A 288,358-nucleotide genomic window follows, 5' to 3' on the forward strand; every position below is an offset into this window, starting at 1 on the left:
GCCTTGACTGAGCCCTGGTATCTGCTGGGCACTCTGTTAGTGGGTGAGCTACAGGCATTATTGCTGGTCCCTACAGCTATGCTGAACAGGAAAGTGAGGTTCAGAGAGGTGGAAGAGCCTCCTCCCATGCGCAGTAGGAGCTGGGTGGACCTCTTCCCACTATTACTTGATCACTGAACATCCATGGCCTGATGTTTTATGGGGCGCATGGAAAGTTAGCAATTGCAAAGCATTCCTACACTTATTAGCTGTGCAACCTGGCACAGACCATTTAGCCCCTCTCTGCCTCAGTGACCTTGTCCGTGAAATAGGCACACCAATGGTACGTAGCTGTGGGGTTGTGGTGAAGATTAATGACTAATGCACCTTCAAGTACTCACAAGAGCTTCCTGCATGCTGAGATGCTCATCAGTGCTTTGTGGTCGTTACTGTCGGCAGGATGGCTATTTCCTTTGTTTGAGGCTCAAGCAGGGTCAGTGTGCTCACCCCATTTAGAGGAAAGTAAACTGAGGTCCAAGATGTCAAACGACTGGACTATGGTCATTGTATGAGTAACAAACCCAACTTGTTCAACCACTCGTGGCCTGGAGGAGCCATGGTGGAAGAACATTCTCTGCTGTGCACCGCATACAACGGCCTGGGTGTGGGCTCTGGAGCTGCCGCTGTGCACATTTCTGACCTTGACACAGTCACTTAACCTCTCTGAGCTCGGGTTTCCTGACCTGAAAATGGCTTGTTCCAAAGATCAGAAAAAATGATAGTCTACACTGATATCACCTCTAATGACACAGATCCTCCAGGACTTGTTTCAATCTATGACTTAATGCAACTTTTCCCCTCCACCCTGAAAACTGACAAACTTGGCTTTTTCATTGACTTTCTTCCCTTTTTCACACCCACGCCTGCTTTTCTTTCTCCCACCTCCTCAGGCACAGCCTAATGACTCATCAGTGAGCAAGTGGAGTCAGACAAAGAGGAGGAAAAGTACTTAAGATACCTGAGACTTTTTTTTTTTTTAACTGCAGTACCCAAAAGCCTTCTCCCCAAACCACTGTTGCTATGGAAAGTTTTCTTCTCTGCTCCTTACTGGAAGGAAGGCCAACTTATTCCTAAAACTAATGAATTTCTCACTTTGGGAGGCAGAGTGATTATCCTCGAATTTCTCAAGTAGATTAAGTACTTGTTAACAGAGGCCTTGCATCTTATACAGAATAAAAACAGGGACCCCTTCTCGTTCCTTGTCCCCTCCGTGAGGACAGATTCACCGTGGCAGGCAGGAGCCAGTGACCATTGCAGGCGGCCACTCTGGGCCTCGTCTGCAACTGAAATATTGAATGCCATCCCCTCAATCTGAGAACTTTTCATTAGGAATTACAGAGAGCAGAGTTCAATTCACGTGTTCCATTTTGTTTTGTTTTCAGATAAAGAAAACAAAATCCACAGAAGGCAAATAACTCGCTCCAGATTGCACAGCTAATGAACTAAAGAAACGGGGCTAGGATTCCACCCTGCCCAGCCCCGCTCACCTTTACTCAAAGCACCCTCCTACACCCTTGGGAGCTGGGACCCTCCAGGTTTGCAACTGTGTGCTTGGTGGGGAGGGGGGGTGCTAGGGAAGCAACGCCACGCAGTCAGTAAAAAGGGAGTGATCTGACAAGGACAGGGACAGCACGGCACATCCTTGTGTGGATTGAGTCCCAGGCAGAACCCAATCTCAATTTATTTCCAAGACCCAACTTATAAAATCAGACATGCCATGATTGGTCCTGAATATCTGTATTAATTTGCTATAAGACATTTCAGAATAATGGGTGAGAGTGAGGAGGTGGGAGATGGGAAAAGAAAGGTGGGTCTAAGCGTCTGGAACAAACTATAAGAACATGCACAAGAGCTGTCCTGATGGTAGTTCAGAGTGAACATGGAGATTTAAAATGGAATTAGAAATAAACAAATAAACCTTTTAATTTATTTGATTTTGTTTCAGAAGACTACAGGATGATCTTGACTTTGGAGCTGTGGATTTCAGCAGGGTAGGTTTATGGGACTACTCGGCAGTCAGTTACCCCAAGAGTTTATTTACTTTGTCTCCTTGTTTGTACATTCAACCACAAGCTATCAGAGGCAAGGCGGACAAGTAGCAATCCAGCAACTTCTCAGCAGAACGTCTATACCTCACTTACAAGTAGGGTAGGGTCTTGAAATGGCCATGTGGTCCAGCCTGGAGGACTATGGCTGCCATACAGCTGTCTGCCAAGGACACAGTAGTGAAAGAACTAAGATTTAAATGTTCGGGTCAACAGGGAATGGACCAGGGCCCTGGATCAGAGTCCCTGGAGAGACAGAATTGTCCTGAGCCAGCCAGGTCTGGGAATGCCCTAACTGAAGGGTCAACTACAGACTGAGCTGGCCAGAGAGGGTGCCTGCTGGCATCCCCTTCCCACTGGCCCAGGGTGGGCGCATTTTTTTACCGATTGTTTCTACTTTATTAAATCTGGACCCCAAAGCTTCAATGCCATAATTGCTATATCAAAGCCCATTTGTATCTGAATAAACAATTTTCTATGAAATCAGTTTAGGTCACAATCAAATTTTTATCACTTCACATGCTTCATTCACTGGTTCTGAACAATCTTTTCTTTTTAAAAAAAATTAATTAATGTTGGGGGTGCATTGGGTCTTTGTTGCTGCGTGCGGGCTTTCTCTAGTTGTGGTGAGCAGGGGCTACTCTTCGTTGCAGTGCACAGACTTCTCATTGAGGTGGCTTCTCTTGTTGCAGAACATGGGCTCTAGGCGTGTGGGTTTCAGTAGTTGTGGCACGCGGGCTCCAGTAGTTGTGGCTCGCGGGCTCTACAGCACAGGCTCAGTAGCTGTGGCACACGGGCTTAGTTGCTCCGCAGCATGTAGGATCTTCCCAGACCAGGGCTTGAACCCGTGTCCTTTGCATTGGCAGGTGGATTCTTAACCACTGCACCACCAGGGAAGTCCCTGGACAGTCCATGTTAATCTTGGATTTACAAGAGTAATTATTTTATTTGCATATTTATTGAGACGGTGCAGTGGACTAGGTGTTGTAGTAGAGTGTAGTAAGTTGTAGTAGAGCGTCAATGTCTAGTGTGGAAGTACCCTGAATAGAAAACTATGGTAAAATGTGACGATGCCTATTGTTGACAAATACAGAAGCAACAATGCAGCCATAGGAGTATGTATATTCATGTCGGCCAGGGGAACGAGGAAAGGCTTCTCGAAGACTGCTCAGTATCAGGATCAAAGCCTGGCTGAGTCCTCGCATGCTGACCCAGGACTGCCAATCACACTCCTGCTTATCTTCTGATCCCCTGCCTGCTCTGGAGAGAGCACCAATCAGAGCACTGCTGTCTGTGGGCACCTCGGCAGACCACTCCTTAGAGACCAAGGGACAGAGTGGTCAAGGGCTTGGAAGCTGGAGTCAGATGGATGGGGGCTGAATGCAGCCTCAGCCACTCACTGGCTGATGATCTCATGCAAACCCCTGGACCTCGTGGTCACTCTACTTCTTATTATAAAGCTCCAAGTGGATGTTCTCCTTGGATCTACCTGTTTCTATCCTCAGAGGTGCAGGTGAGTTAAGACTTCTGACCCTGCAGGGTACAACGCCAGGCCAGGCCTGGGGAAAATCCACAAAGGTCAAGGAGGGTGGGACCAATGGGAGGCTGTGGGGTAGCCCTCCGGCCACGTTCAGGTGATGGTCCTGTGAATCTCAGGCCTTTCACATCAAAAATCCTTGACTCTGGCACCAAATACGTACTGTGTTTTTGTAGAAGAAGTACAGCACCATGTTGGCAAGTCGGGAATAGCACCAGTGTCCATGAACGATCAAGAGCCTCTCGAGGTATCGGAATTTGGGCACCGCAAAGTCGCTGGCCATCACTGCCTTGAAAGGGAGAGAGTTCCCGTTACTGGTGCCCCTTCACTGCGCCTAATGTCTGTCTCATCTCCCCCCAAACACAAGGCACAAAATGGACGGAGAAATCCAGTCTGAGCTGGCTGTACCACTGTCTCCCTGATGAATGCCTGCATTTAAGAAAAATCCAATCTAAACAACACTCTAGTTTAGGGATATCACCCTAGAGGACTCATTTAAGATTTCAAATATATGTAATGATGGATTTTTAAAGTTTTTGCTTTTTCTTTTCCATGCTTTCTTTTCCATACATTTCTGCTTATCTTTGAGGGTTATTCCACACAAAAATGTTAAGTCTGCTTTTCAAATTTTATGGACTTCCTTAAACAACACCTGGAAAAGAGTAGGTGATGATGTTGTCCCATCTGTGCAACAGAATAACATCGTTGTGCATGACAGAAAAGAATGAAGCCTTAGAATGTCTGCTTTCTGAACCCAAACACAAGGATCTGAAAGCAAATAATGTCTTTACTCCTCTTCCTGTCAACATGTAGGAGTCAAGGGTTTTGTGCATCTTTTCTACCTTCCTTCATTTATTCCATGATTCATCCCCTCAAAAATCATGTATTAAGACCCTCCAGTTGCCAGGCATAGACTTGGAGACAGACACCATCACACAGGGTCCCTGTCCTCAATGGAGTCAGTCTAAAAACTCAAAGGGTTGTTAAACAGAGTTAAGGAGAGGCCCAGGGGGTCTTTGAGAAGCAGCTCCGACCCTTGAAAACTGCAGATAGACCCTTCCTTCCAGGCCTTACCTGCTTCTCCAGCCTTTGGCCACAACTTTCCACCTCCACACCCCAAACACACTGCTTGTTCCTCCATCAAGGGAGCCTCCCCAATGCTCCCAGCTGGGTTAGAGCCTCCCATCACATCCTCAACAGGGAAACTAGTTTTCTCTTTCACAGCACTCACTACAATTATGACTACTGCTGTAAGTTTAAAATACTTCTCTGTCTTCCCTCTCTGGACTTTCTGAACATCCCATGAGAGCTAGGACGGTAGATGTTGTGATCACCCTGCAGCCCTAGTTCCCAGTCAGTGCTTGGCCCATGGGGCACTCAACAAACATCGTTGACCAGAAGACTCTACAAAGACTGAGCACCTAAGAGCTACAGAATCTCCTTGGTCCCCTCTGTCTCTCTGCCCTGGACACCCTTCCCACCTTGGCTGAGCTGGGGAGCTGCAATCACCCTCACTCTTCCTCAGGGATGCAGCTTGGACTCCTTGGGTCCCTGTGGCCACAGCGCCCCACAAAGTGCATCTCCCAGAGAGCTCTGCACAATGTCCCTTTGCTTATCAGACTGACTAACATGCAAACAGGGCCACATTCCCCTGGGTAACCTGAGCCCTTAGAGCAGTAAGAAAAGGTGTCCAGTCTTACTGCCATCTTACATAATGTGCCCTTAAAAAAGAAGTATAGCTTTAAACGATACAGAAGCATCCAGTAACACCCCACGCAGAAGTCACGTCCACTCAAAGCCAAGTCTCAATACAGCTTGGCTGATCCCCACACCTCTTTCATGGCTCATAGACCCCTCTGGCTCCTGCCCTGAGGCCATGCAGTGGGGGCAGCTCACGGCCCTCCTCACCCACATGCTCAACCTTAGAGACTCTGATACAAAGTGGATTCACTGGGTGCATTTCTCTGTATATGTGGTTTACAAGCACTGCCCTGGGTAGCTTTTCACTCTAGGAAATGAATGCAAAGGAGGCAATGCTGAAAAAATCAGAAGGAATTAACTGTTTTGTTCATTCATTCAACAGATGTGTTTTGAGCTTCCCGCATGTACATGGCACCATGAAGAGGCACGGATGAGTCCAAGCTGGGCTCTATTTTCAATTTCATGGAGGAAGGAAAATGTACAATAAGGTAACACAAGTCAGAGGACGGGCAGTAGGAGAGTAAGAAGATGCTGAGGATGGGCCCAAGATGGAGCGACCGTGCTTCTGGCTCAGGACTTTCCATCTTACTGCGATTTCAGTGTCAAGTGAGAAAATCAACAAGCCTGCACAAGCATGGCACATGAGAGTTCAATAGCTAATTACTGAATGAATGCATCAATGAGATCAACCAATGACCAGTGACCAACATGCTGATTTTTAAAAGAAGACAACTGGATAGATTGTTCCTGAAAGTCTCCACCAAGTTAAAAAATACTGTGACTCAAAGTTAGTCAAATGTCGGCAATTGTTGTAATGTTACATCCAAAAGAAGTACATCTTTTTCCTTTTAGATTTGTTTTTTTGATGGGGACCATTTTTTTAAAAGTCTTTATTGAATTTGTTACAATATTGCTTCTGTTTTGTTTTCGGTTTTTTTGGCCACGAGCCATGTGTGATCTTAGCTCCCCGACCAGGGATCGAACCCACACCCCCTGCGTTGGAAGGCGAAATCTTAACCACTGGACCGCCAGGGAAGTCCCAAGAAGTACTTTTTTTTTTTTTTTTTTTTGCGGCATGCAGGCCTCTCACTGTTGTGGTCTCTCCCGTTGCGGAGCACAGGCTCCGGACGCGCAGGCCCAGCGGCCATGGCTCACGGGCCCAGCTGCTCCGCGGCATGTGGGATCCTCCAGGACCGGGGCACGAACCCGCGTCCCCTGCATCGGCAGGCAGACTCTCAACCACTGTGCCACCAAGGAAGCCCAAGAAGTACATTTTTAATGAACTCATTTGTTCATCGTCTGGATCACATGTCAGGAACCAACACAGTGGCAAATGAAAAATGCAGAAATAAATTTTCACATGAGCAAGGATGGCTGCACTCCACCTTTATAGTGACACCAGGATACAATAGTCCTACAGCAAAGTCCATTCTTCAAATGGTATCACTAATGTTCAGGAGCAGTAAAAAATGCCTTTGAGGGACGAACCACTGACAGCCAGAGAAAGGCGATGACTCACCATGCCTCGCTCCATCCCACCTTTTCACAGAAATACACTAATAGACACATTCACTGCACACGGCTTCATAAACATGAAGAGCTGGTCTCCTACCACTGGCTTAGCAGAAGGAGAGCACCAGTTGTACTGAAGTCCAACCCTTTAGCTCTGCGGCACAGAGCCCACAAGAAGGCCAGCACAGCTCACAGTGTGAGGACCCCTTGGTCACCCAGGACAGCCCCTTTGGTCTTTACCTGCATGCCCTCCTGGCCTGAGAGTCCCACGCCCACGTCTGCCACCTGGATCATGCTGACGTCATTGGCTCCATCTCCTAGAAACAGCACGGGCAGGAAGAATCATTTGAGTTGAGATGCACAGAATCAAATCAGCTTGATGGATCTTCCTGGGTTCTCTGTAAGCTGGGTCCTGTGAAGGGTCCTGGGGAGGAGTGAGGAAGAGGCAGTGCAGAGTCTGCCTTGGGGGAGCCAAGTTATGCAGCCAGAAAGAGCCTAGTGGGAGGCTTGCACCCACCAGCCACACCAGGAGGTATTTCCAAGCGGTGGCCAGCGTGTCCCTTTCTAGTTAGTACACGTTCCAAGCTACTGGCTCATACACCAATAGAGCCCTTCACGTGGCATCCAGCACAGAGAGAGATATGACCACCACCTTCATTGCTGTTTCCTGAACCACTCCAGACTTTGTCACGTGTCAGTCAAGGCTACTCCAATTCATACGCAGGTGAGTGGTTTTCTAAACTGAACGAAGGAGGTTAAACTCTGCCCAAACAAACTGTGGAGCTCTTTTTGTACATCAGTGTCCAGCTAACTCATTAGCTACTGTGCCCATCCTTGGGCTCTTTGAGCATGTGATAAAGGAGACCGTCTACTTATTCAGTCACAGAAAATGTGTAGGAATATAGGGTATAGGTCAGAGCTCTGGACACCTTTAGGGAAAGGCAAGCAGACTTAAAGTCATTGTCATTCAGTGATAGTGACCGTTCTTGGAACAAGGTAGCAGAAGGGCCCACATCACCGAGTACCTCCCAAATTTCAAATATGCAAAAAGTGTAGATACATAAAGTCAGAGTATCTCAGACCATGGCTATAGGACATCTCTCCCTTGTGATTCCTCTGTTCTTTATTGCACTGGGCCCAACACATGGGTGATGAGTCAATATTTGTCAAATTGAAATTCTGTGAAGCAATAACCTCTGCAGTTTTTTCCAGAATGTCCCATTCAAAATGAGATATGTAGACAATGATGTTCTCTGGATTATTAGCTGCTGGATGCCCAGGACTAGGTCATATCCATGCTTTAATTCATAGAAAGAAATGAACTAAAGTTGATTGGTCCTTACTTTCCCTTTCCCTTTTGAGTTTCTATTTTGTTTTTTTCTTTTCTTTCTAACCAGCCAAGCTCTACCTCCGTTTTCCTAAATGAGTGCCACACATCAGTGATTCAGTGGCTGAGCAGGCACTGACCAGGCAGTGAAAATGTGCTTTATCATTCAGGTCTTACACCAGTCCCGCTGGGGGGCACTGTCCTCATGTTACACAGGAGCAAAGTTATCGGTAAGGGTGCAGACCCAGCCTGCAGACTCCTCAGCTTCTCCCTCCAACACTTGCTCAGAGAGCCCTAAAGGCCTCTCCAGGCACATGAGGGCAAAGGTGGTCCTGAGACAGCCTCCCTGAGGAGGGGCCACAGAAGAGCTGCCTGTCTTAGCCTGAACCAAGGGGCCACAGATGAACACACACTCACTCCCCTTAGCAGATACCATGGCCCTGGGGATGTGCAGGGCCGTCTCCATGACGACCATGCTAAGGACATCCCCCACGGACTGGGCTCAACACCGGCCTCAACTATCCTGATGAGGTGTCCTGTATGACAGGGCTGCAATCCCTACGTCATCAAGGAGGGGCTGTCACAGACCTTTTGTAGAAAATACAGTAACTATTACTGATTGGTGAGGATGCTTTATTTCAGAGCCAACTCTCACCCCGGTGTTCATTCTATATGCAGGGAAAACAAACTGTTTGATATCGATATCGGGGGATCCCGGGGACCATATCATCTCTTTTCCTGGGCTACCTGCAGTCTCTCCCATCCCTCACCAGCAGGTGGCGCTGCCAAGTCCCTGAACCTCACTGGAGGCTGGACCTGTATCAGACGTGGGGACACTCCCCTGGGGGAGACAGGTGAGCACCGTACAGCACGGAACAGGGGCCGAGAAGGCTCTCCAGACCAACAGTCTGCAAGGAAAAACCACCATTAGATGCACAGTCCTTAAGGAAATGACGCAAAATTTAGCAACTATTCAGACCTTAGGAGGGTAGATGCTTGTCTTGAAACAAAGTTCAGCAGACAAGAAGCGATGGAAATTCTGATCACCATGGAGTCGCTGGGTCGTGCAGCATGATGAAGCCTTGGACTCCAGGCGGCTCACGGCCATCAGAAGCACCTGTAAAGGGCCTTCTTCCTAAGTTGGCCTGGGGTCGTGCTTAGTGTGCTGGGCTCCACTGTGGCCGAGGCTGCTGGACAGTAGTCTTCTGTCGCCCAGGAGACAGTAATAAGCTCCATCTTCTTCAACCACCATTGAATTACTGACTTCCTAATATGTAGCTATATCTGTTGCTAGTACATTTTGTGGCTTTCAAATCCAAGCTTTATATTTGGAACAGGCTGCCTGTTTCATTGTACCAGGTATGATTTTATAAATAGAAAAAAGAGCAAGGAAGCGTTTTCCCATCCTATGGCATAGCGTAGAAGGGGCAGGAAATTCAAGATGCTTTGACAGGAAGCAGCTGCAGAGGTGGGGGCTGTTCGGCCTGGATACTTGCCTATGGCCAGAGTCATGGCCTTGAGCTTGCTCCTGACCAGCTTCACCACCATGCTCTTCTGCAGGGGAGTCGAGCGACAACAAAGGACAGACCGGCACTGCTTAGCAAGGAAGAGGAATTTGTCCTCCAGGTTTTTCTCGAGGGCGTAGGCCAGACTTCTCCCATCGATCACAAGGCTGGGGCTGGGGCCAGACATGGCAGCTGCAGAGGGCGGGCAGAGTGGGGAGAAGCCCACGCTCACGCCACCAGCGGTCTTGTCGGCAGCACTGTGGGGGCTCCTGGACTGCACATAGTGTAGGCACTGGTCCAGCAGGGCTGCGCACGCCTCCTGAAATGGACACGAGAGGATGGTGCAGGTCACTCGGTCGCATCACAGACCAGGCTACCTGCACAACACATCTGAGAATCTCCAGGGACCCAGGCTGCAGGCTCTGCCCAAGAGGTGGCTCTCCTGGGCCTGGGAAGTCAGTAGAAGTAGATGACTTTCAACATGAAAGGATTTGAGTTGGTTTAGGGTTCCTATAAGACTCTACTTGATTCCGTTATACTGTGTAGAGGTTAGGACAAAGCATTTTCACTTTGGGAGGCCTGGCCAGACTGGCTAGCTGCTGGCTAGTTAGGCTATGGGAGCTTTCCAGGCACTTCCCCATGGTCCTCAGAGGCCCTTACTCAGCCCTTCTTGTTTCCTAGTGAGGTACCAACAAAAGCTTCTGTTGTGATTAGCTCTGAAAGAAGAGTACTCAGTGTCTCCCTAAGCTCAGGAAAATGAAGTTTAAAAAAAAGCCTAATTACTGAGGGTTGGAATTGGCAGTGCCCTTCCAAAGCTGTATCTGAGTTCCAGAAAGAATAGGGAAACTTCCTGGGGAACCTGCAAGGTCAGGGGACAGAGGCGTAGGAAGGAAAAGTGTTTCCAAGAACGAACACACTCCAGGAAACTCAAGTGGTTCCTGGTCCTCCACGGATGGCCACGGATGGACAGTAGCCCACAGGTTAGTGAGCAGCTTCCTACAATGCACTGTGGGAATCCAGGTGTGTCCGACAAGCACTTAACTGAGGACCTTTTATATCGAGGAAAGTGAGTGAGACTGGAGAAAAGAAGACCAAGAAGACGCAGCTGTTGGCCCTGAGTGATGGGCAGGCAGCCGGACACACACACACACACACCCTCCCATGACCACAGCAAGTCACTGACAAGCATGTGCAACATGTCCCTGGATACAGAGAGGGGCAGACTTGCTTCCAGGCAGGGCTGGGAGTGGTGGTGACCAGGAAGGCCTTGCAGAGAATGCGGGACCTCATTGCAGGAATACCATGGATGCCCTGGTGCTAGCACAAGGCACTGACAAGGTAGGATGGAGCAAGCATGCCCTGCCTCCCCTACAGGTGCAGCTGTGGCACCTGGACAGATTCATAGAGCCACTTTGAGTACTCAGAGTAAACAGCAGCTGTCAGGCTGGGGAAGAAGACTGGCATTCTAAACACACTGAACTGCAAGGTTTCCACTGTCACTCTGGCAGGCCCTCACCTGGACCCAGGTGTCACGGAAGCTGGAGGTGGGCACCGAGGCAGGGACAGAGAAAGCTCCAGCTCTAGAAGCCCTCTACTTCTGGCTTGAGGAGAGGAAAAGAGAACTTCCAATGTTTAGAGAAAATGGAGGAAACCCCATTTTTATTTATTTTTTCCTCTATTCTCTTGAACCCAGCCCCAGGCAATTTTGCTCTGTGGGCAGCAGTAGGAACAACAGTGGTAGCACAGCCATCTGTTGCTGTGGACTCTGAGGGAGGTGGTCCTTCCTTCCTATCAGAGCATCTGTGGCCCTAGGACAGCAAGGCAACGGCTGCCCTCCTTTCTGTCTGTCCTGCCACCACTTGGCCCTGGAAGTCGGTGCAGAAGTACAAAGCAGATCAAGGTAACTCAAACCCCAGCTTTCATGCCAGAGGGAGTCCCAGAGAATCAGAAAGTACTGGAAAAATTGTCAGGAGGGGGTAGCTTGGCAAAAATGTGAGACAGATTCTAACAGCTTGGCAAAGGCCAAACAAGACTCACATTGAAATCAACACCCCAAGGCTGTTCAGAGCCTGCAGGCTGCACCCAAGAGGACTGATATCCTGCCTTAAAAAAATCCACATACTCCAAATTTAAAATGACCAGAGTGCCATTCAAAATACCCACAACATAACTCCAAATTTATCAGCATATAAAGAGCTAGGAAATTCTCAGTGCCTGTGGTAAAAGACAATCAACAGAAGCCAATGTCAAGATGATACACATACTGGAATTACTTGACAACGACTCTGAAGCAGCCATTATAAAAGTGTTCCAAGAAGTAAGAAAAAATTCTAAAAATGAATAGAAAGGAAGTCTCAGCAAAAAACAGAAGATATAAAGAGGAATCAAATAAAAATTTTAGAACACCCAAAACACATTAACAAAAATGAAAAGCTCACTGGATTCCACTTATGTGTCCATCATTGGATTACATAAATAATTTACATAATTTCTCTGTGCTCAGTGAGGGGGATTATAACCCCCACACTCTCTAAGTGTGAGCTGTGCACAGTGACTTCCTTCCAGAGAGGACAGTGTGAGAATTAGTTTATGGGGGAGAAACCTGACAAAATTAACATCCACAGTGATACATCATGTTGATAGAATGTACTCTTGATATGATGTGATGAAATGATGAAAATGGCCCTTTGTCTGTGGTCTTCTTCCCCAAAACTCATAACTTTAATGATGAGAAAGATATTAGACAAATTCCCATATAAAGACATTCTAGGAAACACCTGAATGTATCTATCCTCAAAACTGTCAAGGTCATCAAAAATGAAGAAAGTTTGAGAAACTGTTATAGCCAGTAAGAGCCTAAGGAGACATGACGACTAAATGTAATGTGGATCCTGGGGACTACCCTGGTGGTGGTCCAGTGGTTAAGAATCCTCCTTCCAATGCAGGGGACGTGGGATCGATCCCTGGTCAGAGAACTAACATCCCACATGCCGTGGGGCAACTAAGCCCGTGCACCACAACTACTGGCCCATGCGCTCTAGAGCCCACGCACCACAACTAGAGAGCCTGCGTGCCGCAACTACTGAGCCCGCACACTCTAGAGCCCAAGCACCACAACCAGAGAGAAGCCTGTGTGCTGCAATGAAGAGCCTGTGTGCTGCAACTAAGACCCGACGCAGCCAAATAAATAAATTGATTTAAAGAAAATGTAATGTGGGTCCTCAATGAGATTCTGGAAAACAGAAAGGACATTAGGTAAAAATTAAGGCAATCTGAATACAGCACAGATTTTAGTAAGTAACTGTATATCAATACCATATTAAAAATTGTAAAGATGTTAATAATAGGCAAAATTATGTATAGGTGAAACAGTACTATCTTCACAATTTTTTTGTAAATCTAAAACCATTCTATATAAAAAGTTTATTTTTAGAAAAACACTAAATGGGCTCAATAGAAGAATGGAGATAACAGAAGAAAAAGTCAGTGACCTCAAAGACAGATCAAGAGAAATTATCCAATTTGAATAAGAAAGAAAAAAAAAATTGAAAACTGAAGAGCACCTGCGGGACCCTTGAGAAAATAACAAAAGACCCAATATTCATGTCATCAGTCTTACAGAAGAAGAGGAGAAAGTGCAGTGCAGAAAAAGTATCTGATGAAATAATGGCTGAAAACTTACCAAATCTGGTGAAAGACATAACCCCACAAATTAAAGAATCTTAGCAAATCCCAGATTATAAATCAAAAGAAATCCATGCCCAAACACGTCGTAATGAAACTACTTAAAATTATAGACAAAGAAAAACATAGGAAAGCAGCCAGATATAAATGATTCATTAGCTATGGGGTAATAATGATTCAAATGACTGTTGATTTCTCACTAGGTACCACAGAAAAATAAAGACATTATCTGATGAAGAAAAGCAAGAGCATTTGCCACCAGTGGACCTACTCTAAAAATTAGATAAAGGAAGTTCTTCCTAGAGAAGGGAAATTGTGCCACAAGGAAACCTGAAACAACAGAAATGGAAGAAGAGCAACAGAAGTTGTAAATAAAATTTAATTTATGTAAATATAATTTATTTTAACTAAATATAATGGACCATTCTTTTCCTCTTGATTTCTTTAAAATATGCTTTTAGATTGAAAGCAAAAAATATAATATCTGATGAGGATTTCAATTTATGCAGTTGTAATATATGACACTATCAGTGTTAGGGGGAAGAGTAAGGGGCACGTGGAGTGGTAAGATTTCTTCATCCCACTGATTCTAAGTAGACTGTGACAACTTAAGTATGCACAGTGCAATCCTAGAAAATACACTAAAAAAGCTAAGTGATGTCGAAACATAAGAGACAAATTAAAATGAAATACTAAAAAATGTTCAAATAACCCCAAAGAAGGTAGAAAAAGGAATGGAGGAACAAAAAACAGAGAATAATAAGAAAACAAAAGATAAAATAGTAGACTTGAATCCAAACATATTGATAATTATAATAAATGTAAATGATCTAAGCATACCAATTAAAAGGGACTGTCTGAATATATGAAAACATGACCTATCTACCAAAAAAACCATAAACAAACAAAAAAACCTCACCTCATTTCAAATGTAATGCTACAGGTAGATTAAAAACTAAAGGATCAAACAAGGTATGCCATGCAAACAGAAATCAGAATAGCTGGAGTAGCTATTTGGGGCCAGAGTAAATTATTTCAGGCTTTTCAGATCATTCAGTCTCTGTGGCAACTACTCAAAACTGCCATTATAGCATGAAAACAGCCAAAGATTGTATATAAAAACATGGGGAAGGCTGTGTTCAAATAAAACTCTACAGAAGCAGGTGGTAGGTTGGATTTGACCCATAGGCCACAGTTTGCTGACCCCTATTATAGAAAAATTGAACCATACCATCTCTCAACTGGATCTAATTGATATACCAGGCAACAACAGAGCAGAACACACATCCTTTTCATATGCATATGAACATTCACCAAGATAGACCATACCCTGGGTCATTAAAAAAATTAATATGAAAGAATTAAAATCATAAAAAGCATATTCTATGACGATAATGGATAGAAATCAATAAAATAGGTTTCAAAGAGAAATCAGTAACAGAAAGAAAATAGGAAAACTCCAAACACTTGGAAATTAAACAAAACACTGCCTATTTTAAGACATTTAAAAACCCACAGGACAGCATGGTATTGGTGAAGGGACAGACACACAGATCAATGGAACAGAATAGAAAGTCTAGAAATAGACCCACACAAATAGGACCAATTGATTTTCAACAAAGGTGTAAAGACAATTTAGTGGAAAAAAGACTGTCCACAAACGGTGCCTGAATAATGTGGAAAAATGCAGTTTGATGTAAACCTCACACCTTAGACAAAATTCTACACAAAAAAGATTGTGTTTAAAGCTGAGATGCTAAACTATAAAAGTTTTAGAAGAAAATAAAGGAGAAATCCTTGTGATTAGGCACATCTTAAGTGTGACACCTAGAGCATGATCCATAAAAGTTAGACTTTGTCATTTGCTGGAGGAGATGTTCCAAGGGAGAGTCAGTCACTCGAGGAATCAGAGCCCCGGCCAGGGCCTATGGGAAGAGATCCACCCTCTACACTTGGGGATTTCAGTCAATAGATGTGACAAATGAAAACCCACATGCCACTGGGGCATCCGTGAGACAACACATGCCATCCTGAGGACACCAAGGCAGAATGGACTGCTGCCCTGGCTCCATGTGACCTCATGAAAAACACTCTCTGATACTGCTGGCTGGAAAGTATCTCAGGAAAAAGCGGGTTGAACTTTGCTTTATAAAGCTCAGATGCGTGTTCCTAAGAAATCCCAGCAAATCCCACATCTTCCAAGACTATGACAAGCACGTTCTGATTGCCAGAAACACAACACAGGTGCAAACAGAGCAGAGGGCAAAGGCCCGCCTCACAGTGGCTGCCAGAAATGGAAGGCATTCTTTCCTGCTCTGCTCTGGGGCTGGTGGGGTGTGAGGCTGGCCAGGCAGAGCGGGTCTCCCCGACATCCACCCACCTGGGATTCGGCGTTCAGGGTGATGACTTCCTCGTCGTGGTCCAGCAGTTTGCATGCGTAAGCGATGTTAATGGCTGTTTCCTGTTTGTCACCAGTGAGAACCCAAATCTGCAGGCCTGCTTGACGCAATTTAGCAATGGTTTCAGGGACTCCGTCCTGCAGGCGGTCTTCAATCCCAGTGGCACCTGGTCAAAGGTACAACAGTGTGGGTAAGCCCCCTGCTCATGGGCCCCGACCCTGACCGGCATGAATGCCTCACTCCAACACAGCAGAGGTGCTGGCCCCACCCTGCAGATTGGGCCCTGCTGTGGTCCATCTTATCTGGAAGCACTCGGGTGATTCCTCATTCAGGACATGGGGGCACCTTCACTAGCTCTCGATTCCACATGGTAGGGATACCTGGGAGGCACTGAACATAATTCTCTGGACGTACAACAGAGCACCTCCAATGCTTTCTAACATGCAGACAACTTTTAACTTTACAGATAGCTTGGAAACGAAGCTTGTGGGGAGATGGTGGGAGTGACCATATTCTGAGGGATGAAAAGTTTTAAAACTTATCCATCCTAGGGCTTCCCTGGTGGCGCAGTGGTTGAGAGTCCGCCTGCCGATGCAGGGGACGCGGGTTCGTGCCCCGGTCTGGGAAGGTCCCACATGCTGCGGAGCAGCTGGGCCCATGGGCCATGGCCGCTGAGCCTGCGAGTCCGGAGCCTGTACTCTGCAACGGGAGAGGCCCGCGTACCGCAAAAAAAAAACGTATCCATCCCACAGATAGCTTCTGGTGAATGACACCCACAGTGCTTGCTCTCAACAATGCTTACCATTAGCTGTCGATCAGCAACATTATCCTGAATGTTTTTTCCACAAAAATAATGATTAAGGGGCAGATTTTCCCATGCAGGTCTCAGTATATTGGGAAAAATATACTACTCAATGCAGAAAAGTGTCCTCTAGGCCAGCCTGTTTTTCCCTCCATTTCCAACTTAGTGAGATGGTCTCACCTTCCTTCTAGACGTGCAGCATTGCCTGAGGCCTCCTTGTCAGCCTTGTCTTTCTCTTTTATGCATGCTGCTCCCTGTGCTGGGATGCCGTTATAGACTGAATGTTTGTGTCCCCCCTAAAAATTCATAGGTTGATGCCCTAACCCCCAAGGTAGTGGCATTAGGAGGTGGGGCCTTTGGGAGGTGATTAGGTCATGAAGGTGGAACCCTCATGAATGGGATTTGTGCCCTCACAGCAAAAGACACAAGGGAGACGACTTCTTGCCGCTGTGCAAGGATGCAGAAGGAAGGCAGCCGTCTGCAAACAAGGAAGACAGCCCTTATCAGGAACCAAACTGGCCAGCACTTTGACCTGAGACTTCCAGCTTCCAGAACTGTTGAGAAATAAATGTCTGCTGTTTAAGTCACCTTGTCTATGGAAGTTTTGTTCAAGCAGCCTGAAATGACTAAGAGAGACACCATTTCCTTTTCTCTGCCTTGAATGGGTGAGGTGGCAGGTGCGGGGAGGAAGGAGTCAAGGTAGAACACACATACAAAAAGTGCACATTTTTTAAGTATACCCTTTGATGCACTTTCACAAATCACACAGCTGTGTAGTCAGCCCTGAGCTCAGGAAACAGTGTCACCAACTCCCCAGAAGCCCCCCTCAGGGGCAATTGGTTGTCTTCTCTCTTCCATCTCATGCAGCCTGTGTGGGGTGTTGGACCTGGGCCTACCCCACACTTGATGAATGCACCAGAAGGCTAAGTGGTAACTTGGGAAGGACCCAGAAAGGAGGAGGGGACATTGCACCCAAGATTTCCTCTGCTCTGAACCATTAAGTCCTCCCAGGAAGGACCAGGCAGGGGTGTGGGGTTCAAGGTCTGCTTAGGAATGGAACCACTTTATGCTGCTTGCTCATGGTGAGCATGGCCCTGACCACCCTCCTGGCCCATCTCCCCTTCCCCAGCTCTGTGGCTCTAACATTAGAATAGAGTGTGCATCCCTGGCTCCTTATCTTCACCAGCCAACAGAGTCGACATCTCTCAGTGCATCCTAAGTGTCACTTCTGCTAGAATAGATTCCCTGATGTGGGAGAAAGAGGAAGGGATGATCTTGCCACCTCTGCGTGTTCATAGTGTCTTATTCATACTTAATAATAATGATTGTGGAATAATCATAATCATAGCTAACCTTGATGGATTCCTATATGCCAGAAAAAGTTTTCACAGCTTCCCTAAGATGTGAGAACTACAATGATCCCCACAACACAGGTGTGGAAAGCAGGGTGAGGGAAGTGAGTTAGCCAGGGAAGGGCCAGCATTCCCCTTACGGTATGTCTCTGATCCAAACCTCTGAGCTACATGTCTGCTCTAGGATAGCACTTCCTACAATGCAGTGCTTTGTGTACAACTCAACCACTACCCGCTCTTCACTAGATGGGGATTTTCTGCAGAAAGGCCTTCTATCTCCCATCCTTGTACTCTGGCCACTCATCCAGGGCTCCTTGTCAAGTGTCCACCAAGAAAGAAAGCAAGGAAGACCTTGTAGATAAATTCCCATCCAGAGGGAGTCTGCCTCTTTTCAGGGAAAACCTAACACCTTGAAAACATACCCTCTTTATTTCAGGAGCTTATTGGTCAAAGTAATGGACTCCTAATTGACTGCCCCTCACCTATATAATGTGCATGTTTGAATCAAACACAGGGTATTAATGAACTTAGAAATATAGTTATGGAAAGCATGTCTGTCTCAGCGTGAACTATGGCTGAGAATAAAGAGGCAATCTGAGGAACAGTCCTTTTAAAATGATCTGGAAGCCTAGTATCTCCTTTCAGCTCTCCAAGGTAGCTTGTTTGTAATATAATTTATGTGACTTTGAATAAATGTCACCTTCTTTACAACCTGATCCTTGGGAGAACCTGGCATTTTGAGTATCATAACCAGGGTAGTTAGTGGGGTTCAAGCTAGTGCCACCTTACTTCACTGCACTCAGATGTCAGGTAGCTTTCAATGGAGGGGAAAAATCTCACCAACTGGAAAGTTTCAGATGACATTTGGAGAAACCAGCAAGAACGCTGGGGAGAATGAGCAGAATGTTGTCTTTTGAATTTAGGTTCTTGGCCAGAACATTATGGAAAAGAAAATTTCAAGAACACAGTGGGAATGACAATCCTTGCCCTGTGGCTCTCTGATGTTACTTAATGTAAGAACCTAAATGAAAAGGTTTTAAAAAGGGGTATTTGGTATGGGATATTAAAAATATAAAAGCTGACTTCACATTTCTCAAATACAAATCATCCACGGTGCCCATGGATGAAGCAGTGGTGACCACTGAGGTGGGGGTTCTCCCACTCTCCAGCTTGGCTTCATCATTTGAACCATAAACATTCCAGGTTGTAGGGGATGGTACATGTTTAAGAACTGGCTTGCAGGAAGAAGGCTGATTAGTGTGTTTGCCATTTCTGTGGTCCCAATCAGCAGAGAGTCTGTGCAGAAGATGTCAGCCAGGCCACACAGGTATGGAAGCAGTAACACTAGCTTCATCACCTTCACCGTGCAGCTACGTGGGGCTGGACCTAGTGCCTGCACCTTGCTCAGTGCTTTGCTGCATCCCCTCTGCTCACCCTCACAGAACTATTACCTCCACTTGGCAGATAAGGAAACTGAGATGCAAGTGCCCAGGCTCACATGGCCAGTAAGCGGCAGAGCCAGGACTGGACAACTGAGCCAGGGCTCCTAGACTCTGAAAGAAAGAAAGAAAGGAGTGCCTGCAAAGACAGGCAGAGGAGGGACAGCTCAGGGACTCATAGCTGTGTTCTCAAACAGTTAAGGTCTTATCCTGTGGAAAAGGGAAGAGATTTTATCTGCATTGCTCTAGAGGGTAGGACCAGCGCCCCCTGGAAGAAGGTACCGGGAGGCGGATTTCACTCCATTCAAGATGTTAGAGCTTGGTGGGAGGAGAACTGTCCCAGGGGAGAACACCCTGCAGAGAGGGGGGACCATGACAACCAGCGGACCCCCTCCCATCCCACGGGTCTATCAACAGTGTCTTTTGGAGAAGCATGTTCCAGATGTGAACAGTCCTAGTCCAGGAAATCAAAACCTGGCAATCTAGAGGAGGCACAGCCATTTTCCAAGTGTTTCATTTAATTCAACTCCTGAGTACCGTTCAGGATGCCTCTGGGGTTCTGGATCTTTGGGCTTTTTTGAATAGTGCATGGCCTCGTATAGGACACTGTAGGCGAAATAGAATATTGCATAAAGTATGTATATGTAGTGCTCTTAAATATCTGAATATTAGCTATTCTATTAGATATAAGTATGTAGATACAGAGATATCCCAACGCCTTTGCCTAGGAAGGGGGCCAAATGAGTTACGGCCTTTCTTGTTGAAAGATGAACCCCCGTATCTTCATGCCCCAAGAGTATCATCATCTGACCACCAGCACCATGAGATGGGGAGTGTGTGTACACAGCACTGCCACAACCAGCCCCTGGTGAGAGCACAGACAGCATGTATACAAAGATCCAGCTAATTTAATACGTACATTAATAAATATTTTAAATAATAAATTAAATAAATACTAAAGCAATAAATACTTTTATAAATACTAACATGAACTCAGTAGCAAATACAGGCACAATTTAGTAAGAATGAGCCCCCTTTTTTTTTCACCCAAATCAAATCTGTGAAATATTTACTAGATGTAAAATGCAGCCCTGTTGAGTCCAACGGTTTCTGTTTGTTTCCTGGGGCTGGGGGGATCCTTTAACGCATCAGTTGTTGAGAAGCCTTGCTCCTCATCTCTATTTTTGGTGGGAAAGCAGAGTTTCAGGGGAGGCAAGTTGGGCGCTGTCGTGGTACCTGGCAGGGTGGCACCAATAGAATACCCCAGAAATGGGCCACGGGGAGAACGTTCAGTCGAGCACAGCCCTGTCTGGGGGCCGCGCTAGCATCAGGCCGGAGGGGTCCTTCATCAAGCCTAGCGTGTGCAGAGCTGCCACTGACTAGAGCCAGGGCACCTCTCCATCCAGGATGCTGCAAACTCCACCCGGCCCCGCGGCACCCGCCCGCTGGAGAGCGTAATTACCCAACAGATGCAGATTCCTCTCCAGGCGAATGGCAGACTGAAACAGGAGCTCCTCGCGGTTGTCCAGGGCGGATTCCGCTTCCAAGTGGCTCTGCAGCCAACAGGCATACTCTTCCTTACTCAGAACCTGGGTGAGAGCCGCTGATGAGCACCCAGGCCGAGCCCCGTGGCCGGCCCCGCTCCTTCCGCGAAGCCACGCCTACTCACCCTCTTGGCGATGCACAAGGTGCGCAGGCCCTCCACAGCGTACAGGTTGAGGTAGTTCTGAGTCTTGCTCCAGATCTTCTTTTGATGCCTTCCTCTGGCGTCATCTAAGTTGGAGTAAGAGCAGAAACAAGGATGAGTGAGAACAACAGAGCCCAGTGAAATGGCCTGGACTCCCAGGACACCTGGCCCGTTGAAATGAGTTTGCATATATGCAGTTTCCGCAGCTGAGAGCTCAGCGCCATCAGAGGTTCTAGCTGGGTACTCTTCTCACCCAGGGAGAGAAAACAGCCACATTTTCAGGTCTCTAAAGTAATCACACTCAGAGAGCCAGAAAGTAGGATGATGGCTGCCAGGGGCTGGGGGGAGGGGAGAAAGGATTTGTACAGAGCTTCAGTTTTGCAAGATGAAAATTTCTGGAGATCTGCTGCAGACCAATGTGAATATACTCAACACTACTGAACTGTACACTTAAAACTGGTTAAGATGGTAAATTTATACTGTGGTTTTTTTTTAACCACACACACACACACACACACACACACACACACACACAAAACAACTAAGAAATTAGCTATCAGCTAGTAAGGTTTTTCCAAACATCCACCCTTTTCTGTTTTCTGTAGACACAGATGTGGAACAGACTTGCTGTTTATTACCAGACTGCAGAAGTGCTGACTCTGAGCCTCACCACTGTGGAATCCATGGCAAAGTGACACACACCTTCGTAACTCCACCATGTTCTTGGGTCAATAATTGTTAGTGAGAAGGCAGAAGGCACTTTCGTTTTCGTGTGATAAAAGTATGTTAGGAGTGAATGTGTTTCAGAGCCAGTGAGGACGATGTGGCCCTCCCCATTCTGCCTCACTGTAGCTGGCTGCAATTGGAATGCTAGCAGGAATTTTGTTGCAATTCATTAAGCAGGAATGTCATAGGCGCCCTGTCACATCACTGTGATTTACTCCAACAGCCTCCAGAAAGGGCGCCCAGAAAACATCTGCATCAGTAGATTTAGCCCACCTCTTGCTTCATTACTTGTCAGTAGTATACATGTTCAATATAAAACTTAAAGCAAAAGTTAGATGTTATTTTAAAAAGAACCTCATAACATTTTTGACTATTTCTAATATCCCTTGTTGAAATGAGAATCTCACATAAACAAAACCTCATTAAGAGTGATCTGGCATCTTTTCGTCCAGGAGGTGGGTGTAAATGGAGGCACATAAACTTCCCGTTTAGGAAAAGTCATACTTAAAAGTGCAGTTTCTATCCTCCTACACCAGTCATGTTGCCAGACAGAATATAAGATGCCCAAATATCTGGAGAAAACTATAATCCGAAAAGATACATGCACCCCAATGTTCACTGTAGCACTATTCACAATAGCCAAGACATGGAAGCAACCTAAGTGTCCATCAACAGAGGAATGGATGAAGAAGCTGTGATATATATGTACACAATGGAATACTATTCAGCCATAAAAAAAGAAATAATGCCATTTGCAGCAACATGGACGGACCTAGAGATTATCGTACTAAGTGAAATAAGTTGGACAGAGAAAGACAAATACCATTATGATATCACATATATGGAAACTAAAATATGGCACAAATGAACTTATCTATGAAACAGAAACAGACTCACAGAGAGAGAACAGATTTGTGGTTGCCAAGGGGGTGAGGGGTAGAGGAGGTATGGATTGGGTGTTTTGGGACTAGCAGATGCAAAGACATATAGAATGGATAAATAACAAGGTCCTACTGTATAGCACAGGGAACTATAACAAGCACTTTGCTGTGCATCAGAAATTAACACAACATTGTAAATCAACTTATACATCAATAAAATAAATTTTTTAAAAAAGAATAAAGGTGAGAAATGATTTACACCTTCCAAAAAATAAGAATATAAGATGCCCAAATAGCACATAGGACATACTTTTACTAAAAACATTATTTGTCATTTATCTGAGATTAAATTTTAACTAGACAGTCAATATATTTTCTTTGCTAAATCTGGCAACCCTACTTTCCAGTGGTGAGGCCCCTGGTCTGGGGAAGGCTGTCTACTAACCAGGTCAGCTCCTTGACACACGAAACACTCTTAATCTTCTAGATCTGTGCTCTTCATGGAGAAGACAGTGCCCCCAACAGACCGAAGACTGGTCCCTTGGAGGCAAAAAATCTTATTACGCATAAAGCACAGATACATGTACAGTACATAAACAAATATACAGCATATCTGTGGCATTAAAATGTCATGGAAGGGCCATTAGAAAAAAAATATCTAAAAAGACTCCTTAAGGGGGCAATAATGAAAAAAAGAGAGAGAGAGTTGGGAAACACTGCCCTAGATTATTGTGCTATAGGAATTTAAATTTCCTGAAAAGATGACACTGAAAGTCATCTTAATTTTGACTACCATTTACTCCTGGTATTGTGATAACATTATTCCAGATTCTGACTGTTCTTTGAGCAAAGACATGTCTAGCTGAGGGACTCTGGAATTAACAGTAATAAAGTACTTGAGTTGTCCAGAGGGGGAGGGGAAGGCTGCATTCCAGAGCAGGAGCAGGATGCAGGGGCTGTGATGCTGCCCTTAACCACACTGGTCCAAACAAAACTAATGAGTGAGAGAAGGCAGGGTGGGCCACTGGGGACGCAGGGTGCCCTGGACAAGGGTGCGGTCACAGACCACACTGACATGTTTCTGTGCAGGACGGAGCCCACCCAGCCCAGCAGGGAGAGAAGCCGTGACCGCCACATCTTGCCCATCCCTCCCCCTCTATTCTTGCCCTTGGAGGAGGATGGAGCCATCACAAGTTTTGTGTCTTAAAGACCACACAGGGACTTCCCTGGCGGCGCAGTTGTTGAGAATCCGCATGCCAGTGCACGGGACACGGGTTCGAGCCCTGGTCTGGGAGGATCCCACATGCCGCGGAGCAACTAAGCCCATGCACCACAACTACTGAGCCTGCACTCTGGAGCCCGCAAGCCACAACTACTGAGCCCATGTGGCACAACTACTGAAGGTTGTGTGCCTGGGGCCCGTGCTCCACAATGGGAGAAGCCACCGCAATGAGAGGCCTGCACACCACAACAAAGAGTAGACCCTGCTCACCATAACTAGGAAAAGCCCACGTGCAGCAATGAAGACCCAACGAAGGAAGGAAGGAAGGAAGGAAAACCACACAGAATGGCACTGGACTGAACCTCAGGCAAGTGAATCTTAAGGAAAAGAAACCAGAGAGAAGGGAAAGGGACCCAGCTTATGCTTTATGCCTATAACACACCAAGCACTGTGCTAGGAGCTTGGACAGGGGCTTCTTGTGAGGTCAGAAGCCTGATTTCCTTTGTACAGATGGGAAACTGAGGCACAGGAGGAGTGACTTGTCCAGGGTGACCCCAGCCCATAAATGTAGACTTGGGATTTGAACCAAGGTCTGCAAGGTAATGGGTGGGGTAGAGTCCCTGCTTTCTACTTGACCCCACACAAGCTAGTGGCAGGGCAGGCAAGACATAGGCACATCCAAAAATACAACACATTCCCCATCTACCAGCAGCTTAGGCTTCTCGTGCCCTTTTTGGTAAAAGTGTTGTGAACTCTTTGAAGAAAGATGTTGGACACCCATGTGCCCTCCTTACTTTATCGCCTGCACACAGGTAGAGCAGCTTGGCCATCTGCAAGCCTGCTCTGCTCCATACCCTGCCCACCCCACCTCCAAAGTGAAAGTTGAATGATTTATGTACAATGTCAGGGTGTCACTTGTGGATAACTTCAGGATTACCCCAGAGCCATCCCCTTTCTTGGGAAACCACTGGGGGCTCTGAACATCCTGAATCTTAAATTGCCTGGTGTCTACATGTAGCTCTGACCGATTCAAACTTATTTGAAGTGCACACTGCTTGGAAAATCCCAGAGGAAGGCAGAGATCTACACAAACTGCTTATTTTTAAGGTGCCCTCTTCAATGTCACGGTTTGGGCAATGTTGTGCTTTGAACCTGTCTGTTCCATGGCTTTGTTCTTTCTCACCTGTAGTTAATTCCTCCCAGGACCAGGTGGAGGGGTCTGGGAAGCTCCCCAGCTTGCATAAGGGCTCCCTTCACCCCTTGACCTTGAAGCTGACTCTGAGTGATAGAAGTTTTGTTTGTTTGTGCTTCATCTAGAAATTTGAGGCTTTCTACTCATTTTTAAAAGTGCACTGCCCAAAAAAAAAAAAAAAAAAGTGCACTGCCAGCCAAGTACAAGCGTGGCCACTGCTGCAGCCTTCTTGGTTGCTCTCGTGTCCCTTGCAACAGCTCAGCAGATTCCCTGCCCTCTCTCTGGGGTGGGGGTAAGCCTCTCCTGCCATCCCATCCCACCCTTGCTTGCTAGAGCTGGTCCAGTCTTTTCACCTTATCCATGACCCACTGTATGTAGTAAAGTCTGAAACACAGCGGTCCATTAAACTATCTTTAATACAAGGCTGTGGAATAGGATAAAGGTGATATTTTTGCAGTAGAATAAAATCTTCTCAGATAATTGCCATACCTATCTGTTTTTCTTTTGCATGGATGCAAAATCAAATTTCAGAATGAAGGAGGCCCTTGGAATGCAAAATCAGCCTGTAAATTGGATTCTACATCCACCCTAGAACCAACACACGGGTAGGAAGGCAAACCCTGCCCAGGAGTAGGTCACCCTCAAGAAAGGCCATGCAAACCGCTTTCAAAGACGCATTTGCAATTCGCTCAGCTGCCTTTGGGAGGCGATAGCTCTGTGACAGGAAAATGGATTTGTCTGCAGAGATCCACCAGTGCACTTTCCCTTAACTGGAGCTGGAGTCCTGTTCTGAGGCACTGAGGTCACGGTGAGAGGACCGTGGGAAGCAAAGTGGTAACCCCTAGCTCCGTTCCAGAGCCCCAGAAGGGCATATCCAGCGTAAGGATTTCCCACAGGTGGTACCCAGAGCTGTTTCCAGGATATAGAAGAGAGGGAGGCTGTGGGGGTCAGGCAGTGGTCCCTCTCCCATCTGCCATCTGCCATCTACCCCGCTTCTCCCCCCTGGAGGTCAGATGTGACCTCTTTTGTCCTCTGGGCACAGAGGGAGGGGTGACTAGGTTTACTAGTGGGGACCCAGGCCCTCCCCCTTCCAAGTCCCAGAAGCATTTGTATCTGGAAAGAGGTACAAGTCTTTCTGCTAAACAAAGTTTCACCCTCTACACCAGTGGTATATGAACCCCTCTTTTTCAACCTGAAAGTTACATGGAAGTCAAGTGCAAAAGAGACCACGATGGAGGTTCTTGGCTGTAAGACGGCCAGAGGCCAGCAGCCCCCACTACCTGGGCCCTCGCTGTGGCCTGAGAACACTCCATAAATGGGCTAAAAACCATGGCTTGGGCCTCATAGGTGCCCAAGGTCCAAGCGATCACAGGGCAGAAAGGAACCTTCTGGGACTTCTAATCTAAAAGCTCTTAACCTGCATTGCCCAGATTTAAACCTGATGCTAGGCCTCACCCCCATTAATCCCCAACCCCATTCTTCTGAGGTGGGTTCAGGCACTGAAGCCCTCCATCCACTGGGCCCTCCCCCCAATTCTAGTCCAAACCCTTCAGACAAGGAAAAGCCCACCCAGAGAGGCAAAGCTCCACTGGAGGGAGGGGCTGGTTTCTCAGGACTGCTCCCTGCAGTGGGCAGCTGCTAGTGGAGGGGAGCAGGGTACCTGTGGAGCAGGGCAGCAGCAGGTCCATGACCACCGAGTCGGCCCCCTTGGTGTACACGTTGATCTCGTCTGTGAGTGGGTGCCGGATCACCACTGACATCCTCTTGCGGATGGAGTCGAAGCCCAGCGTGTGCAGGAGCTCGAAGGTGAGCCTGCCCAGGTGGGGCAGCTCTACCGACACCTGGTCGTGCAGTCGGTCCACGAGCGCGCAGCTGTAGGCGCGGGCGGCGTAGACGAGAGCTGCCTCGTCGGGGCTCTCAGCCTCGTAGCGCAGCTCCCGCTCGGGCTCAGGCTCCTGTGCTGAGCACTCAGGTGCCCAGCCGTCTGCCCCGCTGCTGTAGCCATTGCTGGCAAGGCCTGGGGCCGGCGGGCGCAGCCTCTCCTCCAGCTGGAACAACGTGCCGTTGTTGGCCAGCGTGGACAAGAGGCTGGACTTGTGCACCGACTTGTTGGTGGCCATGCTCCCAATGCTGCTGCAGCCCGAGGCCAGGCGGCTGGGCGTGAACCTCCGGAGGAAATCTTCTATCGTCTTCACCGGGGACTTCAGCTCGAAGCGCACCCTCACCTGCCAGGGAAGTAGTCGGAAGACAGGTTAGGTGTCTCCCAAGAGCCCTCACCCTGACTTCCTTAGGGCCGCCCTCCACTTCCCCAGGGGGGCCTGAATACGGATTTCCCATTTCCCACTGAAAATTGCAACCAGAGTCAGCATTTCTTCCCTGAGACTATCCCTTGGCCTCTTCCTCTTCACCTCAACACAGGTTCTGCCATATTCACTCTTTCAGGATGTGACTGTAGGGTAGCAATGACCAAGGCCCGGGATGGACTCAGGGCATTGGGTGGCCTGTGGTTCCCAAGGCTTTGGGACTGTCCCCTCACTGCAGTGGCCCACGGCTTTACAGAAACTTCCCAGGAGTGGGCCTGCCACTGCCTGGCATGAACCCTGGATTTTTTTTTTTTTCAATTAAAAAAAACATTTAACAAAAGACCAATTTATACATTCTTTTGAATTATGTCCATAAAAAACTTAAATTTACACAAAATTTCCCAAACCCAAAAGAATCTTTCCAAACAAATGAAATACATAGGCAAATTCAGGCTCCAAATCCTTAAACAAATGTTTAAAAAATCACAATAAATTGTGTATTTTCTAAAGAGGACTGAAAACAACAAAACGACATGTATACAATTGTTAAAGTTTCAAAAAGCTCAATATGGAGCAACAAAGCAACACATTATTTAAATGAGTGCTGTATGCTAATGATGATACAATATACCTATTTTAATTTTCTGCTAGATAATGGATTTAGAGCAAATGTTGAAACAATCAAACCACTGAATTACAGTTACCCCTTAATCTTTGCAATTTTGTCCATGGGTCTGAAGTTGTGAATTGTAGTAAGAGCCTCCAGAAACGTCAGGCATTTGGTAAAACAAGGCACATGGGACCAATTTTGATAAAGGTGCTTTTTCTTTGGTCTTCTACTGACTTTAAATATTGCTACATATCCAAGTGGGAGATTCGGACAGCCATGCCAGAGCTCCTGCTAGCTCCAAATGCCCTTGAAGGTGGCACCCACCCACAGGTGGGCACAGAAATGCATCCAGAGACACGTTCATGTGCAGTCTGAGGATTCTGCTCCCTACATGGAACTCACTCCATGTGTGACCATGGGCACACACCTCAGTCATGTCGGGGTCTCTCTCGCTTATTCAGTAATTGCAACAATGCCTAGGGTCAGTCAGGTAGGGTCTAACCTAGAAACCAGACCCCTCTTCAGGGAAGTATTCCAGAGGGACTGAACAGGGTGGCGGAAGAACCCAGAGGCCAGACGAGGGATGCCAAGGCTGCTGAGAGGTGAACTGCAAAAGGAAGCAGCCTCCACCCAGGGCTGATGGCACAAGCCTGTGCTCTCTGAGTGTCAGAGCCCGTCCACCTGGGATCCGCCAGGCCCACTGGGGCCTCCAAAGGCCAGTGGGGTATGAGCAAAGAGTACAGGGGGGTCACATTGCTGCCAGATATGTTGCTGCCGCAGAGAGGGCAGGGGCCCCTTGTTCACCCTCCATCACAACAATGGCTTCACCAGCAGAACCTGCTGGAAGGCCCAGGAGGAGGGGAAGGGGTCTGGGAGAGTGGGGGTGACAGGGTACAGACCTATAGTGTGCATCAGCCCTAGAACACCTTCATTTGTATCCACTTAAAGTTGCCTAGCTGCATGACGCACAGCCATGCTTAGGTGCACCCCACCCCCTGCAACACCACCTGGTCCACCCGGAGGAGCGCTTGAGTTATAGAGGTTCCTTTCACATATAAAACCTTACTCTCTTTGGAGAGAACCTTGATGTTAACCCAAACAAAACCCAACTTGGTGTTGCTATGTTTCTACCACCCAAAGTAACTTCCCACTGATTCTCAACCACTTCCTGAACGCCAATGTTAAAGGCCTTTATTAACATCAAATACATTTACTATGTGCCAAACTCTACTCTGAGACCTTTCCCTGAATCCCACCACCGCCCCCACATCCCAGACAAGGTGCCAAAGACACAGGAGGGGACCAGCTTATAGTGTCGTCAGGATGCAAGTCCAGGCGGCTCCTACCAGAGTCTGGGCCCCAGCCCATCCTGTCCCCTCTCATGTAAGAATCTAGGACCCTGAGGCTCTGGTCAGCATGGAGGGCAGCCACCCTCTTGCCACTGCCCACCTTGGGCCACGCCTGTATGCTCTGTGCCCCTCTCATCCTGGGCTCAGTAGCTGTCTCTGGCTGGCTGCCCTCTCCCTCTTCGCCACAGTCCTAGCACCTGCCCACTGCAGTCTGAGGATGTCACCACAGAGCTACTGAGCTGGCCTGCCCCGTCTGAAGCCCCCAGCACACCCCCTGAAACCTGAGAGTGGTGCTGAGCGACCGGGCTCCTGCAAGACAGGGAAGCGTGCTCCCTCTCAGGAAGACTGACACCAGTGGGGCCACACCTAGGGGCAGGGGCTCTGCGGGCTCACAGTACGATGCTCCAGAACTTGCCTTTTGTCGTGGCTGATCCGGGGATGTGACCACCACTGTGTTGCAGATGGTGAGTGCAATGAAGAAGTCGAAAATGTCAGACAGCTCAGGCGAGAGGTGGGCCAATGGGTGCTCCTGGTGCCTTGCAAAAGCCAGGCACCTGTCACACTCGCTCACCTTCTCCAGCAGCTTCGGGTCGGGCATTATGTCCTTCTCCTGGGAAGAACACAAGGGTCGAAGGGTCAGTCTGACCCAGTGACCTGCCAAGTGTCCTTTTTAGTGCTTGACTATGTAAGGCACCTTGATTTTACTAGAAGCTGTAAACAGACCTTCACCTCATATATACACACGTCATTTTATAATTACAAATTATGCATAATCTTGATTGTATAAGAATATACAGCTAACATATGAAATGCATATATTCTTATATATAAGAAGGTACACATGTTCTTTTTATAAAATAATACCTCCAAGAATATATATTATTATAAAATTAACATATCTTACTCAGAAAGATTTGGAAAAATAAGAGAATAATAGGGAAAATGTAACAGATCTCTATCACACCACCTTACAGTAATATATACTTTTTAAAAAACATGCTTCTCTGCCTTTCCTTCGTCTTTTTTCTATACATGTACATTTTTAATCAAAATATTTTATACATAAATTGGCAGTTTCCATTTCCCCAAAAACATTATATTGCCTCAACTTTACCAGGCCTTTAAGAGCCATTTGAAAACATAATTTTTAACGGCATAAAAACAGACATACCATAATTTATTTGACCATTCCTTTATCACTGGGTACATTTTTTCGCTGTTTTATTGATGTAAATAACACACTGATAAGCTTCTATGCACAGAAATCTTTCACTGAATCACTAACTTCCTAGGTCAGAAGTTGGAACATTTCAAATACTCTTAACCCGTATTGATTGTGAAATTGATGTCAGGAAAACCTTCTCCAACACAGCCTCCCTGCTGCTCGGGTGACAGCTCTCCGCCCACGTGCCCCATGTAAACCCAACAACAATCAGTGACCACAAGTCTAGATGACCTCTATTCAATGGCACCTTCTATATGGGTTTCGAAGGACATAAAAGAATGAGGCCACCATACGTGAACAAAACGGATTCTCCCTCTCTGGTCTTCAAAAATTTTAGAAGTGAAAGGATCTTTTAGAGGTTGTCACGTACTTCTGGAAATTTCCCTGCCGGATGAGAATGGTCCATAAATGTTTGGGTGGTTGACAAGGCAAAGGATAGATTTGGGTTCATCTAATTAAATTTCTTTTTTTTAATCTGACTTTGCTTTTGCACAGTTGTCATCTTGCCCTGATGTTTTACACATTTCATAGGGCAGGACAGACTTCCTCTCCGTCACCCACTTGGCTGGGTCATCGGCAGTCCCCGCCTGGTAAGGGGACCTAATCAGTGTTTTGGAAAAGATACAGCAGTGTGGGAAGAAGGCACTGGACAGAAAAACATCCCCTAACTGAACAGAGGTAACTCCCCGGTGAAGAACAGACACTTTTGGTGACTGGGGGAGGTGACAGCGGGAAGGAGGGCTGCAGGACTCACCATGGGGCTGCTGAAGGCTGTGTGCTTGGACAGCATGCTGGCCCTCTTGGCCTCGGCACGGCTGCTGGTGCGCCTGTGTGACCTGGTGCTCTGGCTCCGATGCACGACTCGGATGCTTTGGTGGCTCCCGGTGCTGCTGCGCTGGGGCAGTGAGCCCCCTCTGGGCACCACCTCCTCCTCCTCCGAGTCTGCTTCCTGGTACCTGGCCAGACGCCGGGCTGTGGGGGAGGGGAACTAAGTGACATCGTGGGGAGGCTGTGTGTGATACTGAAGGGTCTAGGTTCCACAAGGCATCCAGCAGGGCACCCTGGGCCCTCACCACCCTCGCTCTCTGATGGCGAGGCCATGTTTGACAGGGGTTTCCACTGAGGGATGGGGGATGTTCTCATTTACATGCACCTTCAGTGGACCCGATGGGGCTTATGTTCTCAACCCCACGTCACAGATGAGAAGACTGAGTCTCATCTGTTAAGGTCATGGGATGCAGGGGCAGGGGGTTGAGATGGTACCCAGGCCCACGGGATGCCAAAGCTCAGGTCCCGCCCGTGATGGCAAAGGGGCCACCCCATCCCACAAAAAGTCAGATGTGGGTGGAGATGGGTCCACATACAGCCCCTCTGTTCAGGGGGAGCCCCCATGTGAATGGGGTGGGTGGGCAGGTGGCTGGGAGGCCCACAGAGTAGCTGGGTTCCAGGCTTTGACCTTCATGCCAGGGTCACAGGGCCACCTGCTTACTGGGGCTGTCAGGACAGATCACGCATTGAGCATCTGCCTTGCAGTCAAGCAGAAATAACGGTTCTCAGGCTGTGTTGACGGTGCTCTCCTGAGAGGGCTCCTTGCTCAACGTCAGGTGGGGATGAAGCACTTAGCAGCAGGGAGGCTCACATCCTCCTGGGGTTGTACAGCGTGGAAGAATGCCGCCAGTGTTCAGACCCAGCAAGCAGAGCTCCACTGAAGAAGATGGTGATTGTGATGCTGTGCCTGGCTCTTAGGGGGCACCGTGGAGCGACAGTCCCTGAGGCCTCCAGGGCTCTCAGTGAATCACAGAAGTGCACCCACGCTGCTGTTCTTGCTAACAAGGGCTCTCAACACGTGTTCCTGGCTTTGCCCAGTTAGTTCAGCTTCTTCCATCATATGTGAGCAACAGGAGACTATCCATAGGGACCACTCGCTCCAAACAAGCAACTCTTAAGAACTTCCAGGGCAGGCCCGGTGCTGGGTGGCAACACAAGGCATCCTAACAGGAGGTGGCCCGTGTGAGGGGCTAAGAGAAGGGCCCCCCTTCTGGGCATGCCATGGTGTGGTCTGTCCTGTGGGCCAGGCCTTGAACTCAGCATCTTCTTTGGGAAGACTTTTCTTTAGAGATAAGGAAAGGGAAGTCACCTGTCCATGGCCACCAGGCCGGGTAACTGCCAACCCCAGGACTCCACCTCAGGGAGCTCCTAATTCCAGGAGAAAACTCCTGCACCTGCCCCCTTTTCCCCCTGGCAGTGAGGTGGTGAGTGGATGGCAAGGAAGGGCAAAGCCTGGACTGGGCCTGTCTAGCTCCTAGGCTTGGACATTATGAGCACGGTGTCAGCCTCCCAAGGGCACATCTGCCCGCCCACCCTCCCACAGCAGTGATGAGATGTTAGCCTGAAAGCAGCCATCCCTCAGGCCGCTGCTGGTGCGTCTGTGCTCTGTGACCAGACAGCAGTGGCCTCAGCGATGCCCTCGGGCTCTTTGGGGAAGACGGAGACAAGGAGCAGGTGATGCTTGGCCCTGGCCCTGCACCGTCACCAGGACACGAAGTAGAGAGGGACACGCCCATGGTCTGTGCAGCCGGTTCAGGTACACGTGAGCTGGGCTCAGTACTCAGAGTCAACCCCACCTGAATTCGTTTTACTAACAGATCTGAGAGGTCGGACCATGCGAGCAGCTGCGAAGGGTGCCCGCCCAGGGGCCCGTCAGTCACTGATCACAGCTCTTCTTTAAAACATGCTGCAGAGACACCTGGCTGTTTCCACCTTCCCCAGCAATGCTTTCCTGTGTCTTCTGGGGGCGATGGACCCCTTTGGTTTTATGGTAAGCATCTGACAACTGTGAAAATCCTTCTGTAATCTTACTTGGGATTCTGCCCCCAGAGCCTCAGTTCCAGTTCAAAGGCGGACTTCAGACCTGGTCCTCTGACTCCTTTATAAGCAGGATGAGGTCTGCTTTCAGGCCCCCAAGCTCTTCTGCACAAGCCTGGGGAGTCAGGGAAGGGAGGAGCCAGAGAGGGAGGCAGGTGGGCAGATGGGACACTGTTCCTGACCGGTTTTTTTGAGTGGCAAATAAAACATTAAACAAATTGGACACATTCCTATGCCTTCTGTTAATATGATTCATTTTATCATGGAGGATATAGTGGATATCATGATAATTCTTGGTTTTATAAAACTCACAAAAATCTCGTGCTTCCAGCAGATCTTTCCCACCAAATGCCCCTAAAGAACAGCTTCCTATTGATGCCCCCATGTTGTCCCCCTGTTCTGTACTCGCTTCTGTTTCTGTGGCAAGGTTTCTTTGATGTTCTCAGATGCTGTTCCAGGAAAGAAGGGGAGTCCTGTTTGCAGAGCAGGTGCCCTCTCTCTCAGAGGTACGATGGCCCCAGAGACACTTCTGTGGTACAGGGACCCCCTCCTGTTTTGGGTGGGCAGCTGGCTCCAGGCACCCCTCGACTTAGGAAGCAGATGGCTCCCCTATGTGCTCAGAGGGGACAGAGGGAGGCAGCCAAGGATGAGAAAAGGAGAGGTGGGAGGAGGGACTGCCTAAATTCCAAAGTGAGGTGACACTTCCCTCTGGGAGGTCATATTCCAGAGGAAAGAAAGCAGCATGAAATGCCCAGTGCCCTGCTGAGAATTTGCAGCTGATAACAAGGAGACTGATGCGTGACAAAGGAAACATCTCTTTGCCTCTTGGTGTGACAGAGACCGGGTGCCTCTGAGGTGAGTTCCTCAAGGTTGCCCTCTTTGGTTCTGCTTGTCTGGCAGAAAATGAGTGTTTAAGCAGATGCCCACCACAGCAGATAGTGCAGGAAGCAGGGCGCCATCAGCAATAAGGAGGGGCCTTTTCTATAGATGCTGGTCCAGAGTTGCTCTGCCAGCCTTTCTGTTTTATTCTTCCTCAAAAATCATCAACCCCTGAAGCTGTGTGTGTGTGTGTATGTGTACACGCACGCACACACAGGCACGTGGGCATGCAACTCTGATACAGCAGCTCTCTGGTCCTGCCCAGCTTGGGAGCCCCCATCCCCAGACTCACCATTTGCATCATGAGAATATTCTATGCCAGACACAGTGCATCTTCGGAAAACCATCTTATTCTCAGTTAAAGTGCCAGTTTTATCGGAGAAGATATACTGTATCTGCCCTAGGTCTTCCGTGATGTTCAGGGCTCGGCACTGCAGCTGTGAGTCTGTCTCCTCATCATACAACTCTATATCCTGGTTAATGAAGTACACTTGGCATACTTTAACAATTTCAATGGAAACGTACAAGGAAATTGGGATCAAAACCTAGGAGACACAAGGCACATAGAATGAATGACCGTGAAGACCCGAGAACTGCGGATTTAGTCCAATCTAAACGACAAATAACTACAACCCCAAGTAAGTAGGGACTATACTGTACCTTTCAGAGCTTAAACAAGTTGGCTTAGAGTCAGTATTGTTAGAGTATTAGGATATTGGCAAAGAGTTTAAACTAGGACAGCCTACGGTGCCACTGCAGAGCGGAAATCCACTATCGTGTCTGGAAGTATGGAAACCATGGCTTGTATAGAAGCAAGCGTTTTCATATTACTAAGTTGTGCTTGAGAGAAGCTAGGAGAGGAAAAAGAGAAAAGAGAAACACAAAACACATGGCACAGTCAGAGTCCTCATAAGCAAAGTCACCTCACACCCAGGCTGTCCCGGGGCTCCCAGTGACAGGAGCTGCCTGTCCCGCAGACACAACCCCACAGCTCAGAAGAGATAGTCTTTTCAGTGGCTGGTTCTGTGCTGAAGGACAATCTCTGTGATTTTGTACAATACAGAGCAGAGGGGAGAGGCTTTGAGAAGAACAGTCACGGTTATGCTTTGACAATTCAAGAATAACCTTCATGAAATCAACGCTTAATTTTTTCTTTATCTCTGGAGTAACAGTATTGAACTGATACTTATGGGCTCAGAATATCACATTCAGACTAACTGGGTTCTCTGGGTAACTTAAGTATATGTTAATGCAACACCTACTACAGGACGAACTCAAGTACATGTGATATAAGACAGCAGAACGCCCCTTCCAGGCAAAGGCTAAGCCAATATCTTCTGTTCACTGTGTCCCTAAGGAGGGTGGCAGAGATGCTCACTGCCCCTCTCCACTCTCACAGGCTTTTGGGGGCATAAATTCTCAGTTAGTGATGGGGAATTGTTCAGGAAGCATGGGAACTAATAATAATAATAATAACCAATGCTGCAAAATGCAATGTGATATCCTAAGTTGACTCCAGGAACAGAAAAAGCACATCAGTGGAAAGATTAGTAGAATCCGAAGGACGTCTGGAGTTTTGTTTGAGACAAAGTACCAAAGTTGGTTTCTCAGGTTTTTTTTTTTCTTTTTTGCGGTACGCGGGCCTCTCACTGTTGTGGCCTCTCCCGCTGCGGAGCACAGGCTCCGGACGCACAGGCTCAGCGGCCATGGCTCACGGGCCCAGCCGCTCCGCGGCATGTGGGATCTTCCCAGACCGGGGCACGGATCCGTGTCCCCTGCATTAGCAGGCGGACTCTCAACCACTGCACCACCAGGGAAGCCCGGTTTCTCAGTTTTGACAATGTACCAGAGAAATGTAATATGCTCACATTAAGACACACTGGGTGAGGGACACATGGGAACTCTCTGTACTATTTTTTGAAACTTGTCTGTAAACCTTAAAATTATTCTGAAATAAAAATGTAGGTTTAAGACAGGAATAAAGACGCAAACTTAATAGAGAATGGACTTGAGGATACGGGGAGGGGGAAGGGTAAGCTGGCACAAAGTGAGAGAGTGGCATGGACATATATACACTACCAAACGTAAAATAGATAGCTAGTGGGAAGCAGCCGCATAGCACAGGGAGATCAGCTCGGTGCTTTGTGACCACCTAGATGAGCAGGATAGGGAGAGTGGGAGGGAGGGAGACGCAAGAGGGAAGAGATATGGGGATATATGTATATGTGTAACTGATTCACTTTGTTAATAAAGCAGAAACTAACACACCATTGTAAAGCAATTATACTCCAATAAAGATGTTAAGAAAAAAATGTAGGTTTTTTTAAGAAGTAATTGAGTGGAGGGGGGGGGTGGGATGAATTGGGAGACTGGGATTGACATATACATACTACTGATACTATATATAAAATACATAACTAATGAGAACCTACTGTATAGCACAGGGAACTCTAGTCAATGCTCTGTAGTGACCTAAATGGGAAAGAAATGCAAAAAAGAGTGGATATATGTATACGTAGAGCCAATTCACTTTGCTGTACAGTAGAAACTGGGAAGGAAATCCAAAAAAGAGTGGATATATGTATACGTATAGCTGATTCACTTTGCTGTACAGTAGAAACTAACACAACATTGTAAAGCAACTACACTCCAATAAAAATTAATTTAAAAAAAAAGAAGTAATTGAGTGGAAAAACAAAACAGAACCAATGATGGAAAAACTGACCCCTCAGAGCCTAAAAATCTTAAGAATAGAAAAGGAGAATTTTAACTTGAAAAGCACCCAAGAAAAGATCCTTTAGATAAGTCGGGTGGGAAAACAAAAGGTAACACATTTGTCAGATGAACCTGTGCTCCTCCCAGGTGCAGAATTTGTGGGAAGTTCTTAGCAGACTATGATGACTCAAAGTTCTCATCAGAAAAGTAAAGCAGTTGTCATATGGAACTTAGTACTGTTACCTGCAGAACTATTATCATTGTCAAAAACGAATAAACTGCAGCTGTGACTGGGGATAAAGAGGTGCCGTCAGACTCGGGGACATCAAATAATGATTTCTTCTCTTGATAGCGCTGCACCCATAGTCCATGTCCTGTAGCAAAGTTCAAAGAGGAACGTCATTCACCTGACACAAGTACATCGGGTTTTATGAGCCCACCTGGCCACCTAAGAAAGCAAAAGCCCACGGTATTGTTGGCACTACAATCAGAGCACTGGAAGGAAGGCCCCGGGACTTGGACTCTGCCTCAGCCCCGGCCTTTCCCATCGTTGGTACTGAATAGCACCACTGGTCATAACACAGGAATTGGACGTGTGCTGGTAGCTGCCAACGAGAAATCCCAGAAAGGAATTTCCCAATGCCTCACTAAACACCAGTCTCAATAGGCTCTGAATACTGCCTGTAATTGTCCCTGCTTAGAGATTCAAAATTCACATCTCACAGACTCTGAAAAGCCAACAGCAACACACGTTATTTCAACTGAGCCCCACACCTAAATGATGACAGAGCCCTTTTCATGCCCCGTATACCAGTGCCTTTTACCACTGAGTTCCAAGACCATGTCACACCTGTCTGGTGTGTGATGGCAGCTGAGCGGGACACGGTGAAGGTCATTTACCTGGAGGTCCACGCGCTTCCCTGCCAGGCACTCCCAAAGCAGCATGCCGGTTTGGAGGCCACCAGAAGCTGGGGGCGCCAGGCTGCACACAGCCTAACTGCTAGCCCCTTCTTGGGACCCAAATAATGTTTTCCCTCTTCTCACAGAGTCCCTAATAGTAGCATTTGTGCTTCTACTGCTCTGATTCCTGTTATCACCAGGTTAGTATCACTCTTTCCATTGGAATCATTACAGGAGGCATGATTAAGCCGTTCTTCCACCCCAGAAGATGCCAATTCGAAAAACACTAGTTTGCGGAGCTCATTCATCGAAACGTCTCAACGTGGCCTTGCCAATGCAAACATCCCCTGAGTCCAAGCCAGTGACAAATGTGTGTTAATTAGAGCACTGGGTCAGAAGGAGACCGAGACAGCCCAGCCGGGGCCCCCGGCAGCCGTCCAGCAGTGCCCACTCATCGTGACCTCTGAGGAGACTTACCGACGGCTGAAAACAGAGACATACAAACGAGGAGGAGGACACACCAGAGCACGTCGCAGTTCATCTGCCTCTCCAGCCGGCTGCGCTTGTAGCGGGGCCCGCTGTTGTTCAGCAGAGCCTTGGTCTCATGTCCTGCGGGGGAGGCGGTGAGTCAGTGCCCAGCAGGAAAGGGACGGGCTACGCTGACTCCATGGATTGGAAAAGGGTGCTCCCATCCAATGATCCATATGGGATAAGTTCAGTCAGAAAAGTAGGCTCTACAATTAATCTCAACTATGTAACCACCACGGGGAAATGCACAGAAAGAAATAGGCTAACATGCTAAGAACACTTCTGGTCCAGATATTATTAGACATTTTGCGTCCATCTATTTTCCTGGTTCTCTACAATGGGTTTATGCTACTTTGATAATCAGGAAAAAACCAAAACAACCAGGAGCAATGTCCAGGAATAGCCAGCCCACCATCCTGAGCCAATGCCATCACAGACAGCACGTGACACGCAGCACCTACCTGCGTAGATGACGATGCCCACGACGGCTTCTGTGTTTCGGATGGTGCAGCCTCGAAGCAGCAGGTTTTCTTTGTAGAGCCCAGCCTTTTTCCCGTTGTTGTGTATGCTGTCATGGAACAGTTGGCATGTGTCACGTGGGTGCTTACATGGCCTCACAGCTCAAGCAGCACCGCTCTGGGAAGGAAGGCCTAGACCCGGGGCTGGGGAGGGGAGGGGTGGAGGGTCTCAGTGGACCTTTGCAAGAGCTGAGATGGGGCTGGCACTCACCAGTAACTGGGCTTCTAGAAGCCCCTCCAGAGCCTGATGTTTGTTCGTTTACTTTGCCCACGGGCTTTGTGAAATAAGAAATATATGATTTTATCTCTGCCCCCGGTTCCTGACACAGGGCTCCTGACACCTTTGTAAATAGAAGTCCTAGGATAATCTTTTGTTCTAACATTTAGTCTTTGACTCCAGTTCCTGGCACAGAGCTCCTAAAATTCTCGTAATTTCCTAAGTGATCAGAGCACTAGGAACATCTTTTGTTCTAACATTTGGTCTTCGAGACCGGCTGTTCCTGACACACAGGACTGAGCCTGTCACCTGTGGGATCTGACGCTCTCCCCAGGTAGATAGCATCAGAATTGAGTTAGACTGTGGGACACCCAGCTTGGTGTGGGAAAAACCCACACGTCAGAATTGGTACCAGGACCATTGTAGGCTTCATGCCACAAGGTCTGGCCACAGCTAGAGAGGGCAGAGTCGGGAACTGGGGGACCGAGTTGGAAAGCTGGCCCAGGAAGGCCCTGCCAGGTGATCTCTGCCCATGTCCTGATCATCACAGAGAACACTTCTCCTCACCAGTACCTCATGTTGTCACAAGGGTACAAATATTTCTCTAGAAAAGGGGATAATATTGATTTCAGCAATATTTCCTACATTCTGTTTTTCTTATTAAAAGTCACACAATTATTAGAAATATTAGCATGTTAAATTTGAAATGTGGTAAACTCCATGATACAATTTTATACATTTGGTTTCTTATTAAAAGTCACACAATTATTAGAAATATTAGCATGTTAAATTTGAAATGTGGTAAACTCCATGATACAATTTTATACATTTGGTTTCACTGCTATTTAGATTCAGAGAATATCCCACGTTTAAGCAACTGCTTTTCAAACTCATCCTCTTGACCTACTAATGGCAGCCGCACCCTCACCCCTGTTGGTCAGGAGTGTGCTAGGGCCACACTGGGGTGGATGAGGTCCTGGGAGCCTGACGAATAGGTCACAAGGGGAGGCCCTGGAGGCTTTCAGAACTAGAGCAGGGGCCCTGCCTAACCTACATCAATCAGGCAGTGCCACCTGCCTTCCAAGAGGAGGGCCTTCCAAGAAGCCACCTTCTCACACCCTATGTGGACAGCCCTCCCCAGCCCTCCCACACACACCCACAGCCCAAACTCCTTCTCTGAAGTCACCAAGGATCCCTGCAGGTGTCGCCCCTCCCACCAGCTCCTAGCAGTGCCCACTGACCAGCGAGCAGAGCTAGTTTGGAGAGGTACAAGGTCAGAAGAAGCCGTTAAGGGTTCCAGGAAAACAGCACTTCCTGCCACTTCTGGACCCTGGTCACCTGCATGAGGGATGGGGCTGCCTCTCAACCTAAGACACAATCTGTATTCTTCACAACCAGGGAAATCAATATATTTTATGGTGAAGAAAAGAAGCTAAACAATAAAGAAAAGCCCAAAACACCATGCTGGGGGGACGCATTTCCTGCAAGCCTGTTATTTACCAACATGGCACTGGTTCTTCTGCAGAACTCAGGCAAAGGAACGTGCAGGAGGAGGGCCAATCAACACTGTGTGATGCCCTCTCCCTCCCCCCCACCTTGTGGCAATTCCAGAATAAAGTTCTGCTTTAAAAAGAGATTCAAGACTGGAAACCTCAGTGCCAGCTAACGTGTCAAGAGGCCCGAGTGCATGAGACGTTACACACAAAACCCAGCTCCCGAGTCAGGAGTGAGAGAATGCCCACCGCCACGGTTCTCTCCGCAACAGCCGCACATGGAAACCATTTCTCGGGACAGCAGTCAAGGATGAACCATCTAAATCAAACCAGTCATGCTTATTCAGAAGAAGAGATGAACTCAACAGAAACAAGAAAAGGTATTACATTAAGCTTCCTTTGATGTGACCTACACCTTTCAGTAACTACTGTGCTTTCTAATCAGACCAAGCCAGACCAGAAATGATCACAGCAGGTGTATCGGCCTGTTTAAGGCCCCCAGCGGCATACAAATGGCAATGGGGGCTGTGCTCTGAGTGAGTCTCCCTGCATCAGAAGGGGAGGAAGGCTGGAGAACGGCGTCACCCTAAAGGTGCTTGGCAGTGCAAGTGCTGCCTTGGTCTCCTAAGGGGGAAAGTCCCTGCTAAGGGCGAATAGGCCCAGGACCCAGCAGGCATGAGGCTTGACTCCAGGAAGACGTGCAAGAGAATATGAGCCCATCACACTGCCCTCAGCACCTACCTCTGTCTTATGGCTTGACATGTGTCCCCCCTAGAATTCATATGTTGATGTCCTAACCCCCGTATCTCAGAATGTGACTGCATTTGGAGTTAGGTCTTTAAAGAGGTAATTAAGTTAAAATAAGGTCATATGGATGGGCCCTAACCCCATATGACTGCTGTCTCTGTTAGAAAATATTTGGACACAGAGACGGACAAGCACAGAGGTTAAGATGATGTGAGGGCACAGGGAGAAGGCGGCTGTCTGCAAGCTAAGGAGAGGGGCCTCAGGAGACACCAGTCCTGCTGACACCTGGATCTTGCTTCCACCCTCCAGAACTGTGAGACAATGCATTTCTGTTGTTTAAGCTGCAGGGTCTGTGTCAGCCCAAGCAAACGGATACATCCCTTAACATTTAATCTGAGCCACGTACAAGAACTCCTTTAGTTCAAGTCCCCATTGTTTGACTCATCCAAACAATCTCTTCTAAATAGAAACTGTCCAAAAGTGCCCTGGGAAATACCACATGCAGGACGTGACAGGGCTCAGCTAATAAACTCCTGCCTGGCTGTTCTTTCTCAAGAGAGGCTGTGTCTCCTGATGGGCTTGCATGTCAGTTCTGTCCTTCTAAGTCCCAGCACTCGGAGGTGCTGGGGAGAATCAACCATATGTCCAGACACAGGTGCAAGGTGCCATGGTTGTGATGCAAGAGAAGGGGGACCTTGGACAGCAACCTGCAGCCGCCCCTCCCTAGGTCACATCACCTCTAGCACCCAGACCTGGGTCTCTTCTCTGCTCCATTGCTGGCCGAAGCTCCACCACTGACTGGTCACACATGGGCCAGCACCCTTGCTGCCATTGTTGACTCCCCTCCTTATTTTTATATCCACACAGACATCAGTTTTCAATTTTGCCCCCTTCGCTAGCTATTCCTTTTTATTTTTTGGTATCTTTATTGCAGTACATTTGCTTTACAATGTTGTATTAGTTTCTACTGTACAACAAAGTGAGTAAGCTATATGGATACACATATCCCCATATCCCCTCCCTGTTGAGCCTCCTTCCCACCCTCCCTATCCAACCCCTCTAGCTCATCACAAAGCATCGAGCTGATCTCCCCGTGCTATGCAGCAGCTTCCCACTAGCCATTTACATTTGGTAGTGTATATATGTCAATGCTACTCTCTCACTTTGTCTCAGCTTCCCCTTCCCCTCCATGCCCTCAAGATCATTCTCCACATCTACGTCTTTATTCCTGCCCTGGCACTAGGCTCATCAGTACCGTTTTTTATATTCCATATCTGTGCATTAGCATCCGGTATTTCTTTTTCACTTTCTGACTTACTTCTCTCTGTATGACACTCTAAGTCCATCCATGTCATTACAAATAACTCAATTCCGTTCCTTTTTAGGGCTGAGTAATATTCCATTGTATATATGTGCAACATCTTCTTTATCCATTCATCTGTCGATGGACACTTAGGTTGCTTCCATGTCCTGACTATTGTAAACACAGCTGCAATGAATATTGTGGTACATGACTCTTTTTGAATTATGGTTTTCTCAGGGAATATACCGAGTAGTGGGATTGCTGGGTCATATGGTAGTTCTATTTTCAGTTTAAGGAACCTCCATACTGTTCTCCATAGTGACTGTATCAATTTGCATTCCCACCAGCAGTGCAGAAGGGATCCCTTTCCTCCACACTCTCTCCAGCATTTATTGTTTGTAGATTTTTTGATAATGGCCATTCTGACTGGTGATACCTCTTTGTAGTTTTGATTTTCATTTTTCTAATGATTAGTGATGTTGAGCATCTTTTCATGTGTTTGTTGGCAATTTGTATGTCTTCTTTGGAGAAATGTCTGTTTAGGTCTGCCACCCATTTTTGCATTGGGATGTTTGTTATTTTGATAATGACCTGCATGAGCTGCTTTTATATTTTGGAGCTTAATCTTTTGTCAGTTGCTTCATTTGCAAATATTGTCTCCTTTTCTAGGGGTTGTCTTTTTATCTTGTTTATGGTTTCCTTTGCTGTGCAAAAGCTTTTAAGTTTCATTAGGTCCCATTTGCTTATTTTTTATTTTATTTCCATTACTCTAGGAGGTGGGTCAAAAAGGTCTTGCTGTGATTTATGTCATAGAGTGTTGTGCCTATGTTTTCTTCAAAGAGTTTTATAGTGTCTGGCCTTACATTTAGGTCTTTAATCCATTTTGAGTCTATTTTTGTGTATGGTGTTAGGAAGTGTTCTAATTTCACTCTTTTACATGTAACTGTCCAGTTTTCCTGGCATCACTTATTGAAGAGGCTATCTTTTCTCCATTGTATATTCTTGCCTCTTTTGTCAAAGATATGGTGACCATATGTGTATGGGTTTATCTCTGGGCTCTCTATCCTGTTCCATTGATCTATATTTCTGTTTTTGTGCCAGTACCATACTGTCTTGATTACTGTAGCTTTGTAATATAGTCTGAAGTCTGGGAGCCTGATCCCTGCAGCTCAGTTTTTCTTTCTCAAGATTGCTTTGGCTATTCAGGGTCTTTTGTGTTTCCATACAAATTGTAAAATTGCTTGTTCTAGTTCTGTGAAAAATGCCAGTGGTAGTTTGATAGGGATTGCATTGAATCTGTAGATTGCTTTGGGTAGTAGAGTCATTTTCACAATGTTGATTCTTCCAATCCAAGAACATGGTATATCTCTCCATCTATTTGTATCATCTTTAATTTCCTTCATCAGTGTCTTATAATTTTCTGCATACAGGTCTTTTGCCTCCTTAGGTAGGTTTATTCCTAGATATTTTATTCTTTTTGTTGCAATGGTAAATAGGAGTGTTTTCTTAATTTCACTTTCAGATTTTTCATCATTATTATAGAGGAATGCAAGAGATTTCTGTGCATTAATTTTGTATCCTGCTACTTTACCAAATTCATTGATTAGCTCTAGTAGCTTTCTGGTAGCATCTTTAGGATTCTCTATGTATAGTATCATGTCATCTGCAAACAGTGACAGTTTTACTTCTTTTCTGATTTGGATTCCTTTTATTTCTTTTTCTTCTCTGATTGCTGTGGGTAAAACTTCCAAAACTATGTTGAATAATAGTGGTGAGAGTGGACATCCTTGTCTTCTTCCTGATCTTAGAGGAAATAGTTTCAGTTTTTCACCATTGAGAATGATGTTGGCTGTGGGTTTGTTGTATATGGCCTTTATTATGCTGAGGTAGGTTCCCTCTATGCCCACCTTCTGGAGAGTTTTTATCATTAATGGGTATTGAATTTTGTCAAAAGCTTTTTCTGCATCTATTGAGATGATCACATGGTTTTTATCTTTCAGTTTGTTAATATGGTGCATCACATTGATTGATTTGCATATATTGAACAATCCTTGCATTCCTGGGATAAACACCACTTGATCATGGTGTATGATCCTTTTAATGTACTGTTGGATTCTGTTTGCTAGTATTTTGTTGAGGATGTTCATCTGTGATATTGGCCTGTAATTTTCTTTTTTTTGACATGTTTGTCTAGTTTTGTTATCAGGGTGATGGTGGTCTCATAGAATGAGTTTGGGAGTGTCCCTCCCTCTGCTATATTGTAAGAGTTTGAGAAGGATAGTGTTAACTCTTCTCTAAATGTTTGATAGAATTCTCCTGTGAAGCCATCGGGCCCTGGGCTTTTGTTTGTCAGAAGAGTTTTAATCACAGTTTCAATTTCAGTGCTTGTGATTGGTCTGTTCACGTTTTCTATTTCTTCCTGGTTCAGTCTTGGCAAGTTGTGCCTTTCTAAGAATCTGTCCATTTCTTCCAGGTTGTCCATTTTATTGACATATAGTTGCCTGTAGTAGTCTCTCATGATCCTTTGTATTTCTGCAGTGTCAGGTGTAACTTCTTTTTCATTTCTTATTCTTTTGATTTGAGTCTTCTCCCTTTTTTTCCTGATGAGTCTGGCTAATGGTTTATCAATTTTCTTTACCTTCTCAAAGAACCAGCGTTTAGTTTTATTGATCTTTGCTATTGTTTCCCTCATTTCTTTTTCATTTATTTCTGATCTGATCTTTTTGATTTCTTTCCTTGTGCTAACTTTGGGGTTTTTTTGTTCTTCTTTTTCTAATTTCTTTAGGTATAAGGTTAGGTTGTTTATTTGAGATGTTTCTTGTTTCTTGAGGTAGAATTATATTGCTATAAACTTCCCTCTTAGAACTGCTTTTGTTGCACCCCATAGATTTTGGGTCGTGTTTTCATTGTCATTTGTTTCTAGGTATTTTTGATTTATTCTTTGATTTCTTCAGGGATCTCTTTGTTATTTAGTAGCATATTGTTTAGCCTCCATGTGTTTGTACTTTTTACAGTTTTTTTCTTGTAATTGATATCTAGTCTCATAGCATTGTGGCTGGGAAAGATACTTGATATGATTTCAGTTTTCTTAAGTTTACTGAGGCTTGATTTGTGATCCAAGATGTGATTTATCCTGGAGAATGTTCCATGTGCACTTGAGTAGAAAGCATATTCTGTTGTTTCTGGATGCAATGTCCCATAAATATCAATTCAGTCCATCTAGTCTAATGTGTCATTTAAAGCTTGATGTATGTTTTTCCCTTTCATCACTTTAAATGTATTGTGCCACTCTCTTCTGGCCTGTAGAGTTTCTGCTGAAAGATCAGCTGTTAACCTTATGCAGATTCCCTTTATGTTATTTTTTGCTTTTCCCTTGCTGTTTTTAATAATTTTCTTTGTGTTTAACTTTTGTTAGTTTGATTAATATATGTCTTGGCATGTTTCTCCTTGGGTTTATCCTGTATGGGACTCTCTCTGCTTCCTGGACTTGATTGACTGTTTCCTTTCCCATTTGGGGGACGTCTTCAACTACAATCTCTTTAAATATTTTCTCAGCCCGTTTCTTTTTTCCTCTTCTTCTGGGATGCCTATAATTCGAATGTTGGTGCACTTAATGTTGTCCCAGAGGTCTCTGAGACTGTCCTCCATTTTTTTCATTCTTTTTTCTTTATTCGGCTCTGCAACAGTTATTTCCACTCTCTGTCTTCCAGCTCACTTATCCGTTCTTCTGCCTCAATTATTCTGCTATAGATTCCTTCTACTGTATTTTAAATTTCGGTTATTGTGTTGTTCATTACTGTTTGTTTGATCTTTAGTTCTTCTAGGTCCTTGTTAAACATTTCTTGTATTTTCTCTATTTCCAAGATTTTGGATCATCTTTAGTATCATTACTCTGAATTCTTTTTCAGGTAGTTTGCCTATTTCCTCTTCATTTATTTGGTCTTGTGGGTTTTTATCTTCTCCTTTGCCTGTAAGATATTTCTCTGTCTTCTCATTTTGTCTAATTTACAGTATTTGATCCTCTCCTTTCCCTAGGCTGCAGGGTCATAGTTCCTCTTGCTTCTGTTCTCTGCCCCCATTGGTGGCATTGGTCCAGTGTCTTGTGTAGGCTTCCTGATGGGAGGAGTTGGTGCCTACATTCTGGTGGGTGGAGCTGAGTCATTTTCCTCTGATGAGCAGGGCCGTGTCAGGTGGTGTGTTTCAGAGTGTCTGTGACCTTAGTATGACTTTAGGTAGTCTGTGTGCTAATAGGTGGGTTTGTGTTCCTGTCTTGTTTGTTGTTTGGTGTGAGGCGTCCTGCACTGGGAGCTGCTGGCTGTTGGGTGGAGCCAGGTCTGGATTCAGATAGAGGCCTCCAGGAGAGCTCTTGGTGATTAGTCTTCCCTGGGGCTGGGAATTCTTTAGTGGTCCAGCATCCTGGACTTGGTGCTCCCCCCACCAGAGTCTCAGGCCTGATTTCTGGTCAAGGGACCAAACCCCACAAGTTGCTCATCCCAGCAATAAAGGTGATCAAAAAAGAAAAAAAAAGACTAACAAAACCCCAAATGGTAAAAAGTAAAATAAAAAAAACAGAAACAAGGAAACACACACAAAAGAAACAAAAACAGAACCATATAAATCAAAAAGCAAGAGAACAACCAGACAAACAAAAGAACCCAAGAATGAAATCCACCAATTAAGAAGAAAGCTGACAAAAACACAAAACCAAAAAACAAAATCAAAGCAGAGTGCCAACGGAAGAATGAAGCAAAGAAACAAACCAATGAAAATGATAAAAAAAAAAAAGAGAGAAAAAGAGAAAGGAGAAAGAACAAATGAAAGGCAACATAGAAACAGAAATTTTAAAAAAAGAAAATAGAAAATATATTCTAAAAATGACAAACAAAACCCCAGAGAAATGGTAAAAACAAAATCAATCAAACAAAAACAGAGACAAGGAAACACATATGTAAAAAAAACAAAAACAGAGCCAAATAAAACAAAAAGCAAGAGAATAACCAGACAAATAGAAGAACTCAAAAACGGAATCAAACAATTAGGATTAGAACCAACAGAAACACATAACCTAAAAACAAAACCAAAGCAATGTGCCTACTGAAGAATAAAGCAAGGAAACAGAAAAAACTGATTAAAATGATTTAAAAAAATAGGATTTAAAAAATAGGATAAAATAAAATAAAAAAGGAAAAATCACAGGACAACAGAAAAGCAAAGTAGAAATGGAAATATATTTTTAAAAAAGAAAGAAAGAATATATTAAAGAAAAAGAAGATAAAATAAGGGAAAAGAACACAGAACCAAAGAAAAGCAAAGTAAAAATAAATAAAAAAATAAACGTTATAAAACATGCAGATCCCAAGAAACCAAAAAAAACTAAACCACCACCACCAAACAAAAAGAGAAAGAAAAAACAAACAAACAAACAAAAAACCCCAAAAACAACAAAAGCTAGAACCAACGACAGAATGAATCAAAACAAATAGAATAATAATAATTATGTTTCCCTGGGGTCTCCGCTGTAAGTGTCCTTGCACATACCATGAACCACAGCCCACCTCCGCCTCCCCAAGAGCCTCTCCTCTGCCTCTGGGCTGGTCTCTGGACCTGCTGTGGGTGCTCTGGGGACCACTCAGACTCTGATCTGGCCTGATTCCTGCATGTGCTGTCCCCAAAGTCCATAGCTGCCAGAGCTAGACCATTTCATTTGTGGGAACACTCATTGCCTACTCAGGTATTCCACAGACGCAGGGACTACCTAGCTTCGTGGGGATTTAATCTTCAGCTTGTACAGCTGATAGAAAGATTTTTGACCTTTTTCCTTAGCCACCCTGTCCCTGGGGTTCAGCTTTGGTTTTATCCCCACCTCTGTGTGAGGTCCATCCACAGTTGTCCAGTCCTGAGGCTGCCTTCAAGCTCTTGGGTCAGTCGCTGTGAGGACCAGGCAAAGAGGTGGTATGACTACTTGGATCGCAGAGCCCTGGCAGCGCCAAATGCACAAAAAAGCCAGCAGCCACGGGTGCAAGAGATATGGCCATAGTGAGGGCTTTTTCTGGTGCCCAGCTACAGGCGCGTGAGGGCCAGCTCTGAGTGTGCTTCTTTTATTGTCGTCGGCAGGCTCTGTCGTGTGGGGAGAGAGAGGCTACAACAGTGGCTCCTTCCCCTGCGTGTGACTCAGCAGAAGTGCCCTGTTTCCATGGCAGTCCGGTCTTCCTCCGTAGGCATTTCCTGCTGTGGATTTCCTCCATTCCATCCCTTCAGTCCATCGCCCCACAGCCAACAGGAGTTCTCGCTCTGGGTCTGTTCTCCAATCCCCACACACCAGCTCCCAGCCCCCCTGCACACCCATGAACGGATGTACAGACTGTCTATTTCTCACTCTGTCCCGTCTGCCACAGATTGGCCACTTCATCCTCTTCCAACAGCCTCAAATGCATCCCTTCTGTCCCAATTGAATTCCCCGTCAGAGATGGGGCTTCCCCGTTGGAGTGGGGGTTTCCCCGAATTCGGGAATCTCTCCTCTGCTTCAGCTCCCCCACCCCGGGATGCAGGTCCCGTCCAGCTTCCTCTCCTCCTCCTTCTCCCTTCTTTTTTTCTATCCTACACAGTTATGCAGGGACCTTTATAGTCCTTTCTGGTGTCCAAGGTCTTCTGCTAGTTCTCCGCAGGTGTTCTGTGAAAACTGTTGCATCTATAGGTGTATTCCTGACACATCTGTAGAGAGAGATGAACTCTACATCCTCCTACTCCTCCGCCATCTTGAATCCGCTACTCACTGGCTATTTCTTTAATCCACCTTCTTCTCACACTCTCTGTGCATCACTGCCCTAATTCAGGCTTCCAAATTTCCCTACTGCAGCCTTCGACGCACCCCTTGTGGCTTGGATGCCACCAGCCTTGGCCCTTCCTGTCCATTTCTCACCCAGGCACCGACCGATGTTTCAGGGTGCAGGTTTGAGTGCTGAGTTCTCCTGGGAGCATCCTGCAGGATCTCTGACTTCCTCTGGCACACACGGCCACTCTGCGCCCTGGGCGGGCCCATCCTGTGCAGGCTCTCGGCCCCGGCCACCCATGCTGCACATCCTGCTACCCACGCTGCCTGTTGGCCCAGCGCGTCCTGCCTTGGGGAGCTTGGCCTGCTACCCTGGGCTCACATTTTACAGCCCTCAGGAAGATGCTTTGCTAACACTAAGCTCCCCAGACCCCACAGCCAGGAGACTCTGCGATATTTTGTGCTTCCCTCTCTCTGCTTGTAAAGACGGGCTCCTCGCATATTCTTCCATCCTGCACCCCATGCCCACCCCAGTCCCTGGCAAATGCTGAGGCTGCCTGGCCCTTAGCTTTGGGGTGGTCCAGCCCACAGGGATGTCGGAAGGAAACCAGAGGCGTGGACAGAGGCGAGGGAGGTTGGGAGCGTGTCTCGGCTCCTCCTAGGAGAGAGTGCTGGGTTGGTTGTGTCCCTCAACCAAGGTGGTGAGCCTCCCAGGCGGCCCCTGGACATGAGTCCCCCAGGGCCACTCCCCTCACCCCCCCGGGACCACTGGGCCTCACGGTGACCACAGCTCAGCTGCTCCTAACCCTTGTGGCTGCCTTAAGCCCTAGCCCCTCCTGCAGAAATGGACCCTTGGCTAATAGCCCCACACATTCAAATTTGAGCATCTGATCTGTTTCCAGAAGGGATCCGACTGACACAGGTAGAAAGGATGGAAGGAGAGATAACCCCTTCTCTACTGCCGAGTCCTAGGCATCATTTTCTTTAAAATAATAGTTGCTCAGGTTTCTGTTTATCTATGTAAGTACAGAAATGACCCGACTGTGTTTTGTGCCAATGTTAGATTTTCTCGAGATGTAAATATCAGTTAAAGGTGCTAAGGTAAAATGAAAATATTCTGATTTTAGAGTCTGGCTGATGCAGTTACAATTCGTCTCAAAGCCTGGTCCTTGGGAGTGAGGACATTTTGGATATAAACCCACACAGAGCTCCATCCAGATGCTGGGCTGGGGGGCTGGGGGAACTGCCAGGGTGTCCTGGGGTGACCACAGTCTTGGAGCATGCCATCTGCCGGGATGGGGCAGGGGTGATGCCCCAACAAGCACACCCTGGGCTCTGGATGGCAGCCAGTGTCCTGAAGCCTCATGTGGTCAAGCAGGCTCTGTGGCCCACGGGGAGGGACCCCAGAACCCGCTCCATGGAGGACTTAGGATAAGAAATGGAGCCTGGCTTTATAGGTCGAAATGGAATTTCACATCAGATGATGAAACCAACCAATCTCTTTGCTTTATTTATTCTTTAGGAGTAAGTGAAAATGTTTGATTGACTGGTGGCTTCAAAGCCTACATCGTCCTGCCCTGGAGTTGCTGAGCGAGCTAAGCAGGGTGCCCTGAGCAGCCAGAGCCCCCATCCACAGCGGCTCTCTGGGCTGCCAGGGCCCAGGGCAGCTGAAGAGGTGGGGAACAATGTTATTTCCAGCTCCTGTCTCTGACGATTTCATAAGTGCTTAACTACAGGAATTGCATTAAAAACTAGTGGGCATTAAAGTGCACTTGAATAATGATGCACCTGACACTCTTATTTTAACAGCTTGAGCTATATTTCATATACCATGCAACTCACCCATTTAAGGTGTACAGTTCAGGGTTTTTTATATTCACAGCCTTGTGCAGTGCTCCCCACCAGCTAATTTGAGAATGTTTTCATCAGAAAGAAACCCTGTACCCACTGGCAGTCACTCCCCATTCCCATCCCACCCCCCAACCGTGGCAAACCACGAATCCACTTTTTGCCTCTCAAGATATTCTTACTGTGGACATTTCACACCAATGGGACCACACACCATGGCTGACACCACCCTCTTGCACGAAGTGCTCTGATTCACATTGTGTCTTTCACTCCATTCAATGTCAGCCACTGTTCTCTCCAGAATTAGGAGGAAGCCGGGGCTCGGAAACACAGGATAACTTTCCTAAGGCTTGGGACTTCTTGGTACGACCCCAAGCAAGCTTAGTTCTCCAGCTGCAAACAGCTAAGGTTTCCAGTTTGGATGGACTGGTCCAAATAAGAGTGAAATCTGATGGCCTGTCCAGTGGCCTATAGTCCTGGGTTCTCCAGTGTGAGTGAGGCTACAGGGCGGCAGCTGAGTTTAGGCTGAAGGAAAGCCACCAGGAGCAGACAGTGAGAGCCAGCAAACCAGGGAACTGGCTCAGCAGCTGGTCTACCCCCTGGGTCTAAATCTCAGCTCTACCACCCAGGTTAGCCCCACCCCTGAGCATCAGGACCAGTAGCGGGGCTGGGGACTCCTTCCTTCCTTCTGCCTAGAGGCAGGACTCAGGACCTGGGGTGACCAGGCCTCTCCCAGAGGCTCTGCTCACCTGCCCTTCCCTCTCCTCCCCTCAGCACTCTTCCTGGAGACTTCAGCCCGAGTCACGGAGGGAAGAGCTTTTAACACACTGCCACCAACACCCAAACTCCAGAGCTCCTGGCTGGACAGGCCTAGCTGGGAGAGGGGCCTGTCTGCACCCTGACATTCTTGTAGCAAATCCCAAATATCACCTAGTAGAGAGAGCAAGTCACAAACGCATGGAGGTTTAGGCACTCAGAGGCCTGAACTGGCCGGGCTCTATAGCATGAGCCTCAGGGCAGGATGGCTTGCTGGGAAAAGTAAGAGAAAGCATGACAAGGTTGAACCAGAGCGGGAAGAGGTTTCACCTGGGGAGAGTTGCCCTTCTTGCCTTTCTTGGGCAACGTGCCAGCAAGAAGGATGCATGCTGGGAACACTTGCTGGCAGCATCTCTCTGAGCGGCCAAGTCAGCCTAGCTGGCCATAGGCACAATGCTATCCACTTGAGGCCGTCTTCCCAAGAAAGAGGCAGCTGGGGCACCAAGTCAGCTGAGGGCCAGCTTGGAGGCAATGCAGGGGCTGCAGGTGGGCGAGGGGCCAAGGGACACCCCTTTCCCGGATCACTGAATCCCTTTGCATGGAGGTCCCCACGGAGATCTCCAGCCTGGCCTTCTGTTATCTTCTCTCTTCCTAACAAGTGTCCTTCTTCTTTTTTGGAGGTTTTCATCTCTGGCCCTGTCCCTCCTTTTCAAGTCACATTTCTAGAAAGAGTGGTTGAAAGTACAATTCCTCTTCCATCTCCTATAATCTGGGCTCTACTCCGACAGTGCGGCCCTCCCTTTTCCCAGGTTCCTGTGGAGTCCAGCATCTGGCAGACCTCCTTCCTAAATGTCCCTCTGGGCCTCCTCCACTGGGCGTTGCCTTTGGAACCACATCCCCAAGGGATCCTGCTCCTGCCTGTTGGGATTGCTTTGTCTTCATTCCTTTTCTCTCTTGCCTTCTGTCCCATGTTGGTCTGGTGTCTCTCCGTCCTCAAACACAACCTCTAGACAGAGGTTCCCCAAACCTGTGTCTTTAGCACCTACTCCCCTGAATTCCTATCACATAGATTTTTTTCTGTCACTCCACCGAATGCACTCGCCAGCTCCTCAAATGCAGTGAATCCCAAACCCCATCTCTCCTCCACCTATAGCTCCCCATGATCCATACATAGTAGACAAACCATCCTCCCAGCCTCCTCTTCCACTGTATCCCCCTCCCCAGGGAACATTTGAGTTCTCGCCTTTGCCTCCCTCCTGACCTGTCTCTCTCCCTGCTCTATAGTATGATAGTAATAATATATTACTATATAGTAATATAGTCAAAGAAATGTTAACAACAGCAGCAATGACCATAATAGTGGCCAATGTTTATTAAGCACCCACCCTTCTGAAAGCTTTCCATGTATTAAATTGACAAAGCTTTGCACCCATGACACAAGGGGGCTCCTGGATTCTCCCCATTATACAGATGAGTAATGTTCAGTAGTTCGCCAGAGCTATCTTGCTGGAAAGCGTGGGCTCCAGAGTCTGCCAGCCTCAGCACTAAGCCAGACTTGGTCAATACCCTTGTTTAACACAGAGGTAGCTCCCAAGGGCAGGACCAAGAGCTGCTGACTTGGGGCTAAACCCCCTGCAGCGCTAATCCAAGTCTTGGGCAGGCAACAAGTGTGTGAGGAGTGGTCTGAGAACAGGGCTCCAGAGGCCCCACAGAGCAGGAGAGCACAGGCCAGGGTATAGTCAGGAGAAGGAGGTCTAGCTTTTTCCTTTGGGAGAGTGGGCACCAAAAAATTACCCCATCAGCAAGAATGTCCACAGAACATTCTCCCTAGAGGCTGCCTCCACCTCCTTCACAGTAGTCATTTCAGGGTCTGTGGATCCAGCATCTGCTCTGTTCTGCCTGCCTGACCCAGGAGATTTGGGGTGGTGCAGAGGACGGTGCCACGTGTGTGAAGCCCAGGGGGGCCACAGGGGCTGAGAAACCCACAGCAGACCAGTTTCGGACGGACGGCTGAGTATCTTCCCCCAAATTTTACAGATGACATTTTAGTATTTTTCTAATGAGTTTTTACTCTCCTTTAACTGGTTCCTTTAAGGGGTGATCTAACACTTTCAAGTTCTAGTCGATCCTCAGATAAGTATCCGCAATTTCAGCAGGTGACAGGCAGTATCTGGCCCTTCGCTGTTCACACTTTTCATTCACTGACTCTCCCCGTGCCCCGCAACATGATGGGAAGCCTGCTGTGTGCTGGGCAAAGGAAACATTGCTGGACATGTCAGCAAAGCAGAAGACTTGACCTCACACCAAAAGCTCTCAGCAGTGGAGCCCCTCCAGGAGCAGAGCACCTGTGTTACCTGTGTGTCCTAGGCACCCACGCTGCACCTGGACCGCTAAGCAGCATCCTGGTCAGCTGGCCCTCAGAGCCGGACGGCCGTGGGAGGCCCCAATTCTCCAGGTCACACCTGTGGCCCCCAGGCTCATGCCCACACAGCTGGCTCCCTCTGTGGGGGGGCACCCCCACTGCCCCCAGCAGGCAGCTCCACAACTCCACGCTACACCCTGTTCTCTCCCTCCTCCCTTTTCCCCACACTGCCCAGCCAAGTCGTGCACAACTATTAACACGATTACGGTAATTTCCAACTATTCACAGAAGCAGAGATACCATCCATACTTCCCATGTACCCCCAGCCCAGCTTCAACAAGGACCAACAGATGGCCAATCCAATGTCATTCATCTACCTTTCTTGTCTCTCTGTTTTGGAGCAAGGAGCTGGACAAGTTAACATGTTCTAGGACTTCTTATTTTGTTTACTGTCTCTCTAACTAGAGTGAAATAAACATGAAGGCAGAAATTTCTTTTCTATTCAGTTCACTGTGTTATCCCCAGAGCCTTGAAAAGAGCCTAGCACACAGTAGGTGCTCAGCAAATACTTGTTCAATGGCTGAGTGCATGAATGAAGGAATGAACTTCCAGGCAGGCTCCTCCTGCCTGGGGCCTGTGCTTACATTTATGGGGCCACATGTAGTCAACCTTGTTTCCCACGTCCCCACCTTCTCTGGCTGCTAGAGGGAGGGGATCTGACAAACTTCTACTGCTGACAGGCTCTTACCAAGCAGCCCCATGAGCTCAGGTGCAGGGCAACATTCCTCAAAGGCTGCACCAAGTGGCAAAGAATATATACATATAGTACTGTACTATACTATACAAAGTGGACCATTGAACAACACGGGTTTGAGCTGCGCAGTTCCATTTATTCACAGGTTTTTTTCAATAAACACAGTACTACACCATCCGAGATTGGCTGAGTCCATGGATGCAGAGTCACACATCCAGAGGGCAGACTATGGAGCTTGAGCATCCGTGGATTCTGGTATCCCTGGCAGGTCCCGGAACCAATCCCCCATTGACACTGACCATGTGAATTTTCAACTGGGTGGGGGCTGGCATCCCCCAACCCGTGTTGCTCAAGGGTTGACCGCATATGTACATGTAGTCTGTCAAACAGAAGGGGAAGCCCAGGCAGAGGTCTGATACTCACATGCACCCACGAAACCTAGTCAGGTCGTTGTTGGGCTTCTCACACTCGATTACGCTGGTGAACGTCAAAGGATTGAATTCGGAGACCTAAAATAATAGCACATACACATTAGAGAGATCTGAGCTCAGCCTGTCCATCTAAAAGGCACTTGCTTCTCTGTCTCCCACCCACAGCAGGAACATTCCACGAAGAAGGACTCTGCCTTGTAACCTGTGCAGAGTCTCTCTCTCACACACACACACACCACACACAGAGCACTTGGCCTGTGCATCTTTGTTTTTACAGTGAATGACAGTGAGCCCATAGAACTGTAGCTCTAATGCAAATTAAGCACATATGGTATAAGAGGGAAGCCACTAGTGACGGGAAGGAATGAGTGAGTTTCTTGAGACAGACCAGCACCTTCCAACTTTCTATACAGATTTAGAGAAGCAGATTCCATCTGGAAAATAGGAACTTAGAATAAAAATATCACTTCCTCAATGTGCGCTAAAAATTCTTCACAGATATTTGGGGAAAAACAGTTAAATAATCAATGTGTCAGCCACCAATTTCTTTATTATTCTGCTTGATGAAAAAATGACAGCTCCCCACAAAGAAAGTCCTTCACTTAGAATTTGGCACTGATAGATGAAGCAAGGCCTGGCTCGCGTGGAGAAATGAGGAGTGGGGAGAGGGAAGGGGCGAGAGGAGGGGGGTGGTAGGGAGGGAGGAGAGAAATACCGGGAATATGTCTTTAGTGTAAATAACTGAGTACATTTATGGGTTTTTAAAAATCAGCTTGCTTTGATCAGGCTGGCCACTCTCTTTTCTCCATGAGTGTCACACGTGGTGTAAAAAAAAAAAAAAAAAAAAAAAAAGGACTTGTCTTTCCTCACGCAAGCATGGTGTCACAAAAAAAGTGCAACTGGGGCTTCCCTGGTGGCGCAGTGGTTGAAAGTCCGCCTGCCAATGCAGGGGACACGGGTTCGTGCCCCGGTCCGGGAAGATCCCACATGCCGGGGAGCGGCTGGGCCCGTGGGCCATGGCCGCTGAGCCTGCGCGTCCGGAGCCTGTGCTCCGCAACAGGAGAGGCCACAACAGTGAGAGGCCCGCGTACCGCAAAAAAAAAGAAAAAGAAGTGCAACTGGTTAAAAATCAAAGGAATACCATAAACATTGTTGATACCCACCCAGATAACTATTACTCCAGCAAAACAATGCCCTCCCTGGGACAGGATACGGCTGTAAAGGCAATGACTCAAAAGTCTGTCCTGACTGTTTTCCCGTATAGCATGTACATTAAAAGAACTCACTAAATAGTAGTAGCTCAATTCAACAGCTGAAAGGAAAGTGCCATTTTAAAAGGCTCTTCCTGAAGTTTCATTAACCATCGGCCCCTCTCTCCGTGGACTGAAATGGCCTCTGGCTCTGTTCCAGAGTAAGGCTATGCTTGGAGAAGCGGTGTTTATTTCAAGCCTTGTGCTTCTCTTGAAGCCAGTTGGCTGACTTTTCCAGAGCAGACATCTGCAGATACAGTGCCCAGGACGGCCATGAAGGGAGGGAGTTCTGCAGCACACCAGGGTTATTCTTGGCAGACAGGGAGGGTAGACTTAAAATACTCTGTCTCTGTTTATGATTCTTTCTCTCTAAGAAAAATGTAATGTGCATGGCTCAGAAACGGTAGAACATTCTGTCTCTGGGGCTTCAGAGCTGCATTGGTAATGTTCTACTAATAACCATGTGCCTTGGGGAATGTGCATCCCCAGGGCATGGGATGCCTGGCCTTTGCTTTGTCTGGAACTGGGGAGGATTTTTAGAGCTGGAGGGATTTTTAGAGACTGTTACGGGTTAAACTGTGTCTCCTTACGCCACCCCCAGAATCCATACGTTGAAGTCCTAACCCCCAGTACCTCAGAATGTGACTGTATTTGGACATAGGGTCTTTTCAAAGATAATTAAGGTAAAATGTGATCATCAAGGTTAGCCCTCATACAATCTGCTTGGTGTACTTATAAGAAGAGGGAATTTGGACACAGACACAAACTGAGGGAAGACTGTGAAAAGAAAAAGGGAAGAGACACCCATCTACAAGCCAAGGAGAGGGGCTTCAAAGAGAGCAGCCCTGTGGACACCCTGATCTTGGACTCTGCAGCCTCCAGCACTGTGAGAAAATAAATTTGTTGTTTGGGCCACTCCTAGCCCTAACAAACTAATACAGAGACCATCTCTGATTTTCCCATTTAAAAAGGGTTTCATGTCCAGAGCACACCTTTTGGATGAGAAAATTCTACTTATCTTGATTGTTTCCAAAGTAATTGGCAATTTCTTAATAACCCCATTTAAGAAATATATTTATTCATCACTCCATCCAATCATCTACCCATCTCCTTCATGCCAAACTGGCCTCAAGGTAGTGCCCAAGTCATCCAACAGCCAACCTTCTGTTGACCTGGTACCGGAGCATGGACAGAAGGTCCAGTCTATCCTTCCATCCCAAGCATGCTAACTCCATTTTTTGAAAAAGCAGACAAAAAGTTGGGGAAGATGAAACAGTTCTGGAGATGGATGGTGGTGACTGTTGCACAAGAATGTGAATGTACTTAATGTCACAGAACTGTACATTTAAAAAAAAGTTAAAATGGGGAATTCCCTGGTGGTCCAGTGGTTAGGACTCCACACTTTCTCTCTGTGCTTTCACTGGCGAGGACCCAGGTTCAATCCCTGGCCAGGGAACTAAGATCCTGCAAGTCGCACAGAGCGCCAAAAAAGGAAAAGAAAAGAAAAGAAAAGAGGGGCTTCCCTGGTGGCGCAGTGGTTGAGAGTCCACCTGCGATGCAGGGGACGTGGGTTCGTGCCCCGGTCCGGGAAGATCCCACATGCTGCAGAGCAGCTAGGCCCGTGAGCCATGGACGCTGAGCTTGCGCGTCCGGAGCCTGTGCTCTGCAACGGGAGAGACCACAACAGTGAGAGGCCCAAGTACCGCAAAACAAACAAAAGAAAAGAAAAGAAAAGAAAAGAAAAGTTCAAAGCAATAAAGAGACTCTATCTAAAAAAACAACAACAACAAAAAAAAGGGTTAAAATTGCAACTTTTGTTGTTATGTGTATTTTACCACAAAAAAAAGTTTAAAGAAAGCAAATATAAACAATCATTGACAATTGACTGTGAAGAAACAGATGAATCATCAAGTAGCACCTAGCTCAGAGATCCAGGAATTTCAGCACAAATACAGAGAGCCTCATGCTTAACTCACCCAAGGGCACCTCTGTACCGTTATCTATATCATAATCATCAATTACACTACAATGTTTTATAGGTCACCTACTGCCAGGCATTGTGCTAAGTGGTGTTCACCACCACTCACAGCACCACAGTGAGGTTGGTTTTCAAACTACCTTTAATGTGGGGTAATTAAGGACCATGCCCAAGGTCAAGAGACCTTGGAGCAAGTGAGGGAAGCTCCTTGGCCTCTCAGACATCCAGCTCAGCCGCCGACCTCACCAAGACTATCTTGCATTAACAAGAAAAGATAACGTATGTATAAGCCAGAAAGTGTAGAACTGATTCCACAGAAATTACCAAAGAAACAAACATGTCAAAGTTTGAATGTTTTCAAAAACATATGTCAATTAAATGTACCCCCTTCCCATCTTCAGCAATGCCCCTGGATGTAGTTAGCACAGTTCACCGAAAACCGGAGTAAAAAAATCAGGAGCCCTGGGATTTACTCCTAGTTCTTCTGATTAAGAAGTGCAGACCTCTTGGCATTTAGACTTGGCTCTCCAAGATCTCCGGAGCTCTGTGAATTCACAGTTCCATGAATGCAGAGGTGATTCTAACTATCCCCACCCCACCGCCTGCAATGGCCTTGGTACTGGAAGGCGCTGCAGAAGCAGCATGATCCACGAGGATACCGTCACACCAGCAGGCCTTCAGCCATGCCACCCACTCTCTCTGCAGCTTGGCCACAGCACACCCGGCATCTTGGGCCAAGTGCAGCTGACATCATTCACTGCAGAGCCTACATGTCCAAACAAGCACCTTACTGGCAATAAAATGCACATGGTTTCTGCTGCAAACATTTCTCAAGCTTCTTTGGATGAAGTGATTTGACCTCATTAGGTAGGTGGGAAAGAAGAGGCAGGGTGGTGACACAGGGGAGAGCCCTGGCCCCTGCCTTTGAACTTGTATTTCTCTAGAAACTGTGGCAGTTGAGAACCTTGTGGGCCAAGTCACCCCAGATTGTGGTCCCTCCAAAGATGCCCAGCTCCCACATCCTCCTGACACTTGGCACCCTCTCAGGTAGAACAGCTACCTGCGCAGGTATCATGACCCTGGTTCAACCACACAGGGGAGTCTGGTATCGAATGCAGTGCCCAGACCAGTTGCTGAATGAATGTTTGATTCACCAGGAAGATTCTTTTTCTTTTTTAAAATTGGAGTATAATTGCTTTACAATGTTGTGTTAGTTTCTGCTGTACAGTGAAGTGAATCAGTTATATGTATACCTATACCCCCTTCCTCATGGACCTCCCTCCCACCCCCCCATCCCACCCCCTTAGGTCGTCACAAAGCACCAAGCTGAGCTTCCTGTGCTTTATAGCATGTTCCCACTAGGTATCTATTTTACACATGGTAGTGTATGTACATCAATCCTGATCTCCCAATTCATCCCACCTTCTCCTTCCCCCCCTGTGTCCACATGTCCGTGCTCTACATCTACGTCTCTATTCCTGCCTTACAAATAGGTTCATCTGTACCATTTTTCTAGATTCCACATATATGCGTTAATATACGATATTTGTTTTTCTCTTTCTGACTTACTTCACTCTGTATGACAGTCTCTAGGTCCATCTACATCTCTACAAATGACCCAGTTACGTTCCTTTTCATGGCTGAGTAATATTCCATTGTATGTATGTACCACAACTTCTTTATCCATTCACCTGTCAATGGACATTTAGGTTGTTTCCATATCCTGGCTATTGTAAATATTGCTGCAATGAACACTGGGGTACATGTGTCCTTTTGAATTATGGTTTTCTCAGGGTATATGCCCAGTAGTGGGATTGCTGCGTCCTATGGTAGTTCTATTTTTAGTTTTTTAAGGAACCTCCAAACTGTTTTCCATAGTGGTTGTATCAATTTACATTCCCACCAACAGTGTATGAGGGTTCCCTTTTCTCCACACTCTGTCCGGCATTTATAGCTTGTAGATTTTTTGATGATGGCCATTCTGACCGGTGTGAGGTGATATACCTCATTGCAGTTTTGATGTGCATTTCTCTAATAATTAGTGATGTTGAGCATCTTTTCATGTGCCTCTTGACCATCTGTATGTCTTCTTTGGTGAAATGTCTATTTAGGTCTTCCACCCATTTTTTAATTGGGTTGTTTGTTTTTTTGATATTGAGTTCCACGAGCTGTTTGTATATTTTGGAGATTAATCTTTTGTCTGTTGCTTCATTTGCAAATATTTTCTCCCATTCTGAGGGTTGTCTTTTCATCTTGTTTATGGTTTCCTTTGCTGTGCAAAATTCTGTTATCAATCTTGTGTTTCACATTTGCATTAAATTAGTGGTCCCCAACCCTTTTGGCACCAGGGACTGGTTTTGTGGAAGATAATTTTTCCACGGATGGGGGTAGGGTGGGGTTGGGTGGGGGATGGTTCAGGCTTTGGACCATTACCGGTCCACGGCCTGGGGGTTGGGGACCACTGCATTAAATGAATGACTAATAAATACTCTGTAAAAGCAAAAGTGGACTGTCTCCATCCTAAAACAGAAGAAGTGATGTCTGAAAAAGGCCATTTATAGTCCATTAAAGAAGAGACATTATTTTTTATCATAAAAAAGTTACATAGGTGGTGTTACCCTGGTGGTAAAAAAAAGTTACCCTGGTGGTGCAATGGTTAAGAATCAGCCTGCCAATACAGGGGACAAGGGTTCAAGCCCTGGTCCAGGAAGATCCCACATGCTGCGGAGCAACTAAGCCTGTGTGCCACAACTACTGAGCCTGCGCTCTAGAGCCCGCAAGCCACAACTACTGAGCCCGCGAGCCACAACTACTGAGCCCACATGCCACAACTACTAAAGCCCACACACCTAGAGCCCGTCCTCCGCAAGAAGAGAAGCCACCGCAACGAGAAGCCCCCGCACCGCAACGAAGAGTAGGCCCCACTTGCCGTGACTAGAGAAAGCCCACACAGCAACAAAGACCCAATGCAGCAATAAATAAATAAATAAATAAATTTTAAAAATTAAAAAATAATTTAAAAAATTAAAATGTTACATAAACCAGTTTACATTGCTTTGCCGATGGGACAAGCAGGTGCCGCCAGCAGGAACCTCACCTGGATCTCCCTGTGGAGACTTCAGAGTAAGGCTGTGTTGTCTTGGTCTTTGGGTCCCAGAGGAGGCTGGTGAGAGGACCCACAGAGCCTGGCAACACCACCTCCTGCACCAGCGGCCAGACCTGGGCACACATGAGCTCCTTCTATTCTCTGCCTCTGGGACCCCCATCCTGAAAACGCCCTTTGTGTCCTGTGGTCTGCCACGATCTCCTCCACACAAGGGACTCAGGGTTCCCCTCCACCTCCAGCCTCAACATCACTGCCCCACAGTAGCCTTTGAAGGCTGATCACCCTACTTCGGCTGCTGCACTATGGAATGAGAGCTGCACCTCCATGCAGCAGCCAGGCTCTGCCCAGGGGGCCCCGAGCTGACCCTGTTGGCTGCCCCCATCCCTCCTGGCACCCGTTCCTGCACTCAGGGGCCCTGGAGAGGCCCACACCTTTCCACATGACGTCCTCTGCCCTCCCGCCTGACTCCACCTGGCTAACCGCCCCCTGCACTGCAGGATGTGGACAGCCCCCTGCCTTAGGTTGGGCAGGTGGGTACTGCTACTCCGTGCTTGAATGGCCCCCACACACATTGCTCCTTCCCTGGACCTCAGATTCTCTGAGGACAGGACTTCTGTTTCCTCAAGACCAGCACAGGGTCTGGTGCACACATGACCCAGGGGTGACAGATGCTTATTCCTCAAGGATCTCATGTACCACAAGCTCCCGAATAGACCCAGAGCTCCGTGCTGAGCCCTTGGAGGCCTGGACCCCTTGATTACCAGACACCCCTCACCTGATGCTAAGGCAGATGGGGCTGCCAGGGGGCCCGGTAGGGCCTCTCTGTGTTCCAGAAAGCACAGTCCCTCTTTTACAAGTGTGAGGGTAGCAATATCAAATGATTTCTTCATAGCCTCTAATTTGGCTGCTTATTTATTGACGATGGGTGAACAATACCTGCATTAATTTAGGCAAAACATTTAACCCAAATGCATGGAATAACTATCCCAACTCTTAGTTTCCATTTTTAGTACAATTTGTATTTACTACACGCCTGTCAGTGCTGTGGGCATTCAAAAGAGGGCAGACGGCCCAATACTGAATGAGGGAATGAACGAATGAATTTACTTATTTACTGCAAAGATTAGATTGCCAAATCAATATTTTCAGTCAGTTACCCTGAAATGGGAAAGAAATCGTCTACCACGGTGTCCCCTGGCTCATGGCAGGGTGTCCCCTGATCAATCAGTTTTTATTAAATAACTAAAAACCTGAATGAAACCAAAGGCACTCTGGTCCTGGGGGCAGGAGAAGCCAAATGTATAAGGAGTCTTCAACCAAAGAATCTTCTCTCCAATTGGTTTCATAGTTCAGTGTAACACTGGGAGTTTATGCCCAATACAAACAGAAATAGAATAGAAATGATCACAAAACACATTTAAGTAACTAATCTACAATTGCAGGAGTTTGACTATCATTTAACACATCCTAGATTCATAAGTGCATAAGGAGGCTGGCACAGCAGCTGGTGACAGGGCCCTGGATGGCAGGCAGTCCAGAATGTGGCGATTTTTCTGAGTGCCACACCGGCTCCTGATCCATCAGTGTCTCCAGGGAAACAAAGCTGACAGGGACAGCAGACAGGCATCAGGGCCTCAGCGGGCCTCACAGGAGGCTTCTGAACATCAGCGTCTTTGACAGCTGATAGAGACCTGATCGAGGGGTGTCTGGGCTGAGGCTTTCTTTTTCCAATTGCAAATTTTCCTGCCACAAGTACCTGCACTAGACTTCCCTTTGTGTGAAGGTAGAAAGCCAGGCTTTCATTTGTTAAATCTGACTTAAAAATGCACAAGCCAGCCCTCCCTTCCTTCCCTACCTTTTCCTCCTTTGTTCCCTTGTCTCCTTGCTGGTTCACAGTCAAAAAGCCTCAAAGCTTTAGTTTAGATGGTGGCCAAGTACAAAGGCTCAGAGTGCTGGGTTTGAGCCTGAATTCTCAAAATTAAAAGGCTTTCTTTCCCTTTCACTACAAATGCTCCATGCTGCCTCTGTAGGCTGTGACTGCCAGCAGAGGTACCCTTTTTTTAAAAAAATCAGAAGTGTAAAGAGTATCTAAGGGCCGGCTATGCTTTCAGACAGTTAAGCAATATAGTTGTTTTTATAGAAAACCAACTTCGAAACCTAAATGAGGGCCATTCTTTAAAATAGCCCTCTTAAAGAATCTGTACTTAATCCAACACGGTGCCACTACATAAAACACGTCTGGATCGGCGCTGCTGATCTGTTCTGCTCTGCCAGGTGACAGGCCAGCCTGTCTGCTTCCCAATGTCAACTGAAAAAAAATGCACAACCTAAAAGTTCAGAGTTGTGTTTTATTCCGCGTACATTCTGAGGACTTCACGACCAGGACACAGCATCTCAGATAACACTGAAGAACCATTCTGAAGAGGTGGGGTGGGGTGGCCAAGATATATAGTAGTTTTTGCAACAAAAGACCAGGTAGTCGGAACATCAAAAGATTACTGTTGATTAAAGAAAACCAGATATATCAAGTTAAGGAATTTGGTGCTTTTCTCTGTATGGGAAAGATGCAAGAGTCTGGGCTCACTGAAAGCATTCCTTTGACATGCATCTCAGCTATCTGGGGCCAAGTAGCCTGTGCTTTCTCATCCTGAGTTTCTTCAGGCAGGCTGTTGGGGTGAGGGTGAGAGCGGCTTCAAGGCAAACACTGTTTCCATCCTGAGTTCCCTCAGGACTCACTGTCCCTAAGGTGATGGCTTGATGGCTGCAACATCCTTTTTTTTTTACTGATATAGCAGGTAATATTTTTCATTCACACCAACCACAGGCCTCCAGTCCCTCTTTCATCACCAAAGGTGATGTGTGACGTGTAGGCACAGACCGGGCAGCAGGTGTGAACCTGTCCCGTTTTGGAGATCACTGAGCAGACAGCCCAACTGGAAAAAAAGGCACCCACCTCTCACAAGGTGGCTTGAAGGGAACTGAAACCTGGGTGCATTTATAACCAAGTGGATTCTGAGGGCAGCTCCCAAGGGTAACCATGTAGGAGAGAGTCATACTGCTGGTGTTAGAAGAAAATCAGGATGGAGGATACAAAAAGAGGTCAGCTAAGGAGCCCTTCACTAACCTGGGAAATGACCAAAAGGGCAGCAGGAAAGTAGAATTCTAAAGCGCAACCAGACTAGTTCACTCATTGGAATTCAAGAGAGAGAAAAAAAATGCCCAGCTTGAAAGATAGGCAATTTGGACCAAACGTCCAGCTGGGGGCAAATAGAAACACTGGACAAAATATTAAAAACGACTGCCCAAAGGTATCAGAGATTTAACAAGAAGGTGAAGTAGAATCAAATCTAGAAAAGACAAAAATCTGGAGAGTTGGGACTGATCTTTGGGGCCTCTTTTTCCTTCAGGGAGTCTCTGGTCTCTAAAAGAGATAGTAGAGAAACGAGTGGAGCTAATGAGACCAGTGGTGAGTGCAGGACCTGAGCCAGTTTCCTCCCTCTGCTGTAACACATGTGCTATCTTCCAGGTCTGGAGGTCAAAAGTTGGAAAGGGGCCTCACTGAGCAACCAAGGTATCTAGAGGGCTATGTTGCTGTGTTCCTTCTGAAGGCTCTAGGAGAAAATCCACTGCTTTGCCTCTTCCAGCTTCTCGAGGCCCTTCCCATTCCTTCACTCACAGCTTCCTTCCATTTTCAAAGTCAGCACCTGGGGATGGAGTCTTTCTCGCGCTGCATCTGACATTCGCTATCCTGCCTCCTCTTTCACTTCTCAGGGCCCCTGTAATTACTAGGAGACTGCCTCAATAGTTCAGGATAATTAGTGATATTATCCCCACCTCAGGGACAGCTGATTAACCACCTTAATTCCATTTTCAACTTTAATTTCCCCTCGTCATGTAACACAACATATTCCCCGGTCCAGGGGATTAAGACATGGGTGAAAGTGAGGGGCTATTATTCTGCTACCATAGAACTCACTGGGGCCTGGCAGTAAACCAGAAGTAAGAGTGAGCCTTTGTGCAAACTGCTCCTCAGCTTAGGGTCAACTGGGTGGCCCAGAAAATATCACGAACTGGCACTGGATTAAGGTCATTCCAGATTGCGGGAACTCCCAGATAATGAACAAAACAAAGTCCTCACTTAATTAAAAAAAAAACATATAATCCTAGTCCTCAAATTATTTATAAGAAATAAATTTCCAAGTACAGTGTCAGACACATACTCAGAGATAACCAAGCACAACACAAGATAAGGTATCATACAATAAGAACCAACAAAAATAAGAATAGGATCAGGCTTATAGGGACTCTAAATTACCATGCTTGCGATGATCCTGAAGCTAAAGATAAGATTGACCAGACTGACACTTAGAAGAGCTAGAAACTATAAAAAATGACCTAACAGATTTAAACAAATGAACACCTCATACCAGCCAGAATGGCCATCATCAAAAGCCTACAAATAATAAATGCTGGAGAGGATGTGGAGAAAAGGGAACCCTCCTACACTGTGGGTGGGAATGTAAATTGGTGGAGCTACTATGGAAAACAGTTTGGAGGTTCCTTAAAAGACTAAAAATAGTTACCAGATGATCCAGCAATCCCACTCCTGGGTATATATCTGGAGAAAGCCATAATTCAAAAAGATACATGCGCCCCAATGTTCACAGCAACTCTATTTACAATAGCCAAGACATGGAAGCAACCTAAGTGTCCATCAACAGATGAATGGATAAAGCAGATGTGGTATATACATACAATGGAATATTACAAAGAATGAAATAATGCCATTTGCAGCAACGTGGAGGGACCTGGAGATTATCATACTAAGTGAAGTAAGTCAGACAGAGAAAGACAAATACTACATGATACCACTTATAAGTGGAATCTAAAAAAATGATACAAATGAACTTGTTTACAAAACAGAAAGAGACTCACAGACAAAGAAAACAAACTTATGGTTACCAAAGGGGAAAGGGGGGGACAAATTAGGAGTTTGGGATTAAAATATACACACTACTATATATAAAATAGATAACCAACAAGGACAGGGACAGGGAACTATACTCAATATCATGTAATAACCTATAATGGAAAAGAATCTAAAAAGAATATATGTGTGTGTATATATATATATGTATATATATATGTATGTATAACTGAATCTCTTTGCTGTATACCTGAAACTAACTCAACATTGTAAATCAACTATATTTCAATAAAAGTTAAACAAACAAAAAACGAACTAGACCTGAAAAAAAAATTACAAGCTTGATTACTGGTTCAATGGAAGATTTGGTAAAGCTGAAGAGAAAATTATTACACTAGAAGAAAAGTTAGAAAAAAATAGAATAAGGCATTGGGAGACTAGAAGTTGAAAGCTAACAGAAGACAGGGTAAGAGACACAGAGGAGAGAGGGGGAAAGGCTGACATATTTGTCATTGGGAAGGAGGGAATGAATTATGCAGGAGGAATATTTGAAGAAATAATAGCTGAGAATTTAGTAAATCTGATTAAAAGCACCAAACCACAGATCCATAAACCTTAAATAGGTAAAGGAAGATTATACCTAGGCACACGACACTAAAATGCTGAAGACCAAAGAAGATAAAATCTTAAAAGGAAACTGAGAGTGTCACTGGCAGACTGGAACTAAAGAAAATCTAAATAGTGCTCTTCAAAGAGAAGGAAAAATGGTCCTGGTTCAGATGCAGGAAAGAATGAAGAGCAGCAAAAAGGTAAATGTGAGGGCAAATGTGAATACATGGTGACTGTATTAAACAATAATAATGACGTCTCAGGGGATTTATAAACAGTTATAATTATAACACATACCTATAAGAGCATGTAAGTTAAGAGAGAATAAAAAGATGTTAAAAGAAAAAGTCCTTGCATTGTCCAGGGAAAGGATAAAAATCAATTCATATTTATTAAATACTGATAAGTCAAAGATGCATGCTGTAATCTCTAATACAACCACTAATATAAGAGTAAAGGAATGTATAACTTCCAACCCAGCTGGAGAAAGAAAAATAAAATGCTCAGTTGGGAATTCCCTGTCTGTCCAGTGGTTAGGACTCGGAGCTTTCACTGTCAAGGGTCCAGGTTCGATCCCTGGTCAGAGAACTAAGATTCTGCAAGCCATGTGGCATGGCAAAAATAAATAAATAAATAAATAAACAAACCTCTCAATTAATCTAAAAGCAGGCGAAAATGGAGGAAAAAGGGAAAATGGTCCAGACAGAACAAATAAAAGATGGAATCTTCACACTCAAATATACTTCCCAACAGTAACATTAAAAGTGAATCATATATGGGGATATATGTATATGTATAGCTGATTCAAAAAAAAAAAAAAAAGTGAATCATGTAAAATCTTTTAGGGAAAACATAAAGATTGTCAGAATGAATTTTATTAAATACTCAACAATATGGTATTTGTAAGAAAAATACAGATACCGGAAAACAATGTGAAAGGATGAAAAATATATCTGACAAAGAGTAACAAAAAGAAAGCTAGTGTACCTGTATTAATCTTAGACTAGGTGATTTTGAATCAAAAAGCATATCTACATATAAAAAGGGTTAACTCAAAATGATAAAAAGTTCAATCCATAAGAAAATAAAAATAACTCTAAATAACATAACTTCAAAACAAAGCCACAATCCTAATAGAGGGATTTTAACAATCCTTTCTCAGTATTTGACAGGACAGTCAAAAACCCAGAAGGTACAGAAAATTTGAACAGCACTATTAACAAACTTAACTGAATAGGTATATACGTATATATATAAAACACTGCACTCAGACTTTCCTGGTGGCTCAGTGGTTAAGAATCTGCCTGCCAATGCAGGGGACATGGGTTCGATCCCTGGTCCAGGAAGATCCCACATGCCATGGAGCAACTAAGCCCACGTGCCACAACTACTGAAGCCCTCGCACCTAGAGCCCATGCTCTGCAACAAGAGAAGTCTGAACATCATAATGAAGACCCAACACAGCCAATAAATAAATAAATAAATATAAAACACTGCACTCAACAACTGTAGAATACATCCTTTTCAAGTGCAGACACAAAATTCACAAACATTAACCACTTTCTGAGCCATAAAGCAAGTAACAAATCTCAAAAAAGTGAACATAGAATTCAAATAAACCAGAATACATAATAAAAAGATTTTTTAAAAGACTTCTTGCTTTGAAATTATGGAATATAATTCTAAAAATTCAATTGGTCAAAGAAAAAAGTCACAAGAGAAATTAAGACATGTATTTACCTAAATACTATTAAATACACTATGTATCAAAACTTGTGGGATATGGCTTCCTTTCAGGGAAATTAAGAGCCTATTCGCATATATTAAAAGTATTAAAAGCTGAAATAACAAGATAAGCATCCACCTCAAAAATTAGAAAACAGTAAATGAAATCTAAAGAAAGTTAAATGAAGGCTATATTAAACATAATAGAAAAAAATAAAAGTAAAAATATCATAACTAACCCACCCCAGAAAGACTAAGCTTGAAAAGAATGAGTATAAATTACAAATAACAGGAATAAAAAAGAGGTTTTCACTATAGATCCTACAGGCATCAAAAAGTTTAAAGGTATTATATGAATAACTGTATGCCAATAAGTTTGAAACTTAAATGAAAAGAACAGATTATTAGAGAAATACAAAATACTAAAATTTATAGTAGAAAAATAAACATTCTAGTTATTTACACATTAATGAATTGATAGATATTTAAATCTTCCACAAAGAAAACTTCAGATTCAGATGATTTCACTAGTGAATTTTAGCAAAATCTGAGGAAGTAATAACACTCACTGATGAAAACTGTTCAGCGATAAGGACACTTTCCAACTTATTTTCTGAAGCCAACATCAACTTGATACTGAAACCCAACAAACACATTATGAAAACAGAAAATTACAAGCCTATCTTACTATGCAAATATTCTTAATAAAACATTAGCAAACTAAGCCCAACAGTATATATTAAAAGATAATACATTAGGAAAGTGGTTGTAGTCCAAACATTCAAGGTTGGTATGGTATTAGAAAAAAATCAGAGATTGGTTCATGATGGCAGAGTAGAAGGACATGCTCTCACTCCCTCTTGCAAGAGCATCGGAATCACAACTAACTGCTGAACAATCATCAACAGGAAGACACTGGAACTCACCAAAAAAGATAAAACACGTCCAAAGACAAAGGAGAAGCCACAATGAGATGGTAGGAGGGGTGCAATCACAAGAAAACCAAACCCCATAACTGCTGGGTGGGTGACTCACACATTGGAGAACACTTATACCACAGAAGTCCACCCACTGGAGTGAAGGTTCTGAGCCCCACGTCAGGATTCCCAACCTGGGGGTCCGGCAACGGGAGGAGGAATTTCTAGAGAATCAGACTTTGAAGGATAGTGGGATTTCATTACAGTACTTTGACAGGACTGGGGGAAACAGAGGCTCCACTCTTGGAGGGCACACACAAAGTGATGTGTACAGTGGGACCCAGGGGAAGGTCGAGTGACCACACAGGAGACTGAACCAGACCTACCTGCTATTATTGGAGGGTCGCCTCCAGAGGCGGGGGGTGGCTCTGTCTCACCGTGAGGACAAGGACACTGGCAGCAGAAGTTCTGGGAAGTACTCCTTGGCGTGAGCGCTCCCAGAGTCCACCATTAGCCCCACCAAAGAGCCCAGGAAGGCTCCAGTGTTGGGCTGCCTCAGGCCAAACAACCAACAGGAAGGAAACCCAGTGCCACCCATCAGCAGACAAGCAGATTATAGTTTTACTGAGCTCTGCCCACTAGAGCAACAGCCAGCTCTACCCACCACCAGTCCCTCCCATCAGGAAACTTACACAAGCCTTTTAGATAAACTAATCCACCAGAGGGCAGACAGCAGAAGCACGAAGAACTACAATCCTGCAGCCTGTGGAACAAAAACCACATTCACAGAAAGACAGACAAGATGAAAAGGCAGAGGGCTAATGTAACACATGAAGGAACAAGAAAAAACCCCACAAAAAGAACTAAATGAAGTGGAGATAGGCAACCTTTCACAAAAAGAATTCAGAATAATGATAGTGAATATGATCCAGAACCTTGGAAAAAGAATGGAGGCAAAGATCGAGATGATGCAAGAAATGTTTAAAAAAGATCTAGAAGAATTAAAGAACAAACAAACAGAGATAAATACACAATAATTGAAATGAGAAATGAAAAATGAAAACACACTGGAAGGAATCAACAGCAGAATAACTGAGGCAGAAGAACAGATAAGTGACCTGGAAGACAGAATGGTGGAATTCACTGCTGCGGAACAGAATAAAGAAAAAAAAAATGAAAAGAAATGAAGACAGCCTAAGAGACCTCTGAGACATTAAATGCAACAACATTTGCATTATAGGGGTACCAGAAGGAGAAGAGAGAGAGAAAGGATCCAAGAAAATATTTGAAGAGATTATAGTTGAAAACTTCCCTAATATGGGAAATGAAATAGCCACCCAAGTCCAGGAAGTGCAGAGTCCCATACAGGATAAACCCAAGGAGAAACATGCCGAAATACACAGTATTCAAATTGGCAAAAATTAAAGACATAGAAAAATTATTGAAAGCAGCAAGGGAAAAACGACAAATAACATAAAGGGAACTCCCAGAAGGCTAACAGCTGATTTCTCAGAAGCAACTCTACAAGCCAGAAGGGAGTGGCATGATATACTTAAAGTGATGAAAGGGAAGAACCTACAACCAAGATCACTCTACCCAGCAAGGATCTCATTCAGATTCAATGGAGAAATCAAAAGGTTTACAGACAAGCAAAAGCTAAGAGAATTCAGCACCACCAAACCAGCTCTACAAAAAACGCTAAAGGAACTTCTCTAAGTGGGAAACACAAGAGAAGAAAAGGATTTACAAAAACAAACCCAACACAATTAAGAAAATGATAATAGGAACATACATATCAATAATTACCTTAAACATGAATGGATTAAATGCTCCAACCAAAAGACACAGGCTGGCTTAATGGATACGAAAACAAGATCCATATATATGCTGTCTACAAAGACCCACTTCAGACATACGGACACATACGGACTGAAAGTGAGGGGATGGAAAAAGATATTCCATGCAAATGGAAATCAAAAGAAAGCTAGGGGCTTCCCTGGTGGCGCAGTGGTTGAGAGTCCGCCTGTCGATGCAGGGGACAGAGGTTCATGCCCCGGTCTGGGAAGATCCCACATGCCGCAGAGCAGCTAGGCCCGTGAGCCATGGCCGATGAGCCTGCACGTCCAGAGCCTGTGCTCCGCAATGGGAGAGGCCCACGTACTGCAAAAAAAAAAAAAAAGAAAGCTGGAGTAGCAATACTCATATCAGATAAAGTAGACTTTAAAATACAGAATGTTACAAGAGACAAGACAGGACACTACAAAATAATCAAAGGATCAATCCAAGAAGAAGATATAACAATTATAAATATATATACACCCAACACAGAAGCACCTCAATACATAACGCAACTGCTAACAGCTATAAAAGAGGAAATCGACAGTAACACAATAATAGTGGGGAACTTTAACACCTCACTTACACCAATGGACAGATCATCCAAACAGAAAATTAATAAGGAAACACAAGCTTTAAGTGACACAATAGACCAGATAGATTTAATTGATATTTACAGGACATTCCATCCAAAACCAGCAGATTACACTTTCTTCTCAAGTGCTCATGGAACAGTCTCCAGGATAGATCACATTTTGGGTCACAAATTAAGCTTTATTAAATTTAAGAAAATTGAAATCATATTAAGCATCTTTTCTGCTTTAGATTAGATGCATATTAAGCATCTTTTCTGCTTAGAAATGAATTACAGGGAAAAAAACATAAAAAACACAAAAACATGGAGGCTAAACAATACATTATTAAATAACCAAGAGATCACTGAAGAAATCAAAGAGGAAATCAAAAAATACCTAAAGACAAATAACAATGAAAACATGATGACCCAAAACCCAAGGGATGCAGCAAAAGCAGTTCTAAGAGGGAATTTAATAGCAATACAATCCTACCTCAAAAACAACAAACATCTCAAATAAACAATCTAACCTTACACCTAAAAGAACTGGAGAAAGAACAAACAAAACACAAAGTTAGTAGAAGGAAAGAAGTCAGAAAAATCAGAGCAGAAATAAATGAAATAGAAACAAAGAAAACAATAGCAAAGATCAATAAAACTAAAAGCTGGTTCTTTGAGAAGATAAACAAAATTGATAAACCACTAGCCAGACTCATCAAGAAAAAGAGCGAGAGGACTCAGATCATTAAAATTAGAAATGAAAAAGAAGTTACAGGGCGTCCCTGGTGGCACAGTGGTTGGGAATCTGCCTGTCAATGCAGGGGACGTGGGTTCAAGCCCTGGTCCGGGAAGATCCCACATGCAGTGGAGCAACTAAGGCTGTACGCCACAACTACTGAGCACGTGCGCCACACATACTGCATGCCTAGAGCCCAAGCTCCACAACGGGAGAGGCCACCATAATGAGAAGCCTGTGCACTCCAACAAAGAGTAGCCCTCGCTCGCCACAACAATAGAAAATCTGCGAACAGCAATGAAGATCCAACACAGCCAAAACTAAAATAAATAAATTTAAAAAATAAAAATATCCTGTTTAAAAATAATAATAATAAAAAAGAAGTTACAACAGACACTGCAGAAATATAAAGCATCCTAAGAGACTACTACATGCAACTCTATGCCAATAAAATGTCCAACCTGGAAGGGATAGACAAATCATTAGAAAGGTATAACCTTCCACGATTGAACCAGGAAGAAATAGAAAATATGAACAGACCAATCACAAGTAATGAAACTGAAACTGTGATTAAAAATCTTCCAACAAACAAAAGCCCAGGGTCCAATGACTTCACAGGAAAATTCTATCAAACATTTAGAGAAGAGCTAACACCCATCCTTCTCAAACTCTTTCAAAAAATTGCAGAGGAAGGAACACAGCCAAACTCATTCTATGAGGCCACCATCACCCTGATACCAAAACCAGACAAAGATACTACAAAAAAAGAAAATTACAGACCAATATCACTGATGAATATAGATGTAAAAATCGTAACAAAATACTAGCAAACAGAAACCAACAACATATTAAAAGGATCATAAACCATGGTCAAGTGGGATTTATCCCAGAGATGCAAGGATTCTTCAATATATGCAAATAAATCAATGTGATACACCATATTAACAAGTTGAAGAATAAAAACCATATGATCATCTCAATAGATGCAGAAAAAGCTTTTGACAAAATTCAACACCCATTTATGATAAAAACTCTCCAGAAAGTATGCATAGAGAGAACCTACCTCAACATAATAAAGGCCATATATGAAAAACCCACAGCAAACATCATTCTCAGCGGTGAAAAACTGAAAGCATTTCCTCTAAGATCAGGAAAAAGACAAGGATGTCCACTCTCACCACTATTATTCAACATAGCTTTGGAAGTCCTAGCCACGACAATCAGAGAAGAAAAAGAAATAAAAGGAATACAAATTGGAAAAGAAGAAGTAAAACTGTCACTGTTTGCAGATGACATTATACTATACATAGAGAATCCTAAAGATGCCACCTGAAAACTACTAGAGCTAATCAATGAATTTGGTAAAGTTGCAGGATACAAAATTAATGCACAGAAATCTCTTGCACTCCTATACACTAATGATGAAAAATCTGAAAGAGAAATTTAGGAAACACTATTTACCGTTACAACAAAAAGAATAAAATACCTAGGAATAAATCTATCTAGGGAGACAAAACACCTATATGCAGAAAACTATAAGATGCTGATGAAAGAACTTAAAAATGATACAAACAGATGGAGAGATATACCATGTTCTTGTATTAGAAGAATCAATACTGTGAAAATGACTATACTACCCAAAGCAATCTACAGATTCAATGTAATCCCTATCAAATTACCAATGGCATTTTTTACAGAACTAGAACAAAAAGCTTAAAATTTGTATGGAGACACAAAAGACCCCAAATAGCCAAAACGGTCTTGAGGGAAAAAAACAGAGCTGGAGGAATCAGGCTCCTGGACTTCAGACTATATTACAAAGCTACAGTAATCAAGACAATATGGTACTGGCACAAAAACAGAAATATAGATCAATGGAACAGGATAGAAAGCCCAGAGATAAACCCATACACTTGTGGTCAACTATCTATAACAAAGGAGGCAAGGATATATAATGGAGAAAAGACAGTCTCTTCAATAAGTGCTGCTGGGATAACTGGATAGCTACATGTAAAAAATGAAATTAGAACACTTCCTAACACCATAAACAAAAATACACTCAAAATGGATTACAGACCTAAATCTAAGACTGGACACTATAAAACTCTTAGAGGAAAACATAGGAAGAACACTCTTGGATATAAATCACAGCAAGATCTTTTTTGATCTACCTCTTAGAGTAATGGAAATAAAAACAAAAATAAACAAATGGTACCTAATGAAACTTAAAAGTTTTTGCACAGCAAAGGAAACTACAAAAAAGACGGAAAGACAACCCTCAGAACAGGAGAAAATATTTGCAAACGAATCAACAGACAAAGGATTAATCTCCAAAATATATAAACAGCTAATGCAGCTCAATATTAAAAAAAACAAACAACCCAATCCCAAAATGCGCAGAAGACCTAAATAGACATTTCTCCAAAGAAGAAATACAGATGGCCAAGAAGCACATGAAAAGCTGCTCAACATCGCTAATTATTAGAGAAATGCAAATCAAAACTACAATGAGGTATCACCTCACACCAGTCAGAATGGGCATCTTCAGAAAATCTACAAACAAGAAATGCTGGAGAGGGTGTGGAGAAAAGGGAACCCTTTTGCACTGTTGGTGGGAATGTAAATTGATACACCCACTATGGAGAACAGTATGGAGGTTCCTTAAAATACTAAAAATAGAATTACCATATGCCCAGCAAATCCACTACTGGGTATATACCCAGAAAAAAACATAATTCAAAAAGATACATGGACCCCAATGTTCATTGCAGCACTATTTACAATATCCAGGTCATGGAAGCAACCTAAATGCCCATCAACAGATAATGGATAGAGAAGATATGGTACATATATACAATGGAATATCATTCAGCCATAAAAAGGAATGAAATAGGGTCATTTGTAGAGATGTGGATGGATCTAGAGACTGTCATACAGAGTGAAGTAAGTCAGAAAGAGAAAAACAAATATCGTATATTAACACATATATGTATAATCTAGAAAAATGGTACAGATGAACCGGTTTGCAGGGCAGAAATTGAGACATATGCAGAGAACAAACGTATAGACACCAAGGGGAGAAAGTGGCAGGGGGTTGTGTGTGTGTGATGAATTGGGAGATTGGGATTGACATATATACACTAATATGTATAAAATGGATAACTAAGAACCTGCTGTATAAAAAAATAAATAAAATAAAATTCAAAAAGAAGAAAAAATCAGTGTAATTAGCCACATTAGCACAAAAGGAGAAAAATCATACAATCAGCTCACTTGAAGCAGAAAATGCATTTTATACAATTCGACATCCATTCATGATAACGTTTCTTAACAGAATAAAAATAAGAGGGAATATCCTTAATCTGTAAATGGTATTCAGCAATATCATACTGAAATATATATAATAGTGAAATGTTCTAATTTTTCCCTTTAAGGTTCGTATCAGAGAAAGAATGTCTGATATCACCACTTTTATTGAAGACTGTATTGGAGGTCCTTGCCTTTGCAAATGGGCAAAAATAGGAACTAAGACTATGATAATTGGAAAGGTAGAAATGCTATCATCATTAACAAATGAAATGATTATATGTGTAAAAAATCTAAAATAATCTTCAGAAAACTTGTTAGAATTAGTAAGTGTAAATCCACTTATTAATTAGCAAGGTTTCTGGATAGCAGATCCACCACTGTATTTCTACAGACTGTATACATGTACATATATACATATGCATGTATAGTGCATTTACTACTTTGTAAATGCACACACATCACATTTATATACACATTATAACAAGCTAACCAAATCATTTTGCTAGGATTAAATCTAACAAGAATGTACAAAGACTCTATGAAACTAGAAAGTGTTATTAAGACACAATTAATGAAGAAATATATAGTATTTATGAATTAGAGAATTCAAAATTGTTACAATATTGATTCTCATCTCTCCAAATTTATCTATATATTCAATGTAATCACAATCAAAATTCCAACCTCTTTGGGAATTCGTTCGGGAACAAGTTTACTGTAAAAGAATGGAAATGCAAATAGCCAGGAATAGTAATGACACTCTTGAAAAGTAGAGCAAAGTGGGAGGAAGACTTCTAACACGTACTAAGACTTATCAGAAAGCAACGTAATTAAAACAGTACCGCGCTGGTATAAGGACAAACTAAGGACAGACAAATGGATAGAAGAGCATGGAGGCCTGCAAACAGAGCTGTGCATGATGGTCATCTGATCTACGATACGGTGGTGCTGCTCTGGGTAAAGGGTGTCTTTTCAATAAATGATTTTGGGATAACTGGGCATCCACATGGGAAAAGGAAGTCATCTACAAAAATCAATTCCAGTCGAACTGTGGCCCTAAATGTGAAAGGTAAAGCAATAAAGCTTTTATAAAGTTACAGGAAAATATCTTCATGATACCAGGGTAAAGAAAGATTTATTAAATAGTAAACTAGAGAGATTAGTCACAAAGGAAAAGATGAATACATTGTCTTCTAGAAATATTAGTAACTTCCCTTCATCAAAAGACATCACAGAAAAGGTAAAGAGGCAAGCCACAAAATGGGAGAAAATATCTGCATAGGGCTTTTATAAAAGAATATACAAAGAATTCTTCGAAAATAATTACAAAAAGACAGGTAACGGAGCCATCCTCCTTAGGGGCAATCCCCTTGTAGAACTAAGTGCCCAGGAGAAGAGGCTGGGAATGTGTCATTGAGTGAACTGAAAGACAGGTACAATACCTATGAAAAAGGCAGATTTTTAAATTTAAAGTTCAGGACTTCTGCTACTGGTCAAGATTTAGTAACAGAGACAGGACTTAATCTACAGTCGAAAACAACATACAAAATATATAAATCAAAGACATGGAACATTCGGACAACAACACCTGAAAGATGGAAAACAAAGAAACTGAGTCCTACAGATGCCCCAGATTACTGCCCAGACTGAAAGACTGAAAGACTGCCCTGACTGTGGAGGGGAACCCAACTGGCTGATTTCCTCAGTTGACAAGCTGGACCTGGGAGTCCAAGGAGACTAGGGGAGTTAGTTTGCAGGACAGAGTACCAGAGAGGAGAAAAGTACCCAGAGAACCTCAGAGATCTGTAGAGGTTCCCCCGTGAGTATCCAGCAAGGATGACAGACGCATACCTGTGAGGGAATTGTATGTGGCAGAGAGAGAAACACTCAAAAAGGGTTAGAGGGGCTCTGGGCTCAAACAGGTCCTGGAACAGTAACTGTTCCTATCAGCCAGAATGGGAAAATGTATAATCCATGGGCACTGGTAGGGTATTCAGGTATGGAGAATAATTAACTTGAAATGAGTACTGCTTTGGACACACCTAACAAATCAAACTGTTCTCAGTTACTTAACTGCAGTCCAAAGCAAAGCTCGAGAATATTTAAAGGAACATGAAAATAGGCAGCACCCAATAATGTAAAATCCAAATACACAGCAGGAAAATAAGATCCATAATGAGGAGAATAAATAAATCCTTTGAAACTGATCCAGAAAAGAGACAGTTGTTAGAATTAATAGGAAAGGGCATTGAAATAGTAATTATGACTGGATTTCCTATGATTAAAAATTTAAGTAGAGACAGGAAAGGCATTTAAAAAAAGACCCAAACTGAACATCTAGAGATGAAAATGACAGTGTTTGAGATGAAAAATAGGGCTTCCCTGGTGGCGCAGTGGTTGAGAGTCCGCCTGCCGATGCAGGGGACACGGGTTCGTGCCCCGGTCCAGGAAGATCCCACATGCCGCAGAGCGGCTGGGCCCATGAGCCATGGCCGCTGAGCCTGCGCATCCGGGGCCTGTGCTCCACAATCGGAGAGGCCACAGCAGTGAGAGGCCCGCAAACCGCAAAAACAAAACAAAAACAAAAAGAAACTAGGACACCCAGAAGGCATGTAGCTGGCCCTGGCAGAATCCCCTTCCATGTACTCCTTCTTGCCCCCAAGGTCAGTGTCCAGCTTGAAGGGGTGGAGAAAGGGGGCTCCAGGTGACGCAGAACAGCTGTGCCATGTGTGCTACTCTCATGCACGCCTCCTTCGCTCCTCTGCCCCTGGCAACACAGGTGTCAGCAGCTGCCCACTTGCTCTGCCAAGCAAGTCAACAGCAGTGACCTCTGTTGCTTACTCTGATTTACACACTTAATTTACACACTTAATACACACACTGATTTACACACTTAACTAGCTAGCAACACTCGTTCTCCTCCTGACCTTAATCGTCGTCAGGATGAAAATCCTGAGCAAATGAAAGAATCCCCTTTGTTATCCAACGATCTGAAGTCAGACAGCAATTCTCCTCCCTGCTCCCTCCCCACCTCTCAGCACACCTGCTCCTGGGGGCAGCATGGGCACTTGTGGGTCTGTCCTCCAGGGCATAGGGAGGGAAACTCTCAGCTCCTGCTGGGCAGTCAGTCAGTGGTGCAGTGTACTTAATCCCTGCCAGGTTCACTCACATACAGTCTCAGGCAGCTAACCTGGTACACCTAGATCAAAGCAGAGGAGAAATACAGAATAGAAGGAGCAGAGGGGGGTGCCTGGCACTCAGACACATGTCCCTCTTTTCCAGGGAGACGATCACAGGCTTCTGATCACTCCCCTTGTCACAGATATGTGTGATCCACCCGTGATGAAGACACCAATGCCCGCACACGCTCTCCACTAGCACTGGCCTCAGATGAGATCCATCACACAGCAGCAAGCGAGGAACAGACTGCTTTGGATACTCCTTTTAAATCTCATCCTGAAATGTTTGTCCTCTATATTTTATGAGGTCCGTAAAGTATTAGTATAGTCATTATTTGACCCACACAACAGCAATGGTTCAACCCAATACACAGAATCTAACTGAGAAGGAAACTGACAAGCATACATTGCAGTGCTCAGGCACTGGTTACCAGTTAGGGTGCGTGAACTAGTTTGGGAACCGGTGATCTCACTGGGAGGACAAAAGGCGTAGGCAGAGTCTACGAATCCAAATGGGAATCCCAGGTCTCTCCTGCACTAGCTGAGTGCCTGCCAGCAAATCACAGCATCTATCCAGGATTCCAATTCCTTCACGTAAAGTGGAGGCAACGGCAATGCTGTCTCATGGGGTGAGAATTAACAGGGCAGCAGATGTGAATGGTTACGCTGGTAAAGCAAGGCAATGAAGAAGAGGCCCCTTGGGGAGGGTCCAGCCAAGGCAGAGCTCCCTGAGGAGACGGAGCAGGAGATGGTGAGTGGAGCTGCGGGGACCCAGAGGAAGCCCTAGAGAGGCTCTCCTTCCTGAGGGAGGCTCCTGACACATCCACGGTACCCAAGTTCATGATGTCCAGTCATTCTCTGGGCACAAACCCTTCTGAGCCAACAGCGCCCTTGCGTTAAATGTCTTCCACGTCCCTCCTCTGCAATGAGCACGTCCCTCATCTCACAGCTGCTGCTGACAGCACCGCAACAGAGCCCAGAGCTTCCTGAGCAGCTCAGGACCTCCTGCTGCAGGGACTTCTGCCCCCAACTCTCCACACTAGGGTAGAACACACTATTGTCTTATTCATGCAGGAGAGTCTAGCCCCACGTCTAACTTAAATCTTCCCTGACCAAGTCTACTTTCCTCTGTTCTATTCTTGACAAAACTGGGCCTCTGAATGCAGCATTCTGAGGCAGATGAGAGCCTCCCTTGGCCAAAGGCCAGGGTCCAGCACGTCATTCCGAGCAGCAGACCTCATGTTCCTTGTCTCAGCTGTTGCCTTTGTAAAATGGGAGAAGTGATATACACAAACCCCTTGGGTCACTGAGGGTCACTTGTGAGGCCACCTTGGGGGCCTGGCACACAGGAAATGCACTGGCGGGCGCTGGAGTTGGATGTGTCACGACCGGGGCATAGCTGCCTACTAATCCCTGCCATCTCTCCATCCACACCACTGCAGTGTCCTTGCCCTTTTTCATGAAAGGCAATCACAGAGCAGGGACAAGAGGGGCCTCAGAGACCTCATGGTCCAATGCTGCCCATTTCTAGATGGTCTGGGAGAGAAGTGACTTGGTCAAGGTCCCGAGGCCATGTTATGGCGGCCTCCTCCCCGCCCCAACCCTTGCCCAGCCTCACTGACTCCTGAACCTGTTCACCACAACTCTATCCCCTCCCACTTCTGCTCTCTTGCGAGACCCTGGGATGGTGTCCTCCCACTCAAGCCATAAGTCAAGGTCAGAAGCAGAAGAGTCTACGCTCAAAGGGTGGTCACGGCCAAAGCAGAAGTTCCGGAACTGCCTCCCTCTGCCTTTTTACTGTTCATACTCTCTCCAAGGAAAACCCCACAAGATACCAAGTAAACACAGGTGGTGGTTAATTTTATGTGCCGATTTGACTGACCATGAGGTGCCCAGATCAGACATCGTTTCTGGGTGTGTCTGTGTGTTTCTGGACAAGATGAGCATTTGTATCAGTGGACCTGGTAAAGCAGATGCCCTCCCCAAAGTGGGTAGGCATCCTCCAATCCACTGAGGGCCTGAACAGAACAACAGGTGGAGGAAGGAGGAATTCGCCCTTTTTCCTGCCTCACTGTTGAGCTGGGACAGCTCACCTCACTTTCTCCTGCCCTTGGACTGGGATTCATACCATAGGTTCCCCGGGTTCTCAAGCCTTCAGATTCAGACTGAACTACAAATCAGCTTCCTGGTCCTTCCTGTCAGTTTGCAGATGGCAGATCATGGGACGTCTGTCTCTATAATCCTGTAAGCCAGTTTCCATAATAAATCTCTCTATATGTACATAGATTCCCATATATAGAAATATCTATATATCTCTATATTCCTCTAAAGAAACATTATATACACACACATATATATGTACATATATATAAAGAGAGAGACTTATATAGCTATTGACTCAAATATAGAGATATAGACATAGATACACAGACATATAAAGAGATATACAGAGAGACTATATCCTTCTATCTATCTATCTATCTATCTTCATCTCTCCCATTGGTTCTGTTTCTCTGGAGAACCCCAATACAATGCACCACAACACTTTAGGGTCTGTTACCGTATCTGAGGACTCCCAGAGACCTAAGTAAGGCATTTTCCCCAGTCTCATGGCCCTGAGAGCAGTAAGTATGAAACAGGCAGGGGCTGGGAAGAACGCAGTTTCTGTAAGCAGTTCCACCCTTGGGGATCTCTGCCAAAGGTTGCTCCTTTCAGATTCAGCTGACCTAGCTGGTAAAAATCCTGATTCTCAGGGCAGGCACCCCATAATGGGAAGACTGCAGGTCTCTGTGTATCTATCTGTGTGCACGTACGCACATACACAGACACGTGTGCACTCATGTCGGTCACAGAGGTGTGCCTGTGGTTTGTCTTTACATTTTAAACTTTAAAAGCCAAGAATGCTTGTTGTATATCTTAGTCTTGTGTTGCAATACTTCTGGAGGCCTCAGAGGACGGATGTGATATTTGAAATTTCACCCACGGGCAGAACGTGAAAGTAAACCAGACTCCAGGAGCAGAGGAAGCCCCCGAGGCTGTAGGCACACCTGGGGGAGGACCCAGGACACCAAGCAAGGAGGCCTGGGGCACACTGGGGACAGCATTCCAAAGCATTGGTGTGTTAGAAAGAGTGTCCCCTCGGAAGTGGTGGCAGAAGGAGTCCTGCGAAAGGGAGGAGGGCAGGCGTGCAGGAGAGCCAGCGTGGGAATCGGAGTAGCCCTAACGCGCAGTGGCACTCAGCTGGGCAGAGCAGCTTCCCTAGGACACCAGGTGACAGTGGCCCTAGCTTGGGAACACCGAAGGAAGAGGCTGCCAGGTCCATGAAGTCCAGGGCCCAGAACCTGCTGTACCAGTACTCACCCCAGGAAGCACTGCTCCTGCCCCACGGACTAACCTAGCGGTGCAAACAAAGCATCCCTGAAATTACTTCTAGAGGAGAATATCATTCAATTTTGTTTTATCCAGAGGTGTTCAAAGGCACATCTTTTGTAGAAGGTGATCTATATTTGTGACTTTAAAAAAAAAAAAAAAAAAGTGTCTTAATTAGTGAATTACTGAAATATCTGCCTCCATCAAGAAGAAGAACATAGGGCTTCCCTGGTGGCGCAGTGGTTGAGAGTCCGCCTGCTGATGCAGGGGACACGGGTTCGTGCCCCGGTCCAGGAAGATCCCACATGCCGTGGAGCAGCTGGGCCCGTGAGCCATGGCCGCTGTGCTCCGCAACGGGAGAGGCCACAACAGTAAGAGGCCCGCGTATGGCAAAAAAAAAAAAAAAAAAAAAAAAGAAGAAGAACATAGAAACAGATTATTATCCTACTTGTGTCTGGAAAACAGAGGAAATACAGAAAACTAAGTATGTCCAGGTATAAATCAGCACCGCTTGACTTCTCGGACATGAATCCCACAATAATCTTATCAAAATGAGATCCTGCCTCTGTGGGGCTGTGCAGGCCTGGGACTCTGCATTTATCACCAGCCCCAGGTGAGGGCAATGCTGCTGCTCTACCCACCAACCTCCGGACAAGAACACAAGCAATTACACGCAAATAGTTTTTCAGTCTAAGACCCATGGTGCAGTGTGGGCTTCCAGGACCAAGGATGCCCCAACTGGTTATCTCAGCCATCCTTAACTTCCGGTAGCTGAGACACAAGGGTCATCGCCAAGGACGCCCCATCTGTGATACCAGAAATCATATGGACCCTGCCCTTGAATTCAAGGGTGCCAAGAGCTCCCGGCTCCAGCCTGCCAACTGCAGAGGATAACTCTGCAGTGTATCTGGTGAACGCCTGTGAGGAGCCTTATGGACATAAATGAAGGCTTCCTTCTCAATTATTTTCCCTTTGCAAGCCTGGCCTTTACAACCATCCTACGGTTTGAGGTGAAGCACCTCCAGAGAGCCCCGGCAGGTCCATGGACACTGGTAATGATGTCGGCCCTGCACGGTGGGGCTTCCTGTCTGCTGAGCTCCTGGACTGTGGGTAGAGATCTAACAGTCCCCGGCACATCAAGCCAGCATCCTCCCTTCCTCTGTGGAATACATGCCAACAGTTGCAATATGTGACAAAAGGATTCCCTCTAAAAACCAGGACTTTCCCTTAGAAGCATGTAGCCCTGCCCTGCGAGTGGGTCAAGGAGCAGCTCCCCAGAGCACTGGTTGTGTCCTACCTGCTCCCATGTTCTTGCACCAGGGAGGCAGATTAAAGCTGCAGACCCAGAGTCCCACACCCACAGGCCAGTACTCCATGCTGCAGCCTCCTCCTCCCCAGAACCCCGCACAATTCCCCACTAGCACCCAACTCTCCAGCTCTCTCCAGGCACTCTGGACTCACTGAGCTCAGGGCAATGCCTCCCACTGCTGTGTTTATTATCAGGCTCTTCTGCACAGAGAGGCCCACAGGGGCCGCTCCCACCTTTCCTTTGAGGACAGTCATGGGGGCAGGGGCAGGGGCAGAGGCACCCATGCTGAGCTCTGGTCTGCCGGGAGAGGAGGACCTCTGACAATGCTCCCATCTTGCAGATGTTGAAACTGAAGCCTGAGAGGTGATATGACCCTCTCGGGTCGCAAGCCAGCAGGTGCAGAACCCAGAATCTACTCTCCACAGTGCTCTCCGTGGCCCCCATCTTGTTCACTGTGACCAAGCCTGCCCGGGGCCTCCTTCTCAGACCCCAAACTGTCTACCAGCGACTTCCTCCCAGGCCCGTCAGGGACTGTGGTCCCTCCTAAAACAGGGGTTTCCTCTGAGTCAGGAAGAAGGGGTGAGAAGAGCCAGCCACCACCGAGGTGGGTCGGGAAGCTGGGAAGGAAGGAAGCTACATGCCACTTCACAGGCCATGGAAGGTCAGTTTTATTTCTACTCAGTGTGGACTGAGGGGCTGCAGCCTCAAGTCAGCCTCGCCAGCTCTGCCAGCCTCTACTGTCATTGGGTTTTTCTTAGAAAGTCTTGGAGGGAACGGGGCAGGCAGGGCTGACACACACAGAGCAACCACACGCCCAGGCATCACCCACCCTTCGGGAGTGAGGGCAGGGTTGGGCGGTGGCCGGGGAGCCAGGAGGCTGGCTGAGCCCCCCCATGCTGCTTCAGGCAGGCTTCAGTTTGCATCTGGCTCTGCTGCAGGCAACAGCTCAGATCACTTAACCTGCAGTTCCTTAAAGGAAGGGATGTTTTCTGTTTTAATCACAGTGCCCAGCACACAAAGTGCCAAGTCTGTGAACAATGAAGGAGCCTTTCTGAGCCTCCCTGTCCTCCCGTTTCCTCATCAGCACCTGGATCCCACCACCCTGTGAGGCGGGGAGGGGGCAATACCCCCCACCGCCCACCCCGGGCTGCCCATCTCAAGGAGGGCAGAGAGCAAAGACGGCAAGGGCTCAGTTTTCCCTCCACAACTTGGCCAGACCCCTAACGGTGACAGCTGTCATGCTCATTTAAAAGCCCAAGTGCAGCACTGCTGTGAGAAGTGACCCAGGTGCTCACAGGGCCACATTGCCCATGGGCAACTGTCCCTGCTGTCTGAGAGCAGCAGCCTGCACGGGGACGTGCCAGAGGTCCAGGTGGTCATCTCATCTGCCCACAGTCCGAGGGTCCCTCATCACCCCAGCTAACCAGCTGGGGCACCCCAACCCCCATCAGAGACGGAGCCTTCTCTCCAGCCCCAGAACCCTGTGCTCATCCAGGCCTCCTGGAGTGAAGCCAGGGAAGAGGACCACAGCTCGGTGAGAGGCACAGCCCAAAGGCCCCAGAAACAATCTAGCCATGGTTTTGCCAACACTTCAAACCACTAATCAACTCTTAAGTGGAACCCACAGATACATGTGTGCATGTACATCCCTATCGACTACATCTATGTGTGTATATATATAGAGAGAGAGACATATATAGACAAACACGTATCATGCATTCTGCCCCTGGCTTCTTGGCATCAGCAGTTTCTTTAGACTGGGCTGTTCTGCTACACAGTGCACTGTAGTCAGATATTTGGACAGTCATCAATTTCTTTTCTGCCCTTTCTGGCCTAGGGACTTGTCCCTTAACTTTACCACAATGCTTTAAAGTGCCTGCCTCCACTGCAGGCTTCTGAGCCACAGTGCCAAGGTGAGAGCTGCCATTTGGACATGACTCTAGCAGCCACTGCAGCAGTGCTCAGGGCCAACTGCGGGGGGAAGACGCTGCGTGGACACACTGGGAAGGTGCAAGGAGGAACAAAGTCAGGTGCTGTCCTAGGAAGGATGGACTCACGCACCCCTGCAGGGTGAGCGCAGGAGCTGGAGGGGCGCTGCAGGTATGGGCAGTGCAGCCAGGATGCCTGCTTTGTAGCTGCAGGACTGGGGCGAGCCCGCTTATCTCTCTGGACCTGGGCCACCTTACTTGTAAAACAGGAAGGCAACTGTTTTTATCTCAAGGCAGTTGTCCTCAGCCCTGGGGAAACCCTGGGGAGCTCGGAACAGCCCAGTGCCTGCCCACCCCACACCAAGGTAGGCAGAGCGCTGGGGGGCCCAGCCCGGAGGGTCCCATGTACCCCCCCAGGGCAGGTTTAGGTCAACCATACTAGAAAGCACTGTTAAGTGGTTAAGTGCCAGCAAATGTCAGCTGTGGAGACCACTGCCCCAGGCTAGTTGCCAGCAGCTTTCACAGTTCTGAAGAGCTCTGTGGAGGGGAGGGGAATTGCTCTCCATGAAGGGACCTTTCAGAGTCACGTATTTGGGACAAGGGCCTTGGGTGTCCCCAGCTGAGGTGACACCTCATGAGGGGCTGCCTCCCAGTCGGGGTCCCAGGCCTGGCACTGCAGAAGCTACAGGACTGGGACCAGCTCTCTGCACTCAGGGAGGGTCGGGGGAGCGGTAACTCCAAGTGCTGGGCTGGGGTGGCTGGGAAATGACTGAACCTGTGACAGCCACTGGGGAGGAGTGACCATGACCAAGGGGAGGGGAGGGTCAGAGGGGTCTCCTGAGCTGTGGGGTGGGTAGTAGAAGGAAGGGGTGTCCTGGTCACCTGCTCCTACCACAGCAGCTCAACGCCTTTAATTGTGAACTTTTTTGGTGAAAGGTGTAATCAGTGGAACAAATGGCTTCTTCTGCTTAGAATAAAGCAAACATTTCCTATGCCTCTCAAGCCACAGGGGTGGAATCAGAAGCACATACTCCAAGCTGGGCAGGAAGCCAGCCAGACCAGGTGTGGCAGTGTGACCACGGGACCCCAGACTCACCCTGTCCACCCCAAGGACGGCCACGCTCTGCCCCCGCCCCCATGGCTGTGGATGAGCCCAGCCCGGCCCTCCTCATCCTGTATATTCAACAGCAATGGTCTAGGGATCTCTGGAGGTGGCCCTGAGTCCCAACCGTCCCTCTGCCCCATGATAGGCCAAGGGGCTGAGTCCCTCTGTGTGTCAGGGCTCATCTGTCACACGGGACCTGGATGACATGGGTGTCCCAGCACCTCCCTCAAGAGAATCAGAGGAAGCAGTGACCTGGGAGGCTCAGAGAGGCCTGGCACACTGTGAGTGCTGGGTGAGTGTCAGCTGGTTCCACTACCCAAGGCGGGGGAGGAGGGGGGAGTGGTTGGCGCAGACAGTCTCATTCTCACCAGAAGGGTCACAAGCTCTCTGAACACTAACACAGAGCCCCGCCAGTTCCGGGTTCTGCACAGTGCCAGCCCTAGGGTCTCCTGTCAACAGGGTCAACAGGGAGTTGGCAGGCAGCTGTCACAAAGATGCCCATCTCCCCAAGGGGCACGAGGTGCAGGATGGCTTAGAACAGGCAGATGGCCCCACCTTGTTGAATCCAAGTGCTCTTGAGCCTCTGATCTCTGGTGCTTGGGACAAACAGTCCCACCTGGGCTATAGAGCCCGACCCTCCTGGCACATCTTCCCTGCCCGTCCTTAGCCTTGACACACCAACACTCAGAATATCCAAGCAGGGTTTCAACACTCATGACCCTGGAGGAGGGTCTCCAGGGCTGAGAGAGACACGCCCCCTCTCAGTCTGTCCTCATGTCAACCTCACAAAGTCTGTCCTCACAAGATTTCCTGCCTGATGGTCAAGGCTCTAAAATGCTTGATAAAGGCCGGATGACCAAACCAGACATTTGATGTTCCTTCCAAAACAAACCTAGATCTGCAGTCCTTTGAAGCCAGCCTTCTTTACCACCCAAACGAAAGGGCTCACTGCTAACCAACAGCAGGAAGATGTGCTGAAAAGTCACTCGTCACAAGTATGTGAGAATATTTTTTTCCTTTTTTCTCAAAGACACAAGACTCACACATGGATATTTCTGTTAGGGTTAGGATTAGGGTTAGGTGTGTGTGTGTGCAACAAAGAACAATTCTGAAGCTTTGGCCTAATTCTAAACTTACAAAAACCCATGCAGATGTACCTCAGTGTCTGCTCTCTGGATCGGAGGGGAAGATTTCTGGTCACTGGCTATGACACACTGGCTCTGGTCACTGGAGGGGAAGGTGCCCTGACACATCTGTTACTGCAAGAGGCTCCACTGGAAACCAACAAACTTCTGCCTGACCTCGGCTGGGTGACAATGCCAATTGGGGCTGCTAGGTCGAATCCCGGTGCCTTCCCCAGTATGGATTATTCGTCAGCACTGCTGGAAAAGCCCCGAATGTATCTCAATATGGTTTAAACCCAATTCAGATGTCAGGAGCACAGTTTCATCCACACCCAAGCAGGTAACAGTGTGCTCTGTAGCACAGCTCCCTTCACCTTACAGGTGAGACAAACTGGGACCTGGGACCTGCGACACTTTGCTGCAGTGCCTGCACCTAGACAAATGTCTCCTGGAGCTACGAAATACAAAGAAACTATAAGGGACTAAAAATAACTGCGTGCATGCACAGTTGGGGCACATTATGGACAAGATTAAAAAAGACCAAAAAACACACCCAACTGCCACTGCTGAAGAGCCGGGAGCAAAAGCAGGGGGTCGGGAGCAAAAGCAGGGTACTGGGCATGCACCCTGCACAGAGCACCACCTAACGGGTGGGCAAACCTCCTAAGCCACCCCTCCAGCCCGACCCCTGGACGCACCCCCACCCTCACCCCATACAAGGAACCAGCTTGCCACTCCCGCCAGAGAGTGTGCAAGGGAAACTGTTACTTGTTCTCACTCCTCCCTGCTGCAGCAGGAGCCCCAGTAAAGCCTTGCCTGAATTTCTTGTCTGGCCTCTGATCAATTTCTATTGATTGGGGAAGGCCAAGAACCCTGGTAGGTAACACAAGGACTGGTTCACAGGACATCATGATGACTGTGCAGATGTGGACAAGGATCCCTGCTTTGTTCTGTTGTGTGGGGAGGCCAGACTCTCAGAAGCACTCGCACCAGTACAAAAACCTAGCACTGGCTTCCACTCGAGGAGTACATGCAGGCTGAAAGCTTTATATAACTTCCCCAGTAATTCTTGGTAAAATGGGGAACTAGACTCAACATTCAGAAACAAATGGAGGATAACTCAAAAAATTCAAATGCTGTGGCGACTGGTCTCATATTGTGGGAACAGGGACCTTCCTCTCATCGGGGGCTCTGCTCAGAAAACAAGGGGAAGGGACACAGCCCCAGGCACGACACCCCATCAAGGAACAATCTGCCCCAGAGTCCACTGCGCAGAGACGGGACTGCCTGGGCACCATCGCCTAATGTGAGCAGTGAACAGGAGATGCTCAACAACCAGACTGAAAATTCCAGGTCCCCCAGGAATGAGCTCCTGCACATCAATATACTGTTAGAACAGTATGTCTTAGCCCAGGAAAGAATCTTTATCCTCTCCTCAAAGATAGTCAAAAGTGGTAACTTGGGCACGTTTAGCTCATTTTGCTTTATTCTTTGGGACATACGCTTGCACACACACACTCTCACACACATACACATACCTATGCGCATACCCACACACAAATACACTCACACGTGGGCAAACACACATGCACACAACCACACGTCTACATACACACCCATACCCACTTGTGAGGAGGACCTTACTGCCAACTGGACAGATCTCACATTGCCAGCTCCTTCTACTGGTAAGAAATGCCTGCTCCAGAAACACACACACACACACACACACACACACACACACACACACACACACACACAGAGTCTCAAACTCTGCGATTGCTGATGCAATTTAACTACATTTAGAAAAGTTGGAATTTGATTAAATTCCTTTTTTTCCAATGAAAATAAAAATAAAACTTCACATTGTATACCACCATGAATAGAACAAAAACCTTATTGCTTTAGTTGTCTTTTTCCTAGAATAGAAAATAACCACTTCCAACCAAACAAAAAAACACGAAGTTAAATGCACACACAAAAAAGTTGAAGTTTCTATATATTGTAATAAGATCTTTTAGGATTAATACTTCAGGGGAGTCTAATATTATCAACTTCCTGGCATTTAGTTGTTTTCATTAAGATTACAGTACTTTACTCTCTGCAAGCACTGCTTTCCTAGACCACAGGTTCAAGGCAAAGAATCCATGGCAAAGTCACCTGGATTGGAAACCAAAACATCTTATTATACAACCAAATTGACATTCCCCACGAAGTAAATGCAGTTGATATTATAAAACATGGTATGTCTCAGATAATTATATTACCTACCTAACTGAATTGCTTTGAATATCCACACTGGCTAGATTTAAATTTTTAGTCCAAATATAGTTATTATATTCTCAAAATAATTTTCTTTCTCATATTCTTTCCTGTTACCTATTTAATATCCTTCAACAAAAGTATATGATTGTTAAATATGAGAATAAAAATGTCTCACAGTATAAATTATGAGCTTAGTGACTATATTTCATTATGTAAAAGAAAACCATGAATCTTTTTGCCAAGGCTTGATATTGACCAATCCAATTAACACACCCAGCCAGCTGTCTTTGTTTTCCACTTAGATGACAGATGGTTTCCTTCTTCAATCCCACAGCAGAGAATATAGCTAATTTGAATACTCCAACAGCTTAAGGAAAAAGAAACTTTGGTGTAAGAACTATCTTACAAACCAACTTTTCACCCCTAGTTTTCCTGTGGTAGAGATAATTTTGGGAGCATGTGTAGGTAGAAACAAAAAAATATTAATTGTGTCTCCTACATATTTGGAATTTTAGTCATTCTTCTAAACTCCCTGAATTTTGTCAAGTAACTTGGGGGAGGACTGACTCCCTCATAAAGGAAACTCTGAGCTTTGTCACTGCCTGAGAGAGTCTGGCACCCAATGCTGGTGGTAACTTAGTAAAATCTACGTGCAAAGTGGAAGAAAAGCCAGGTCACTGTCTTAGGATCCGTGCCAATCTAGACATTAGGTACATCTTTTTTTTTGTTTTTGCGGTACGCGGGCCTCTCACTGTTGTGGCCTCTCCGATTGTGGAGCACAGGCTCCGGACACGCAGGCTCAGCGGCCATGGCTCACGGGCCCAGACGCTCTGCGGCATGTGAGATACTCCCGGACCGGGGCACGAACCCGCGTCCCCTGCATTGGCAGGCGGACTCTCAACCACTGCGCCACCAGGGAAGCCCTTAGGTACATCTTTTTAAAGTAGTGCTTCTCAGACTTTTTCCAGCCTAGGAAATTTCCACACTAATGTCATCGGGAGCACGCGCCAGGCACACATGCACACACGTGTGCACACACCCACACACGCCTGGGAAGAGCGAGCTTCGGCAGGCTTGTGGGTTCAGCTCTTCCTGCAGCTCCCACAATCACCGCTCCAAACTGTGGGAAGCAGATGGCCCTGTGGGTGTAGCCGGGGTGTGGGCAACAATCCCACAAGTCCATCCAAGAGACAAACTGGAGGAACATTTTTTCCCAGGAAATTAACCCACACGTAAGTCCCCTCCTAGACGGCCCCACCCCCTCTGAAACTCCAACACCACCTGAGGCTTAGGGCCCCTGCTTCTGCTTTATCCTCAGCAGTATCCCTAGTCCACCTCTGCCCGATTTACCTATTCACACGTCACACAACACCATGAGGGGAAAGACGTTTACCTGTTTTGATGGGTGCCTAGAATGGCATTTAAAGCATAGTAGGTGCTCAATAAATATTTGTTAAAAGAATGAAAAATCACAAAAGTGAGACTCTGTTAAAAAAAAAAAAGATCTTTATGTAAAATTATCAGCCTAAGGACCTCCTCATTCTGCAGAAATGACTGTGCGAATGTTACAGATGAGCTAGAAACTTCTCCCTGTATAGAGGCTGAACACATGCAGCTGCATGGGTAGGGCTGCAGGTCTGAATGAACGCGTGGGATGAAGCAACACAGATGCCCAATGAACAGGAAAGACAGGGAGCTGGAGAACCCCCACCCTGCCAACCCAGGAGCTGCCAGACCCGGAAGCTTCGAGCTCTCCGCTGATTCGATGGGTGGGGGAGGGGGGCCTTGGCAGAATCTCCTGACTTCCCTGTTTGTCATCTATAAAAGGGTATGATCATCATTACCTCACAATTTATATTTTAAAATATGATTTTAAAATGTTTGAACCACTATGAACGGGAGAGGCATAATAACGCCTGGCCCCCAGGACGCCAGAACAAATGTGAGTTGTTATTGTGACAGCTCGTGTTCAGCCTTGCCGTCCCTCTTATTTCTTCGATAATGCCAATTTCATCCCAACTTTTTTTTTTTTGGTCACACTGTGTGCCTTGTGGGATCTCAGTTCTCCAACCAGGGACTGGACCCAGGTTCCTGGCAGTGAGAGCACGGACTCCTAACCACTGGACCGCCAGGGAACTCCCATGACCCCAACTTTTAAATCAAATGTTTATTTTGAAGTGCCAATATCTATGTTTCTTTCTCCAGAGGCAAGATGGCTGGGTGGCTGAAGGTGTCTGGGGGCCTTGTCCCCTTGGACTCAGGGGTCTGGGCAAGCCATGCATCCCCACCTCGCTGTGTTTCCAGCCCCTCAATTCTGTACAATTTGTCTAACTCTCTTCTTTACATACAATCCTGTTTCTACCTCTGAGACATCATCTGACCTGTATCATTGCCTAAACCACCTACCCGGCACCCAAACCCTCCCATCCTAGCCTTCAGAATACGATTTAAGCCCTCTTTCTGGGAGCCTCCCTAGGCCTCTCGGAAGGCCACTTTCCAAGCCCAATCCCCTAATGGGATTCTTCTTGTTGCTCAGTATCAAGTATCTGCTGGTGAGCAGGCCTGGGTCCTCTAGGAGTTGGTCCCACTGCCTTAAATGACCAGACCCTGCAGCATGTGGACCACTTCCCTCTTTCTTAGCGTCCTTCCCCAAGCAAACAACACGCACTTCATAAATGACTTTGGAAACTGGAGAGGGTGGGAAGAGGAGCCACATTCTTGCCTTGTCAGCCAAGGGTGCTAGAGGGAGGAGCTGGCCTTCAGGTGGAGGGTCAGTGGATTTGTTCTCCAGGACCCAGGCTGCACAAGCTCTCCCCAGCTCTCAGCTCAGGGAAACCAGATCCCTGAGGATCAGCCTCGGAACCCAGCCCAGGCTGCTGCTCTCTGCATGCCCTCTGAACACCTCGCATATACAGGCCTGGGATCCAAGGGGCTGCTGTCCAGAGAGCCGCCACCTGGCCTTCGTCCACGGCAGCGGTGGGAACCCCACACAGAGGGTGGCATCCCCAGCACCCGGCTCCAGCAGCACCTGTCCCAGCATCTCGCAAGCTCCCAGGCCCAGCACCTCCCAGTGTATGGCTCCCCTGCACCTGTGAGGGCTGACCCACTGGTACAGCCCGCCCCTCATTAAATTTTCTGCCATCTCATGAAGGACAGCCATGCCCTCGGCCATGAGAACAAGACTCAGGCTTGGGGGCCTCTTCCCTGGGCACTATCTTACCACCAGGACCACTGGCTGTTCCCTCTATCAGCTCTTCTACATTCTGGGGAGTCCCTTCACTTTTACTGTGCAATCCCCCATGAGGAGTTCTTTACATCAAACTTACCCTGGCCAAATCAGCTGCGGTTTCTGCCTCCTCACTGGACCCTGACAGATACACCCAGCCCCTGCATGAATGTCAAGGTCCTCTCATATTCTTCACCTTAGTTTTGCAAATCACCTCTAATTTAAGTTTTCCTAGGGGCCTGCACTTCCAACTGAGGCCTCGTCAACGTGGCACTGTTACTGTGCATTGGACAGGAATCCGCTCTTCACCTGCCTGAGACACCAGCTGACTCCACCCGTGAAAACCCCACTTCAATACATAGAACTGAAATGTTCCTGGCATTGTAATGTTACAGCCAAACCTTGGTTTTCCAATTGTCAGGCTTTTAAAAGCCAGAGACTTCCTATCTTTATTTTCCATGGGGCAGTTCATACATTTCAGAATAATAATGTATGAACAAGAATTCAGGTACCAGAAAAATGCCTTTGGACGTTAGGGAAAGAGGGAGAAAAAAACAGAAAGTGAAAAAATATACCAATAATAGGGACTAGAGTGTGCATACATATTGAAGAATTTGGGTGCTGATAAAGAAACTTTTTTTTAATCAAAATGGTTTTGGTTCTTAATTTTGGCCATTTTGACTAAGTTACGGCTCAGCTCCATTGACCTCCTCAGGCATGCACGGGCACTACGCAGCAGGATATAGGATGTGTCTGTCTGTAGCGATCCTGGAATTTCAACATCCATCTTACGAACAGTGCGTTTATACAAAGCACCAGTGAGAAAAGTGGGTGGAGGAGGCTTTTAGATATTACTGGGTTCAGCAACTGAACAAATTAGAAGACAGGAAACAAGGAAGTTTTTCCCGAAAGCTGACCAAGGAGATGCACCCCCGTAGCTTTGCCCCACTCGCCACACAAACAGATCCACTCTGCTCGCAGGTTCTGCAGTTTCGCCAGGTTTTCCACAGTGTCTGAAGTTTCGCCCATTAGATACACGGATGCATCCGTTTATGTTACAGGCACCCTCTGCGCACACTGGCTGCTCCACCTGGATGGAGCTGGAGCCTGTGCGGTCACCACCTCCCTCCAATCCAAGCCCATCCCTGCTGACCTCAGGGCTCGTCCCCACGCCTGTGCCCTGGAGAGGGCTTGGGAACAGTGGGTTCTGGGGGAGAAGCCTTGGGGTGAGGCGACCTCAGGACACATGCACATGTGGCCGGGGGGGAAATGGCAGGGGAATGTTGGCCCACATTTATTACCAAACCCTGGAGCACAATCAATGCAGAAGCTGGAACTCACTGAATGTGCCAGTGCTGGGCCTCAAGGGTCCCCAACAAGCACTGTCACCAACTCTCCTGATCCGGGAGAAGAGCATCCCATTTAAAAAAAATACTATTTTTAATGTTTACGTATGCTTTGCCTCTTTCCAAGAAAGATTTGAGGCAGCTCACAAAAACATTCTTGGCGCAAAAGGAGATGAAAATGAGGAAATCATGGTGGTGGACAGAAGCGAGGGCAGAACAATCCAGACACTGTTGAGGAAGTCCGGGCCGTCTGCAGGAGGTGGGTGAGTGTCAGGCTCAGAAAGTCCTGCCACCAAGGCCGGCAGTAGCCCCAGGGTGTGGGATGCCATCTGGCCCTTTGCAAGAGTGTAGGAGGTGCCTTCGGCTGTCACAGTGACCAAGGGTAAACGGCATGGACACTCATAGAGGGATGCGGGGATGCCCCCCTCCCCCGACAATCCTGCACAACTAATGCCTTATGTCAAATGCCGACAGTGCCCGAGGGACACCCCCAGGCTATAAAACAAGCCAACTGCTCCAGACCCATCCCAGTCCTGATTCTAAGGCCTGGTTCTCCTGTAAGAGCTCACTGAGAGGGCGCCAACGACAGAGGAAGAAAATCCACAGTGTGTGTGACACTGACACTCATTATGTGACAGAGGAAGAGACCCCCCCAGTGGCTGCCTTCCTGAAACTCAGGAGCTCACTGCCTCGGGCACTTCTTAAACCTTCCTTCCTTGATGGCAAGGCCCCTGAGTGACAGAGACAGGCAGCTCAGTGTCAGGAGAACAAGGTGTGGGCTAGCCCACTGCCCTGCCAGACACCTCCTGATCCCCAAGGGCTCATGCTCCTTTCTGTCCCTTGGCATTGGCACCCCTGCATCCTCTGCACAGACCCGGAGGCGGACAGAGGTTGGAAACCCCTGACAGGGTCTGAACTTTCCGGCCACAAGGCTATCGGTGGGTATAGGTGGTGGAACCCTGCTCCCCTTCCTACTTCTCGCTCCCCACAGGGCCAGCATTTCTGAGCTGTGGTCGATGCTCCTCCAAGGCAGAATTCAGTCACAGAAGACCTGACACTGAACTCAGAAACACCCCTGAGGAGAGAAATTCCTGAGCCACATGCTGGGGTCAGGTCATTACTGCTGCTGTGTTAGAATGAGAGCAACAGCTGGGTAAATGCTGACAGTTAGCCAGTCCCAAGTGTTCCTAGTGACTTTAAAGGGACTCCAAATCTACAAATTGTGCCGTGGAAATCAGAGTCATAAAACTGGGTCCTGTTTCCCATAGCCACAGGCCAGTTATGTGCTCAGGGGGACTGGGGTCCTCTCAGACCCTCAGTCCCCCATCCATCCATCAGCCTGGCCTGATGGAGGGGATGCAGGTGCTCGAAGGCCTGGAGGGCCGGCATGGGAAGCACCACAGGACATGGTACCTGGGACCCTGGACACACCAGGTCACTTACGAGCTCGGAGAAGCCTCGGACCACCTGGCGCCGTTTCAGGTTGGTCTCTCCATCCAGGTTGGCCGTCTCGATGTGGCACAGCCCGTCGGGGTCACTCGAACAGAGCAGCAGGATGTCTGCAGGGATGATCTCGTTGCAGCGAAGACGCACAAAGTCTCCCACGCGGATTTCTTTCCAGAATCGGTTCACGTACTGCTTTTCTTCCCTGGTAAAGAGACAGCCATTAACAAGTCTGGAGGAGATCGATGGAGGCCAAATCTGGGTGATGGGCACATGTAGCTCATTGAACACATCATGCCACTTTCTGGTATGCTGAAATTTTCCATAATAACAAGCATTTAAAAGAAGATTCCTAAAGGCCACATATAGTGAAACTCCAGTAATATGAAATATCTAGAACAGGCAAATCCATGGCAATAGAAGGTGAATTCGTGGCTGCCAGAGCCTGAGGGGAGGGGAGATGGGATGGGGAGAAATTGTTTCCTGGGCACAGGTTTCCATTTGGGGTGATTAAAATGTTCTGGAACTAGGTAGTGGTGATGGTTACACTAAATGCCACTGAATTGTCCCCTTTAAAATGGCTATGCTTTCCACTCCTAGGTATATACCCCAAAGAATTAAAAGCAGGGACTCTAATGTATATTTGCCTACCCATGTTCATAACAGCATTACTCCCAATAGCCCAAAAGTGGAAACAACCCAAATGCCCAACAATAGTTGGATAAGCAAAGTGTCGTATATTCATACAGTGGAATATGATTCAGCCATGAAAAGGAAGGAAATTCTGACACATGTTACAACATGGACTCAGAGGACATTATGCTAAGTGAAATAAGCCAGTCACAACAGGACAAACACTGTACGATTTCACTCTTATGAGGTCCGTACAATAGACAAATTCATAGAGACAGCTAGCAGAACCTCTGTACCTTCTGCAGGATGGAGATCACAGCAGATGTATCCTCTCCACGACGCTCAAGATGAAGTAGATAATCACTCAAAACAGTGCCTGCCACAGTCAGCTTTCAACCCCTGATAGTTACTATTGATTAATAGGTAGTAGGATGAAAACACGGGTAGATTTCTGCTTTAGATTTTTTTTTTTTACTCTGGAAAAATGGGCTCATTAATCCTACAAATGGCATTTTTAAGAGCTCCTTGGAGGCAGTTTTGTCCAGTTTTATAAATAAGCAGAGGAACAAGACTTTATCTCAACATGACATTCTACATGAGAAAACTGCATGAAAAAATCCTCTGGGTTATGTTGTTAGGAAAATAAAAAGCCCTAAAACACACTTCACTTTCACCATCACCTTCTCACTGGCCCCCCACACTTCCTCGCCTGAGCTCCCGGAGAACAATTCAGCAGCGAGTCTGAGTCTCACCTGACTCCTGAGCGCTGGGTGATGAGTCCTGAGTGTCAGACCTCTATTTTATTCCACACTGTGGATCTGAGGGAACCCACGGCAGACTTCCAGGGGCTCCTAGCATCAGTTGCCCCAGGTGCTGAAAAGAGAAGTAGCCCCTTCCACTATAAGCCTCTATTTACTTGCATTCCTCTGTTTCAAGATACACCGTAGTTTGGTCGCTATAGGGCCAACAAAGATAAATTAGATACAATTTTGTCCTCAAAAATAAATTCAAGGCGAGACCAAAGCACTAGATAGCACCCCCTGGGGGCTATAGAATCAAGCCCCCAATGTGAGCACAAAGGTATTCTTCTGGACCCAACCCTCCCTGCAAGGCCAGGGTGCTGTTCAGGTGAGGCATCCTTTTCCAGCTGTGACAAGTCCCCCGGCTCCGGCCCAAGGGTGCTGCCCGCTCACTGTCACAGTCTGACTTCTTCCCAGTGGACAGACAGCCTTGAGGAGTGACAAATGAAACATCACTTAACTATGTTCCTATTTCCTCTTCTGAAGATCAAACCTTGACTTTCTATCATCGCAACATTAGCTCTTTAGTCTTTCTTCCTTATCAGGACACTTTGTTGGCTTCTCACAGAAAGTACAGAGGAATTTGAAAGGCCCTGTCCTTTCCAGAAGAAAGTTTCCAAAAGCTAATTTGCTGTGCGGTCACTGAGGTGGGCAGTGCACGCTGACAGTGAGCTGGACAGGCCCCAGTGTGACAGCAGCTGCCAGGAGACCGGTGGTCCTACACTGGCCCTGGGGACAGGCAGGAGGCGGGGGTGACCGGGCCAGAGGAGGCAGGGCGTGACACTGTCTGGGTTGTTTATCTTGACTACATTCCATTTACAGAACTCATCAAAAATAAAGTCAGTTTCCATCTGCCTTGAAATCTTAGAACATTAGCTTGCCCACTCCAGCAGAGCACGTATTGAAAACAGTTAACTTTGATGGAGGCATTTGAGCCCGAAGGAGACCCCCGCACAGGCCCCTGTAAACACAGAGCAATGGATGAGGAGACCTCGGTGACCAACCTGGCAGGAAGACCCGTCCCAGCCATGGAAAGCAAAGGGAGCTGCAGCAGAGCAGCTCCAGGATGCCTGAAAGAGAAAGGCCCTGCAGCTCACAGGAACTCCTAAAGCAGCAGGACCCTTAAAACCCAGACTCAGGAGTCACTTGTGGAAGAACAGCATCACAGAACCCCTTCATCACCTCGACAGACAGACAAAAATTCCTCATTGAAGCCCCACAGTCCGGTTGACTGTTCCAGCGGGAGCTCCAGCACTGAGTGTGGACCCTACACTGACCCGGCAACACCCCTGCCTGGTCTGCGTTACTCTTATTTTTATTATATGTATACCATATACATTATATAGTAACATATACTATATAACTTATATATAATATATTACATTTTACATGTGTATGTCTATACATATATAACAGATACATTACATATAACATACATATTAGATATTAGTTGTCCTCCTTTTCTCAGCAACTGTATTTGGACATAAGGTCTTTAAAGAGGTGACTGAGTCAAAATGAGGTCATAGGGTGGGGCCCTGATCCTTATAAGGAGAGGGAGAGACACCAGGGATGTGTGTGCACAGAGGAAGACCATGTGAGGACACAGGGAGAAGACGGCTATCAGCAAGCCAAGGAGAGAGGCCCCCAGAGACACCAGTCCTGTCAATGCCTTGATCTTGGACATCCTGCCTCCAGACTGTGAGACAATAAACTTCTGTTGTTTAAGCCGCCCAGTCTGTGGTGCTGTCACAGCAGCCAGAGCAGACTAGCACCCCATAACTTCAATTCCCATGACTCCAGCTGGAAGGGGCGGCTCCCAGCCTGCAGGGATGGGAAGGGGGAGAGCAGCAGAGGACCAGGTGACAGAGGGCATCACACCAGGAGACACTTCCACAGGCTTGTGTACCACATGCCCCCGTGTCTGTGCACAGGAAAAGCACCGCAGAGAAAACACGTAAGTCCCACTAACACCATACGGCAACACTGGCCTCCTAAGAACACTGATTTTAGAAGCAGCAGGTAAACAATTTAGGACCGGCTTCTATTTCCTCAGGTCACAGTGGATGCAGGCTAGGGTGGACAGGACACATGACCCCTCCTCTCCATAGGAAAAGTCTCAGGAGTGTATGCCACCTGTGGCCTCCCTGCAAACTCCAGAATTCTAACTTGCACCAGGCAGGTGCCTGTACTCCTCCAGGGACCAGGGGATCCACCTGAGATGCAAGGTTTAAAATCACCCAGTCCTCAACACTATGCATTTGTTTCCAGCAATTTTAGGAAGTGGCACTGTGTAGTTTGCCCCTGAGATATTCCTTCTAAGCACAGGTGCTGCCCCATGTGGTGGCAGGATTCTGAGACATCCCCTAGATCCCCAGCCCTGGTGTGCAAGTCCCTGCCAGCGCCCCAACCCCGGCCCCCAAGTAAAGTGGGGGCTGTGAATGTGGGAGGAGTCACTCCTGCAGGTGTAATGAAGGTGACCAGTCAGTGGGCTACGAGCTAATCATCAGGTGGGCCTGATAGAGCCACAGGAGCCCTGTAAACTGGGCCTAAACCAGAGACAGTAAGTCAGACACTAAAGTGTAGAGAGCAATGGAAGGGCCTCATGAACAGGGCCAGGAGCTGAGAGTGGCCCTGGCCATCAGCCAGCAAGAGCACGGGGCCCCAGGCCTACCAGCACCGGAGCTGAATTCCACCAAGAACCTAAATGAGCCTGGAAGAGGACGAGACCACAGCCAGGCCAATGCCTGGACTGCAGCGGGTGACACCCAGGGCAGAGCACCCAGCCAACCTGCACCTGCATGCCTGCTCCCTGAAGCTGTGACAGCACACATCTGAGTTGTCTCCAGCTGCTGAGTTTATATTAACTCATCACACAGCAGTAGAAAACTAATATGCACAATTCCCTTCTTCTGCACAGAAGCAGGAGTCAGAGGCAGCTCAGTCCTCTCAGGGCACAGCAACTGGAAAACTCCCACTCAGCTTTAGAATATGCACACCGAGAAAAGACTACCTCACAGGAAAAGAACGCAGAGCAAGACTGGTTAAAATCCAAACACACTTCCCTCTCCTCACAAAGTGGGAGCCCAACAGAAGGTATGCATAACATATTAAAATGTGGGGAAACCTGAAAATGTGTAGTCTTGAAATATGGGCCACATCATACATATTACAAGCATGGAGCATGGACCCTCCAAGAGAATGACAACCGCCCTTGCAATCAGCCATCACCGAGTACCCTGCTCAGGTGTCCTGAGAGGTCTGCCCCAGAGTGTTGATCCAAGAGGTCAAGGGTCATTGGTGGAAAAAAGTGTGATTCTTCTGAGATGGGGGCGGGGGTGGGGGAGGGGTCCAAGCTGAAAGGGGTCCTGATAAAAACGCCTTCTGTTCAGAAGAACCCTTAGGAGGCCACAGGCAAAAACATGTCTTTTCTAGGGAAGCACTGCCACCGGTTTTTCTGCGCCAAACCCCTCACCTCTTGGCCTGTTGTTTGCTCAACTGTAAAGCCAGAGTGTTAAATATATAATTTCCAAGATCTGTTCTTAGGCCAAAAGAGGCTTCTAATGATTAGCTTTCCTCTTCTGGGAAAATCAATTAACACAATTTATAATTAGTCCTGCTGAGCTTTGAAGTTCTTATCTGAGCCTTTTTTGTGCAAAACAGCACAATGTGGGGGGTGAAGGAATAAGGAAATATTAGAGTGACTAGTGACAAATTTTATTTAAAGACAAGCAGTAAACAAAATTTTAAGATCCCTTAATTCATCATTTTTGGTCAGTTGTTTAGGCTGACAAACTATTTATTTGTACTAGTTATGTTTTTTGGTTTGTTTTTTTTTTTGCCGTACGCGGGCCTCTCACTGTTGTGGCCTCTCCCGTTGCAGAGCACAGGCTCAGCGGCCATGGCTCACGGGCCCAGCCGCTCCGCGGCATGTGGGATCTTCCCGGACCCGGGCACGAAGCTGTGTCCCCTGCATCGGCAGGCGGACTCTCAACCACTGCGCCACCAGGGAAGCCCACTAGTTATGTTTTTAAAGTTACTAAGTAAACAATTCCAATAAGAGGAGGTAAGCTGGCTTATGGAATTTACAGGAATTATTTTAAGCAGTTGAAAGCAGGTTCTTCCTGAAGATCACTATGTTACTTTCATGTAGCTCTTCATGAATGGTTCAAGGACTCCGGCTCAGAACTGTTCTGTTAATGATTTATTTTTTGAAATGCATCAGAATTCCCACCAGTTCAGCCTCACTCATGATCCCTCTCCAGTGTTGAAACTGTCTCTGCAATGGCTAAGGGTTTTCAACAATGTATTTATAAATCTCTCCAATTGTATTGGGGGGAAAAACAAATCTGATTCCATACTGGATCTGTTTCTTTAACTTCTGTATTCTATTGCTTTTGCTTTAAGTTAATCACTAAAGGGACATTGCCTTTAAGCATAAATTATACATAATGGCCCATCTCTGGGAACCGTGCCTCCCAGGTAATGAGCCTTAAGCTAAAATACCTTTGTTTAGCTCACAGGAAACATCCTGACCAGGCCCACCTGTGAATGACTACAGGGAGGAGAAATTAACACATCCCCTCTGGAGGCTGACCAGAACCAGGAAATGTTTGACTTTACTTCCCCTTTTAGTATAAAAGAAGTCTGAATTTTAACTCAGGCAAGATGGTTCTTTGGGGCAGGAGTCCATCACCTTCATGATCTGCTGGCTTTCCAAATAACGTCACTACTCCTTGCTCCAGCAACTCATCTCTCAATTTACTGGCCTGTCCTGTCGTGCAGCAAGCATTATGAGCTTGGACTCAGTAACATGATGTGGCCAAGGTATAAAACCAAACAAACAGATAAAGTTTTTTTTTTAAAAAAAAAAAGGCATTGCAGAATTGAGTGAATTTTACTTTCATCTTCAGTGCGTTGTTATCAAATAAATTTTCATTTAGGTTCTTGGATTACCATTTTCCCAAACAGCAAAAGAAAATTTTTTTAAGGTGACAACAGATTCCAAATTTGAGAAACCATTTAACATCCCTGGTGACCCACTGCCCCTCCTTGTACAAGGACAGTCCCAACAATAATTGGGCTGTCACTGTCCCTGATCTCCAACCTGATTTATGGAGTCATGAACGTAAGAGTCCTCCTGCCAGAAGGAAGGAGGGAGAAGAAGATGCACACCCATTTTTGACTCCACCCACAGCAGGTGACTCCTCCCTTGTAATGTGACACGACCATTCCAGTTTAGTGACCAGGAGGCAGGCTGCCCACAGTTCTAAATGTATCCATGAAATGCCCATGTCACATGCATGGAACCAGCGTCCCAGGGCATCTTGCTGTTGGAGATGCTTGCCTCTTCCATTTCTCAGTAATTTAGGAAATGAATGAGAGATTGAAATGCTTATAACTTGGATACATATTTGACTTTCTGGCCCTTACATTATCTAACAACTTTACGTGGCCATATTTTACCATCTACTTTCTCATGTTCCAAAAATGCTCCCTTTAATTCAATTGCATATAAGTTTCACAACCACACACAGGAACTCCCCAAAGCCCTCCCACCATTCACCATGCCCACACCCTGCTCAGGTGCTGGCAACGCATGTGCAGGGGTAAACAGGGCACATCTCACTCACCTCCCTTGATTTTTCCCTCCCTTAAACTTGTCTCTCCCCCAACAAGACCAACAAAGGAGTGTGTCTTGGGTTTGGATGGGCAGGAAAGAATGAGAAAGAGAAAGAAGAGATGGAGGGTTTTTAAGGTTTGAGCAAATCCACTTGAAAACATGGCATTAAAGATGAAAGTACAATTCCCTCACTTATGTTTTAAGTACAATTCAGGGCTGAGAAGAACACTTGTTTTGATTAGGCAGTCAGGGAGTGCCTCCTGGAAGAGGGGGCATCTGACTTTTGCTCCTGAAGGATGAAAAAAATCTTAGCCTAACCCATACCCCACCCACCCCAAGGAGACTACTTATACTAAAGAGTGGAATTTAGGGAGAGGCTAAAAGGGCAGTGCCCAAACCAGAGCTTAGGCAGGGCACAGCAAAAGAGATCAGGAGACTCAGACACAGAAACAGAAAAGACCAGGCGTGGGAGTTTGACTGTACAATCGATGTGACTGGACTCCATGAATGATTAGATGAGTCAGGCACGGGGTGCCCAGGTCTCCAGCCCTGGTGGCTGGAATGTGGGAGCCACTGACCTCACCCAGAAGTGGGTGTGCTGTGGGATGGAACAGAGTCCAGTTGTGAGCAATTCTGAGTCCAAGGTGCTGGTGGGCGTATGGGGTGGGAGATGCTTCCAAGACCAAGAGAGATAAAGATAGGCACTCAGGGTTCACACATGGAGGTGACAGGATGCTGACCATGGGCACTGTCATGGTGATTACCAGGGAGAGAGCTAGCTAGACGGAAACAGCGTGAGCTCGGACAGAGGCAACGAGGGAGGGAATGCGGAGGAGGGGAAGTCGGTGGGGGTGGCTGGGCAGGCAGGCGGGGCAGAGAGTGGAGGCTGGGAGCCCAGGATGAAGATGTGCCCAAGGCCTCGTGGTGCCCGCTCACCACCACAGGCAGGAGTCCAGGGGCCACACTTTCCACTGCCAAGTGATCACATCTGGACAAACAGTCATGGAATGTGAGCTCACAGTCACTGTATTTTTATTTCCTTTTGTGGGGCCTCAAACTTCAGTGGCACAAACCTGAATACGGCACACCTGTTAAGATCAATGGTCACTTTTCCGAACACTCCTAGCCCCTCTTCCTCCCCCTCCAGACCTGTTTTCCACTCTAGCACATTTCCTGCCTGACTAACGGAGAGTTCAGTCTCTTGAAAGACGGGGAAATGTTTTCCAGGAGTGGGCCACCTGCACAAGGTTCACGAATGCTTAACGGCTTGGGACAAGGCTTTCAGCCCATGCCAGCTGGAGGCTGACACCAAATCCCCGTCAGCGCCCACACATCAGTATCATCTTAATAATCAGAGCAACAGAACAGTAGGTACGTCCCCCCACTAAGTGCAGCCCTCATATGGAGCAGGCAGCATGCAGAGTGCTTACACACAGTCCTCACACTACATTCTCACTTACGGATGGACAGACTGACCTGTCCAAAGTCACACCCAGAAAGGGGCACAGCGAGGACCAAATCTGTCTGACTCCGGGGCCCATGAAGCCCTGGGGGAGGTCTGGTTTTGAAAGTATTATACATTTTACATTTAATTTGTGGTTTGTAATTAAAGCAAGAGCTGAGATTTTGTTTTCTTAACTTAGAAAGATGGTGTGATTGTTCAGAACAGTTAAGTGAATGGGGTACCTGTATGGGCAGCGCTGTGTAGAATCATAGAGAAAATAAGACCGCATGGTTAGCAACATTCCATACAACGTCTCTGACATGGAACAATTTTCCCTATAAAGAGAAAGCTCTTTCCAAACATAAAATTGCTTCAGGTCTACCTGTCAGTTTATCACATCCCCTGTTGGTAAAACATCCGGATCCTGGATAAGAAAGGCAAGCTCCAAGTAAAGTGCTTCATTTACTAAACAGAAAAAAAGTTGGCCAGAAATATCGGGATGCATGCAGTTGAATGCACGTTCTTTCCTCCAAATGGTTCAAGATCGAGGTAGGGTCAAACATAAAGTATCTAGAAAGATCCACAAAACACATTTTTAAGAAAAAGAGAAGCCCAGAGAACTCACGAAACACGCAAACCGACTAGACTCAGGCCTCCCAAGCATGGCCCGAGTGAAGTACTCCTTTGGCCCTGCAAGGGGAGAGCTGCTCAACACTTTTTTAAGCTTTTTTAAGCAAACAGCACAAATGAGAAACCAGGATGCAGTGAGAGGCAAGCCCTAAATGGGAATGTGGCAGCAAGAGATCCAAGAATCTCGTGGAATAATCATTGTGGCAAGGCCTGATGCCTTAGGGATGAGAAAACCCTTCATGGATTCATTATTCAGATGGTGGACAAATGAAGGAGTATGTGGGGATGAAGAGAGTGAGAGACAGAGATGGACAATTTTCACAACATTTTAAAAAGACCCATAGAGACTCTGAAACTACCCCAAATTTAATATACACTCATTATGAGACAGGCCTGGGACCTGGGACCCTTTGCTGCAGCGTTGCGATGCCTGCACCTGGACAAACCTCTCCTCTAGCTACAAAATACAAAACTATAATGAACTAAAAATAACTGCATGTATGTACAGTTGGGGCAAATTCTGGACAACAAGATACAAAGAGACAAAAAAACCCAACTGCCACTTCTGAAGAGCCGGGAACAAAAACAGGGGGTCAGGAGCAACAGCAGGGTGCTGCGCATGCCCCCTGCACACACCACCACCAAGGGGGTGGGCAGATCACCTAAGCCACCCCTCCGGCCCGACCCCTGGACACACCCCCACCCTCACCCCATATAAGGAATCAGCTCAACCCTCCCCTCAGGGAGCAAACAAGGGAATCTGTTACTTGTTTTAGCTCCCTCCTGCTGCAGCAGGAGTCCCAATAAAGCCTTGCCTGAATTTCTTGTCTGGCCTCTGATCAATTTCTATGATCAATTTCTATGATCAATTTCTATATTGATTAAGGAGGCCAAGAACCCTGGTCCCTAGCAATTACACAACAGGCAAAGAAGGGAAAAGCCCAGAATGAGAGAGATAATGGCTTTAAAGCAGGGTTTCTCAGCCTCAGCAACGTTGGGGCCAGATCGTTTTTTTTTTGCAGAGGGCTATCTGCACTGTGGGACTTGGGCAGCACCAAGCCCCCACCCAAGAGGGGCAGTAGCCCCTCCCCACAAATCCTACCAGCCAAGTTCCTTCTGGGGGCAAAGTCGCTCCAGGTGGAGGACCACCACTTCAGAGCACCCAGGATGAACATTCAGGAACATGGGTTATTAAGTAACCTTTACAGAAACAACATATTTTAAAAATTATGTGGGTGAGAACTCAGCACTGAAACAGAAATGGCAAAATCTGCAGCAGGCACCAGACCCAAATCTGTTGCATAACGTCCAGAATGTGTCTCCTTTCCACCCTAAACTGAAACAGCTGCTCCTTCGGTGAGACACGCTAATGGATTCGGAATCTCATACTAAACATCAGAGCATGCTGGCGGTACTCGCCCCGGATTACAGGGCCTCTGTCTTCTTTAGAATGAAGATTGGATGCTGACTTTGCCAGCCCACACTGGACTATGCTGGGACCACACAATTATTCACTGCAAGGCCACACTGCATACCCAGAAGAAAGGAATTTTCCCCAGGAGCTGTACTAGCTTGTGACAGCAAAATGACACCTAAAGGAACATGACCAATTAGAAACTTCTTGGTGAGTTATAAAACTTTTGTTTTTGGACAAATCATTTCTACAGCAGTCTTTTCTGAGTTTCATGGGACAGTCTCAAAATAGCTCACCAGACATCAGGATGCGGGGATCAGACTCTTTATCCCAATAATAGTACTGCCCATTTGTAAAGCATGTAAAACACTTTGGGGGCACTTTTAGAGTTTTCAAGTTAATTTCTTCTACATTCACTGGTTGGTATGACATTCTCATGAAACAGGCAGGATGACTCACATTCAGGCAATGCCTTAAAGCTGGGAGAGGTCTTGTGTTTTTAACAATTTTTCCTAAGTGGCTGCAACAATACATACTTCTCCTTTGGTACCTAAGAGTACCTGCCCGCCCTGTTTCTGCAAACAGTAAGTGCTTCTTTCTTTTCTCTCCTTGCCACCTGATAGGCAGACAGGACACCTTACCTTTTTATTGCTCCTGCCTGACTCCCAGGCCATTTAACCTGTTCTTCTGGGAATAAACTGCCTATTTTCCCACTGTTTTTCCTATCGTATTGTTTACTTCCTTCTGGACAACTTAATTTGTGAGAGCTTTTATATTAAAAATATTAATCCTATTTATTTTACCTTGAAAATATTTTTCTCTAAAGAATTATGTTTTTTAATGTTTGCTTATAGTATATTTTTGTCATATAACAGTTTTAAATTTTTCTATAGTTAAATATGTGTGAGTTTTCTAGGCCTGGCTAAGAAAGTCCCCTGTGCCCCTAGACTGGATGTTTACTTCTTTGTTTTTTGTTGGAGAGTGCAGCATTCTTTTCTTTTTTAGTATTCAAGTGTTCAAATGAACTAATATTCATTTTTATATAGTACAACCTGAGGGTCCAAGGCTGTTTCCTCCAGACAGCCAATTGTATAAACACTGTTTATTAAATAATCCTTTCCCCACGGAACTTAAGTACCCACTCTAAAATTCTCATATATAATATCATGTATTTGGGGTTTATCATGTCTTTCTCCATGTCCACACTCTGACCCTGGGATCCACTGCACAGTGTGCTGGATCAGCCCCATCACTGGGAGCCCCCAACCCCGGGTGGAGGCAGCCCCCTAGCAGGGCCCTGGCTGGCACTCTGGGTGACACGGGGTGCTTCCTGCTGCCACCTCTGCACCCCTGCGAGTCACAGTCAACTTCATGCTGCAGCCCTGGTTCCACTAACTGTACGAAAAGTCCCTCCTGTTTGATCTTTTCAAAAATGTCTTGGCTATACTGGGGCATTATAAACTCTAAGGCCATTTTATTCAATTCCAAGAGAACCTTGCAGGCAGAACCACAGAAACACATGCACCCTCTTCTTGGAGAACTCACTCTCCCACCCACAGCCACAGGAAGCCTCCTGCTGGCTTACATCCTTCAAAGAGATACTGCAGTTTTCTTCATGCAGGTTTTGAGCCCTTCTTGTTCAATTCACTCCTAGGTATTTTATAGTATTTGTTCCTGTTTTCAGCACTATCCTCCCCACTTCCCCTCTGGGTGCTCACTGCTCCCTGAGTTACTGTGAGTCATTCTTTATGGTCCCAAGCCTTCCTCAGCAGCTGTTTCTCTGGGCATGAGTTCTCTCTGCTTAAACCATTTTCCTTTCCCTGGTGGCCAGGCCCCTTTGAAGGAATGGTTACTATTCTTGGTTAGCACGTTTGGTTAGCTCTGCTTGGTTAGCTCTGCTTTCTAAAATGATGGCAGGTGCCCTCCTTACGGAAAGTGAAGCGGCCCCCAAGAGAGCAGTGAGCATGAAGTTCATCCGGGCTCCCACTGGCAGCCTCTCCCAGCCTCAGGGGCAAATGAAAAGCACCCCGGAGGCCAGAGTGTCAGGTCACCCTTGCATGCACCAACGGCCACCTTCCCCACTGAAGGCCCACAGCCCTCTGCAGGCCCAGGCTTTCTCCAAGACACTCTCTTTTGTGGCACCCACCCCAGTGCTGTTCTCCGAGTGCCTGTGGCCTATGCAGGAGCCTGAGCCAGTGCTCTGTACGGACCCAGATGGACCAAGGTCAGTCCAGATGTACAGAGACCTGTGGCCACTGCTCCAGCATGCAGGTTGGAGAGGAGAAAGGTTCAGGCCTCCATTTCCCCAGAGCCCCCTGCTTCCTCTGAATCTGAATTTTGAAAGTGAGAAGGCTTCATTGATGACAAGGTCCCTTCCTCTCATTTGACATTCTGAGGGGACTAAGGGCCAGAGAAGTAGACGGATTTTCCCACTCGGTGGGGGTGATGGTCTGCTCCCACTGCACTACCAGGAGTCTTCCCGAGGCTCACTGAAAAGCACTGACCTTTGGGTCACTCTCTGACTAATCCACGCTGGGTTCCTCCTGGCCAACCAGAATGAGGAATCACGCATGCAACCTATTCTCTATGTAAAGTTCTCTAAAAAATTCACCGCAATAACATTTCTCCATAACTGATTTATTGCAAATGTCCCTCAGTCATGACAAGCACGGTGAACGACGTCAAACAAGCCCTGTCCTTCAGAAGATTCAGCCCCTGGAACGGAAGGGATGTTAAAATATGGATCAAACTATGCTCTGGCGACATGATTTCTTTTGAAGCAGTTTGTGTGGGGACGTAAGACACCTCTGGAATTCACAGCTTGGGAGTCCAATCCCAATTTTCTCCAGTAAAGCAGTAACGGCAACAGTAACCTCAGGAAACTGATTTCACCCAATAATTTTCTGAGAACGGTCAACAATGCTGGAATTCAGAACTGACTTAACCCCCTTCTTGGGTAAAGACATGGTGAGTTCGGCCATGCTGTCGATGGTCCCCTTCTCCTTGTGCCACGGCTGCCAGACCCCACAGGCCACCGCAGAGTCACTGTCACCAGTCATGTTTGCAGTGCCCTGTGAGGGAGTGCCGTACCACTCCCACTTTAAGGATGAAGATGCTGAGGACCAGAGGGGGTTAAACCTATGCCCTGACTCACGGCTGGAAGAGAGGAGAGCTGCTCCAAAAACACGCATAGAAGGAAGGCCTTCTACGTCTACGAATGTAACCCATGCTTTCCAATTTTAGATTATTGGGGGCAAAAATGCTAAGAAATGGGAATGGCTAAATTATAGATGTTTTCGCCTATCTTTATTTAGAAAAAAAAATTTCTTTTTCTTCTTGGGGGAATCAAGCAGGTTACAGTAAGTTACATTCAAAGAATCTTTTGTCGCTACACAAATGTGCAAAGTTAAGAAGCACACCGCTTCGGAGGAACTGAATCAGCCAGGGGTTCCCACCATCCCAGCACCAAATCGCCGTCATACTGCGGAGCCCACCTCATGAGGCCTGGGTGCCATAGACATGACTGTCACACAGGCCCCACTGCGGGAAGGCCTGCCGACTGGTCACCCCTGGCCCAATTCTAAACCCGTAACAATGACGACTTTGGGATTTCAACGTAGCTTCTTGAGATGAGGGAGAGACAGACTCTTCCGTCAATCCACTTCAGTGATTTGGGGTTGAAAGTGCTTGTAAATAGGAACAAAAATTTTTTTTAATGTTTTTGGGTTTCTGCTTATGCCTCTAACAATCTAAATACCGTTGAATTTGATTCCTGATTTTGGTTTTAGCAATATGTTATTATCTTTACCACTATTAATAGTAATACTTATTTTCCCAAAGACTGCCAGGTAGGTACCAGCACTAAAATTACTGCCTGGAAATATTTCTTGAGACATTTTATTCCTTAACTGACGTAGTGTGTCATGAAATCCGCTGGGAAAAATTTGACCTGTGAAAAGCGTTTGTTTCACAGCCAAAGCACAGGTGCTGAGTGTCACAGTCTCTTTCACCCACAGCTCTGTCATGACCCTGTGTGCACACACAGCCAGGGCCAGCACACGGGGGTTCCCATAGCAGGGAGCTGGCCAGGGAGCCTTTGTTCCTGCACAAGCTGAGTCTGGCCGACATCAGAGAGCACTCTCCCTTCTTCGGACCGCTCCGGTTCTTTCCACTGGGGATGTGCCCCTGTGGTCAGGCAGGCATCCTGGGCATGGCTGCAACCACAAGTGACCTGGACAGGTGTCCTCTGCCTGGAACTTGCCTGCTGCCCCCTGGGATGGGCCAACTGGGCCTCAGGACAATGCCCCCTGGGTGGAAATGGCAGCAGCAGTAATTCAAACTCGCCTTGAAAAGGCCTCTCACTCTTTCAGTGGCTCTTGAAACTTTAGTAACTTGGAAAGGTTATCTTTCAGAAAAGAATTCACAAAACACACACCTGTGTATATTAGGCTCCTCAGTGGCACAAGGAATCCCCCTGCTGCCAGGAAAGCTGGGACAGGCACCCCAGGCCCAGGACACACCTCTGAGCAGGTCACTGGCATGAAGAGGGGCCGACCTGCCGCCCGCATCTGTGGACATCCCGCAGCAAGGCCAAGGGTACAAGGAGGGCAGCACAGAACAGCGAGAAGATTCCAATCAGCAGGAGAAAAAAGGCTTTTTTACTTCCTGCAATATGTGATCCCAGTCTGGTGAGACAGCTTCCAGGTCTCCTGGGCCACCGGGGCTGGATGACAAACACCCAACAAGAGAACAGTCCTCAGATCATGGTGACAAAACCCGATTCGGCTGCTCTGGCTGCCACCCGCACTGGACACGCCCATAAAGGGCTTTCATCTGGACCCCCCAACAATGCAACCTGATCTAGGGTAGCGTAGAAAGTGTGTCAGGCAGCCCACTCTGGAACATTCGGGAGGCTTCCTACCCATCCTAATAAAATTCACTTTATTTCAAATACCAATACATGGCTAATTTTTTTAACATCTATTTCTCACCTTATTTTTTAGTTTTATTTTATTCCTAGTATTTCAACAACAGCAGAGCCTATGTGCTTATACAGAAATAAAGTCCACACATTTAATCTAACACCAGTATTTGAATAACTTTAGTGACAGCACTATCCTCATGCTGTCCCCCTTACAGAGGAGAGTTTGGGGCATCATTCTGGGTGAAAGGAAAATGTATCTCCTCTTAGGTAACTAACTTGAACAAAAGAAAACTCTTTGGAGTGACAGTCTCTCCTCAGCTGGGGAAGGCAGTCCAGTGTGTGCCATGACCCCAGGGGGACAGAGATGCTTTGGGGAACCAGCCACATGTACTGCCCTCACACTGTCCTACACATTGGGATGTGAGGAAAATAAAAAATCATTTTCCTGTTTCAAGTCAGAACAGCAGCTCCCCAGGCCCCGGGTTCAACCCCAGGGTCAGCACTTCCAAGCTGTGCTGCCAGGCGTGTGTCTGAGCCTGTGTCCCCATCTGCAGAGTGGGGATAACAGTGACAATGCTTGTACCGTGGGGGTAGGGAATGGGTGCAGAGATGAGCTTGGCTGTGTACTCAGGGTTGCTGTGACGGGGTCTTGGGTGAGAGTCTCTGGGGGAAGGTGCCACCACGGAGCTTTGGAATGCTGACTCGTACTCACCTCCCAGACAGCCAACACCTCTCACCCTTAGTTCCCCAATCATCAGGGCTCAATGTGCTCATTTTGAAAATGGTTCAACCTGGCGTGGAACAGCTTGCTTTTAAGGAAATCACACCTTTCCGCTCTATAAAGCACCTTGCCCCTGCCCCTTCTGCACCTACTGCTCACCAGGCTACTGTCCTTTTGCACCACCAGGTGGGAGGGGCACCTCGGGCCCCCATGTGGACCCCTCCTTGCTAATCTCTGAACCCAACATGCCTGACAGAACACAGAGGCCACGTGGCAGTATATCTCCGTTACTGGCGAGCAGTACCACTTGCCTTGGGCCAAAGGCTGAGAATCTCCCTGTGTTCCAAAGGGAAGGATCTCATGCACATTTTTATACCAACACAGGGAACACGTGCTCCACATGACGGGAGGGCACGTGGCCGACTCAGACTAGTACCACACACAAAGCCATCTTTGTTCACCAGGGAGACTTTAAAAATTATTTTCCTGTTTCAAGTCAGTAAAATGTTGCTTTTGGGCCAAGACTTACTTGGGAACTCTCCAACTGGATGCTTGGCTTCTGAGAACAGAACAGAAATTGGGCAAAGTGCACCATGGAGACGTTGCATATGCCTGTCTCTGCAGTACAGACCGTGTTGTTTTAACGTCGCAACACGGAGCTGGGCTTTCCTCCTTGAAAACTGAAACCACCAGGCTGGGAAATATGGAGGCAGCTTCTCTCAGACCCACAGGCCTCCCTCACTGAAGCTGGGGCCACGTGGATGCACTGAGTCAGAGTCTGGGACTATGGACCAGCTCCCTCTGGCAGCAGTAACAGATTACCACGAGCGAAGCTTAAAGCCACACAAATTTATCATGTTATAGTCCTGGGGGTCAGAATCCCAACATTGGCCTCACTGAGCTAAAATCGAGGTGTCAGCAGGGCCGCATCCCTTTCTGGGGGCTCCAGGGGCAAACCCGTCTCCCTGCCTTTTCCAGTTTCTAAGGCCAGCCCCCTCCTCCACCTTCAAGGCCAGCGTGGCGTCAGGCCTCTCTCACTGAGCTCCATCTGTCTGGCTCTCTCCTGATTTTTTTTCTTCCACCTTAGGATCCCTGGGATTATAATGGGCCCACCTAGAAAAGCCAAGATAATCTCTTTATCTTAAGGTCATCTGATGAGCCACCTTAACTGTGCTTTTCCATGAAAATACTCACAGGTTCTGAGGATTAGGAGGTGGACGTCTTTGGAGGACCATTATGCTGCCTAAAACAAATCATGAGCAGAAATCAGGTAAAAGTGCATTTTATATGTGAGGAGGGTGTGGCCAATATTCAGTGGGATGTGTCCTGAAGTCAGCTGCCACCTGGTGCTCTCATGGCCAAGGGACCCTAGTGAGGGGGGACGATTCCTGAAACAAGGCAAGACCCGGCCACAGGGACACATCCCCCTCTGACCCTGCAGCCTAGGGTCTGAGGGGAGACAATGGTTCGTGGGAAGGTGGTCAGGTTGTGACTCTGTGGCCTGTGCTGGGTCCCCACTTACCATCCCTCAGGCACATCTGCCATACAGTCCCCTAGGACCCCTGGATTACTCGTGACCTGCTGGGCACCTTCTTCCTTTCATTCACTCACTCATTCATTCATCCAGTGTCTGTTGGTTCTGCTGGGCTACATGCTAAGGGACGAGGCACGACAGGGAGCAAGGGGACCTGTGATGCCCTCATGCCCTCTGGGCATCTGCAAGTTTCCTCTCTGCTTCTCAGACACAAAGACTGCATCACTAGAGCAACTCACCCACCATGGAGAGTTCTTTAAAGAGAGTGATGGAACCTACACAAGCAGTCCGAGCTGCTCTGCCTTAGTTAGTCCGTGGGAACCAGGGTTTGGCCACTGACGTTCTAACCCCTGGCGGGCAAAGTCCAGTCCCCATTCCCAAGGGCCCTTGTCACTAGCACCTGTTCCATAAGGATGTGACCCTCAGGTTCCGAAGTGCTGCTGTCCTGCTTGTAAGGCCAAGATAGCCCACAGTGGACACACCAGCAGCACCTGCTAAACCCAACAGTGAATTCAGAAAGCCCAAGAATGAACCTCACTCAGTCTGGACCACGCTGGGCAATTCCCAAACCTCCAGAGGCCTTGGCTTCTGCGAGCGTACACTGGGAGCCACAGATCTGCCAGACGTGGGCTTGAGTACGCCTTAGTACCACCCACACTGCTGCTCTGTCTGCACACTGCCCTGCCACAAGATGTGTGCGAGTGGGAGGCGTGTGTGTGTGGTGTATGCACATGAGTGTGTGTGGTATGTCTGTAGGTGTGGGGGGGTGCACACACGTACACATGGATGGGTACACACAGATATACACATCAAGGACAACTGACACACGTGGAAGTCAAGTAGAAAGAGCCTGAGATCTAAAAAGATAGACATGTTCAATCAGCCTCCAGCATCCACTTAGTGTGCCTGGATAAGCCACCTAACTACTAGGAACATGAACGTAAGTCATCTTGTCTGGAAAACGTGGCTAATGACACAGGCAAGTCACCTCTCAGAACTGTCCTGGGAATCAAACCAATTTTATCCAGCATGCACTTTTGAATATTAAATATATAGAATCAAATAAATGTTTGTTAAACAGCTGAATGAATAATATTATGTGGTATTTCCTTTAGAAGTATAAAATATTATAAAAATATCAGGAATTTTAAGTATTGGCTTTTTAGATTTGCTCAAATTGTAATACATCCTGGGTTTGGAAAACAGAAAGGTGGGAATGGAGGAAAAGTAAAAACCCTCTTTTGAAATCTTATAAGGCACATGCAGCAGGTGTGGCAAGCTAATGGTGATGCGGGAGAAGGTTCTGAGAGAACCAACCTCCACATCTACACACAGGCCCACAGGACCCTGCTGGATACCCGCTCAGCGATGCCTCTCCAGCTAGTTTAGAATGACTGGTTGAGTCCCTAGGACCCACTGCAGATGGAATCCACCAGGCCCAGCACACACTGGCCTCAGGGCCCCTGCTTCACCACCTTGAGTTCCTCCTGCTGTACAAGGGTCCGGATCCGGGAAAAGAGATGCTGCCTCATTAAGAAACAGAAAGTCTTTTATCATAATCAATGTTTCAATAGTAGCATTCACCAAAAAGTGGGCTCACCCCCTGCATCACACTTAATACATATTTTTGTGCTATGTTTGAGTTCGAACAGCTGGCTATTTACAGATTTTGACTGGGAAAATAATGCATGAACATATAAGAAAGTTCCAGATAAAAGTCGAAGTCTTGTGGCTCAACACCCGTGGGTTGTGTCCACTCTAGCACCACCTGGGCCCACAGGTTGGAGGCTTATGTGTCCCTTCTAGGGGCAGAACACAAGGAAATTCTAAATCCATGGGTTAAAAAAGGAAGGCTGGACTATTTTCCTTCCCAAAACTCACCTAGTTCTAGGAATTGGCAAACATTTCATAATTTGCTTCATGAAAACAAGTTTCTACCTTTACTAAAAAGAAAACGTGAAATTCCCATAATTCCCAGAGTATGGAGGAAAAGGTATTTCAGAATCAAAGATGAAAAGCACATCTGCTAGTTATTTCGAATAGTCTTCCCAAGACATTTATCTTAATTCTTAGAAAAGCCCCTTATATTGCTTTGAGAAGAAGCAACTGCAAACTGCTAAACATAATTGTCTTCTAATTAATACAGAAGAAACAGCCGCCCTGACACACCTTCTGCTCTCCCTCCACCATGAATTCTCCCTGACCCCAAAGCAGGAGAAATTAAGTGCAGGCATGTGTTTTCTCCAGTGCATCTAAATGGCCCAGTTCTGACCACAGCCTACCCTTCAAGGCACCCATGTCTCCATCACACAGACTGCCTCCACCTCAGCTGGGAGCTCAGCTTTTCAGGAGCAACAAAAGACGGGCAAAGGAGAAGTGCTCAGGACTTTCAAAGAACGGCCACCTTGGGTGTGAGATCAGGAAGACACCCTTCACTCATTTCTTCATGCAGTGGAATCTTCACATATTTCAAGAATGACCCCGAATGCCATCTTCTCTCCTCCGCTGAGCGCCTCTGAACGCTCAAGGGGACCAGATGCCCAGGCTCTGAGCACCTTCACCAGGGAGGGTAGGCAGGCAGCCTGCCCGCGGGCCTCCTCACCCACTCCACCGGGCCACACGCACAGGGTGCTCACTGGCCTTCAGGCCGCCCATCCCCTCACCCTGCCCATGGCCCGGCCTCCCACAGGTCAAGCTGGCTTTGCTGGCTGAATGCTTTGAGATTCTGGCGATGGTCAAACATTCCTTGTAGGGTGATGGTTTTAAATGAAGTCCTAATTAACCAAATATTTTAAAGAGAAAAACACTTTCGTTGGTGCCAGTTGGGACTCTGAAATGATGTCCTCACAAATTTTCTACCTATAGTGGAAGTGAAGGTAAAAAGTTCGACTGGGGCTTCCCTGGTGGCACAGTGGTTGAGAGTCCGCCTGCCGATGCAGGGGACATGGGTCTGTGCCCCAGTCCTGGAAGATCCCACATGCCGCGGAGCGGCTAGGCCCGTGAGCCATGGCCGCTGAGCCTGCGTGTCCGGAGCCTGTGCTCCGCAACGGGAGAGGACACAACAGTGAGAGGCCCGCATACTGCAAAAAAAAAAAAAAAAGTAATATTGAAAGTTAAATGTGTCTTATTTACTTTCACAAGTGCCCAATATATCAGCAGGCTGAAAGCACACAGCCCCCGATTTAACTGTTGGTTCCCATGCTGTACTACACAACAAGGCCCTTCATTTCACAGTATGAAAATAACACCACCATGAGTCACCACTGGGTAGCAAAGTTACTTCCCAGTTCTAGGGTTTGTTCTCACTGTTGCATTTGCTTTCTTCAAGGTCTCACTATGGCCTTACTGTGCTAGGGGTATATTGGATGAAGCAGCTAGGCATAAATTAATGGTTAAATGAGCAAAAACGGATGACAGGTTTCCCCCACTATCCAAAAGCAGAGTGTTTCTATGAAACTTTTCCTGACCTGAAATGGCATAAATGAAGAAGCAATTACCTTACAACACATCTGGCAAGGGATGCACAAAAATAAATCTAGATAAAGCACAGATGCTCACACAGTTCAAAGCTACTTGATACAGAGATGCTGAGTGTGGTTCCCAGAGAAAGAGCTTGGTGGTGTCACTCTTTGAGGTGTGCATTGCCTCTATCGCCGCTCGCTGCAAAACAAACGCTATTTTTGCTTTTTGCCTTTTTTCATAAAAGCAAAAATCCTCTTTGGATTTCTTTTGGTTAGCAAAAGTGAACGCAAAAAAATAAATAAATAAAAGTAAAAACAAAGTGGCATAAACTGAACTTTCGAAAAGTGGGGGATACCTATACTTCAGCACAATTTATCGATCAACTCTCATCAAAACACTCTCCCGTTTGTCTCCTGTTTCCCAGGTGAGAAAGCGGTTTGTATAAGGAACTAGTGATTCACAACTCATGTATTTTTATGCCAGTATTTTCCCCCATCAGGTGACCAGCCTGGATCTATAATACTTTTATGCCAAATGCTGTCTATTCTTTGGGGGAACTTAGAAGAAGTTTCTTGGAGAAGGTAGAGTTTGGCTTTAGGATTAAAGGCTGGGGGGATCCACATGCACTAACATCAGCACAGGCTTTCCTGGGTTTCAGGAAGATGGTCACAATTGGGAGGATGTGATGTGCTCACTGACTGGCCGTGAGACAGGGGTATGCAGAGAGGCCACAAGTGGGCAATAAGGTCCTTATAGGAGATGGCCCACATGGTGGGGAGGGGAGACATGATGGCTGCACGGGAGGATTCCTGCTCGTGTTCTCTGAAGCCTGAGCCCTGCGGAAGCTTCCAGCACTGAGACAGTCTGCACTCTAAGTAAGAGCACCCTGGGAGGCCCCAGATGGGAGGGTGGGAGGCAGGGAGGTGGGACCACCCCCCCAAAAGAACCCAGCTGAGTGTGGGATGGTGGGGGCCACATGTCACAGTGGAGGAATCCTCAAGAGATGGGATACAGGAGGGAGCCTGTAAGGCCCATACCTCCCACAAAGAGTCTAGTGGGAGCAGGGTGGGAGTGGCGAGCCATGAACTAAGGGCACCAGGGACAATTACTGATGGCAGAGTGATGGAGGACACACATTTCACTTTGACTTTCTCAAAATTATGGTGTTTCTTTTAAAACTAAAGACGAGAAAAATCAAATGAGCAACCAACCTTAAGAACTCCATCCACTTCACCACAAATTTGCTGTGAGCTAACATTAACAAAGGGCACATTTATATAAAGATGGCTGTTTTTTTTTTTTTTTTTTTGGTAAAGTCTATCTTTAAGGTAACATGTAATTAAATTTTTGCTTTCAGAAATTTTTATTTGTGCTCATTTTCCTTTCCTTCTTGGGAAAACCTCAAACTCACTCATAGTTACATAGATGCACCATGTGCCTGAGAACAGTGCTCATCACCCTGGATACGCCGAGAGGCGGGAAGATGTTTCCATGACCACCGTTCATCTTTGGTCTAGCAGCACACAGTAATTTTTTTTTTAACATCTTTATTGGAGTATAATTGCTTTACAATGGTGTGTTAGTTTCTGCTTTATAACAAAGTGAATCAGTTATACAAAAAGTATGGAACGCTTCACGAATTTGCGTGCCATCCTAGCACAGTGGCCATGCTAATCTTCTCTGTATCGTTCCAATTTTAGTATATGTGCTGCTGAAGCGAGCACAGCACACGGTAATTTAAGCATGAGGACTTGTTGCTAAAAATCCTGAAGTAGAAACAAGAAGGGGATGGAAGATACTTTGCCCTCTTTCCCAAGGCCTGTATTCTCAGTTCTGCCGTCGCAGAACTGGGTGGTATATCCCATCTGGTGGCCGATACAGAAGTGGTCTGCCTTGGGGTCACCCACGCTGCAGACTATATGCACTTCAGGTAGATCTAGGACATGTATGGTAAACCACCTGACATAAGAAATTAATTACAAGAATTTTTTTTCCAAAAATGACAATGTGCATTGTAGAATCTAGTTTTCAAAGTCAGGGTCTTCAACTAGAGATGAAGGCTTGATGGCAGTTTCCCCATCACTTAATGCGAACTCCCTGTGATCCATGTAAGTGTTACAGAGTGGGGGCTGAGAAATGAGGAGGCCAAAGCAGGAAAACTATCCCCGAACTCCTCATCTCCTGCAAACCTTCTAATAAGACCTGCTGCCGAAAGCCCAAGGGCCTGGTTCAAGTTTCCTTAACTTTCCTGTCTGCGGTTACCTGACAGTACAGCAGCGGGGTTGCCAGGAGACGGGGTGCAGGGATGAAGGCGTGGATGAATTACCAAATGGACGATTTGAGCCTGATGTGTCTGCACTGCTTAGAATTCAAAGCTGCTGGTAGGCAGTTCAAGAGCAAGCCAATCCTCTCACCTGCATATTTTAGGGTTCCTTTAAATCTGAAGATGTTCTGGGAAATACACATCTATACTTGTTTGTTTTCAAAGTGTAACAATGCCCACAGAGCTCTGGGCACACAGACTGTTTTGCAACTTAAATATATACGATGAAACTATGATTCTATGTCCATAGGGCTTTACCTCCTACCTGCCTACAACAAGCAATGTTTGTACCACAGTCTGAAAACAGAGCAAACAGTCCTGGCCAGGACTTACGAGACGAGGTCTCCCAGGTCTGATGGAAAAGGCTTCCACAGAAAGTACCACTACTGGGATCCAGGGGGTGACCACTGGGTGGCCAGAAATTCATCTGCAAAGCCAGGGAGGTGAGGTATGCAAAGACACACCATAATTATGCCTAGAAGCCAAGTGTAGCACAGCCTTCCCTTTAACTATACAGCCTGACAGAAGCAGAGAACTAACTGCCCTGATCTGGAGTCAGAACAAGTCTCCTAGCCATGACAACAGTGTGTGTTTAAATGAGGTGGAGGACATGTGTCATCCAGCAGGGGTCACAGGTGACCTGACACCACCTTAGCAGAAATTTCTTTTCACTTCACTAATTACAACCCATTAACAGCCTTAAGCCACCAGACAATGGGGTCCAGTGAGCATAGGTCCCAGAGGGGTCAGTGTGGGTGGAACACAGGAGGCGGGGAAGGCCAGCATCAGGGACACTGCAGGAGCCCAGAAGGGAGCTGCCGGGATGTCCCAGGCAGACGTGGATCACTCGGGCTCTTGCAGGCTCTCTACAGATACAGAGCTGGGTGATTAAGAGGAAGAAGGCCAGAGGCAAACTTTGCTGACTGGCCAGTTCCTGGCCACAGAGAGAGGGAAGCATCCCACCAAGACATACAGCAGAGTTGGGAAAAGAAAGGAGAGGAAAAAACTAAGAGAAACAGGAGATGAAGACAGAGAGGGAAGAGAGAGGAGAAAGACAAAACGATCAGGGCAGGGCCTGGTCGTTTACAAGAAAAAAAATTTACAAGAAAAAAATTAAAAAGCACTAGTGAGATTGTGGGGAGGAAAAGCTTCAGGGACCCAGAAACATCACAAGTGTCAGGGACACAGGGACAGTGTACACGGGTCATCGGACACACGGGGACCGACATCACACCTAATCCAGCTGTACCACAGCTCACTCCGCCAGTCACTGTGTCTCCCCAGGCGCAGCCCCACTGCTCTCCACTCTGTGAGGCCGGGGAAACTGAGGCACGGGCTGGAAGATGCCAGCCGGCAGAGTGCACGGCATCATGCAGGACCTGGAGCGATGGTGATGCTTGCTCAGTGCCTGGTCCATGTTTCTCCCCACCCAGCTCCTCTGAAGTGGAAACAATTTATCAGGAGACATAGCGAACATTTACAGGAGCAAAGATGACAGCTGTAGTGTCTGCCTGGCCCGCTAAGAAACTGACGCCTAGGAGTTAGTTGTTTTTTTGTTTGTTTGTCTTTTAAACAGTTTCCTTAGTTTCTGACTATCCTCTGATAAAAAGCACAGTGTCAATCACACTTTAAAAATAAGTCAGGAAACAGGAACCTCACTCAGATTCTTACCGTGTTAAAGAACACTTCTGTACTTTGGATATCATGCCCTGTGCTGAGTACAAAGCTCGATTTGTTTCTGCTTTGTAATGTAGAGTGTTATGTTCTACCACTGCTACACAATCACTTTGAGGAAACATTACTATAAAAATAAATAAGTTTCTTTTTTCATTCAAAGCGAGGGAAAATAACAAGGACGCCCTAAGCACACCCACAAACCTTTTCCAAGAACACTTGTATTTGTCCCTGGGCTGGCAAGAATGTTTTGCTGATGATATCAAAGTCCTTTAATTTATCTACGATCAATCACACTTAAACAGTGAGGAAAAAATACTCATTCTGTTCCACTTTAAATTAAAACAAGCTATTTTTTGGGTACTAGGCTGTCTTTATTTTTCTTTGAACACAGGGGAATACGCTACTCTGAGACCTGGCTGTGGAAGGGCAGCAAAATACACTATTAATCTCTGAGTTGGAGTTTTAAAAAAGACAAAGTATAATTCCATTTTCAAAACTGATCGCCAACTTCCACTTCTGACCAAGTGGAATATACAGGATTTACTCTCCACTTTGAAACAAGTAAGAAGCTGGGACAAAATACATTTTAAAAAATGGTTTTCAGGACTTCCCTGGTGGTGCAGTGGTTAAGAATCCATCTGCCAATGCAGGAGACACGGGTTCAAGCCCTGGTCTGGGAAGATCCCACATGCCACGGAGCAACTAAGCCCGTGCGCCACAACTACTTAAGTCCACGTGCCTAGAGCCCGTGCTTCGCAACAAGAGAAGCCACAACAATGAGGAGCCCGCCACTGCAACGAAGAGTAGCCCCCGCTCACCGCAACTAGAGAAAGCCTATGCACAGCAACAAAGACCCAATGCAGCCAAAAATAAATAAGTAAATAAATTTTTTAAAAAATGGTTTTCAGACACTGGACAGCAGGAAGCTGTGAGAGTGGAGCAATTGAGGTGAGCCCCACACTTGCCCTGCTTTATTGTCTGAAGGGTCTCAGGCTGCAGACAGGATGGGGAATCAGGCAGAGCCCTCAGTCTCCCCAAGCCGGTGGGCGAGAGAGCTGAGGGTCCAGGGAGACCAAGGCCGCTGCAGTTTGCGGGGCAGGGTGCCAAAAAGGGAGAGCTGCCCAAAGAGGCCAGCTGCTCTGGAGACCAACCAAGGGGCCCCTGAGCAAACAACCCAAGGCCAGGGAAAGACCCACCTGAAAAAAAGCAAAGGAAAGATCTCTGAATTTTCCAGTGGTCCAGGAATAGTGTTTGCTGTCACCAGCTAGAGTAGTAAGTTTCTTAGTTCAAAGTGTACAGAAGTGTCCAACAGCTTATAAAGTAAAATTCATAACACTTGGCCTGGTGATAAAAAACCACAGGCATGCAAAGAAGAAGAAAGGTAATCAAGAAAATAAAAATCAAGCAATACAAACAGATGCAGAAATGAAACAGATGACAGAATGAGTAGGGCACTAACATAGTTGTGACAACTATAATCTGTGTGTTCAAGAAACTAGAGGAAAGATGAAATTGTTAAGTAGACATATGGAAGAGATTTAAAAAATAAAGACCCAAATCAAACTTCTAGAGTTGAAAACTACAAAGTCTGAGATGAAAAACCCACTGGATGAGATTAACGGCAGACTAGACATCTTAAAAGAAAAAAATTAATGAACTTGAAGACACAGAAATAGAAACTATCCAATATGAAAAATAGATTTAAAAAAAAGATGGGAGGGTATAAAAAGAACATCCGTAAGCTCTGGGACAACTTCTAGTAGGCTAATACATCTGAAATAGAGTCGGGGGGTGGGTGGGGGAGCAGAGAAAAATGGATGAAGAAATAATGACCAAAAATTTTCCAAATTTGATGAAAACTATAAATCACAGATTCAAAACACTCAATAAATCCCAAGTACAAGAACAAGAAGAAAACGACACCCCAGGCAAATCATATTCAAACTGCTTAAAAATCAATGACAGAGAATCATAAAAATAGAGAAAAAATACATTACATACAGAGAAGCAAAGACAAGAATGATAAACTTGTCATTGGAAACACCAAAGCAAAAAAGACAGTGAAGCAACACCTTCAAAGTATTGAAAGAAAAAACTGTCCACCTATAATTCTACACCCAGTGAAAACATATTTTGAAAACAAAGAAGAAATAAAGACTTCTTCAGACCTAGAAAAATGGAAAGAATTCATCCCGGGTAGACCTGTACTCTGGGAAAGGAAATGGAAACCCTTCGGGCAGAAGGAACGTCACAGCAGGTGGAAATCTGCTTGCACAGAAGTGATGACAGGCACCAGAAACGATGCCCATCACCTGGTGTCAGTAATGACGTCTGCAGATCAACGCCTTTGGGTCTGCAGTCCAAATCCTCACTTGCCCTTTTCCTCAGGACCACCCATGCCAACCCGGGCCTCATTTTCCTGCGATTTTTTTAAGTTGCTCTGGAAAATACATGTTTCCTTGTGATCCCTGAGGTTTCCACATCTTCAAGCTGGGCAGAAGGGAGTCTGTTACTTCGAAATATAAATGAATAAGCCTTCTTAAATTTCAATTAGGCCACTTTGGATTTCCCTTAAAACTATTTCTGGTTTGGGAACTTATTTTGTGTACAAAAAAGAGGAAATTCTTTTGCATTTCCATTTTTGGGGACAGACAGAAGATAAAGGCAGAGCCAGCCATATTAACCTGGTATTGTGAAGTTTGTCAGAGTCTGGGACCAATGTTCAAAAATTAATAGGAAAATGCACAAATATCTGCACTATTTGTGTAAGGTGTATACCTCCCAAACACAAAATATCCATTTGGCTTGTGAAGAATATGTATGTAAGAAGGTTCTCTCAAGAAGCTAGAACATCCTTTCAAGAAAAAAAGATATTACAGTTAAATGTTTTGCTGTTTGCTAAAATCAATTTGATTAAATTGAACTCTCTCCACCCCCTCACCCTCTACCAAGTTGACATCAAACCACTGAGCACTCAGAAGTTAAATTCCATAAAACACAAGCAGCTGTGCTCCATCAAAACAAAAACAAAAATTGACACAAATAGCTATTCACTTAACCCAATTAGTTGAGGTTATTGATCAGTTGAGATTATCAATACTCAAAATGATTAACGTAACCTCATATTCTAAACCAGGAGAAATCTGTGTGGCATTCTAGGGAGGGGACCCAGGGGAGGTGACAGGAGAACCAGAAAGCTGCAGCCACAGATCGGCTACTTGCACATTTAGGCCTGTTTTCTCATTTCATAACAGCATTGATTTCTCGTTGCATAAAGGAAGGATTGTGGCTCTGCAACCATCTCAAGGTTCTACTTTGGACACTTGTTAAATAGTATCTACAGAGTCAATGGCGGGCCTGTTCCATGGGAGTGTCAAGGTCTCAAACCAGTGGTCCACAATAACCTCTGCCTTCAGAGTTCAGAAAAAGAGACTTATAAAAAGACATTTATAAAAATCTTGATGTCTTCTTTGTTGTGAAACTCAGTCAGCACTGCAACTGCACAGGAACAAGGGGCACGTCTTGGGGCCAGGCTGGCCTCTGCAGCATAGTATCGTCCATCATGGGGTCTTGGTGCCTGCACAGCCTGACACCTCGGGGGGACACACCCTTCTCCCAGACGCTCCCCTCAGCCCCTCCCAACAGCTCCTCTCACTCCCAGGAGTGGCCAGGCAGGAAGAAGATGAAAACTTAAATGCACCAACTTTGTTATCTATTAGCAGATGGTCTTAACATTGCAGACAGCAAAGAAGCTTAGAGCTCACCTCTTCCAACTCTCACCTGACACACCAGGTCACCTCTCCTGGTTATTACAGGACACGGGCTAAAACCAACTCAGGAATAAATTCTGCAAACATCCTTTATTAAGCTTATTGTAATGATTAGATTCCACACATGTGAAACGTGGCTTTTTCCAAGAAAATGATATTACGTTGGAAATGTTAAAAACAAAAGACTGGTTTTATTTATTAGCCATTTTTGAGGAAATGTTAACTTTACCAAGGAACTAGCTTCCCCTCTTAGGATGATACATTTTGCTTTACACAGGCTATTATTACCTTGTGTTTTAAATTGATGGGTCAGTTCAGTTCCAACTCTTGCAAATGAAAGGAAATTTTGCCTTTCCAATTCTAGGCTGATAATCTGAGGGTTACTCTGACAATTGTGTCTTATGGAAGGAATTTTAAGATAAGAAGGAAAACTACGTAAATCTTTTTTAAACCAGAAATTTCCATCATAGGGGATCTTATGATGGAAGACTTAAAGTATTTCTAAAAGTGAGATATACCTGTTCCTTTATTATCAATAATAGTTAACATTTATAATTTAAAATGTTTGAAGTTAGTGAACAGAAATTGCAGGGCAATAAAACTTATGATGAATAAAATGACTGATCTTATGTTGCTTTTCTGGTTTTGCTTTTAAATCAAAAGTGGGAAAATATGAAAAACCAAATGAACTCAAAATTTTTCCTTTCTGTGCCTAAAGAATATAATTGGTTTTATGTAAGGCAAAATTCCAGATTTCTGTTAATGATGGGCACAGTAAAAATAAATGAATTACAGAATTTTCTTAAAAAATATGTTTTTTTAGAGTATACATTGGTTTGATATTTTCAAAAATATTGCTATGCTTTTAATATCTCTTTAAAAGGTAACTGTCAACCATGCCACAGATTTGGTTACTTCTCTCCCTAACCTGCTACGTCAAATACTATGCTACACAGTTCTGAGATAATATGACATTACGAAAAAATTTTAAGTGAGAAAAACTGATTTTTTTGTCTTATCTGTATGAATTTTTGATGTGTGACCTATCTGCAAAGTGAAAAGATCTAAGATCTCCACATTTAGAGTATTATTCTCATTAAGAGTAGAAAAGCCTACTATAAGAATGGGTGTGAGGGCTTCCCTTGTGGTGCAGTGGTTGAGAGTCCGTCTGCTGATGCAGGGGACACGGGTTCGTGCCCTGGTCTGGGAAGATTCCACATGCTGCGGAACGGCTGGGCCCGTGAGCCATGGCCGCTGAGCCTGCGCTCCGCAACGGGAGAAGCCACAACAGTGAGAGGCCCGCGTACCGCAAAAAAAAAAAAAAAAAAAAAAAAGAATGGGTGTGAGAATTTCTGTTATAGCTTACTCTGGGCTACAAAAGGTGTGGGTCCCACCCTAGAATTTGATCATCTGTAGGAAAAACATTCTGCTCGAATTTTACAATCTACTAGTCTATGTAATCTATTTATAATGCAATTCTCCCTCTCTCTCTTTTTTTTTTTTTTTTATTGCGGTACACGGGCCTCTCACTGTTTTGGCCGCTCCTGTTGCAGAGCACAGGCTCCGGACGCACAGGCTCAGCGGCCATGGCTCCCGGGCCTAGCAGCTCCGCGGCATGTGGGATCTTCCCGGACCGGGACACGAACCCGTGTCCCCAGCATCGGCGGGCGGACTCTCAACCACTGCGCCACCAGGGAAGCCCTCTCCCTCCCTCTTTTAACAAACAATGCAGTCCATAACCCACTAGAAGGTAAACCCTTATTTAAATAGATCAGTTTAATAGATCAATTTCCAACTTTGATTGCATGAAGACTATGAAAATACTATTCATTTTGTGAAATGAAAGTTCACATAACATACTTAATCTTACAAAAGTGTCTAAAAATGATGTATAAAATCATTTACTTCATAAGAACAACAACTGCCCAAATGCACACACACTACCAGCTCTTTCTTTTCTCCAAACTCTCTAGTCCACCCAGATCATAGCCGGGAGGACACTGGTCACCTCCATGGTTCAACTATCAGTTCATCTCTTCATAGATGGAAATCCAGGCGGGTGCACATTATTTGACCTTCCCAAGGTCAGAGTTCTTATCTCTAAAATGGGAACAAGACCAAATACGGCTCTTTAGAAGAAGGGTGCTAAAGAATTTGAAAGGTTATTTTTCGTAATTAAATGTAGAATGCTACGATGATGATAAAGTTCTACTTGTACATTCCTTTAGATGGAATATCTAATGTATTCATTTTTGTTTTTCACTATAAATTAGTTTTAATATTCTAGTAAACTGATTTTTCATTGAATTTGCTTGAAACAATTGGAAGATTAATTTACAAACACAAAAAGCCACCTAAAAAAGCATAATTAACCTATACCATTATTTATTTGATCTTAGGTTCCATTAAAATGAACCTTAGGGATAATTTTACATTGCTAATTTATTTTTATGCAAACAATATATAAAAATAAAAGTGTTTGTTCATTATGGGATACATTTAAAGCAAACTGAAACCAAATGAAATTTTAATGTGGGAAAATATAGGACAAACATTAATATATTTATTAATAATTTTTTATTAATAAATAATTTTTAAGAAGTAAATTAATATTAAACAAATATTTTTAAACAAAAGACACTAAAGGAATAGATCATACTATAGTGGTAAATGTAAGTGGTAAATATAGTGGTAAATATAAATATATTCACATATAGATGAATATAAGTATGATAGAACTATCATGATATGATCATAATCAAAAACTTCAATGAAAGAGCCACATGCAGTTGAACAGCATACTTCTACATCTGTAATCACTAGCTCAAAAATCTGGGGGAGGGAGCTTGTCCAAGGAAGGCAGACCATTCACAATAGCACAAAAATTACAAATGTAAAGAAATAAATTTAAAAATTACTGTGCAGAATCTTTATGAAGGAAATGGCAGTGCTTTCTGAACAGCTTAAAAGGAAAACCTGGCTAATACGAGGACAACCATGGCCCTAAATGGAAACACGCTACACCATATTGATGTTGATTCTCCTTCTATCAGAGTAAGCCCAACCAAAACTCCACAGGGACATTTTTGGTGACATTTTTTCAACCCATTTATATTGGCTTGAAAATATTTCTAATATTTACATGGAAAAATAAATGGGTGAAAATACCTAAGAAAACAGTGGAGTGATTTTTCACCACCACATGTTAAAATGTTTATAAATGTGCAAAGGAATATGCAGGGTAAGACTGGTGGTCTGGAGTAAAAAAACGAAAAAAATGAATACAGTGAAAGTAGGATTTTAAATTGGTGAGGAAAAAAAATGCAACAAATTCTTCTTGGAAAATTTATTATATGAAGGGAAAAACATACTTTCTACCCTCACAAAATACACTGTAAAATGTTTGAGAGAAATTAAAACAAAATCATAAGGAAAACAAAAATGAATATAAGTGACTATTTGATATTTCAGGGTTTGGAAGAACTTTATAAGTTAAAACATATAAAAAACTAAAGATTGATTGATATGACTATATGAGTTTTCAACTTTTATGTGTCAAAAACACTCAACAAAACTGAAAGTAATGATTCAGTGGGAAAAATACCTGCAACATATATGCTAGATAAAAATTAATATACATGATGGTATATGTCTATATATCTTATAAATTTAATGAAAAGTAAACAATTATTTTTTTAAACTGGGGAAAAACAGGTGATTCAAAAGGAAACATATAGCTAGTAACACTAAGGAAATAATGTTCAACCTTACCATCAAAGAGACACAAATTGAAAATAAGAAGATGCCATTTTTGTCTGCCTTTAGGCAAAGACCAAAAATAAGCTGGGGGCCAATGTCAGTGAGGTGGGGGACCTCTGAAACTGGCACCCAGCTTATTTTTGACACTGACAATTGGGGCATCTATATTGGAAAGGCTTTTTCTTTCAGATTTCAGGAGCCCTGTAGGAATACGTCCAGCAAAAACAACAAGATTGCACAAGAATCGTATAGGAATGCATAACCCGTTAAAAAATTCATGAACAATGAAGTAAATGGTAACAATAATTAGAGCAGAAGCTTTGTAGTCTTTAAAAATCATATTTTTGCAGAATATTTCATGATACATAAAACATAATAACAAGGCAACAAACACGGCATACAAAACTATAAGTAAATGAGGACGGTAAAAGTCTATGAGTGACAGGAAAGGTTGCACATGATTGGTATTTACTTCTTTCTGAATTACTACATGTTCCAAATGATCTATAGTAAACATGTATACATTTTAGAAACATAATATTTATGTATATATGCATTAAATATGTATTATTATGTATTTATGTATTCATTTGCTATTTATTTAAGTATGTACATATTTGTAAATAACATATATTGTGTGGTGCTAAGCTTCTAAAAATACTAATGATTAATGATAAAATTAATGCTATGTCATAATCTATGTTTGTTTCAGTATTACATGCAAATTTAGCCTGGCTATGTAACTTTTGGACTTTATCATCTGACCCACGCTTTGTCCTCCTACCCCTGCTGACCAGGAACATCACAAGGACCCAATGTGCCTTTATGCATCTCACAACAAGGCTAGGAGTTAGGTAATACTCCCATTTTACAGAGAAATACAGGCTTCAAGCATCATGCCCAAATTCACATAACTAGCATCTAAGCACAGCTGGAGCCAAAACACAGGTCTGTCTAACTCCATAAGCATATTAAGACTTGTTCTCTCTCTCTCAGAACCTACAGCTTAGAAAATAATGTCAATAGGGAAAATTATCTTACATATAAGATATATGTATATCTTACATATATCTTACATATAACAATTTCCCGTCACCTTTTATACCTATACAAAGCAGTGTATTGCCAATTCATAGCTGAATCAATGTTTGAATGTTTAACTGTGGTAAACAGTTAAACTGTTTACCAGGTAAACAGTTAAACTGTTCGGGTAAACTGAATTGCTAATTCCAACCTAACATAAAAACAAATCTAGATTCCTACACAAGGTCTTTCTTACACTAGATTTTCTATCTAAAGTTGCAAATCCACCTTCATTAAGTTATGAACCATTTAACCTAAATAAGAAATCTTGATGCCTCTACAATGTGCAAACTTTCAGAAGTTAACCAAATATTTAAAGAAACTCATTTTTTACATATTCTAGTAGACTTTAAAGTTTACAAACCTCAAGAGTGAAAGAGGGGCTTCACTGGTGTCGCAGTGGTTAAGAATCGGCCTGCCAATGCAGGGGACACGGGTTCGGGCCCTGGTCCGGGAAGATCCCACATGCTGCGGAGCAACTCAACCTGTACATCACAACTACTGAAGCCCACGGACCACAACTACTGAAGCCCACGCACAGCAACAAAGAGTAGCCCCTGCTCGCCACAACTAGAGAAAGGCCACACGCAGCAACGAAGACCCAACACAGCCAAAAATAAATAAATAAAATAGGGATTTCCCTTGTGGTGCAGTGGTTAAGAATCTGCCTGCCAATGCAAGGGACACAGGTTCGAGCCCTGGTCCGGGAAGATCTCACATGCCACGGAGCAACTAAGCCCGTGCGCCACAACTACTGAGCCTGCACTCTAGAGCCTGCAGGCCACAACTAATGAGTCCCGTGCCACAACTACTGAAGCCCACGCACCTAGAGCCCATGCTCTACAACAAGAGAAGCCACCACAATTAGAAGCCCGCGCACTGCAATGAAGAGGAGCCCCCGCTCGCCGCAACTAGAGAAAGACCACACGCAGCAACAAAGACCCAATGCAGGGCTTCCCTGGTGGCGCAGTGGTTGAGAGTCTGCCTGCCGATGCAGGGGACATGGGTTCGTGCCCCGGTCTGGGAAGATCCCACATGCCGCGGAGTGTATAGGCCCATGAGCCATGGCTGCTGGGTCTGCGCATCTGGAGCCTGTGCTCTGCAACGGGAGAGACCACAACAGTGAGAGGCCGCGTACTGTAAAAAAAAAAAAAAAAAAAAAAAAAAAAGACCCAACACAGCCAAAAATAAATTAAATAAATAAATAAATAATTTTTTTAAGAAAGAGTGAAGAAGTTGAGGTTTGAGTTTGGAAAAGCCTATAATATTTTTAAATGAATGGAGAGCTTAACAGTTTTTTAAAAAACCTAGCTTTAATGGTATGCATTAGCAACAGAAAAAAAAACTCTTCTGCATCTCTATTATATACTAGTAACAATATTAGTAATAATAATAGTAACAGACAACTGTTTACTCTTACAGTTTATGAGGAATTTTCACACACATAACCTCATTATCACACAGCATTGTCAGAAGAGTTATATTGTACCCATTGAATAGAGGCCAGAAAGGCAAAGTCACCTGAAAGCTTGAGGAATTCCACCAGGTGTCCTCCTGTGGGGTCAGTGCCTTTACACAGGCATTCTTCCTTCTTAAACTCAGAAATTCATAATATTGTATTTCAAATGCTTAAACTAAAGTGACTAGACCAACTGTTCCAAGTACAAGATTTTTCCAAGGAAGTTACTACACAAATTTATTCAGAGCACAAAAAACATTGCTTGAATTAATTCAACTATCACTTATCCTTAATTTCTATAAGGTAAGCAAAAAAAAATTGCCACGGCATAACATAGCTCACAATCCAAACATTCCGATGAATTTATTCTTGACAATAGAGCTTTGAAAATAACCATGTGGTAATAAGCAAACTTTAAGCTAACATCTTTCCCAATTCCAACTTCAATTCTTTATCAAAAATAATTCATTTAATATAGCTACTTTATTATATTCCAGAGGTTGGCAAACTTTTTCTTCAGGGGGCCTGACTAAATTTGTTAGGCTTTGCAGGCTATAAGATCTCTTTCCTATTAACTTAACTCTGCCACGGGAGCACAAAGCAGCCACAGATAATATGTAACACACAAATGGTACTCAAAATGGAGTTAGGTTAGCTATATTAATATTAGACAAAATAGACTTAGAACAAAAGCTGGTACTAAAGATAAAGGATATTTTATAATGATAAAACGGTTAATCTGTCAGGAAGTCATATAATTATAAACATAAATGCACCTAACAACAGGGTCCAAAACTTATGAAGAAAAACTGACAGACCTGAAGGATGAAACAGACAATTAAACAGTAAGAGTTGGAGACTCCAATACCTTACTTTCAATAATGAATAGAACTAGCAGAAAATCAGTAAAGAAATAGAAGACTTGACAATAGTATAAATGAACTAGACCTAAGAAACAACTACAGAACATGCCACCCAACAACAGAATACACATCTTCCCAAGTGCACATGGGATGCTCTGCAGCACTGACCATAGAACAGGTCATACAACAAGACTCTATATGTTTAAAGGATGGATATCATACCAACTATGTTTTCTAACCACAATGGAATGAACTTAGAAATCAATAACAGATGCAAACTTGGAGAACACAAACACATGTAGACATTAAACAATACACTCATCTTTTTTCAACTGAAGTATCATTGATTTACAATGTTGGGTTAGTTTCAGTTATACAGCAAAAGTGATTCAGTTTTGTATGTACATATATTCTTTTTCAGATTCTTTTCCATTATAGTCATTATAAGATATTGAATATAGTTCCCTATGCTATACAGTAGGCCCTTGTTGTTTATCTATTTTATATATAGTAGTATGTATGTGTTAATCCCAAACTCCTAATTTATCCTTCCCCCTCCTTTCCCCTTTGGTAACCATAAATTTATTTTCTATGTCTGTGAATCTGTTTCTGTTTTGTATTTTTGTCTGTTTCTGTTCATTTGTATTATATTTTAGATTCCACATATAAGTGATATCATATGGTATTTGTCTTTCTCTGACTTGCCTAGTATGATAATCTCTAGGTCCATTCATGTTGCTGCAGGTGGCATATTTCATTCTTGTTATGGCTGAGTAATATTCCATTGTATATACCACATCTGCTTTATCCATTCATCTGTCAATGGACATTTAGGTTGTTTCCATATCTTGGTTATTGTAAACAGTGCTGCTACAAACATGGGGGTGCATGTATCTTTTAAAATTAGAGTTTTCTCTGGATATAGGCCCAGGAGTGGGATTGCTGAATCATATGGTAAATCTATTTTTATTCTTTTAAGGAACCTCCATACTGTTCTCCAAATTGGCTGTACCAATTTACATTCCCACCAACAATGTAGGAGGGGGTTCCCTTTTTTCCACATTCTCTCCAATATTTATTATTTATAGACTTTTTGATGATGGCCATTCTGACTGGTGTGAGGTGATACTGCATTGTAGTTCTGAGTTGCATTTCCCTAATAATTAGTGATGTTGAGCAACTTTTCATGTGCCCATTGGCCATTTGTATGTCTTCTTTGGAGAAATGTGTATTCAGGCCTTCTGCTCATTCTTTGATTGGGTTGTTTGTTTATTTGATATTGTGTTGTATGAGTTGTTTGTATATCTTGTAAATTAAGCTCATGTCAGTTGGTCGCATTGTTTGAAAATATTTTCTCCCATTCAGTCGGTTGTCTTTTCGTTTTGTTTATGGCTTCCTTTGCTGTGCAAAAGCTTATAAGTTTGACTAGGTCCCATTTGTTTATTTTTGCTTTTATTTCTTTTGCTTTGGGAGACAGACCTAAGACAACATTGGTATGTCAGAAAATGTTTGGTCTATATTCTCTTCTAGGAGTTTTATGGTGCCATGTCTTATATTTAAGTCTTTAAGCCATTTTGAGTTTATTTTTGTGTAAGAAGTGAGGGAGTGTTCTAACTCCACTGATTTACATGAAGAGACTGATGTTCTTTTCTCCGTTGTGTATTATTGCCTCCTTTGTGGAAGATTAATTGACCATAGGTGTGTAGGTTTATTTCTGGGCTCTCTATTCTGTTCCCTTGATCCATATGTCTGTTTTTGTGCCAATACCATGTTGTTTTGATTACCATAGCTTTGTAGTGTAGTATTGTCTGAAGTCTGGGAGGGTTAAGCCTCCAGCTTTGTTTTTTCCTCGGGACTGCTTTGGCGATTCTGGGTCTTTTGTGGTTTCATGTGAATTTTAGGATTATTTGTTCTAGTTCTGCGAAAAATGTCATGGGTAATTTGATAGGGATTGCGTTAAATCTGTAGATTGCTTTGGTTAGTATGGCCATTTTAACAATATTAATTCTTCCAACCCAAGAGCATGGGCTATCTTTCCATTTCTTTGAACCATCTTCATTTTCCTTTATCAATATCTTATAGTTCTCAGCATATAAGTCTTCCACCTCCTTGATGAGATTTATTCACAGATATTTTTTGTTTGACATAATTTTAAAAGGGATTTTTTTTCTTCCTCTTTCTGATATTTCATTAGTGTAAAGAAATACAACAGATTTCTGTTTGTTAATCTTGTATCCTGCTACCTTGCTGAATTTGTTTATCAGTCTAACAGTTTTTGTGTGGAGTCTTTAGGGTTTTCTGTATATAGTATCAGGTCATTTGCATGTAATGACTCTTCCAATTTGGATACATTTTATTTCTTTTTCTTGGCTGATTACTGTGGCTAGAACTTCCAATACTATGCTGAACAGAAGTAGTGAGAGTGGGCATCATTGTTACAGATTTTAGCAGGAAGCCTTCCAGCTTTTCATTGTTGAGTATTATGCTAGCTGTGGGTTTGTCAGAAATAGCTTTAATTATATTGAGATCTGCTCCCTCTATATCCACTTTGGTGAGAGTTTTTAATCATGAAAACACATACATATGTGGACATTAGACAACAGACTCTTGAATAATCAATGGATCAAAGAGGAAAATCACAAAGGATATTAGAAAATACTTTGAGGGCTTCCCTGGTGGCGCAGTGGTTAAGAATCTGCCTGCCAATGCAGGGGACACAGGTTAGATCCCTGGTCCGGGAAGATCCCACATGCCGTGGAGCAGCTAAGCTCGTGAGCCACAACTACTAAGCCTGCACTCTAGAGCCTGTGAGCCACAACTACTGAAGTCTGCACACCTAGAGCCCATGCTCTGCAACAAGAGAAGCCACTGCAATGAGAAGCCCATGCACCGCAACAAAGAATAGCCCCTCCTTGCCACAAGTAGAGAAAGCCCACATGCAGCAACAAAGACCCAACGCAGCCATTAAATAAATAAATAAACAATTTTTAAAAAGAAAATACTTTGAGATTAATGCAAACAAAAACACAACACACCAAAGCTTATAGAATGTGGCTAAAAGAGGCCTAAAACAGAGGGGAATTTAACATGCTATATTAAGTATCATTTGTACTGGTTTTTTCAATTATAAGTACTCCCATGGAATTATCAATAAAAGTATTTTTAAATATACTTTAATAAATACATTAATATTCCAAGAAATGAATGTACTATAATATCTAACCATTATGCTAATTTAGCAGCATTTAAGTTGTGTTCTATTTTTGCTGTTGTACAAACTATCTTTGGACACTTTAATCTGTGACTGCATTAAAGATTATTTTCTCAGGATAGATTTATAGAAATGGAACATTCACTCAAAAGGTAGGTATTTCTATGGCTGGCGATACCTAGCAATCTTCTGTTCATTGTGTATGAAGCCATGTCCAGCATCTTACACATGCTGGAAATGTGTGGGAGAAGGAACAGTGGCAGATGTTGTGATTCCACTGTGCTCGTGAGAACCAACACGGGGAGCAGGGGAGAGGAGGACAGTTGTAATCCTTTCTTTCCCATTTTTCTTGCAATAACACAAGTATGTCCAAAGAGTGCTTTTTTTTAAAAAAAATCATTATTTATATTTTGGCTGCATTGGGTCTTCACTGCTGCATGCAGGCTTTCTCTAGTTGTGGCAAGCGGGAGCTACTCTTCATTGCTGTGCACAGGCTTCTCATGGCGGTGGCTTCTCTTGTTGCGGAGCACGGGCTCTAGGCGTGCGGGCTTCAGTAGTTGTGGCATGCTGGCTCAGTAGTTGTGGCTCACAGGCTCTAGAGCACGGGCTCAGTAGTTGTGGCGCACGGGCTTAGTTGCTCCAGGGCACGTGGGATCTTCCTGGACGAGGGCTCGAACCCATGTCCCCTGCATTGGCAGGTGGATTCTTAACCACTGTGCCACCAGAGAAGTCCCAGAGTGCTTTTTTTATAACGGAATTTTTACAAAGCTTGGCCACACCTTGTCTGGAAGGAGGGGAAGGTGTCAGTTCAGGTACCTTCATGGCAGGTAGTGATGTCACCAAGGAGGAGAGCAACCCCTGAAAGCATCCAAGGAGCAATGCTACCAGGACTTTGCATCCTTTTAACCTAACGTTATGCTGAGGAGGAAGTGTCAGCTCCATTTTAAAGATTAGTAAAAACGAGGCCCCCAGTAAAGTCTTAAATAGGTGAGGCAATGGTTAATGAGCATTGTGACATTATTTGTTCTTTAAAATATACCTTATGTACGTATGCCTTGAGCATGTTTAGGAGGCAGGTGTGCTCCCCTCGAGGGGCCAGGTGTGCAGCCAAGCTCTTGCTCCTGTGGAGTTCACACTCTAATGGGGGGCGGGGGGGGGTGCTGCAAAACAACCAACAGTGGACTGTGGTGAGCGGTGCCAGAATAAACAGAGCAGGATGCAGGGAAGGGCTCCCTGAGGACACAACACTGGAACCCAGATGTGGATGACACTGTGTGGAACAAGCCAGGGAGCGTGGGGAAGGTTCCAGAAAGGGCAGCTGCCCAGGGCCCTGAAGTGGGCACAGCCTGGAGGCCAATGTGGGGTGGGTGGTGGGATGTGTGGTGGGGGCGAGGACAGGAGGGAGGGAGACAGGCAGCAGCCAGCTTGGTAAAGAGCCCCTGTGGCCAGGAGAGGGCTTTGGGTCTTCCTCCGGGTGGGAGGGGAGGCAGGGAGGCTTCTGAGCGGAAGCCTGTGAGATCTGCTTTAGGTTGTAAGGCATCACTGCTGGGTAGAGGGTATGTGGTGTGTGCTGGGGGCAGGGGCAGAAGCAGAGGCCAGCTGGGTCAGTGGAGGTGGAGGGGTGACAAGTGAGGGACACAGGGAGGGAAAACCATCTGGAGCTAGGATCCATCTATGAAGTGAAGGGGAGTGAGGACAGCCCCGCCCCCTCCACAGCACAAGCACATCAGAGGCTTAACTGCAGGAGAGGCAGTGCCCACAGGCAGCGCCTGGCACCGTGCCCCATCCTCCCTGTCACTTCACTCAGCATATGTCCCCAGATGCCACACCTCTGTTCTACTAATGGGCATCGTTCTGTGGAACCCCTCCCCTTCTCTCACTGTGGGTTGAGGGTCCTTGGTCCAGAACTCTAAGTCTATAATTTTCCCACATCCAAGAAAACATGACACTACAAGATTACCTCTTTTTGTTTTCATTATTAGACCCTTTTAAAATATTACCTTTAGGAAGCTTGTCACCTGATGAAACCTTCAGTATCTAAGAGCTTATGGGAGTCAACTTTCAAATCTAAGGAATCCATTTCCTCAGATGCACAAAAGATACCAGAAAACAGTTGGCCGAGCTGACAGTGCTCTCAGAGGAGCATCCACCCTCCTCCAGCTTCATGGCTTCGCCATGTGCCAGGCTCCCTGCATCCGACAGCCCATCCGCATCACTAGAAGCTAGAACTGTAATTAGGGTGCATGATGAATCCACAGTGAAATGCAGCCAGACTTCCTACCCACCCACCACTCCCCCCACAGACAGGCTGCACCCTGGGCCCGACCCAGCACCCTCCACTGTGTCTGGACGTCTGGAAGCACTGCCCACACCCACTCCCTCCTCTGGAAGCCCAGCTCATTCCAAAGCTGCGTGTGGCTTGGGCTGCGGGGACCCACCCATACAAGGTACTCAATGCAATTACACGCCGTTGGGCCATGACCGTAACTGCAGTGTGTTCTGTGTATTTATGCTCCCTCCAAAAAACGTCACATTTATTCATGGACACAGTTAATCTCCTTGATAATATTTTCCAGGGGAATGCTATGGGCGGGCAATTCCTAATACGGGAGGGAACCACTTTCGGGAGTTCTCTAAAAACACACGTCAGTGTGTAGAGATGTGAAAGCAAAGCTGACCCAGCAACATCCTCAAAATACTTGGCAATCAGAGTGTCTTCAAGGATTTTTTCCAAATACCATATGGATTAATGCACCGCGTTTTCTGAGTTTCTATTTATCTACAATCTCTTAACCGAACCATATGACGTGCCAGGCGCTGTGCCAGGCATGGGGAGCCAGGGACCATGAGCCAGACTCTCCCTGCACTGAAAGCACCACCTCACTGCCTGATCAGGTGAAGACACAGAAGACAAGCACAGCCAGAGATCTCCAAAGAGCCACACCACCCTCGGCTCTTAACAACTCATTATTTACCACCTAAATGGAATCCTTTACAAACAGAAAACCAACAAACCTTGCCAACAGAGACAAGTGTCAGTAAGTGACTACATCAATTACACTGTGATGAACAGTGTCCTCAAAAGCCATGTCCACCCAGAACCTCAGAGCACAACCTTATTTGGAAATAGGGTCTTTGTAAGTTAACATGAGGCCACACTGGAAAAGGATGGGTGCTAATCCACGGACTGCTGTCCTTTGTAAAGAAAACAGAGACTCACACAGAGAGAAGACAGCCCTGGTAAGAAGAAGATAAAAGCTGAAGCCATGCAGCTACAAGCCAAGGAAAACCACGGATGGCCAGCAGCCACCAGGAGCTACATGAAGCAAGGCTCCCTCGAGCCTTCAGGGTGAGCACGGCCCTGCCAACAGCTCCATTTCACGCTTCTGGCCCCCAGAACTGTGAGAGAATAAATTTCCATTGTTTTAAGCCACCCGGTTTGTGTCCAAACTACCAAAGCCACAGTGGAGAGTTGAGCTCCACTTCCTATGCTGACAGAGACCCTGTTTCAGCAGGGCACAGACGTCACAAAAACAGGAGACACTCTGGGTCCGTCACAGGGATTCCACACTGGCATCTTTACATCCCAGGTTGCTGATGGGCAGATTCCATTTTTTGTTTTACGATCATGGGAACTATTTCAGATGGATTCTAGGTTTTTTCCAAGCGCTTATCCTTTGCATCCGAGTCACTCTCCTTTCATGTACTACATGTAAAGCAGAAAAGTAAAACAAAAACGGGCAACCACCAGCCTTCTGCCTAGAGAGGAAATTAAAAGAGCACAACGCACACGTGCATGCTGGCCACACTCCCCAAAGACCTCACGGAATGGAATACCCCTGTCTCTAGAGAATGGAAACCTGCTTCCACAGCAGCCAAGGTGGACCGGTTAGAGGCCAGTTCAGGCTGACTTGCCTGTAGGATCCTCAATTTTATTTTCTGAAGAGTCACTTGCCAGTAGAGTACTGCTACCAAACATTTCTTTTCACTTTGGAGTCAAAATTTAAAAAGAAAAAATATAAAAGGAATCCCTGCTCTGTGGCCCCCCTAACCCCCACAGGGGCAACACCCCCAGAAGTGGCTCTCCTCTGTGTCAGGGCAGGGACATGGGTACTCAGTCACCAACATCAGCAGCTGCTTCCGGGGCTGCAGGAGTCAGTGCAGCCTTTAAGGCAGGAACACAATCCCGGGGTCTTGGGCATCCCGCCCTCCCTCCCTCCCAATCCCTTCCCACTTTTTCTTCCCCCGCAGCTCCTTATGTTATTCCTGCTCCACATTTCCCAGTGGATCCCTTCATTTCTTCCTCTCTTTCTGCACCCTTTTCTCTTCGCTAATTCTATTCCCTTTCTAACTTCCTTCCAGAGGGCTGTCTGAACCAACTACCCCATAAGTGTGGTGGCAAAAGAAACTCGCCCTGACCACAGAGGTGGCAGTGCCAACGTCAAAGAAAGAAGCGTTTAAGGCTCATGGCGTGGGCTGAATTACTGTAGACGTCACTAACACAAGGCAACCAAGTGCAGACACATTTTATTAAACTCCTGCCTACCTATTCAAACACTAAGACATCCTCAAGGCCCTCGCAAACCCCACTTCCTCCAGGAAGCCATCTTGGGCAGTGCAGCCAGGGCTGACCATCCCCCCTATCCTCTCAGACAGCTATGTAATTAATTAGTGCCAACTATGTGCCAGGAACTGTCCTACATATATTGTAGTACTGGCTCACATGAGCTGGTCTCCATAGCAACCCTAGGAAATGGGTACCATCATCACCCTTGATTCACAGAGGAGGAAAGTGAGGGCAGAAGTCACTTGCAAAGAACCACACTTCTAGAAAGGCCATCTCTGTGAGCACCTGTCCCTCTGACTCGGCTGTAAGCCCCTTAAAGACAAAGGCCAATGTTTCACCTTTGTGTCCACAGAACATCTGCAACTGGGCTTCATACGCGTAGATGATGATGCTGACTTGAGGAACAAAAAGGAAAGGTATAAACTGCAATGCTCTTTAAGCTCTAAGATCTTATTATCTAAAACAGATGGGCACCAATGGGTACAGGACCAGAAACTGTGCACACTCACAGTCACTTGGGTGGAAGTTACCTGTCTGCTCCCATTCAGCAGGGGGGTCCTAGGAAACAGCTGAGGATAGGGGGCAGGCTTTGGGCAAACTGAAGGGGGAACACACAGCAGACCTGGCTAAAAGGGGAGCCGGCAGGAGGGAAGATGGGCAGAGGAGGGCTAAACTAGGTGATGATGCTCTTAGAAGAAAGAGCCTGGCTGGGGGCACTGCCCTTGGGCAGTGTGGAGGTCAAGAGGAGGGAGAAAGCTGATGGCACCAGTGTTCTCAGGCCTGTGCTCCAACTTCAGCAAGCGGCAGTACCAAACACAGAAGACAGCACCCACCCCAGAGTCTGATTCAGTAGGTGGGGGACAGGGCATTACAATGTGAACCTCTAACAAGTTCCAAGGTGATGCTGATGATGCTGGTCCAGGGACCACACTTTGAAAACCACTGCGCTAGGGATTTCTAGCCATAACTTTAGCAGAAGTTGTTCCAGTGTTTCTATGACATACCACACTGGTGTCTGTCGTTATACCCCACATTTAGTCAAGTTAAAACTGGGTCTGCTTTGGTCTCTGAGTTCAAACAGTATAGGTCCAGCTGCTTTCCAGAAAAGAGGTACCTTCCAGTTGCCACTAGCCTTCCTTAAGAGACCTCATTCTACTCTGCCTGCAAAAGAATAAACCAGCGGGAAGCAAGTTTGTTTTCCTGTGATGGCTGCAAACCAAGGCAGTAAAGGGGAAGTGGAGAAGAGGAAATATTCACCTAGGGAAGCAAATACACTCGGAAAAAGCACCTCTCCAGCTGATTCTGATATGGTCTCCCCAGGAGGGCTTCCCCCACCCCACCCCCCACCTATACAGCTAAGAAAGCTAGTTTGAATGGATTAATGTATACGGCAGTAAGACTCATTGTTTTATTAAAAACTCAGACATACTGAGATTTTTAAAATAAATTTATTTATAGATTTATTGATTTTTGGCTGCATTGGGTCTTCGTTGCTGCACGCGGGCTTTCTCTAGTTGCAGCGAGCGGGGGCTACTCTTCGTTGCAGAGCATGGGCTTCTCACTGAGGTGGCTTCTCTTCTTGTGGAGCACAGGCTCTAGGCGCGCAGGCTTTAGTAGTCGTGGCACGTGGGCTTCAGTAGTTGTGGCTTGCAGGCTCTAGAGCGCAGGCTCAGTAGTTATGGTGAACGGGCTTAGTTGCTCCGCGGCATGTGGGATCTTCCTGAACCAGGGCTTGAACCCGTGTCCCCTGCACTGGCAGGCAGATTTTTATCCACTGCGCCATCAGGGAAGTCCCATACTGAGATTTGTAACTTTAGTAAATCTCATTAGATATGAAATGGCCTTCAACTTTCAGAGAAATGGTGGTTTAGATAGGAATTATTTTGTCACATGGTTACCCTTAAGTAATTGAGAGTAAGAAAATATGTAAAACTACTAAGATGCTACTGGGTGGGGGTTGGGGGGTAGATAACCAATTAACATAATAAGAAGAAAGCTGCGGATAGCTAAGGCTAAATGGCCCAGGCATTTAACTCTGGTGGGCACATGTCAGAGAAGCATATAGGTCATCTTTGCTCTACATCCTGGTCCCATGTAGCTGGTCCCATGTGAAGGCCCTTTCGGGAAGTGTGTACTCCATCTGGGTCCAGTTTTCTTGAGGTTTGGCAGGTTCTCATTTGGCCTGATTCAGACATAACAGAAACTCGGATACTCTGATTTTTCAATGTGAAACCAACATACTCAAAATGCTTACCACTCAACAGTAAGAATCTCAGAGGCCTAGCGAACACTTCGGAATGTACTCTTCATCTCACATCAGGTCACATGCCTGCAAGCAAGCTCAGCTCCTGCACAAGCCTCAGCTTCCTTCAGGAGCCAGAGCAAAGGTCCTGGACCTGGAGATTCCAAACGGCCTGTGACAAATTCACATCCCCAGCAGAGCCACAGCTGGGTTGGGTGACAACTTCCCAAGCCTCAGTGTGAAAGCCCAAGGCGGCCCTGGCTTGAACCAGATTTTAGAGCATCCCAACAACAGCCTCAGGGCTCGCCTCTGTGCTCAAGGCCACCCCTTCAATCTCCGTTGTAGCACAAACATTTTTTTTTATTTTATTGAAGTACGATTGGTTAACAATGTTGTGTTAATTTCTGCTGTACAGCAAAGTGACTCAGTTATATGTATATATACATTATTTTTCATATTCTTTTCCATTATGGTTTATCACAGGATATTGAATATAGTTCCCTGTGCTATACAATAGGACCTTGTTGTTTATCCATTCTATATATAATAGTTTGCATCTGCTAATCCCAAACTGCTAATCCATCCCTTCCCCCAAATAATTTTATTAATCCAACAACAGAGATTGTTACTCAAACGCTGATCAAGTTTTGATTTTCTGCAGCTTTAAACGCGATGGAGTCCCTTGTAGCCTCTTCAAGGAAGTGTTCCGCTGAGAGTTAAGACTCTTGATTAATGATATTGTGTGTGGTACTTCCTTTAAATTATTTCCCCTGAGCAAACTGGGAAAGGGCGGGCATGTCTCCAAGATGTTGTTCTAGAAGTAGCCTTTCTCTACAGTTAGAAATCAAGGTCCTTTCGGAGGCATTTCCTATTGAGAACTTCCTCACCTTTCCACAGGACTGCAAGACACCTGCCCCTGTTCTTATTTCCTGGGAGTGAATGTCTCTGGCTGAAAGCTTGTTTATTTTAGGAACATCCCATGCAGTGTAGTGTTTCTGCGCAGTATCCATCTCTTGTAAATATGTTAAAAATGTGTATTTACATAGGTGTCAACTGTGACATAGCAATATGCTTTCATCCAAGACCAATTCTTTCTAGAAGACACTGGCTATTCCTCAGCATCCAGTTACAATCCTGATCTCAAAGGTAAAGGGCTGGGATATTCCCAGGACTGAGACAGGGTTAATAAGTAACTCCAGGGTGTGTGCATTAGTGCATCCGTTCCAACATCATTATCTGAATTACTCATAACAATAAGATAAAAGGACATTAAGGGGGCTTCCCTGGGAGCGCAGTGGTTAAGAATCCGCCTGCCAATGCCGGGGACACAGGTTCGATCCCTGGTCCAGGAAGATCCCACATGCCATGGAGCAACTAAGCCTGTGTGCCACAACTACTGAGCCCACGTGCCACAACTACTGAAACCCGTGCACATAGAGCCTGTGCTCCACAACAAGAGAAGCCACCGCAACGAGAAGCCCACGCACCACAATGAAAAGTAGTCCCTGCTTGCCACAACTAGAGAAAGCCCGTGTGCAGCAGCAAAGACCCAACGCAGCCAAAAATAAATAAATGTATTTTTTTAAAAAAGGACATTATTAAGATAAAATTATATGGGATATTTCCAGGCATTAATTTAAGCTAATATTCCCGAGTGTTTTATATTTTCCTTATAACCAGAGAACCAAGTCACCTCAAAGTCAGGTATGGAATAACAGCAAGATTCTTCTATTTGCCCTTAATTACAATTATTCACAAGGTATATATGCTTATACCCACACCCATAAGAAATGTTGGTACCCAAGCGCTTCATCTCTGCTGGGACGTGTAATGTCTGACACTACCACTCCCTGGGAAGAGTGGCAGCACATCTCTCCCCATCTTGCTGCAATGGTAGAGCAACATGAGGGAACAGGCACCCCTTCAGAGGTCATGGTCCTGGCAGCCTCACATTCCCACTGTCTGGGTCCTAGAAACATTGATTTCTGTGTCTCCTTTTCATATTTAATAATTATAGTACTTAATAACAAAATGATCATTTTTAAACTTTTTTTTTTTAAATAATAATAGAGTCACAGGAAGTTGCAAAGAAATGTAGAGGGCTCGTGCACCCTTCAGCCAGCCTCCCCCATGTTAACATCCTGCGTTTCTGCATAACCAGAGTATGATATTGAAACAAGGAAACTGACAAGGGTATAACCTACAGAGTTTATGCAGATTTCACCAGCTTTAAGTGCACTTGTGTATGTATATGTGCACTTCTATGTGATTTTCCATGTGTAACCTCTTATAAACACCACCTCAAGATACAAGACCCCCTCAATGCTACCTCTTTGTAGCCACACCCACCCTCCCCTTCCCTAACCCGACAACCACTAATCTGTTCCATAATTACGTTATATCACAAATGCTACGTAAATGGGATCATGCAGCATGTTTCCTTCTGAAATCAGCTTTTTGCACTCAGTAAAATGTCCTTGAGGCCCATCCAAGTGGTTATGTAACAACAGTTCATTCCATTTTATTGCTGAGTAGCATTCCAAGGTGTGAATGGACCACAGTTTGTTTAACCATTCACCAGTTGAACACCTGGGTTGTTTCCAGCTTTGGGCTATTATGAATAAAGCTGCTGTGTACACTCGTGTACAGATTTCTGTGTGAAAATAAATCCTCATTTCTCTGGGGTAAATGCCCAAGAGTACAGTTGGGTTCATACAGAAATTCTATTTATGGTTTTAAAAGGATTATTTCCCAAAGTGGGTGTATTTTACAATCCCACAAGCAATACTTGAGACATCCAGTTTCTCTGCATCTGTGGCAACATTTGGTGTTATCACCATTTTTGTTCTTGCCATTCTAGTAGATGTACAGTGATATCTCCTGGTGGTTTGAATTTGCATTTCTCTATTATCTAAGGATGCTGAACGTTTTCCATGTGCTTACTGCCACCTGCATATCTTCTCCAGTGAAATGTCTCCTCATTTCTTGCCCATTTTCAAATTAGGTTTTTTTAATGTTCAATTTTTAGAGTTCTTTATATATTCTGAATACAAGCACTTTGTTTGTGATTTGCAAATATTCTCTACCAGTCTTTAATCTGTCTTCTCTTTTTAACAGGGTCTTTCCCACGGCAAATGTTTTTAATTTGATGAGGTCCAATTTATCAACTTCTCCTTTTATAGATGCTTCTTTTGGTATCAAGTCTAAGAACTCTGTGCCTTGTCCTAGGTCCTGAAAAAACATTTTGAAATGTTTTCTTCTAGAAGTTTTGTAGTTTTACATTTAAATCTATGATCTTTTTGGAGTAAATTTTTGTATGAGGTGTAAGGTTTAGGGTATTTTCCTTTCTTTCTTTCTTTTTTTTTTCTTTTTTGGCCTCTAGATATTCAATTGCTCCTACACAATTTCTTAAAAGGCTATACCTTCCTTCATTGAATTGTTTTTGGTTCTTTGTCAAAAATTAATTGGACATATTTGTGCAGGATTATTTCTGAGTCTCTATTCTGTTCCTTTGATATATGTGACTATGCTTTCGCCAATACCACACTACCTGGAATTCTGTAGCTCTACAGCAAGCATTAATATTGGGAAGAGTGATTCTTCCCATTTTATTCCTTTTCGTAACTGTCTTGGCCATTCTATGACCTGTGCTTTTCCACATAAATATCAGAATAAGCCTGCCCATGTCTATGAAAACTTCGCTGAGATTTTGATAGGAATTGTGTTAAACCTAAAGATAATTTTAGGGATAACTGACATCTGCGTTACAATGCTTCCTCCAACCCATGAACATGGTATGTCTCCACATTTACCCTGATCTCTTTTCATTTCTTTCATCAGCACTTTGTAATTTTCCTCATGCAGATATTGTATGAGCTTTATTAAATTTATATCTAAGTATTTTATTTTCTTTGGAGCAATTATAAATGGTATTGTGTTCATGCTTTCAGTTTCCACTTGTCCATGGTCAGTGTATAGAAATGCAATTGATTTGTGTATGTTGATCTTGTATGCCGTAATCTTAATGAGCTCATTTATTAGCTCTAGGATTACTAGTTTTTTTTGTTTCTGTTTGGGTTTGGTTTGGTTTTGGTGGTAGATTCCTTAGTATTTTCTTCATAGGTAATCATGTTTCCTGCAAATTAAGTTTTATTTTTTCTTTCCAACCTGTATGCATTTTGTTTCTTTTTCGTATCTTATTGCAGTGGCGAAAACTTCTAGTACTGTATCAAGTAAGAGTGATGAAGCTAACATTCTTGTCTTTTCTCATTCTTAGGAGGGGAGGCATCAGTCTTTCACCATTAGTATGATGTTAACTCTGGGATTTTTGTACATGCGATAAGGGAGTGGAAGGCACCTCCCCGGGTTGCCTTCCACTGTGGTGTGGGTGGGTGGGCAGACACCCCTGGGCCTGGGTCTCCTTATGCTACTGGGTGGAGAGCAGGGCACCCAGAGCTGTGCCAACACTGCTCCTACAGGAGCATCAGTGCCTGCTGGTGCCCTGTGTGGGATGGGCCTCCCCTAGGTCTCTGTTGAGCTTCCCCTTTGGCCACAGAGACTTTTTTGTTTTTGTCTATACTTGTTGGCAGTTCTGGTTACAGGACTATCCAAGCCCAGGCTGGATGTACATGGGAGGTAGAATGGAGACCCAGAGAATTCACCGTGCTATCATACTTCAAGTTCTCAGGTCCCCAGCCAGTCTGCCTTCTTCTCTCAACTTCCAGTGTTCTTTGACTGTTGTCTGTTGAATTATTTCCAGGATTTGGTTGTAGGGGAGGAGTTAGGAAAAGTGAATCTACACCATCTTGTTCTGGAACCAGAAGTCTCTGTTTTTCAATTTTTCTACCATGTTTCAATAAACTGCGAGAAACTAAAACATCAGTTTACTTGTAATTTTGAGATATTTCTATAAGAAATGCATCTTTTTCATATTGTGATAAATAGAATTTACATAATCTATATATATATATGATTAATGTCAGCTGTCTTTAAGGTCTCAGACACAAATGTCATCTCTGATTTTATAAGGTGTCTTTTACAGCTAAAAGTCTGACTCTATTATCAAGTAGTTTTATTTAACTATTAAAATTGCCTTCCTCCACCATCCAGAATTTCAAAACCTAGTGTTCTAAACAGCTACAGGAGGTGCCAACAATTTAAAGTTGGAGTGGAGGTACAAAATAAAACCGTGCAAACTCCTGTCTACCCGGGTCACTCCATATACCTCCCCACTCCCCCATTCCCCCACCCCCGGTGCCAGACAGCAGGTGTGAACCTAAGGAGCAAAGGCTCATCCTCCACCCCTCATCGGCCTGAGGTGTGGCTGGGGCATCTCAAGTCGTTCCTCACTACTCAAACCCACATCAGTGTGTGCAGAGGGTTCCAGGGGGCCACACCTCTGGGGATGTCAAACTTCAAAACAGAAAGCTGGAGACAGAAGGCAACTCTTCCACGTGAGGAGACAGAGATGCGATTAAACGGCAGGGAGTAGAATACCTTCTCTAAGAAACTGACTGAAGTTTGCCTCTGCATAGACTGAATAGCTCATGTTCCCAACTCATTGCCTAGATTTGGTACAGAAAAGACATGCTCCTTTCTGGGGCGGGGGGAGGGGGCGCGTGGCGGGTTGACACTTGCATCCCTTATGACAGCAAATGTGCACGTGCACACAGACACACACGTGTGTGCACCATCAGCTCTTTTAGGCACATATGAATGAAGACAGCTTCTTTCAACATCTTTCCCTAAGCCCTGACCCCGCAGATTTCCATCTACTCAGATTTCACCCCAGCCCTTTGAGGATGTTCAAGAAGAACTCATCCCCCAAATAAAGACAGATGCTGGGTCACCCACACGACACTCCCAGTGTTTGAACTCTCACAGTCAATCACGCCAAGCCCACAGCTCCTGCCACAGACCCCACTAATTCCAGAAGCAATTTCTGGATGCTGTTTCTGGTTGATACCAGAAACTCTAAATTCACAAACACTCAACAGACACTGTCAGAAAGGGCTGGAGTCTCCTTTTCACTTTTCTCCTCTTTCCCATGGCCTTAAAGCATAGTTTTGAAGTATTTGTCTAAAACAACAATATCACCCTCTGCCAAAACTATGACAAAGCCCACCACACCAGGAACTTTTGCTCAAGATAAATCAAGTGGAGATGACACCTTACTTTACTATCACTCCAAATAATATGAAGGAGCCAAAATGTGAGAAACAAATGACACAGGCCACAAAGCACACAGGGATTAAAAAATGCCTTTGTCATACACTTTGATAGCATGTTTATTATTTCTCATTGGTTGTATGTCATAACATTACAATTTGAATGCTTTCAAAAAGGGAGAGAATTTGCCATTCAGTGGAAATGACCTTGAGATAACAAATCTTGGAGTTTCTCTGTACATCCCACCTCTGGCCAGCTGGACCCTCTACAAACAGGAGGATTAATAAACTCCAACCTCAAGTTAAATTATGATGCAAATCAAAGGAACTTTTATGGGCCTGAACAAGTGTACTGAAGCTTAAGAAACATTTTTCTACACATCCACTTTCCTAATATATTCGTTTTTATGATGTCCTATTTTTAAAGGGATATTTTAATTTCTCAGGTAATCAAAAGGGAAATAAGTAAAGTTGTTTTCCTTTAAAAACAATTTCTGTGTTCCTGAAAGCTTTCAAAATGTAAGTAGAGTGAGAACTCACTTATTAGTAAAAGAAGGTTGAAAACCAGCCTCTTTCAGAAAGGGCTTCACGATCATGCAGTGAGAGTGATGTCCCCTCACCATGCCCCCCCACACACCACGCACTCTGATTGGTGGGGGGGGGGGAAACAGGGGGCCCTCCCTGTCCACACCTTGCCCATCCCACAGGGCTGCAGGCAAGCAATGGGGCGGGCACATTGGCCCTGCTCCCGCAGCAAAGCCACCAGCACTGCAGACCTGCAGATTCACCCTCTGGGGACAGGCCTAGCCCCAACTGTAAAATGAGATGTGGAAAAGGGGTGAGGCTATTCGGGCATGGATGGTGTGACAGCCTCAGGGACACAGAACAATCTCAACCCCTCCCTGTCTTCAGTGACAGATTTTAGGTCCACTGGGCCCTCCCCATCTTCCTCCAATCACCAGTCACCACATGCCTCTGATTTGACCAAAAGGGACACAGCCCAGAACAAGGGCCCCATCAAAAGGGTGGAAGTGACACAGGAGAAAGCCCCAAATGCAGGGAGATGGTGGCACCTCCATCTGATGAGGTGGAACTCACCAAGCAAGACCTTGGCCAGAGATTCTCAGGAGTTGTAAGACACCCTGGGCTCTGACCGTGAGGAATCAAAGCGTGAACAAGGATGGAGACTCTGAACACCAGTAAGGATGACAGAGGTGAGAAAGGTGCCAAAGGCGGCGAAGATCAAGTCACACCTGCAGAACCGCGAAGTCAGCGGGCCCTTTCTCCTGCACGTGTGGGCATCAGAGGTCATCCCAGTGATGCGGCAACAGTGACACCTGGTGCCTCCACCTGCGTGCACTGCAGTGAGCCCACAGCTCTGCCTGGGCGGCCAGTAAACAGGGCTGCCTCTGGACCCAAAGGAATCTCAAGCTCAAAGATAAAGGGCGGGATGATATCCAGGCAACAGGACCATGAGGGAGCACCTGACCCAGGCTAAGTTGACAGCAGTGCCCCCAAGCCCGCAGGTGTGTAGCTGGGGGGACAGGTGTGGTTACGGATACACCAGCCAGACTCCTGGAGACCTGTCTGTTGGCAGCACCACCTGAAGGTAAGGGGCTGAAGCAAGCCACACAAAAGCTCCCATGAACTACGGGGTGGGGAAAGACCCCGTAGTTCATGCTGCCTAGATGCACCCTGACTGTGCCATCCTGGATACATAGATACAGCCCCTGGAAACCAGGGCATCCAAATGAAATCCATGCAAAACATCCCCATAAAGGTCAAGCACAAGATACCCAAGCAAATACTTGTACACCCGTGTTCACAGCAGCATTACTCACAACAGCCAAAAGGTGGAAGCAACCCAACAATGTCCATCACCAGCTGAATGAATGAACACAATGGGGTCTACACATACTCCCTGAATATCATTCAGCCTCAAAAATGAAGGAAGTTCTGACACATGCTACAATACGGATGAACCTTGAGGACATTATGCTAAGTGAAATAAGTCAGATAAAAAAGGACAAATTTGTATGATTTCACTCATGTGAGGTCAAAGAGACAGAGAGTAGACTGGTGGGTGCCCAGGGCTGGAGGAGGCAGGAATGAGTTGTTGTTTAATGGGGATTATTTCAGTTTGGGAAGATGAAAAAATTCTGCAGGTGATGTTGATGGTTGCACAACAATGTGCATGTAATTAATGCCACTGAACTGTACACTTACAAATGGTTAAACTGGTAAATGTTATGTGTATTTTACCACAATAAACTGGTAAATGTTATGTGTGTTTTACCACAAAAAAAATAAAAATAAAAAATACTTTACTTTAAAAGTAAAGCACAGGAAAGAGCACACTGGAGGGCAGGTGGCCGGTGTGCCCATGCAGCGTGGCTCAGGCTGCCCAGTGTGAACTGACAAGCCATCTGTGCCCAGAAAGTGGACATAGCCAGACATCCAGCAACTCACAGGCCACGACCACCAGACGGACTTCATGGCACACAGGGAAGGACCGTCCCTCTGAACAGTGGGCATTAGCGGTGCCTGAGGTTCTTTAAAGTTCCTAAGTGGCCCTGGATAAATAAAAGAAATCCAGACAATGAACTGGACTGTGCATCTGAACACACGCAACGCTCTCCAGTGAACGAAGATAAACAGAAGGCCAACTGAGGATGCTCCAGGGCAATGCTCACACAAAAAATCACACCATCACTGAGGTGCAGAAAAACATCACCACTTTAACTTGTAATTTACTTACCTTACTTTTAAATTCACTTATATATTCATGCATTGCACTACATGTCTATGATTTATACATAAATAAGTCCATCTTGACACACACACAAGTGCTTGTGACTTAGAAGGGTGTGAGATCAAAAAAGTTTGGAGATTACTGCTCAAATGAACCAGCTACACCAAAAAGAATGTCCATTACAACATTTAAACTTTTCTAAAAAGCATACATGCTCTTGGTCATTAACCCTTGGTAAATTCTGGATCCTGGCATGTGTCAGGATAACTATCTGGTTTCAGACACTTTCTCAAAAGCCTGAAATAATTAAACAGCTGGAGCCTTATCTGCACCCATACACAAGATGAAAATGGCCCTGGATACTCACGTAGGGTAGCACGCGGCCAGCATGTGGCTGGTGGCCCTGGGTAGCATCACCTGGGATCCCAGAGCCCAGAGCCATCTGTCCCACTCCCCAGGTGCACCCACTCTGAGCCGAGACCTCCCTCTCTGGGCCACCATTTCCTGAGAGGCTCAATGAAGAATTTATCAGTACCTCCAGGGCTGGCTGTGAACTTCCAACACAAATTCATAAAAACTCTGAAAAGTATACAGTGCTAGAGACATGTATGATGTCTTATCACTAAATATTTCAACTGAAAAAACAAGTAAACACCTCTTTTCCACTCTACCATGTCCTCATGCCCCATTCAGCAAACATGGAATTCTCAGGTATCATCAGCTGATTTCAAACAGCTACAGATGTTTTCAACTGAAACTAGATAAATCGATAGGAACACACAAAAGGCTATGGTTCAAGAACTTGGTATTTGTTTGTCAGATCCTCCCATCAACAGGGATGTGTTCATTTCCTGTGGCTTCTGTAACAAATCATCACAACTCAGTGGCCTGAAACAACACAAAAGTGTTATCTTACAGTTCTAGAGGTCAGGAGTCTGATATGGGTCTCGCGGGGACAAAACCGAAGTCTCAGCAGGGCTGTGCTCCTTCTGGAGGGGGTAGGAGACAGGGTTTCTTTGCCTTTTCCAGCTCCCAGAGGCCACCCACACTCCACAGGTTGGGAACCCTCCCTCCATCTTCACAGCCAACAACAGCCAGTTGAGTCCTTCAAACGTTGCATCTCCCTACCCTCTCCTCCTCTACATTTAAGGACTGGTGATGAGACTAAGGGCTCACCAGAACAATCCAAAATAATCTCCCCATCTCAAGGCCAGCTGATTAGCAACCTTAATTACATCTGTAACCAACCTTAATTCCCCTGTACCATGTAGCCTAACAGAATCACAGATTCTGGGGATTAGGATGTGGGCATCTCTAGGGGGCTGTTATTCTACCAACAGGCGTTCATTGTGTCACGATTCAGGTATCACAAGGATTAGTTCACTCATCAGATCAGAGATGCTGAGGCCCTGTCACAGAATCACAGCAGGGGCAGTGAGGACTGGCTGGTCCCAGAGAGTAGGACAGGACAGAGCATAAGGAGCAGAGGAAGGGCAGAGATGCCCAGGATACAGAGGAGGGACTCCTGCTCCAGGTATGAATGGCAGCAGGAGGGAGCGGTTACCAGGCCTTGGAGAAAAGGGCTGGGGATGAGGAGAGGGTGCTGGGGCGGAGGGGCTACAGGTGTGTGCAGTACAGCGGAGAGCAGGTGGCCCGGGACCTTGTGCACAGAGGTCCAGGGCTGCAGCTCAGCATGCAGGGTGCAGATGACATCGGGATTAACCAAGAGGTTCCAAGAGTCAAAGAAAAAGATGTAACATTTATAATCCGAAAAAGACAGCTCTGGTGGCAATGAAGAGGGGAGACCACAGGAGAGGTGCAGAAGAAGCAGGAGTAGCTAAGTTAGGAAGTGAAGTCAGACACACAAGGAAGCTAAAGAAGGCCTGGAGTCTGTCAAAGTAAGTCAGAAGGAGAAAGACAAATACTGTATGCTAACACATACATATGGAATTTAAGGAAAAAAAACTGTCATGAAGAACCTAGGGGTAAGACAGGAATAAAGACACAGACCTACTAGAGAATGGACTTGAGGATATGGGGAGGGGGAAGGGTAAGCTGTGACAAAGTGAGAGAGAGGCATGGACATATATACAGTACCAAACGTAAGGTAGATAGCTAGTGGGAAGCAGCCGCATAGCACAGGGAGATCTGCTTTGTGACCGCCTGGAGGGGTGGGATAGGGAGGGTGGGAGGGAGGGAGGGAGACGCAAGAGGGAAGACATATGGGAACATATGTATATGTATAACTGATTCACTTTGTTATGAAGCAGAAACTAACACACCATTGTAAAGCAATTATACTCCAATAAAGATGTAAAAAAAAAGAGGGCCTGGGGTAGTAGCTGTGTGGAGACACATCTTAACCCTAACAGTAGGGTTACTGTTACTCAGGTGTGGGGAAGCCAACAGATCAGGAGACACTGCCAGTGAAAAGATAGTTTGTTTCTCACAGTTCCCAGGAGGAGAGGCCACGTGAGAAGCACCACGGCAGTCAGGAGGCAGAGGAGTGAGGGGAAAACGTGGGCAAGAGACTTCACTGTGGTTTCCGTGGGAAGGACAGGGTGAGGCAGGGTAACCAGGCTCTGGAATAGTATCAGTAGGCTCTGGGACATAGGGGCTGTCCTCAGCTGTCTGCTACCTGGCCCTGAGGGTTTGGGGGCCCTGAGTGTGACAGCCTGATAAAAGGGTGTATAGGGTGTGGGCTCTGGATTGGTTGGTTTGCATATGAAAGGCACACTCACTGGCCAGCTCCCTCTAGGAACTGGCTGGTCCTGGGAGAACCCATCCATCCACAGGTGGCAAAGCCCTGATGTCAAAGCCTCTGAACACAGACAATTAAAAAACAAGGGCCTGAAGAAGCAGGGACTGACTTAAGATGTCACTGTATGCAGTGATTGGGATCAAAGCCAAGAGTAACAGACAGCAGCCACCCCTCCTCCAGCCCCGCAGCACTGTGAAGGAATTCCCATTAAGTCACAGAAGATCAATGAGACAGAAAAGAGGGTGAAAAGAAAGTAAGGCCAGAAGCAGGGTGGTTACGGCGATCAGTGGGGAGTACCCACAGAACCAGGAAGATGCCCCTGCCATAGGGCAGCCACAGCCCTGGGACTCAGCCCCACACTGATGCTCAGCTGATGTGAAGGAGTCCCGGGCCTGGCGCCCTGGCCTAGCGTCAAGCCTGTTAAAGAGGCAACACAGCAACCAGACCTCAACGTAATGAATCAAACTTTCCACCCCGCTTAAAAGCGATGTTTTTTCTTTCCAAAAACAAAAAAACAAAAAACCACTGTAAGTGGAAAACGTTACAATGCCAGTCTCAATATGCCAGGAACAGTTGCACACATCTGATTTGACTAAAGTCTGTCACGGCAAAATAAATAAAGAAAATAAAAGAATGAGGATGATAACTGCAATATGGAATGTTAGGGCCTAGGCTGCTACCAATTAGTCATGAGAAACAAGACACATCTACTAAACTATCATGCCGTTTAACACAAGTACTCTTAGAAAATAAATACATGCTGTGTGTATCCTGAGGCTGTTAAATGAAGAGGGAACAAATCGTTTGCACACATTTAAAGATGGCTTGTTTGTTCAGATACAAAAGCTGAGAGCATCCCAAGAGGACCGCTGCCTCCCTCCCAACAACCCACTCTCTTCCTGCCGTGTCTTTTTGCCTCAGATCGCTCTGAGCTTTCCGAGTCAACAGATTTCCTGAGCCACTGGTCCTGAAGATGACCGGGATAGAGAAAATGGATGGATTTTGTAACTGAAATGAAAATGATTTCCAACTTGGCCAAGGGCAAGGGGAGAGGCCCCATCTGTGTGTCCACCCGGGTGCTGGAGAGAACAGCACTAGACTGGGAGGTGGCCACACCCTGAGTAATCCCAGGGCACCCTCCTCCGCCCACTCACTGTCAGGAGAAGACCCTGCATCTGGGCACCACCCGAAGGAGGCTGGTGGGACACGAAGCCAGGGCGGTTCAGGTGGGATCCACCTGCATGCGCCACGCCCGTGTCCCCATCTGCAGCTGACCCATGGGGCAGATGCCGCCAAGAGCCCCAAGGTCACATCTGACAAAGGAGAGAACTTGGAACCAAAACTGAACTCTCCTGAACTTGCTTATCTTTAGCTGTCATGGAAGCACACAGAAACACAGGGCGGGACAGAAGAGGAGTGAAAAGCGCCTGGTGACAGCTTGGGCTTCCTCCCATTCAGTTAACCCCTCAGATACTAGAGTCCTTTAGGAGCAGAAATTTCCATCAGAAGAGCACTGATGGGACTTCCCTGGTGGTCCAGTGGGTAAGACTCTGAGCTCCCAATGCAGGGGTCCCGAGTTCGATCCCTGGTCAGGGGAACTGGATCTCACATGCATGCAGCAACTAAGAGTTCACATGCTGCAACTAAGGAGTCCGCATGCTGCAGCTAAGCTCAGTGCAGTCAAAATAAATAAATAAATATTTTTAAAAAGAAAAGAAGAAGAAAAATTAAGGCAGATCTTGAGCTGACGGGACGTTCCTACTCTTCTAAGCTCTGGAATCTCAGAAGGGCCATGAAGTCCTCTTCTGAGGAGTCCTGCACGCAAGTCACTGGAGGAAGCCACCCTGGCTGCTCAAGACTTGTTCTCCTTTTGAAAACCAAGGACCTACTGTAGGTTGTTGTTGCAAATAGGTCAATGAATTTAACTCATTTGATATTTTTAAAACCAAAGAAAAAAAAGGATTTTACCACATCCAATGGATTTATAAAACTCACCACACTGCTTTCTAATTATTAATCTAAACAAACAATGCCTTAATGTCACCATGTCCCTGTAGTGCTTCTCCAGTGAAGTGCATTTCTAAGAAGATACCTGAGCCACCAGGAGCATCCCGAGATTATCAGGGGTCCATGAGATTAGCAACAGGAGTCCACAAGCTACTTTCAATATTTCAAAATGCTTTCAAAAGCAGTCCATTTACCCAGGATAAAACTACACAGGCTAATGACAAAGGTCTTTGTTTTGGCTAAAAGTATATCTACTTCAACTTGTATGTCGGAGGCAATGCATACAAACTGTACTCTGGGAAAAGGCAAAACAAGTAAACATAGAAAGCCAAGCTAAGTGTATTCTAAAAAAGCAAAGATCAAAATAGCTTCTCCATTTTTCCTGTGAATTCTTTCAGTGCATTATATATAGCAAGGTAAGTCTTGTACAAATGAGTACAATGGGCTGCCTTGTTAAGGGAATTCAACAAGAAGCTGGACCACCCACTGTAAAGGGCAGAACCCTAGCAGACACACAGCCCTCTCTCAATCTTCCCAAGTCAAGGAATCCAGAAATGTGGATAAGCTTTGTCTTTAAAATGTTTTCCAAAAGTCCTTTTCAATGAGGGCTTGACTGGTCTTGGGGACAGGGGGGTTCTTAATGGGGTGGGACTAACCAGAACTAGGCAAGAGCATCACATACCATTCAGCACCCTGGTCCAGGAGCACCAAGTCCTAGGAAGGCTGGCAGTCACTGTGATAACTGAATATTTGCAAACACACCTAAAGGCAGTACTGCCCCCACAGATGAGACACCTGACTCCTTCCAGAAAAGATGAAACCTACAGAGTAGCTGATCACCATAATGAATGACCATCAGATGAAGGTCCAGCCAGACCATAGCATGGCAGAACAGAACAGAACAGACATATTGGGCTTCTCAGGCCACTGAAAGCTATCAAAGAATTGTGTCAAAAATAATAAGGCCAGGGCTTCCCTGGTGGCGCAGTGGTTGAGAGTCCACCTGCCGATGCAGAGGACACGGGTTCGTGCCCCGGTCCGGGAAGATCCCACATGCCGTGGAGCCGCTGGGCCCATGAGCCATGGCCGCTAAGCCTGAGCGTCCGGAGCCTGTGCTCCACAACGGGAGAGGCCACAACAGTGAGAGGCCCGTGTACCGCAAAAAATAATAATAATAAGGCCTCTAATCGACTAAAATGGACAAAAAACCTGAATAGACATTTTCCCTGAGAAGATATACAAATAGCCAACAGGTACACAAAAAGGTGCTCAACATCACTAACCATCAGGGAGACACAAATCAAAACCACTATGAGATTATCACCTCACACCTGTTAGAATGGCTACTATCAAAAAGAGAGAGAGAGAGAGTGATAACAAATGTTGGTGAGGATGTGGAGAAAAAGGAACCTTTATACACTGTTAGCTGGAATGTAAATTGGTGCAGCCACTGTGGAAAACAGTATGTAAAAAAAATTTTTTTTAATTAAGAATTTAAAAAATTAAAAGTTTTTAATTCCTCAAAAAATTAAAAATAGAACTACCATTTGATCCAACAATTCCACTTTTGGGAATATCTCAAAAGGAAATGAAAACACTATATCAAAGAGACATCTGCACCCCTATATTCACAGCAACATTATTTACAATAGCCAAGATAATGGAAACAACCTAAGTGTCCACTGACCAATGAATGGCTAAACAAGTGGTACATATACACCATGGAATACTACTCAGCCATAAAAAAATGAAATCCTGCCATTTGCAACAACATGAATGTATGTTGAGGTTATTATGCTAAGTGAAAGAAGTCAGAGAAAAACAAATACTATATGATCTCACTTACATGTGGAATCTGAAAAAAAAAAAAAATCTCACAGTAAAAGAGATCAGGCTTGTGGTTACCAGAGGTGGGGGTGGGAGAAACGGATGAAGGTGGTCAAAAGGTGAAAGCTTCCAGTTATACGTAAGTACTGGGGATATAGTGTTAACATGACGACAATAGTTAACACTGCTGTAAGGTATATTTGAAAGTTGCTAAGAGAGTATATTCTAAAAGTTCTTAACACAGGGAAAAAATATTTTTTTCTTTTGCTTTTTTTTTGCATCTATATGAGATGATGGATACTAACTAAACTTAATGTGGTAATCATTTCACAATATATGTAAATCAAGTTATGCTGTACACCTTAAACTTACACAGTGCTATTTATTTATTTATTTGGGCTGCACATGGGTTTCTCTAGTTGCGGTGAGCGGGGACTACTCTTCATTGCAGTGTGCAGCTTCTCATTGCGGTGGCTTCTCTTGTTGCAGAGCATGGGCTCTAGGCGCATGGGCTTCAATAGTTGCAGCATGTGGGCTCAGTAGTTATGGCTCACGGGCTCTAGAGCACAGGCTCAGTAGTTGTGGCGCAGAGGCTCAGTTGCTCCACGGCATGTGGGATCTTCCCGGACCAAGGATCGAAGCCGTGTCCCCAGCACTGGCAGGCAGATTCTTAACCACTGCGCCACCAGGGAAGTCCCACAGTGCTGTATTTTAATTATATCTCAATAAAATGAAAAAAATAACAAATCATCTTTGGTTGGAGAAGTACAGTAGAAAATGTCTAAGACTGAGCTTGTGATATGGACCGAAAGAAATGATGGGCAGTTCTGTCAAAAGGACTCAACCTGACCAAAGAACATCAATTATAATAACTACAACTAACTAAAACCAATGAATTATATTTAAATCTATGAATTCCACAGTAAATAAACCTATAAAAGCCATAATAATAATTTTTTAAAAGCTAAATACCATTAGGAGAAGTGGTTGATTCCAGAACCAGGGAAAGGAAAACAGAAGATAAGCCTGGAGCATCTTACAGAGCCAGAAAATAAGCACAGTTCAAGAAAGGCTGGGGGTGCTATACACCTGAAACTAACACAACAATGTAAATCAACTATCCTCCAATAAAATGAAATTTTTTTAAAAAATTTAAGAAAAGGAAAGCTGGGGGCACATCAAAGGGACACTGATCCAGCCTGAGAGAACTCCCAATCACCAAAGCTGGAACAATGTGAGCAACCAGATAAATTACAGTAGTATTTGACTATAACCCCTGGAATAAATATGCAATAATCTGCACTGATATAAATAATTGAGTAAATAAATCAACAAGGAAGGAAAAACTGGCTCTTCCAAGAATTCTAGCTCATAAACGCAGAAGTGAGGGATAAAGAAGATCACCATTAGAACACTCCTGCAATAATTACTGCAGACAAGACCTGTCAATGGATGCTAATGTTGGAGGGCAAAATTTAAGGAGAAATAAGATACCTACAGTCTCAAAGTATCGACTCCAAGATGCTTTTTACCAAAGGAAAAATCATAAGTTTATAGTGCAGAAACCTAGCAGACACGATCCTAACCACGTGATCAAAGATAGCCTCATCAGTAGTAATATATATTGGCATTGTATACCCCCTGATATCATGCAGAGAAAGGCATCACTTCAGTAGGATTCCCACCAAAAACCAAAAATCTCAATTTAATGAGGAACAACAGACCAACACTAACTGAGGGAAAAATTTCACAAAGTAACTGATCAGGAGGTGGGACTGCCAGAATGGTGAAGCGAGGAACTCTGTAAATTTGATCCTGCATAAAAACTCTACACTGGCAAAAATTTCCAAGTCAACTTTTTCAGAGTGCTGTATTAACAAAGGCTTGCCATAGTCTGAGGAGAGTCTATTTAAAAAAACAAAAACAAAAAAACCTGATAAACCTCAGTAAGAACAGTAGGATTGGTGGTGTTTTAACTTGACTTACTCCCATTCCCCTCTCCCTAGCTCCACAGTACCTGTGAAAACCAGCTGACTAGATGCCACCAGAAGAGGTAGACTGAGTTTGGAGTTCCTCAAAAAGTCCCAACCCCAGAACAGTGTCGTTATGGGAGCTGATCTGGACCTCGCTCTGTGGGAAAAGCCCTATAAAATAGAACAGGCATTGAAAACAATCAGCAGCAATTGTTCAACATCACAGCTGCCTGGGGCTGCTATACCAGTTGGGGAAAACAAGACAAGTGTATTTTTGGGTAACTGTTTTCTTCTCCTATCCATATTTAAAAGACAATTCTGGGGACTTCCCCACGGAGCAGTGGTTAAGACTCCATGCTCCCAATGCAGGGGGCCCGGGTTGGATCCCTGGTCAGGGAACTAGATCCCACATGCCTGCCACAACTAAGGAGCCTGTGTGCCACAACTAAGGAGCCCACCTGCCGCAACTAAGATCTGGTGCAACCAAATAAATAAATATTAAAAAAAAAGACAATTCTGTAACTATAAAAAGAAGAGCAAACTAACCCAACTCAAACAGAAGGAAGGAAATAATAAAGATTAGAGCAAAATTAATGAAGTAGAAAATAGAAAAACAATAGAGAAAAAACAATACAAAAAAAGTTGGTTCTTTGAAAAGATCAACAAAATTGGAAAACCTTTAGCTAGAATGACCAAGTAAAAAAGAGAGAAAGCGTATATCATTAAAATTAGTAATAAAAGAGGATACATCACCACCAACCTTACAGAAATGTAAAGGATTATAAGGGAATATTATGAACAACTCTACGCCAACAAACAAGGTAACTTAGATGAAATGGACAATTTCCTAGAAAGATACAAATCTACCACAGCTGACTCAAAAAGAAATAGAAAATCTTAATGGAAACCTACAAGTAAAGAGATTGAACTAGTAATTTTTAAACTCCCCACAAAGAAAAGCCCAACCCCACACTGAAGATATCTTCAATTGTGAATTCTTTCAAACATCTAGTTTAGAATACATACCAATTCTTCACAAACTCTTCCAAGAAAAATAGTAGGAATACTCCCCATCTCATTCTACGAGGCCAGTATAGTATTTTCCTTACAGCAAAACCAAACACACACACACACACACACACACACACACACACACACACACCAATATCCCATATGAATACAGATACAAAAATCTTCAACAAATTCTAGTAAATTGAATCCAGCAAATTATAAAAAGGATTATATACCATGACAAATCTTGGGATTTATCTCAAGAAGGCAAGATTGGTTTAACATGAAAAATCAGGACTTCCTTGGTGGCACAGTGGTTAAGAATCCGCCTGCCAATGCAGGGGACACGGGTTCGAGCCCTGGTCCGGGAAGATCCCACATGCCACGGAGCAACTAAGCCTGTGTGCCACAACTACTGAGCCTGTGCTCTGGAGCCTGCAAGCCACAACTACTGAGCCCACACGCCACAACTACTGAAGTCTGTGCACCTAAAGCCCATGCTCCACAACAAGAGAAGCCTCTGCAATGAGAAGCCCATGCACCGCCATGAAGAGTAGCCCCTGCTCACCACAACTAGAGAAAGCCCGCATGCATCAACGAAGACCCAACACAACCCAAAATAAAAAATAAATAAATAAATTTATTTTTAAAAAAAAGAAAAATCAATGTAACACATTATATTAATTTAATAAAGGACAAAAGCCACATGACCATGTCAATAGATGAAGAAAAAGCATTTAACAAAATCCAATACTCTTTCTGGATTTTAAAAAATAAAATAAAATAAAAAAAACTCGGACTTCCATGGTGGTGCAGTGGTTAAAAATCTGCCTGCCAATGCAGGGGACACAGGTTCAAGCCCTGGTCCAGGAAGATCCCACATGCTGCGGAACAGCTAAGCTCGTGCGCCACAACTACTGAGCCTGCGCTCTAGAGCCCGCAAGCCACAACTACTGAGTCCATGTGCCACAACTACTGAAGCCCGCGCACTCTAGGGCCCGTGCTCCGCAACAAAGAGAAACCACTGCAATGAGAAGCCCGTGCACTGCAATAAAGCATAGCCCCTGCTCGCCACAACTAGAGAAAGCCTGCGCGCAGCAGCGAAGACCCAACACAGCCAAAAATAAGTAAATAAACATATAAATAAATTTATTTAAAAAAAACCTCAACAAAATCAACAAAGAATAGAAAGGAACTTTCTCTGATAATGGCATCCATAAGAGAGCCACAGCTAGCATCACACTTAATGGTCAAAGACTGAATGTTTTCACCCTTAGATCAGGAGCAAGACATGATCATATATAGAAAATCCTAAGGAATCCACAAAACAAGTATTAGGTCTAATAAATGAGTTAGCAAGGGGGCAGGATACAGGATCAATACCCGAAGGACTGACCAATACTTGTTACTGCATTAATGGAAAAACCATTTCAATCTGAATAAAACTGTAGTTTAATTTAATAGGTTTGTGCTGTGCTAATGTTAATTTCTTAGTTTTGACAACTGTAGTACAGCTAAGTAAAATGTTAAAATTAGAGGAAGGTTGGTTAGGGGTATACTATTTTTGCAACTTTTCTATAAAGTCTAAAATTATTTCAAAATAAAAAGTTTAAACATTTTAGAAAACCAATTAGTTCCAATTGGAAGATGCTTGTGATCCAAATCAAGCATTTCTCTCTTTCCTATATGAGTTGTACCACTGGGAAACCAGGCAGTAGATGAGGGGAAGAATTTTTTTATGAAAGTATTCCCAATAATAAATGAAAGAATTAGACCACCATCATTTCACAACCACTAGCAAATAAATGGATGCAGGCAATGATCATCATGGCTGCTAACATCATAAAAAGATGGACCAAGGAGCTTATGTTCCTCACGATGGAAGTGCACCACCTACGCTTGTGGTTTTGATCAAAAAAAAAAAAAAATCCAACCTGAACCTGATGAAACTCTGATAAAGCATCGAGACTCACCTACCACTTCACAGGAATTACAGTAGAAAGAAATATGTTACATGATCCACAGGAAAGGAATCAGCAATATTCAAGCTATGCAAAACCCTCCAGGACAAATAACTCAGTTTCTTCAAATATATTTTGCAAGGGGAAAAATAAATAAAACAAACTGCAAGGGGTAAAAAGAAAGAGAGAGAGAGAGGGAGAAAGGGAATTTTAGAGGAGGAAATCAAGAGTATGGGAGCTCTAAAAGACAGATCAGCCAACTGCAATGAGGCAAACTTATCTGGATCTGATTCAAACACACAAATTGAAAAAAAAAATATGGCATGTATGAGACAAGTGGAAATTTGAACATTGATTGGGTATTTAATAATATTAAGGAATTAATATTAATTCTTTATAATAATGGTATTGTAGTTTAGGTTTTTAAAAAGTTGTTGATTTTCTAAAGATAAATGCTGAAACATTACAGAAGAAATGTCCTGATGTCTGGGATGTGCTTCCAAATAAAAAGTGGGGGAGGGAGTGAGGGCAATATGGATAAACAATGTTGCCATGAGGTGCTAACTGTTAAACTAGGTGATGGAGACACAGAGGTTCCCTATCTGTGCACTGCTCTTTATCTGTGTAAATAGAATGCAACTGGAAATCAATAACGAGATTTGGGGAAGTCAGCAATATATGGAAATTAAAACATTCCTAAATAAAATGGGTCAAAGAAGAAATCACCAGGGAAATTAGAAAATACTCTGAGATAAATAAAATTTTGAAGGTTTTGTTTTTTGATTTTTTTTTAAATGAAGCATACTGCTCTAGGAGGTGGAGACGACAAGTACAAGCAATCTACAAACATAGAGTTGGAGCAGGATGACTCTGGATTCAAGCCATGGCACTGTAATCTCCTAATAGGGAACCCTAAGGCAGCTATCAAGCCCTGAAGCTCAGTTTCCTCATCTGTGAAATGGGGATATGAAAATAGGACCATCAGGATGTTAAGATGGAACTGTGCACTAAAACACTTGGCTCATATTAACAAGTATAAGAAGAACCTTCCCATGAACAAGACTATCTCCTGAAGGCAAGCAAGTTTTTAGGGAAAGATAGGTTCTTTTTCTATAACTGGACCCTATTTATGACTCATGAAAGGTATCAAAAGAAAAATTATTTCCAAAAACCATGTGAATGGCAATGTCCAAATATTATTCCTCAAGTATCCCCCAACCTAGCACACTAGAGGGATGTCCCTGCTTAAAGAACACTTGCATTGTCCTGATATGTCCCTGTCCCCTGGGTCTTGCGCTGGTACCTCTGCTTCTTCAAATCTTTTATTACTCCAAATAAGACAAAGATGCTGTGCTTCCCAGGGGCAAAATGTTTCTGCTGGTGGTGAGGAAGAGACTGGGCTCTCCAGGAAAGGGAGGAAAGGAGGACCAAGACAAGATAAATGGACAGAAACAAAAGGAGAACTTTGTCAGGTCCCATTTCAGGCTCTTCTGAAAAAACAAATCATGAAGCCCGGGTAAGCAAATTGGACAGATAACCGTGATGAGCTGGGGGAATAAAGCAAGAATCAAAGGAAAGGGAAGAGACAAAAATCAGAATAATTCCAAGATAAGCATTAGAGCACGCCCTGACTACCTGTTTTCCCAAAAGATGATGGAAAGACACCAAGAAGCCATACTCATATCCAAGAACAGAGCCCCCAAAGCCCAAAAGATTCAGGGAAAAGTCACCTTGGGTTAATTCATGCAGAAACGCTGCTGTTTCCATCATCCTAGAGTCAGACACTGAAAGGTGCCTGTGTTTGAGTTATCTTAAAGCGTATGGAAGCTAAAGGGAAAACATTACACAAGAACCCAGGCAGGGTTTGGGCAGAGGGCGGGCAGCCCATAGCACAAGGGTGCCAAACTCTCCCAGGGCCACAGGATCAGGGCCAGGAGGGGCACGTGGACCTGGGGCCAGTACCCCACTTGACTAGTTAGGAAATGGAGTGCAAGTGAGGCAGGGGGGCTTGTGCAGAGTCTCGGCCAGGCAGGACCCCCACCTCAGGCTGAGCCACTCTGAGGCTCATTCCATTTCTGGCAGCAGGGGCGAGGTTTCTGGTTTTAACGTGTTACCCCCCCACCCTGTGGTTGAAGAGGTAGACGAGTGCTTGGACCCCTGCTTCCGCCCTTCACCTCTCTTGGGCAAACCCCTTCCAGGAATGTTTCTTCTTAAATTTCCCCCCAGCTCCTCCTCTGATAACCATGCTCTGCTTTCCCACCACCAGAACCGCCACTCTCTGGGCTGGCTCTGCACTCCTGTCCCCTCTCCTCTGTCAGTCCCACCTGCCTTGGGACCTGTGGTCATTCGCTGCCCCCTTCATCCCAGCCTCTGGTGGCACCGGTCCTGTCCCAGCTGGACGCTCGCTTGGTACTGGAGGTGGTGCCTGCCAGCTAAAGTGAACTCCAAGCCCCCCAGCAACAGGAACCTGAGGTCACATTGGGAGGGAAGGGGGACAGAACTCAGTCACCCCCTTTCTTTCCACCTGTGCCCAGAAGGAGGTGGCTTCTCCAGCCAACTGTCACCAACACCAGGGAGGTCTACGTGACCAGAAAAGGCTTCCATGCCTCCCCCATCGCACTAGCGCACAGCCGAGTGATGCTCAGACTGACCTTGCCCCAGGATGGGGGCCACAGGCAGGACCTGAACCCCCAGGATCACCCACTGCGCTCCTATCCTGCTGGCTCAGGAGGGTTTTCCTAAACACAGCCTGAAATCCAGGAGATGATACCGTGGGCTCAGGCCGTGGAAATAGGACCTCCGCTCAGGTTTGTTCGTGCAAACCAAGCCATGATGTGGACACCAGCCTCCCACCTCCAGAGGCTCAGCAGCCCAGGGGTGGGGGGAGGGGAACCTGGGAACCTGCACTTCCAGCAAGCCTGATGGGGGATTCTCACAGAGAGGGGACCCAAGGACTCCGTTATGGGGACACACCACATAAATAACGGTACAAATCATTGATGCACTGCACGCTCCAGTCAGAACACAGAGAAGCAACCCTCCAGAGACACTGTCAACAGGTCAGGCTTCCACAACTAAAGTCTGCTCTCACTCTGCATTTACATTCACTTGACTGAAGCCCCATTTCACAGCCACCAGAGCAATGACATGACACAGGACAGACCCTGACTGTGCACCACTGTGGGGCCACTGCCTCTGTAGTCACCAAAGGCCTTGAACGAACTCTGGCCTGACATAAAATGTCATTTCCCAGGCTTCTCTGGCCAGCCTCAGTGCCAGCTCTCTGAGATCCTGACTTCAAGGCCGTACACGTCCCTGCGCACAGGTTAAGACCTGGTTGCAGTCTCAGGGGGCCCTGACTCTGTCACGTGCGCCACGCTCCCTGGTCCTCGGACTCGTGCCCTCTGCAGGGACTCTCCTGAGCTGCCTCTCTGGGCTAGCAGCCCCACCCAAGGACCCCCACAGACATGCCCCACGGTGCAATCGGTCCCCACGGTAAGCTCCAGGTGAGACCCAGACTCTCCCTTCTCCAGAGCCTGGCCTGGGTCTGGCTCAGTGAGGAAGAGCTCAGGGTATTGGTTTGAGCTGATGGGCAACAGCAGCAAGGCAGCCACATGCAGCGTGGAATGCAATCGGAGGACGGGGAGGGCTCGGACATCCACAGGACTCAAAACCTAGGCCGGAAAACACCCATCCCAGACTTTCTGGGCCCAGAGAAGTTTGACCTGGCTTCTGAAAAGGGATGGCTCTCCTCCAGACAGGCCTCCTCTCCACACACAGCTGCCACCATCTCACACCCACGGAGCCTCCTTAGGAAGAAGGCCAATTCTCTCCCCAGGAAAGCATTCAAGGAATTTGACTTGGGAACTGGGAGGTTCTGGGGAACTCCTCCTGAAAGCACCATTATCCCTGAGGCCTCGCCCCCGAGGACCGTACCCAGCTTTTGAGAACCCAGGTCAGGTCAGGGTAGAAGGGGAAGCGAACGGAGATGGGTGGGTCCACGAGGAAGATGAAGGTTTCAGAATCCCATGAAGCATTCCGAGGTCATGGAGTCCAGAGATTGCTTTGGGGTTCCAGTCTGAGTTTTCTCATGGGCATGTTGTGGGTGACGGTTGTTTTAAGGGTTAATTGACTTCACGGGTGGAAAGCACTTTGTTAGCTGAAAATAAACTGTTTCTTGAGGCCTAAGTATTCCTAAAAAGGAGGCTACAGGAGCTACCAGCTGAGTAATAACAGGAAGTGATACATGTGTAAAGACTAAAACCTGGAGCCCCACCGGGGTCATGGTGAGCAGAACAGATTGGAGTGCTGAAACGGGGGACCCTGAGGACATCTGCGTAAGGGTGCCCCCTCCCTTCTTGGCTTCAGGAGCCTGGGGAACAGAAGCCAGGAAACCCCACAGCCCTTTCTATCGATGTCATGCTTGCTGACTGGACAATGGGTACCCCTTGACAGCAAGCAGGCAGCATTACTCAAAAGTGGGTCATGATATAAGCATCACCTCTGTGCTAATTAAATACACAGATTCCTGGGCCCAATCCCAGATGAGCCTGGGATTCAAGTTGTTAAACTGTTATTTTTAATAAGCTCCTCAGGCTGATTCTTACATAAATTTAAGAAGCACAAGCACCAGAATATCGTAAAAGCTGTGAAGTCGGGAAGACCTGGGTCAAATTCTAATACTACTACATAGCAGCTGTGTGGCTTTGGCCAAGTTACTTAACCTCTCTGAACTTCTGTTTATTCATTTGTAAAATAAGTATAAGGCACAATCAGTGCTGCTGGGAGGGTTAGAGATACTCAAACGCATTCATGGTCTTCGTCTAAACGATCCTAAGAGGCAGGAATAACCATGGCCCACTGAGAGTACAAGGGGCTTCCTGGAGTCCGCTCACATGTAATGGTGGCTGAACAAGGCTAATGTCCTTCACCTCAGAGGCCCATATCAGCCCCTACACCGAGACGCAAGCAAAGACAACAGGAGGGAAAGATGGGCTGAGCTCTGGATGGAGGCCAAGACCATCTGCCTTCCTGAGCGATGCGGCCTTAAGGTGGACTCCACTACTAGACACAGCTCCAAGATGGGTATGCAGCCAAGTGCCTCTCTTGGGGTGGAGAGTGTAAAGAGAGAAGAGACAGAAGCATCCCAGACAGGTCCCGCCTGAGGATCCAAAACTTTAGGGAGGTACAGGAGGAGCCCAGAAGAAGTACATTCCCTGGTACTAACTGTGGACAGGGCTTGAAAAACCCCTCAAAGCCTCAGTCTTTTCATCTGGAAACTGGGGTTAATTTTTTAAAAACTAAACAGTCAACTGTGGGATGGCACCCAGCTGGGTGGCCTGCTCACAGCTCACGTCAATGGATGGACGCCGCTGTTACTACCCCTGCCCTTTTAACTGGCGTGTCGGCACTTGGCGGCAGTTTCACTCTGTTGCCCCAAGACGAAATGTTATCTAAGACCGAGCTTTACATTCATTCCTGTGTAGGTTGTTAAAAGTCGTTCAACATCCTGGCGCTTGGAGCCTGGCTGAAGATAGAGGCTGGGACTTCAGGCTGGGGCGCCCGGGAATAGGTTTCCCTCCTTTTTACTTATAAGGCAGGAGCGGCTGGGAATGAGGACGCCCAGCTGCCTCTGGATTCCAGCCCTGGGATCCCTAGGCTCAGAAGCGGCGTCCGAGTGACAATCAAGGATAGGGTACCCCCGCGCCCCTACATCTATGGTTTCTTGCTCTCCGCGACCAGAGTCGCAGAGTCCCGGCTCGGCCCCCGGCCCCTCGAGGCCCGGCCCTCCGCCCAGAGTTGAGTCGCTCTCTCCGGGGCTCCCCACCCCGTGCCACTCACGCCGCGCCCAACGCCAAGTTTCCGGGAGCGCCCCGGCCCTGCGCGGACCCAGCGCCGCCCCGCCCACTCCGCTCACCTGCTGAAGACGAGGCAGCCCAGGTGGTTGATCTCTTGGTCGGAGCGGTGACGGCTGTAGTCCTCCCACAGGTCCTTGAAGGCCGTGACCGCCAGGATGAAGAGCACGGGCGCCAGTGCCAGGCCGGGCTGAAAGGCGTTCACCGCCGGCACGAAGTTGAGCAGCGCGATGAAGACGAAGTACACGTTGGCCAGGCGATGGAACTGCTCGAACAGGTTCTTGGGCAGGAAGGACAGCAGAGTGTACTTGGTGGTCTTGAGCCTGTTGTCGGCCAGGTGCTGGGCGCCCCCGCACCGCCGCCGCCGCCGCGCGCCCTTGGCCGCGCTCGCCAAAGGGTCTTCGGCGCCCGGGGGCGGCAGCAGATTGGAGCGCACCGTGCGCGTCCTGACCTCCCGGCGCCGCCGCCGTCGCCGCCGCCGCCGCCGCCGCCGCCGTCCCGGGGTCCCGGGCTCCTCAGCCGCCGCCAGCTCCCACTCCATGGCCGCGTATCGCCGCGCCCGGCTCCTCCGCCGCTCGCGCCCGCCCGCGCCAGCCTCCTAGGTGATCATCGCCGGCGGCCCGGCGCGGCGGCGCGGGTTCCCCGCCTGCGGGACGCACAGAGACGCGGTTAGCTGCCGCCCCGCCCAGCCCAGCCCAGCCCAGCCAGCCAGCCAGCCCGCCCGCCGTCGGGGCCGGGCGCCGCACAGAGACCCCTTGTCCTCGCACCCTCCCGGCCCTTTCCGCCCTGGCGGCTCCCGGCCCCGCCCCGCGCCGCGCCCAGAGTGGGACACCGCGGAGAGCGGGAAACAAAAAGCCGAGCTGGAAACTTTAGAGCAGCTTAGTTTCGTTTCCCAGAAGCATCAGTTCGGTCCACCACCGGAGGAGAGAGGAGGCGGCAGAGTGTGGGAGAAAAGGACCGCAGCCCCCCTAGGCTGGCAGGCTCTTCCCGAGTCCGTGCAGGAGGCTGGGAGCCTCCTGGAGTAAACTAGAATCAAAGTTCAAATGAATCAGGGCATACCAAACCAATGCTACGATTTTTATGTCTTATTTACCAAGGACATCTGCTCCTGGGACCCCAAGAGGATTCTTCATTGTCTCTACACTCTTCCTTACCCTGCCCTTTCAGATTCACTTCTTGGGTGAACTAGACTTTGAACTTTTATGATCATCACTGCCTTTCCTTACTTCCCTAAATAGGATTCTTTTTTCTTTTTTTCCCCTTAATTGAAGGGAGGAATATTTCGCTAAGCAAAGGCAGGCTTTGGTTTGCTTTATTTCTATCTCTTTTCCTCTCTGGTAAACCCTGAGGGCCAAAATATACCTTGTATGCTCTGGTTCTGAAGTGGCCTCTATGACCCAGACGGTGACGGGGCATTGAAGATGGTTGTTGGAAGGGGAAGGGGGGGGGGGCCCAGAAGGGTGTGGCAGACGTGTCTGTTGGTGCAAAGGGCTCCCCTCAGTATTCATAGGGAATCAGAGAGAGCAGTGTGTGAAGGGTGGGCAGAGGCTGGGCATGGCAGAAGGTATGGGGAGTCCCAAGTGGAGACAGTAAGACTCGCCCCCAGATGTACTACAGCCAGCGGTGACAGTTTGGCCACTTTAGAAGTACAGATGCGAGAAGCAGGGATATCTTGCCCAGGAGACCATGGCTGGGAATTTGGGTGAGAGGAGGACTTTTGGGTGCTGCCTATCTGGATTTGGGGAGCTGTTGGCCTCCTCCTCCTCCTTCAGGCCAGCCCCTCATTTCTCTTACTGCATTGGGACACTATCATCTCCCAAGGGACCACCTCAGCAGCCTCTGCTGGCCTGAGTTCCTCCCTCATGTGCCCGCTGACAAGTCACTTCCCTGGCTTTGCTCAAATCACTTACCTCTTCCCCATGACGCTCTATCAGGATGGTCCTCACCTCCCGTACCCTGGCTTACACCCCATCCAGCCAGGACAGGGGCTCCATCTCTACAGGGAACCTTGCCATGGACCACAATATTTACTAGAATCCAGCTTGAGGAGGGTAGAGTGACAGGTACTAAGAAAATGATCCATGTCATTGATCAAGCCTCTTTCCTTCCACCATTCCTGGGGGTACCATATTGATGTATGGTACATCATCATACATCAAAGGCCCAAATCAGAGAAAATTTTGACTGAAGTGCCTGCATTTTCAGGGAAAGAAATCAGATCTCACAGTGGACCAGTGGCATCCCAAATTGAGTGTTAACAGCCCATGAAGGACCACAATTTCCCTGGTGTCCAGGGACTAACTCATGGATCCACATTTTCCTCCATCCCCCAACCCAGCGAGGTCCCAGGGCCTGCTGGTTCCCTCCATTTCCCATCCCTACAGTATCCCCAGGGTTGCCCCCAGGGCCTCTGGGTGGGTCTCCCTGCCTTCCAGTCTCGCAGCTACAGCCAGTCCCCAGGTGGCCAAAGCGGTTACTTGACTTCCTTGACTACTTCAATTCATTTTCTTACCCGGGAGCTTACAGGAGTCCCCTGCTGCTTACAAAGTCAAAGGCTGGCTCCTCAGGCAGAGGTCCCTTGAGACCCTCAGGGAACAGGCACCAACTTGCTAATTTAACTCTGCCCTGCCCTCCTCCCCACCAGCCCCAAGGGAGAGGTCTCCTTACCCTTCTCAGAACAGGCCTTGTTCTTTCCCATCTGTGTTCTGCTCTAAGGTTCCAAGGTTCTGTGAGTCACACTGCTCCCTAAGCCTGGACTCTCTCCCCACCTGCTCTTCACCAATCCAAATTAAGTATTTCCACTAAGGCCTAGTTCATCTGCCCTTGAAGGTTTCCACACTGCATGCTCCATGAACCTCATGGAATTACTTGTATTCTGACATATGTGTAGTGGTATGTAAGCCTCTCTTAGACTGTTCTGCACGGGTTTTGGGTTTGGATGTCTTCTGTCAGCCAAACTCTCAGACTCTTAGCTTCCTGGGCCAGGACCAGGCTTGGATGGACTCCCAGGCTGGCCCTCTGGACCCCTGAGTTCTAAGGAGGCCCTGCTGCTGACCCCCAGGCAAATATCTTTCATTGTCCTCACTCAGCAGATACTTATTCATCACCTGCGTGTGCCTGGCGTCATTCATAGGCACTGGGGCCGCAGGGGAGAGTTGTCTCACGGATCTAACATTCTAGTAGAAGAGGCAGTGTGATATTGTGATCTATAATAAGAAATATATATTTGGTCTTTGTCTCCATTTCTGGTTTCTGGCACAGAGCTCCTAATCCCTTGGAATTTCCTAAGTGATAAGAGCTATAAAGGTGCCTTGATATTCATAACAAACCCCTTTCAACCACACCTGGGTTTATGTTAATGAAGTGACTTTTAGAAAGCCCCTAAGGATAGAGGCAGATTGCCAGGGAACCATCTAAGTGATTAGAAGTTTGGAATTTTCCACCCTCTGACCTCTGGGGAGGGGAGGGATCATGGGGGTTGAATCAATTACCATTAATCAAAGGTTTTAATCACTTTTATGTAATGAAGCCTCCATAAAAACCCAAAGGACTGTGTTTGGAGAACTTCTAGGGTGGTGATCATGTGGAGATTCTGGGAGTGTTGAGGGCTCACAAAGGGCATGGATACTCTGTGCTTTCCCCGCACCTTGCCCTGTGCACCTCTTCCATCTGCGTGTTCCTGAGTTATATCCTATTATGATAAACTGGTAATCTAGTAAGTAAAATGTTTTCCTGAGTTCTGCGAACCACTCTAGCAAATCAGTCAAACTCAAGGAAGGGGGTCTCTGGGAACCTCCAATCTATAGCCAGAATCTATAGTTGATCTATTGCCAGAAGCACAGCTGACAAACCTGAACTTGTGATTGTCTCCTGAAGTGGGAGCAGTCTTGTGAGACTGAGCCGTTACCCTGTGGGATCAGACGCTCTCGTCAGGTAGATGGTGTCATAATTGAGATGAACTGTAGGACACTAGCTGGTGAATTCACACACACATACATATTGGAATCAGTGTCCCATAACAAAGGCAGCCACTAAACAGGACACTCTGGGAACACCACTAAGTCCCTGCTCTCTGGAACACTGTGTTCTCCTGTGGGAATACCAACAAGGCGGGCACAGGAAATGGAGGGGCACGGGCAACCCGGCGGGGAGGGGTGTGCTTGGCTTACTGTAGCTAGGGCTGTTGGAGTGGGCCTCTCCTAGGCAGCCCTGAGCAGAGGCTAAGGAAACAAGCTACACAGATGTCTGGGAGAAGAAACGCCAAGTGCAGGAGAGGGTGGGGTTCCGGGCCCAGAAGATGGGCTAGGTGACTAGGGCCCCAGGGTGGGCTCTTGGAGGGCCTGGAGGATCACGGTGATCATTTTGGCTTTTAGCTGAGTGAGAAAGGAGGCTAGGAAGGGTTTGGGTGGAGGACTCATGTGACTGGACTCAGGTTTTCAAAGATCAACGGCTGGGGCTTCCCTGGTGGTGCAGTGGTTAAGAATCCATCTGCCTGGTCTTCCCTGGTGGCGCAGTGGTTGAGAATCTGCCTGCCGATGCAGGGGACACGGGTTCGTGCCCCGGTCCGGGAGAATCCCACATGCCGCAGAGCGGCTGGGCCCGTAAGCCATGGCCGCTGAGCCTGCGTGTCCGGAGCCTGTGCTCCGCAACGGGAGAGGCCACAGCAGTGAGAGGCCCGCGTACTGCAAAAAAAAAAAAAAAAAAATCCATCTGCCAATGCAGGGGACAGGGGTTCCATCCCCGGTCTGGGAATATCCCACATGCCACAGAGCAACTAAGCCCGTGCGCCACAACTACTGAGCCTGTGCTCTAGAGCCTGTGAGCCACAACTACTGAGCCCACGCGCCACGACTACTGAAGCCCATACTCTCTAGAGCCCCTGCTCTGCAACAAGAGAAGCCACCGCAATAAGAAGCCCACACACCGCAACGAAGAGTGGCCCCTGCTCACCACAAGTGGATGGAGAAAGCCCACGCGCAGCAACAAAGACCCAACACAGCCAAAAATAATAAATAAATAAAAATAAAATAAATTTATATAAAAAGAAACAGATCATCAGCTGTTGTGTGAATAGAATGCAGAGGAGTGAGAGCAGTAGAGAGAGGCCGTCAGAAGCCATTGCAGTGACCCTGGACAGGGGACGGTGGCTCAGGTGGGGGTGGCCATGGTGGAGGCTGGAAAGCGGCTACTCAAGCAAGCAGAATCTGCTGGTGGCCTGGGCGTGGTGTCTGAAAGAAAGAAGGGAGTTGAGGATGTCTAGCTAAAAACTTGAGTTGCTGAGGCAGGAGGACAGTGTGGGGAGTGGGGGGAAGGGTGCTGCAGGTGGGCACTGGGCCCAAGAGCTGAGGTGCAGGAGGCAGGGGTGCACAGGTGCACACATCCCAGCTCAGCAGGGAGGCCCAGCCAGAGATGTCAGTCTGGGGTCAAAGAGCAGGATGTGGGTGGAGGACAGCGTGGCTGGGAGTGGGATTGGGGCACAGAGGCCAGCGTGCAGGGCTTCACCTGCCTTTGGAAGGGACAGGCCTCTCTAGATTCGTTCCAAGGGCAACAGGAAGCCACGGACTGCCCCAAGCAAAGGCATGAGATGAAAGAATCTGATTTTCCCTTTTAAAAGATGGAAGATGGACTTGGAGCCCAGTGGGAGCAAGCAAGGCAGTGGATTAAATAGGAGGTGGCTTAGACCCAGGCAATGGATAGACCGTAGAAAAATTGGAAGTATGTCTTCCAGGTACAGTATGTCCCTTACATACAGACCTTCAGTTGCAAACTTTCAAAGGTGCGAACGTGTGTTCACGGGTCCAATCATGTAAGTTAGTTCATGTGTCTGGCGTACATTGGTTTTTCCACCACTTTATGCTGGAGGTAGAGAAATATTACTTGGAGAAGGATGTCCCATTCAACATTCTTTTGCTGCTTGACAACGCTCTGGGCCACCCCCCATTCATGGACGACTTTCATCCCAATGTCAAAGTAGTGCATCTGTCATCAAATACTGCGTCACTGATCCAACCTATGCACCAGGGACTTACAGCAACTTTCAAGAAATATTATTTATGTCACACTTTTCATCAGGCAGTAAAGGTGAGTGACGAATCAGGAACAACCTTGTGACAATTTTGGAAGGACTATACTGTCTACAAGGCCATAAAAAACATTGACTTTGCTTGGCGTGAGGTTATGGCCGTCACCATGAATGGGGTTTGGAAGAACTTTGCCTGCAATTTGTTCATGATTTTCATGGATTTGGGAAAGTGGATGAGGAGTCCAAAGAGGTTTTCATCAACTTAGTGACCCTCAGCGAGAAGCTGGAGCTAGGTCTGCAAGAGGACGACTTCATTGAACTCCTTGCTGTGCAACATGAGGAGCTTACTAATGAAGGCCTGATGGAATTGGGGGCCCAGAGAAAGGACACAGAGAAACAAGAGGAAGAAGAAGCAACTGAAGAACCGAAGAGATTCATGACACAGGAAATGGCAAGGGGATTTTCCTTATTTGAGGAGGCACTGCTAGTTTTTGAGGCACAGGACCCGAATGTAGAACAGTACACGAAGGTTGCAGCAGCTGTTCAGAATGCCATCCAGTGCTACCATGTAATCTATGATGAGAAAAAAAGAGCTACTACCCAGACATCACTTTTTCAAGAGGGTAGATAGAATTGAATACAGCAAGCAACCAGAACCTGTGCCATCAGCGTCAGGTGTGAGTGAAATTGCAGCTTGCCCTCCGTCTCCTGTTGCTGACGATCCTTCAGCTCTACCATCTCCCACCTCCTCTCCCTCCTCCAGTAAGTAACTCTTCTTGCCTGTTCACTCGATACCAGCCCCTGTATGCCAGCTGTTATACTGCACTACTGTACTTTTCAAGGTACTATACTGTGAGATTAAAAATGTTTTCTTTATTTTTGTGTTTGTTTGTTTTTTATGTATTATTTGTGTGAAAAGTATTATAAACCTATTACAGTACAGTACTATATAGCCGATTGTGTTAGCTGGGTACCTAGGCTAACTTTGTTGGACTTAACGAACAAATTGGACTTACGAACATGCTCTTGGAGTGGAACACGTTTGTTTGTAGGGGACTTGCTGTAGAGTTAATTGATGGGCCAACAGGTTGGATGTTTGAATGAGGAAATGAGGTGAATCAACAGTAACACTTAAGAGTTTAGTTAATAACTTGGGGATGAAGGGGAGCAGAGTATGCCACCCTAAAATATGCCACTTTGGCACATTGATTATTTTGAATTAAAGTTACTTGAGAAACAGCCAGTGCAAGAAGGACACTTTGACCCTCCTTTGTCCCCCTGAAATCAGGAAATAAATATCCCATGTGAAGATACCCTCCCTGTAACAGGAGGGTAGAAAGCATACTTATCACCAGAAATAGGGAATTTAGGGGAGTTCCCTAGTGGTCTAGTGGTTAGGATTCTGGGCTTTCACAGCCATGGCTTGGGTTCAATCCACGGTTGGGGAACTGAGATCCTACAAGCCGCGCAGTGCTGCCAAAAAAAAAGAAAGAAAGAAGGAATTTTAGGACTGAGAAGGCTATATACACAAACCTTTTTACTTCTTCACCGTTTACTCTCTGAGCCCAAACCCCTTTGTCTCATCAATTCTTCACAAATGCATTGTTTCTTTGCCTAAAAGGTCTAAAACTGCCTGCTTTGGTCGCTTCTTTGAGTCTCTTCTTTTATGTACAAAAATTACATGTGTTTTTCTCCTATTAATTTGTCTTATGTCAGTTTAACTATTAGACCAGCCACAGAACCTAGGAGGAAAGAAGGAAAAGTTTTTCCACCCTTAAAGGGAAGAACAAGTTTGGGGAAGAAAACACAAAGGTAGCATACCCCATGCTAAGTGTGAGGTGCCTGTTGGACCTCAAACAGATGCCAAGTAGGCAGTGAGATAGTGAGGTCTCAACATCACAGGAGAGGCCAGCACCAGAGATACAGATCTGGGCAACATCAAAAGAGACCTGTAATTTAGAGCTATGTGATGAGAAGCTGGCACCTACAGACAGAGCGTAAATAGAGTGTATAGAAGAGACCCTGGTGTGACATTCTCACTGAACAACGTAGAGAATTGGACGAGGCAGTCCTGAAAACTGTGTCCAGCTTTCATGTACCGAGAATCAGCCCCTTTGATGGTGTGATGCTTGCTTAATTAATACTTCTGGACTAAGTGACAATCACATTCTCAACGTTTTAAACTAACAACATTTGTTTAATATTTACTCTGTGACTGCCCCTAATTTTTAAAAAAAAGGCATAAGAAAGTTTGAAATGTGAAATGTATAAAAGCAGGCACAGATGCTGGCCATTTATTAACAAGGCACAGATGCTGGCATTAATAATGTGATTTTAAATAAATGTTAATTAATTAACATTTATTTAAAAATTATCAAAGTATAGAGCTGTAGAATATTAGGTTAGATTAATTGGTTAATGATCCATGATAATGTCCCAAATCCCAGAAATGCCAAATTCACCAAGACTCAAGTAAACATTCTATTTTAGAATGCTTGCCTGTGCACAATTTGTTCTCCTTTTCTCCAAACTAAATTTCTTGTGAAAGACAGATGATACATTTAACTGTATAGTTGTGCTGGGAAACTGGGGAAGGTATCTTCAGAAGATAGAAAGGGATGCCTGGAGATACAAAGCAGGTGAAAGTGGGTTGGTGAAGAAGTCTAATGAATATAAGGGAATGCATTATATAGTCAAGTAGGCAAGGAAGCTTTTTAAAAAGTGTTTTCCAAATATTCCCCCTGGAAAGGTCCCAAATCTGAAGAGAAGGTCTGGGAGCACGAGCCGTGCTGGGGCATCTGGGGAGGAAAGGAGGTCCATAATCCCTGCATTATAAGGACCAGGGTGCTGCTCTAGACTCCAGGCCCATTATTTCTACTAGTTGCCCTCACTGCCTGATGCACATGAGGGACCCCTGCTGAGCTTCAAAATCACACCAACACCCAAGTCTCGCTCCAGACCAGTTATATGTGGGTGATTCTACATGCAGTTGGGTTTAGACTCTGGTCTACGTCTGCAGTTGTTAAGTATGAACTTATTAAACAGTCAAGAGTCACCGGATCCTTGAGCAGAACTAGTAACATGAGAGAAAGAAAACAACTCCACACAAGTTTGTCCTCTCTGAGAGAATACAGAGCCAACACAGAACACAGAATAACATTAAAAATCATTATTATCCTTAAAAAAGATCCCAAAGTCCAGCCCATGTATAGAATTGCCATGAGAAAGAAGCAAATGAGAAACAATAAATTAAAAATAGTAAAAGCTTTGGAGCAAAGGCAGGGCTGGTTACATAGTTTTTAAAAACATAATACACAATGTGAATGTACTTGCTGTCACTGAACTGTACATCATAAATGGCTAAGATGGCAAATGTTATATTTATGTATATTTTATCATAATTTAAAAAATATAATAGAGGGGAAAAATTAGTAATCTGGATGGTAAACTGAGGAAATATTTTAGAATGCAGGGCATAAAGATGAAGAAATGAAAACAGCAGAGAAGAGGCTAGAAATGTGGAGGATGGATCCAGAAAATTCCCTCCCAGATGCCTGTGCTAATGGTTGACAAGGTAAATTGGACCAACACTTCAGAGGACATCTAGAAAAAATGGACAAAACATTAATAGAAAATCTGTTTGGAAGCATCAGAGAGTGAACAAAAAGCAAAGGTAATGAGGCCAGGACCCAGAAGAAGGAAGACATCAGAGAGCAGAGTCCAGCGTCTGGGACAGGACTCTGCAGGCCCCTCTCCCTAGCAGCCTGGCTTGTCCCCTCCCTGCTGTGACTCACGCCTGATGTGCTGTTTGTGGGCGCTCTTCTGCAGCTCAAGACCTGAGCTCCACCAGCCCGGGCTTGGGGGCTGCTTGGTCACTGCTGCCATGCGTCCTGGTGCCAGGAGAGTGCCTCACAGGGCTGCCTCTGGAACATACTCAGCAGATAAACATTTACCTTCCTCACGTGATGGAAAAACTGCAACACTCTTCCACGGGAGGCAGATTTTGAATACAGATTTCTATATTAGTCAAATTGATATTCAACTGTCCTGGCAATTAAATGTATTGCCAGACATTCAAAAGTTCAGAGAGGCAGCCATTCATGCTTGTTTTCTGAACAACAAAAAAATGTAGCTTACTATTTGTGGTAATATATCTATGAAATGAACATAATCTGCCTTTATATATTAGTGTTATTTTTCTACTTTCTACAATTAGAAAATATAAACTAGAATAAGTGACTCGGGAATAAGAAAACTTTTATTTTTATGGAAGTATAGTTGATTTACAATGTTGTATTAGTTTCAGATTATTTTCCCTTATAGGTTATTACAAAATGTTGTGTATGGTTCCCTGTATACAGTAGATCCTTGTTGGTTACCTATTTTATATATAATAGTGTGCATATGTTAATCCCAGATTCCTAATTTATCCCTTCCCCCTTCCACTTTGGTAACCATGAGTTTGTTTTTTATGTCTGTGAGTTTTGTAAATAAGTTCATCTGTATCATTTTTCTTTGTTCCACACATATAATATTTGTCTTTCTCTGTCTGGCTTATTTCACTTAGTATGATAGTCTCTAGGTTCATCCTTGTTGCTGCAAATGGCATTATTTCATTCTTTTTTATGGCTGAGTAATATTCCATTGTGTATATATATATATATATATATATATATATATATACACATACACACACCATATCTTGTTTATCCATTCATCTGTCTATGGACATTTAGGTTGTTTCCATGTCTTGACTATTGTAAATAATGCTGCTATGAACATTGGGATGCACGTATCTTTTCAAAGTAGAGTTTTCTCCGAATATATGCCCAGAAGTGGGATTCCTGGATCATATGGTAACTCTTATTTTTAGTTTTTTAAGGAACCTCCATACTGCTCTCCATAGTGGCTGCATCAATTTACATTCCCACCAACAGTGTAAGAGGGTTCATTTTTTTAAAAATATTTATTTATTTATTTTTGGCTGTGTTGGGTCTTTGTTGTTGCGTGCAGGCTTTCTCCAGTTACGCTGAGCAGGGGGTACTCTTCGTTGCAGTGTGCAGGCTTCTCATTGCAGTGGCTTCTCTTGCTGTGGAGCACGGGCTCTAGGTGTGTGGGCTTCAGTAGTTGTGGCTCGCAGGCTCAGTAGTTGTGGCTCATGGACTCTAGAGTGCAGGCTTAGTAGTCATGGCACATGGGCTTAGTTGCTCCAGGGTATGTGGGATCTTCCCAGACCAGGGCTCGAACCCGTGTCCCCTGCATTGGCAGGTGGATTCTTAACCACTGCACCACCAGGGAAGCCCAGAGGGTTCCTTTTTCTCCACACTCTCTACAACACTTATTATTTGTAGATTTTTTAATGATGGTATTCTGACTGGTGTGAGGTGATACCTCATTGTAGTTTTGATTGGCATTTCTCTAATAGCTAGCAATGTTGAACATCTTTTCATGTGCCTGTTGGCCATCCGTATGTCTTCTTTGGAGAAATGTCTTTCTAGATCTTCTGCCTAATTTTTTTTTTTTTTTTTTTTTGTGGTACGCGGGCCTCTCACTGTTGTGGCCTCTCCCGTTGCGGAGCACAGGCTCCAGACGCACAGGCTCAGCGGCCATGGCTCACGGGCCTAGCCGCTCCGCGGCATGTGGGATCTTCCCGGACCGGGGCACGAACCCGTGTCCCCTGCATCGGCAGGTGGACTCTCAACCACTGCACCACCAGGGAAGCCCTGCCTAATTTTTTATTGGGTTCTTTTGTTTGTTTTTTGATATTGAGCTGTATGAGCTGTTTGTATATTTTGGAAATTAATCTCTTGTTGGTTGCATGGTTTGCTAAGAAAACATTTTGAATAGATTAACCAGCCCCAGAAGATCTTGAAAGTGTCCTCAGAAATCCATCCTCCAAAAGCACCCAATGGAGAACATTTGACAAATTCTGCTGAAACTTCAAATAGTTTAGTTTTAAATTGTATTCATAATATAGTATAGAAAGATATTGAGACCTCTCAATTTGTTCTACAAGGCTAGCAAAACCCCCATTAAAATCAGAACGTGTAATTGTGAAGGAACCGTTTATAGTTTATTTATAGTTTCTTACCCTATAGTAATATGTATAGGTATAAATATTGGAAAAGAAAAAGGCACAGTTTATCACTCTTTGCAACATCATGGCTTGTATCCAAGAAAGTGGTTAGTAATATGGTTAGTAATATCACCAATGGCAAGATAAAGACATACAATCAGTAGGTTTCTCATATACAACCAAAAGCCAATTGGAAAATGTAATGAATCAACCAACGGGCCTCATTTTTAGAATAAATATAAAATACCTAATGAAAAGCAATTAAAAATCTGTTTGGGCTGTTTGCAAATAAGCATAACAACCCCCGACAATAGCAGCAGTAACATCTAACCTTTGGGGAGCAAGTAATACCTGATCGGTGTGTGCTGATCACTTTATAGCCTTTATCTCCATCATCCTGCCCTGAGGCAGAAGGATTTTTATCCCAATATTAGAGATGAGGAACATGTGAACACGTGGCTGGTGAACATGACATTTTACTGAGGTGATAAAGGAAGATCTAAATAAAGATAGAAGTATGCCGTGTCCCTGGGTGCACCTCTCAAATTAACCTGTTGATTTTGTGCATTTTCCAAACTAATTGCAACTGGATTTTTTTTTCAACTTGACAAATTGAATATAAGTAACTGAAGAATAAATGGAGATAAACATGAAAAAAATTTTGGAGATAAGAAATTAATAACATACTGCATTGACAAAAATTAAGAAGCCAAACAATACTTAAGGCTTTTGAGAATGTGGACTAGATGGAACATTTTTTTTCACTCAGTAATTTTTAAAATTTAAGTATAGTTAATTTACAATGTTGTGTTAGTTTCAAGTGTACAGCAAAGTGATTTAGTTATATATATGTATATACATATTCTTTTTCAGATTTTTTTCCATTTATAGTTATTACAAGATATTGAATATAGTTCTCTGTGCTATATAGTAGGTCCTTGTTTTTTATCCATTTTATAGGTAATAGTTTGCATCTGCTAATATCAAACTTCTAATTTATCTCCCCTCCTCTCCAACTATCCCCTTTAGTAACCATAAGTTTGTTTCCTCTGTGAGTCTATTTCTGTTTTGTAAATAAGTTCATTTGTATCTTCTTTTAGATACCACATATAAGTGATATCATATGGTATTTGTCTTTCTCTGCCTGACTTACTTTACTTAGTATTATAATCTCTAGGTCCATCCATGTTGCTATAAATGGCATTATTTCATTCCTTTTTATGTCTAATATTCCATTGTATATATGACCACATCTCCTTTATCCATTCATCTGTCGATGGACATTTAGGTTGCTTCCATGTACTGGCTATTGTAAATAGTGCTGCAATGAATATTGGGGTGCATGTATCTTTTTGAATTATGGTTTTCTCTGGGTATATGCCCAGGAGTGGGGTTGCTGGATCATATGGTAGTTCTATTTTTAGTTTTTTAAGGAACCTCCACACTGTTCTCCATAGTGGCTGCACCAATTTACATTCCCACCAACAGTGTAGGAGAGTTCCCTTTTCTCCACACCCTCTCTAGAGGAAACTTTTAAACTTCACCAGTGGAAGTATGAATTGGTATACCCACTTCAGTTAGTGTTTTGGTGTTTCATCTGAAAGTTGAACATTCAAAGTCCTTAAATCTTAGCACCCCCATCTCTAAGAATCAGCCCAAAGAAACGTTGCCCGTGAACACTTCCATTGTAAATAGTGTATTTGTTCACAATTGGAGCGACTTGTTCCACCACTGCCTGTGGACAGTAATACAGTCACAAAGTAAAAAATGTGTGGGGCTATGAAAATGAATAAACTGCAGGTACATGCAACAAAGTGGAGAAATCTTGGAAGCCTAATGTTCAGTGAAATAGTAAGTCCTAGAAGATTACATACAGAACAACACTGTTCTTACACAGCACAAATATGAGTAATACTGAGCTAAATATTATTCAGCACATTTTATATGTGATAAACCAGTTTCTTAGAAAACGAAACTAGTGCTTACCATGCAATTCAGCAATTGCCCTCTTAGGCATTTATCCCCAATAAATTAAAACTTACATTCACACAAAACCTGTACACAAATGTTCACAGCAACAACTTTATCCATAAAATCTAGAAACTAGAAACAAACCAAATGCCTGTAACAGGTAAACGAATAAACAAATGATGGTACATCCATTTCATGGAATTAACCACTGAGCAAAAAAATGAATGAGCTATTGATGCACACAACAGCTTGGATGGATCTCAAGAGAATTATGCTTAGTGAAACAAAGGGCCAACCTCAAAAGGTTACATACTAGAGTTTGGGCCTTTTGAGTAGGATCTCCGCGTTCTCCTTGCTGAGCCTTGCAATAAACCTTTCTCTGCTAAACAAACAAACAAACAAAAACCCGAACAAACAACAACAAAAAAAAGGGTTACATACTGTGTGATTCCATTCCATTTTTGAGATGATGAAATACTAGAGATGGAGAGCCAGTGTGGTTGCCAGTGGTTTGGGAGGAGAAAAGAAGGGAAGTGGCTGTGGCTATAAAAGGGTATCCCTAGGGGTCCTTGTGATGGACCTGTTCTGCATCTTGACAGTAGCAGTGATAAGATGAATCTACACATGAAACAAAATTGCATAGAACTAAACACATGTACATACATACCCACACATGAGTGCACGTAAAACATGAGTGCCTGGTGAAATTTGAATAAAGTAAATAAATTTTATCATGTTAATTTTCTGGTTGTGATATTGTACCATAATTATACAAGATGTTAACACTGAATAACATTCAGTGAAGGATGTAGTGGAGCTCCATGTATTATTTCTTACAATTGCATATGAATCTACAATTATCTCAAAATAAAACTTTTTGAAAATGCAGACATTAAAAAAAAAACAGAGTGAAATGATAAATATCAAAGGGAGGCAGGGGGCTGTGATTAGGACAGGACACACTAGTAGATGTAAGTTATTAGGAGTGGACTGTTTCCTGTGCTGTATCCAGGGGCCCCAGTGAGCCCCATCTCCTGGTGTTCGAGGATACTGAGGACATGACAATGTGTTATTCTAGGCTTGGTCAGAAGATATTGCCGTTTCTGCCTCCATTCTCTTGGATCACTTGTTCTGGAGGAAGCCAGCTGCTAAGCTGGAGGGCACTCACACCGCCCGATGGGAGATCCACACAGTGAGGAGCTGAGGTCTCCAGGGCCATGAAAGACCCCATACCAGAACCACCAGCTAACCTCTCCTGAATTCCTGATCCACAGAAACTGGGATATAATAAATGATGGCTGTTGTTTTAAGCCACTAAGTTTTGGGGTAATTTGTTTCACAGTAATAGATAACTACTATTTAAGTATATCATTATACTTTGTAACAAACATATCTAACATAAAATTTATATATCAAATGATATATTTAAAAGGTGGGACACACAAACACTGTAAATTGAAATGTAAAAAAAGGGATATATCATACTTTACATCAATTAAAGCTATAATTTCTGGTTTTCATGAATTAATGTATAACTGGTATAAAAATAGAGCCCAGTAACAAATTTCTGTTTTTATGGAAATTTAGTCTATGATATATGTAGAGTTTTAAATCAATTGAGGAAAGGAAGAACTATTCAATATATTATATTGGAAAATTTGACTAGGGAAAAAAAGTCTAATCTCACACCATAAATTAAAATAAATTCTAGTTGGATTAACTATTTAAACTTTATAAAGGAAAAATATCATAGAAATATATACTATCTTTAAGATGTTGGAGTGGAAAGAACTTCCTAAACAACAAAACCCAGAAGCCATAAAGAACAAGATCAACTATATAAGTGAATACTTCTGTACTATAAAAGCCTAACATATAACATATAAAAGGTAAATAACATTTCAAGAGAGAAAAGGTATGTTCATACTATGCATACTAGGTAGCCATTTTTAAAAAATGAGGTAGAATTGAATGCGCTGGTGAAGGATATCTATACATTAATGCGTGAAAGAGGGAAGTTGGAAAAGAATATGTGTAGTAATGATATGTGTTATATCTCATTTATTGGATGTGAACAAAATGTAGAGCAATATATCCCTGTATGAGTTTGCTGGGGCTGCTGTAAAAAAGTATCCCAAACTGGGGTACAGAAATGTATTATCTCACAGTCTGGCAGAAATGTATTATCTCACATGATGAGATATGTATTATCTCACAGTCTGGAGCCTGAAAGCCCATCATCAAGGGGTCAGCAGGGTTGGCTCCATCTGAGGGCCGTGAGGGAGAATCTAGTCCTGGCTTCTCTCCCAGATGCTGCTGGTTTGCTGGCCATCTTTGGCATTTCTTGGCTTGTAGATCTCTGCCTTCATCTTTACATGGTGTTCCCCTTGTGTGCACGTTTGTCTCCAAACTTCCCCTTTTTATAAAGACACCAGTCATATTGGATTTGGGCCACCCTCTCCAGTATGACCTCATCTTAGTTAATTACACTGCAATGACTCTATTTCCAAATAATATTCTTAATTTGTTAATATTTTTTAAAACGCAAATGATTGTTTAAGCAAACATTATACCAATTTATTGTGAGCTTTATAACAACTGAATTTAAAATATATGACAAAAATAGCACAAAAAGGAGAAGTTAAATGGAATTACATTATCACTACAACCTCCAGGTATTAAAAGAGTAATGAAGAAACATTGCAAATAACTTTATGCCAATATAGTCAACAGATTAGATGAAGTGAATAACTTCAAGAGGAATAGGAAATCTGAATATCTCTATGTCAATATTTTTTTTTTTACTTTACTTGAATAAAATCCTGTTTATTTAGAAAACTAATAACCTAGCATATCACCTGACGAACAATAGCTTTTGCTTTCTGCTGAGTGGAACATCATTGTAATTAGGGTGGTGACACTTAACCTTTTTTCAGGCACAAAAGGGCTGATACCACTTTTCATAGAGACATTTTCTCAAATCAGAAAGAAAGATTGAACTCCTTTAATAGCCCGCCAGCATTGCCATTATCTTCACCATTTCCTTGTGCTTTGTTTGTTTTTTGTGTGTTTTTTTTAATTTTTAAATTTAATTTTATTTATTTATTTTACAGCAGGTCCTTATTACTTATAAATTTTATACACATCAGTGTATACATGTCAATCCCAATCACCCAATTCAATACACCACCCACCCCACACGCCCCCCGCCTCTTCCCATCTTGGTGTCCATAAGTTTGTTCTCTACATCTGTCTCAATTTCTGCCCTTAAAACCAGTTCATCTGTATCATTTTTCTAGGCTCCACATATATGTGTTAATATACGATATTTTTTTTCTCTTTCTGACTTACTTCACTCTGTATGACAGTCTCTACACCCATCCACGTCTCAACAAATGACCCAATTTCATTCCTTTTTATGGCTGAGTAATATTCCATTGTATATATGTACCACTTCTTCTTTACCCATTCGTCTGGTGATGGGCATTTAGGTTGCTTCCATGACCTGGCTATTGTAAATAGTGCTGCAATGAACATTGGGGCTCATGTGCCTTTTTGAATTATGATTTTCTCTGGGTATATGCCCAGTAGTGGGATTGCTGGATCATATGGTAATTCATTTGTTAGCTTTTTAAGGAACCTTCACACTGTTCTCCATAGTGGCTGTATCAATTTACATCCCCACCAACAGTGTAGGAGGGTTCCCTTTTCTCCACACCCTCTCCAGCATTTGTTGTTTGTAGATTTTCTGATGATGCCCATTCTAACTGGTGTGAGGTGATACCTCATTGTAGTTTTGATTTCAATTTCTCTAATAATTGGTGACGTTGAGCAGCTTTTCATGTGCTTATTGGCCATCTGTATGTCTTCTTTGGAGAAATGTCTATTTAGGTCTTCTGCCCATTTTTGGATTGGGTTGTTTGTATTTTTAATATTGAGCTGCATGAGCTGTTTATATATTTTGAGGATTAATCCTTTGTCCATTGATTTGTTTGCAAATATTTTCTCCCATTCTAACGGTTGTCTTTTCCTCTTGTTTATGGTTTCCTTTGCTGTGCAAAAGCTTTGAAGTTTCACTAGGTCCCATTTGTTTATTTTTATGTTTATTTCCATTACTCTAGGAGGTGGATCAAAAAAGATCTTGCTGTGATTTATGTCAAAGAGTGTTCTTCCTATGTTTTCCTCTAAGAGTTTTATAGTGTCCAGTCTTACATTTGGGTCTCTAATCCACTTTGAGTTTATTTAAACCATTTTGAGTTTATTTTTGTGTATGGTGTTAGAGAGTGTTCTAATTTCATTCTTTTACATGTGGCTCTCCAGTTTTCCCAGCACCACTTATTGAAGAGACTTTCTTTTTTCCAATGTATATCCTTGCCTCTGTTGTCATAGATTAGTTGACCTTAGGTGTGTGGGTTTATCTCTGAGCTTTCTATCTTGTTCCATTGATCTATGTTTCTGTTTTTGTGCCAGTACCATATTGCCTTGAGTACTGTAGCTTTGTAGTATAGTCTGAAGTCAGGGATCCTGATTCCTCCAGCTCCGTTTTTTCCCCTCAACACTGCTTTGGCTATTCGGGGTCTTTTGTGTCTCCATACAAATTTTAAGATTTTTTTGTTCTAGTTCCGTAAAAAATGCCATTGGTAATTTGATAGGGATTGCATTGAATCTATAGATTGCTTTGGGTAGTAGAGTCATTTTCACAATGTTGATTCTGCCAATCCAAGAACATGGTATATTTCTCCATCTGTTTATGTCATCTTTAATTTCTTTCACCAGTGTCTTATAGTTTTCTGCATACAAGTCTTTTGTCTCCCTAGGTAGGTTTATTCCTAGGTATTTTATTCTTTTTGTTGCAATGGTAAATGGGAGTGTTTCCTTAATTTCTCTTTCAGATTTTTCATCATTAGTGTACAGGAATGCCAGAGATTTCTGTGCATTAATTTTGTATCCTGCCAAATTCATTGAATTTTACCAAATTCATTGATTAGCTCTAGTAGTTTTCTGGTGGCATCTTTAGGATTCTCTATGTATAGTATCATGTCATCTGCAAACAGTGACAGTTTTACTTCTTCTTTTCTGATTTGTATCCCTTTTATTTCTTTTCTTCTCTGATTGCTGTAGCTAGGACTTACAAAACTATGTTGAATAATAGTGGTGAGAGTAGACATCCTTGTCTTGTTCCTGATCTTAGAGGAAATGCTTTCAGTTTTTTACCACTGAGAATGATGTTTGCTGTGGGTTTATCGTATATGGCTTTTATTATATTAAGGTAGGTTCCCTTTATGCCCACTTTCTGGAGAATTTTTATCATAAATGGGTGTTGAATTTTGTCAAAAGTTTTTTCTGCATCTATTGAGATGATCATATGGCTTTTATTCTTCAATTTGTTAATATGGTGTATCACACTGATTGATTTGCATATATTGAAGAATCCTTGTATCCCTAGGATAAATCTCACTTGATCATGGTGTTTGATCCTTTTAATGTGTTGTTGGAGTCTGTTTGCTAGTATTTTTTTGAGGATTTTTGCATCTATATTCATCAGTGGTATTGGTCTGTAATTTTCTTTTTTTGTAGTATTTTTGTCTGGTTTTGGTATCAGGGTGATAATGGCCTCATAGAATGAGTTTGGGAGTGTTCCTTCCTCCGCAATTTTTTGGAAGAGTTTGAGAAGGATGGGTATTATCTCTTCTCTAAATGTTTGATAGAATTCACCTGTGAAGCCATCTGGTCCTGGACTTTTGTTTGTTGTAAGATTTTTAATCACAGTTTCCATTTCATTACTTGTGATTTGTCTGTTCATCGTTTCTATTTCTTCCTGGTTCAGTCTTTGAAGGTTATACCTTTCTAAGAATTTGTCCATTTCTTCCAAGCTGTCCATTTTATTGGCATAGAGTTGTTTGTAGTAGTCTCTTAGGATGCTTTGTATTTCTGCGGTGTCTGTTGTAACTTCTCCTTTTTCATTTCTAATTTCATTGATTTGAGTCCTCTCCCTCTTTTTCTTGATGAGTCTGACTAATAGTTTATCAATTTTGTTTATCTTCTCAAAGAACAAGCTTTTAGTTTTATTGATCTCTGCTATTGTTTTCTTTGTTTCTAGTTCATTTAATTCTGCTCTGATCTTTATGATTTCTTTCCTTCTGCTAACTTTTAGTTTTGTTTGTTCTTCTTTCTCTAGTTCCCTTAGGTGCAAGGTTAGATTGTTTATTTTAGATTTTTCTTGTTTCTTGAGGTAGGCTTGTATAGCTATAAACTTGCCACTTTGAACTGCTTTTGCCACATCCCATAGGTTTTGGATTGTCATGTTTTCATTGTCATTTGTCTCTAGGTATTTTTTGATTTCCCCTTTGATTTCTTCAGTGATCTCTTGGTTATTTAGTAATGTATTGTTTAGCCTCCCTGTGTTTGTGTTTTTTATTATTTTCTCCTGTAATTCATTTCTAATCTCATAGCGTTGTGGTCAGAAAAGATGCATGATATGATTTCAGTTTTCTTAAATTTACTGTGGTTTGATTTGTGACACAAGATGTGATCTGTCCTGGAGAATGTTCCATGCGCACTTGAGAAGAATTGTAATCTGTTGTTTTTAGATGTAATGTCCTATAAATATCAATTTAATCTATCTGGTCTATTGTGTCATTTAAAGCTTCCATTTCCAGGCTTCTCTGGTGGCGCAGTGGTTGGGAGTCCTCCTGCCAATGCAGGGGACACGGGTTCGTGCCCCGGTCTGGAAGGATCCCATGTGCCGCGGAGCAGCTGGGCCCGTGAGCCATGGCTGCTGAGCCTGCGCGTCCGGAGTCTGTGCTCCGCGACAGGAGAGGCCACGCTAGTGGGAGGCCTGCGTACTGCAAAAATAAATAAATAAATAAATAAAACTTCCATTCCCTTATTTTTTTTCATTTTGGAAGATCTGTCCATTGGTGTAAGGGAGATGTTAAAGTCCCTACTATTATTGTGTAACTTTGGATTTCCTCTTTTATAGCTGTTAGCAGTTGCCTTATGTATTCAGGTGCTCCTATGTTGGGTGCATCTATATTTATAATTGTTATATATTCCTCTTGGATTGATCCTTTCATCATTATGTAGTGTCCTTCCTTGTCTCTTGTAACATTCTTTACTTTAAAGTCTATTTTATCTGATATGAGTATTGCTATTCCAGCTTTCTTTCAATTTTCATTTGCATGGAATATCTTTTTCCATCCCCTCACTTTCAGTCTGTATGTGTCCCTAGGTCTGAAGTGGGTCTCTTGTAGACAGCATACAGATAGATCTTGTTTTTGTATCCATTCAGCAAGCCTGTGTCTTTTGGCTGGAGCATTTAACCCATTCACGTTTAAGGTAATTATTGATATGTATGTTCTTATGACCATTTTCTTAATTGAGTTGGGTTTGTTTTTGTAGGTCATTTTCTTCTCTTGTGTTTCCCACTTAGAGAAGTTACTTTAACATTTGTTATAGAGCTGGTTTTGTGGCGCTGAATTCTCTTAGCTTTTGCTTGTCTGTAATGCTTTTGATTTCTCCATCAAATCTGAATGAGAGTCTTGCTGCGTAGAGTAATCTTGGTTGTAGGTTCTTCCCTTTCATCACTTTAAGTATATCATGTCACTCCCTTCTGGCTTTAAAGTTTCTGCTGAGAAATCAGCTGTTAACCTTATGGGAGTTCCCTTGTACATTATTTGTCATTTTTCCCTTGCTGCTTTCAATAATTTTTCTTTGTCTTTAATTTTTGCCAGTTTGATTACTATGTGTTTCGGCATGTTTCTCCTTGGGTTTATCCTGTATGGGACTCTTTGCACTTCCTGGACTTAGGTGGCTATTTCCTTTCCCAGGTTAGGGAAGTTTTTGACTATAACCTTTTTGAATATTTTCTCAGGTCCTTTCTCTCTCTCTTCTCCTTCTGGGACCCCTATAATGTGAATGTTGTTGCATTTAATGTTGTCCCAGAGGTCTCTTAGGCTGTCTTCATTTCTTTTCATTCTTTTTTCTTTATTCTGTTCCACAGCAGTGAATTCCACCATTCTGTCTTCCAGGTCATTTATCCACTCTTCTGCCTCAGTTATTCTGCTATTGATTCCTTCTAGTGTAGTTTTCATTTCAGTTATTGTATTGTTCATCTCTCTTTGTTTGTTCTTTAATTCTTCTAAATCTTTGTTAAACTTTTCCTGCATCTTCTCAGTCTTTGCCTCCATTCTTTTTCCGAGGTCCTGGATTATCTTCACTACCATTATTCTGAATTCTTTTTGTGGAAGGTTTCCTATCTCTACTTCATTTAGTTGTTTTTCTGGGGTTTTACCCTCTTCCTTCATCTGGTACTTAGCCCTCTGCCTTTTCATCTTGTCTATCTTTCTGTGAATGTGGTTTTTGTTCCGCAGGCTGCAGGATTGTAGTTCTTCCTGCTTCTGTTGTCTGCCCTGTGGTGGATGAGGCTATCTAACAGGCTTGTGCAAGTTTCCTGATGGGAGGGACTGGTGGTGGGTAGAGCTGACTGTTGCTCTGGTGGGCAGAGCTCAGTAAAACTTAAACTGCTTCACTGCTGATGGGTGGGGCTGGGTTCCCTCCATGTGGTTTTTTGGTCTGAGGCAACCCAAAACTGGAGCCTAGCTGGGCTCTTTGGTGGGGCTAATGGCAGACTCTGGGTGGACTCACGCCAAGGAGTACTTCCCAGAACTTCTGCTGCCAGTGTCCTTGTCCCCACGGTGAGCCACAACCACCCCCCACCTCTGCAGGAGACCCTCCAACACTAGCAGATAGGTCTGGTTCAGTCTCCCCTGGGTCCCGACGCGCACACTGTTTTGTGTGTGCCCTCTAAGAGTGGAGTCTCTGTTTCCCCCAGTCCTGTCAAAGTCCTGCAATTAAATCTCACTAGGCTTCAAGGTCTGATTCTCTAGGAATTCCTCCTTCCATTGCTGGACCCCCAGATTGGGAAGCCTGACGTGGGGCTCAGAACCTTCCCTTCAGTGAGTGGACTTCTGTGGTATAAGTGTTCTCCAGTCTGTGAGTCACCCACCCAGCAGTTATGGTATTTGATTTTACTGTGATTGTGCCCCTCATACCGTCTCATTGTGGCTTCCCCTTTGTCTTTGGATGTGGGGTATCTTTTTTGTTGAGTTCCAGTGTCTTCCTTTCTATGATTGTCCAGCAGCTAGTTGTGATTCTGGTGTTCTCGCAAGAGGGAGTGAGAGCACGTCCTCCTACTCTGCCATCTTGTTTCAGGGCCTCTCTATATCAATTAAAGGTATTAAGTTCATAATCAAAACCCTTCTCATAAAGGAAACTCCAGGCCCAGGTGGTACAACTACAAACTCACTAGGATGGCTAACATGAAAAGGAATGACAGCATGAAATGAGGTGAGGATGGGGAGAAACTGAAACTCTCCACCATTGCTGGTGGGAGTGTAAAACTAGGACAACCACTTTGGAATAATAATTGGTCGTTTTTCATTTCATTAAACATCTCTGATCAGCAACTCTAATCTTAGGCGTTTACTCTAGAGAAATGAGAATATATGCACACAAAAAAGGCTTGTTCATTGCAGCTTTATTCAAAATAGTTAAAAACTGGAAAACACCACAATGTATATTCCTACAATGGAATACTCTCCAGCCTCTGCTCCCTGGCCTTAATCTCTGGCATCCTTTACACTTCACCATCCCAATTTTGCTCTGCATCTTCGCTATGCTTTATCAGCATTCTTAGCAGTTTCCTCTCCAGCCTTGTGGTTCCTGATCACACAGAGAACCTGTGCCTGACCACAGCCTTTTCAGAGGGAGGATAGCCTGCTGCTTACCTCTCTGGATGCCTTACAGGGGGATAAACTCTGGCAGTGTTGCATGTCCTCACTTTAATGCTAGATGCAGTACGTCAGGCTTTTCTGTTATAACCTGTAAATTTGTGAGCATTGCCATTCAGTCCTGTGAATATTCTCAGCAATCGACCTCTGTTTAACTGCCACTGTCAGTGCACTAAGTTAAATCAACTTTCCCCAGGACCTCTCAATACACTGACATTTGGGTCAGTCTTTCTTTTTTTTTTAACGTTATTAACTAGTTTATGGAATAATGACTTCGTTCCATAGCATCCTCCTATGATGACCAATCTGGATATTTTTGTTTTGTGTCATAATGAACTCATGGATGTCAATCAATGTAGACAGCATTTGGTCAGTGAGGGTTCTTCAGGCTGGTTTCTGAGTCTTTTGGATACAACTCCAGTTGTGCTTTACAACTTTCCTCATCTCCTGGATAACATGACGTTCCAGGCTCATCTTGTACATTCCCTACCCTAGCCCTGGAATAAACCATTTCTCGAAAGAGCCCTGATGGTGTAGTGTAGAGTGGGAAATGATATTCAGAAACTTCAGTTTGTGTGACGGGGCATTTATTGCTACTGCAGAGGTCACTGCATTTACTTTGTTAATACACAGCTATAAAAATATCTTTCATATTTTTATGAAGAAAGGGACTTTGATTTGGAATGAAAAATAAGAAAAATGGCTCTTGGCACGCTGATCAAAGAAACTGAGCAGCACATAAAAATAAAAAAAAGCAATTCTATCACAAACATCAGAAAGTTCATTATTTTTTATTCTAAATAAATTATAATATATTCAAAAGAAGCATTTAAAATTAAGGCATGAAGCTTTTTCCGGAAAGACTAATAAATACACAACATTTAGTTCAGATCTCTGTTTTATAAAGGTTAAAAAGAGAAATTTTGAGGAAGTAAAACAGAAGTAAGAGCTCAGGGAGAGGAAGAGCTGGCTACTCACGTTCTCTGATGTCCCGCATGTGCTATATAAAAAAATCCTGTCCGTTCTACCCTCAAAATAGACCTTAACCCACTCCTTCTCACCAGTTCCATCTCTGCCACACTGCCCTTGCCCAAGCACCATCTTTCCCTTAAGATGCTGCCCTAGCCTCCTGCCTCGGTCTGGCCCAGAAACCACCACTCTGGTCTATTTCCCACACAGCGCCCAGGGTGATCTTTTTAACTTTGTGTATCAGATGAGGTTACTCCCCTATTCAAAACCCCCTATTGTCTTCACGAAGTCCTTTCCATGGTGGAGGAAGCCCAGCAAGCCTGCCTTTGGTTGTTTCCATGGCCCCATGCCATACCTCTCCCCCCGTTCACACCTGTACATGCAGTGCTGACCTCCTGCTGTAAACATGCTGAGGGGACTTCCCTGGTGGTCCAGTGGCTACGACTCCATGCTCCCAATGCAGGGGTCCCGGGTTTGATCCCTGGTCAGGGTCAGATCCCACATGCTGCAACTAAGATTTTGCATGCGGCAACTAAAAAAGATCACGCGTGCTGCAATTAAGACCCGACGGAGGCAAATAAATAAATAAATATTAAAGAAGAAAACAAAAACCATGCTGAGCCTGCTCCACGTCAGCCCCCGGGTGTGCTGTTCCCCCAGCCTGGATGTCCCTTCACCTACATCTCTACTTGCCTATTTCTCTAGTCACTCTCACATATTTACTTCAAAGTCCTCATTGCCACCTGATATTATGGTCTTCGTGCTGCTTTTGTTTATTTGTATGTCCTTCCGGCACTGCCCCCTACCTATTTGAATATAAAGTCTGTGCAAACAGGAGTCTAGAATCTCTGTCTGCTTGTTCACTGCTCTAGCTCCAGTACATAGAACCATGACTGGTACATAGTATGCTGTCAATAAATATTCGAAGAATGAATAAGTGAGACAGTTGGAAAAGGGCATGAGAAGCTGATAAACACACACATGTGTGTGCAAACACATACACACATATATCATCATCATCATCATATTTCCATCAGAGGACTGAGAGACAGCAGAACAAACACAGATGTGACAAAAGACTGAATAAAAAGGGAAAAGTCAGGAGTGGAAGAAGCCAGTGAGAAAAAGTCTGAAGGGGCTCCCTGTGCCCTGTGCCCCTTGGCCGAGCCCTGTGGGCCCTCTCCTCCCTTCTCTCTCTGGCTCTGATGTCTTTGTCAAGTCTGGGGTAGAGTGTGCAAGATCAATGACTTTTCATCATGAGCTTCCTTGAGGTGTCTCTCAGCTGGTTTTCTCTGCCACAAAAGTCTGTTTGGAGAACACAAGTGCTAGGTCTTTGTTGCCCTTCTGGTCACTGTTCCAGAGCTGGTAAGACAAGAGTTTCCAGGTTGCTGCTGAAATGGGAAAAGGGACACAAGAAAATAACATTAACCTTGGTTAAGATCAACATATTATCTCACCATGCAGGTATTTGTTAGGACATAAATGGTTTGCTCCTCTCCATCCACGAGGAAAGGGAGAGAATGTGGCAGGGCAGGGGGCAGGGTGGGGAAGGGTGGAGAAACATGGGGCAATGGGACAAGACCAATGAGGTGGGACATTCAAAGTCTCCAGTCAAGTTCACCCATGCCCCTTCTCCCAGGCCCTTGTTCTGTTCCCTTGCCACTCAAAGTCTTGCCCAATTTCCCTCTTCCATGCCAGCAGCTGGTAGAGCTGTCTCGCTTGGGGAAGTGTTTCTTGTGTAGGGGAAAGGGTATGGGGCCTACATACATACACGCTAGGGAGCCGGCTTCCATGGAGCTCAAAAGCCCGGGATTTTTATCATCATATATATTTTAACTTATCAGTTATAAAATTGCACTTCGTTGCCTTAATTTGCATTTCTATGACTAGTAGCCATTTTTCCAAATGGCTTTCATTCTTAACAGGCACTAGCTGCTCTCTTGCTTTGCTCACTGTTGATTCCTCAGCTAACTTCTTTCTTTTGATGTTTAAAGCATCAAAATGGCTTTGGTACACTCTTTCTTTCTTTCTTTTTGTACATTTTTCAATACATTGATCAAATTCTCTTAAATACCTAATTTCTAGTTTGCACTTAACATTTCCTAATGTTTACTGTTTCAAGTTTTAGAAACATGAGTTCTCCTTTGTTTATCTTTTTGTTTCGCATCTAACCGCTGTACTTCTTTGGTAATTCCAGTGCTGATAGTTTTCAACCTTAGTCTGCTATATTTTTGTTTTTAAAATACATATCCTTTCCATTTGTGTGTTGGGGGGTGGGCTTCAGTGTATCACTCATTCTCTAAGACAGAATCATGGCTCTTCTTGGTCTTTTAGAATGAGAAAGAGGTGTGAGTCAGGGTCCAAGTCTGCAGGAAGAGGGATGATGGTCAGGGGCAGAAGTGTGAAGAGGAGCCCAACCACTACTCTGAAGACTGTCTCTGAGGTTGGTCAGAAATCTGATGTGATGACACCCACAGGGTGGAGAGATGGTGGGGAGGTGCTGAGATATAAGTGGAATCTGCACAGAACTCTTGGAAATATACATGTAGCTGAATTTCAAAAGAAGTGTATGATCATAAGCCTATTATAAACATTCCAACAATACAGAAAACTACAGAATAAAAACTGCAAGCCTCCTTTACGCTTTCTCGCAGAATTGCCACTCAATCTCTGAGCAGGGAGTTAACAATGAAGTTGGTGCACCGGCAACAAAATGAGACTTTCAGAATGAGGAGAAAAATCAGAACTTTGTTGGACTTACGCTTATTTTATAGTTTTGAAAAATTATTATTATATAAAGGGAAGAGACGTCTTAATGGTTTGGTGTTAGGTCCCGACAAAAGGACTTGAGATTTTTCTTAGGTAAATGGTGGTCCTGTGATTTATCTTGTGTCTTTGCTCATCGTGTGATACTGAGACTGTGAGATGGGAGTCCTTTCTCTCTGCAGGACCTGCAGGTCCACCTTACCTTTTGTGGTAGGTAGTTCTGTTATGTTCTCTGGCAACATATTCCCCAAACATTCTTGACTATTTACATATTCATAAGCATGTAAGTCATCTTTAACAGTTTCCTATTGTAAACAATTGTCACCAGAAACATACATCACACCTTTATTTACAAGCTGAAGAATTCATATAAATTAGATTCCTAGAACTCGTTTCTCAGTTAAAAAAAAGAAAAAAGAAGTGCATTTGAATTTACATAGACACAGACCTTCCAAAATGTTATACCACTGTGGGGAGTGAGCTGATTTCCCCCTATTCACACCAACAAGATACCATTCTCTCTCTCTCTCTCTCTCTTTTTTTTTTTTTTTCTGCACCATGTGGCTTGCAGGATCTTAGTTCCCCGACCAGAGATCGAACCTGGGCCCATGGCAGTGAAAGTGCAGGGTTCTAACCACTTGACCACCAGGGAATTCCCAAGATACTATTCATCCATCCACTTTTGCTCATCTGATGGGGGAAATTGATACTTCACAGTTCCTAAACAATTTTGAATACTGAGGGATTTTGATTTTGAAGCTGTATTTTAAAGAGTTTTCCTGGTGACAATATGGAAAGATAAAAGCGAAGGTATGGAGGGTAGAACATACGCCAGAGAGGGGAAGACAGGAAATAATTATCCAGGTGTGAGGAAAGGAGGGAAGGATTTTGTGGGTAGCCAAGTGTCCGACAAAATGAGGCAGGTGTGAGAAAGCAGCAGTGGGAAGGATTAGAAAGGTGTTTGTCATATATCTCGAACCACCTCCTTGCCCCTGTCCTTCTCTCTCTGCGCCCATGATGACCCTTCCATGTATGAAGGTAGAGTTTGTCCTGAGAGATTGCTACAGAGATTGGCACGGAGGAAGACCCCAGACTTGGTATCCTCTGAGTTAACCAGCCTCCAAGAGGTTTAGATCAACCAGGAACTTGGACCAAATGACCAGCAAAGTTACCTGCTGCCCCACAGTCCTGGACACTGAGTGTGAAAAGCTTTGATCTTGGGTGGAGGAAAGCAGATTTTATTACACCTTCAAAATCTTTCTTATATCTTAAATGCAGAGAAGTGTGTGCCAGTTCATCTGGTGCCAAGATTTTTTTTTTAATGAATTAGATGGGAAATTTCTATAGGATGATAAAATTGTTATCTTCAATGTACTTCTCCTGAGCTGGGGAAGGAAATAAAGGATTAAGCAGCATAAGGGAAATGTGTTTAGGCTAGAATGGAACTGTTTATTCATACCGGTTACAAGTTGGGTAGACCAAGCTCTGAGGCAAGCCAGACTTTATAGGGATTAAAAGGCTTGGGATGGTGAAACTATGTGGCTGGCATTTTTATGTAACATACCTCCCATCTGATTAGCAGTTAACAATTTCCATAGCACTTTTTATTTATAAACACAATCTCGTTTAGTTTGCTTTATTTATTTATAATGTTGCTTTCTAGTGCCACAGGAGTGGGATGTTTGTTTGGCTGTGACATGGCATCTAACAGTCCTGCTGAATTTCTGACACCCTTTCCCCATGAGCAGTGCCACCTAGGGACACAGAAAGAGAGACTTGGGGGCTGTGAAATACGGAGAAGGCAAGAGGTATCTCAAGCTATAGCAACAACATTCACGCGGTTACCTGCAGGCAGCCAGGGATGCAGCCAGCTGAAGGAGAGGCAGCCTATGGAAGCCTGAAGGACCACCAGACTCAGAAAGTTGAAGAGTGGAAAAGAATTGTGATGGCAACAAAATATTTCTCTGTAATGTAGTCAGGCTTAAGTCTTATACAACAATGCTTTTCAAACTTTAGAAACATCTAATACTCCTCAAATAGAAGGTAAGCTCCTGAAACAGGCATGAGCCACCTTCAAGTTCTTGCTTTAATAATAGAAAAGTTGTCTACTGACCTTCCTCCATGGCTATTCTCGGGGGAAAGGTAGGGGTAGTATTCAAAATTTTACGATACATTTTTTTTTAAATAAATACAAAAGTCAGGAGAATAACACGACAACCCTAACACAGCCACTGCCCAGAGCCCTCCTTCCTTTTTACCATTTCAGGGTATACATAGCGCAATCAGTTCCTGCTACTTTGGCATGTGGGCTGTTTCTGGTCCTTTGCTGCAATGAATACTCTTTTGTCTACATCTTTTCACATTTTTGCAAGTGTGTCTTTAAGCTAGATTCCAAGAAGTGTAATTGTAGGGTCAAAGAGTAAATATACATGTCATTTTTCTCCACATTGCCAAATTTTCCTGTGTTGCATTACAACCCAAATATTTGAGAGTGCCTGCTTCCTCATTGTCTCTCCAGCAGTTTTTTGTCAATCTTCTGTATTTTTGTCAACGTGGTAGGTGAGAAATGGTATCTCAGTTTACTATTTTTTGATTTTCTTTTTTTAAAATTGAAATAGAGTTGATTTACAATGTTGTGTTAACTGCTGCTGTACAGCAAAGTGATTCAGTTATACATATATACATTCTTTTATTTTAATATTCTTTTCCATTATGGTTTATCATAGGAGTTCTTTTTTTTAGTATTTTCTAATTAATTTATTTTTGGTTGCTTTGGGTCTTTGTTGCTGTGCACGGGCTTTCTCTATTTGTGTCGAGCAGGGGCTACTCTTCATTGCGGCGCATGGGCTTCTCATTGCAGAGGCTTCTCGTGGCAGAGCATGGGCTCTAGGTGCATGGGCTTCAATAGTTGTGGCACATGGGCTTATTTGCTCCGCGGCATGTGGGATCTTCTCAGACCAGGGATCGAACCCGTGTCCCCTTCATTGGCAGGGAGATTCTTAACCACTGTGCCACCAGGGAAGTCCCTATCATAGGATATTGAATATAGTTATCTGTGCTATACAGTAGGACCTTGTTGTTTTCCACCAATTTAGTTTTAATTTGTATTTCTCCTATTTTTTTCTTTTGTTCAGAATTATGAGGGCTTAAACGCTCTTACACTGACTATGTTTTCTTCTGCTCTGACTTAAAGATTGTTTTTGCAAAGGCAGAGGATGGCAATAGGTGCTAAGGGTTAAATTATTGGCACTGACGTAAGTACTAGGATGAAAAACGTTCCGCAACTGAATCCAGACAAGACAAGATTAAATGTTCCATGATCAACTAATCAACTAGTGATGTCTGTTTTGGGGCAGGGTGGGAGGGTGGTAAAGATACCTGTGGTATGTATGTCTAATCTTAGCCACTCCTGTTAGAACCAACTCCTGCTTGGGTCAGAATCAGAACAATCAGAATAGTCTACAAAAATGTTTTTCCTTCTATTTGAAAGTAAATCTCTTGGTTTGAAGAAAGATTATATTACATATTCAGTATAATTTTAGAGTTGCATTTTTCAGTTGTCCTAATTCATTGGAATGAATCATTTTTACATGCTGAACATGATATCTCTTGTAGAGGAATACAACTTGATGATATAAGTGAAAATTGAACTTGAATGTCAACATGTATTGCAATCTAAATAATATTGACATTAGTTATTTTAACTCAGCTATATAGAGTTCAAACCTTATTAATAACATGTATCTCAAAATATGTAATTTGCAAGTCTTTCCCAAATTCTTTTTTTTAAAAAATTGAGATATAGTCGACATATAACATTAGTTAGTTTCAGCTACATAACATAATGATTTGATATTTGTACACATTATGAAATGATCACCACAATAAGTCTAATTAACATCCATCACCACATATAATTACAATTTTTTTCTTGTGATGGGAAATTTTAAGATATACTCTTTAGCAACTTTCAAATATGCAATGCAGTATTGCACAGTCATCATGCTGTATATTATACCCCCAGGACTTATTTTATAACCAGAAGTTTGTGCCTATTGCCCCCTTTCACCCATTTCACCCCCGCCCCCCCACTCCCCTGTGCTTTTCCTATATTGAGTGAGTTTGGTCATCTTTTCATATGGTTAAGGGCTATTTTCACTATTTCTTCCCGTGTGAACTCTCTCTATATCTTGCCTAATTTTTTACAGATTGTTGGTATTTTCCTTCATTGCTTCTACATTTTGAATTTTGAGTCATAATTAGGGAGGTTTTCTTACTCCAGGTAATAAAGAGGTTTACTCTTGTTCTCTTCTAGAACTTAGATAGTTTCAAAACTCTACATTTAAATTTCTGTTACATGTGTAATATAGTCTGGTGTAGAGAGTGAGGCATGGATCCAATTTTACTTGTCTAAATAGCTATCCAGTTGTCCCAACAACATTTGTTTGAGAATTCTTCTACTTACTGATTTATGAAGTCATTTTTATAATATTCTCTATCTCCATATGTCCTTAGTTCTGTTTCAGGACTTTATACTCTTTAATTGTCCTGCTGTACTTTCATTTTCCAATACCACACTACTTTTATGAAGGAAGGTTTATAATATATTTTATTATCAGGTAGGGATAGTTTCCTCCCCTATTATTTTCTTCCAGAGTTTTTTGGACTATTCTTACTTGTTTTATCTTTCCACATGGACATTATAATCAACTTGTACATTCAGGTCTTCTTTTATTGCTGGATCATTTCTGAAGGCAAGGTGTCTGCCATCCCACAGGTGCCGTGAGCAGCCACCTGGAAGTGTATAGTTACGCTGGCTTACTTTGACTTTGACCAATAACCCAGGCACAAAGCTAAGGAGAGGAGTCTCTGCTCTCAGTAAGCTCACAATCTAGTGAAGAAGAATGAACACCAATTACCACAGCACAAGAAGAACCCCTAAGTTACTAAAGGGTAGAGACCATCTGAGAGAAAGTTACCTAAACATGTGCCAGAGGCCAATATATAAAGTACTTGATTAAATCAAACAGATGGCTGTGGGGAAGGCTGGAGTAGAATCCCAGGTTCTCAGGGGGAACAGAAGAAGAGGATATTCATTTGGAATTGGAAGCCTTTGACAAGATGGTGGCCTTTGTGATTGGCTTTGAAGAATGATTGGATTCCAGTAGCTGTAAGGGGCTGTGTTGTAAGAGAGAGACCCAGACAGGGGAACAAAATGTGTAAAGACCAGAAGCCAAGGGGCATGTGGTATGTTTGGGAAATGGTGATGACTCCTTGGTGCTGGAGCAAATGTTGTTGGGGTTGAGGTAGGAGAATATGGGGGCACAGGGGTATCACGGGCACAGCATGAAATGAGATTGGAAATGAGGGCTGGACTCAGAAGTTGGAGAACACGGGACATTTGGCATGTGCACACCTGTGGTCATTGTGAATTTCTGAAAGCTTGGGGCAGGGAGGAGACACCAGCAACATGGTTAATATCCATAGGGAGAATTAGGGTTTGGATGTGGTTAATTTCAGAGTAATCAGTGATTCTTTATTGTTTTAGTTAAAAACAATATTTAAAATATCTCCAACAATTCAGGGTCCTTTGAGCCTCATACCCAAAGTTAACATGGTACACGCTCAAAGTGGGAAAACTTAGTCTGGACTTCTTTAAAAGAAAGTGAAATGAGTACATTTATATCTGACTTGGGTTCTTTACAATAATGTAGCAATTCTAGAGAACTGGGCCCTAATAATAACAGAATGTGAGAGCTGATCCAGGTGCAAAGACAGTCGTTTTTTTTTCCCACAATAAATCCTAATTCTCTGTTTTAATATGATAAAAAATGGCATTCTTTTATAGAAATGTCATATTTTATATCTTAAAACTCTCAGGGTCCTTATTTCCCCATAAGGAGTCCATTTTTTGTTCCTGTAGATTTAGAGGAAAAAAAATGTCCTTTTTAATCCCTTGCTCTCCTAGGAGAAAATATGGTGCTTCAGACTATAAGCATTCATTCACTGCATTTAACTTTCAGATCTTCTACTTATTGATCATAAAAGCATACATTTTGTTAAAAACTGTAATAAGTAAATTACTGCCTTACTTGGAACTCTTTCCCAGGACAGCAGTGACTAAGTAAGCACTGTGTGTAGTTTCTGCTGACTGATATGCTGCTCTCTGTGGAAGTGGGATGGGAAGGAGAGCAGATCTGCTCATTCCCTGTGCCCTCTGGCTCCTGGCCTGAACCGGAGGATGGAGCAGAGAACAGCTAATGAAAACAGAAAGATGGAATGCCACGATTAAAAAATGAAGAAAAGATGCATCTTAATTCAGGCATTAGGAATTCAAATCAAAATGATCACAAAAGACTATTATTATCTCAAATTCTACTTGGTCATTGCTAGTATATAGGAGAGCAATTGACTTTTGTATGTTTGTATGACTTTTGTATGTCCTGCAACCTTGCTGTAATCACTTATTATTCCAGGAGTGTTTTTTCTCAATTCTGTCAGAATTTCCACATAGACAGTAATGTCATCTGCAAAGAAAAACAGCTTTATTTCTTCTTCCCAGTCTGTATGCTTTTTATTTTCTTGTATTATTGCATAAGCTAGGACCTCTAGTGTTTTGCTGGAAAACATGGTGAGAGGTGACAACCTTGCCTTGTTCCTCATCTCAGTGGGAAAGCTTTGAGTTTCTCACCACTAAGTATGATATTAGCTGTAGGTATTTTGGTAGATGTTCATCCAATTGCAGAAGTTTTTCTCTATTCCTAGTTTACTGAGAGTTCTTATCATGAATAGGTGTTGAAGTTTGTCAAATGATATTTCTGCATCTATTGATATAATCATGTGATTCTTCTTCTTTCAGCTGTTGATTTGATGAAGTAATTGATTTTCAAATGTTGAACCAACCTTGAATACCTGGGATAAATCGCACTTGGTCATGGTATATAGTTATTTTTATATATTGTTGTATTTGAAGGAGCATTATTATTATTACTATTATTATGTGCAAAAAACATTGTACCAATAGAGCAAGAGAACAATGTAAGGACAGGAGAGCCAGTAGCTCTTGGAGACTGAGTCCAGTGAGTGGTAGTGAAGATTAGAAAACAATATAACAGAGTGAGGAAGCTTCACTCTAAATCAACAGCCAAAGTGTGTGTATAGACACAAAAGAGAGAAATACTGAGAAGCTGGTTTCTGTTGCAAAAGAGTTTTGGAAAGCCTTCAGTATTGGCACTCAAGTTACGGGGGTAGCCTCCCCTGTCTCACTCTCGACCTCAGGGCCTGTGGGGCAGGGTTCAGTGGTCGACAGAGGCTGGCGAGGGTGCCCATCACCTGCAAAACCAGAGCCAACCCCAAGGGGCCTCATGCATGGCACAGGGGACTGGGCTATGCTGGCACCCCTGGGCCCTGTGGTCTGAGGAGGGTGCCCTGGTGTTCCTGGTGGAACCCTGCTTTGTTCACAGTGCAGACTCACTTGGGGCGGGGACAGGGGGAGGTCATAGGATTTGAAAAAGAAATGGAAAACTCAATTTTCCTTAAATCATTAAAATATGAAATGCAATAACCACAAACATGAATTAGAAACAAAGAGTTACATCTTATTCTAGTTTTTTCATAATCACGTTGCTGCGTTTGTGCCAGAAGGAAATAATCTTGATTCTCAGAACCACTGTGCTCAGTGTGTTTCCTTTTCCCTTCTTCTTCCCTGTCTCTGATAAAATCATGTTTTCCAGAGTAGACATTCTTTAAATCCACATCCATTTTGTTATGATGTGTTTTATCTTTCAGCTCCATGGCAGGATCAAAGAAAGAAGGGTGTATTTTTAAACAAACTCCTTTCTCTTTTGAAGAGCTATGTACCAACAATTTAAATCAAGGTCATTCTTTTCCTTTGAAATTTGTCAGGATGAACTCTGACCCACCTGCTCTGATATACCAAATCAGCTTCCTTTTCCAACCACTGACATTCATGTTAGATAATAAAGGAAAACTTTTTCCATTTCATCTTAATCACTTGATTTATCACCAGTTGATGTCTTCTCATCTTTCCAAAGTAGAGTCAGATCGGTTCTGTGTATGGCCTCAATTTTGTATTCAGCATTCAGGGGTTACTTCAAAATCTTTGGGATTATTATCCAAGTCTGCTTCATGATGAATGTGCTAATTGTAGATGAGTGTTAGTAACAATGTAGCTTTTTGTTTGTTCCTCACAGAAAATGAAGGGGCTTATTACCAAGAACAGGTATTTAACGAAAATTACTTGGTTCTGAATAGAAGTGAGGTACCATCTAGGGCACACCATCCTGTTAATGTTACCTGATACACAGTGAGGCCAAACAAACCGAAATGTTGGAGTTTGGAGCAGAGAAGGGTTTTGCAGGGTTATGCAAGGAGAACGGGTTCATGCCCCACAAACCCCAGACTCCCCGAAGAGTTTCAGCAAAGCATTTTTAAAGGCAAGGTGAGGGAGGGGTGTGGTTGGTTGTTGCAAACGTCTTGGTGTTGCAATCCTTTGTCCTTGCAGGTGTCCAGGTAGGTCAAGTCACAATGTTCTTGTAAACCTCCAACAAGACAAATGTTTTCTCTGTTCTGCAACTTTTTATCTCTATATGAATGGAAAAGTGTTAAATCCTTAAAGATCATAGACTTGAGAATGGGCTATCCTGTATATTTCAGGAAATAGGCAACATTCTTTTAGTGATTAACTTGTAGCAAAAGCAATAGAATACAAATGTTAAGGTAAAAGAAACAAATCTAATAAGGAGTCAGATTTGTTCTTCCTTATTACACTAACGCACTTAGACAAGCACATGCACACACTGATGTGAATGAGTGGTGATGCACACCACATGCAGCAGCCACTCCATTCAAACAATGGGCCGAAGAGATCAAAGACTGAATAGCCACTCTGCCCTTTCTTTTAAATTGGGTATAGTTCTAACACACCTGGCGAGTTTTCCTCAGAATGGTAGATTAGCAATTGCAAATTATTTGAGGGCGTGAGAGGTGGGTATTCTGCCCGCTGAAAGGATTGACAGCCAAATTCCCACCATCCAAGGAGGGGTCAGAACAACCTGGGAAAGCTGTCTGGAGAATCCAAGTGGCATCAAGCCTGAGTCCCTTTGTGAAGAACTCGATTGACCTCCACACTTCACTGGCTTACGAAGACATTGCATAAGTGGTACAGCTTGAACTCCACCACTCGAGAGGCTCCAGCCCAGGGTCACCAACTGGAGCCCCCTCCCACGCATGAGCAGGAGCTAGGGTACACCTGCTGGGGTTTCCTTCTGCTGTGCTCTGTCCTCTGCTGCATTTTACCATTTACTTATCCAGTCAAACCATGAGGGAGGGGCCACTATTCCCTCCTTCTTACAGCTTGGAGAGTGGGACTGAATTTCCCAAGGCCAATAAATGATGGAGAAATGTCAAACAAACCACCCGGCTCCAGGATAGACTTGTTCCCAGAAGTTAGTCTGAGCCCTGGCATCAGATGACCAGATGCCCTTGTTAAGTACTGAGCTCCAACCTAACCTACTGAATCAGAGTATCTGAAAGTGGGGCGGGGGGGTTCTTCTTCCCTGGAGAAAGCATGGCAGCCCCACACACTGACTGCAAGAGGGTGCCCAGCCCTCAGCCAATGCCCAAATCCCAGGTCTTAGGAGACAGGGTGGATGGCAAGAGGAGACGGTTGCAGCTGTGGCAGGATGCGATCACGACGGCAATGCAGATGTGCTGGCAGCCCTACCCCTCCTCCAGGTAGACAGAAGAGATACTTTTGAAAAGTAAGAAAATACATGGGTGCAGGAACATAGGAAAGGAGACATCAGCGGGCTGTGAATTTTGAGGAACTCTTGAGAAATATAATGCAGGTGGGTCTGATTGAGCAGGAAGGGATAAAACTAGGATCTGAATAGCCAAAGGTCAGCAGGGGTTGTCTCCGCCAGACTGGAGGGACAAGCTGGGGTCTTTTGGCACAAAGGCAAGATCCAGTGAATCACTACATGGGGTCACTGGCAGTGTTGTGTCCTTATTTTCTACCCTTTGCTCCTAAACAACACGAGGCACGAGGCCCTTGGCTGAGGCCTTGGTCCTGATGGGCTCTCGGTGAGGGCGAAGATCAGCCCTTTCGGAGCAAGGCTCCAGCAGCCTGTGCACCGGCACCTTTGGCTGGCCTGCCTGCCTGGGAGCTCTGCCCTCTCCCCCACTGCCTGTACTAACCCTGAAGGCCTCTCTGCAAAGGAAAACCCCACAGGTGAGGAAAACTACCAACCGCAGAGAAAGAGCGAGTGAACAATCTGACTCTGGAGAAGAGAGAAGCCAAAGATCTGGAGGAAACTTAATTAGATGTAACTATTAATTGAGTGCATGTGTGTATGTTGTTTTACAAATATTGTATGTACCTAGCATATTATATATAATGAATTATATGTAATACACATATCTACATACATAGATAATATGTAATATACAGAAAATTAAGGCATAATCACACATGATTACATATACACATAATAATAACATATGCATGTTAGATATACATGCATGTTGCATATACATACATGTAGAATGCATATATACACACTATAGGAAGACACAGCTTTAAAATGAAAAAGGAGCCTGGGAGAATGTGAACGTGTTCTTGGAATTTAGAAACATTGTAAATAAAATATGAGTCAAAGGGAAGGGCAGGATAATAAAGGGGGGATGGCTGAATACAAATTTGCAGACCTGGAAGCTGACATTGAGGAAATCTCTGAGGATTTAGAGCAAAAGGACATAAAGGGAGAGTCCTCTGAAGACCTGAAGCCAGCGACCTTGGCCAGTGGTCACCCCGTGGAGTGCGGCCAGAGGGAGAGAAGAAAGACTTTGATTGAGGGCCCTGCTGAACCACGTGGATTTCTTCCTTTGCCACATGCAGACATTGCTTAATAAAAATGATGGATTAAACTTGCATGCTGTTTTGGAGGTGGCTGGGAGGCTCTGGATAGGAGTATTCAATCACACTTGGCACCGTTCTTCTGGGCTCTCGTTGAACAGCAGACAGGACTTAAATCTCGCTGAGCAGCTCCCTCTGGCATCTGCATTTCCATACCTATTGCAGGAGCTCCTGCTCTCTCTCCGGTCTCAGGAAATCTGCCTTTCCTATGCCCCATCTGGTGTGTAGCTTGACAGGAGGGGGAAACGGATCCAGTCTTCCATGCTGAGTGGGGAGGAGAGCCCGTTCGGCATGGCTGGGGCCAAGGTGGAGCACAGTCCTCATCTGTCCAGACAAACTTCCACTCTCACAGTCAGCGACTCATGCCCCAGCTTCAGGAATCTCGGGATGGGGCAGAGGGCAGGCTGGAGCGATGACAGGTAGGGCAGGAGGGGTGCACCCTTTGACTTGCAGACTTGCTCCTCCCTCTGTCACCAGTTGTCACATGGTGGCCACACAGCCTCCTGAGTTCCTACGAGAGCTGAACACCCATGTGACTGGCCCTGTTTTCAAGTGGGAGTGCTTCACCGCTCTGAGGGGCCTAAGAGGGAATGAGGCTCCATAGTCAGCCTTGGCCCCTCCCCCCTGGTACATGCTCTGCATAATGCCCTCCCGTTGAACAGGGGCTGCGCATGGGATGAGCTTTCACCCTGCACCTGTGACTAGCACAGATCACATGATGCGGCATGAAGGGCCTTTGCAAATGTTATCAGCTCATTCCGAGTTAATCAAATGGGGGCCACTTTGGGTGGGCGTGACCTAATCAGGTGAGTCCATAAAAGAGAATGAAGCCCTCCTGCTGGCCCTGGAGAATTTGACTCCATGTTTTGACTGGAGGGGCCGCATGGCTCGGACCTGAGAGTGACCTCTAGGTGACCCCAGTTGACAGCCCACAACAGTGTGCAGATCTCCATCTTAGAGCCACAAGGAGCTGAGTTCTGCTGAGAACCAGGGAGCTTGGAAGAGAACCCCAGCCCCAGACAAGACCATGGTCCACGCCGACACCTTCATCTCAGCCTGGTGACACACTGAGCAGAGGACCTGCTAACCGTGTTCAGAGTCCTGGTCCACCAAAGCCAAGAGATAATCAGTAGGTGTTGTTTTGAGTGGCTAAGCGTGCGGTAGTTTGTTTTCCCACAATGGGAAGCAAATATAGGGTGTGAGAGGCCCCGTACATCAAGGAAGCTTGAGAGCAGGTTCCTTCAGCTCAAGAGGAATCTGGCACTAGGTGGATCCACTGTGGTGGCCACACATTCCGAGGGGTCATCTCTGAGGGCAGTCCTTCAGTGAGGGATTCCCCTCCAACCCAGCATTGCTGCTCTATGGTCTTCAGGAAATAGCTCATGTCTTATGGACTCTCTTGCCCATCTATGAAACAGAGAAGCACATTCCCTCCCCGCCCACCACCACCCCAACCCCGCAGGACTTTGGGGAATCAAGTGAGACAATCCTTAGCTGTAGACTCAGTGCTGGTGCTTAGAAGGTGCTCAGTAAACTCTGGTGCATTATTACTGTATTTCAAAGGGTCACTGGAGCACCCTGGGTGGGGTCGCCAGATATACTCACTGCTAGTGTCCCAGGGGCCTGGCTCTGAGCAGGGGTGGGTGGACCTGGGGGTATCCGACACCAGGGCCAGTGTCAAGGCTGGTGCAGGGCCAGCACAGGGACCGGCGGTCACTGTGAAGGGCAAAATAACACTGGATTCTAGTCAAAACTCCAGTTGCTAGGAAGAGGGTAAAGAGAAGGGTGGATCCTTCTGAGAACACCTGAACAGTGTAGAGAGAATCAGTGTAAATCACAGGGCAGGCAAAGTTGGCTGGGACCAAAGAGGAGACTGGATAAGGGGTGAGAAGCCTGTGACCGTTGCTGGGGGCAGGGACTGAGGCCCGCCTGTAACGGGGCTCACAATTATGACCTCCAGACAGGGTAGGTTGCTGGCCTGGGTTGACCATGGTGGCTACATGCAAAGAGACTGAAACTCAGGAAAACAAACAAAACAGAACCAACTCCCACTCCAAAACCTCAGAGAGGAAAAGGGCAGGTCAGTGGGGTCACTGGTGCGAGTGCGGTGGGCAGGCTTCCTGCACTTGAATGCAGCGTCAAAGATAACAAACCAGACACCAGTTTAAGGGGTAAGGACAGATTTTCATCAGAAACATACTGTTGTCATAGGGAAAGGGCCCAGTGTGAACTGAGCTCCACGTGTCTATTTGATCAGAGGTGACTGAGCATTTTAAAAGGAGGATGAGGGAAGGGGGAAGAGGACAGGGGTGGGGGGTGGGCAGCGGTCAGTAGAGTCAGGAAAGTGGAAAGTTACAGAAAGTGGGAAAGGAGGGCTGTTCCCTGTAACCCATCTGGGTTTGTTAACCAGCACTTACCAAACTTAGGCTCCCACAGAGACAGGGGCCTATCTCAGATGGAACAAACAGTAAATTCCTTTGGCTGAGTTTTCTCAAGCCAGCACTTTAATGGGAGTGGGGAGCGTCCAGGGTTAACTTAGGAAGGCAGCTTGGGCTGTTAGAAATTAGGTTAGTCTTTTCAGGTCTTTATAGGTAGAGGTTGAGGCTTAGTTCAGAGGAGCGCTGATAGGGGCCTGGCTAGAGTTTGTCAGGAAGAGACATTTGTCCAAGAGCCAGGTCCTGCCCTTACCCCATGGCCCTGCACCGACCAACCCCAGGAGGCCTTCGGCGCTCATCACTGAAGAGCCCTAGATGTTGGCCTGGAGGAGTGAGGGTGTCACATCACATGCTTGCCAAGAGCTCACCAAGAGCTGTAACCTGAGAAACACCAGTGAGGAGATAGGCTCTTTACTGTCAGGATAGCCTCCAGCCTCTCCTCAAGTTCTTAGTGTCTGTCTTCCTTATCACCACAAGATGGGCCCTCCCCCCACTGGCCTCCGGTAGCCTTCCCGTTGGGGGCACTCTGCTGGCCCCACGTGCTTGGCCCACCCAGTCCTTTGGGCTGCAGGCCACATGATCCGAGGGCCTGGCACGCTGGCCTGTACCTAGGGGTACAGAGTGTCCTGGCCCAAGAGCATTCTATTCATTCATTAACACCAATTGTGACATTAGAGATATTCCTGGGAGAAAAAAGGAAGTGAGCTCTAGGCCAAAAAAACCTTCAGATCATCTCTTTGTAAGGAAACAAGGTATTATATACCTTATAGATACCTGCCATATATCCATGTGTACCATATTTGTTGGTAGACAAGTTGTTTTTTAACAACAGCAGTAGTGTAAGCATGACCACTAAGAGGACACTGTATTTAAAATCAGATGCTGTGCTGAAAACAGTTTTGCTAAAACACAGTGTATCCCCTGGTTTCAGCTGTGAAGAGAACCAGATTTGTGACAGAATATTTGTTTGTCTTGGGGGCAGGGACTCCTGGGCTCTTCATTTCTTTCCTTCTTTGGAAAGGAAGTGTCATGGGGTCTGGGGTCTATGGACAGCATGATGTTCCTCCCTTGGCCATCCCCCTGGGCCACTGAGCTTGAGGCTGGGATAACGTGTCTTTGGTGCCCAGCACAGGGGGACCCTCAGCAGTAAGACTGGTCATGTGGCATAGGGGCCTCCACAGCAGTTTGCTGCATATGTAGATAAATAAAGAGTAAGACTTTAGCGAAAAAAGAGAAAGCTTGGGGTGATGTACTTCTGTCCTCACCTGACATCTGTGCAGGCAGCCTTCAGCCGACAGGGATCTGCAAACCCCAGCAAGAAGCAGATTCCAAGGGCACAGGCAGTTTCAAGGGAACCGTGGTCTAGACCCTCGCTTCCTGAAACCAGTGTTGAGCCACCTGAGGAGGGGCAGATCCTGTCCCCCCCTCCACAGACTCCCCCGTCCCCACAGTGAGGAAGGGCCATGACGCATCCACCTGGTGGAGGGTAAAGGCCTCTGGGCAACTTTAGCCAAGGGGACGGTCATAGTCCTGGAAGGTGTCCAGAACATGAAGGATTAACAGTGTCACAAGTCCTCCTGCACATCAGAGAATTCTAGATCTTTGCTTTCCGTGGACTGAAGGAGGATCTAATCAATTTATAAACTGACAGATTAGATCATTAAGAATAATCTATCATGATCAATCACCAGGTAATTTTCAGCACATAATATGGAAGGAGTGAAATCTTTATAACAAAACTCTTTTCATTCACACATTACCGTTTTTAATCATACATTGAAATAGTTTCAAAAGATTTAACTCTTTTAATGTGAAGAAGTTTATTTTATTGAGAAGTTTTTCTCCATGCTTACATATATAAAAAAGAATGGTAGTACAATTGATACAGAACCCTATCTCATGAATAGGTAATATTCATCCATGGATACATGAAATAACCTGGAAAAAGACTCAGGACCATTTGTTTCATTATAAGATGTATTTCTGATAAATGTATATTTTTAGTAATTATTAATAATTATTTACCAAAAGTTATAACATAGTAATTTGCCTTGATGAATTGAATGTTAATATTAATTACAATAATAACTTAATCTAGAAAAAATCACCTAAATTTTAGAGACTTATGTTTATAGAAAAAATGTTAAGTTTCTATACATATTTTTGTTGCAGAAAACTTGATAGTGTGATCTGCAAAAGACTTTAAAGCATCATAAAAATTATTATAAAAACTATTTTAAAATTATAAAAACTGATATAGTAATATCCTATGGGGGAAGGGAAATTTAAAAAATAAGTTGAAGGAGAAACATAAATAGTATAAAATTAAGCTGTTAAGGAGGAACTTGTTGATGCATTTTAAAAATGGTGGGTATCAAATTTTAGGCTGTTTAGACTCCACTGGACACATTTTAAAGAGTATGTACATTTTGTAATGACAACATACGCCACATGCTGAAAGTTAAATCTTTTGAAACTATTTCAATGTATGATTAAAAATAGTAAATGTCAACTTAAAAATATGCAAGGCGGTACATGGAAACTTGCATTCTTTTAAAGAATGAGTCCAAAAACTTGCAGACCCCTGGTGGAGAGAATCAGGATGGGCAGGGAGCGTTTCTGAGGTCGGGGAAAAGGTGTTACTGGAAAGAGTGATTATAGAGATATTAGGGGAGTGCTCTGCTCAAATCCACTCCCAGGAGCTATTAAAAACCCTAGCCTATATAAATGAACAAGGAAGTACTAGCTAAGCCTCAAGACAGTGAAAGTAATCGCGAGGAGAATCACAAGATTTGAACGGAGGGTGAATTTAAACATCTGTATGTCAAAAGACACCCCAACTAAAATTAAACATCAGTAGTTACAGTAATGGTTTTCAAACTTTTTCTCACAAATTCCTAAAAGTACACTGAAAAACTGCACACATTTTTAGCCATGGTAAAAATGGCTTTTGACATGTTTTATCCTGAGTTTAAATATTTGAAAAGAACGTAGTTTCTGATATATTGCAAATATTGACATTTAAATATATATATTATGTCATTCTTTGAAATGTATACAATGAAATCTAAATCCTCTAGTAAAATGAAATACACCGTCATCCTTAAAAAATATAGAAGAACAAAACCTCTGACCGCTGGAAATTATACGTTTTTTTCTTCTGTTTATTTCTTTTTCACTTCCTCACACAATTTTATCCTACATTATTTTTTGCTTGAATGTCTTTTACTGATTATTCTATCTCATACTTCTCTGTCACAAAGCATGCATATAAATGGATGAAAACACAAATACGCTGGAACTGTTATTAAATAATTATGAAAATTGTACTGGAGATACATCTCAATGAAATAAATGAGGATACGTTTCCAATTAGTCCATGCACCCGTGGATGAGCACTGCTTAATGCTAGACTGTGGTAGAGTTCAGCATTGACTCTATTCCTTTTTACAGTTTTTTATAGCTGTAGATGGGCTGATTTTTATTACAGCCATGATATGCAACTCTTTGGATGTCTTTGGAGTTACATGCTCCAAATCCCATAGTAATCCACCATTACAAATTATTTTCATGAATCTACCTGCTGACTGCTTGATTCAATTTTGTTAAAAGTAAAAACTGGAAACCGCATACTTGCCGTGGGGTTTGTTATTGAGTCAGCAAAGTCATTTACGTTCTCAATTTCTGGGAGAGAAAAAGGCTTTATCGGGATTAGGAAAGTGAAAGATAATTTTCAAAAAAAGGTAAAATCATGATTCTTATACATGTATAAAATGAGTCCATGTTAAAGATTTTATTTCAACTCATTATAAGTGAGGGAACTAGTAGTATATTACCATCAGTTCAAAGGAGAATCCAAGATTATAGGCCAGGAATATTGACAGGAATGTGCAAATGAGACTGGCCGCTTCTGCTGTGGGGAGGGGTCAGCTGGACCCCCCACAGGATGCAGGTTTACAGGGCTGCAGGCAGGAGGTATTTTTTATGGAGATCAGCTGTCTACAACTAGAGATGTAAAATAGCTCAATGGCAGGAAAAGGCAAGAACTGGACGAGCTGGAAGTGTGTGTAGACAGTGCACAGTTCTCCATGGGAGCACAGATTTTCTCCTACAGAGACTCTCCTAGTTTGTTTATTTTTCACTTTTATTCTCTTAATAAAGGGTTGGGAAAATTGAAACATTAATTTCCAAAACACCTTTGCTGATACAATATTTTTTGAGAAAACACTTATCACAAACTTTAATTATATTTTTCTCAAAACTTTGAAGCTGTAGATTCGGATTACTCAACCTAAAGAAAATGTCTGCCAGGTTAACCTAATGGTCAACCCATGTGTCACATCACAGTCATTTTCTCTTCGAAAAAAATGGACTTCATTTTTACATACAAATAAATGAGTTAACATGCATTTTGAAGAATGTTACAAAAAACATTGAGAAATAAATTATGGGACCTGTCTTTGAAGATAGACTTCCAATAGCAGTCAAGATTAAAACTGTTGATTAAATATAATTCAATCATCTATTCTATTAAGTTATAAAAACAAGATAGTGATGCTGTTTAGCATCACTTAACTTGTAATAATGAAATGTTATATGTAGCTAGACTCACATATATGGGTGAGGAACATAAGAGGAACCAGGGTATACCTTCAATAAATGTATAGGCAAGCATGTATTTAACTCCAGTGTTTGGCTTCAGAAATAAACAAGAATTATTTTAAAAAATTAACAAGAGTTGTTTTTTAAAACACCAGAAAATAAATCCATTATTTTTTTTATAGAACGTGGCCAAATTTTCCTTGGTCTCACACCTAGGGTATAATTTTGTTTTTTGTTAATAAATGGTTTGTTTTTTATTTGATCATTCTATCTGATCAAATAAAAGTGAGAATTTGTGATTAGAATAAATATTTCATGATCTTGTTTGACCACATAGGTTTGCTTTCCTTATTGAATAATGATACACTGAACCTGAAAGAAAGCTTATAATTTATTTATTTGCAGGTCTTGTATATCTTTAAAACTTTGATAGTCCTGAAAAAACATTCTATTTAGAACAAAAAGAATCAGCATCACTAACACGCATTGCTCCTGCTGGTTTGGAGAGACATTTATTTTTTGCTAAGGATCTCTCTCCTAATGCACTGGGAGGAAAGAACAAAAGATATTTTTAGAATCTGACACTTTGCTTTACTCTCACAGAACCCTTGCTCAGAAGCTGTGCATCCTTCAACATAATGCAGGGCGTGGTTGGAAAGGGATGGGGTGACTCTCACCACTGCACTAAGTAACACTGAATTCAGCATGTCCCAACAAAGACCTGGTCTCAGCTTATAGGGGCAGCGTCAGTGAAAACAGTTCTGTGCATACGAGCAGGAAAGAAGCCTTAGGAAGCCTTAAGGTGCTTTATCAGTTATTGAAGGATGATATTTTATTTTATTTAAAAATTTATTTTATTGAAGTATAGTTGATTTACAATGTTATGTTAATTTCTGCCATACAGCAAAGTGATTCCGTTATATATATGTATATATATTCCTTTTCATTTCTTTTCCATTATGGTTTACCACAGAATATTGAATATAGTTCCCTGTGCTATACAGTAGGACCTTGTTGTTTATCCATTCTATATATAATAGTTTGCATCTGCTAATCCCAAACTCCCAATCCATCACTCCCCCACCCGCCTCCCCCTTGGCAACCACAAGTCTGTTCTCTATGTCTGTGAGTCTGTTTTGTAGATAAATTCATTTGTGTCATATTTAATTAATTAATTAATTTATTTATTTTGGCTGCACCGGGTCTTAGATGCAGCTTGTGGGATCTTTAGTTGCATCATGCATGCGGGATCTAGTTCCCGGACCAGGGATCAAACCCAGGCCCCCTGCCTTGGACGCTCGGAGTCTTACTCACTGGACCACCAGGGAATTTTAGATTCCACATATAATTGATATCGTAAGGTATTTGTCTTTCTCTTCCTGACTTCACTTAGCATGATAATCTCTATGTCCATCTATGTTGCTGCAAATGGCATTATTTCATTCTTTCTATGCCTGAGTAATATTCCATTGTATATATGTATGACATCTGCTTTATCCATTCATCTGTTGATGGACATTTAGGTTGTTTGCCATGTCTTGGCTATTGTAAATAGTGCTGCTATGAACATAGGGGTGCCTGTATTTTTTGAATTACAGTTTTATCTGGGTATATGCCCAGGAGTGGGATTGCTGGATCATAGAGCAACTTTATTTTTAGTTTTTTAAGGAACCTCCATACCTTTTTCCATACGGGCTGCACCAATTTATATTCCCACCAATAGAGTAGGAGAGTTCCCTTTTCTCCACACCCTCTCCAGCATTTGTTATTTGTAGACTTTTTAATGATGGCCATTTTGACTGGTGTGAGGTGGTACCTCACTGTAGTTTTGATTTGTGAAGGATGATATTTTAGAAGGGTCTTTGGTTTGGTTGTCTTTTACATACACTCTTTTATATGACTGGGCATGGGTGAGGCACACGCCCTGCCTCTGCTACGTGGGAGAGGTGTCGTGGAAGGAGATGCTGGGGGAACCAGCTGCAGGGAGACCTGGGCAAGATCTTTCAGAATGTACAGCACTTACAGAATTGTTACCTTACAACGGTCTGTACCCCGTCCTCTTTGGAAATGCACTGTTTACCCCCAGTATAAGCAGCTTTTGGCAGGAAAGAGCTCCTTGCAGGAAACCGTCCTCAAATGGAAGCCCCTTTTCTTGTCACTTTAACAGAGCTATATTCTAACTAACCTTAAATCAGGCACCCCCATACTCTACTCATCTCCATCCCAAGCACACCTTGCAAATCTTTTGATCACACAATACCTTGCCTAACTTGTTGGTTCCTTCCATAGATCAAAGAAGTAGAAGTGAAGAATAAGTAATTAAATGATGACCAGATCTCTTACCTATCTTCCCCTTCAGTAATCTCATGAACAAATGAACAAGATAGCATCTAAAGAAAAATCACAAAAAGTCGACAAGCCTGCACACAAGCCTGCACACAGTGGGGGGTGGCGACGACTCTGACCCCTGTCTCCATGATTAACTGAGATTACTTTCCTTTTTCCCTTTAAAAAACTTTCATGGCCCAGCAGAATCTTCGGAGGTGGTTTTTGGAGGACACTGAGTCTAGCATCTCCCCAGATTGCTGGCATTCTGATTAAAAGCAACTTTCCTTTCTACCAATGTTGCTTCTGTTGAGTATTGATTTTTGAGGATGGCCAGCAGCTGGACCTGATTGGGTAACACTAGGGTTAGCTAAAAGGCCTCTGAGAAGAGGGAGCAAAGAGCTGGTGCAGGTTAAGTGGGTGCTTCTAACCTGCATGTGGCCACAGCCCCCTGACCAGGCACTCCAGCATCAGCTGGGCACTGGTTGGAAATGCACATTCTTGGGACTCACCCCAGACCTACAGAATCCAGTTCCACGAGAAACCAGGTCCTTTGCTGGCTGCAGAGCAGATTTCTCAATTGGTAGAGAATTTGAGGGGGGAGGGAAGGAGGTGAGTATTATCCAAAAAAATTTCAATAGAAATCAAGGAAAATGCTGAATATTCTTAATATTGATGAATAGAAAATGAGTAAAACACACAAAAGGTAAAATGCAATCTCCTAATAAATATAAAGAAATTTCTACTCCTCAAATATAAAAATGCAAATGAGAAAAATAAGCATTTTCCCTATTGTCAAAGATTGAAGGGAAAAAATGCTATAATAGCCAGTATTAGCAAGGGTTGTAGGAAAGATAAAACAGTAGCTTTATATCCTGCTCATGTGGCTGTACTTCATTGAAAGATTGTATTTCTGGAGAGCAATTTGGCAAAATGGATCAAGTATCATACACATGCTTACCCTTCAAAGTCATATTTCACTTCAAGGCATTTGCCTACAAAAACAAAGCACATGTAAGTTTTCTCTACAGGGTTTTAATTTTAGGATCATTTATTTATGATAAAAATTGTCCTTACCATAACCATTACTTAAGTGGAAAAAGTAAATTTATTAGGAAATTCATCTGATGGATATTATACATCCATTTCCAATCTGCATTCTTAGAAAATTTAATGACATGGCAGCAATGCTGGCGTATGTTACATGCAAAGAGCGGGATCCAAAACCTTGCATACAACACACACTTTATTAGGAGAAGAAAAAATCAAGTCCTTGGATTTCCTATATCTGGCATGTACTTTCCTCTTTCCTTGCTGATTGAACACTTTATACATCAACTGACCAGCATTTTGAGTGATCTCATTGGGACACTGCTCACTGGCCAGACGTCTAATTTTGGCAGCTTCATCATTGCAATGTTTGAGCAATTATTTGAATAGCTTTTGTTACATTTTGCCCTTATTATTTTATGAAAGAGAGAAGAAAATGGAATCATGCAAGTACTATAGCAGGAGAGGTCTTCCCTAACATAATGAAATCAGTGTGAAGTTGGAAATCTGAAGGGGACCATTAGCCCAATCACAGCTGCTTTGATTTAATCTTTATGCTCAATGGATTAGGAAAGATTCAAAATTAATGATGCCATTCATAATGCTGGAAACAAACTTTGAAGATCATGTTTGGAAGGACAGATTTCATTAGGAGTTTGTAATATTCTTTGTATTATGTTTGAAGGTAGGAATCTGTATGTATAGAAAAAAACTTGGAATGCAATATAGGAGAATATTAAAATATTAAAAATGGTTATTTCTGGTTGGTGAGATTACTCTATCTGTATTTTCTAAATATCCTGAAGAGAATATGTATCCCTTTATAATCTGATAAAATTATAGATGTTCTTCTTAAGGGGGAAAGAAGAAAATTCACCCTATTTACTTGGTAAAATGTAACTGAACATGACAATGTTGCTTATAATAAGATGATGCTCTTTTCTGAGCCTGATCCAGCTTGTAGAATTCCTTCTGAAATGTGGTCTTCAAAGCCTACCATGACTCTCCAGGAGTGGCTGACCCCTTGGTTCCCTGGGGAGATTGGATGGAATCAGAGAGTCTCAGAATCATCTAGATTGACAGCTCCCCTGACACTTGCATCCCTGTACCATTTATCCATTTATCCTCATTTGATTTTCTATGAGAGCCCTTCAGATGTGTGAAGGCAGCTGTCCTGTCCCCCACCTTTATTTTTCAGGGGCTGGGATACCCCATAAGCTCTGTCGCATTGTTGAAAGGCATTTCTCTTCTCAGAAGCATGTGTCTACTTCTTTCCATCATTCCCCCTATGATGCAGTGTTGGGTCCTCTCACGATCTTGGACACACTTGTCTCTCTGCTCTGATCTGCCGATGCCGTTTACCAGGTGTCAACCACGGTGGGCACAGAAGGGCTTTGCTGGTACCCAGCACAAAGGGAGAGTGCCTCTGTCTCATCTCTGGAGGTGACATGCTGCCCGTGTTCTGCAGTGGGATCACACGGACTTGTGCAGACTGCGACGTGGAGCTGTTTGCTGAGGGATGGGTGCAGCCTGAGTGGGTTCCCTACTGGCAGACAGATACCTCACTCTGTCCCTCAGCCTCTACGCTTCCTGTCCCGCCCATCCTGCAGCGCAATCAGGCTTCTCCTCCTTAGCTGTTGTTCCCCACTTTGTTACCCTGCAGGGTCTCCCAGCCTGTGCTGCTGTGTCCAAGGACTTTTGGGGACATTCCTCCCAGTTCACAGCATTGCTCTGACCCACCTCCCAGGAGCTTCACTTTCCTGCCAACACTTTCCTGCTTGGTGGCCGCACGGGGCAGTGGTTCTCCCCTGGTTGACCCCCAGCAGGCACTTACTGGTGTGTGGAGGCAGTTTCGGTGTCCTGAATTGGGAAGGGCATCTAGTGAGTGGGGCCAGGGATGTGGCCAAACCTCCTCCAATGCCCAGGATGGTTCCCACAACAAGGAATTATCCCTTCCAGGGTTGATCCTGTCAAGGTTGAGAAACCCTGCCCTAGGGGCACGAGGAGTAAAGAAAGAATAAATGTATAGGGTTTAGACGGTCTTTGGGTCCACAGGGAGCCCTCAATAGATGGTGGCGATTGTGGGGTGGCCTGCCTGATGGTGACCTCTCTCTGCGCACTTATCCCATTGTCCTACCAAACTGCTGGTGGACACTTAGTTTTCACAGTTAACGTGGCTGCAGAGAGGTGCTCAGACCCCACCCGGGCCTGGACCTCGCCGCAACACAGCCCCTCTGCACAGTGAGTCTCCCACGTAGGGATGTTCGGCAGGAAGAACACAGCGCTGACTGCCCAGCGGGTGGGGGACACACACCCTCAGTGCTTGAATTCTAAAACTAAGTGGGAAGAAAAGAGGTTGTTGGAATGCGTTTATTATGAATCTCACAAATGAAAAAATTCCTACAGTTAAGCGAATTTGAATGAGGCAATAGAGAAAGGATTACCCTGTCCTATGAAGGAAACATACATTTTCTTTTGTCTTCGTGTACAAGTTGGCTGTGACCTAGAGGTATGAAGATACCATTTCCACACCAATGGTAGACTTTCTCAGTGAATCTAGGAGTGGAGAGAAGAGTCCAGCCAAAGGAGATATTACCCTGCACCTGCACCCCTTCAGGGCTTCTGCAGAAGCCTGTGATCCTTGACAGTCTTGGGGCCCCACGTACCCCGGCAGTGTCAGTCCATGTCCTGGCAAACTGAAAATGTTTGCATCAGGAATACAGCTTTCAGAACCTGGGAAGTACTTCCATAGGCAAGAAATTGGATGACTCAGGGAGAAGGTTAAATATTGGCCAAATCTTCAAAGGACAAAAATAGCTTTTTGTAACAGTTCTCAGAGCATTCCAGGGTTCTGGGAAATTTTAGTTCTTTTTTTTTTTTTGCGGTATGCAGGCCTCTCACTGTTGTGGTCTCTCCCGTTGTGGAGCACAGGCTCCGGATGCACAGGCTCAGCGGCCATGGCTCACGGGCCCAGCCTCTCTGCGGCATGTGGGATCCTCCCGGACCGGGGCACGAACCCATGTCCCCTGCATCGGCAGGCGGACTCTCAACCACTACGCCACCAGGGAAGCCCTAGTTCTTAAAATAATAGTACAGGGGCCCTTTCGGTCTTCGGAGCACATGCCTGCCTTGGGGACTGGGAAGGTGGGAGCAAGTGCCTGAAATCTGTAAGTTCCACTGAAGGATGCAGTTGGCTTTTCCTTACAGGGGTTGCCAAAAGCAGAACGTGTTTGGCGCCCCTGCAGGGGAACGTGTTGAAAGTCCCTCACAGAACCCTCTTGTTTCCCAGTCTGAAAGGGGGATTGTCCTGGTGTAGGGTGGCTTGTCTCAAATGTTCCCAGCTCTGTGCTGGGAAAGTTGACAAGCCACCCCCCCCAACCCTTCCAGTCCCTGCCACCCTTGGGGTGCTCAGGTTGTGGGTCCCAGAACTGACCTGGAGGGGCTCTTGGCTGCACCAGCACCTTCTCTTGCTCCTTCAACCCTCAGGTGTTGGAGTGCCTCTCAGGAATGACTAACCCTGTTACGGAGTCCAAGCTTGTACTGCTCACAGCATGACAGGCCAATAGATGGACAGATGAGGTGCTAGGGCAACGAGTAATGACTTTATTTGGAAAGCTGGGAGGCCAAGAAGATGGTGGACTTGTGTCCCAAAGAACCATCTCACCTGGGTTTGGGTGCTGGTTTCTTTTATAGAACAAACAGGGGGAGGTGAGGAGGTAAACTTTAAAAGGCTATAAGTTGTTGCAAATATTTCCTGGTTTCTGCCAGCCTCCGGATAGGATGTGTTAATTTCTTCTTTCTTGCAGCCATTCACAGGTGGACCTGGTCAGGATGTTTCCTGTGAGTTAAAATAAACAAAGGTGTTTTAGCTTAACTCTCAGGCCTGGGAGGCAGTGTTCCTGGAGATGAGCCATTATGTGCACTTTAAACTGTAGGCAACCTTCCTTTAGTGATTAACCTGTAGCAAAAGCAATAGAACACAAAAGTTAAAGAGATGGATCCAATATGGAGTCAGATTTGTTCTTCCCCATTACAAACCCACTGGATTCAGGAGTCAGGACAGCCCTTCATATGTTTGAGCAGCTGCCGAGGTGCTCTCAAAAGCTGCCGTTGCTAACATTTGCCTGAAGACTGATGAAACTCTCACAGCAGTGCACCCATCGAGGAAGTAATCGGGGTGTACGCCTCCTGCCTACACCTGTGGCTGAAGCAGGTGGGCAGTGTCTGCCCCTCACTCACCTTCTCCTGGATAAGAGCTCCTCCCAGGGGCTCGCTCCTGCCCTCCCGTTGCTCAGGGCCTGGAATCCCATTCACTCCGGGGTGGTATCCCTACTTTACAAAAAACAAATGCTACGGGGATGAGGCATAGAGTTCACGGTTAGGTAGAGGATCAGGCCTGGACTCTTTGCTTTAGATGCTGTAGCCTGCGTGTCACCTGACAGATGGGGACAGTGGTCCATGCCCCCATGGCCTGCTGGCATCTGCGGACACAGCAGCCTCCGGCCACTCCGTCTCAGGCCTGGACCCTGAGGCTCTCCTTCCCAGGCCTTCTCTCCTTCTGCTAATGAGTCCCTCATGCGGCTCCCACCCTTCCCAAACCTGGCACAGCCACCTGCCCTGCTTCTCTCTGGAAAAACCTTCCAGGGTCTCTCTTGAATCTGATCCTCTCTTTGGGATTCTGGTTGATCCAGCTGGCAGGCGGGATGCCTTAATGCACATTAGCATAAGGGGGGGTCCTGTCTTTTCCTCACCTTCCAGGCCCTGGGCGAGACTGTGGAGGGTTCTGAGCTCTGCTAACAGCCTCTGATATAGGCAGCACACAATAGAAGGCAAGGAGGCATTTGTGATCTTTAACGCTGAGCGCAGGACACTGGGTTGGGGGTGAGGGTAGGGGTGGGGGAGTGTGTGTAACTGGGATTTTTCTTTGCCCCTCAGGAAGGCAAATCCTGCAGGGGTAAGGAGTGTGCTGTGGGCAATGGTGTCACCTAGTGGTGCATGCACAGCCTGCACCGCCAACTACAGAACACAAGATTTGTTGGAAAAGTCAGATTTAGAGGATGCAGTCGCACTTGACTTCCTTTTGAGGTAAACAGTACAAATAGCTTAACCCCCAACACTGCTTTGCTTTTCATTTTGATTCCTTTCCTGGACTTTAAATAAAGATATAAATTTTATCATGTATCTTGCCCTACTTTACACATTTTCCCTGCAAGTGTCTTATTTACTAAAATAAGAAAGCTGCTAATGTTTCTAAAATGAAATCACTCTTCAGTCACTTACCACCTAGACAGTAACCATTGCCAAACCCATTTTCTGTTTTTATTGGAAAAATATCATAAAGAAAAATCTCTTTTTTCAATTTGTATTTGATAGAAAGGTGGTCTAAGAAATGAGGAAGCTCTGTGTTTCTAAACCTAATAGTCAAACGTTTGACGCGTTTAAGAAGAGCAAGGCTGAGGTGTGGGCTGATTGGCTGGCAGGAGAAGGATGGGCTCCCTGGAATTCATGGGGGCACTGTGGACGTGGTAAACAGAAGAAAGACCTGAGGGTGAGGACGCCCCAGGCAGTCTGGGTATCACTCAGGGAGGGTAGGGGAGGGCTGACAGCAAGCGAGACAGAGAATAGAACCTGGACTTTTAAAACAGGGGTCACTGCTTTGAATTTCATTCAGGAGGCAAAATACACACCCAGCCCACTGTGAGCTGTCTTCACCCCTACATTTTTCAGCCACATAATTCATAAAGAGAGTCCTAAAATTCATGCAGAAAATGAATTAAATTCCATATAATGTGCTTGGTAGGTTAGATACAAAGATGTTCTCATTAAATTTATTTCTAATAACATTATAGCCTCAGCCAAAGAAGGCTTCTTATTGGAAGCCAGCATCTGAAGTGGGAAGAGTTAGAAAACAAAGATGGGACTTACTCTGGCTCTGGGAATTCTGTAAGAATCCAGGAAAGCAGCTGGAGCGGTTGACATCCTGATGACATGAACATTTGTCAAAGAGTCCCAGAGAACATTCATGGCATTCTAAATGTATAACTCATGTGCGTCATGATTCCATTTCCCTTAAAACCTCTGACTTTCCCATGAGCAATTTCTCTTCATAAAAATAAATTGAACTTGACATCCTCCAAGTAAGAACAACACAATGTTCTGTGCCAGCGTGAGATGCAGTTACAGAGAAGTTTGTGGTGTAATAGAGTTTCTGACACAGAAGAGGTATCATTTGGACATTTACAAATGAAATGTAGTGCTGTAGAAGGTTGAGCTTTTACCATTTACACAAAAAGAGAAAAGCATCTCCTAATATTTCCCAGTTTTGTTTGTATATGATATATTATAGCATCATGGTACCAAGATTTAGTCCAGTAAATTTATTGGGAAATGTATTTTAGTGACAAATGCAAAGAGTTTTGTAGAGATTGAGAAAAATAAGTCAGACTGGGTGGGAGATTAATACAGTTTAGCTATTCAATAATATAAATGTCCAGTGTTTGTCTTTTTTGAGTGTGTGGGTGTGTGTGTGATCTTGGGTGAATTTCTTTTTTCCTTTTTTTTTTTTAACATCTTTATTGGAGTATAATTGCTTTACAACGGTGTGTTAGTTTCTGCTGTATAGCAAAGTGAATCAGGTATACATACACATATATCCCCATATCTCTTCCCTCTTGCGTCTCCCTCCTACCCTCCCTATCCCACCCCTCTAGGTGGTCACAAAGCACCGAGCTTATCTCTCTGTGCTATGCATCTGCTTCCCACTAGCTGCCTATTTTACATTTAGTAGTGTGTATATGTCCATGCCACTCTCTCACTTCATCCCAGCTTACCCTTCCCCCTCCCCGTGTCCTCAAGTCCATTCTCTACGTCTGCGTCTTTATACCTATCCTGCCCCTAGGTTCCTCAGAACCATATATTTTTTTAAGATTCCATATATATGTGTTAGCATATGGTATTTGTTTTTCTCTTTCAGACTTACTTCACTCTGTATGACAGTATCTAGGTCCATCCACCTCACTACAAATAACTCAATTTTGTTTATTTTTACAGCTGAGTAATATTCCAGTGTATATATGTGCCACATCTTCTTTATCCATTCATCTGTCGATGGAGACTTAGGTTGCTTCCATGTCCTGACTATTGTAAATAGAGCTGCAATGAACATTGTGGTACATGACTCGTTTAGAATTATGGTTTTCTCAGGGTATATGTCCAGTAGTGGGATTGCTGGGTCGTATGGTAGTTCTATTTTTAGATTTTTTAGGAACCTGCATACTGTTCTCCATAGTGGCTGTATCAATTTACATTCCCACCAACAGTGCAAGAAGGTTCCCTTTTCTCCACACCCCCTCCAGCACTTATTGTTTGTAGATTTTTTGATGATGGCCATTCTGACTCGTGTGAGGTGATACCTCATTGTAGTTTTGATTTGCATTTCTCTAATGATTAATGTTGTTGAGCACCCTTTCATGTGTTTGTTGGCAATCTTTATATCTTCTTTGCAGAAATGTCTATTTAGGTTTTCTGCCCATTTTTGGATTGGGTTTTTTGTTTTTTTGATACTGAGCTGCATGAGCTGCTTCTAAATTTTGAGATTAATCCTTTGTCAGTTGCTTCATTTGCAAATATTTTCTCCCATCTAAGGGTTGTTTTTTCATCTTGTTTATATTTTCCTTTGCTATGCAAAAGCTATTAAGTTTCATTAGGTCCCACTTGTTTATTTTTGTTTTTATATCCATTTCTGTAGGAGGTGGGTTGAAAAGGATCTTGCTGTTATTTACGTCATAGAGTGTTCTGCCTATGTTTTCCTCTAAGAGTTTTATAGTGTTAGGCCTTACATTTAGGTATTTAATCCATTTTGAGTTTATTTTTGTGTATGGTGTTAGGGAGTGTTCTAATTTCCTTCTTTTACATGTAGCTGTCCAGTTTTCCCAGCACCACTTATTGAAGAGGCTCTCTTTTTCCATTGTATATTCTTGCCTCCTTTATCAAAAATAAGGTGACCAAAAAAAAAAAATAAAAAATAAAATAAAATAAAAAAAATAGGGTGACCATACGTGCGTGGGTTTATCTCTGGGCTTTCTATCTTGCTTCATTGAGCTATATTTCTGTGTTTGGGCCAGTACCATACTGTCTTGATTACTGTGACTTTGTAGTATAGTCTGAAGTCAGGGAGCCTGATTCTTCCAGCTCTAGTTTTCTTTCTCAAGATTGCTTTGGCTATTCAGTATCTTTTGTTTTTCCATACAAAATGTGAAATATTTTGTTCTAGTACTGTGAAAAATGCCAGTGGTAGTTTGATAGGGATTGCATTGAATCTGTAGATTGCTTTGGGTAGTAGAGTCATTTTCACAATGTTGACTCTTCCAATACAAGAACATGGTATATCTCTCCATCTGTTTGTATCATCTTTAATTTCTTTCATCAGTGTCTTATAGTTTTCTGCATACAGGTCTTTTGTCTCCCTAGGTGGATTTATTCCTCGGTATTTTATTCTTTTTGTTGCAATGGTAAATGGGAGTGTTTTCTTGATTTCACTTTCAGATTTTTCATCATTAGTGTATAGGAATGAAAGAGATTTCTGTGCATTAATTTTGTATCCTGCTACTTTACCAAATTCATTGATTAGCTCTAGTAGATTTCTGGTAGCATCTTTAGGATTCTCTATGTATAGTATCATGTCATCTGCAAACAGTGACAGCTTTACTTCTTCTTTTCTGATTTGGATTCTTTTATTTCTGTTTCTTCTCTTAATGCTGTGTCTAAAACTTCCAAAATTATGTTGAATAATAGTGGTGATAGTTGACAACCTTGTCTTGTTCCTGATCTTCGTGGAAATGCTTTCAGTTTTTCACCATTGAGGACGATGTTGGCTGTGGGTTTGTCATATATGGCCTTTATTATGTTGAGGAAAGTTCCCTCTATGCCTACTTTCTGCAGGGTTTTTATCATAAATCGGTGTTGAATTTTGTCAAAAGCTTTCTCTGCATCTATTGAGATGATCATATGGTTTTTCTCCTTCAATTTGTTAATATGGTGTATCACGTTGATTGATTTGCGTATATTGAAGAATCCTTGCATTCCTGGAATAAACCCCATTTGATCATGGTGTATGATCCTATTAATGTGCTGTTGGATTCTGTTTGCTAGCATTTTGTTGAGAATTTTTGCATCTATGTACATCAGTGATATTGGCCTGTAGTTTTCTTTCTTTGTGACATCTTTGTCTGGTTTTGGTATCAGGGTGATGGTGGCCTTGTAGAATGAGTTTGGGAATGTTCCTCCCTCTGCTATATTTTGGAAGAGTTTGAGAAGGATAGGTGTTAGCTATCTAAATGTTTGATAGAATTCACCTGGAAAGCCACCTGGTCCTCGGCTTTTTTTTTGTTGGAAGATTTTTAATCACAGTCTCAATTTCAGTGCTTGTGATTGGCCTGTTTACATTTTCTATTTCTTCCTTGTTCAGTCTTGGAAGGTTGTGCTTTTCTAAGAATTTGTCCACTTCTTCCAGGTTGTCCATTTTATTGGCATAGAGTTGCTTATAGTAATCTCTTATGATCCTTTGTATTTCTGCAGTGTCAGTTGTTACTTCTTTTTCATTTCTAATTCTATTGATTAGAGCCTTCTCCCTTCTTTTTCTTCATGAGTTGGCTAATGGTTTATCAATTTTGTTTATCTTCTCAAAGAACCAGCTTTTAGTTTTATTGATCTTTGCTATCTTTTCCTTCATTTCTTTTTCATTTATTTCTGATCTGATTTTTATGATTTCTTTCCTTCTGCTTTGCATTTTTTTTTGTTCTTTTTCTCTAATTGCTTGAGGTGCTAGGTTAGATTGTTTATTTGAGATGTTTCTTGTTTCTTGAGGTAGGATTGTATTGCTATAAACTTCCCTCTTAGAACTGCCTTTGCTGTATCCCATAGGTTTTGAGTTGTTGTGTTTTCTTTGCCATTTGTTTCTTGGTATTTTTCAATTTCCTCTTTGATTTCTTCAGTGATCTCTTGGTTATTTAGTAGTGTATTGCTTAGCCTCCATGCGTTTATATTTTTTACAGATTCTTTCCTGTAACTGATATCTAGTCTCATAGCATTGTGGTAAGAAAAGCTACTTGATACAATTTCAATCTTCTTAAATTTACCAAGGCTTGATTTGTGACCCAAGATATGATCTATCCTAGAGAATGTTCCATGAGCACTTGAGAGGAAAGTGTATTCTGTTGTTTTGGGATGGAATGTCCTATAATATCAATTAAGTCCATCTTGTTTAATGTGTCATTTAAAGCTTGTGTTTCCTTATTTATTTTCATTTTGGACGATCTGTCCATTGGTGAAAGTGGGGTATTAAAGTCCCCTACTATGATTGTGTTACTGTAGATTTCCCCTTTTATGGATGTTAGCATTTGCCTTATGTATTGAGATGCTCCTATGTTGGGTGCATAAATATTTACAATTGTTATATCTTCTTCTTGGATTGATCCCTTGATCATTTTGTAGTGTCTTTCTTTGTTTCTTGTAATAGTTTTTATTTTAAAGTCTATTTTGTCTGATATGAGAATTGCTACTCCAGCTTTCTTTTGGTTTCCATTTGCATGGAATATCTTTTTCCATCCCCTCACTTTCAGTCTGTATGTGTCTCTAGGTCTGAAGTGGGTCTCTTGTAGACAGCATATATATGGGTCTTGTTTTTGTATCCATTCAGCCAGCCTGTGTCTTTTGGTTGGAGCGTTTAATCCATTTACATTTAAGGTAAATATTGATACGTATGTTCCTATTACCACTTTCTGAATTGTTTTGTTATTGTAGGCCTTTTCCTTCTCTTGTGTTTCCTGCCTAGAGAAGTTCCTTTAGCATTTGTTGTAAAGCTGGTTTGGTGGTGCTGAATTTTCTTATCTTTTGCTTGTCTGTAAAGGTTTTAATTTCTCCTTCGAATATGAATGAGATCCTTGCTTGGTACAGTAATCTTGGTTGTAGATTTTTCCCTTTCATCACTTTAAATATGTCCTGCCACTCCCTTCTGGCTTGCAGGGTTTCTGCTGAAAGATCAGCTGTTAACCTTATGGGAGTTCCCTTGTAGGTTATTTTTTGTTTTTCCCTTGCTGCTTTTAATATTTTTTCTTTGTGTTTAATTTTTGATAGTTTGATTAATATGTGTCTTGGCATGTTTCTCCTTGGATTTATCCTGTATGGGACTCTGCACTTCCTGGACTTGATTGACTATTTCCTTTCCCATGTTAGGGAAGTTTTCAACTATAATCTCTTCAAATATTTTCTCAGTCCCTTTCTTTTTCTCTTCTTCTTCTGGGACCCCTATAATTCGAATGTTGGTGCTTTTAATGTTGTCCCAGGGGTCTCTGAGACTGTCCTCAGTTCTTTTCATTGTTTTTTCTTTATTCTGCTCTGCAGTAGTTATTTCCACTATTTTATCTTCCAGGTCACTTATCCGTTCTTCTCCCTCAGTTATTTGGCTATCGATTCCTTCTAGAGTATTTTTAATTTCATTTATTGTGTTGTTCATCATTATTTGTTTGCTCTTTAGTTCTTCTAGGTCCTTGTTACATGTTTCTTGTATTTTCTCCATTCTATTTCCAAGATTTTGGACCATCTTTAGTATCATTACTCTGAATTCTTTTTCAGGTAGACTGCCTATTTCCTCTTCATTTGTTTGGTCTGGTGGGTTTTTACCTTGCTTCTTCATCTGCTTTGTGTTTCTCTGTTTCTCATTTTGCTTAACTTACAGTGTTTGGGGTCTCCTTTTCTCAGGCTGCAGGTTCATAGTTCCCATTGTTTTTGGTTTCTGCCCCCAGTGGCTAAGGTTTGTTCAATGGGTTGTGTAGGCTTCCTGGTGGATGAGACTGGTGCCTGTGTTCTGGTGGATGTGTCTGGATCTTGTCTTTCTGGTGGGCAGGACTGTGTTCGGTGGTGTGTTTTGTGGTGTCTGTGGTCTTATTATGCTTTTAGGCAGCCTCTCTGTTAAAGGGGGTGGTTGTGTTCCTGTCTTGCTAGTTGTTTGTTATAGGGTGTCCAGCACTGTAGGTTGCTGGTCATTGAATGGAGCTGGGTCTTAGTGTTGAGATAGAGATCTCTGGGAGAGCTTTCACCATTTAATATTACATGCAGATGGGAGGTCTCTTGTGGACCAATATCATGAACTTGGCTCTCCCACCTAAGTGGCACAGGCCTGACACCCAGCCAGAGAACCGAGACCCTGTCAGCCACATAGCTCAGAAGAAAAGGGAGAAAAAAAGAAAGAAAGAATAAAATTAAGTTATTAAAATAAAAAATTATTAAAAAATTAAAAAGTAATTTAAAAAGATAAAGAAAAAAAAAGAAAGAAAGAGGAGAGCAACCAAATCAAAAAGCAAATCCACCAATGATAACAAGGACTAAAAACTATACTAAAACAAACAAACAAGACAGAACCCTAGGACAAATGGTAAAAGCAAAGCTATACAGACAAAATCATACAAAGAAGCATACACATACACACTCACAAAAAGAGAAAAAGGAAAAAAAAAATTTATATATATAAAAAAGGAAGAGAGCAACAAAATCAATAAACAAATCTACCAATGATAATAAACTCTAAATACTAAACTAAGATAAACATAAAACCAGAAACAAATTAGATGTAGAAAGTAAACCCCAAGTCTACAGTTGCTCCCAAAGTCCATGGCCTCAATTTTGGGATGATTTGTTGTCTATTCAGGTTTTCCAGAGATGCAGGGTACATCAAGTTGATTGTGTGGATTTAATCTGCTGCTCCTGAGGCTGCTGGGAGAGATTTCCCTTTCTCTTCTTTGTTTGCACAGCTCCTGGGGTTCAGCTTTGGGTTTGGCCCTGCCTCTGCATGTAGGTCACCTGAGGGCGTCTGTTCTTTGCTCAGACAGCACAGGGTTAAAGTCGCAGCTGATTAGGGGGCTCTGGCTCTCTCAGGCCGGGGGGAGGGAGGGGTACGGAACGTGTGGTGAGCCTGTGGCGGCAGAGCCCAGCATGACCTTGCACCAGCCTGAGGCACGCCATGTGTTCTCCCGGGGAAGTTGTCCCTGGATCACGGGACTCTGGAAGTGGCGGGCTGCACAGGCTCCCAGGAGGGGAGGTGTGGATAGTGACCTGTGCTCGCACACAACCTTCTTGGCGGCTGGAGCAGCAGCCTTAGCATTTCATGCCCGTCTCTGGTGTCTGCGCTGATAGCTGCAGCTCATGCCCATCTCTCGAGCTCGTTTACGCAGTGCTCTGAATCCCTTCTCCTCACTCACCCTGAAACAACAGTCTCTTGCCTCTTAGGCAGGTCCAGACTTTTTCCTGGACTCCCTCCTGTTTAGCTGTGGTGCACTAGCCCCCTTCAGGTTGTGTTCACGCAGCCAACCGCAGTGCTCTCCTTGGGATCTGAACTCTGAAGCTGGAGCCTCAGCTCTCAGTGCCCACCCACCCCGGGGACTGAGCAGACAAGCCTCTCAGGCTGGTGAGTGCTGGTCGGCAGCGATCCTCTGTGCGGAAATCTCTCCGCTTTGCCCTCTGCACTCCTGTTGCTACGCTCTCTTTTGTGGCTCTGAAGCTTCCCTGCCGCCCCCCCCCACCCCGAGCTTCCCCCCAACGTCTCTGCTAGTGAAGGGGCTTCCTAGTGTGTGGAAACTTTTCCTCCTTCACAGCTCCTCCCAGGGGTGCAGGTCCTGCCCCTATTCTTTTGTCTCTGTTTTTAATTTTTTCTTTTGCCCTACCCAGGAACGTGGGAAGTTTCTTGCCTTTTGGGAAGTCTGAGGTCTTCTGCCAGCGTTCAGTAGGTGTTCTGTAGGAGTTGTTCCACGTGTAGATGTATTTATGATGTATTTGTGGGGAGGAAGGTGATCTCCACGTCTTACTCCTCTGCCATCTTAAAGGTCGCCCCCTCCAACCAGGGTTTGTCTTTTAAAGAGTTTTAATTCCCCAGGGAGTCTCAATGTCTCATCTTTCATTTTTATTTGAGGCAGTAAAATCCTATTTGTTTGAAATGGCTTGGATCCAGAAAGGTCAGACAGATCAGTGCCAGTGTACTGGCCACCCTGCCCCACTGAGCATCTCCACATAAGCTGGCATCACCTTTCCCAGTCCTGGGCCCAGGTCCCTTGGCTGCCTCCTGAGTACTCTCAGCAGTACATTTAGACTAAATAAAGATCTGTCTTTCATCTATGCGTATTATTTCCTAAATATCCACAAATTTTCTCTAGACTAATATAAAATAAATCAAAAGTATCCTTGAGTTATGGTGTTTTTTTTTTTATGGGCAATCTTTCAAATTAAAGCTACCAAAAGTACAACTTTGATATTTGTTCCAATATCTGAAACGTTTGGCTTGGACATGTCCTGGCATCTGATTTTAAACACCATCCCTATCTATAACATGACCTCTTAAATCATTTTTACAGTTTCTTCCTGAATAGGGTAGTCATGTACCACTTTTGCTAGTGATTTTATAACAAGTGAATTATTATGCTCATGGCATTCAGTTCCTGGTCATCGAGATCTTACAACTCGGCAGGCATCATGGCAGGCCTGCGAGGCTTGAATGCAGACCTAGCCCCCACTCTACATCCGAGGCTGTATCTTGAAGCATTTTTAGAATCTAGGTGTGCTGCTTCACATATACTGATGGATCATCCAGGCTTTCTCTCTGCTGTCAGCATCTCTGAGTTCCTTGAAGAGGGTTATCTGAGGGCTCTTAGTTGATTGCAAAGGAGCCTGTGGTGAGTCTGCACCTAAAAGTCTGCAGTATTTTTGAATATTTACAGAATATTTCTGAATATTTACAGAATCAGAGCCAGACAAAGCTTCAACATCTCCTACCTTGATGTGCAGATGCCAGCTGTTTGGTTTTGTTGGAGCTTTAGAATTTTACCATCCCTGGACAGTAGTGGTTACAGCATCAAACCTGACATGTTTTAATAGGAGGAACTTCTCAGAATGGGAGGCTCTCTCCAAGATGTGACTTGGGTGGTATGATGGTTAGTTTTATGTGTTTACCTGACTGGGCTAAGGGATGCCCAGATAGCTGGTAAAACATGATTTTGGGTGTGTCTGTGAGGATGTCTCCTGAAGAGATCTGAATCTGAGCTGGCAGGCTGATTAAAGGAGCTGGCCCTCCCCAAGGTGAATGGCATCCCCCAACCTGCTGAGGGGCCAGATAGAACAGAATGGCAGAGAGAGGAAGGAGGGATGTGCTTTTTTCACTTGAGCTGGGATCCTCTCCTGCCCTCAGACATCAGACTCCTGGTTCTCAGGTCTTCAGACTTGGCCTGGAGCCTCCAGCTCACAGATGGCAGGTCATGGGACTTCTTGGCCTCCATAGTTAATCCTCCATAACAGATCTCTTCTTATTGTTAGGATTGAAGAAGACAGTTTAGGTGATACAAACTGTATTTAACACCTCACAAAGCAGATAATCTCCTTTTGGAGAACAGCAAAATGAGGCAAAAGGCAGGAAGCTTTCACAAGATAAAGAATAAAGAACAAGGGAAAGACAAATAGAACACACCTGATTGGTTGGGGCCCCAGAGTAACCCTTGTTTGGGGTGAGAAGGCCCAAAGTTGACTTGGCGTTTGGGGATTGACTGACTGCATAGATTGCATTTCTGGTCAAGCAAAGCATCTAGAGGGACACAAAAGTGATCTAGGTTTTGGTTTGCTGATGCGGCATTCCAGGCAGGAGCTGCTCCATTTTGGGCCTAGAAAGGTATTTCAACACTACATCTCTATATATCTTATTGGTTCTGTTTCTCTGGAGAACCCAGACTAACACAGGTGAGGTCTCTGTAAAACACCAAGAGGGTGTTGGAAACAAGTCTGTGTCTGAAGAAAATTGAATCCAAGCTGCAACCAATGTATGAAAGAAAGAAAGAAGGAAGGAGTGAAGGAAGGAAGGGAGGGAGGGAGGGAGAGAGAGAGGAAGGAGGGAAGGAGAAAGAGAAAGAAAGAAAGAAAGAAAGAAAGAAAGAAAGAAAGAAAGAAAGAAAGAAAGAAAGAAAGAAGAAAGAAAGAAGGAAAGAAGGAAAGGAAGAAGGAAAGAAAGGAAAAGGCAGTAAAGAGGGCTCTGCCAGGGCTCTCCTCTGAGGCTCAGAGCGCCTGCCCCTCCTGTGGGCACCTGCTGGGCAGAGGGCCTGGTGGGCTGTGGGACCCTCCCTCTGCCTCCTCCCTTCACCCCTCCCCTGGCCCCCCAGCAGCACCTTCCTCTAGAGAAACCCTTTCCCCAGACACCTGATCCACTTTCCTTCCACTGTCACTGGTGGGTCAGCTCTTTTGGTGGAGCGAGTTGTTTTTAGCGGGAGTGTGGGCTGCATTCTGATGTACTGTGCTACTTTAAATTTCCTCAGCATTGCTGTTTTTGTTGGTGTAAAACCGCTTTTTCAGTGTTTTCTCATTCATATGGAACGTTAAAAACTCCATTACAATTTTACATCCAGCAGAGAGGTCTACCCATTTCAAAGTTGTTCTGACCACATTCTTCTCGGGGTAAAATCCTTCCGAATTCTCTTCCTGCGGTTTTAACACCCAGCTGTCAGCTGACAAGCCAGCTTTCTCTGTTTCTCATCTTCCAGGGAAGCCAGACTGGATGGTTCTCCTCAGAGGGGTCCCCGATGACCCCGTCTTACAGCTGGTGGAGGGCGGGTGGGAACCAGAGCAGAACAGAAGGGGCCACACTGCACGAGGGGCCTGGGTCAGGCTGGGGGCCTGGGAAGCAGCTCCAGACCTGGCTCCCAGCACCTCCCTCCCCAGGACAGAGCCCCTCCCCTCCTCCGCTCTCCCTTCTCCAGGATGGACTCCTCTTCCCCAGATGAGTCATCTAAGTGTCACCTCGTCCCGTCAGGCCTCTGGGAACCTGGTCTGGGAGGAGAGCAATCCTGGTCGGGCCTCACCCCACCCTCTGCCCACGGTCTCTGTGTCCTAGGACAAAGTGGAGGAAATAAGAGGGAACCTGTCTCCCTTTTTAAAACAAAGTAACACCATTAGCATAGGAAACATGCTGCTGAGTGGTAGTTTCATAGGGAGGGCAGGGCGGGTGGAGGAGGACGGAGGAGAATGTTGGCTTCTGACGGCTGTCTGCGAACACACCTCCGCCAGGCCCTGGCACTAGGAGAGAGGCAGCTCCTGGAAAGGCAGGTAAAGAAATTGCACCCAAGTGTCTGAGGAACAGCCTCTCCTATATGCAGCCAAGGCTCCCTGCTTGTTGCAGAGCGTGCAGACACTCCTTGGAGGGAGATTTAGCGGCTTTGCACCCGCTTCAGGCTGGCTCTGGTGCACCCCCTCCCGGTGAAAATGAGGAGAGATGAGGGGTCTCCCAGGAGGTTCATTGATTCTAGGCCGTATACATATTCTAAGGGAAGGCTTCTGAGTAATTATTTTTTGAAAAAAGTTACTTATTTTTAAAAATTCTGGTAAAATATCCATAACATAAAATTTATCATTAAAAAATTAATTTTACTGAAGTATAGTTGATTTACAGTGTTGTGTTAATTTCTGCTTACAACAAAGTGATTCAGGTATACATATATATATTCTTTTTCATATTCTTTTCCACTGTGGTTTATCACAGGGTTTTGAATATAGTTCCCTGTGCTACATAGTAGGACCTTGTTATGTATCTATTCTCTATATAAGAGTTTGTGTCTGCTAATCCCAAATTCCCAATCCATCCCTCCCCTACCACCCCTCCCCATAAATTTATCATTTTTAAGTGTCCAGCTCAGTGGCGTTAAGTACCTACACATTATTGTGCAGCCATCACCACCATCCATCCACAGGACTCTTTTCATCTGGCAAAACTGAAACTCCATACCCATTAAGCACTAACTCCCGCTCCCCTCTCCCCCAGCCCCTGCCACCCACCATCTACTTTCTGCCTCTATGAATTTAGTTACTCCAGGTGCCTCAGAGAAGTGGGATCATACAGGATTTGCTTTTTGTGACTGGCTTATTTCACTTAGCATAATGTCCTCCAGGCTCATCTGTGTTGTAGCACGTGTCAGAATTTCCTTCCTTTTAAGGCTGAATGGTATCCCATTGAGGGATAGACCACATTTTGTTTATCTGTTGATGGACATTTAAGTTGTTTCCATCTTTTGGCTATTGTGAATAATGCTGCTATGAACATGAGTGTACAAATACCTGTTTGAGTCCCTGCTTTCAGTTCTTTGGGGTATATACCGAGAAGTGGAATTACTGCGTCACATGGTAATTCTATTTTTCATTTTTGAGGAATTGCCATCCCAGAATATTTCTGCTTTCACATCAGACTTGGTGGATGGTTGTGCTTCCATTCTTCACCTTTTCGCCTGTTTTCAGTTGGACTCACTTAGTGTGTTCTAACCATGATAGGCTTTAGAAAGCTAGTGTATCAGAAGTCATGAGCGAGGTTTGCTGCATTCACCATCAACATCTGTGCTTTTCAGGAAGTCGTTTTTAGGAAGTCACATTGAAAGTACTTAATTACTCTATAAAGTAAATACTGCCAATTAAACAGCACAGAGGTTTGACTCCAAGTTCTTTAGACTTATTTCAAGTGTCTTCCTAATTTGGGAAAAAGATTTATTTTTGGCCAACACCAAATTGACAGAGCCAACAGGTGGCCAGTTCATGGGATGTGCACCTTCTCAGAGCTGCCTGCACAGGGTGTTCATCAATGTGACCTTCAAGTTACTGAACTGAGGAAAAACTGAACCCATAGTTCCCCCCTTGAGGTGGTGGAAGCACTTTGCAAAGTCCTTTATAGCACAGAGCACTCCTAGAGGTTTCTACAAACACCCTTTGGCGTGGCGGGTGGGGGGGTGGGGGAAAAGTGCAAGATATTTTCCCCAAATTTTAAAGTCTTTTTTTAAGAAAAAGAGCATTTCAAACACTAACAAAAATAAAATAGTATTAATCATTTCCATTACCCTGCTTTGGCAACTTTGCCATCCTATTTCATCTATCTCTCCCACTCCTTTTTTTTTCAAGTTATGAAACCAAGTCCCAGATATCATGTCAATTTCACCAATAAACATTGTATCTCTAATTGACAAGAACATGATTTTTTGTTTGTTATTTTTCCCCATATAGCTGCCTTGCTCAATGAAATTATCAACAGTTACTGAATATTTTCTTATGTGCATTCTATAATGAAAATACGTATGCCTCAGGAATGCCTTTTACTATTGGATTGTTCAGATGTGAATCTAAACAAGGCCCAGATGTGGCACTGGGTTATGTCTCTAGTCACTGTCAGGGAGAGGAAATCCCTCCCCCCCTTTAAAGTTCTTGTGGCTGAACTAATACACAAAACAGGTTAACAGGAGAAAAAGAAACACATTGTAATTCATGGGAATGGAGGGCTCCTGGAAATGGACCTAAGTGGTCAAAATATCAATAGGCAGCTTTTATACTTTTTAGACAAAGAAATAATAAATTTCTGAGGAATTTACAGAACAAAGAAACTTAGGTTTTGGGTGCCCAATTAGAAACAGATTAAAGAAGTAACAAGGTTTGTTTATTATATAGGCTTCTTGGCTGGAAATCACTCTTTTCAGTGATGGGTGTTCTTTTACCTCCAGAAGCGGACAGTGCACCTTTCACATGAGAAATTTACTTCCTGTTCTCAGGGGGACACAAAGGAGGGTCAGACCATCCCTCTTGCATTGGTCATTTCTTAAGTAACTTTTTAAAAATTTTAGGAATTCTTTTTTTTTTAAATTGAAGTATAGTTGATTTACAATGTTGTGTTAGTTTCAGGTGTACAGCAAAGTGATATATATATATATATATATATAATTTTTCAGATTCGTTTCACATACAGGTTATTACACAGTATTGAGTATAGTTCCCTGTGTTATACAGTAGGTCCTTATTGTTTATCTATGTATAGTAGTGTTTAAGTAACTTTAACTCAAAATAATCAATGTGCCATTTAGGCACATTTTGATGCAGCCTACCCTGGGCCGCAATATCACCCTCTTTTGTTTTTCTTATTTTAGCAGATTTTATTTTTTTAGAACAGTTTTAGATTAACAGAAAAATTGGTAATACAATACAGAGAATTCTTGTATACCCCTGTTCACGGTCCCCCCTTTTATTCACATCTTACATCAGTGTGGTACAATTGTTAAGATTAATGAACCAATATTGATATATGTACTAGTCAGTGTTCCCCAAATAGATAGAACCAATAGGATGTCTATCTCTATCTCTATTTCTTCTTTTTCATTGAAGTATAGTTGATGTACAATGTAAGTTACAGATGTACAATATAGTGATTCACACTTTTTAAAGGTTATACTGCACTTATAGTTATTATAAAATATTGGCTATATTCCCCATGCTTTACCATATGTCTTTGTAGTTTATTTTATACCTAGTAGTTTGTCCCTTCTAATACCCTACCCCTATAATGCCCCTCCCCCTTTCCCTCTCCCCACTGGTAACCACTAGTTTGTGCTCTATATCTGTGAATATGCTTCTTTTTCGTTATATTCACTAGTTTGTTGTATTTTTTATATTCCACATATAAGTGATATCATACAGTATTTGTCTTTGTCTGACTTATTTCACTTAGCATAATCCCCTCCAAGTTCATCAATGTTGTTGCAAATGGCAAAATTTCATTCTTTCTTATGGGCTGAGTAGCATTACACTGTGTGTGTGTGTGTGTGTGTGTGTGTGTGTACCACATCTTCTTTATCCATTCATCTGTCGATAGACACTTAAGTTGCTTCCACACCTTAGCAACTGTAAATAGTGGTGCTATGAACATTGGGGTGCATGTATGTTTTCAAATCAGTGTTTTTGTTTCTTTTTCAGATATGTACCAAGGAGTGGAATTGCTGGGTCATATGGTAGTTCTATTTGTAGTTTTTTGAGGACCCTACATACTGTTTTCCACAGTGGCTGCACTAATTTACATTCCCACCAACAGTGTAGGAGGGTACCCTTTTCTCTACATCCTTACCAAAATTTGTTAATTGTGGTCTTTTTGATGATAGCCATTCTGACAAGTGTGAGGTGACATCTTATTGTGGGTTTTGATTTGCATTTCCCTGATGATTACTGATGTTGAGCATCTTTTTATTTCTCATCTGTTTGATAGAGAAGTGGTTTCTCCAAGCCCTAGATCTACTACTCTTTCTCACAGATTCCAGGATGGATAATTAGCATCAAAACAAAAAAACCGGGCTTCCCTGGTGACGCAGTGGTTTAGAGTCCACCTGCCGATGCAGGGGACACTGGTTTGTACCCCGGTCCGGGAAGATCCCACACGCTGTGGAGCGGCTGGGCCCGTGAGCCATGGCTGCTGAGCCTGCGCGTCCAGAGCCTGTGCTCTGCAACGGGAGAGGCCACAACAGTGAGAGGCCCGCATACTGCCAAAAAAAAAAAAAAAAAAAAGAAACAAAAAAACCCTCCTTGTTTCTTCTTTGCAGTATGACATGGAAATAACTTAATCAAGAGTGTGATCATAGCTTCAGAAATAGCTGAAAAAAATTGCTTTACTCTCCTTAAACTCAAGTTCATGTACTCCTCCTTCTTCAAAGAGCTGCAAGAACTATCATCATTTGTGTTTGTGTCAGGGATGATTGGAGAAGTTCATTTTCCTCATTAAAGGCATTAGATTTAGATTCTATCACTCAAGGCAGTTTCCTGTATTGAACATACAGAATTTTTCATTTCTAAAGCTATTGGTAACACGTCTTATTATTGGTGTAGAAAATGGAAGGATCTTATAATCCTCTTAGTTCTTCAAGCCGTGGGTACAGTCCATTTGTCACTGTGAAATAAATTTTGTCGCAAATAGCATTAAAAAAGAAAGAAAGAAACGAAACAGACTACAAAATATCAGAGTACATCATGTATTAATCTGCTCAGGCTGCCGTAACAATGTACCACAGATTGGGTGGCTTAAACAACAGAAATGTATGATTTAACAGTTCTGGAGGCTGGAACTCCAAGTTGTCAGGGTTGGTTTCTTCTGAGGCCTCTCTCCTTTGCTTGTAGATGGCTGTCTCTTCCTTGTGGCCTCACATGGTCTCTCTCTGTGTCTGTCTGCATACTGATCTCCTCTTCTAGGATGTCAGTCAGATTGGATTAGGGCCCACACTACTGACCTCACTTAATTTAATCACCTCTTTGTTTCTAAGTACAGTCACATTCTGAGGTACTGGTGGTTAGCACCTCAAATTTTGGGAGACCACAATTCAGCCCACAATATGTCACATCATGTATTTTTTGTGAAGCTTTGCCTTAAATATGTGTGTGTTGATTGGGTTGCAATGTAAAGCATATTTCCCATTGTATAATAGGTGTTGATGTTTAAAAACACAGAGCTTGATGATTCGCTGGTAGGATGCCCTGCAATGCCCTTTTTCTCCTTGGGATGAGGTGGAGACTGCAGGATCTGGAAGCCAGTGAGGAAGGGTATGAGTGGGTTATAAGGTGGACTGTTTGCACTTCTCATACTCCGTCATTTGTTGGTTGTTGTTTGCCTTTAGTTTTCAGTAACATCCAGGTTGTTGGTAGCTTCCTAAGGTTGTAGGATTGAGGTCCCATTTCCTTGCTTATCACCGGTCTGGGACACACTTAACTCCTGTAAGCTGCTCTCAGGTCCGGGCCACACGCCCCCCTGCATCACAGCAACACAGAGCCTCTTCTCATAAATCTCCTCTCTGGTTTTCCCTTCCGCCTTTACAGGCACATGTCATGAGACTGGGCCCACCTGAGCAGTCACCCTTTTGATGAATTCAGAATCAGTGAATTAGTAACCTTAATTACATCTCCACAATCCCTTTTGCCATGTAGCTATTCTATCATGTTCACCATCCCAGTGATTAGGGTAAAAGTCCTGGGGCCATTTTATTTATTTATTTTACTTTTTTTAACATCTCTATTGGAGTATAATTGCTTTACAATGGTGTGTTAGTTTCTGTTGTATAACAAAGTGAATCAGCTATACATATAAATATATCCCCATATCTCCTCCCTCTTGTGTCTCCCTCCTACCCTCCCTATCCCACCCCTCCAGGTGGACACAAAGCACTGAGCTGATCTCCCTGTGCTATGCAGCTGCTTCCCACTAGCTATCTATTTTACATTTGGTAGTGTATATATGTCCATGCCACTCTCTCACTTTGTCCCAGCTTACCCTTCCTCCTCCCCGTGTCCTCAAGTCCATTCTCTATGTCTGCGTCTTTATTTCTGTCCTGCCCCTAGGTTCTTCAGGACCTTTTTTTTGATTCCATAAATATGTGTTAGCATACGGTATTTGTTTTTCTCTTTCTGACTTACTTCACTGTGTATGACAGTCTCTAGGTCCATCCACCTCACTACAAATAACTCAATTTCGGTTCTTTTTATGGCTGAGTAATATTCCATTGTATATATGTGCCACATCTTCCTTATCCATTCATCTTTTGATGGACACTTGGGTTGCTTCCATGTCCTGGCTATTGTAAATAGAGCTGCAATGAACATTTTAGTACATGACTCTTTTTGAATTATGGTTTTCTCAGGGTATATGCCCAGTAGGGGCATTGCTGGGCCTGGGGCCATTTTAGATTCTGCTCAGCACAGGCCCAGACTCTGTGAGGTGACCAGTGAACTTGCATTTGGTCAGTAGAGATGAAAACCATTTGTGTCCACTGGAGATGATAATACCAAAGGCTTGAGTGGTTTTTGTTTTTCTGTTTGCTTTGGTTTTGGTTTTGGTTCCATTAGGACATTAGCCAGATTTGTCTTTAACTTGGCAAACTTATTTCAGTGGCACTTTTTCTCCTTCCCTCCTGAGTGATGGTCTAGAATTTGTTCCATGAACTCTTTGAATCACTCTGCTGTGCTGCTGGACACTTTAGTGTTGAGTAGACAAAGTTCTGACACATGTCTGTTCTATATTTGTATGGAGTTGTGGGTTTAGCTTTTTTTTTTTGCGGTATGCGGGCCTCTCACTGTTGTGGCCTCTCCCCGTTGTGGAGCACAGGCTCCGGACACGCAGGCTCAGTGGCCATGGCTCATGGGCCCAGCCGCTCCGCAGCATGTGGGATCTTCCTGGACCAGGACACGAACCCGTGTCCCCTGCATCAGCAGGCAGACTCTCAACCACTGCACCACCAGGGAAGCCCTGGGTTTAGCTTTTTGACAGGGCAATTCAGTTTTCCAGGAGACCTGGACTTGCAGCTTCTGAGACTTACTGTTCCCTCTTTTTCCTACCATAAACCCCTGACTGACTGAGCTCTCCCATAGCTCTGCCTTTTGAATAAAAAGGTATAAAAATCCACCTCATGCATGGCTTTCTGTCATTAAAAGTTTGCACAGTGAGTGACATCTTAAAAAGAAACCTAGTGTAACGTATTCTGCCACATGTGGGACTTTTTGGAGCAGACGGTGATGGAAAAGTTGAGCAAAGGGAAAATGACACACATCACACAGCTGTGACTTGCGTGTCCTTCCCTCTGGGCGAAGCTGGTGGGCAGAGAGGGCAGGGCTTGGCCAAGGTCTGTATGACCAATTATGGAACTTTCCGACCACGGACAATCTCCAGACTCACTGAGACGGAGCTTTCCTTACCTGAGAAGTGGGGGAGACCACCTGCGGCCCCACCTCTGCATGTAGCCCCATCTCAGGGCCAAAGCAGACTCTGTGAGGTATCAGGTAAGTAGTCTTGCTCTCTGGCCTGGGATAGAATACGGTGACTCAGCCACACTCCCAGTCTACCCCTAGCATGGCCTTTGTCACTACCCAGGCCAGAGACCCAGAGCACCCAGCCGGAGCCTTTGAGACCAACCTTCCCTGATGGTGCAGTGAGGGTCCACTCTGGCATGTCCCTATTACCCCAGCTCTGCCTGAAATGCATGCAGGATCTATGGTTCTGATGCAGGGGGATATTTCTCACACCACCAAACAATTCTGCAATACCAGCTGAGTATCCTACAGTTTAAGAGGTCTTGGAGACAGAACCAGATTCTACAGGTTAAAGTCTCTGTCCTACAAGACCACTCCCACCTTGGATGCCAACTCCAAGTCCAGGATGTCACCTGTGCTTATGACTGACTGGCTGTAAATCAGAGGTTCCCAGGACCCCTTCCTTGGGTTCCATTGATTTGCTAGAGTGGCTCACAGAACTCTGTGAGGTCAGAGAAGCATTTTACTTACTAGATCACCAGTTTATTATAAAAAGATATAACTCAGGAACAGCCAGGTGTAAGAGATGCAGAGAGTGAGGTATGGGAAAGCACGGAGCTTCCCCACCCCCTCCAGGCACCACCCTCCCAGCACTTGAACATCCTCACCAACCCAGAAGCTCTGCAGCTCTTTCCTTTTGGGTTTTTTGGAGGCTTCCTTACATAAGCACGACTGATTAAGTCACTGGACATTGGCAATAGATTCACCTCTGTCCCCTTTCCCCTCCCTCGAGGTCAGGAGGGTGGGACTGAAAGTCACAACCCTCTAATCACATGGTTGGTTCCTCTGGTAACCAGCCCCCATCTTTAGGTGACCTAGGGGGCTTCCAAAAGTCACTCATTAACATAATAAAAATACACCTTTATGATGCTTGTCACTTAGGAAATTCTAAGGGTTTTAGGAGTTCTGTGCCAAAAACAAAGACCAAATATATATTTCTTATTATAAACCACAACATCACACCTACTTTCTGGAAGCTTCCCCACTCCACTAGAGATGCTTTGAGGTGTGGACAATATACAAAGAGAGGGGAATTCACTCACTTCCCATTTGACAGGACTTACCTTCTGAGTTCTTGTCCTGAGGATATTTCTTCCCTGGACCACAGAGCCCATGAACACACACTTGGTATAAGAATTGGTGGGAATCAGCGTTGGTGGAAGCAGCATGGAGGAGACCAAGTTAAGGTGGTTATATTTTTTTCCTGTGCCTACAGGGGGCCCACAGATGGCTTTTGGGAGGGGGAATGAAATGATTGGATTTTAGGGAAGCAGAGCAAACGTCAGAGACAGTGGCCTGGCTAAGGGCAATGACTTTGGCAATGTATAGGAAGGTGCTGATTTGAGAGACTCTGGGGAAAAAAAATTGTCTACTGGACTAGAAACTCCTTATATGTATGTCAAGGGAATGAGGGAGATAGAAAGGGATGCTGGGGCTTGGTGCTTAAGAATGGAAGCTCAGGAATAGGAAAGTTGGTAAAAAGAACAGATTTGGACAGTATGATATAAGGCAAATAAAAATTACTGATAATACTAGCTAACATAGCTAGGCATTCAGATTCTAGAAATCCTGTGAGGTAAGATGTTTTGGCTCTGGCTGTCCTGCTGGCTTGTGTGGGGCAGAGAGAAGCCCTTCTCACTGTGTGTCTCCACTGCCATCTCTGGAACATGCACTGTCCTCCCTGGATCGCTGGCCATGGTCCTTCCCACACACTCTCCACACCTGTGGCCTCCAGAACAGCAGCTGCCCTGGCTCTTTCTGACCGTCTCTGACTGTGCCTTCTTTGGGTCCCTTGTCTTCTTTTTTACTGTCTCTAAATGGGGGTTCTTCCCACCCTGCTGCTTATAGGGCAGGGAGGTTCTAGTCACGGTCAGGGTTTCAGCGACTGCATACCTGGCAGTGATGCTCAGATAGAAACCCTCAGCTCACACCCTTCCTCCTGGTTCACACTGAAGAACCCCCGTCAGCAAAACACTACACTCACATCTCAAGTGGAACATGTTCCCAAAGGAACTTACCATCGTTCCCCACTACCTTTCCCACAGCATGACTGGGGATTTCTCCCTCCTATTTCACTTCCAATTGGCCCCAAATGTTTCTCCAGGTAACACCCTTACCCACCCATGCTCTTACCTGACCCAGACCCCTCAGATGGCTACCACAGACCTGCCAGGCTCTGTGCCTTAAGTTCAGACAAACCCCCCTTACAGAAGACAATGGAATGGCTCTCTTTTGCCTGTAATAGTGACCCTCAACTAGGGTGCTATTCCCCCCAGGGAACGCTTGGCAGTGTCTGGAGACATTTCTGGGGGCAGAGGTGCTGGTGGGTAGAATCCAGGGCTGCTGCTAAACAAGCTACAATGTACACCCCCCAACCACACCACAATCATCTGGCCCCACACGGCAATAGCACTGAGGTTGGGCAATCCTCACCTAGAATAAAGCCTGCAGGGTGCCCAAGTCCCTGGCCCACTGTGAACTGCCCACACCTTTGCTCCTGCCCCTCTGGCTTTGCCTCTTATGTCCAGAAACACAGATTTGTTTGTAGTTCCCTCGAGCTACTACCTGCCTTGTCTTGTCCCATGCCCTTGCCCTACTGTCTCCTCTACTTGTCTTGTCCTCTGCTTTCCCTCCCTCACACCTGTTCTTTGCATTATTTATGCCTCCTGCATCCTTTGAGGTTCATGCCAGGCTGTCACCCAGCACGAAGTGGTCCCTGGCACTCTGGTTCCCTGGAATACGTGCTTGCCTCAAGGCCCGCTCTGTGCTCTCATATACCCTGTGCTAATCTACATTTTTGTTTTCTGTGTACCTATGTTCCAACTAAACTGTGAGATTCTTTGTAATGAGGTTATGCCTTTTACAAACCTAGTGTGTCTCATGCCAGGCATAGAGTGGGCATTCAAATTGTAGATTGGATCCATTGGTTTCAGTTCAACAATGAATCCATAAATAAATGAATGAATGGAAGAAGTGAACGAAACCCTATATTTTAGCATTTATTTCCAGAACATTTTCCACTTTACGGTACTGATGCTCCAAGTGTTGGCAACTTACATTAAGTAAGTAAACAAGAGCAAATTAAATTGGAAACCAGTACTTTATTTTTTATGAAAATGTATGATGCTTGTTAAGCTGTAGGACATTTAGTTCAATATTAACATACTTTATTAAATTGTCAAGCACATGAAGACTGTTGGGAGGGAGAACGTACAAGTGAAATGAAATGTGACCAACTAAGAAATGTTGAATGATTATTATACATCTTTATAAATCATTATAGCTCTTGGAGCTTCTGTGACAAGGAAAGGTACTTGGGTTCCAGGGTGCAGGCTCAGTCCTCCGGGCAGTCAGCTGTGTGGTCCTGCACAAGGCTCTCCATCCTTTTACTTTTCAGTGTCCTCATGCAAGACGAGGTCTTCATAATACTTAGGGCTCCTAATATTTTTTATTTTATTAAATCCAAGGATTCTTATTAAGAACGTTGCTTTTTTTTTTTTTTTCTTTTTTGCGGTACATGGGCCTCTCACTGATGTGGCCTCCCCTGCTGCAGAGCACAGGCTCTGGACGCGCAGGCTCGGCGGCCATGGCTCACGGGCCCAGCAGCTCCGTGACATGTGGGATCCTCCCAGACCGGGGCACGAACCCGCGTCCCCTGCATTGGCAGGCGGACTCTCAACCGCTGCGCCACCAGGGAAGCCCAAGAACGTTGCTTTTTATGCATAAGTATATTTGTGTGAGGGACTTTTATGTATTCTCCAATTTCTATAAGTTGTAGATAGAGATGGAAAGATGTGCAATTTAATCAAGTACCACAGGCATAAGTGGGTGTGAGAGGCAACCCATAACGAGAAAAATAAGTTGGGTTATTGTGTTGGGGTCACTGGGTTGTCAAACCCAAGTTCATGTGCCTGATGCACAGTGAGGCTAAACAAGCCCAAATATCAGAGTTTGGAGCAGAGAAAGGTTTATTGCAAGACCAAGCAAGGAGAACAGGTGGCTCATGCTCAAAAAGTCCAAACTCTCCATTGGTTTTCAGGGAAGAGTTTTTATAGGCAAAATTTGAAGAGGAATGCAGGGAGTGTGATTTTCTTCTTATTGGTTGGTGGTGAGGTAACAGGGCGGTGTTCCAGGAATCTTGTGCTCAGCCTGAAGTTACCATCTCCACCTGCGTGGGGGCCTTAGTTTCTGTAGAACCCAGAGATTTGTATCAGCTTGTTACATATATTCCTTGAGGAGGAACCAGGACCCTGTCAGATTGCTGAACTATTGTTTCTTGACTGCCTTTTCTTTGTTTCTGCATTCCCTCACTCCTCTCATTAGTAACTGTTTGAATCTGCCCTTTGGAACTCAGGGAAGGTCTAGGAGGCCGAAACCTTTTTCCTAAAAATAAGAAATGGGGGACATGGAAGGGCTTTTGTACCGGGAAGGTCCTGCGGGGTCCTGCAGGTTCTTGCTCAGTTTTAATCCTTTCTTTTCTTTGATACTCCTCAATCTTGACAGGGAACAGGGGCAGAGCAACAAAGGGAATAAAGTTTTGGATAGAGAGGTTAATCATAAACTTAGCAGAGGAACTTGGTTTCAATGAGGAGGGAAAACACAACTAAGCAACCAGGAACAAAACCTATCTGACTCACAAAGGGAGAAACCAGCAGTGTCTATGTATGTGACTGGCTGGATTGAACACACCCATCAATAAAGTGAGTGGAACTTGTCAGTTTCTAGGGACTGCAGTGGCCGTGTCTTGTTTCCATTTTTTCCTCTGGACAAAGTTGGCTTGCCTGGACAGAGCACCAGTGAGAGTGGGATCTGGACCCACTGGGCTCTGGACCATAGGTCTGGGTGAATATGGCTACGTGTTATCTCCTGATGTCTGTTGTGTCAGGAGGAAGAATCTTCCCGCTATCCTTGTAGGTTCTTCTGGCTGGTCTAAGAATTACATTGACATGAGACAGATTAACAGGAGAAAGTTCAACAAAAATTTAATACCATGTGAACATGGGAGATACCCAGGAAGACTAAGAAATGCTCCAAAACTGAGACCGAGCAGGGCCCTGTGGGGAGCCTCGGCATGGATGCCTTTTTGTCCCCCATTTCTTGTAGGCAAGACTCCAGCCTCCATAACCTTCCCTGAATTCCAAAGGGCAGATTCAAACAGTTGCTAATCAAGAGAGGGGCAGACATGAAACCACCAGATTAAAGGGACTAGAGAATCTCATCAAGATTAGGAGACCCTACACTTGAGACCCTGCACACACCCTAATCTTGTTAGCAACCCCACCCTTTTGAAACTTTACAGAAGAAAGAAGAATGCAAGACTGTTACTGTCTTGATCCTTATTGCATACCCCTGACCACTTTAAGACTATAAGACCTCTCCCTATTCCCCAGGGAGGGGGGCACAGTTCTTGAGGCACTGGCTTGCTGTGTTCCCTCCTTGCCTGGCAAAGAAATAAAGCGACCCTTTCTTTCTCCTCCAAAACTCTGCCTCCCTATCTCATTTTGGCATCAGTGTACAGATAGCCAATATTTTGGCATCAAAATATCCGAAATCCTCACTTTAAATACTATCTTCAGCTAAAGACAAAAAGGATGTTGAGGGTGGATAGAGTCAGTTACAGGAGGGATCAGGAAAAGCAGAGTAAATGAGAGTGATTGTGATGCAGACTTAAGTCATTGCCTTCTCCATTGATAAGCATTTCTAGAGATTTGGTCATCTTCCTCTTCCAGGTACTGAGAGGTAGATACCCTTGGGAATGGAGGTTACCTTTACAAATGTACATGTTTCTTACAAAAGGGTAATTCCTACTTGGTTTCCATAGTTTTCCCCATGCCCAGTGTTTATTAGAAGATAACCAGTTTAAAATAATTAATATGTCAAGCAGACACACTTTGGGGTAACAAATTCTCCTGCCCTACACCTCTATGTGGTGATGATCTTGGGGGGACCTCAGCCTGCAGCGGCTTGAAGCAGGATTTTGGTTCCCGGCCAAAGACTGAATTCAGGCTGCAGCAGTGAGAGTGCTGAATCCTAGCCACTAGACCACCAGGGACAGTGGCCAGTGACAAGGCCCTGGCCCATTGGCTTTGTAGAAGTGAATTTCCACAAATAGAGGGAAAGTAGTGCAATAAGTAAAGTGTTTATTTGGAGGAAAAAGAGTACGTGTGAATAGACTCACATGGGTGAGCTCAGAGAGAAAATGATGTGCTTGTGGTTGTTTGAATCCCTTATATGGGGCATTTCTTCCGAGTTTCCTCTGGCCAATCATCTTCTTTGCCTTGCTCTGAGTTAGTATTTGGTTTATCTCAGGGTCCTCCCCTGTGTGCGCATGCATCTCTTAGCCAAGATGGATTCTAGCGAAGAGGCTTATGAGTAGGTTGACATCGCCTACTGTTGGGTGGTGTCCCCTCCCCTTTTGGTCCCTGAGGAGCCTTACTGTACCTATGTAGTCAGGAAGGTCTTCATGACTCCAAGAATGAAGAATATGTGGTCTCTTTAACTCTTATCTGGGCAGAGCTCAGCTCCTCTCTGCCCCTGCTATTATCTTTATCTTGGAGTATCTGTCCACAGGGGAAAAACTACAGCTGCTCAGCCTGGGGCCCATCTATCTCCTGCCTCAGTGATATAAGCAGAGGAATGGAGGGTAAATGTTTGGACATTTTTGTAGAAACCTGACACTGCCCCAGCATCCGTGTGTGTCATCAGGGGACTCAGTGAGCAGGTATGGACCAGTTCAGGGGCTGCTGGACTCTGATGGGTGGGAGCCACAGACTAGCCACAAGTGCAGAACTGTTAGGACATGTGACATTTATGGCTGACTTGTCAACTATAAGGCGACCTTCTGCATCTGAAAAAAATGGGAGCATTTAGTCTACAACATCTGATGTTTATGATCATTATAATTTTAAATTAAGCCAGTGTTAATGTTATTAGCTAAAGCAACTAAGTGAAATTTTTTAAATAGATCTTTATTGGAGTATAATTGCTTCACAATACTGTGTTAATTTCTGTTGTACAACAGAGTGAATCAGCCATATACATACATATATCCCTATATCCCCTCCTTCTTGAGCCTCCCTCCCATCCTCACTATCCCACCCATCTAGATCATTGCAAAGCACGGAGCTGATCTCCTTGTGCTATGCTGCTACTTCCCACTAGCTATTTTACATTCAGTAGTGTATATATGTTGATGCTACTCTCACTTCACCTCAGCTTCCCCCACACCCCGTGTCCTCAAATCCATTCTCTAGGTCTACGTCTTTATTCCTGCCTTGTAACTAAGTTCATCAGTACCTTTTTTTTTTTTTTAGATTCCATATATATGTGTTAGCATATGGTATTTGTTTTTCTTTTTCTGATTTACTTCACTCTGTATGACAGACTCTAGGTCCATCCACCTCACTACAAATGACCCAATTTCATTCCTTTTTATGGCTGAGAAATATTCCATTGTATATATGTGCCACATCTTCTTTATCCATTCATCTGTCGGTGGACACTTAGGTTGCTTCCATGTCCTGGCTATTGTAAATAGAACTGCAATGAACAGTGGTATATGTGGTATATTGTGGTATATGACTCTTTTTGAATTACGGTTTTCTTAGGGTATATGCCCAGTAGTGGGATTTCTGGGTCATATGGTAGTTCTATTTTTAGTTTTTTAAGGAACCTCCATACTGTTTTCCATAGTGGTTGTATCAATTTACATTCCCACCAACAGTGCAGGAGGGTTCCCTTTTCACCACACCCTTTCCAGCATTTATTGTTCCTAGATTTTTTGATAATTACCATTCTGACCAGCGTGAGGTGATACCTCATTGTAGTTTTGATTTGCATTTCTCTAATAATTAGTGACATTGATGTTTCATGTGCCTCTTGGCCATCTGTATGTCTTCCTTGGTGAATTGTCTATTTAGGTCTTCCATCCATTTTTTAACCAGATTTTTTTTTTTTTTTTTTTGATATTGAGCTCCATGAGCTGTTTGTATATTCTGGAGATTAATCCTTTGTCTGTTGTTTCATTTGCAAATATTTTCTCCCATTCTGAGGGTTGTCTTTTTGTCTTGTTTATGGTTTCCTTTGCTGTGCAAAAGCTTTTAAGTTTAATGAAGTCCTATTTGTTTATTTTTGTTTTTATTCCCATTACTCTAGGAGGTGGGTCAAAAAAGATCTTGCTGTGGTATATGTCAAAGAGTGTTTTTCCTATGTTTTCCTCTAAGAGTTTTATAGTGTCTGGTTTTACATTTAAGTCTTTAGTCTATTTGGAGTTTATTTTTGTGTATGGTGTTAGGGAGTGTTCGAATTTCATTCTTTTATATGTAACTGTCCAGTTTTCCCAGCACCACTTATTGAAGAGGCAGCCTTTTCTCCATTTTATGTTCTTGCATCCTCTGTCATAAATTAGGTGCTCAATTTATGCATGGGTTTATCTCTGAGAATTCTATCCTGTTCCATTGATCTATATTTCTGTTTTTGTGCCAGTACCATACTGTCTTGACTACTGTAGCTTTGTGCCAACAACCAGGAAAGGAAAAATCAACAGTAACACAATAATAATAGGGGACTTTAACACCCCACTTACACCAATGGACAGATCTTCCAAATGGAAAATAATAAGGAAACACAAGGTTTAAATGACACAATAGACCAGATAGACTTAATTGATATTTATAGAACATTCCACCCCAAAGTGGCAGAATACACTTTCTTCTCAAGTGCACATGGAATATTCTCCAGGATAGATCACATCTTCGGTCACAAATCAAGCCTCTGAAAATTTAAGAAAATTGAAAGCCTATCAACATCTTTTCTGACCACAACGCTATGAAATAGGAAATCAATTACAGGAGAAAAACTGTAAAAAACACAAATACATGGAGGCTAAACAGTGCGCTACTAAGTAACCAAGGTATCACTGAACAAATCAAAGAGGAAATAAAAAAATACATAGAAACAAATGACAATGAAAACATGATGACCCAAAACCTGTAGTTTGCAGCAAAAGCAGTTCTAAGAGGGAAGTTTATAGCAATTCAATCTCACCTCAAGAAACAAGAAAAATCTGAAATAAACAATCTAACCTTACACCTAACATAATGAAAGAAAGAAGATCAAAGAAAACCCAAAGTCAGTAGAAGGAAAGAAATCATAAAGTTCAGAGCAGAAATGAAATAGAAACAAAGAAAACAATAGCAAATATCAATAAAACTAAAAGCTGGTTATTTGAGAAGATAAACAAAATTGATAAACGCTTAGCCAGACTTATCAAGAGAAAAGTGAGAGGACGCAAATCAATAAAATTAGAAATGAAAAAGGAGAAGTAACAACCGACACTGCAGAAATACAAAGGATTTTAAGAGACTGCTAGAAACAACTATATGCCACTAAAATGGACAACCACGAAGAAATGGACAAATTCTTCAAAAGGTACAATTTTCCAAGACTGAACTAGGAAGAAATAGAAAATATAAACAGACCTATCAAACAAGTAATGAAATTGAAACCATAATTAAAAATCTTCCAACAAACAAAAGTCCAGGACCAAATGGCTTCACAGGTGAATTCTATCAAACATTTAGAGAAGAGCTAACACTGATCCTTCTTAAGCTCTTCCAAAAAATTGCAGAGGGGGAAACACTCCCAAATTCATTCTACAAAGCTACACCATCACACTGATACCAAAACCAGAAAAATATATCACAAAAAAGGAAAATTATAGACCAATATCACTGATGAACATAGATGCAAATATCCTGAACAAACTACTAGCAAAGAGAATCCAACAGCACATTAAAAGGATCATACACCATGATCAAGTGGGATTTATCCCAGGGATGCAAGGATTCTTCAGTATACGCAAATCAATCAATGTGATACACCGCATTAACAAATTAAGGAATAAAAACCACATGATCATCTCAATAGATGCAGAGAAAGCTTTTTACAAAATTCAACACCGATTTATGATAAAAAACTCTCCAGAAAGTGGACATAGAGGGAACTTACCTCAACATAATAAAGGCCATATATGACAAACCCACAGCAAGCATCATACTCAATGGTGAAAACCTGAAAGCATTTTCACTAAGATCAGAAACACGACAAGGATGTCCATTCTTGCCACTCTTATTCTACATAGTTTTGGAAGTCCTAGCCACGGCAATCAGAGAAGAAAAAGAAATAAAAGGAATACAAATTGGAAAAGAAGATGTAAAATAGTCACTGTTTGCAGATGACATGATACTATACATAGAAAATCCTAAAGATGCCACCAGAAAACTACTAGAGCTAGTCAATGAATTTGGTAAGGTTGCAGGATACAAAATTAATGCACAGAAATCTCTTGCATTCCTATACACCAACAACAAAAAGATCAGAAAGAGAAATTAAGGAAACATTCCCATTTACCATTGCAACAAAAAGAATAAAATACCTAGGAATAAAGCTGCCTAAGGAGGCAAAAGACTTGTACTCAGAAAACTATAAAACACTGATGAAAGAAATCAAAGATGACATAAACAGATGGAGAAATATACCATGTTCTTGGATTTGAAGAATAAGTATTGTGAAAATGACTCTATTACCCAAAGCAATTTACAGATTCAATGCAATTCCTGTCAAACTACCAATGGCATTCTTTACAAAATTAGAACAAAAAATTTGACAATTAGTATAGGAACACAAAAGACCCTGAATAACCAAAGCAATCTTGAGAAAGAAAAATGGAGTTGGAGGAGTCAGGCTTCCAGACTTCAACTAAGTGAAAGTTGTAGTGTTTATTTTATATCCTACTTTGCTGATAGTGAAACAAGTTTTATTGGAGTTTTTTGAACGATGAAAAGAAACACATTGTAAGCCAAGTGGTGAAGATGTGTTTCCGAGGACAAGAAGATGCCACCCATACCCACCCATGAGGCCTAAAGGATCCTCCTTGCCTTGATTTTTCTCCATGTTTATTTCAACAGCTGTGCTTCAAGAGACCTGCAGTGGTCACCCGTCCTGAATGGCTCTGACTTGATCAGAGGAATGCGCCTGCATGGATGAGACCTGGAGGTGTCCGTCTAAGAGCTCCCTTTGCTACAGTACTGTGCTAAAGTCTCCATCCAGGGGGAATTTGTACTCTGCTGGGCACAATTCCTGCTGTGTGCAAAGAAGCCTGGAAAACTGGGTATGCCCCAGCTGCCCCTGGAAATCTCTGTCCCTTTCCTAAATCTATCCACGGGTTTTTTTATTGAGAAAGTTTTGCTTTCTCCTTCAAAATGTCAGCAGACTTCAGTAATGTAACTAAAGACAGAGAAATTCATTAGAACAATTCAGCCGGTTTTCTACCCTCTCCAGTTTCCATGCTCTTTGTGGCTCTTACCACCAAGAAATGGAGTCCATTTTCTGCCTCTGTGAATCTGGTTTGGCCTTTTAATATGTATTGGCTGATAGAATGCCGAGGAAGTAAAGGTGTGTCTGTTTTGACTCTAGGATTCAAGGGGCCTTGTGTGCTTCTCCCTTGGAGCCCTCCTGAGCCTGGGCTGGTCTGAAGGGTGATGGGAGACACAGGCTCACAGCCCGCCTGCTCCCAGACTAGTGAAGACTTCTTGCAGAGCTGGTTCCTCCCTGAACGAACAGCCAGAATGGACGGAGTCCGGCCTAGTTGTCAGAACTGACCAGCTGACTACAGAGCATTCATCAATAGTTGTTCTCAGCCCTTAAGTTGAGGGATAATGTAGTAAAAACCTGTGAATGATATAAAGATTAAGGTGATACATTTGAGATGATTCTTTTTATAATGTGAAAGCTGATCACAAATACTGGTATTACATGCTAATGTGTGATGGTTATTGAGTAGGAAAGTTCTGCCAAGAATGTTTAAACTTCAGGGCAAATTCTGAGTGTTTCTTCAGATAAGAAGCCAGTTTATTTCCACCTTTCCCATGATGTGACTTGGAGAACCAGCTCTGCTCACTAGTCTGTTATCCTCAGGATTTTCAATGATCCTAGTACATAGGACTGCGGGTGGATGGTTTCTGTGGCAAGAGCCCACTGCAAATCCCACCACAGTCCTTAAAGCTTCTGCCCAGATTGTTAGATTATTTTTTTGTTCACTATAAATTATGATTTGGAATTCAGTTATCCTATTTCTAGTCTATCTAGCTTTCCCATTAACCTTTTGGCAAACATGTTTAAATATATTTTTCTATCAACATTAAGAAGTAATGAGAGCTCTTGTAATTGCAGAGGGAATGTTTAGCTGCTTTAGAAAACATTTTGGCAGTTTCTCAAAATGATAAATGTAGAGTTATCATATGACCCAGCAATTCCACTCCTAGGTATCGGACTTGAATAAAAAAAAAAACTTGTGTGTAAATATTTAGTGCAGCACTATAGACAAAAAGTGGGGATGACCTAAGTGCCCACCAAGTGATGGAAGAATAAACAAAATGCATTCTCTCCATATGATGGAATATCATCTAGTCTTTTTTTTTTTTTAAACATCTTTATTGGAGTATAATTGCTTTACAATGGCATGTTAGTTTCAGCTTCACAACAAAATGAATCAGTTATATATATACATATGTTCCCATATCTCTTCCCGCTTGCGTCTCCCTCCCTCCCACCCTCCCTATCCCACCCCTCCAGGCGGTCACAAAGCACCGAGCTGATCTCCCTGTGCTATGCGGCTGCTTCCCACTAGCTATCTACCTTACGTTTGGTAGTGTATATATGTCCATGCCTCTTTATCGCTTTGTCACCGTTTACCCTTCCCCCTCCCCATAGCCTCAAGTCCATTCTCTAGTAAGTCTGTGTCTTTATTCCTGTTTCACCCCTAGGTTTTTCATGACATTTTTTTTCTTAAATTCCATATATATGTGTTAGCATATGGTATTTGTCTCTCTCTTTCTGACTTACTTCACTCTGTATGACAGACTCTAGGTCTATCCACCTCATTACAAATAGCTCAATTTCGTTTCTTTTTATGGCTGAGTAATATTCCATTGTATATATGTGCCACATCTTCTTTATCCATTCATCCGATGATGGACACTTAGGTTGTTTCCATCTCTGGGCTATTGTAAATAGAGCTGCAATGAACATTTTGGTACATGACTCTTTTTGAATTATGGTTTTCTCAGGGTATATGCCCAGTAGTGGGATTGCTGGGTCATATGGTAGTTCTATTTGTAGCTTTTTAAGGAACCTCCATACTGTTCTCCACAGTGGCTGTATCAATTTACATTCCCACCAACAGTGCAAGAGGGTTCCCTTTTCTCCACACCCTCTCCAGCATTTATTGTTTCTAGATTTTTTGATGATGGCCATTGTGACTGGTGTGAGATGATATCTCATTGTAGTTTTGATTTGCATTTCTCTAATGATTAGTGATGTTGAGCATTCTTTCATGTGTTTGTTGGCACTCTGTATATCTTCTTTGGAGAAATGTCTATTTAGGTCTTCTGCCCATTTTTGGATTGGGTTGTTTGCTTTTTTGTTATTAAGCTGCATGAGCTGCTTATAAATTTTGGAGATTAATCCTTTGTCAGTTGCTTCATTTGCAAATATTTTCTCCCATTCTGAGGGTTGTCTTTTGGTCTTCTTTATGGTTTCCTTTGCTGTGCAAAAGCTTTTAAGTTTCATTAGGTCCCATTTCTTTACTTTTGTTTTTATTTCCATTTCTCTAGGAGGTGGGTCAAAAAGGACCTTGCTGTGATTTATGTCATAGAGTGTTCTGCCTATGTTTTCCTCTAAGAGTTTGATAGTTTCTGGCCTTACATTTAGGTCTTTAATCCATTTTGAGCTTATTTTTGTGTATGGTGTTAGGGAGTGATCTAATCTCATACTTTTACATGTAGCTGTCCAGTTTTCCCAGCACCACTTATTGAATAGGCTGTCCTTTCTCCACTGTACATTTCTGCCTCCTTTGTCAAAGATAAGGTGACCATATGTGCGTGGGTTTATCTCTGGGCTTTCTATCCTGTTCCATTGATCTATATTTCTGTTTTTGTGCCAGTACCATACTGTCTTGATTACTGTAGCTTTGTAGTATAGTCTGAAGTCAGGAAGCCTGATTCCTCCAGCTCCATTTTTCGTTCTCAAGATTGCTTTGTCTATTCGGGGTCTTTTGTGTTTCCATACAAATTGTGAAATTTTTTGTTCTAGTTCTGTGAAAAATGCCAGTGGTAGTTTCACAGGGATTGCATTGAATCTGTAGATTGCTTTGGGTAGTAGAGTCATTTTCACAATGTTGATTCTTCCAATCCAAGAACATGGTATATCTCTCCATCTATTTGTATCATCTTTAATTTCTTTCATCAGTGTCTTATAGTTTTCTGCATACAGGTCTTTTGTCTCCTTAGGTAGGTTTATTCCTAGGTATTTTATTCTTTTTGTTGCAATGGTAAATGGGAGTGTTTTCTTGATTTCACTTTCAGATTTTTCATCCTTAGTGTATAGGAATGAAAGAGATTTCTGTGCATTAATTTTGTATCCTGCTACTTTACCAAATTCATTGATTAGCTCTAGTAGATTTCTGGTAGCATCTTTAGGATTCTCTATGTATAGTATCATGTCATCTGCAAACAGTGACAGCTTTACTTCTTCTTTTCCAATTTGGATTCCTTTTATTTCCTTTTCTTCTCTGATTGCTGTGGCTAAAACTTCCAAAACTATGTTGAGTAAGAGTGGTGAGAGTGGGCAACCTTGTCTTGTTCCTGATCTTCATGGAAATGCTTTCAGTTTTTCACCATTGAGGACGATGTTGGCTGTGGGTTTGTCATATATGGCCTTTATTATGTTGAGGAAAGTTCCCTCTATGCCTACTTTCTGCAGGGTTTTTATCATAAATCGGTGTTGAATTTTGTCAAAAGCTTTCTCTGCATCTATTGAGATGATCATATGGTTTTTCTCCTTCAATTTGTTAATATGGTGTATCACGTTGATTGATTTGCGTATATTGAAGAATCCTTGCATTCCTGGAATAAACCCCACTTGATCATGGTGTATGATCCGTTTAATGTGCTCTTGGATTCTGTTTGCTAGTATTTTGTTGAGGATCTTTGCATCTATGTTCATCAGTGATATTGGCCTGTAGTTTTCTTTCTTTGTGACATCCTTGTCTGGTTTTGGTATCAGGGTGATGGTGGCCTCGTAGAATGAGTTGGGGAGTGTTCCTCCCTCTGCTATATTTTGGAGGAGTCTGAGGAGGATAGGTGATAGCTCTTCTCTAAATGTTTGATAGAATTCGCCTGTGAAGCCATCTGGTCCTGGGCTTTTGCTTGTTGGAAGATTTTTAATCACAGTTTCAATTTCAGTGCTTGTGATTGGTCTGTTCATATTTTCTATTTCTTCCTGATTCAGTCTTGGCAGGTTGTGCCTTTCTAAGAATTTGTCCATTTCTTCCAGGTTGTCCATTTTATTGGCATAGAGTTGCTTGTAGTATCTCTCATGATCTTTTGTATTTCTGCAGTGTCAGTTGTTACTTCTCCTTTTTCATTTCTAATTCTATTGATTTGAGTCTTCTCCCTTTTTTTCTTGATGAGTCTGGCTAATGGTTTATCAATTTTGTTTATCCTTTCAAAGAACCAGCTTTTAGTTTTATTGATCTTTGCTATCGTTTCCTTCATTTCTTTTTCATTTATTTCTGATCTGATTTTTATGATTTCTTTCCTCCTGCTAACTTTGGGGTTTTTTTGTTCTTCTTTCTCTAATTGCTTTAGGTGCAAGGTTAGGTTGTTTATTCGAGATGTTTCCTGTTTCTTAAGGTAAGATTGTATTGCTATAAACTTCCCTCTTAGAACTGCTTTTGCTGCATCCCATAGATTTTGAGTCGTCGTGTCTCCATTGTCATTTGTTTCTAGGTATTTTTTGATTTCCTCTTTGATTTCTTCAGTGATCACTTCGTTATTAAGTAGTGTATTGTTTAGCCTCCATGTGTTTGTATTTTTTACAGATCTTCTCCTGTAATTGATATCGAGTCTCAAGCGTTGTGGTTGGACAAGATACTTGATACAATTTCAATTTTCTTAAATTTACCAAGGCTTGATTTGTGACCCAAGATATGATCTATCCTGGAGAATGTTCCATGAGCACTTGAGAAAAATGTGTATTCTGTTGTTTTTGGATGGAATGTCCTATAAATATCAATTAACTCCATCTCGTTTAATGTATCATTTAAAGCTTGTGTTTCCTTATTTATTTTCATTTTGGATGATCTGTCCATTGGTGAAAGTGGGGTGTTAAAGTCCCCTACTATGAATGTGTTACTGTCGATTTCCCCTTTTATGGTTGTCAGTATTTGCCTTATGTATTGAGGTGCACCTATGTTGGGTGCATAAATATTTACAATTGTTATATCTTCCTCTTGGATCGATCCCTTGATCATTATGTAGTGTCCTTCTTTGTCTCTTCTAATAGTCTTTGTTTTAAAGTCTATTTTGTCTGATATGAGAATTGCTACTCCAGCTTTCTTTTGGTTTCCATTTGCATGAAATACCTTTTTCCATCCCCTTACTTTCAGTCTGTATGTGTCTCTAGGTCTGAAGTGGGTCTCTTGTAGACAGCAAATATATGGGTCTTGTTTTTGTATCCATTCAGCCAACCTGTGTCCTTTGGTGGGAGCATTTAGTCCATTTACATTTAAGGTAATTATCGATATGTGTGTTCCCTTTCCCATTTTCTTAATTGTTTTGGGTTTGTTATTGTAGGTCTTTTCCTTCTTTTGTGTTTCTTGCCTAGAGAAGTTCCTTTAGCAGTTGTTGTAGAGCTGGTTTGGTGGTGCTGAACTCTCTCAGCTTTTGCTTGTCTGTAAAGGTTTTAATTTCTCCATCAAATCTGAATGAGATCCTTGCTGGGTAGAGTAATCTTGGTTGCAGGTTTTTCTCCTTCAACACTTTCAATATGTCCTGCCACTCCCTTCTGGCTTGCAGAGTTTCTGCTGAAAGATCAGCTGTTAACCTTATGGGGATTCCCTTGTGTGTTATTTGTTGTTTTTCCCTTGCTGCTTTTAATATGTTTTCTTTGTATTTAATTTTTGACAGTTTGATTAATATGTGTCTTGGCATATTTCTCCATGGATTTATCCTGTATGGGACTCTCTGTGCTTCCTGGACTTGATTAACTATTTCCTTTCCCATATTAGGGAAGTTTTCAACTATAATCTCTTCAAATATTTTCTCAGTCCCTTTCTTTTTCTCTTCTTCTTCTGGAACCCCTATAATTCGAATGTTGGTGCGTTTAATGTTGTCCCAGAGGTCTCTGAGACTGTCCTCAGTTCTTTTCATTCTTTTTTCTTTATTCTGCTCTGCAGTAGTTATTTCCACTATTTTATCTTCCAGGTCACTTATCCGTTCTTCTGCCTCAGTTATTCTGCTATTGATCCCATCTAGAGTACTTTTAATTTCATTTATTGTGTTGTTCATCATTGCTTGTTTCATCTTTAGTTCTTCTAGGTCCTTGTTAACTGATTCTTGCATTTTGTCTATTCTATTGTCCATTCTATCTCCAAGATTTCGGATCAACCTTACTATCATTATTCTGAATTCTTTTTCAGGTAGACTGCCTATTTCCTCTTCAGTTGTTAGGTCTGGTGGGTTTTTATCTTGCTCCTTCATCTGCTGTGTGTTTTTCTGTCTTTTCATTTTGCTTATCTTACTGTGTTTGTGGTCTCCTTTTTTGCAGGCTGAAGGTTCGTAGTTCCTGTTGTTTTTTGTGTCTGTCCCCAGTGGCTAAGGCTGGTTCAGTGGGTTGTGTAGGCTTCCTGGTGGAGGGTACTAGTGCCTGTGTTCTGGTGGATGAGGCTGGATCTTGTATTTCTGGTGGGCAGGTCCACGTCTGGTGGTGTGTTTTGGGGTGTCTGTAGACTTATTATGATTTTGGGCAGCCTCTCTGCTAATGGGTGGGGTTGTGTTCCTGTCTTGCTAGTTGTTTGGCATAGGATGTCCAGCACTGTAGCTTGCTGGTCGTTGAGTGAAGCTGGGTGCTGGCGTTGAGATGGAGATCTCTCGGAGATTTTTGCTGTTTGATATTATGTGCAGCTGGGAGGCCTCTTGTGGACCAGTGTCCTGAAGTTGGCTCTCCCACCTCAGAGGCACAGCACTGACTCCTGGCTGCAGCACCAAGAGCCTTTCATCCACAGGGCTCCTTAATTTGGGATGATTCGTTGTCTATTCAGGTATTCCACAGATGCAGGGTATATCAAGTTGATTGTGGAGCTTTAATCCGCTGCTCCTGAGGCTGCTGGGAGAGATTTCCCTTTCTCTTCTTTGTTCTCACAGTTCCCAGGGGCTCAGCTTTGGATTTGGCCCCGCCTGTGCGTGTAGGTCGCCGGAGGGCGTCTGTTCTTTGCTCAGACAGGACGGGGTTAAAGGAGCCGCTGATTCGGAGGCTCTGGCTCACTCAGGCCGGGGGGTAGGGAGGGTCACGGAGTGTGGGGCGGGCCTGCGGCGGCAGAGGCCGGAGTGACGTTGCAGCCTGAGGCGCGCCGTGCGTTCTCCCGGGGGAGTTGTCCCTGGATCCCGGGACCCTGGCAGTGGCGGGCTGCACAGGCTCCCCGGAAGGGCGTGTGGCTAGTGACCTGTGTTCGCACACAGGCCTCCTGGTGGCGGCAGCAGCGGCCTTAGCGTCTCATGTCTGTCTCTGGGCTCCGCACTTTTAGCCGCGGCTCGCGCCCGTCCCTGGAGCTCTCTCAAGCAGCGTTCTTAATCCCCTCTCCTCGTGCACCAGGAAACAAAGAGGGACGTAAAAGTCTCTTGCCTCTTCGGCAGGTCCAGACTTTTCCCCGGACTCTCTCCCGGCTAGCCGCGGTGCACTAACGCCCTGCAGGCTGTGTTCACGCCGCCAACCTCAGTCCTCTGCCGGCACCCCGACAAAAGCCGGAGCCTCAGCTCCCAGTCCCGCCCGCCCCGGCGGGCGAGCAGACAAGCCTCTCGGCTGGTGAGTGCCGGTCGGCCCGATCCTCTGCGCTGGAATCTGGCCGCTGCCCTCTGCACCCCTGTTGCTGTGCTCTCCTCCGCGGCTCCCAAGCTCCCCCACTCCGCCTCCCGAAGCCTCCACCCGCGAAGGGGCTTCCTAGTGTGTGGACACTTTTCCTCCTTCACAGCTCTCTCCCGCTGGTGCAGGACCCGTCCCTATCCTTTTGTCTCTGTTTAGTTTTTTCTTTTGCCCTAACCAGGTACGTGGGGGGTTCCTTGCCTTTTGGGTGGTCTGAGGTCTTCTGCCAGCGTTCAGTAGGTGCTCCGTAGGAGTTGTTCCACGCGTAGATGTATTTCTGGTGTATCTGTGGGGAGGAAGGTGATCTCCGCATCTTACTCTTCCGCCATCTTCCCGGAAGTCCTCTATCATCTAGTCTTAAAGAAGAATGAAATACTGATTCATGCAACAATATGCTGAACTTCAAAACATTAACCAGAAACCAAGAACATTGACTAAAATAACCATATGGGATGGACCACATATTGTATGGTTCAGTTTGGATTAAATGTTCCAAATAGGCAGATACACAGAGACAGAAAGTAGATTGGTGGTTGCGAGGGGCTGGGGAGAAGTGGGTATAGCGATTACAAATGTGTGTGGTGTTCCTTTACACAGTGATAAATGTTCCGGAATTAGTGGTGATGGTTACACAAGTCTGTACGTATAATAAAAACTGAATTATATACTTTAAAATGGTGAACTTTATGATATTTGAATTGTATCTCAATAAAGCCATTATCTGAAGAAAAGAAGTAATCAGAATCTGTAAGCTTCATATCCTGAACAAGACAAGACCTTTAAATATTTCCAGGACCCTCTCTGCCCCTTTCCTTGGGTTTCTTCAAGGGACTATCAAACAAAGAATGTTGCTTGCCATTCAGTTCTACAAGGACCAAGTCATTAGCCATTGTAGTTGCTGACCCTGAAAGGAATTCAGGACAAAGAACAGGATGAAGTGTTCTGTGTTTTTGGATAAACGGGCCCCTAGATGGTTAAGATGCACATCTAAGGAAGAATTTCAGTGACTCCAGATTCTTTCATCTTCCCATACATAGAAAAGCACTAAAATCATTAATTTGACATGTTTTTTTGTGATTAACAATAATATTTTACCAAGATGTATGCTTGACTACAGGTATTTCCCAGCCAAAAAATAATGTACATATACATTGGCTCCTCCTCTGTCTCTTCAGAGCAGCTTCTCAGACCTGCTGAGTGGCTGTCTTCTGGGCTACAGTCCTCAGTAAGGTCCCCGAATAAAACTGAAACTCACAGATCCCATGTTGTGTGTTTTTTATTTCAGTTGACTGGATTTCCCACCCACTCTGGCCCTGACCTAGATCATCCTTCCCATCAAATTCACAGCCCTGCAAAGTGAAGAAGGGGGCATCTAAGTCAGGGCTGTCAGATTTCAAGTCCAGGCTATATATCCAATAATACCCACAAATTTCAAGATTTGAAATGGAGAAACATATGGAGAAACAAAAGCAAGAATGACAATTTTAGGATCACTGCTGTTACATATTCCCTAAAGACAGTATTCACCAGGGCAAATGCCAACTTTGTGGTTGTGTATACATGATGCAAAAGAGGGAATGTGTTATTCTCTGTGATTTTCAACAGAGCAGAAGGGAAATATGGAGAGAAAGTATGTTTGAAAAATCGAATTTCAACTACCATTGCTTTCATTCGTTTTCAGTCATGCTCTTCATTAAGATGTCCCAGATAAATCAAAGGAGGGCATGGCAATTTCTGTTTGTCAAAAAGTCTCATAGGTCAAACTGCATTATTCAATTTCATTTGGTCTGTCGTGTGTGTCCCTATGAATGCATATAATACACGAATGTCCTGCTCTCCTGATAGATAACACATCTCCAGGGGATGGGGTTGTGTCTGCTGTGTCTTCCACCTGGGGATGGGGTCATGTCTGCTGTGTCTCCCAGCTTGCCCAGTGACAGGAGCTGAGCCCTCAGCTGCCATGAAAGCCACAGCCACTATTGCCATGTGGTCTCTGAGCCCTGTGGTCCTTGTTCACGGTCCTGGGACTCTCCCCACAGTCTGTCTTGGAGAAAGTTGTGGCTGAACCCACTACAGCCAATTCAGACCATTCTTTGGGATGACGAGGATCAAGGCCAGTGTGGATGAATCTGGGATCATGTTAAGTACTTTCTTGCTGTTTGGTACATTGAATATAGGGCTGCCTGCCGGAGTTAGCAACAAAAATATGGAACACCCCATTATATTTGAATTTCAGATAAATGACAAATAATGTTTTAGTATGTCCAAAATATTTCGAATTTAACTGGGTGTCCTGTATTTTATCTGGCAACCCTAACTGGCTGATATTTCTATATCAGAGATAGCATAGAATCATAGAGTTAAATGGGACCTTTAGTGCTTATTTACTGACCGCATTACTTTAGTCAAAATATATCTGAACAGACCTAAGTAGGATTAGATCCTACCCCTCTTAACAAACTCTTTTACTTCAAGGAAATTCTAACTTCTATCTTAAGTCTACTCTTGTGATGTTATTATTATTTTAAAAAACTTTGCATCTCAGTTTATTCCTCTGTAAAATGGGAATATTAACATCCACTTCCTTGGTTTGCTGTGAATCTTAAAATGAATTAATGTATACAAAGTGCCTCGCACAATATCTGGCACATAATAGATGCTCAAAACATTTTAGAAACCTCCATCCTTTCTGTTCTTACAGTGAAGTTAGCAATGTCATTAAAACAGATCAGTAAAAACATACCTCCATTCCCTCTAATTATCTTGTGATATTATTAATCCTTGTGTGTGTGTGAACATGTGTGTGCATGTGCACATGTGGGTGTGCATGCCTATAAATGCATGTGTACAAGTCTGTACATACACCTGTGTGCATGTTTATGTGTGCGTGTGTGTGTGTGTTTGTGTGCGTGTCCACGTGGCTGGTAGAAAGAAAGAGCATCTGAGTTCCGTCCCTTTGCCGAACAAAGAAGCTTGCAGACCTGGATTAGGCCCTGTATCAGCCTTGTCTTGTCTTGTGCCATTTGTGAGCATTGGAATCACTGGTGAGTCACAGGGCCTGGCAGAATGGAATGTTTTGTAACAGTCTCAGAGAATAGAAGATGAGCTTAACAAAGACGTATTTATTCCAAACTCTCAAGCTAGATCTCTTCAGAAAATGAAAGGTAGGATGACAAAAACATGCCAAATGATACTTTTAAAGACAGGGGTATTGTGTTTCTTGCATCTTAATATATAATTTACTGAACTGAAATGTCAGTCACTATAAATTCCCTTTTTTCGAGGTGTACAGACATCCTAAAAAGAGAAATGAAGGAAGCACTCATGAACAACTCTTGCCAGGAGTCTCTTTATGAGGAAATTTTTTTGCATGTTGAAGTGTGGCTACTACCAAATTTAGTAGAAGTTTATTCCTATATATGGAGAAAGAAATGTATACTTTGACCTTCAGAGAAGAAAAAGGCACTTGGTGGCCTTATCCAATTTCATGGCAGACATCTATATAAATTACGTAACTTGCTCTCGAGAAGAGCAGGGTGTTCTGTTAATATTTTCTTTCCCTTGGTTTAGGTCCAAGATTAAGACATTGATGCAACTGAATGGAAAGAACATTTTCATTATTACCTTCTTCAAGTTTTTATCCATGTAAATTGTTTTCTGCAAAGAATAGAAAAGAGTGGTATAAATCATTGCCTCGTTGCCATTGACGCTCCAGCTGTTTCTATATCTTCCAGCGCACTAGGAGGGATGTATGCCCTCAGGATCTCCTTTTCTCCCCATCTCTTGGTTTAGTTGGATTTAAAATAAGCGAGGACCTTTATTCTAATTCATAGGTGATGTTTCTGCTTTGAATTTCTGCAAAGGCAATTCCTCATTCCTGCTGCACAGACTCTGGCCCAGTGTCCGCTCTCTCCTGGAATTATGTTTTTAGTAGAATTCCGAAACTCTTTATTTGCTAAGTTCAATATCTATCATCTCTGGGTCTATTTATTTTGACCCCCACCACCACCACCCGGTTTTGGATTATATTTTCCTGCTCCTTTGTATATTTAGTAATTTTTTATTGTATGTTGGATATTGTGTATATTCTGTTGTGAGTCTGAATTAAGCTGATTTCCTCTAAAGAGTGTTGAGTTTTGTACTGACAAGCAGTCAATTTAGTAGCAGCTAAACATTATCCATTGGGGTTTGGTTTTGAGCTTTTATGAAGTTAGGCCAAGAGTATCACTTAGCAGGTCTGGAGAAACAGAGCTATAGCAGGGTTTCCCAACAGTGGCATGAGTGAATTCTCTTTATTGAGGGGGGCTTGTCCTGGCATCACTAACCTCTACTCACTAGATACAAGTAGCATCCTCACAGTTATGACAACCAAAAATAGCTCTAAATATTGCTAAGTGTCCTCTGGGAGATATAATTGCCTCCTGTTGAGAACTGCTAGGCTAGATAACACTACACCACCTTAGCTATGACACTTTAGTAAACCTTTTTGGGATTTCAGTGGAATGCTTGGGATGTATAGCCGACCTCACTGCCCTGGATGTTGGAACTTTAGTCTCCATTCAGCTCACAAACCCCAGCAGTTGTTCTCTGAGAGGCCTCATGGGGTCTCATTCTATGGAAGAGCAGCTTAATATGTGACCAAAAATTCAAGGGGATCCTCAGGCAGACATATAGATCTTTCTCTCTGTGAAGCTCCCCTTCCCCCTGTGTCTTGCTCTGCAGATTTTATTCTCTTTAGCAGCTTAGAACTCATCTTTCTCTTTGGGCTTTATCTTTCTCCCTGAAGTTTGAAAAATGCCCCAGGCAGAAAGCTTAAATGCATGTAAAGCTCAACACTTGGATTTCTCTTCTCTTAAGTATCAGAGCCCTGTGTGGTCTGCTTTTCAGCAGAAACAACAGCTTCATATATTTTGTCCATTTTTATAAGTCATTACAGTGGGAGGTAAGTCTGACAATCATGATTCTACCTTAGGAAGTTACTTGGCTGTCTCTTCACTCTAATACCATATTTTTCAATTGATGATTAATTATTTAAATGGACACAGTTACTATTATGCATGAAGAGAAAAAGATGCCAGCCAGACAAAATAAAAACAGCACATAACTGAAAAAAATCCAATATTTCATACATTTGAAGTATTTTCAATGAACAAGTCTGACATTTAAACCTCTTTATTTTAGAGTTCATTTGACTCTCAGGAGCTGGAATTAATTCATGGCACTGTATTATAAAATAATTGTCATCTGTATGCCGTGGAATTGAGTTCTATTCAATTATTTATCAAATGCTTATCACTATAGAAAACAGATCATTTGATAATCCAAACTTCTTTTCTAAATGAAGAAACTGAGATCCAATGAGGGCAGATGGCTGGCTTCACAGAGTCACACGTAGGGTAAATCTCAGAGTTGGATGTTGAAGTCAGGTTTCTTATCTTTCCTCTGCTCAGTTTACCAGGCTCACACCTTGGACCTCTGAAGCTCTTCCTCACGCTACCCACAAATGCACTCTGGATATGAAAAGGGAAGAGCTTGGGGGTCTCCTCTCTGTTTCTTTTTTGGTTGGTTCAATAAAATTTCTGTAACAAAGAGATCTTTTGCTATAATGGGAAGCACTTTGACTTGGAAGATGGGCGATATGGATTCCACTCTTAGTGCAATGATTCCATGATCGGATAACTGATTGGTTTACCGCTCTGGATTTCAGTTTCCTCACACCTAAAATAAGGAATTGGGTTATATCATTTCTAATGTTCCTACCAGTTCTAACACCCAATAGAATATTGGAGCATGGCACATGTTTACCTCTTTGAAGAAGATAATAAAAGTGGAAGGGAATCAGTGCTGTGTTTTATCCCTGTGACTGAATAAGTAAACATCTATGATTATGGGAGAATTGTTTCTTCCTGGGATGTGTGTGTGTGAGTGTGTGCGTGTTTTGGGGAGAATAAGGAGGGAGTGTAAGCAGCATTATGGAATTTTTAAGGGTAATTTGGGATGTGTGTAAGAAAGCTGACAACATGTAATGTTTAATGAAACTATTAGAACAGTAAATCATCAAGACCAAGAGAGGCTGTGATATTTTCCCATTTGAAACCTACACAATTTACTAAAGTGTCTGCTTATTAAAACTACGGCTTTCTGTATTTTTCCTTTCTGTTTTCAGGAAAGGAACACATTTTTAAGCACTTTAAGTTCTTATGGAAATGAACTGTGTAGTGGCATGTCATGTTTAAAAATACACTTAAAACCCTTTTAGGCATCTTTTTTTTTCTTTTCTTTTTTTTTTCTTTGCTTTGTGCTAGGTTACCTTGCACATAAATAGTATATCATATTGATAATATTGGTGAGGTTAGAAGTGCTATAAGTGAGGTCAGGGCAAGAAGCAGAAGCAGTGCAACTAGAATAGAAAACTTGAAGATAAAATATAAAAGAAATGTTCCTTTGTATCTTGGTGTTTCACTTATAAGTTATTTCCTCAAGTACTTCCAGTAGATACAACTCTGTGATTCCCATATTAAGCTTGTCTTCTTCAATGTACAGGGATAGATTTATTGAGCTGATATTTGCTCATCCTACTTTTTAGTGATGATTTATTTAAACTCTCCAACAAATTTAACTTTAATAAAAAAGGAAATTTGCACATTGCTTTATTGAAGCTAGATTCATCATCTCCAAAAACTACTGCAGTATTCAAGATTAGTGAAAAAGTGGCAATAACTGTTACTGGATTTAATTAAAAGCAACAAATCATTTGGTCAGTAGTAATAGATGCTCCAAACAACCCATTAGATACATGGCTATTTAAGGAGCCAATATTTTAATCTCAAAATATCCAAGTTGACGAGATCATTGAACTGATGGCTATTCAATAAAAGGATGGCTTTCCTTTGATGTGGGGACCATGAAGTCTGGCTGGCCAGGAGGAGATGAAGTTGTTTTTTGCTCCCCTTTAATTGCAGTTTTAGAGAAAAAAAAGAAAATGAAACCCAGGATGCATTTTTACGGCTGAAACTCAGTAACGGGATTTTCTGGGGAAGCCATTTCCTGCTAATTATAGAATGTGCCCAGAGCTCTCCATGGTACCATGAAGTTTTCACTCAGCTCTGTCATACAGGGCAGACAGTAGACAAGAAGGTGTTGAATTTATGTGCAGCTATTCATAACACGATGGCCATTCATCTCTCCTTGGAATTTTCGCAGGGCACACAGTCTCACAGGCATTTTTCTCATCCCCTTCCTCTCTCCTCCTCTTTGGCTCAGGAAACAGCTTAGGACCTGGTTATCTCGAGAATGAGCAGGGTGCAGGGCATGGCATAAAATGGCCGTAAGAGGAACATCTTGCTTTGAAATAAACAAACAGGATCTTTAGACTATTTGAACTAATAGGTGTTTCTACAAATCCTGATGAGAAAATTATATAATGTCCATGAAAGTGTCTTAGAAACCATACTTTATATATGCGTGTGTGTGTGTAAAATATATGTGCATTATAGCTATTAAAATATATATCCATGCATAATGCATATATACATATGCATTATACACTAAGGTAGACTGATTATTTTATGTAGATTTTACAGAGAAATTTTGCTAACGCAGTTCAGGCAGACTGGCCCATGGACACATAAGACCAACTCTGCAGCAGCTTTTGGCAAGCTCCATCCAGAATGTGTCCTTCCAGCCAGGTGCCTCAGAGGAACCCCAGTAGAGGCAGGTATGTGAGAACTGTCCCCATGTCCCAGGCACCTCCCAGTACTCACCCCTCACTTCCCCTCCTGACCTTCAGGCATCCTGTGACACTGTTTTCCCCTACGTTTTTATCTGTTTGACAAAAGCTTAATTATGAATGTTTTAGTATCAGCTAACTTGTAACCTCCTTGGGGATATCTGCTTTTAGAATAATAGGTATTTGTAGAAGACATGGTGCCATGTTTTTTAGGACATTTCAGTCCTCTTCCTTCAGTTAGAGCTCCAGTGGGAGCACAGGAGAAACAGACCCAGACAGGACATTCTCCTGATGGTTGTAGTTGATTTCAAAGCTAGAGTTCCTTTCTAAGACATAAACTGGAGAGGTTTGTATCCCAAGATTTTTTTTCTACAGAGATATATACTTTTGAGTGAATACCACTTATTTGTAAAGGCTAACAGCTAAAATGGAAAGGATGTGTGAATTTGGCCGACCCAACTATTTATTGAAGGTGGAAATAGGCCACTTAATATTAGGATGCAACTGTTGATGTAAATCTGAAAGAAAAATGGGAGCTTGGCCTTTGCAGGAAGCTTTTTGTTAATGCCAAGAGTTTGTAACAAAGGCACTGTTCCCTCTTTGCTGGGGCTGGGTAATTACAGGAAGTGAATTACAGCAGATTCCCCAAGCAGGAGTCAAATTGATGGTGAGGATTCAGAGGGCAGCATTTGAAATTCGTGGATTTCTAAATGTACAGACTGCATTCAGCAACTGATATTGCTCAAACTGTATTTTTTATTTTTCTTTTGTGGCTTCTGCTTTGGAATTTTGTTTATACCTCCTGCCAAATGTAATATTCCAAGAGTAGAACATTACAGGCTCAATGACTAGAAACACCAAGGAGGATGGGCCGTGAACATGAACTCTTGACAGCAGCAGAATGGAAGACACACAAGACATGGAGAGAAGAGCCTTCCTTGGTCTTGGACCAGGAGTCAGGCTTTGAAGAGCTCCATTTGCTGCAGGTTTATAATCCCTGAAAGCTGGTGGGTTCAAGAGCAGCCTGTTAAGTGGCTCTGAGCTGGTGGGGAGCTGGGCACGGGCTCGGGACCTGAGCCTCTGGGCTGGAGGAGCCCCTCCTTGCTTTCAGAGGGTCTTTCAGACTCTGAGAGGTTGTTAGGCTTTGAAGCCCATCAGGTTCCTCCATGCATAAAAGCTGAGGTGCTTAGGAAATAGGCTCCCTGCCTGCTCCCCTAATTTTTCCTCCTCTCCATGATGGGGGGAGGTCTGACCCTTTTGGAGAGAAGGCATTTCACTCACATGTGAGGGACCAATTCAAACAGTGGGACCGCAGCCAGTACATGGGTGTGGGAAGAGTCCTTGGAGGTCAAAAAGGTCACTGCAAAATACCAAAGTTGTCAAAATTCACTGTGCTTGTGTGGAGGAGGGGATCCTTGGCCTTCCCGCAGTAGCCCCCTCCCCCCACTCAGGGTTGTGCCAGGAGGTGCCCTTGGTGGGCTTCAAGTCTTCCAGGCCCAGGACTGGGGGCCCGGGCCCTTCCCGCAGTGATCAGAGCAGTGTAGACAGAGGCACAAAACATCTGAAGAATAAATGGGTTAGAATACGCGTGAAAAAAGTGAAAAGACAGAGAACCTGGCAAGAACCAGGAATGAATGGAGGCTATTTTTTGGGAGTGGAGAAGAGGGGAAGGAGGAGGAAGAGGAGAGAATAAGAAAAATAATTTTTTTCTTATTCTCTTCTCTCTCCCCTTCTCCTTTCCCACTTCCTCCTCTCCCTCCCCATTCCCCTCTCCCTCTCCCTTCTCTCCCCTCCTCCCCCCATCCCCCTCATCCCTCCTCCTCTCCCCTCCTCCTCCCTCTCCTCCTCTCCCTCCCCATCCCGCTCTCCCTCCTCCTCCTTGACCTCCTCTCCCCCTCCTCCCCTTCATCCCTCATCTTCTCCCCGTCCTCCCCCACTTCCTCCTCTCCCTCCCCATCCCCCCATCCCTCTTCCTCCTCCCCCCTCCTCCTTCTTCTCTGCCTCTCCCCCTCCCCACCTTCATCCCTCCTCTTCTCCCTCCCTCTTCTCCTCCTCCTCCTTCCCCCATCTCCGTGAGATGAGAGTCACAGATGGGTGATTAGGAAACATTTGGGAGAGAAGCTGAGCACAAGGATGTCAAGTGCAGGACTGCAGGATGGAAATGGCCTGATGTTGACCTGAGATGCCATCTGCCTGGAGGAGTGCTGAGCTTGATGGTGAAGAGTCTTCTCCTCCTCATTCCCTCACTTCCAAGTGATCTTATCTAATGATCACTTCCTGAGCATGTTATCTGCTGTAGGTAAGCACGTTTTGCCTGCATATGTGAAAGGGCTTACAAACATCATTTGGCCACAGCAGAACCTAGAGAATCCATGAGTTCATCTGGTCAGTATTTCCTGAGGGTGTATAATGCCAACGTTCTACTGCAGAGGTTAAAAAAAAAGAAAGAAAGAAAGAAAAAGGAAAACACGTTTTGACCTGAAAAAAGTAGACTGCAGATATTTCTCCAGTAAAGATAGAATTATTCAGGATCAGCAGAGAACTGCAATTCGAAGTCTGCACCCATGGAGAGCCATGTTCAAGCCCTCTTACAAGGGAAGGAGAACTCTTTTATAGAAGGGAAAAGGAATATGGGGGGGGGCATCCCTGAACAAAGAGGCCATGCCTTCTCATTGGCTGAGTCCTCATGGGGAAGGAAGAAGAGTCTTCCTCATTTTGGGCTCTGCTATTGTTGCAGGGTATGTGAGCACCCACTGCTGGTCTCCCAACTCTATTTAATTGAGGTTTCTGTTAATTTCTTACAATAGACCTTATCCTGAAAGAAACTTTGGTTTGGAGAGAGAACTTCCTGCCTGACTACCTTCCACACCTCTGTTGTATTATTATTTTATTGTGTTTTTCTTTTGCCCCTGATTAATGTGCCAGCCACCGTGCTATGCTCAAGGACGATGAAGATCCCTACAGCAGCAACAAGCTCTCACATCCAGGCTTAGCTCTGGGGAAAGATGTTGTGGCAACGGCTAAGACAGGAGGCAGTGCTGGGTAGGGTGATCTCTTGAGAAAATTCCTAGGGAAAGTAAAATAAGGGTTCAGTTTATCAAAGCACATCTTTTGCCAGAGTTTTGCAAATACCCTGAGCAACATATTTAATTTTAATTGCTTTTTACTGAATCCTTGAATTCCTGTTGGACCCTAAAAAGAGAAGCACTGAAATACAACAAGACCTTCCCTTAAACAACCTATTTGAACCCACATTAAAAAGTTTTATTATCACATGTCTAGCTGGATTTCTTTTCATGAGTGAGATGAAGAGTTGAAAGTCATATTTGCTAGAACAACCTTCTTCAGATGACTGATACCAGCACAAAGGACAGCCCCAGCATTCAGCATGGTGGTGGTAATTTGCACTCAGCAGACTTAATCTACTTGGGAAAGTGTCCTGGCAGGGCAGTCTTGGAGGTAAAGACCAGATACGTTTTTCCCAGTTTACGACTGAACATTTGGTAGCATTTACTTAGATTTTCCTGCTTTCAGTGCACAAAATAAATCAGTTTGACTACTTTCCCTATGCAAAGTTATCCTACACAATCCTATTTTTGTGTTTTAAATGGCTCCAGTAGAAAGATCCAAAGTACTTAAACTTATCACTGAAAGTTTTGGTTCATGACATGCAAAAATATGAATCCTTATTTCAAATAGAGAAACAAGGAAGTACTTGCTAAGTACACCAAGGAAATGGTTCAGTTATTTCTTGATTTCTAAAGCAGTAACTGATGGACCATTTTATTCAACCCCAAAAGAAGGAAAAGAAAAGACAACTATTCTGAGGCAAAAAAGAAATTATTTAGTTTCAGGGTTTTTTTTTTCTTTTTCCAATTAAGATAAATTAGCTTTATCAAGATTTAATAATCTTTTGGGAATATTGGATGCCTGTTCTGACACATAATTTATTTAAGTTTCTAAACTTAATTTGTTTATTTTAGGGAGTTACTTTTAGATCTTTGCTACAAAGTTAGGCTTGTCTATGATTTCGTCTATGTATAGATTCAAGAGTTGTTTTTTTTTTAACTCAAAATTAAAATAAGATGTAAAGGTAGGGATGGGGGTAAAAGGAAGACTATGATTTGAACAATTTGAAATACATTTTGTTTAAAATGGCTTATATATTTTATGAAAGGCATATGATATTCAAGATTCTGTTTCCTTGTACAAAACCAGGGACTCTGTATCAAAACATATTGCCACAATAACGCCATGTAAGAAGTAACAAAAATCTCAGTAGTATGCAATATGTGTTTGTACCTCCTATGTCTGGGATTAGCTTTGCACATTGCTAGGGGGCTTTGCTGTCTTGACTGAGCTTGCTAAAAATCCCAGAGTCAGGTGGGGATTGAGAGATGGAGTCTGGCCTTGGCTGGTTGACTGAGGTGACTGGGCTTGTGCCACATGACCCTCATCCTCCATCAGGCTAGGCTGGGCAGTTTTTCATGGTAATGCTATTAGCAAGAGTGATTAAGTGGAAACATGCAAAGATTCTTCAGGCCTAGAATCAGAATTGACATATCACACTTCCACTTTATAGACTAACTGCTTCTCAAGGCTGGTGCAGATTCAAGGGTTGGGGAATAGACTTTGCTCTTTTAGTGAGAGGAGCTTCAAAGTCACATGACAGAGTGTGAATAAAAAAGGGAGTGAAGAATTGACTCATTAATGCAATGAATTTACACAGCCTGTTATTAAAGAGTTGGGGTCAGGGTTATGATCTGAAGGTGGGCCAGTGTGAGGCACTAGAAGGGATGAGATAGAGGGAAGGAAGGCCATTTGCCAGGGCCTCAAACTCTAAGTGGGCTTCAAAAATGACCCATGTTAATTCTTTGTTATTAGAATGAGTGTCTGGTATTTTCACGGTAAGTGATTTTGCTGTAGACATCTTTGCCACAAGCATTTTCGCCACAAATATTTTTTGCCACATAACTAAGTAGTAACAAAATTTCAAGGCAATTTTGCCGTGAAAGATAAAATAACTGGTTGACAATTTGGTCTCATTTTTCCATTGGTGAAATACAGTACTCTCATCTTTATATTCCATAAATCTTAGCCTTCATACTGGTCTATACAGTGACAAGTAGATATGGCAGTCTTAAAATAGTGGATGACAACTATATATATCAACTTGATAGAAAATACAGAAATAGAACTTACTGGAAGTGTGAAACAAGAAGGTGTAAACCAGATTGCATACTATACTAGAAAATGATAACACATCAGTTTACAAATCCTTTGGTGACTTGAAGGTGCAACGTTGAACTCACATTTCCCATAGAACTTTGGAAAATCTATCAACTTGACAATGTGCCAAGTATAAACAATAGTACAGAAGGTTTGCAAGGCAATGCAAAGCTCAGTTTACAAATATGCACATAGTATTGGAAATTGATACCTCTCTTAATAAAGGGAGAAATTTTAGCAAAAAAGAAAACGTGCAATGCCAAATGAGATGATAAATCAACAGGCAAAAAAAATTATAAAATACTATGAATGAAAGACTTGGAAGACAAGTGCTCAGGTAAACCCACAAAATAAAATTAATTATTTGCACAGTATTGCCATGAATCTACACACATTTTAAATGTATTCAAATATTTTGTATTTTGCCATAATGTCTTTTAAAATTCACTATTTATTTCTCATTTCATTATGTCCTTTTATAGCCCCTCTTTTAATTTTTGTTATTTTATCTTTTATGGAAAAATTGTCTTATGACCAATTAGTTATGAGATGAAAATGTTTGCAGAGAAAATGCTTGTGGCAAAGATGATTACAGGGAAAGAACCTAAAACCATTAGGATGTTCTCCTCATCGATTCTTATCAATTTTGATATTGCATAAAGTATGTACTATTCAAGGATACGCTTTTCCTCAATAATTTTTACATTTTTAGAGAAAAAAAGTTCACAGTGGCAGGCTGCTTTTTTTTTCTCACCTATTTTTATTTTTGTATCATGCTTACTGGACTTATTACCTGAAAGTGGCCTGGATGAGACTAGGCTTGATTAAGGCAGACTTGTAGAGAACCAGCAGATTCCACCATTAGAGGAGCAGTGTCCACGCTGAGAAGCACGGCCATTGCCTGGCACAGATGGCTGCACTGGCTTGTCTGGACCAGAATGGAACAGAAGACAGGCACATTGGGAGCCAGGATAATGTGGCTTTTAAGTCTCTTCTGAAGTCAGAACACCCTCTTTGAATTCTGGCTCTAAAACCTACTAGCTGGAGTGACCTTAGCCAAGTTCCCTAATATCTTGGTACCTCAGTTTCCCCATCTTTCAAATAAAACTAATTCTACTTTGTGAGATTGGTTGGAAGTAAGTGCAATAATAAAAGTAAAGTATTTAACAGAGGCTGGGTGCATAATAAGCAAGACTTCCATTATGTAGTTGTCTGCTGTTGTTCTTTGGTTGGTTGGGGCTGGAGGAGGGAAAGAGCGCTCTCTGAGCTGTGAGTGTAAGTGACAGAAGCACTGCACAAAGTGAGGATAGGTGGAAAGCAAGTTCTCATAGAGGGGGAGGGGAGGTGGAAGATAGCAAAGATAACTCTGCCTGATCATCACTGCTGCCCAGGGTTGTCCCTATTTGTATATGCCCACTGCTTCATGGCAAAATTGTGTCCTTCTCTTCTTTCTGTATAATTAACTTAAATTGAAAACTAGACCTTCCCATAAATAAGAGTCCAAACTATCACAGAAACTATATTAAATAAAGAACAAATAACCAATTTACAAGTATTCCTCAGATAGCAATTAGTTGCAACCATTTGCCATAAAGTAAAATACATTGCTTGTCTAGAGAACCAAAATTAATTGTATCCAAATTAGTTTCTATCTTAGGTTGTCAATTAGCTTTCCTTCCTATAAATCTTTTGTGGTTGAAGACATTTAAATGCTATTAGAAAATATCAGGATCACCGTTCCATTATTTTTACATTAATAATCATATTTTTTAAGTACTTAGATTCTCTCCCTTACGAGTAAACTGATTGCTCTCAAATTATAAATGTGCATGATAGTCATCTCCCCCATGTACAAGTCAGTTAGAGAGAAGCATTTTCCATTAAGTTCTATAACAAATTTGTCCCAAGGGCAACAGAAGAGACGAACTGTGAGAGAGCCAAAGAATTTTTAGATAAGTTCATAATTTTTAGATAAGAGTTCAAAGACTAAGCAACATGGGATAGATTTTTTTATTTTTAAATTTGGTGTTTCTAGGTAAGGCAAATAGGAAATGATTCCTTGTCTCTTTTGCCACCATCAGGCACATTTGGGTGTATGGAGAAATATATTAACTGTATTAACTGTGTTTCCAGCTTCTGTTAACTTGATGCTTTAACATCTGCCCTGCATGTATATGCTGGACACTGCTTGCTCTGGATAACCCCATGCCATGACTGAGTCCCCTTGCCTCGCCTCCTGCCACCCGCATCACCCCTCACCCCCTCCTTAGGGAGCTTTTCTCCTAAGGTTCAATTTTCAAATGTAAACTAACCAGTCCAGAGTCTACACCTCAAATACCTCCTTTATGGAACTCACCCTCCAGGTCACGATCTCCCCACCTTAATCACCCCAGGGTCAGGTATCAGACAAGTAGGGACCATCCCTATGCCCCAGACCCCATTGAAATTATCCAAACCCAAACCAGCCAACTGGAAGCCTGTTTACCCTGCCTCACCCATGTCTTCCTGTGGAAATCACAATGAAGGCTCTTGCCTATGCTTTTTCTCCTGCTCCCTCTGCCTCATGACCGACACTGGTGCTTCTCTGTGTAGCCCCCCCCCCCAACCCTGGCATGGTGTATCTCTTGGGATCTCTGAGTATAGTGACTGTCTTTTCAATGGCAGTCGTCTCCTGATCTGTTGGACTTACTGCCTAAAAAATATGAAAACTCAATTAAAGCCAGAAAAGAGCTGAGCCAGCAGATTCTGCTCATGAGGGTGTCTGCTGGGTGTCCAGGGAGAATGGGCTGGCAAGGGTGACATACTGCATGGATTATCCACAAGGCCATTGTAAATTCTGGAAAGTGTCCTGAGACATCAGAGAACAGAGCAAGTGGCAAAATCTCCATGTGCCCTGGCAAGGTGGTGGCAGGGGCCTAAGACTCCATATCTACCAAGACTTTTGTCTGGTAATGTGTTTTCCTGTCATCCAGGTTTATTGCTTATGTTTAAAATTATTTATGGACGTCTGGTTTCAGCTCTAACATGTAAAGAGACTGAAGATCATAACTCCTATCCTCACAAAAAGGAAAAAGCTGAACAAACTGAAATCAATGATTTTTTTTTTAGACCCATCAGAGAGTTGAGGTCACAAAGGCAAGCTGCCACCCCAAAACTGGAAAGACAAGTTGATTCAGAAAATCGCAGCTGTAAGCAGCCAACCTGGAGCAGCCAGGGAAGCCAATAACTAGTAGGAGCTGGGAAATCGCTGAAGGATGAGTGTAGATAAGCAGGAGAGTTAAAAATTCTGGAGCAGGTGGGGGGGAATTCCCTGGTAGAGCAGTAGTTAAGAATCTGCCTGCCATTGCAGGGGACACGGGTTTGAACCCTGGTCCGGGAAGATCCCACATGCTGCGGAGCAACTGAGCCCATGTGCCACAACTACTGAGGTCCACGTGCCTAGAGTCCATGCTCTGCAGGAAGAGAAGCCACTGCAATGAGAAGCCTGTGCACCACAATGAAGAGTAGCCCCTGCTCGCCGCAACTAGAGAAAGCCCACGCATAGCAAGGAAGACCCAATGCATCCAAAAAATACATAAATAAACAAATAAATAAATTTAAAAAGCAAACAAACTCCAGGAGGGAGTCGTCTTTGGGGACCCCCACAGTTTCATCAGTTTTACCTATAGGAGGCCCACAAGATTCTTGCAGTGAAAATCAAAGAAAATCTCATGCTTCAGGCAGGGGGAGGTGAAAAGTAGCCATTTGAAATAAGCCCAGGGCATTCTCCATAGCAAAAGACTACTCTCAAGGGTAACTTCTTTACCAAAGTAGTTATTTAATGTAATGTAATGTGTATATTTAATATAATCTGACCTGGGAGGAAGGGAATTAGATAATTCAGACCCTTACAGCCTTCCCGTCTCACTTAAGGGAAGAAAAAAAAAAGGCTAAGAAATGTTTCTGAAGGTCAGAGCCCAGGGACTCAAAATCACTAAAAACAAAATTTATTTATAAGATTGTAGAATGCTTCCCCTCACCAACAACTTACCATCACATCAGCAGGGCTTCAGGATAATAGCAGTGGATCACAACTAAAAGAGTTGCAAGATAAAATTATTTAAGAGAGAGCTCTCAGGAAAACCAAATATAAGAGTGAAGGAAAAAAAACAACCCAAAGAAACTAGAGAAAATTAAAGCCTTTGGCACCCACAGCTACAGTAAACATTAAATATCTAGCTTTCTAGTCAGATTAACATAAAACTTCATAATGAAAGCCTGATTACCTCAGTTCCTATTACCAGATACATCATGTCCAGCTCAACAAGAAATTATAAAGTATGCTAGAAGACAAGAGCAAGTACAATCTGAAGACACAAAGCATGCTCTAGAACCAGTTCACGTATGACACAAATTTGGGGATTATCAGACAGGGAATTTAAAATGATATGCTAAATATGTTAAGGGCTTATTGGAAAAAGTATACAACATGTAAGAACAGATGGGTAGGGGGGCGGAGTCAGGATGGTAGAGTGGGAGGACGTGGAGTTTGCGTCTCCCCGCAGCTAGGACACTTACCAGATACTGGGGGAGGGGGCAGTAACTCGACACCCAAGGGATGGGAGGAAACCCTGAGCGACTGGGCAGGTCCTGGGGAGAAGTGAAGAAGGAGGAGAAGTGGAGGCTAGATGGGACCGGTATCCCTGAGGGGTGGTTGGGGGAGGGGAGAGGTTCCCACACCTGGAGGGACCCTTGGGGGTTCGGAGGATCGGGGGGAACATGGCTAGCATTTCCCCTGCCCAGTCAGGCCCCAGGAAGCCTGTTGGGTTCCTGGGCTGGGTCCTCTAGCTTCTGAGGCCCCCTCTAGCCTGCTGAGCCTAGGGGCATGGTGGGGGGGGCGGGAAGAGGAGAGGCGAACAGGGAGAGACTCTCTGGAATCAGAGGATTGAGGTGAATACACCTAGAGTTTCCCCCACCCACTCGGGCCCAGGGAGCCAGCTGGGGTCCTGAGCCTGATCATCGGCACTCCAGGGTCCCTCCAGCCTGCTGAGCCTAATCCCTGCCCTGCAGGGACATTTTCCAGCTGCCTGGGTCCCAAGCCTTGACCCTGCCCACTGCCTAAACCTCACCCCTGCCTAAGCCCTGCACCCCACAGCCAAGGCCTTTTCCAGCTTTTATTTTTTTCCCCTCTTTTTGCTATTTGTGATTCTGTTTTACATTCTGGTTGTCGTTTCATCAATATTTTTATTTTTTCTAACATATCTGTTAGTTTTCTGGTCTTATTTTAGTTTTTACTCTTTGTTATTGTTCTGCTCCTTTTTTCTTTTTCTTTTTTCTTTTTTGCCACCCAGCGCACCTTGTGGGATCTTGGTTCAGGGGATGGGGGTCGGGTCTGAGCTCCTGTGGTGGGAGCTCCAACCCAAACAACTGGACTAACAGAGACCCTCAGACCCCAGGGAATATTCATCAGAGTGAGGTCTCCCAGAGATCCTCATCTCAGCACCAAGACCCAGCTCTACCCAACAGCCTAAAAACTCCAGTGCTGGAAGCCTCAGGCCAAACAACAAGTACGACAGGAACACAATCCCACCTATCAAAAAAAAAAAAAAGTGACAACAAAAAAATATGTTACAGGGGCTTCCCTGATGACGCAGTGGTTGAGAGTCCACCTGCCGATGCAGGGGATGTGGGTTCATGCCCTGGTCCAGGAGGATCCCACATGCTGCGGAGCGGCTGGGCCCATGAACCATGGCCACTGAGCCTGTGCGTCTGGAGCCTGTGCTCCACAGTGGGAGAGACCACAACAGTGAGAGGCCTGCATACCACAAAAATAAATAAATAAATAAAAAATAAAAAATGTTACAGACAAAGGAGCAAGGAAAAAACCTACAAGACCAAATAAATGAAGAGGAAATAGGCAAACTACCTGGAAAAGAATTCAGAGTAATGATAGCAAAGATGTTCTAGAATCTCAGAAATATAATGGAGGCATGGATTGAGAAAATACAAGAAATATTTAACAAAAATCTAGAAGAACTAATGAACAAACAAACAGTGATGAACAACACAATAATTGAAATGAAAAGTACACTAGAAGGAATCAATAGCAGAATATAATTGAGGCAGAAAAATGAATAAGTGAGCTGGAAGACAGAATGGTGGAAATAACTGCTGAGGAGCAGAAGAAAGAAAAAATAATGAAAATAATTGAAGACAATCCCAAAGACCTCTGGGACAACTCTAAACACACCAACATTCAACTTATAGGGGTCCCAGAAGAAGAAGAGAAAGAGAAAGTGTCTGAGAGGGTATTCAAAGAGATTACAGTTGAAAACTTCCCTAACATGGGAAAGGAAATAACCATCCAAGTCCAGGAAGCATAGAGAGTCCTATACAGGATAAACCCAAGGAGAAACACACAAAGGCACATACTAATCAAACTAGTAAAAAATAAATTCAAAGAAAAAATATTAAAAGAAGCAAGGGAAAAGCAAAAGCTAACATACAAGAGAATCCCCATAAGGTTATCAACTGATTTTTCAGCAGAAACTCTGCAGGCCAGAAGGGAGGGGCAGGATATACTTAAGGTGATGAGAGAGAAAAACTTACAACCAAGATTACTCCACCCAGCAAGCATCTCATTCAGATTTGATGGAGAAATCAAAAGATTAACAGACAAATGAAGCTAAGAGAATTCAGCACCATGAAACCAGCTTTACAACAAATGCTAAAAGAACTTCTCTAGGTGGGAAACACAAGAGAAGAAAAAGACCCACAAAAACAAACCTAAAATAATTAAGAAAATGGTAATAGAAACATACATATCAATAATTAGCTTAAATGTAAATGGATTAAATCCTCCAAGCAAAAGACACAGACTCGCTAAATGGATACATAAAGAAGACCCATATATGTGCTGTCTATAAGAGACCCACTTCAGACCTAGGGACACAAACAGACTGAAAGTGAGGGAATGGAAAAAGGAGTTCCATGCAAATGGAAATCAAAAGAAAGCTGGAATAGCAATACTCGTTTCAGATAAAATAAACTAAAATGCAGACTGTGACAAGAGATAAGGAAGGACACTACATAATGATCAAGGGATCAATCCAAGGAGAAGATATAAAAATTATAAATATTTATGCACCCAACATAGGAGCACCTCAATACATAAGGCAAATGCTAACAACCATAAAAGGGGAAATCAACAGTAACACAATAATAGTAGGGGATTTTAACACCCTGTTTACACCAATGGACATATCATCCAAACAGAAAATAAACAACAAAACACAAACTTTAAATGACACAATAGACCAGATAGACTTAATTGCTATTTATAGGACATTCCACCTGAATGTGGCAGAATACACTTTCTTCGTAAGTGCACACAGAACATTCTCTAGGATAGGTCATATCTTGGGCCACGAATGAAGCCTTGAAAAATTTAATAAAATTCAAATCATATCAAACATCTTTTGCGACCATGACACTATGAGATTAGAAATCAATTAGAGGAAAAAAACTGTAAAAAACACAAATACATGGAGACTAAAGAGTGTGCTACTAAATAACCAAGACATAACTGAAGGAATCAAAGAGGAAATAAAAAAATATAGAAACAAATGGAAATGAAAACATGATGACCCAAAACCTGTGGTTCACAGCCAAAGCAGTTCTAAGAAGGAAGTTTATAGTAATTCAATTTTACCTCAAGAAACAAGGAAAATCCCAAATAAACAATGTAAGCTTACACCTAAAGCAATGAAAGAGAAGATAAAAGAAAACCCAAAAGAAATGATAGCAAAGATCAATAAAACTAAAAGCTGGTTCTTTGAGAAGATAAACAAAACTGATAAAAAATTAGCCAGACTCATCAAGAAAAAATGGGAGAAGACTCAATAGAATTAGAAATGAAAAAGAAGTAACAACTGACACTGCAGAAATAAAAAGATCATGAGAGATTACTACAAGCAACTCTATGCCAATAAAATGGACAAACTGGAAGAAATGGACAAATTCTTAGAAATGCACAACGTGCCAAGGCTGAATCAGGAAGAAATAGAAAATATGAACAGACCAATCACAAGCACCGAAATTGAAACAGTGATTAAAAATCTTCCAACAAGCAAAAGCCCAGGACCAGATGGCTACACAGGCGAATTCCATCAAACATTTAGAGAAGAGCTAACACCTATCCTTCTCAAATTCTTCCAAAATATAGCAGAGGGAGGAACACTCCTAATCTTATTCTATGAGGCCACCAACACCCTGATACCAAAACCAGACAAAGATGTCACAAAGAAAGAACACTTCAGGCCAATATCATTGATGAACAAAGATGCAAAAATCCTCAACAAAATACTAGCAAACAGAATCCAACAGCACATTAAAAAGATCAAACACGATTATCAAGTGAGGTTTATCCCAAGATGCAAGGATTCTTCAATATACACAAATCAATCAACGTGATGCACCATATTAACAAATTGAAGGAGAAAAACCATATGATCATCTCAATAGATGCAGAGAAAGCTTCCAAGAAAATTCAACACCGATTTATGATAAAAACCCTGCAGAAAGTAGGCATAGAGGGAAATTTCCTCAACATAATAAAGACCATATATGACAAACCCACAGCCAACATCATCCTCCATGGTGAAAAACTGAAACCATTTCCACGAAGATCAGGAACAAGACAAGGTGGCCCACTCTCACCACTCTTACTCAACATAGTTTTGGAAGTTTTAGCCACAGTAATCAGAGAAGAAAAGGAAATAAAAGGAATCCAAATTGGAAAAGAAGAAGTAAAGCTGTCACTCTTTCTAGATGACATGATACTATACACAGAGAATCCTAAAGATGCTACCGGAAACCTACTAGAGCTAATCAATGAATTTGGTAAAATAGCAGGATACAATATCAATGCAGAGAAATCTCTGGCATTCCTATACACTAATGATGAAAAATCTGAAAGTGAAATCAAGAAAACATTCCCATTTACCATTGCAACAAAAAGAATAAAATATCTAGGAGTAAACCTACCTAAGGAGACAAAAGACCTGTATGCAGAAAATTATGACACTGATGAAAGAAATTAAAGATGATACAAACAGATGGAGAGATATACCATGTTCTTGTATTGGAAGAGTCAACATTGTGAAAATGACTCTACTACCTAAAGCAATCTACAGATTCAATGCAATCCCTATCAAACTACCACTGACAGTTTTCACAGAACTAGAAAAAAAATTTTCACAATTTGTATGGAAACACAAAAGACCCCGAATAGCCAAAGCAATCTGGAGAAAGAAAAACTGAGATGGAGGAATCAGACTCCCTGACTTCAGACTATACTACGAAGCTACAGTAATCCAGACAGTATGGTACTGTCACAAAAACAGAAAGATAGATCAATGGAACAGGATAGAAAGCCCAGAGATAAACCCACACACATATGGTTACCTTATCTTTGATAAAGGAGGCAGGAATATACAGTGGAGAAAGGACAGCCTCTTCAAAAAGTGGTGCTGGGAAAACTGGACAGGTACATGTAAAAGTATGAGATTAGAACACTCCCTAACACCATACACAAAAATAAGCTCAAAATGGATTAAAGACCTAAATGTAAGGCCAGAAACTATCAAACTCTTAGAGGAAAACATAGGCAGAACACTCTATGACATAAATCACAGCAAGATCCTTTTTGACCCACCTCCTAGAGAAATGGAAATAAAAATAAACAAATGGGACCTAATGAAACTTCAAAGCTTTTGCACAGCAAAGGAAACCATAAACAAGACCAGAAGACAACCCTCAGAATGGGAGAAAATATTTGCAAATGAAGCAACTGACAAAGGATTAATCTCCAAAATTTACAAGCAGCTCATGCAGTTCAATAGCAAAAAAACAAACAACCCAATCCAAAAATGGGCAGACGACCTAAATAGACATTTCTCCAAAGAAGATATACAGGTTGCCAGCAAACACATGAAAGAATGCTCAACATCATTAATCATTAGAGAAATGCAAATCAAAACTACAAGGAGGTATCATCTCACACCCGTCAGAATGGCCATCATCAAAAAAATCCAGAAACAATAAATGCTGGAGATGGTGTTGAGTAAAGGGAACACTCTTGTACTGCTGGTGGGAATATGAATTGGTACAGCCACTGTGGAGAACCATATGGAGGTTACACTTTAAAAAATAAAAATAGAACTACCAAATGACCCAGCAATCCCACTCCTGGGCATATACCCAGAGAAAACCGTGATTCAAAAAGAGTCATGTACCACAATGTTCATTGCAGCTCTATTTACAATAGACAGGACATGGAAGCAACCTACATGTCCATCCACAGATAAATGGATAAAGAAGATGTGACACATATATACAATGGAATATTACTCAGCCATAAAATGAAACGAAATTGAGTTATTTGTAGTGAGGTGGATGGACCTAGAGTCAGTCATACAGAGTAAAGTAAGCCAGAAAGAGAAAAACAGATAGCCTATATTAACACATATGTGTGGGATCTAGAAAAATGGTACAGATGAACCTGTTTGCAGGGCAGGAATAAAGACACAGACATACAGAATGAACATGTGGACATAGGGGAGAAAGGGGAGGGTGAGACGAATTGGGAGATTAAGATTGACATATATGTACTACCATGTTTAAAATAGATAGCTAGTGGGAACATGCTATAAAGCACAGGATGCTCAGCTCAGTGCTCTGTGATGACCTAGATGGATGGGATGGTGGAGTGAGAGGGAGCTCTAAGAGGGAGTGGATATAGGTGTATATATAGCTGACTTACTTCATTGTACAACAGAAACTGACATAACATTGTAAAGCAATTATACTCCAATGTAAAAGAACAGATGGGTAATGTAAGCAGAGAGATGGAAACTCTAGGAAAGATTTGAAATAAAGTATTTAAAATAAAAAATACTGTAAAGAAATGAATAATGCCTTAGATGTGATCATCAGTAGACCTGACACAGAGCTGAGGAAAAAAAATCAGTCATCTTGAAGATATGTTGATAGAAATTTCCCAAAATGAAATGAAAAGATCAAAAAACAAACAAACCAAAACACAAAGAAAAGAAAAATTCAAGAACTGTGGTAAAATTATGAAAGATGTAACATATAAGGAAGAGAGAAAGGAACAGAAGAAATATATGAAGGAATAGTACCCAAGCATTTTCTAAAATTAATGACAGACACCAAGCCACAGATCCAGGAAGTTCAGAGAACACCAAGAAAGATGAATATCAAAAAAAATCTACAACTAGGTATAAACTATTCAAACTGCAGAAAACTTAAGACAAAGAAGCCATAAACAGAGGAAGGGAGGACACTTACAGTAGGTGAACAAGGATAAGAATTACATCAAAATTTTCATCAGAAATTGTATGCAAGCAAGAAAAAAGTGGAGTGAAATATTTAGTGTTGAAAGAAATACCCCACCAACCTAGAATTCTATATTCAACAAAATTAACATTTAAAAGTGAAGGAGAAATAAAGACTTTCCCAGACAAAGAAAAACTGAGGGAATTTGCTGTCAGTAGACCCAGCTTTCCAGAAATATTAAAGAAGTCCTTCAGAGAGAAAGGAAGTTATATATGTCAGAAACTTGGATCTACATGAAGAAAGGAAGAACATCAAAGATGGAATAAATGGAGGTAAATAAAATATCTTATTTTTTTAATGGAAATGCATTTCTTTTATTTATTTATTTATTTATTTTACTTTTGGCTGTGTTGGGTCTTAGTTTCTGTGCGAGGGCTTTCTCTAGTTGTGGCAAGCGGGGGCCACTCTTCATCGTGGTGCACGGGCCTCTCACTATCGCAGCATCTCTTGTTGCAGAGCACAGGCTCCAGACGCGCAGGCTCAGTAATTGTGGCTCACCGGCCTAGTTGCTCCACGGCATGTGGGATCTTCCCAGACCAGCGCTCGAACCTGTGTCCCCTGCATTAGCAGGCAGATTCTCAACCACTGCACCACCAGGGAAGCCCAAAATATCCTATTTTTCATTGCTAAAATTGTTTGTTCAAAGTAATAATAGCAATAGTCCATATATTGGGTGATTACAGTTCATGGATAAATGAATTGGATGATGGTGATATTATAAGGAAGAGGAGGAAAGAATTGGAAACACTGTTACAGGGTATCTGCACTACCTGGGAAACTGTATGGTGTTATTTGAAAATGTAGAATTGTAAATGTGTATTTCAAATTTAAGAGCAATGTCTAATTAAAAACATATATATTTATATAACTGATATTATGAGAGGTGATAAAATGAAATCATATAAATGCTCAGTTAAGACCAGAGGAGTCAGAAAAAGAGGAGACTGCTGAAAAATTGTAATGAATAGATAACAGTTACAAACATGGTAAATATTAATCCAAATATATAAGTAACCACTTTAAATGTGAGTAGGCTTAATACACTAATTAAAACACTGAAATTGTCAGAGTGGATAAAAAAAAAGTCCCAACCCAACTTGTCTACAAGAATCCAACTTTAAATATAAAAACACAGATAGATTAAAAGTAAAGGGGTGGAGAAAGACATACAGTGCTAACATCAACCATAAGGAAGTTGATGGCTTCCCTGGCAGTGCAGTGGTTGGGAGTCTGCCTGCTGATGAGGGGGGCACATGTTCGTGCCCCAGTCCGGGAGGATCCCATGTGCCGCAGAGTGGCTGGGCCCGTGAGCCATGGCCATTGGGCCTGTGCGTCCGGAGCCTGTGCTCCGTGGTGGGAGAGGCCACAACACTGAGAGGCCCGCATACCGCAAAAAAAAAAAAAAAAGGAAGTTGAAGTAGCTATATTAAGTTTAGACAAAGAGACTTTAGGATAAGACAAAACATCAAAGATAAAGCAGGGTATTGTTTTATCGTTGGTAAAGGGATCTATTCTCTAAGAATCCAAGACAATCCTTAACGTGCATGCACATAAAAACGCAGCATCAATATATTTGAGACAAAAACTGATAGAACTGCAAGGAGAAATAGATAAATCTGCTATTATGGTTGGAGACATCATCATGCCTCTCTTACTAATTGACAGAACCAGTGCATAAAATCAGCTAGCATGTAGTTGGAATGAACAGCACCATCATTCAACTGGATTCAACTGATATTTGTATAATATTATTATATCAAACAACAACAGAATATACATTCTCCTCAAATTGACATAGAATATTCACCAAGATAGACCACATTCTGGGTCATAAAGCACACGTTAACAAATTTAAAAGAAATAGAAATCATACAGTGTACTCTCACACCACAATTAAGTTAAACTAGAAATCAGTAACAAAAGGATAGCTGGAAAATTCCAAAATATTTGGAGATTAAATAACACATTATCTAAATAACACATGGGTCAAAGAGGAAATCTGATATGAAGAGAATTTTAAAAAATATTTTGAACTAAATGAAAATAAAAATATGACATCAAAATTCATGAGAGGCAGCAAAGTCATAGCATT

General features: G+C 44.0%; 1 protein-coding gene across 1 annotated transcript; it reads right to left on the bottom strand.

Annotated features, from left to right (window-relative positions):
* Nucleotides 1–32,943: 32,943 nt before the first annotated feature.
* LOC309819314 (phospholipid-transporting ATPase VA-like) lies at nt 32,944–169,871 on the bottom strand (the record flags this gene model as incomplete). The annotated part of the gene is made up of 8 exons (XM_082649420.1): nt 32,944–33,011; nt 34,574–34,826; nt 37,240–37,370; nt 38,374–38,505; nt 38,886–38,992; nt 55,615–55,700; nt 96,881–97,085; nt 169,393–169,871. The coding sequence occupies 8 exons, from the start codon at nt 169,869–169,871 to the stop codon at nt 32,944–32,946; spliced, it is 1,461 nt and encodes a 486-aa protein (XP_082505546.1).
* Between the last annotated feature and the right edge of the window lie 118,487 nt (nt 169,872–288,358).

The sequence above is a fragment of the Grampus griseus genome, assembly GCF_964374135.1.
Source record: "Grampus griseus genome assembly, chromosome: 2".
NCBI lineage: Eukaryota > Metazoa > Chordata > Mammalia > Artiodactyla > Delphinidae > Grampus > Grampus griseus.